The sequence below is a fragment of the Delphinapterus leucas genome, unplaced genomic scaffold (assembly GCF_059928025.1).
Source record: "Delphinapterus leucas isolate spDelLeu-1000000601 "Yukka" unplaced genomic scaffold, BTC_Dleu_Yukka2 spDelLeu_asBTCV2_sq40, whole genome shotgun sequence".
NCBI classification, from domain to species: domain Eukaryota; kingdom Metazoa; phylum Chordata; class Mammalia; order Artiodactyla; family Monodontidae; genus Delphinapterus; species Delphinapterus leucas.
In genome coordinates this window covers 7,649,428-7,937,785 of record NW_028322249.1, presented here as the reverse complement: position 1 = coordinate 7,937,785, position 288,358 = coordinate 7,649,428, and the positions used below count along the sequence as shown (strand labels likewise).

The 288,358-nt window shown below is 36.6% G+C and overlaps 1 protein-coding gene across 1 annotated transcript; it reads right to left on the bottom strand.

Annotated features, from left to right (window-relative positions):
- Positions 1 to 161,103: 161,103 nt before the first annotated feature.
- On the bottom strand, positions 161,104 to 283,568 carry LOC149743975 (uncharacterized). The gene is made up of 4 exons (XM_089905934.1): positions 283,491 to 283,568; positions 281,622 to 282,132; positions 275,006 to 275,096; positions 161,104 to 166,014 (listed from the first exon to the last, which is right to left on the bottom strand). The coding sequence occupies exons 1-4, from the start codon at positions 283,566 to 283,568 to the stop codon at positions 165,912 to 165,914; spliced, it is 783 nt and encodes a 260-aa protein (XP_089762060.1). The 3' UTR covers positions 161,104 to 165,911.
- Positions 283,569 to 288,358: the final 4,790 nt, after the last annotated feature.

The window sequence follows — 288,358 nt, the reverse complement described above, 5'->3', positions numbered from 1 at the left end:
TGAGGAAAGGACAGCCCAGGTATTGGGGACAGGTACAAAAGGCCCAGGGCTTGAACTTGTGCTCTGGAGGGGCAGCCTCTGGTGTGACTAGAGGGTAGTGTGAAAGGGCAAAGAAGTCATACATTCATTTTCAGCAAATATTTGTATAACACCTTCTAAGTTGAAGGCACTGTTCTAGGAAGTAGGAAGAGAACAAAGCTCTTGCCCTTACGTACTTTCCATTCTAGTGGGGGAGAGAGATGAATAAATAAGTCAATATGTGGAGTGTCAAGCGGTGGTAAATGCTTTGGAGAATAACAAAAGAAGATGAAGAGGTGAGGGAATGTGGTAGGTGATCAGGGAAGTCCCCTCTATTAAGATGTCGATTGAGCAGAGCCTTGCAGTGAGAAACAAGCCATTGGATATCTGGGAGAGTGGAGATGGGGTGGGAGGGTGTGTCCTGGGAGACTGGAGATGGGGTGGGAGGGTGTGTTCTGAAGCAGAAGGAATAGTAGGTGCAAAGTCCCTGAGGCACGCCTGTGCTTGGCATGTTTGAGGAATAGTAAGGAAGCCAGTGTGGCTGGACAGGGGAAAGTGAGTGAGGGCAGGGCAGTAGAGAATGAGATCAGGGGAGGCTGGCAGGGCAAAGGAGGGAGGTGGATGATGTAGGTCCTTGTAAGTCATAGTTTGAACTTATAATTCAGTTGGAGAGACAGACTGATATCTGTTTATAAAGAGTTCTCAATGCTGTGCTAACAACCTGGGCTGTATTCTGTGCTAAGTGAAGATGTTCAAGCGACAGAGCAATCCAGCCAAGTTTATATTTTAGAAAGATAACAGCGTCACTATCCAAGACACATTGTAGACTAGGTATGTAGTACGTGTATAGTGTGCTGCTCTTCTATAAACTACAGGATACCTGTTACGTACAAATACTTACATACAAGATACAAGTGTGAATGTAAGCACTTGGGAAATATCTGAAAGAACCACACAAGAAACTGGGAGAGTCGGACAACTTTCCATGTCCCGTATGATTGGAATGCTGAAGGGTACACACACGAACTAATGGACGTGTGCTACCAGCCTCCGGCTAAGGAGGGAAATTGCAGGCATCAGAATCCTCTTTACCGATCAAGCGCGTTAATCCGCCTGCGTGATGACAGTCATCTCGACACGCCACGCGGTGGCGCATGCGCGGTAGAAGGAGGTCCGCGAGCTGCGTGGGCTTGTGCCTAGGCGCCTGTGGTTCGTGGCCTTGTGCTGGCACCGGGGATGCCGGGTTGGCGACTTTGGCACTCCTGGCGGGGGTGACATGAGCCAGTTCGTCGGCCACGAGGAAGGGCGGAAAGCACATCCCGGAAAGGTAATACGCCTTGGCCCCTGGGCGTTGCCGGTGGAGCTCGGAGCCCCTGGGCCTGGGCTTCCGTCTCTTGTGCTGTCGCCTGTCACAGTGGCCCCCGTGCGCTGGCCCGTCCGCGCTGTGCTAGGGGGTGCTGGTCGTCTCGCGGCTCAGTTCATAGTAGCTGAAAGGGACAGTGTGTGATGTTCTGATTTCTCCCCATCGTTTTAAAAGGGAGGCTCTGGCCATTGCTCCTTGGGTAAAATGCAGCGGGACTGCTTTTCAAGATGGGACTGTCAGTGTTGGGGACCCTCCTTAATTACCAGGATGGAATCCCCTTCAGTTCCTCAAGCCGTGTTGTTTAGGCACAGAAAATGTGAGTAATAGGCACTGGAACTAAGTTTGAGTGAAAAAACGCACCGGTACCGCCGAGTTTTCCATCGAGACAGCTGATCCGTGTTGTCTCTTGGAATTATAAAGGGCGTACTGTTGCTTCCTAACCAGTGTCCTTTGAGAGCTCTACCTCTGTACGTTCAAATGATGAATTTTGAGGCTTTGCTCATACGTGGAGTAAACCCTTAAATTCCCTAAGACCTTCCTTTCCTCCGTCTCATACCCCATTAAGCCCGCTTCAGTTTATCTCCTGAATTTCTTCTGAATCTGTCAACTCTTCCTCAACATCCTCATACTGAACTTGCCTGTCTGTTGCAATGAGGTCCTAACTAGTGTCCATATATCTTGTTTCCTTCCAATCCATTCTTCACACAAGAAACCTTAGAAGCAAGTTGGGACATTGCTCATAAACATGGCTCAAAAACATTGTTTTGAGAATAGAAAACAAACTGTTGGCCTTTAACACTCTGCGTGGTCTAGAATCCTGTCTGCTTCTCTGCTACGTGGACTCCAGCTTGGTGCCTCTCCAACTTTAATATGGGTATGCCTCTCCTGTGGATCTTGTTAAATGCAGGCTGTAATTCAGTAGTTCTGGGTGGGGCCTGGATTCTGTGTTTCTAACGAGCTCCTAGGTGACGGTGACCCTGAGAGCAAGGGTCCAGCTCCTGCCTTTCTCCCTTCTTTCTGGAAGAGCAGGACGTCTGCCCCCCCGGGAGGAGAAAACATCTGCAACGTGACTACTAGCAACCAGCTTCCCTCACAGGCAAGGGACCTTTACCACTGCTCCCTACCATTTTGTCTGAGGCGCAGCAAGCCAAAACACTGACATGCTGAGGTTTGCAGCAAAGAGGAGGTTTATTCACAAGGCAGCCAAGCGAGGAAGTGACGTGACAATAGCTCTCAAATCCGCCTCCCCAAAGGCAAGGGGCTTGGGGTATCTATGGGATAAAGAAAAAAGAAGCAGGGCAGTATGAGGCACGGGGAGCATGAGGAAAGGTGATTGGGAAAAGGTGTGCCCATCATTGTTCTGAGCTGGCGTAACTAGGCTACGGGGCTCAGCACATTCTCAGGCTGTAGTTTTCGGCCCTCTGATGGCAGGAGGTCAAAAGGCACTGGGCCAGGTGGAAGATCGGTGGTCCTCTCCAGTCTTAACCAGCTCAGCCTAACTAGACACAGCTGATTCCAAGTTCCTGGACAATACCCGGGGCAAACATCTTATTGCTTATGCTACGTGCTATTTGGAGGACGTGCAAGTGTTCAAGCTACCTTGAGGAGTGAAGACAGGATTTGACTAATCCTTACACATGGTTTCACCTCCAGATGAGCAGAAGAGGCCTGTAGGCTGAATCTGGCTCCTGGCACCTGGAATTGGAGGCAGATGGTTTAAAAACAGGCTCTCCCGCCCTCTGTGTTATCTTAGGTAGATAGACTATTGAACCTTCCTGTGCCTGTTTCTCCACCAGCAGCATGGGGACACTCAGAGTCCCTCTCTTGGGGGCTGTTATGGGGGTTCAGTGAGCTATAGATGCATGCACAGGCACACGGGAGACACCCAGTGTGTGTTAGCTTCATGCTTACTTTTTATTAGGAGACCAGTATTGTTAGAAGATTTCTGGTTTGGACAACAGATTAGATAGGTGGTCATTACTATAGTTTATGCAACAGCAATTCACATTACCATTTGCAAAAAAGCAGTTGGTTGTCCAACGGGGATTATAAACATCCATTTACCATGAGCTACTGAACAGATACTTTACACAGTAACTACTTCAAGTACTATTTAAGATCAATTCTCTATGTTGTCTTAAGCAGTTGTTAACCCCCAATTTCGTGAATAGTACCAAGTAAGTCACTTGAACATCAGCTAGAGCAATCTGTTATCACTTAGCAAGCCTAAAGCTATAGTTCAACAATTTTATTTACTGTTCTATGACAAAAATGACTCTCAACAGCTATGCCCTGGATAAGTAATCAGCTAAAGCTAGTTTGACTGACCAAATCTGATTTACTGAGTTAATAAGCCAGTTGATTTAGAAAGGTCTAATGCCTATTTCTCATCCATTCAGCATTCAACTGTTTCCCATGCCTAAAATGTCTTTTTTCCCATTCGTACATATCCAGATTCCTACTTCTGTGCCGTAGGGCTTGGCTGAACTACAACTGCCTTTAGTGACACTTTTCTCACCTGCACAATTGGAGATAATTTTAGTCTCCTCAAGACTCCCACGGGGTTACCTCTGTTGTGACACTTGACGATTTGGTGGCATATTTTACTTTATTTTATTTTAAATAGCCTTCCATTACTCCGTGCACATCAAACGGTAAATGCTTTCTCCTAGTAAACGTGTATAACGATTTTCTGAACTCTTCTGCTCTGGGCAAGATTCATAAATACACCAGGCAAACATAGTGAAAGAGGAGACAGTACTTGTGTTATATTCAGTTGGGTCTTGATACCTAAGTGTGACTCTTAACCAAGGATTATGCAGTAATTAAGGACACAGGTTAAAGTTGTTTAGAGTGTGTCCTAAAGTCTCCCTGGCAGAATTTAAATCTCTCCTCTGGAAATTGTAGACCTGAGACAAATTACTTCCCTAAACTTCATTTCCTACATCTGAGAAAGCTAATAGTATCTACCTTGTAGTAGACTGAATAGTACCATTGCCCCCAAATGTCCACCTTCTAATCCCCAGAACCTATGAATGTCACCTTAAATGGCAGAAGGGACTTTGCCAATGGGATGAAAGTAAGGGTTTTGAGATGGGGAGATTCTTCTGGACTACCTGGATGGACCCAGATGTAACCACTGGTGTTCTCGTAAGAGAGAGGCAGAGGGAGTGTTTACTCCAAAGAGAATGTGATGATGAAGTTGGGGTTGGATTGATGTGGCCAGAAGTCAAGGAATGCTGTCAAGGAAACAGATTCTCCCTTAGAGCCTCTAGAAGGTGGATGGACGGCCTTGTCAACTCCTGGTTCCAGCCCAGGGAAACTGGTTTTGGACCTCTGTCTTCCAGAACCATAAGAGAATGAGTGTGTTTTGTTTTACGCAAGCTCATTGGTAGTCATTTGTTACAGCAGCCATAGGGAACTAATGCGTACCTCATAGGAACTATTTCTCCAATGAAAATGTGTGACTGGAAACACACTTGGTGGCATGTCTGACACACGGTAGGTATGCTACTGTGGGTAGTTCTTGGAAAGTAAAGCCTTGGTTTTTGAGGAATCATCAAAACCAGTACAATGGTTGCCATGTTTCTCCTTGTTCATCCTGGTGACAAACCTGTAGAGAGAGCTCCATCCTTTCCCACAGGATGCCCACCCCTAGTACTTACAGGGAAGAGGTTATGTCTCACTTCAGGCACCTTCCTCTTTCCCTTTCTGCTTTTTGTTTCATTAATCTTCATCCAGCTGGCCTTTCTAAGTTAAAAAAACAAAACAAAACAAAACCATTTCTCAATGGATTCAGATACTACCCCAAGTTAATATTCCAACCATGTTCTTGTTCTTCTGGGTCTCACCACCAGAAATTTCTGAGCTGAAATCCTCTCTAGTTTCTAGGATCAGTCACTTTCTAATTTCTCCCTTCTCAAGTTCAGAGTCTTGTCAGTTTAGTCCCTTCCCTAACCACAACATCTATTAAGGTGACACAGCAAAGTGATGAAAGTCTAGACGGTCTGGTTTTCATCCTGGGTTTCTGCCCGCTACTTACTGTGTGGCATTAGGCAAGCTATTCAACCCCCCTGGGCCTCAGTTTCCCCCCAAAAAGGTGAATATTATGAACATTACCTACCTATAGGGTTGCCATTATGAGGATTAAGTGAGTTAATATTTGCTAAGCACTTAGAATATTACTTGTTATAGTCTAAGCACTACAGTTGTGCTTGTTAGTAATAATAAATGCAATTCCAAGCGTATAACTTACTCAACTTTCTGTCATAACTTTGAAGTGTTGGTCTATCTGTTGGCCAGCGTTGCAGGGAAATGAGTCGAGGCATGGGCTGAGGCATTGCTACCAGTGCGTGGTGTGTTCCCAGAACTAGGAACAGCCGTGTGAAATAGGTAGTGGTTCTACTTGGAGACGGGGCAGACTGGAAAATGACAGCCCTGGAGGTGTGTCCATAGGTTTGGTGTCAGAGCTGCTGCCTGCTGAAGCACTGATGCCGGCCTGAGCCGTAAATGGGGGGGGGGGGCGCTGGGGAAAACAGGGGCAGAATGGAAAGGGAAAATAGGGGAAGAACGGAAAAAGATAGCCTAGGGAGGAGGTGTGGTGTCCATAGCTTCGGGGTCAGAGGTGCTGCCTGCTGCAGCACCGATGACACCCGAAGCCGTAGATGGGGGGCTGGGGAAAAGAGGGGCAGAATGGAAAGGGAAAACAGGGGAAGAACGGAAAACGAAAGCCCGGGAAGGTGGTGTGGTGTCCATAGCTTCGGGGTCAGAGGTGCTGCCGGGAGCAGCACCAATGACACCCGAAGCCGTAGATGGGGTGCTGGGGAAAAGAGGGGCAGAATGGAAAGGGAAAACAGGGGCAGAACGGAAAACGAAAGCCCGGGAAGGTGGTGTGGTGTCCATCGCTTCGGGGTCAGAGGTGCTGCCTGCAGCAGCACCAATGACACCCGAAGCCGTAAATGGGGTGCTGGGGAAAAGAGGGGCAGAATGGAAAGGGACAACAGGGGCAGAACGGAAAACGATAGCCCGGGACGGTGGTGTGGTGTCCATAGCTTCGGGGTCAGAGGTGCTGCCGGGAGCAGCACCAATGACACCCGAAGCCGTAAATGGGGTGCTGGGGAAAAGAGGGGCAGAATGGAAAGGGAAAACAGGGGCAGAACGGAAAACGAAAGCCCGGGAAGGTGGTGTGGTGTCCATAGCTTCGGGGTCAGAGGTGCTGCCGGGAGCAGCACCAATGACACCCGAAGCCGTAAATGGGGTGCTGGGGAAAAGAGGGGCAGAATGGAAAGGGACAACAGGGGCAGAACGGAAAACGAAAGCCCGGGAAGGTGGTGTGGTGTCCATAGCTTCGGGGTCAGAGGTGCTGCCTGCTGCAGCACCGATGACACCCGAAGCCGTAGATGGGGTGCTGGGGAAAAGAGGGGCAGAATGGAAAGGGACAACAGGGGCAGAACGGAAAACGAAAGCCCGGGAAGGTGGTGTGGTGTCCATAGCTTCGGGGTCAGAGGTGCTGCCTGCTGCAGCACCGATGACACCCGAAGCCGTAGATGGGGTGCTGGGGAAAAGAGGGGCAGAATGGAAAGGGAAAACAGGGGCAGAACGGAAAACGATAGCCTGGGAAGGAGGTGTGGTGTCCATCGCTTTGGGGTGAGATGGGCTGCCTGGCTGATCTGAGAAAAGCGAGTGAAAGTGGGAGAGCTTCTCCCTAGCTGCTAACTCTTCTCAAGGTCTAGCACGCACTGAACACTGGCCTGCCGGCTCAGCCTGGGTGTTGCCATTGCATTGTACGTGTCACAGAGCAAGGGCGGGCGGGTCAGGGGGTGGGCTGGGGGCCCCCACACAAGCCCAGCCCCTGGAGAAACCCGGCCCGAGGGCAAAGAGCCCGAGCCCTTCTGGACTTTGTAGCGGCTGGGACTTGTCGCTGTGGGTGGCAGGTGTTTGGCACCGGATGGGCCACCATGCGGAGACTGTTGGGGACTGTGGAAGGCTTCTCCTCCAGAGCTCACGCTGCCTGGGCACCGGCTCTGCAGACCCCTCAGCCCTGGGTATGTATCGGCCAGCCCTTCCCCGCAACGGGGCCCAGAGGCCAGAGCCTGCCCAGAGCTGAGTGCAGGAGGCACCCAGAGCTTGCCAGGCTGTGGCCCGCCTCCTCCGTGGACCTCCCCAGCTTGTCCGCGAGCCCTGGAGACAGGAGCAGGAGCGCCTTCTCCAGGGCTGCTGAGCTGCCAGCATCACCGTGAGCCAGGCGGTGAAGGTTTCTGAGCAGGGGATGCAGAGCCCTGACCCGACTGGATGCTGCACCCCACGATGTCCCTTCCTGGCGGGTAGGTTCTTTCTTCACTTGTTTTTCGAAATTTGGTAAAAGAACATTTCAACCTTCGACTGTTCTTCAGGGTATACAGATGGTAGTGGCTTAGCCGGGATTCGAAGCAAGCCTGTGTGATTCCAGAGCTCGTGCTCTGGACTCTGGCGCCTCCTTATCATATATGCTTCATGTGTTACTTTTTCTTTTGTTTCTTGAAGTCCTTATGATACTTAGCCCTAAGTGCCATACCTGTAATGAACACATCCACTGCCCTGTAGGAGGTGTTCTTTTGTTCAACGCGTGAATTGGTCATCCACCACACTGGGTTCTAATCTCAGAAGATAGGTCAGGGACCACCAGTTGTCAGCATAGCACCATCCCACATTTCTGATTGAGGCTTGGAGCCTAGATTTTTCCCTTTGGTCTAGTTTGAAGGATCCAGGTATGTAAAGCTTATATTCTAGATAAATCATGGGCTATCCTGAAAGGAATTCATCAATGAATTATTCTGTATGGATTAGAAGCCAGTTTCTCTGGCCTTCCTGGAGTATATCCAGTAAGGCATCTCATTCATGTCTAGAAAGCAAATATATCATTTATTGCAACTTCAGCGTGGAGCGATGTATTGGTTTAAAATAAAGTACGAGCAACACAATTTGGTCATTGTGAGTATGCCGGCTGGGTCCACTCTTTACTACACATATGTAACTCTAGAGCTTCTTATGCCCCATAGAGGAGACATACTCTTGTGTGTCTAGGACAAGGGAAACATGTGTTGTTATTCAGGAGCTGGAAGCTACAGCATGACAGGAAAGAATTGAAAAATCCTGGTCTTGGTCTACACGTCACTTTACCTTGTCCGAATCTTGTTTCTTTGGCTTGCTTCATTGGAGTGTTTTCTCTCTCCTGGGACTGACATTGTGTGTTCTGTATCAGGCATGTGACATGTAGAAGTTTCAGAACCCAGAATCATATAGATCAGTAAAAATCTATATATTTTTGTTTAAAATCTATTTAAAATCACACTGGGCATAATTCATATATTCCAAAAGTAGTTTGACCCTCTGCTCATGAGATTCTTTTTATGGTATGTCGAAGCAAATTTGGACTTCCATCCCCAATAAACTTTGAGGTTGGAGGACACAAAAGCTTTTGCTCAGACCTAAATTCTGTCTGAAAAAAAAAAGGGTAACTATTATAAGCCCTTTCTAACCTCTCCAGGAGCAGAAATGATTTACAGCTATGGCATTGAACCATAATTTCTTGATCTCGTTTGAGAAGAGTTCAGTAAGAAACAGTGTCTTGAGTTTTGTTCGTTGGTTCCCTGTTTTCTTGTCTTGCGTGCCAACAATCCACTGTAATACGTGAGTGAGTATGGCAGCAGGCTGAGTGTTCCCTGGAGCTCATTAAATGAACGTGTTTTCCTGAAATGACTTTTGTCTCCTTGTTTTCAGCCCCTCTTCTTTCCTCTGTCCTTTACTATAACCAGGGCTCAGCAAAAGCTGACTGGCTTTGTGCAGACCCTACTTAGGGTAGTCTTTTCTTCATTATTTTATTCATGGCCCCTCCATTTCATTGTTTGCCTTCTCGAAATGTGTTGAAATCTTTCTGTGGTTGATGACTTCCACAATGTCTTGGCTCTTATTGGTTGATTAATTTGGGTATTTCTACAGTTTCATTTAAACCTGGTTTCAGGAGGACCAGAAAGTAAATATATTTCCTAGTCTGCCATCTTGAGCTGAAAATCCCTGTGGATTTTAGCATCCAATGTTCCCATGGGTAAAAAACCCAACCTTGGCATCAATAGATGTACACTCAAGATTTCAGCTTTTCTTGAGCAATCACTAAGGATTTAATATGCGGTCACTTCTAATGGGAAAATAGTAACTATCTCATGGCGTTGATTTGAGGATTAACTTAGATAATGGACAAGAAAATGCTTGGTAAGGTTTTAAAAGCTATAAAAAATGTTTTTTGTTATTATTTGATTTGTTGCTATTTCAACTTTAGCTGACAGTTGTTTGTGACCTTGCTTATGTGAGAAAATGCCTTCTGGTTTATTGTTTTGAAAGCCAGATTATATTTTTCAATAGCTCAATGGAAATGGCATCATTTGTGAAGTTGAAGGGTGAAGGCATAAATGTTTCTTGACATTTGAATCAACTATTGGTCTTCTGGGGCTTGTCCTTATTCTCCTGCAGTCTCTAATCAACATGGCATCCAGAGAGATCCTGTTAAAACGTAAGTCAGATCATGTCACTCCAGGCTCTTCAGTGGCTTCTTCACAGGAAAAGCAAAGTCCTCAAAGTGCCTCCACAGCCCTAGAAATCTGGGCCTCTGTTTCCTCTCTGACGGTTTCCTTCTCCTCTCCACTTTGCTCCCTCTGTTTTCCACACACTGACATCCTTTCTGCTCCTTGGATACTCCAAGCCCACTCTTGCCTCATTGCCTTTCCATCTGACTGTTCCCTCTGCTTGTACTATTCACTTCCCAGATATGCACCTTGCTCCCTCTCACAACCTTAGGTTCCCTCTTAAATTTTATCTTCCCCAGAAAGCCCTCAGTGATCACTTAGTTTCAGATCGCAGCCTCCTCCTACCAGCTAACAATCTCCATCCCCCTTCCCCGCTTGCTGTTTTTCTCCAGCACTTACCTGATATACTAGTTATTCTACCCATTTATTCAATTTTTATTTACGTATTTACACTTACGATTTTATATTTGCTTCTTTACTTTTGTCTCTCCCCTCAGCTCGAGAGAGGCTATATTCATCTGTGTTAATCACTGCTGTGTTTCCTGAACATGCCTAGAAAACATACTGAAGAAGGGTGCCTGAAATTTGGTAAGGGAGCCATCAGTTTTCTTGGCTGAATGAAGAAATATGCTCATAAATTAATGAACAAATCTCTGGGGTTTCTGAATTAAGGACTAATGGGAAGAGGAAGGCAAATGGTTGGGACAGGGTACTGCAAGAAGTAGTATTTGGAGTACTCTGATAGCTCTCCTAATAGATAACATTTTGTTCATTTAAATAGTTTTAACGAGAGAGCTGGGAACTAGGGACACACAGCATCGAGGTTTTATAATGCATTCTGTAGAGTTCTTTTCGAGTGTGTTCAAATATCATTGAAAATATATGCATGCATATAAACCTCTGTTACTTTATTTAGTGCTTTACAAGAGCCCCTCAAGGAAGGGGTAGTAGCAACTATCAGTATCCTTCCTTTATGATGAGCTTAATTTATTCAAAATTACATCCTAATTTATTTGTAACTGTGAAACTAGACTTAGTTATTTAGTAGACCCTCCCTAGAAACCTATGACGTTAATAAAACCAGCAAAAATGTGTTCAGGTTCCAGTGATACACACACTACAGACTCAATTATGTGTCATCCATTTTAATGAAGGGAAGAAGTGATTTAGCAAACACAGAGCAAACAAACAGAATATGAAGGTTTGTCCTCCATTAATATTAGTAATGGATAAAGTGGGCTCCAACGCCTTCAACGTAGCTTGAGACCCATCATCTCTGTGTCATGGGAAGGGGGATGCTCGGCCAGGATGTCTTTCTGTGTCACTGAGAAAATTTTCCGTAATGTATAGCGATACTTACTGAAACGGATATGGGGCATTTGGGTAATTAGGAATCCGTTAGCATATTTTTCCGGAAGCCTTGACTACGAAACGAAGATAGTAGATTTGGACACTTGCAGCTATGCAGAAGTTGTTTGGGTATTCATCTTTATGCCGAATGAAGTAAGCTTATTTCATCTCTGCAGCTTCCCATATGCCATTTTCCCACCTCTGTTTTGTGTTTGGAAAGACTTTTAGAAATTAAAACTCAAGTTAAAAAGTGAGTGACGGGCTTCCCTGGTGGCTCAGTGGTTGAGAGTCCGCCTGCCGATGCAGGGGACACGGGTTCGTGCTCCGGTCCGCGAAGATCCCACATGCCGCGGAGCGGCTAGGCCCGTGAGCCGTGGCCGCTGAGCCTGCGCTCCGCAACGGGAGAGGCCACAGCAGTGAGAGGCCCGTGTACCGCAAAAAAAAAAAAAAAAAAGAAAAAGAAAGAAAAGAAAAGAGAGTGAGTGACAACTTAAATGATATATGGAATATTTTGCTGACTTAGAAGAGCATGCAGAATTAAATATGACCCAGTTGAAATGTTAATTTTATTTTAATGTGTATATTGGGGTGGAGTCTTAAAGGTGCCAGAAAACAAGCATTCACCCATCCTGTTTGGAAGTGCAGCACACAGGCACCTTCAGTTACCAGTTCTGTTCACTCCACAGAATCATCTTGGGAAAACATACTGTTTTTTAGGTACCTGGTGTATATCTTAACCAGTTTGAAGAATTTCCCAAATACCTGTTAATATGTAGTTTTCCGATTCCAATCTTGCCACGTCCTGTACCAGTGACACAGCACATAGGAGTTTTATTTCTCTTTCTTTCTCTGGGTTGTTGAGAACCCAACGAAAGAACAATGGAATGGCATCAAAGAGATCAGGGTTCTTGACTCATATTTACCATAAAATAATAGTGTCCTCTTGGGAAAATTATAGTTGTTCTAGGCCCCTTTCCTTTTCTTTACTTTGACAGAGCTGCACTAGATGACCCCAAGTAACACTGCGCTCTTTGCAGTAGTAGCTTAGACGTTATTGGTTTTCTGAAACAAATGAAGACAGTGACACAGGAAACTGTGCAACATCTCTGTAACGATGTTTTCTTAGAGTTGCCTCCATTTTTCAGATGATAAGATGGCTGAGCACAGAAGTAGGTGTTTTGACCAGAGGTTCCAGAGTAGAGGGAACTGAACCACAAGTTTCCTTCATTCCTGAAGCTCACTTAGCCAAAACATAGGCTTCTGAATATTAAGCTGTAAAGCATATTATCAGTGTGCTTTAAAAGAAGCGGTTCTTCTAGGATTTCTAATTAATAGCAGGCGGTTTTGAAATTCTTAGAAGATCATCGAATTTTGTGAGATTTACAGCTCTATTTTCCTGTCAAGCAAGTTGTATCAGTGCCAGACAATCATCTGAGCTTCTGGATGCTTCTCTGAACCTCTTGAATTTTTCTTCTTGCTATCTGAAATTCATGCCCGATAAGCCTTTTTGTAGAGAGCGTGTACAGACTTGTCTATTTTCATATACGAAAGCGATGCAGTGAGCCAGGTCGGGGGTTAAGCCCTCATTCTCAGAGTGGTATTGAGCTCCTGGTGAAATGTAATCCTCATTTCCTCAGAATAGAAAAGCAGTTATCTCACGTTTTTAATGCCATTAACTCTTTATACATTTATGTATAATACATATATTTATTGTACCTACGAGGTGTGCTCTCTTTGGGAAGTACAAAGCTATTTGAGACGTAAGTTGTTCATTTTTTTGTTTTCCCACAAATACTGTGACCCTTTGAGCAGGAAGGTCTGTGTTTTACTAACATCTAGAACAAGCAGCTAACACGGTGTCTAAGATGTAGTCAATAAATATGAAATAGGTAAATGAACACATTTTTAAGGAAGGGCCAGGGCATGAACAAATAGAAAATTTTCATTTTCAGTCACAAAGCCACAACAGACATAAAAATGATACAGACAACAAGTGCTACGGTCGTTCAAAGAAGGCATAGAATAGATACAACAAGGATCTCCCCTATGGCACAGGGAACTGTACTCAATATTTTGTAATAACTTATAAGGGAAAAGAATCTGAAAACGGAATCACTGCGCCGTACACCTGAAACGGACACGACATTGTAAATCAACTATATTTCAATTAAAAAACAAACAAACAGACAACAGCAACAACAAAAACCCAAAGAGGTCATAGAAGTTCTTATGAGATTCCAGAAGAGAAGAGAAGCCAAATGAGGACGGGAGAGGCGGCTTTTGAATCCGTTCAGAGGAGAAGTCACAGAGGAACTAGTCATTGATCTGAATTTGAGATTAAGATTAAGATGAATTAATCTGAATTAATTAAGATTGCAACACAGGGATATTACAGATGAAGGTAATCACATAAACTTACTATACTGAAACTTGCAGAGGTTATGAGTGTTGCTCAAGATCCCAAAGCAAGTGCATTGTGGAATCAGAATTTTAAGTGAGGCCTAATGAACTAAAAACAAACCAGCACAGAAACAAGCCCTTCCTGTGACACCACGTTGCCTTTGAAGTCGTTTTTTTTGGTGGGTTGGCAGAAACTGGTTCCAGTGTTTCTTGCAGGAATGACTGGCCATAGGACTGGGCGTCTTAGCTTCCTGCCAGGCGGCCGAAGGTCGCAGGCAGGTGGGTCACTGGGACACACGCGGAGGGGCTCCTGGCCGGCCCCCTGGCCGCTCAGTGCCCCTGCCCCAGAGCGGGGGTGGGGGCCTCAAAGCAGCCTTGTCTGAGTCCCCTGCCACTAGAGAGAGTATTGGCCCAACACTTGTAGAAAACGGGGACCTTGCTGGCAGTTCAGTGGAGGGACACAAATAAATCTTTGCCGACTTTCTGCTGAAGCTCACGAGGGCTCACTCCTAAGCCTCTTACAAGGCCAGCTGCCGAGGCTGCGAGAGATGAGTCAGGGCTCTCCCTCCACCACGGGGAGATCGCTGGTTAAAGCGCTCACGAGGGAGTGAACCGCGTGTCCGCACCGACACGCATGGGCAGACCTCGTCGATGCCTTCTGTCCGGGGTATGAAGCCCTCTCCTGCCTCTTCCAGGCTCTCTAGAAAGCATGTGCAGAGCCTCCCACTCCACCCTCGGACTCCGTGGGCCACAGCTGGAGGGACCAGCCAAGGAGCCGTGGCAGGAGGAGGCCAGAGGGCAGTGGGCCTCTGCCGGAGCCCGTCAGTCGGTCCCCATTCACACACCACCAGACGATCCTCTTGACCTGGGCAGTAGCCGCCAACCGACCGCTAAGGTGAGCCCGGCGCGCGCTTGGCTACCTGGCATGGCTGGGAGCCCCAGGATCTCCTGGCAGAGGCGGGCATTCTCCTGGGCCGGGTCCGCGGGCGTCTGCGTGTGCAGGGCCTGAACCACCTTGGCCAGGACGATCTGGCACAGGTTGAAGAGGCCTGGGGCGTGGGAGGAAGGAGACGGGGGGCTGGCACCGTGTCCAGGCCGCGCTTGCCAGCCGGGCAGAGTGGAAGCCCCCTTCCCTTCCCTCGGTCCGGCCGCATCTGCGTTGGTCTCCCGGGACTTGATGAGCTTGTCCAGCAGCTCCTGAGGGACGGTGCTGCCCGTGCCCCACCAAGACTGGCAGCAGCGCCAAGGGCCTCACAGGGCACGGCGCCCCCGGCCCCGGAGCCTTCCCTCTGGTTCTCATCACCGGCTGTCAGCAGACTTGCATGCAACGTGCTTTTCTTTTCTCTTGTCTTCTTTACGTCCCTCAGCCACGCAATGCGGTGAAGCCCTGACGCTCGCTGCCACGTCGGTACACCCTGAGAACACGATGCTCAGCGAGAGAAGTCATACAGAGAAGGACACACAGGGCGTGACCACACTGAGGAGAAACGTCCAGAGCAGGTAGATCCACAGAGTCAGCGAGTGGGTTCCTGGTTGTCAGGGGCTGGCGAGGGGACGGAGTGATAGCGAAGGGCGTGAGGGACATTTTCGGGATGATGGAAATGGTCCAAAGCAGTAGTGACGTCTGTACGGCTCAGTAAACTGTCCCCACACGCCCCGGTGCAGCCTGTGAGAGCATCGCTCTCAGGATGAAGGGCTGACCACAGGAAGACCGAACGAGCAGTGGGTCCTGGGCCCAGACTCTCAGCTGGCGCCCCCCACGTGGGGAAGTCACTGGGACTTGCTGAGCCTCCACGGAGACTGGCAGCAGCCCCCGAGCTCACAGGGCACTGCGCCCCCGGCCCCAGAGCCTTCCCTCTGGTTCTCATCACTGGCTGTCAGCAGACTTGCAGGCAACGTTCCTTTCTTTTCTTTTGTCTTTTTTAAAGGCAGCTCTTGAGTACATGTATTTAACATGCAGGGAACCAGCCCTGACTCCTTGATCTGGGTCTTCCAGCCTCTAGAGCCTCGAGGACATCCATTTCCGTTATTTACGCGCCCAGTGCCTGGGGTTTGATGATGGAAGCTGACACCGAGGGCGTCACCACGTGTGGGGTGATGTCAGTGAAAGAATCCCGTGGCGAGGGCCTGCCTGAGGACCACGCATGCCCGGGCCCTCCCTGCCCCCTGCCTGCAGCCCTGCGCCTGGGAGCGGAGCTGGTGCATCGCATGCCCGACGTCGTGGAAGTTGGTCTCCCGCTCATCATGCCGCAGCAGGGAGGGCAGGTTGGGCGTAGGCTTGGTGTAGTTGGCCACCATGGCCGCGATGGCGATCTGGCAGCTCCCATCGTGCTGTAGGCAGGCCGAAGCAGGCCGCGTGCCCGGACTTCCCCACCCTGCGGAGGGACGTGGATGGGGCCCCGCTTCCACAGAGGAGCCCCGGCCCACGGCCGACAGGTTCCCCCACGCACGCACCGAGGATAGAGGTCAGGTAGAACTTGCCGATGGATGACCTTGCCCGAGGCCGCGTCCCAGACCGTTTAGAGCCTCACGTCTTCGTGACACATGCTGGTGCCCTCCTCCAGGTCGAAGGTCAGCCCCAGCAGCTCCTGGGAGATGCCCAGCAGCCCGCGTGTGACCGCCTGCATGGGGAAAGACTCCTTGAGCAGGTACTGGCCCACGTGGTAGCGCGTCTCCTCCCCCTGGTTCACGTAGTAGCGCAGGTCCCAGGCGTTGATGGGGCCGTCAAAGTGCAGGCCCCGCCTCTGGCACTCGGCCTTCTTTAGCTCCAGGATCACGGCCGCTCCTGCTCCCCGAGGGGCTTCAGCTTCTGGGCCAGCTCACCTGCGGGCGGAGGGGAGAGGCTCGGCTACGTCCCTGGGGCGGCCCCCCAGCCACCCCCGACCCTGCGCCCCTCGAGGCAGAATGAAGGGTCTGGGAAGGTGACCCCCAAGGGCTGACACAGTGGGGTCTCAGGCAGCACCACGTCCGGTCAAGGTCCGCCTGACCCCGTCCCCACTGGGACTCAGGGGAAGGCGGTGTTACCTAGGACAGTGGCCACCACCTGGCTGGTCTTGTCCGTGTTCATCTCCAGCACGGAGTCGGCATGGTGCGGAACCCCAGCAGGCGGGACTTCAGGGCCTGCAGCCTCACCAGCTCCCTGAGGATCACGCAGTTCTCCCGGAAGCCAGAGACGGAAGGCGCTGGGGACCGAGGGCCACGCCCTCCCCACGGGCCCCGGGCCAGGTCCCTGCAGGCGGGCAGGGCTCCCAGGCCACTGGCGGGCACAGCCAATCCCCCTCCCTCCTCCTCCTGGCCCAGATTTCTAGACACTTTGGTGCTGTCCTAACACGTGGTCTTTATTAACACAGGTCCTTTTGGAAGCAGAAACGGCATGAACGTGATGGGCTCTAAGGCCAAGGGCAGGAAGAAATGCGGCCAGGCTCTCCAGGAGCCACCAAGGGGCCTCCCCGGGCTCAACAAGACAAACACGGCTGCCGTGCAGACAGTAGCTCAACCCCACGGCGCCCGAACACCCAGCCCCTGGACGGTGAGACACCTGTTGCTGCAGGTGGCCCGTGGCTCACTGATGAGGCCCGGCCCCAGGCGTACGCCACCTTCTCGGGGGCCACCTCTCCGGTCTGCAGCGGGGTTCTCCTGGGAGCCCCCAGTCACCACAGCACCAACGTGGCCTGTCTGCAGCCCAAGAAGGTGGGGACACAAGACTGTCCCCCGTGCCCCCCGCATCCCCCGCGAGGCCGAGCGAGCACCAGTGGTGTCTGCGGGGAAGATGAAGGGCTCACGCACAGCCCGCATCTACAGAAGCACAGACTGCAGCCACATGCGCTATGGAACAAACACAAGTGTCCATGCAGGACCCGATGTCTGAATGTCAAGGCCATGCCCGGGCCACAGTGAGAAGGTGCATCCCCCATGCAAGCCACAGAGAGGGGATGGGGGGGGGGTCCATCTGCGATTCTGAGCTCATCGGGCATCACCCCAGAGGGAGAGGGAGAGGGAGAGAGGTAGACAGACGTACAGAGGGAGAGAGAGAGGGAGGGAGAGACGTCTCTCCCTTCCCTGGGGGTTCTCTAGTGCAGCCAAGGCTGAAAACCACTGCATTTTGGGAGATGGGTCCTCGTGGAAGAGTTAAATAGTCGCTCATGGCATTATCGACACATACTAAAAAGGCCCCAAATCTTGGGGAGTCAGGGAGGGGAGTGTCGGCTGCCTCGTAAACGAGGAGAGATTGGGCATCAGAGGAGGTGCCTGTGCAGCCTGCGCCCAGGGCCCCGCAGACTTCATCTCCCAGCGGTGGTCCTGGGCTGGAAGTCAGCGGGGAGGTCAGGCTGTCCAAGCATCAACGTTGACTTCAGGGCTGATCTAAAAGGCGCCTGGGGTTTGTTGAAGCAGAAAAAAGAGAAAGCAGTAGGGAGAGGATGGGAGTGGGAGGGGGAGGGAGCCCCCCTCCTCAGCACTTCTACCGCTCTCCCTCTCTCTCTCTCTCTCTCTCCCTTTCTCCCTCTCTCCCTCTACCTCGCTGCCTCTCACTCTCCCTCTGCCTCCATCTCTCCCTCTGCCTCTCTCCCTCCCTCTCTCCCTGTCCCTCTTTCCCTGTCCGTCTCTCTCTCTCCCTCTTTCCCTCCCCATCTCCCTCTCCCCCTTTCCCTCTCCGTCTCCCCTTCTCCCTCTCTCCCTTCCTCTCTCCCTGTCCTTGTTTCCCTGTTCCGCACGCTCTGGCTCTACCTCTTTCCCTCTCCCTCTCCCTCCATCTCCTTCCCTCTCTGGAGAGGGAAGGAGGTGGAGGGAGAGGGAGAGAGAGATGGAGAGGGAGGGGGGAGAGGGAGAGAGAGATGGAGAGGGAGGGGGGAGAGGGAGAGAGAGGGTGGAGAGGGAGAGAGTGATGGAGGGAGCGAAAGATGTCTCTCCCTCCCTCCCTCTCTCCCTCCCTCTCTCCCTCTCCCTCCCTCCTTCTCCTCCCTCTCCCTCTGGCTCCAACTCTCCTCCCTCCATCTCTCCCTCTCCCTCACTCCCTCCCAGAGAGGCAGAGATAAGGCAGAGGGAGAGAGGAAGAGGGAGAGATGGAGGGAGAGGGAGAGGGAGGGAGAGGGAGAGAGGGAGAGGGAGAGGGAGAGAGAGAGGGAGAGGGAAATAGGTCTCTTCCTCCCTCCCTCTCCCTCTCTCCTCCTTCTCTCCCTCTCTCCCTCTCCCTCTCTCTCTCCCTGTCCCTGTTTCCCTGTTCCGGTCTCCCTCTGTCCCTCTCTCTCTTCTTCTCTCCCTCTCCCTCCATCTCTCCCTCTCCCTCTCTCCCTCTCCCTCCATCTCTCCGTTTCTGGGAAAGAGTGAGGGAGATGGAGACATGGAGGGAGAGGGAGGAGAAGGAGAGAGGGAGGGAGAGAGGTGTAGAGGGAGAGAGGGAGAGACGTCTTCGCTCCCTCCCTCTATCCCTCTCTCCCTTTCCCCCCTCTCTCTCCCTCTCCCCCTCCCTCTCCTGCTCTCCCTCTCCCTCTTTCCCTCTCCCTCTCCCTCCACCTCCTTCCCTCTCTGGAGAGGGAAGGAGGTGTTGGGAGAGGGAGAGCGGAACAGGGAAACAGGGACAGGGAGAGAGGGAGGGAGAGGGAGGGAGGAAGAGACCTCTTTCCATCTCCCTCTCCCCCCCCCTCCTCTCCATATCTCTCTCCCTCTCTTCCTCTCCCTCCCTCTCCCTCTCCCTCTCCCTCCATCTCCCCCTCTCCCTCTCTCCCTCTCCCTTGTCTCTGCCTCTCTATCTCTCCCTCTCTGGGAGGGAGTGAGGGAGATGGAGAGATGGAGGGAGCGGGAGAGTTGGAGGGAGGGAGAGGGTGAGAGGGAGGGAGGGAGAGAGGGATAGAGGGAGGGAGCGAGAGAGGGATAGAGGGAGGGAGGGAGAGGGATAGAGGGAGGGATAGAGGGAGGGAGCGAGAGGGATAGAGGGAGGGAGCTAGAGGGATGGAGGGAGGGAGAGAGGGAGGGAGGGAGAGACGGTCTTTCGCTCCCTCCCTCTCTCCCTCTCTCCCTCTCACCCCTCTCTCTCCCTCTCCCCCCTCCCTCTCCTGCTCTCTCTCCCTGTCCCTCCACCTCCTTCCCTCTCCGGAGAGGGAAGGAGGTGGAGGGACAGGGAGAGGGAAAGAGGTAGAGGGAGAGCGTGCGGAACAGGGAAACAGGGACAGGGAGAGAGGAAGGAAGAGAAGGAGAGGGAAGAGGGACGGGGGAGGAAGGAAGAGGGAGGGGGGAGGAGTGAAGAGGGAGGGGGGAGGAGGGAGAGAGACGGGGAAGAGGGAGGGGGGAAGAGGGAGAGAGACGGGGGAGAGCGAGGAGGGGGAGGGGAGGGGGAGAGGGATGGGGGAGAGCAAGGGGGAGACGGAGGTGGAGAGGGAGTTGGGAGAGGGACGGGGAGGGGGGAGAGGGAGGGGGGAGGGAGAGAGGGAAAGAGAGAGAGGGACAGAGGGAGAGGGAGAGAGGGAGGAGGAGAGGGACGAGAGGAAGCAGGGAGAAAAGAGAGAGAGAACACACCATCTACATTTCTGTCAAATGACACCGGGGATCCTTACACAACCAGGAGAAAATAAGACAGCGAGGCTCTTTCTCAGCTGGAACTGGAACTGCAGATGGGGCCAAACACCACCAGGGTGGCCACACATGTCCAGCTGCCGCCCCAGCCCCCTGAGTCTGGTCACCAGGGCTCTGAGTGTTTGCTCCAGGGACCTGGGGTTCACCCTGTCACCCTGGAGGTCGGGCCTAGACAGCATGGCCCCGGGCTGGACACATAGGGAGAAAAGCATCCCCACAGGCCAGCTTGTGCGAGCCGATTCAGCTGCCAGATTTTAGAGGCCCGGGATCACCCTGTGGCCCATGAAAGCCAGGAGCCAGGAGGGTCTTGCATCGGGATTCCTGTCCGTTGGACTGGAACGTTTATGTAAGGAGTCTTGGAAACAGTGGTAACAAGACTGAATTCGAAGGAGCTTTAGGATATTATGGACCACTCCGAAGTGTGTGGGTTGCTAAAAACCCTCCCGGCTTCACTCTTGTTGAAAATGAAGATCCCCGAGATGCAGCGGATGCTGTCTGAGAAGTAGACGGGAGAACACTCTGTGGCTGCCGAGTAAGAGTGGACCTGTCGAATGGGGAAGGGAGAAGTCGAAATCGTGGCCGCCTCCTTCTTGGGGTCGTCGCCCTCGAGATGATTATCGGAGGAGGAGTCCTCCCCCTCACCACAGATCTCCAAGACGGAGAAGCTTCTCCCGCAGCCGGAGCAGGTCCCTTTAGTAGATATAGGAGAAGAGAGAGATCACTGAGGAGAGAAATCGCAAGCCGTCCCGATCTTTCTCTAGGTCTCCTAGCCGATCCAGGTCAAATGAAAGGAAATAGTAGACCACTTTGCAAGAGGAGTGGTGCACAGGAAATACCTTCATTTGACAGGAGTATGTACAGAAAATTCAAGTTTCGTTTGAGACTTCAGAAGCTTGATGCACCTTTTAAATGTTTTAGCTGTTCCTGTTTGTCTGTCTCTTGGGACAGTGACACATAAAGGTGTCATTCTCTGTGGTTTGAAATGGGTCATATGAGGCATGTAATATGAAGAATTGTTTCTTTACAATGTTCTCTTAAGCAGAATTGAATTTGCTTTGAATTTTTGGTCTTGCCTAGACTGATAATAAAATTCTAACTCCTGCCCACCTAAAGTGTGATGTTTATTATTATGGAAACAACACTGGCAAACATTAAAAAGACTTTCTGTAGCTGGGATATGGTATGCAGCTGTAGTCAAGCAAGCAGTCTTTAAAAGGTACTGTGAACACAAGCCAGCAGGTAGAAATGAAAGCCGCACCCTTACCCTAGATTAGAGGTTTAAGAATTCCACTAGTCTTCACACTGGACAAGAGGTTGTCCAGTGAGTTTAGCATCTAAGAAGTTTCAAGGAAGTTAGTTAACCTTTGAGTTAGGTCATAAGTCCCCTCTGTGATTGCTGTACATGAATACATAGCTCTTTGTAAAGTTTTTTGGAAGTTGAGATTATCAAGACACCAGTGTCCTGCCAGATTAAGAGTATATTGTAGAGCTGAACTTTGAGTTACTGTGCAATTTTTTTTTCATGCTGTCATTTGTAATATGTTTTGTGAGACTCCTTGGGATTAAAGTTTTGGTTCCAAACGGAACAAAGAAAACAAAAAAAGGATCCACCTGCCAATGCAGGGGACCCGGGTTCGAGCCCTGGTCCGGGAAGATCCCATGTGCCGCAGATCAACTAAGCCCGTGGGCCACAACTATTGAGCCTGCGCTCTAGATCCTGGGAGCCACAAGTACTGAGCCCCCATGCCACAACTACAGAAGCCCGCACATCTAGAGCCCGTGCTCCCAAACAAAAGAAGCCACTGTAATGAGAAGCACGTGCCCGCAACAAAGAGGAGCCCCTGCTCGCCGCAACTAGAGAAAGCCCGTGTGCAGCAATGAAGACCCAACGCAGCAAAAAAAAAAAAAAAAAAAAGACGCTACTGGCCAGGTGATCAAGGGTAAAATTGTTTGTCACAAGTCCCGTTGATGGTGTGTATCCTTGATGTGTGTATCCTTGATGGTGTGTATCCTTGATGATGTGACCCGAGGAGAATGACATTTTTATCTCTGGATCTTCCGCCCCAAACCCCATAACTCCAGCCCAACCATAAGAAAAACATCAGAAAACCAACAAATTGAGGGACAAAATACCTGAGCAGTCGTCCTCAATACTTTCAAGGTATCAAAACCCAGGGACGTCTGAGAAATGTCACAGCCCAGAGGAGACTGGGACAGAAAAAGGATGTTAGGGGAAAGCTAGGGAAATTCTAATAAAGTGTGGACTTTAGTTAATAATAACGTATCCATCTCGGTTCCTTAGTTGGATAAGCATGTCGTACTAACGTACTAAAGTACTAACGTGTTGGAAATAGGGGTACTGGGTCGGGGGTCCACAGCACTCTGCACACTCTGTACAGATCTTTGCAACTTTTTTGTAACTCTAAGCTATTCTAAAATTAAGCAACTACTAAACAGAGATAAGAATGTTATTTCCCTGATTTGAACATGGCTGAGTTTGTTTTCATGGTCACATTTGTGCTATCTGGATGTGTCTTGGAATCAGTAGCAAAGGAGAGTTGCCAGCCCCTGGGAAGATGCGGCTGGTTTGCAGGTGGCTTGCTCTGGAGCTGAAGACCAGGGTGGGAAGTCTGCAGCCTCGGGCTGCACTTAGAACCATGGGAGGGGATGGGCCAGCTCAGTTAGGGATGGAACCTATAAATAAAACTTTTTCTTTTCCATTATGGCTTATCACAGGATATTGAATATAGTTCCCTGTGCCACACAGTAGAACCTTGTAGCTTATCCATCCTATATTTAATAGTTTGCGTCTGCTAATCCCAAAGTCCCAATCCAACCTCCCTCACTTTTTCTCCCCCTTGGCAACCACAAGTCTGTTCTCTATGTCTGTGAGTCTGTTTTTGTTTCGTAGACAAGTTCATTTGTGTCGTATTTTAGATTTCACATATACGAGAGATCATATATGTGTCTTTCTCGTCTGACTGACTTCACTTAGTATGATAATCTCTAGGTCCATCCACGACGTTGCTGCAAATAGCATTATTTCATTTTTTTATGGCTGAATATATTCCATTGTATATATGTACCACATCTTCTTTATCCATTCACCCATCAGTGGACATTTAGGTAGCTTCCACATCTTGCCTATTATAAATAGTGATGCAATGAACATTGGGGTACATGTATCTTTTCTTTTTCTTTCTTTCTTTGTTTCTTTCTCTTTCTTTCTTTCTTTCTCTTTATTTTTTTGTCACACAGCCTGTGGGATCTTAGTTCCCTGGCCAGAGATGGAACCCATGCTCCCTGCACTGGAAGCACAGAGTCTTAACCACTAGACCACCAGGGAAATCCCAGGGGTGTATGTATATTTTTGAATTAGAGTTTTCTCCAGACCTATGCCCAGGAGTGGAATTGCGGGACCCTATGGCAGCTGTATCTGTTCTCTGCACGTCTCACATCAACCACCTGCACTCCAATCCTTGCTCTCAACGTCATCTTCGGGGAACACAACCTGCGACAGGGACCTTGACAAGAAGAAATGGCTCAGGGAAAAGCTAGCTGCACAGGGAGGAGATAGAGGCCATCGACCCTGGGGTGCGGCGGGGAGAGTGGGCACAGAGATTTGTCATTTCATCCCTGATACTCAGCCCTCCTGGCTGCCCCACTCTAGGTCACCTCGGGAAACAGAGGTGACCCGGTTAGTGTCCCAGCCTGTGCAGGTATCTCGGGGCCCCAGCGGGTCTGAATAATATTAGTGCAGCGTCTCCCCCATGGCACTGGGGTTATTTGGGACGGGTCATTCTCTGCTGGGGGCCCCTCTTGGGCACTGTGTGGGGTTCAGCAGCATCCCTGTCCCCACCCATTTGATTCCAGGGTCCCCTACCCCCCAGTTGTGACAACCACAGATCTTCCCCAGACATCACCGAAGAACTGGGTGAGGCGGAAGCAGGATGGCCCTGGGTGAGGACAGCTGTGTTGAAGCAAGCAGCCTGGCTTAGGGCAAGGTCTGCCCCAATCCCGTCAGGGCCTGCATTTAGAACTGCCCCTTCCCTCTCCCACCTCCCATGCCCTGCAGTGGTCTCCGAGACATCATCCCCATGTAAGAAATCACACCTTCTCAGTTTACTGTCCCCAGCACCTAGAAGAGTGTCTGCTATGTAGTAGATGCTTCATAAATACTTGCTGAATAAAGGAGTTGAATAAAGGGATGAGTGGATGAATGAATGAAGGTTACCATGGAAGGAGGGTCGAGATTCCCTTTCTGGCTCTCGGGGGTTGGGATATCAAGTGAAAGATTCATCCTAAATAGGCTGACCAGCCTTCTGGGGTTCCCCAGAAATGAGGGTTTCCCCATAGTTCCAGCGCTCAAACCTGAGCGTTCCTGGGCAAAGTGGGGGCGGGTGTTGGTCACCCTGTGTAAACACAGTAACAATTCCAACTGCAATAGCAATGGCCAAGGACCTCTACGGTCTTATTGACCAGGCACAGTTCTTTACCTGGTGGGGAAGGGTGGGCCGGGATTGGAATTCCGGTGATCCAGGGTGGGCGGGTGAGGGCACACCCCGGGCTTGTGTAGGGGAGTCCAGGAAGGTTCTGGAGGAAGTGACAGTGACACAGGAGGGAGGGAGGAGTCTAAGGAAGAACATCCCACACGACAACGTGTGCCAATGGCCCTGGGCCCAAGGTCACACCTGACCAGGGCTTGCTTGTTTTCTTTTTTTCTAATTTACTTTTTCCCACATGGATATGCAATTGTCCTAATGCCATTTATTGAAAACTCCTTAATTTCCTCACTTTCTGTCATATCAAGTTCTCACTTTTCTGTTTCTGGACCCTTATTCTCTACCATAGAGCTATACGTCCCATTCTTGCACCACTAGTGCTGTTTCATCACTATAACTTTATTTTTTATTCATTTATTTCTTTGGCCGTGCCGGCGGCATGTGGGACCTTATTTCCCTGACCAGGCTTTGAACCCGCACCCCTTGCAGTGGAAGCTCGGAGCCTTAATCGCTGGACCTCCAAGGAAGTCCCCAGGGCTTGTTTTGACATCTATGGAATGGTGGCGGGTGGGCACGGGGAGCAGCTGTCTGTGAGCCATCCTGTGTAGAAATGCAGGGTGGAGGGCAGGACAGCTGGAGCAGGAGGGGAAGAGGCGGAGGAGGGAGGGAGGGAGGGAGGGAGGGAGGGATGTAGGGCGGGCGAGAGACAGACAGAGAGTTTCCGGAGACAATAGCTCTGGCCGTGTCCTAGGGCATGAAAGCTGAAAATAGCTCCTAGTGCCGGGAGCCTTGGAGCCGGAGCCTGGGAGTCAGGGTGACTGTCTCTCCTCCCTGGTGTGTTTGTGGGGGGTGGGGGGGCTCTGGACTTCTCAGGCTGGGAATGGGGTGCACGGAGCAAGGACGGAGCAGGGACCTTTCTCTCTGGGACCTCGCGGGCCATCCTTAGCTCACAAAGCTGAGCCACTCCTGGCCCTATGAGTGGGGGGCTTATCCTCCCTGTCCCCTGGATCACACCCCCTCACACACAACTTCCCCGTGTGTGCTCCCAGCAACCAAGAGAATCTAAGAGATTTGGGGGAGGGGGGTAAACATACAAACAAGAGCAGAATGGATACTTTTTCCGAATGGGAATGGCTCTGTGTAACCCCATCCCCAGGGTAACCAGAGTCCTGACCTCTAACACCCTTGACAAGTCAGCCTTGGTCTGGGCTTGCAGACCCACAGAAGCTTCCTCATCCCCTCCTTCAGACCCCGTCTCTCCCTCGGCGTCTTTGTGAGAGGCACCCGGGGAAGTGGGACTGCTAGGCTGTACTGCTGCTAGAACTCCACCTGGGCTCCACCAGGCTCCAGCCCCCCGCCCTGTGCACCTCTCTGACCCTGAGGCACCTCAACTGGTAGGAGCGGCATCACCTTCCCTCCCGGGACTTGTGACACTTAAGGGAGACACAGAAAGGACAAGCGTTTGGCTCCCTGGCTGGCAAAGAGCAGGTGCTCAATTGTCATAAGTGTCCGTATCAGTGAGGGTTCTCCAGACAAACAGAATCCATAGGGTGTGTGTGTATATACACACACACGTACATATGTACACGCATACAAAAATATACAGCTGTGTATATATGCAGTACGCATACATATACACATATAGTATATACAATACACAAATACATATATATACACATATATGAAATGCATAGTTTGTATATATACAGTATGTATACACACATATACACATAATATATACAATAGACACATACATATACACTATACATACACACATATGAAATGCATAGTTTGTATATATATACAGTATGTACACATACATATAACATGCAATATACACAACTAGGTATGTCTATATCATACATATATACACACAGAAAGATATTTAGGTGTGTATATATACAGTATACATATATACACATATAATATATGCAATACATACACGTACATATATAGACACACATATACACCTACATATAAAAGCATGTAGAATAAAAATATGTATGTACTGCATGTATAAATTCGTCGTATATATACATACCCATATCATATATAGGATACATACACATACATATATACAATGTATACACACACACCTATATGTAAATATGTGCATGTACATACACATATAAATACATACGCGTGTGTATCATTTCCTCTAAAATCAGGAACAAGACAAGGATGTCCACTCTTGCCACTTTTATGCAACATAGTTTTGGAAGTCCTAGCCACAGCAATCAGAAAAGAAAAAGCAAATAAATGGACCCAAATTATAAAAGAAGAAGTAAAGCTATCACTGTTTGCAGATGACATGATACTATACATAGAAAATCGTAAAGATGCTACCAGAAAACTACTAGAGCTTATCAATGAATCAGTAAATTTGCAGGATACCCAGAAGTCTGTTGCATTTCTACATACTAACAATGAAAGATTGAAAAGAGAAATTAAAGAAACAATCCCATTTACCATCACCTCAAAAAGAATAAAATACCTAGGAATAAACCTACCTAAGAAGACAAAAGACCTGTAGTCCAAAAACTATAAGACACTGATGAAAGAAATCAAAGGTGACACAAATGGATGGAAAGATATTCCATGTTCTTGGATTGGAAGAATATTATCAAAATGACTATATTACACAAGGCAATCTGCAGATTCAATGTAATCCCTATCAAATTACCAATGGCACTTTTCACAGAGCTAGAACAAAAAAGTCTTAAAATCTGTATGGAGACACAAAAGGTCCTGAATAACCCAAGCAATCTTGAGAAAGAGAAACAGAGATGGAGCAATCAGGCTCCCTGATTTCTAACTATACTACAAAGCCACAGTCATCAAAACAGTATGGTAGTGGCACAAAAACAGAAATATAGATCAATGGAACAGGATAGAAAGTCCAGAGATAAACCTACACACCTATGCTCACCTAATCTATGACAAAGAAGGCAACACTATACAATGGAGAAAAGACAGTCTCTTCAATAAATGGTGCTGGGAAAACTGGACAGCTTCATATAAATTTAAAAAAAAAAAAACTCAACATGGATAAAAGACCTAAATGGACCAGATACTGTATAACTCTTAGGGGAAAACATAGGCAGAATGCTTTGCGACATAAATTTCAGTAATATTTTTCCTTATCTCCTAGAGTAATGGAAATAAAAACAAAAATAAAAAAATGGGGCCTAATTAGACTCAAAAGCTTTTGCACATCAATGGAAACCATAAACAAAATGAACAGACAACCCATAGAATGGGAGAAAATATTTGCAAACAATGTGACCAACAAGGGATTAATCTCCAGAATTTACAAGCAGGTCGTGTGGCTCAATATCAAAAAGCAAACAACCCAATCAAAAAATGGGCAGAAGACCTAAATTGACATTTCTGCAAAGAAGACATGCAGATGGCCAAGAGTCACATGAAATTTGCTCAACATTGCTAAGTATTAGAAAAAGGCAAAGCAAACTACAATGAGATATCACCTCACACCAGTCAGAAAGGCCATCATCAAAAGACCTGCAAACAATAAATGCTGGAGAGGGTGTGAAGAAAAGGGAACCTTCTACACTGTTGGTGGGAATGTAAATTGGTACAGCCACTATGGAGAACAGTATGGAGGTTCCTTAAGAAACTAAAAATGGAGCTACCATATGATCCAGCAATCCCACTCCTGGGCATATGTCTGGAGCAAAACATGGTTCGAAATTATACATGCTCCCAATGTTCATGGCAGCACTGTCCACAATATCCAAGACATGGAAGCAACCTAAATGTCCACCAAAAGAGGAATGGATAAAGATGAAGTTGTACATATATACAATGGTATATTACCCAGCCATAAAAAAAGAATGAAATAATGCCATTTGCAGCAATATAGATGGACCTGTAGATTATCATACTAAATGAAGTAAGTCAGACAAAGTCAAATATAATATGATATCGCTTATATGTGGAATCTTAAAATAATGATACAAATGAACTTATTTACAAAACAGAAACAGACTGACAGACTTAGAGCATGAACTTTTGGTTACTGGGGAGGGAGGGGAGGGGGGAGGGAAAGATAGGGAGTTTGAGATTGACACGTACACACTGCTGTATTTAAAATACATAACTAACAAGGACCTACTGTATAGCACAGGGAACTCTGCTCAATATTCCGTAATAACCTAAATGGGAAAGGAAGTTGAATAAGAACTTATACATGTATATGTATAACTGAGTCACTTTGCTGTACAGCTGAAACTAACACAACATTGTTAATCAATGATACTCCAATATAAATAAAAATTAAAAAAATAAAGATAATGAGATTCCTTTAAAAAAATAAAACATACACATCTCGACATTAAAATACCGAAAAAAATCCCATGTTCCAGAAGGATATCAACAATATATTATTCATATAAAGTTTATAAATTAATAGAAGCCTACTATGTATTTTAATTAACATTATTTATATGAGTTCATTAAGTTACTCTTTATTAATATTTATATACATTTATATATATTTATAGTAATAACAATATATAAATGGTCTGGTGAATTCCCAAGAAGATGAAAAACATGGAAATTTATAGAAATGAGGGGAATTGTAGAGGAGTAGTTATCTAAAATCTATGAGAGTGAAAGGAACTGTAATTGCTAACTCTAATTTTTCTTCCCTTTTTTTTTACAGGCATATAAATGCCAATAATTTTTAAAATCTCATAGTTGGTATGTGCCTGAAAGTTACCAGCCATACCTTTTATTTATTTGAATATTATTTTATAAGATGGGAATTAACATTAAAATGGAAACAAAAAAATGTGTAGACATAGATTTTTATAGAGCGAGTTCCATGGAGGCCAATGCAAGGAGGGGAGACATTTTGAGAAAGAATTACTTTGAACTTGACTTGCAAGTTGATAACTGTTGGGGAAGGGAGTTTAATGCAACATAAACTAAGAAATATTATTTTATTTCCTTCTAGCCTTTGAAATGTTTCAACTGAATTTAGTAGTCTAAAACTTGGCACTGAAGAGCTAGTAAATAAAGATATTCATTAAATTCAGCAAATAAGTGGAACCCCTTTTCCACTTGATGACAAGGTAGGTAATCTTCATGCTTCCTGAATTCTCCCTTAGGATTGATATTACTGGAGGTGTGTGTATGTTGGTGTTATGGCCCCACTGGGTCATTACTTTTCTAGTTTCATTACTTCATTTGTTAGATCTGCTCTCAAAGGGTCAGTTTACTGGTTGAGTTTTGTCTCAATGCAATGCCAGATTTAGTATGTCAGAGCTGTTACAATCCCTGAGATTGGTTTTAACCCCAGCTCTGACTTTGTCTGTCTCTGTGCCATTTTTTTCTATCTGCAAAATGGGGACAACTACTGTAGAAGGTTAATACATGCAAAGGTGTTAATACAGGTAATATCCTTATAAGAGTGAGTGGCATGCTCAATAAAAGTAAAAAGAAAACAATAATATTCGTGGGGGTTCTCTCAGTCATTCTGTATTTCTGTCTGCAACTTCTTTTTCTAATGACTGGAGCAAAGCCAGGTTTCAATACAATATCCTCTTTAACTTTATCATATTACTATTATAAATAGAGAGCTTATCCTTTTTGGTTCAGATCCTTCAGTGTTTCTTAGAAATATTTATGACAATGATAAAACTCACAACATTTCACTGGGCAAGCTGCCTCTGATATATTGGGTTTTCTAGACTTAAACCTACTGCAAGTTTGAATCCTCTTTGGTATGAGCTGTGCTTTTCTTTCTCAAAGGGCAAGAATACATCACTGTATTATTTCTAAGAATGTCTTTTATATTAAATCTGACACCAGCCTTTCCTTTACTCATACTGAATGATGTCACTTCAGAAAGCATTTGAAGACTTGCATAAGAAACATTTCAGGGAGGAAGATACATAGCAAAATTGTGGAGGTAAGAATGGATTTAGGTATTTTCTGCTTTTTACAATACTGGAATAGCTTGTAACAGATGAATTCAACTGCTGGAAAAAAATAGGTAAGTTCGTTAAATTAAAAGAATATTATTTGTGGGCATCAGAGAGATACAAAGCTAGAGTAGATTTGATGGACTAAGTCCTAAAAGAAGGAAATGCATCATTGTGAGTCTGATACTCTGCACCACTTTTTCACTTAGGTAACTGCCAATTCATAAGCCAAATTATCAAAACACAGTAATATTGATCTATCTCACCACCATAGCCAATTAAATCTTGGCCAAAGAAGCTAGAGAAAAATGAACACATAAGGCATGAGTACACTTATATAAATTTAAAGGATTTTTTGTTGGTAGGAGTAATTATTTTAAAGAGAATGAGGTTTAGTTCACAGGAGGGTTCATATGAGAAGAATCTGGTATGCTAGTTATGACCAATTTCTCCATCTACTGATAGCTAGATGGGTGTCCTTCCTTGTGAAAATATACAATTTGTGAACTCTGTATGTCTGACTTTAGTAAATATGCCACTAATAGTTAAAATTTTCCATTTGTCAATGTTAGGAGACAAAATCTTGTGTCCTAACTAGTGCTTGGTTCAATGCAATGACAATATGCACATTCAGTCACAGTAATTAATAGAAAAAGAGACTTACTTTTTCTTAAAAGAAAAGGAAATAAACTTTATCTTTTGATGGGAAAATTAGGAAATTAGCTTCATTAATTCTTCCTCTCCTTCACCTGTCTGCCTGCCTGCCTTCCTTATTTTTTCTTTTACTCTTTCAACAAATATTTCCATCTATACTCTGCCAGATGCTGTACATAATATCTGGGCATTCTGTCATCATTGAACTATTTTTGGTGAGGTGAGAATCTCAATTTACAAAATAAGATCATGGAAAAGAAATCTATCAGATAGAAAGTTCAGACAAAACATTTGTAGGAGAAGTGAGAGACTCTAGTGCTATATAAGTCAAGGGAAGAAAGGATTGAAAGAGGGAGCAATTATTTGAAGGAAGGGATGTAGATATTTTAATTGGAGAGATGGGGAAAAATGGAGAGGAGGGTGGAACTACTAAATGGGAGGTTAGGCAGTCAGCAGTCAGAACCCTAAATGGAAACAATGCTTTCAGCAAGTTAGATTTGAGCTAAAGATGTATATGTGGTTCTGCGGTTTAGAGTTTGTGATTGCTTGTCTTTAGATCAAAGAGAATGGAACATGTACAGGCATACCTCGGAGGTATTGTGTTTTGGTTTCAGACCACTGCAATAAAGAAAATATCACAATAAAGTGAGTCCCAAATTTAAAAAAATTTCCCAGTTCATATAAAAGTTATTTTTACACTATAATCTGTTAAATTGCAGTAGCATTATGTCTAAAAAGACAATGTACATACCTTAATTGAAAAATACTTTATTGCTAAGAAATGCTAAACATAATCTGAGCCTTCAACAAGTTGTAATCTTTTTGCTAGTGGGGGGTCTTGCCTTGATGTTGATGGCTACCAACTGACCAGGGTGGTGGTTGTTGAAGGTTGGGATGGCTGTGGCATTCCTTAAAATAAGACAACAATGAAGTTTCCCATATCAACTGACTCTTCCTTTCATGAACAATTTCTCGATAGCATGCAATGCTGTTTGACAGCATTTTACCGACAGTAGACGTCTTTCAAAATTGGAGTCAATCCTCTCAAACCCTGCCACTGCTTTATCAACTAAATTTATCTAATATTCTAAATCCTTTGTTGTCATTTGAACAATCTTCAGAGCATCTTCACCAGGAGGAGATTCCACCTCAAGAAAACACTATCATTGCTCATCCATAAGAAGCAACTCTTTATCTGTTAAAGATTTATCCTGAGATTACAGCAATTCAGTCACATCTTCAGGCTCCACTTCTAATTCCACTTCTCCTGCTACTTTCAAAGTCACCCATTACGGTTGGGATCAACTTCTTTCAAACCCATGTTGATATTTTGACCTTTTCTCATAAATCACAACTGTTCTTAATGGCATCTAGAATGTGGTGAATTTTTTCCAGAAGGTTTTCAATTTATTTTGCCCAGGTCCCTAAAAGGAATCACTATCTATGTCAGCTATAGCTTTATGAAGTGTATTTCTTAAATAAGACTTGAAAGTCAAAACTTCTCTTTAATCCATTGGCTACAGAATAGATGTTGTGTTAGCAGGCATGAAAACAACACGAATCTCATTGTATATCTCCATCAGAGCTCTTCGGTGACCAGATGCATTGTCAATGAACAGTAGTATTTTGAAACGAATCTTTTTCTGAGCAATAGGCTTCAAAGGTGGGCTTAAAATATTCAGCAAACCATGCTATAAACAGATGTGCTGTCATCCAAGCTTTGGTATTCTATTTATAGAGCACAGGCAGAGTAGATTGAGCATAATTCTTAAGGACCCTAGGATTTTCAGAATGGTAAATTATTGGCTTCAAGTCACCAGCTGCCTTAGACCCTAGCTAGATAGTCAGCCTGTTCTTTGAAACCAGGCATTGACTTCTCCTCTTTAGCTATGAAAGTCCTAGATGGCATCTTCTTCCAATATAAGGTTGTTTTGTCTACATTGAAAATCTGTTGTTTAGGGTAGCCACCTTCCTTAAGGACCTCAGCTAGATCTTCTTGATAACTTGCTGCAGCTTCTAAATCAGTACTTGCTGCTTCATCTTGCATGCACTTAACATTAATGGAGACAACTTATTTCCTTAAGCCTCATGAACCAGTCTCTGCTAGCTTCAAACTTTCCTTCAGCAGCTTCCTCACCTCTCTCAACCTTCATGGAATTGAAGAGATTTAGGGCCTTCCTCTGAAGAGATTTAGGGCCTTCCTCTGGATTAGTCTTTAGCTTAAGGGAATGTTGTGACTGGTTTGATTTTTTGATGCAGACCACTAAAACTTTTTCCATATAAACAATAAGGCTGCTTTGCTTTCTTGTGTTCACTGGAGTGGCATTTGTAGTTTCTTCCAAGAACTTTCCCTTTGCATTCACAAGTTGATTAACTGGCAGCGCAAGAGGCCTAGTTTTCAGTCTATCTGCTTTTAACGTGCCTTCCTCACCCAGCTGCATCATTTCTAGAGTTTGATTTAAAGTAAGAGACATGTAACTCTTCCTTTCACTTGAAAACCTAGAGGCCATTGAAGGGTTATTTACTGTCCTAATTTCAGTATTGTTGTGTCTCAAGGAATAGGGAGGCCCAAGGAGAGGGAGAGATGGAGAATGGCCCATCGGTGGAGCAGTCAGAACACACACAGTTATTGATTAAATTTGCTGTCATATAGGTGTGGTTTGTGGCACCTCAAAACAATTACAATAGTAATGTCAAAGATCACTATTCGCAGATCACCATAACAAATAATAAAACATTTTGAAATATGCAAGAATTACCAAAATGTGATGCAGAGGCTCAAAGTGAGCAAATACTGTTGAAAAATGGTGCCAATAGACTTGCTTGATGGAGGCTTGCCACAAACCTTCAATTTGTAAAACATGCAATATCTGCAAAGGGCAATAAAGCGAAGCACAAGAAAACAAGGTATGCCTGTATACATGCTAATGGAAATGGTAGAGAAGGAAAAGGTAGCAATACCAAAGAAAAGAAAGAAAAAATAATGGCATAACTTTGTTGAGATGTCAGGTACAATGGGATCCACAGCCAGGGAGTGGAAGTGGAGGGGAAGACAGGAAAGTGTTTGGTAAGAAGACAGACGTCCCCTCCTGTTCAGGAAGTGATAAAGAAAAAACAAGAGCATGTGCTGTGGGGATTGAGGGTAGGAAACTGAGGTAGTTTTGTCTTTTGGGCTTTTAAGTTTTTGTGATATATCTGAAACATTAGTAAGAGAAAAGTATCTACATGTTCATAGAAATGTACATCTTTAAAGAACGAAATTTACTTTAGGTATATTAAATCACAATAATCCTGCCTTTAAAACGAGAAAAAATGAGTTACATTGACCTACCTCCCCTTTTTTTTTTTGCTTCATCATGTAATGATACAATGATAATAAAAGTTATTTAGTCTCGGGAAAAGAAGAATGCAAAAATTATAAAATTATTTGTACAAATTAAGAAAAAATTATAATTTAGATGGTGAACAACTTGTTACTGTTTTTGATGATAATCAATGTATTTATATCACACTTCATGATTTCTAGTTCCTTAGAAATTGGGTAGACTGGCACATTTTTCTCTATTAAAATGATAAATGATCTTAAGTGATAGTAATGGATATGTTTATTGAATAATAAAAGCAATAAATAAGCTAAGAGTAGTAGCTTCAGTACATACTTATTAAATGTATATGTATTAAATGTATATTGTATTTTTATTACTAGCGATGTGGCTGTTTAAGAGAAGTAATTGTCATGTATGATTCTTTTTACAGTTAGTTATAAATTATTTCCTTATCATGCTTTAAAGATGTCTAAAATATTATGGTTTCAGAATTAGGAAAGATCAAATGATTTTTTTTTACAATTAATTCATATATTTCTAAATTATCTTTATGAATCATAGCTAACCAAAAACTTCAAAATTCTGGGCCCAATAAATATTACTGACAGAATAATCATCTTAATTTAGTAATAAAGGTACTATTTTTTAAAATTTGTTTATTTTTTTGCTGTACGCGGGCCTCTCACCGCTGTGGCCCCTCCCGTTGTGGAGCACAGGCTCCGGACGCGCTGGCTCAGCGGCCATGGCTCACGGGCCCAGCTGCTCCGCGGCATGTGGGATCTTCCTGGACCTGGGCACGAACCCGCGTCCCCTGCATCGGCAGTTGGACTCTCAACCACTACGCCACCAGGGAAGCCCTAAAGGTACATTTTTAGTGCTATATAGCACACTAACTAATACATACCTTTTTAAGAATATCAATCACAAATTTGCAGTATTTTTCCTGTTTGTGAAGAAGCTGCTTGTAACACTTTTTTCCCAGAGAAAGCCTTAGGCTGTGCTAAAGGATGAGGGCATGTTTCATATAGTGATAAATAACAACAAAAAATGAAACATCAAAAGTAGTGTGAACTACAACATACATGGAAATTTATTGAGATACTATTTCTAAGATTTTAAAAATCTTTAGAAGTTATTCATTTTAAAAATTATTTTTAAGCAGTATCCCATATATAACAATCTCTTTTGTTAAGCCCTTTGTAATGTAGGAGTTTGAGAGGCTAATGTTCCTTTTCTAGAAGGATTATATCTATAGTGTCAGGAAGCAGCATAATCTACTTTTGATACCATTCAAGTACCACAGGGATATAAGCTTACATTGTAAAATTTTTACTGGAACATTTGACCACTTGATTGTTGTAAAAAGTTCAAACAAAAATGAATGTTTTTTGACATTCTATTACATTAAATATTACTTTCCTCTATGTCTGATATATTTTGCTGTATTTCCTACCAAGTATATATGAAGAACTCTGAATTTATTTTCTACCATAATTATTTATCCTATATGGTGTGTTTATTTGTTTCTGTGGTATGTTAGAGAAATAAGTCTCGACTACCTTCTGGCTTTCTAATTCTTTTTCTGGATTGTGCATTCTGTTATTCACACTACATGTAGATTTTTTGTTTTCATTTTTGTCTTTATTAGGACTTCCCTGGCAGTCCAGTGATTAAGACTTTGCCCTCCAATGCAGGGGGTGTGGGTTCAATCCCCTGTCAGGGAGCTAAGATACCACATGCCTCGTGGCCAAAAACAAAAAACAAACAAACCAAAAAACCATAAAACAGAAGCAATGCTGTAACAAATTCAATAAAAGACTTTAAAAATGGTCCACATCAAAAAACATTTGGCTTTATCATCTGAAACCTCTACTTGCCTCTTTCCAAAATAAATGCTTATTCATCTATTTTTGCTTTTCTGTTTATAATACAATATAGATAATAATACTGTATGTACTTTTCAAATATTCTTTTCTCTAAAAGATATTTTGAGTATTGCTCATGTCTTTAAGTATGATACTTTGTTTCTTTGATAGTTATGCTACCTCAGATATGTGTTTTTCTTATTGTAATCCAGACCTTTGCTTGATCAGCACAGATATCTAGAGGGATATCACTCTAGTTAGTTTCCTTAGTTAAAGGAGGGATGTTTTCCTGAGTATGGAGACAATTCTGATAAGAAATAAAATGTCTTTGCTCCATGATTCTACATGAGAGTTGAGAGGACTCACATTTGAACAGGTTCTTCCATTGAATTCTCTCTCCCTTTTGTTTAAAGAGGGGGAACTACTTTTTAATCCTACTCTCACATTCATTATATCAGAGTGGTTTCATTGTTCTTTAGTCAATTGTTTGGGAATGAAAATCCAAGGCTCATTCCATTGCCCAGCTCTCAACTCTCCCACATATATTTTGCTAATAATGAGGAATTATACTAAGAGTATTTTTTTTGATGGACTTATTCTTATTGGTGTTGAGTGGTAGATTTTATAGGTCTTTGGATTTGAGCACCTTCTGGTCCAATTTGCTGTAGAACTTAACAGAAATGAAATACTGCTAAAAGCAAGAACAAATGGGTTCTGATTTTTAATTCTAGAACTATTGCGGATTTAATATTTTTATATTTGTTCTGCCATTTGAAATGGATTCTGATAGGGAGAGATAAATTCCTGTATATAATAAAATTCCTTGGGTAAAGCTCACTGGTTTCTTTAATAAAGCCTTTTTCTTTGCTCCTTCCAAAATCTGTCAATAAAAATGTAATTACTATTTTTGTCAAGAGAAAAGGAAAATACTTGTTTTGTTTTTCAGGTGTCAGAAACAAAGCCCTTACCTCACTAAAGAATAAGACAAAGATGTTCACTATGACTAGTACAGTTTTACTCAGCATTCGAGGTATTAACTAATGCAGTTAGGTAAGAAAATTCAGTTCTAATCTAAATAATTAGAAAGGAAATAAAACTACATTCATCATCAGAGTATATGACTGAATATTAGGATAAAACCAATATCAACACAATAACTACCAGAAATGTGACAATAAAAGTAAAACAGTAAATACGGGATGTAATGAGAGAGAAGATTCAATTTGAGTTAACAACAAAAAACAGTTACAGAAAAGTGCCTCAGTACAAACCTAAACAGTAATGTGCAAAACTGGAACGCAAAGAGTATATATTATTAAACAGAAAGAAATGTCTATGCTCTTGAATAGGAAGTTGTAACTTCACAAACAGTCAATTTTCCATAACCTAATTTATAGATTTAATTAAATTCATATAAAATAAAATTCCCAACAATTGCTTTTCATGGAGCCAGCTAACTTGATTATGATGTTCATTTGGAAAACATGAGTAAGCAAAATAAATAGACAAAGAAAAAGTAGAAAAGCAATATTAGGGGTTGTTCTTCCAGCTATTTAAACGTATAGCTTCTATAATTAATTGTGTGTGGTATTAATGCACAAATATAAGAGCAACATATCAAAATTTAAAATACCAGGAATATACACAGAAGATAGTAAAATTTGCTAGCTGATAAACTTGGCATCACATTACAATGAAAGAAGGTTAACTTTTTAAATAAATTATTTAATAGATATTCAGATGAGTATAGAATTGAACCTGTATGGTATTGTATAAAGGATAAATTCCAGATGGATGAGTGATCTAAATAGTAAACAGTGAAATAATACAGATGTTAAAAATGGTTAAATTCCTTTGTAATCTTGGAATGCGTAATACCATTGTAAAATTCCAAAGCAATAGTAATAGTGATTGATAAATACAACTCATTTAAAAAGCAAACAAACAAACCAAATCAGACTTTACATGCATTAAAAATAAAAATCAAAACGGAAATCACAAATAGGAAACAAAGGAAAAGTATTTGTAATTTATGTCACACACTTAGAATCTGTAATATCAATAAAGAAAATGAGATTATGTAAATTAAGTATATATTTAGAACTGAATATAGAATTTAAAAATATTAAACTCATATAAATATTAAATTTACTTACCTATCTGACTGGAAAAATCCAAGTTTGAGAATATACTGTAATGACAAGACTATGGGAAAATAGGCATTTTTCCACAATAAAATGAAAAATGTTATATTCCTTTGATGATATCAACAATATATACATTTACCCTTTCACCTAGCAATTTCAATTCTAAGAATCTACTCATTCTGCTTTTTATAATGAGATATATATTTGTGCAACATTTTCTTCATCTTTTCTTGAAAACTTCCTTTTATAAAATTAAGAATTCACTAAATACAATCTTGTAAGTGATTTAGTGCATAGGGAATTTCTGTACTCAACAACATGACCTCATTCTTCTTATGTTAGGGCATTTAATGCTTACTTTTGGAGTGTCTTTGGCAATTGAACACTGTATAACTTCTATCTTTGGTACTTATACTCAGTATATGAATATTATATGGGTACTTCTACTCAATATACGAATACTACAGTGTAACAATGGAGACACAAGTCTAATGCAAGAAAAGCATTATCACAGTGTCCACCTAAATATTGGACCTCCAACTTAACCTAGGCTGCAAGAGATAAAATCAGCCTGTTAACCATTTTTGTCTGTACACACTGACCTCAAATATATAAATTTTATTTTCTCTTCTCAAACCTAAAATAAATTAAAAAATTTAAGCTGTAAAAGATAATACTGATCTCTTCTCCAAGAATGACTTATACACAAATATGTTCATTTTGGTGTTATTTATGACATTAAAATTTTAAAACAACCCCAAATTAATGGAAGGGCTTGAATGAATAAGTTTTGTTATACCTGCCCAATTGAATACAAAGAATCCATAAAAATGAATGGGGAAAATTTTTATACATTGGTATGGAGTCATACCTTCATGCAAATATTCTTAAGAAGACAAGGAAAAGGTGCAAGAGAGTTTGTATGTGTATGTACACATATTAGCTGCATTTTATGAAAGAAATGAAGGAAAATATGCAAATATATATTTGAAAAAGGAAACACTGAAATAACCACAATTATAATACAAATTGTTTCTTTTAAAGAGTGAAAGGCATAGATTGGAGAGAATAGGAAGAGAAATATGGCGTTTGTTTTTCTAAATATTTATCATTTTATAGTTCTGCCTTTGGAATGGTATAATTTTACATATTTAAAAACCAAATTATGGTATCACACTTTCTGATTTCAAACTATACTATAAAGCTATAGTGATTATAACAGTATGATGCTGACATAAAAATAGACATAGACAAATAAACAGAACAGAGAGCCCAGAATTAAACCCCCATATATACAGTCAACTCATATATGACAAGAGAACCAAGAACACCCATTGTGGAATGGATAGTCTCTTCCTCAAATGGTGCTGGGAAAACTGGATAAACACAGGCAGAAAAATAAAATTGGACCCCTGTATTACACCACTCACAAAAATTAACTTGAAATTTCAAAAACTTAAACATAACACCTGATACCACAAAACTCCTAGAAGAAAATAATTGATCTTGGCAATGAGTTTTTGGATAAGACACCAAAAACACAAACAAAAGCAAAATTCAACAAATGGGACTATATAAAACCAAAAACTTCTGCACAGCAAAAGAAACAATTAATAAAATGAAAAGGCAACATACAGAATGGAAGAAAATGTTTGTAAACTGTATATCCAATAAGGAATTAATATCCAAAATATAAAAAGAACTCATACACCTCTATAACAACAAAAAAATTTTTAATGCCCTGAAGAACTAAATAGACATTTTCCAAAGAAGACACCCAAATGACCAACAGGTACATGAAAGTATGCTCAGCATCACTAATCATCAGGGAAATGCAAATCAAAACCCAATAAGATATCACCTCACACCTGTTAGAATGGTTATCATCAAAATGACAAGAGATAACAAATGTTGGCAAGGATATAGAGAAAAGGAAACCCTTCTGCACTGTTGGTGGGAATATAAAGTGGTTCAACCACTATGGAAAACAATATGGAGGTTTATCCAAAAATTAAATAGATCTACCATATGATCCAGCAATTCCACTCCTGGGTAAATACCCAAATAAAAACATGACATTGAAGAGATATATGCATTCCCATGTTATTGCAGCAGTATTCACAAGAGCCAAGATACAGAAACTACCTATGTGTCCATCGATGGAAGAATGAATAAAGAGGATGTGGTGTGTGGGGGTGTGGGGGTGTGTGGATATATATATATATATATATATATAATATTATTCAGCCATGAGAAATAAGAATATTCTGCCATGTGTGACATGGATAGACTTTGAGAATGTTATGCTAAGTGAAACAAGTCAGACAAAGATAAATACCATATGATATCACTTATATGTGGAATCTAAAAAAGCCAAACTTGTAAAAACAGAGAGTGAAATGGTGGTTACCAGGGGATGGGGCTAAGAATGGAGGTGGGAGGGATAGGATCGATGTTGTTGAAAGGTACAAACTTGCAACCAGTAGTAGATAAGCCCTAGAGATCTAGTGCACAGTATAGTCAATATAGACAACAATACTGTATTATAATCATCAAACTTATCTTAATTATTCCAACTAAAGAAATACTTATGTGATGTGAAAGAGCTACTAATTATCACTACAATGTCAGTCATATTACAATACATATTTAACATGTAGTACATCTTAAACAATGTATGTCAAATGTATTTCAATTAAAAAAATAAAAACCAAATTAATTACAAAAGCAATTTCCTCTAATTGAAAACTAACTAAAATAAATTAATCCAACCATATATCATATTGGGGACCTAAACATACATGCACAAAAGATAATTATTTCAAATGACTTTAGAATACAACATTTTAACTTTGTGTCTTTAGTGTAATATATACTAAAACCAAATAGAGCTTCTAAGAAATCCCAAATATTATTCAGGTGGCTAATACTGAATAGTAAACCAATAAGTATTATTGTACAGCTGTGTTTAAGTGCATGGAGCCCTGCTGCCTTTCTATAACATAGATTTGGGAAATGGGAATAGATATTCTGTTACTAAGACAAGTTGAAGCACTGATTTTGAATAGGATATTAAAGACAATGTTCTGTAAAGCATTTGATAACTTTTAATTCTCTTCCAAGTTACATAGGTAATATGAGCAGACGGGGTCACTATTTTACTGTTTGCTTAACCTCTGCCTTCTTCCCACAATTTATCAGGATATATTCATGTCCCTCACCATGTGGTAAGATTTTATTTTGCATCAGTCTTTTACTGAACTTCTTAGGCATATGAGTATCTCTTCCACAATATGGGAAAAATTAAACCTGTCTGATTTGAACTAGCCAGGTTTGGCTCTAGATAGTGGAGCTGGAAGCAGGAATTTAGGATTCCAGATGATAAAAAGTCATGGTTTTTATGTCACATGATTTTTTTTAACATCTTTATTGGGGTATAATTGCTTTACAATGGTGTGTTAGTTTCTGCTTTATAACAAAGTGAATCAGTTATACATATACATATGTTCCCATATGTCTTGCCTCTTGCGTCTCCCTCCCTCCCACTCTCCGTATCCCACCCCTCCAGGCTGTCACAAAGCACCGAGCTAATATCCCTGTGCCATGCGGCTGCTTCCCACTAGCTATCTACCTTACTACGTTTGTTAGTGTGTATATGTCCATGACTCTCTCTCGCCCTGTCAAAGCTCACCCTTCCCCCTCCCCATATCCTCAAGTCCGTTCTCCAGTAGGTCTGTGTCTTTATTCCTGTCTTACCCCTAGGTTCTTCATGACCTTTTTTTTTCTTAAATTCCATATATATGTGTTAGCATACGGTATTTGTCTTTTTCTTTCTGACTTACTTCACTCTGTATGACAGACTTTAGGTCTATCCATCTCATTACAAATAGCTCAATTTCGTTTCTTTTTAAGGCTGAGTAATATTCCATTGTATATATGTGCCACATCTTCTTTATCCATTCATCCGATGATGGGCACTTAGGTTGTTTCCATCTCCGGGCTATTGTAAATAGAGCTGCAATGAACATTTTGGTACATGACTCTTTTTGAATTTTGGTTTTCTCAGGGTATATGCCCAGTAGTGGGATTGCTGGGTCATATGGTAATTCTATTTGTAGTTTTTTAAGGAACCTCCATACTGTTCTCCATAGTGGCTGAACCAATTCACATTCCCACCAGCAGTGCAAGAGTGTTCCCTTTTCTCCACACCCTCTCCAGCATTTATTGTTTCTAGATTTTTTGATGATGGCCACTCTGACTGGTGTGAGATGATATCTCATTGTAGATTTGATTTGCATTTCTCTAATGATTGATGATGTTGAGCATTCTTTCATGTGTTTGTTGGCATTCTGTATATCTTCTTTGGAGAAATGTCTATTTAGGTCTTCTGCCCATTTTTGGATTGGGTTGTTTGTTTTTTTGTTATTGAGCTGCATGAGCTGCTTGTAAATTTTGGAGATTAATCCTTTGTCAGTTGCTTCATTTGCAAATATTTTCTCCCATTCTGAGGGTTGTCTTTTGGTCTTGTTTATCATTTCCTTTGCTGTGCAAAATCTTTTAAGTTTCATTAGGTCCCATTTGTTTATTTTTGTTTTTCTTTCCATTACTCTAGGAGGTGGGTCAGAAAGGATCTTGCTGTGATTTATGTCATAGAGTGTTCTGCCTATGTTTTCCTCTAAGAGTTTGATAGTTTCTGGCCTTACATTTAGGTCTTTAATCCATTTTGAGCTTATTTTTGTGTATGGTGTTAGGGAGTGTTCTAATCTCATACTTTTACATGTACCTGTCCAGTTTTCCCAGTACCATTTATTGAAGAGGCTGTCCTTTCTCCACTGTACTTTCCTGGCACCTTTATCAAAGATAAGGTGTCCATATATGTCACATGATTTTTGATTAAATGCCTTTTCCAACTCTTAAATCATTTTTCATTTGATATTATTTTCAGATCCTGAGGCATCCAGGTTACCCTTATTTGGGCAAATTGACCTGTCAAATTTTAACACAAATAACAAATAGGTGGATTACTCGAAATATCTTACAGACACAAATTAGAAGATAAAATGTATTTAATGTTTTTCCCTGTATCATTTATGGAAATAATTAGAAATGGAATAATCAATCAATAGAAATTAATGCCACTCAAAGCAGGGTACAAGAGACAGAAATGTATTTCCTTGGACACAGGAAAGCCAAAGTGAGATATAACTGGAAGGCATGCTTGGGCATTAATTCTGCCTCCTTTCTTAAGGAGGTAGCCTTGACATTGTAGAGCTTGGTGAGGTCACAGGAAAATCTATTATTTGCGAATATTCAGTTAAATAAAAGAGTTCAGATTGTTATTTTAACACCATACTGAATGGTGGCCTGACTGTATTATAAAAAATAGTGTTTCAGGAAGCTTAGTCTTTTTGGATCAGATAGGACTTTACCTTCTTTCAACAGTCGTTCATAACTTCTTTCCTTTGCAAATAAAGCTCAGAGAAATCAGACCAAGATGCTCTACAACTATTATTTTTCTTGTGAAATCACTTGTTTTTCCAGAAATTTCTGAAATCATTCCTAAATTGAGATTATGTATTAATTGTGTGTTCGGTCTCCTTCTGCCTATATTAGAGCCAATTATAAAGATGTTTTTATGTTAAACATTCTTTATTTCAAGATTTAGGAGCCAGAAAATGAAATTTCTTTAGCCAGGGATAGTTTCACATTGGTCAAATAGTCATAAAACGTTCAGTTCATGTTCTCCACACATCTTTCTATATTTAAAAGTTCATTATTGATCACATATATTGTTAAATTCACTTAGTATAAATAATAAATATTTAAAAGATAAAGATTAAATTCATGGATAACAGTAAAGCATATTTTCTTCTATAAGATTCCCTTTCTTAACCCTGTAGAATTTAAAGTTTTCCATTCCTTTAAAGTGCTTAACAAACCAGAACCAACTCACAGCAACATATACTGATGAACAAAGGTAAAAGATCTCTGACATGCCCAAGAATATCCATGGAGAACTTTAAAATCATAAAAGCTTAGATTAGTTCAAACGGAAGCAAAGTGGACATATTCCAGGCTCACATTTTTCTAGGAAAATAACTGTATCCATTTGAGTCTGGCAGAGATAGGTTTTTGGATGAAATTTGATGGCAGACATAGTATGAAGCTCAATTAAAAAAAATCATAGTAGAAACATCAAGTAAAAAAATACAGTTAAATTACTATGGAAGTGAAAAATACTGTAGTTTAATAGCACTGACAGGCGATGAAAAGCATACCTATTTTCACATTCAATGGCCAGATTACACCTTTAGATACGTTAATGACATCCAATAATGGATATGGGCTCACATTTTGTGCAAAAAGTTAAAACTGACCTAATAATATCACTGAAATTAACTTGAAGGCTAGATAGTAATAAATGTCCACTCAATGAAGTGGAAATTGTGTTATATTGTAATAAATCAATAAATACTACTATATGGGATATAGTATTTTAAAAGCCTGGGAATTGTGTATTTTTCCACGGCGTGCAAAGGGACTTTCATTTTCTAACATAAAGAGAAAAGTAGGGGCTTCCCTGGTGGCACAGTGGTTGAGAGTCTGCCTGCTGATGCAGGGGACACGGGTTTGTGCCCTGGTCCGGGAGGATCCCACATGCCGTGGAGCGGCTGGGCCCGTGAGCCATGGCCGCTGAGCCTGTACGTCCAGAGCCTGTGCTCTGCAACGGGAGAGGCCACAACAGTGAGAGGCCCGCATACCGCAAAAAAAAAAAAAAAAAAAAAAAGAGAGAGAGAAAAGTATATCCAAATCTTCCAAGTCTCAGATTTAGGAGCTGGTCAAATTTAATCTCAGAAATATATATGTGTGTGTGTGTATACACACACACACACACACACACAGTATTTAGCAGCCTCAAAAATGTATATTGTAGAAAATATTAGAATAAATATATTAAGACAAATGGGTTATCATTTTCTAAGTTTATTAAAGGTTGTCAAAGTTGGGATTCTTGATCTATGGAGTCCATTTATGCTTTTTGGGAAGTCCAATTGTTTTTGTTAGGAATGGGTATGTAGCTTTTTAATTTTTTCAATAAGAATTAGAGTCACTAAAACGAGTAATGGTAATATGAAAATCCAAAACAAGAACCAGTGGAATGGGTCTTCCCTGGTGGCACAGTGGTTAAGAATCCGCCTGCCAATGCAGGTGACATGGGGTTGAGCTCTGGTCCGGGAAGATCTCCCATGCCACGGAGCAACTAAGCCCATGTGCCACAACTACTGAGCCCCCATGCCACAATTACTGAAGTCCGCATGCCTAGAGCCCATGGTCTGCAACAAGAGAAGCCACCGCAATGAGAAGCCTGCGGACCACAACAAAGAGTAGCCTCCGCTCGCTGCAACTAGAGAAAGCCCACGCGCAACAACAAAGACCCAACGCAGCCAAAAATAAAGATAAAAAAAAAAAAGAACCAGTGGCGCATCATTTGGAAGAAAAACAAGAATGTTCAAGAAAATATACAAAAATAATTAGAAACATAGTCCTAAATTTGAGAAGTGCAGATTACTTCAAAAATATTTTGTACCTATTCTTGTGAGAGTAATTGTACCATTTACGTTTAATTAGTACCATTTTAATTAGTATCATTTAAAACTTAAATTCAGATACAGTTTTCAAGAGGGTAGTTATATGTTCATGCCCCTAAAGTCATATGACAAAGGGGGCTTCATGTGACCACAGAGGCACAGCCAGTCTGCTTAGAGACAGCTTGGGAGCCTCATATAAAGGTGATAGGTTTCTGCAGGTTTTCACTCTTTTTCTAAATACTTCTAAATGAATAGCATAATGCCAATTATTATCACATTAACTCATCAAATGCTAGTGGGTTTATCTTTCCTTTTTTAATGTGTCAATGTTGTTGATACCAATTTCCAGAGGAGATTGAGGAAAGATCAGTGATCGCAGCATAACTTTATGTAGGATGACTATGAGGGTCATGATTTAATACCATTTATCCTAAAGTAGAAAGTTTAAATATTTCCATTGTGCCCTTTTTAGGAGTTTTCATAATCTTATGATGAACCATCATTTTAGTTTACAGATTTGTCAGAATTGGTTAAAGCTCTCTATTAACAGTGACCTTTCCCTCCTCCAACCCCTAAATAAACAAAAAACATATTTAAAAGCATTTCAAGGTTAGGCTTATTTTTCTTACAGATTAAATCACTTGACTAGGGTTTTACTGCTGAATATGTTCTATATTCTTCCTAATACCAAAACAAAAGTAAAACTGCAAATGATGAACATGGATTTTTTAACCAATCAGAGCCTATGTCAAAACTCACTAAAATAATGAATCTTACTGCTGGAAGGAAGCTAAAACGACCTGCTTCACTAAATGTAAAGCGGCAGAAGCATTTACATGTTGAAAGCAGTCTTCTTTCTACGGAATCTCAAAACTCACAAAAGAAAATCAAGCCCTAGGGTAACAGAATCAGAACAGGACACTAAACACACACAAACACATGCATGCATGCATGCACACACACACACACACACACACACACACCATAAGAATAAAAAAGAATTCTCAGGCACAATGTGAGGCAGAAAAAAAATTAAGCTAAAACAACACAACTGTTCTCATTAGTGAATTTATATAGAACCTCACTAACAAATATTATATTTGAATCTTGTTAGAATGACACTTGGAAATGAAAAACTGGAACCATATTGCCATATCGGATACTGTGTTTAATTCTGGTGAATATAATAAAAGGTTTTTTTGTTTGTCTCTTAAAAAATTTATATATTTGCTAAGTAAAATGCACAATGGTTAAAAGCCTGACCATCAAAAAACAAGTAGCTTGATCTGGAACCCAAGATTGCTTTGAAAGTAATTCTGACATATGTGTTCTGACATAATTTTATCTGATTAAACCTAATACTATTAATTTTAATATAAAAATAAAGGTAATAATTATTATAGGCCCACCATGTACTTCTTATGATCTCTGACTTTAAGTCAAGCTTCAAAGTAAATATTAATAATGAGGGCTTACACATAAGCAAACAGGTTTGAATAGTTTAAGTAATTTGCCCAAAATAATAAAACTATGACACAGCAAAGCTAGGTTGTAAACTAAGGAATGTCTTCGTTCCAAATTTTGCAATCTCTTCTATTAAATCATAATAACAGGTTAAATTATTAATGTTTGATTTTCTGAGGTATACGTATAAATTAGATAATCATTAGGTATAAAAGACTATTAATAAATGGCACTGTTTCAAAACTTTTTTACTTATCAGTGTCGGGAAAAGAAAATCACACTCTATTCAGTCAATATGGTTTGTACTCTAGGGGATTAGGGGCCATTTCTGTCTGGTTCAAAATTGTATCTGCAATGTAAAACACAGTGCTTAGTACCTAAGAGGTGCTGAGTATTTTTTTGAATAAATGAATGAATATTGGTGGGTTTTATTTAACACTAAAGTTAATTTTGCTATATTAGAAATTAATTCCTCTATGACCTGCCTTATATTATTGTGATATTTTAGGAACTTAGTAAACAAAGCAGAAAACAAATTGTTCAATAAGGAAACAAACTCTTTTATGTGGAGGGCGGCAGGGTTTTCGTTTGCTTTGAAAGTATTAAAACTCTATCTATATCTATATATAGAGAGAGAATTTTTTAAATGTATATATATATATTTACTGATTAATACAATCAAATTGTAAAATGTAAATTCAGGACATACAAAAGGAATAAACTAGTGATATCATTAGTCATGTTGGACATCTACATTTTCATAATATTTAACTGGAGGAAACTCAAGAGCATGATCAAATGTGCACCATGCCAGTAATATTGAACTACCATGATTCTTGGGCAAAACAGCCCATCTTACTATTTCCTAAGAAGAGAAATGTGCTATGTGATTGAAAAACTACTTTTCACATGAGCATTGACTCGTAAAATGCATAAAGTATTAGTCAACATTCCAAAATGTTAAGGTTAATGCTTACTATTTGTATTAGTTTGCAAGGGCTGCCATAACAACATACCACCGACTAGGTGGCTTAAAGAAGACTAATTTATTTTTTCACTATCCTGGAGGCTAGAAGCCATGATCAATATATGGTCAGGTCTTATTTCTTCTGAGATCTCTTTCCTTGGCTTGCAAATAGCCACCTTCTCTCTGTGTCTTCACCTGGTCTTCCCTTTGTGCACATGTGCCCCTGGTGTCTCTCTGTATGTTATAATCTCCTCTTTTTATAAAGACACAAGTCAGAATAGATTAGGGCCCACCAAACCAGCCTCATTTTTAACTTAACTACCTCTTTAAAGACCCTACCTCCATATTTAGTCATTTCCTGAGGTACTGGAGGTTAGGACTCGAACATATGAATTTGGAGGAACACAGTTCAGCTTATAACACTAGTACAAATATTACAATTAATTAAGTATAACTTGTTTAGGTAAGCAAGATTGGTTCATCTAGGAGATGACAACTGAATCCAGGTAAAAAGAAAAAGTCAAAAGTAGGCAAGACATAAAGGAGTGAAGACACTAAAACCCAAAATTTTTTTAAAAAGCAGAAAATAAAATTTTTAATTCTAATCAATGTGTTATTTTCTAAGCAATTCTAAAATTTTGCTTTCCTGCGTTGCCTGGATCATGAAACAACATTTTCAACCACCATTATTATTCTCTTTTAGAGAAAATTATTTAAGAAAATTGTCTCTGACAGCATTCAAAAATGTTGTTTATATATATATTTTTTACTTCAATCATATTTTAATCTTAGATTTATTTTTAGAGCCCACAATTATACATTTTAGGCAAAATGTAATATAAGATATGATGATCCTAAGACTACTGAATACTGGATTGTTACCAGATAAGACAACACTCCTTCTCCTGAGATTCTCAACAGAGAAAAACATCAAACATGAACAAAAACAAAAAGCAAAAGCATTTGATTATTAATTGGCCTTACACTCCTACTTCTCAATTCAGTAGGCTCTGTTAATAGGGTGCAACTTAAAAGGGATACCTGAATTGTCTCCGTGTGGCCCTAAGTATAGAGCCAACTGAAGACTAAGAGTGATAAGATAACAGAGTGGGTAAAAACAATGGGGGAGGGAGGGCTTCCCTGGTGGCGCAGTGGTTAAGAATCCGCCTGCCAATGCAGGGGACACGGGTTCAAGCCCTGGCCCAGGAAGATCCCACATGCCACGGAGCAACTAAGCCCGTGCACCACAACTGCTGAGCGCCTGCGCCCTAGAGCCCGCGAGCCACAACTACTGAGCCCACGTGCCACAACTACTGAAGCCTGTGCACCTACAGCCTGTGCTCCACAACAAGAGAAGCCACCGCAATGAGAAGCCCGTGCACCGCAACGAACAGTAGCCCCCTCTTGCCGCAAGTAGAGAAAGCCTGCGTGCAGCAATGAAGACCCAACGCAGCCAAAAATAAATAAATAAATATTTTTTTTTAAATGGGGAGGGAGGTTCATATCTCCTACTATAAAGCATGGAATCCTCCACTGCTGACATCCAGCATCATGAAAGTACAGAGCCAACTACTTTTACCCTCCACGATGGTGACTGTTAGAAAACAAGGGCCACAAATTTTATGGTATTTGACATCTCAATAAACACATTGAAAATCACTTTGGGAATAGAATAATTCTCAGTGGCATATTTGAAAGATGGCTAGAAAATAAATATGAAAGGAGTTTTGATACAATTATAGTCAATATTAAGAAAACTAACACAGTACTGGACAAATAATTTCCCTGTCCACAAATATTATTATTCCATCCTCAACCTATTCTCACCATGCCTTTTCTTTCCTTTCTGTTCAGGAAATGCTTTGCACACATACATTTGATGTTGGATATTACTGTTAAGTTTGTCCCTTAAATTTTCAGACCTTTGTAAAAGTATTGACTTACTATTCTTGTTAGTTTTCCTTCAGGATGCTACATGTAACTTAAAAATCAATGGAATTATGGGTGTGTGTCTGTGTGTGTACAGAATGTCTTATTTTAGAGTCATTTTCTAGTTACTATATGTGTCAGCCTACTCACAGTTATTAGGGACACTTAGTCCACTATGATACATGTTTTTATTTCTTTACAAAATAGTTTTTTTCACGTTTAATCAAAATTGCCAACTATCTGCATTTGCCTAATGATCTCCTGACAGGTGATGTGTTACCAGGAGGACAATGTAGAAGGTTAAGAAGGATGGAAAGCTATGAAACATTCTGTGCTTTTTAGGATATCCTTCTTTTGGCCCTGAAACCTGAAATTATGGCTAATATAATAACCACAGTAAGAAAAACTTTTAAACACTTTACTTGCCATTCAACGTAATATCATATATTAAGTTAAATATTATGCCCCCAATATTTTTCATTATTCAAAGAAAGAAGCTTGTAAAAATAAAAAGTGAAATATATAAATTAAAACAATAAACATATGCTTATCTCATCAGCAAAGCACATTGCCAAAAATAACACATTTTGATAGTTCAGTATTTAACTATATAAACTCTTATGAAAAATGTTTCAACATATAAGGAGCATAACAGAAATACTCTTTGCTAAAACTTTTTCCTTTACTATCAGTGCCATTTTTATGTGACTCAGGAAGATTATATTCCATATATTTACAATTAAATTCTATTCAATAAGAGAAAAATAATACTTAATGCATTTCATACAGACTATTGTTGCTAGAGTTTCTCAAGACCTAGACCTATGGGGTCATAATCCATGGATTCTAAAGTAAAATTACATTTTTATATGCTATATCGCCATCTAGCTCACTGCCTAGGTATTTACTCATTTATACATATTTGGAGGGAGGCGTACATGAGATTTTATATATCTCTGTGTGTTAAATGCATGACGTTATATATGCACAAAAACATATCGTGAGTATGCACCATGTATTTAAAAAATCAAGACATATACATATATTCAAATAGTACTTCATTTACTGCTGATGCTGTTAAATTTCTTTTTAAACAATTATCACTTATATCAGCAAAATACATTTCAATATTCACAGAGAGAGAGAGCCCCTAATATATGAGTCCATTCCAACATTCATAATTCACTGGATTACACCATTTTACAAATGGCATGACTGTGAAATTGGACTGGGTCTGCTTCACAAAATCTTGAATAAAAAAACCACGTAACTATGATGAACTAAAATTATTTCCTAAATAAAAGACTATAATCAAAGTATGTCAGTTACATACGGTTTTACTGATTTATTGAATACTAGTTATAATAGTATTATACACTTACCTGGCATTTTCCCAGTAGAACAAGTTTTTTAGAAATTTGACTTGTGCTCATACTGAACACACACACACACAATTAATAGGGATGCACATACATTACAGCAAAGAGCAACGGTCATCTCCATGAAGATTTGTGTTACACACTAAATTATTCTGTTATTGTTGCAATAAACTAACAGGCCACCAGAAAATTCAGTGGCCTATCTAGCAAGCATTTATTCTTCTACTCATGGTCTGTTTAACAACTGGGTGACACTGCATCATATTTCAGTGAGCTCAACTTGGCTCTGGGATTTGAGTAGGGTTCAGATATATTCCACATGTGTTCACATTCTCCGTGGGCAAGCACTACCCAGGGATATTACTTTCATGGTCGACCCAGGAGTAAAAGAGTTCAAGCCAAACCACACAAGAACCAAAACCACTTCCAGATCATCGAACAAACCAAGTCAAAGGCAAATCCATAATCTGTGCAGAAGAAAAGCATACTATACCCCAAGGGATATGGAATAGTGGGTGAAAGCAAATAACATTATGAACTAATACATATACACAAAAATATGCTTTAAGGACTGATATAAATATAATTTTTCTGGTAAATTGAGTTATTTGTGTTAATAAACTTAGAACAATTTTAGATTTACAGAATTATCGTGAAGATAAAGAGTTCCCATATACCCCATGCCCAGTCCCCCATATTATTAAAATCTTATATTAGTATGATACATTTGTCACAATTAATATTGATATATTTTATTAACTGAAGTTCATGCTTTATTATGATTTCCTCATTTTTTTCTTAATGCCCCATTTCAGTTTCAGGATTTCATCCAGGATACCATCTTGCATCTAATAGTGTTGTTTCTTTAGACTCCTCTTGTCTATGACAGTTTCTCAGACATTCCTTGGTTTTGATGATCTTAACAGTTTTGATTACTGTTCACCATTTTGTAGAATGTCTCTCAATTGGGATTTGTCTGATTTTTGTCCCATGATTAGACTGGGGTTGTGTATTTTTTGGAGGAAGATCTCAGAAGTAAAATGCCATCCTTAGCACATTGCTTCATGAGTATATACTGTCAATATGACACCATTTTTGATGCTAACCTTGTTCATGTAACTTGAGGTAGTGTTTATTAGGTTTCTCCACTGTCAAGTAACTTTCTTCCCTTTCCATACTGTACTCCTGAAAACAGTCACTATGCACAGCTCACACTTAAGGTGTGGGGAGTTAATCTGTACCTTCTGAAGGGTAGCATATCTACATAAATGGTTTTAAATTCTTCTGTGCAGGAAATTTGTCTATTATTCCTCATTTATTCAACCATTTCTTTATATCAACATGAATGCATGGATATTTTATACCTTATAATCTAAAAGTATTCTATTTTGTTTCTCAAATTGTGCCAGGTCTTTTGGCTGGCCCCTGTATCACTTTTGTATTTCTTCATCATTGTGTGTGTGTGTGTGTGTGTGTGTGTGTGTCACTTCCTTACTCTCTGGCACTACAAAATACTCTACAATCATCATACACATTTTCTGTCCCAGTCCTAGAAACAGCCATTTCTCCAAAGAGTACTGGTTGCATTTTGGAGAATGGTATTACGGAACAAGATCTGGCCATCAACTGTAGTTTTTGCTACTGGGTTTTGTTGACTTGAACTATTTTTGAGTATACAAATGTAAGTATCCATAGGAAGTTATACATTTAAAGATAAAAATTACTTATTAATGCAATATCTTCTCTTCCAACAGATTACATGCTTCTAAGAGTCAAAGAAAACTAACTTGGGGTACTATACACTTAGGAGAAGCACAGGGATAGAAATTTTGGGATATATTTCTAGAAAATGTGCATCTTTGCATATATGTGTGTGTATATAGACACACATATGGATATATTTTTTATATGTACATATATGTATATAAACATATACACAGTAAAATAAAGATATACATATGTGTATATTACTATATAGGAGAGTGCAAAAGATAAAAGTTAAAATTGTTTCCAGATTCAACCCTGATCATTCCTTTATATAACAAAAATTTTTGGTCATTTTAACATGTAAATAACTTATAGAAAAGGGGATAAATATAGATTAATATATATATATATCTGATTTCAATCTTTGTTAATAACTTCTCAGCAACCAATATAGACAATTTTGATAAAGATTATATGTGACCTTGAAAACCACATAAATTCAAGTTTCCAATTTCATCAGCTTTGCCCTGTATTTCAGCTAACTACTTTCTGGTTTCTCCTTCTGTCTTCCTTGGCCATGCTCTGATTCTCAGCCAAATCTATATACCTTAGATTGAAGATGATCAGTCAGATTTGTTTGTTCTGAGTATTTGTATGTGGTTATGACAAATACAGGATCATATATAAAGACATTATGTCTGAAGCCAGGCTTAGCCTCTGTTGGTGAGTCAACTTGGGTATAACAAGAGGAGTGGTCAAATGAAAACTACAATGAGGTATCACCTCACACCGGTCAGAATGGCCATCATCAAAAGTTCTACAAACAAAAAATAAATGCTGGAGAGGGTGTGGAGAAAAGGGAATCCTCCTATACTGTTGGTGGGAATGTAAATTGGTACAACCACTATGGAGAACAGTATGGAAGTTCCTTAAAAGACTAAAAATAGAACTAACATGTGAGCCAGCAATCCCACTCCTGGGCATATATCTGGAGAAAACCATAATTCGAAAAGATACATGCACCCCAGTGTTCACTGCAGCACTATTTACAATAGTCAAGACATGGAAGCAACTTAAATGTCCACTGACAGAGGAATGGATAAAGATGTGGTATATATATACAATGGAATATTAGCCATAGAACAAAATTATGCCATTTGCAGCAACATGGATGGACCTAGAGATTATCATATTAAGTGAAGTCAGTCGGATAAAGACAAATATCATGATATCACTTATATGTGGAATCTTAAAAAATGATACAAATTAACTTATTTACAAAGCAGAAACAGACTCACAGGCTTTGAAAACTTATGCTTACCAAAGGAGAAACGTGGTGGGGTAGGGATAAATTAGGAGTTTGGGATTAACATATACACACTACTATATATAAAATAGATAACCAACAAGGACCTCCTGTATAGCACAGGGAACTCTACTCAATATTCTGTAATAACCTATATGGGAAAAGAATCTGAAAAAGAATGGATATATGTATTTGTATAACTGAATACGTATACACCTGAGACTAATGCAACATTGTAAATCAACTATACTCCAGTATAAAAAATTAATTTTAAAAAAGAGGGGTAGTGAGGAATAGTTGGGTCTAGTGTTTAGCAAGGGTCAGTGGGAAATGTTCAGTTCTTCAGCATCTATTATATTACACGGTAGTTATGTTTGGGGTAAGTGGAGAAAAATATGAGCTTATTTTAGGGACTTAGATGTTTATTCCTCAATAACATGGTCATTGCTTTATCAAATAACAAAAGCATAACCCCAGGTTGTGGGCAGCATTGAATTCAAGAAACAGGAGTGTGAGCCATCACTAGGAAAGTAGCACCAGTGAAATTTAATTTACCTACCAAGTCTCAGACTATTTGGAAAAACAGTGTGTTAGAACACTATGTTTCACATATAATAAATAATATGTACCTAGGGATTGTAAATTAAGGAAAACATGATCTTTCCACAGATAATTCATGTCTAATCCCGCTTACATAGCATTTAAATATGCATTATGTTCCCTACGTGTTACATTTGGTGTTATGCTATAAATTGTTAGCGAGAATTTTTCCTAAGTGCCTGGACAAATTAGAAAAAAAAAATACTTATTTTTGACTTGTCATTCAGATATTATTTAGTAAACCCTATATCTTAGTAAATAAATAGTTATTTACAAAGCAATCTGTGAGGGATACAAAAAAAAATAAGACATGGTCCCTGTTCTGTGAATTTCAATACCCAAGATACATTTTGGGGGGACTCTTAAAGCACAAACGTCTAAAATCATAACATGTCAAGAAGTGTGAAATCTTGCTGATATACAAAAATATGAGAAAACCTAGATATGATGTTGCTAACCTAAAAATCCTTAAAATCTAAAATCAAAACTTGGAAAGAAAGGAAAGATCAACACAAATAGCAACTGTTTGCCAATAATTCTTTACTACATTGCCTTTAACTTTACATTCTTTTTATAATATTAAGTATCTTCTCTTTCCTATATGTTGATTGGTTTCTGCTAGAGACAGAGGATTTTTTATGGTATAATATAAGAACTTGTCAACTTTATGGGACAAGGAATTGAAACTTAATATCTTACATAGCACATGATGTGTCCAAGACAGCCTACATTGTTTTATTTAACAGACTTGCAATCAAGGAGTGGGGAGTGACATCAATGAAACTGTTAGCCTTGCTCCTTGATAGCAATGCAGATCTGTGTGGATACTCATTACTCTACTCTCAGGAAAGCCTAAGTGTTCCCACCTAGTGTCACTATACTTAGGCTCTCCATTTATTTAGTGTTTTGTAGCCAAGCTGTCCACAACATGAAACCTATAGTTGTCATACATTTGAAAGTACTTGTCACAAGATTAGTATTCAGAATTCAGTGGATCTGTACTTTCTTAATAGCACCAGGCAAACTGGAAAAAAAAGACTGCAATTCTTTCTGGAGGTGACATCTAATATACACACCAAAATCTCCACACTGATGTGTTCTGTCTTCATAATTCTGTGGGTAATAAGGTACTACAGACTGCAGCCCTCTTCCATACTCAAGTTGTAGAACTCCATCATCTACTATGGTATCTAGTTACTTCCTTCACCATAGTAATTGTGCCTCATTTATCTTTATTTTGCCAGCATCTGGCATGGAGTATGACAAGAAGTGATTTTTCACAAATATTTATAGAATGCGATTGAATCAATAAACTTGAAAACAATGACCCAAATGCCCACAAAAGGAATTGCTTTAATTGGCCTGAGTTAACAGAAACAAGAAAAATCATAAAATCTTAAAACAACAGTAAGAGCACAAAAAGTATGGATACAGTATATATGAAACTCTCTTAGCCAACACTGACAGTTTTTAAATTTTCTTATTTACAGGAGACAATAGTCCAGATAAGAAAAAATTAGAATTTACATATTTAATATTGGCAGATTTTACTTTTGTGTTTATTCTTGTGATACCCACAAGATACCCCCCAAAATCACTATACAGAGTAACTTGTTGAATAACTAAGGCACAGATCTGAATCACGATTATTCATCTACATGTTCCACTCAGTGAGTGGATAGAGCCAGCCATCTATCACCTGCATGTCAGCCAAGCTTTGTTACCTGTATAAGCAGGATGAATGGTGACTTCAGTAAGATCTACTGGATTCCTGTTACCTGACTTCATCCTGTCACACACTGTATTTTACTGTCATTCTTATTTACCCACTACCTGAAGTTGGAGCAGTGAAACACTGTGTATATCACTTTAGCTTTTATTATTTTTAACATCTTTATTGGAGTATGATTGCTTTACAATGGTGTGTTAGTTTCTGCTGTATAACAAAGTGAATCAGCTATACATATACATATATCCCTATATCTTCTCCCTCTTGCACCTCCCTCCCACCCTCCCTATCCCACCTCTCAGAGGCAAATATAGTTTTGGTCATTGTTGGTAAGATGATAAGCATTGGTTTTATAGAATCATAAAAGTCATTTTTTTGGATCGATTTCATTTTGTGGTGAAAATAAATGCGTTAGTATTGTTTGGGAAACTGGGGCTTCTCAGGAATCTTAAAACTTGTCTATAAATGTGAATGTATAAATAAATTAATTTTGAATTAAATTTAAAGTTTCTTCTTTAAAATATTTCTGAAAATTCTTCCAAAAAAATAGCCATGAAATATGAATGTCTCCATTTTTAAAAAGCAACAAAACAAAAGAAAAAAATCCAAAGTTAAACTTTAAAACATATAAATTTTATTGAACATATTTTTGGAATAGTGCTTTAAACTCAGTAGATGACAGGTTGCTTATTTTATTTCAAAGGGAGTGAAACTAGTTTGGTTGGCTTTCAGAGATTTTCAAATCCAGCACAAGAATTTGAAAACCTTTGTGTGTGTGTCTGCACATGTATATGTGACAGAAAGGGAAAAGGAGGCATTCTATCACAAAGAAAAATAAAATCATTAGGAAGGCACAGATTCACACAATTTAAAATGACAGAATCAGTTTACTGAGAGATTACAATTTAACATGCAATTGTAATGTGCTCACAAGTTTTCTGGGACCAAGCTTAGCCAGCCCTTTTAAAAAATCCTTAGCCTGTTCTTACTAGTGTTATACAAAATACTTAAAGGCTTTTGATTCATTTTCCTGATTAGTAAGTTAACTTTTCTTAAACGAAGCAGTAAATCCTACAATGTATATAAGCAAAAATAAAATTTCCCATGGATCTAAGAATTTGAAAAGTAAACAGCTTTATAATACAGTGGTTTTAGAAATAATGCTGTAAAAGTTAAAACTGAATGGTCTTTGCTTCAGTTGAGGCTTCACCTGATCTCTAAAATATGGGATATATCAAATTTTGGACATGGCTTAAGTATTGAAAGAATAGACTGAAGATGTATTTTAATAGAGTAGTATCTGAAAGGAGATGCAAAATGTATAAGATCGATAAGTGAGTTAGGGCAAATAATGCGAGGAACAATGTTGGAAAGAGTAAAAGATCATGAGAGTAAAGGCCTACATTGTTCAAGCTTAAAGTCGTTTGCAACATTTCCTTGCCTTCAACTCACTTCAAGAATCAAACTTGAAAGTGTCCTAATGGCTTCTGATTTTTGTGGAGTTCAAGAACAATAACCAAAAAAAAAAGTAGTGTATGATAAACCCCCTCAGAGTTTATCACAACTGAACCAGCAAAAGATTCAAACAGCTCCAGTCAGCAGCCCCTGGAGGTGCTGGAAGAGGAGTTAATGTTATGAACAGGATCATTGCCTTGTGGTTGCACTTGAAGTATAGCTTCTGCCTTTCATTTGGGTTAAGCAAGTGACCCTAAGTTCTGAAAAAAAAATAACTACAGTTAGAATTAGAGACAGAGACAAAGAAGAAATATATACCAAGGCAGAGGAGAAAGAATGAGAAAATGAGAACGAATAAGGGGTATAAAGCTGCACTGTCCTATATGGTAACCATTAGCCATGTGAAGTTATTCAAATTTCAATTAATTAAAATTAAATAAAATTAAAAATTCACTTCCTCAAACTTGCTAGCCTCATTTCAGGTGCTCAGTATTTACACATGGCTACTCATTACCATATTGAACAGTGCAGATGGAGGGCATTTCCATCTTCTCAGAAAGTTATGGTTCAAAGGGCTAGTATGGACAAAGAGGGAGAAATAAAAAGACAGCAGGGACATAATTAGAGGCTAAAATTAAGTGATAATAGAGAGAGAATGGGTTACAGTTAGAGGCAGACGTGGGAGAGAGAATACAAGAAGATGATACAAAGAATTCCTTTTATAACTTAAAAAAAAATTAAGACAGGGTAGAATATAGGAATAATAGGTGCAGAAAAAGTATAGAAGCCCACAATCACCTGAGTGGTTTATGATTTTTAAAAAATCCATAACTATCAACTCAGCATACATGATATTCAGACTTTAAGAAACTAACCACCAAAAAGACCAAAATAGGGTCACTGAATTTATAGTCTAAGCACCAAGATCATTTAAGGGTTTTTGTTTGACTTTTTAAAGCACATACAATTAACATTTCAGATTTGCTCGTCCTTCCTCTCTTCATTTGTATATGAAATAGAATAGCTGCCTTACTAGGTCAGGAAGTAAGTGGGTACATGTAAAGAAAAAAACAATAGATTGTGAAAAAATCATAGCAAAGGTAAACATTTTAAAATGTATATGTAAATTTTTACAATTTGAAGTCCTAATACTCAATTTTTTCTTTATTCTGAAAAATTGAATATGAATTTTATACAGAATATAGGTTATTAATTTTTAAATGAAAAAAATTTCAAAGATTAAGAAATTTAATGCAGAAATGAATGATAATGACCTGAATTTTATATAGGAAAAATGCACAATTTGGAAGAAAAATTCCATTAAAATCCAACTAGAGAATTTATCAAATAGGAGAGTTTGAGCAAAGAACTTAAAAGGAATATCTTCACTTTTCAGAAAATATTTAGATTTAATAACAATTTTTAAAAATTTACATTTACAATTTACATATTCATATTTAGAAACATTAAATAGAAAAAATATAGAAACAGGCTTTTAAATTGCATGTGGTCAATATTTAGTGATAATATTGACTGATAATCCAAATGGAAAAATTTACCTATATGTTCTCTTTTTATCTTGTGTTTTGAGAGAGTAGTTTATATTTACTCTACTGAAATAATCTAGAAAATAATCTTACTGAAATTTTCAAATTTTAAAGTCTCTGGAGAGAGGATAAAAAGAAAGAAAAACAGGATGATAATTGTCAGGTCCTTTACTTGGCAATAATAAACCATCTTTCTATGCATATAATTAGATCAGTTTTTGTGAATGCCATATCTTACACTTTCCTCCACTGTTTTGTATTTTCCACTACACAGGCCATTCACAGTCTCTACACTTTTTTGTCCAAAGAGATTTGATGCTTTTATATTCATCATTATGTAATTTCTCGAAAGAAGACATATAGATGGCCAAAAAGTACATGAAAAGATGATCAACATCACTAATTATCAGAGAAATGTAAAATCAACGGCCATCACCAAAAAGTCTACAAACAATAAATGCTGAAGAGGGTGTGGAGAAAAGGGAATCCTCCTACATTGTTGGTGGGAATGTAAGTTGGTACAACTACTATGGAGAACAGTATGGAAGTTCCTTAAAAAACTAAAAATAGAACTAATGTGTGAGCCAGCAATCCCACTCTTGGGCATATATCTGGAGAAAACCATAATTCGAAAAGATACATGCACCTCAGTGTTCGTTGCAGCACTATTTACACTAGTCAAGACAGGGAAGCAACTTAAATGTCCATTGACAGAGGAATGGATAAAGAAGATGTGGTACATGTATGCAATGGAATATTGCTCAGCTATAAAAAGGAACAAAATAATGCCATTTGCAGCAACATGGATGGACCTAGAGATTATCATACTAAGTGAAGTATGTCAGACAAAGACGAATATCATGTGATATCACTTATATAAGGAATCTAATTTTTAAAAAATGACACAAAATAACTTATTTACAAAGCAGAAACAGACTTACAGATATTGAAAACAGACTTATGTTTACCAAAGAGGAAAAATGGGGGGGGGGATAAATCAGGAGCTTGGGATTATCATACACACACTACTAAATATAAAATAGATAACTAACAAGGACCTCCTGTATAGCACAAGGAACTCTACTCAATATTTTGTGATAACCTATATGAGAGAAGAATTTGAAAAAGAATGAACATACGTATAACTGAATCAATCTGCTGTATACCTGAAACCAACACAACACTGTAAATTAACTATACTCCAATAAAATTTTTAAAAATTACTACTAAAAAAAATGAAGTCTCTGGGGAACTTCTAATTCTAAATCTGAAAAGGTTTTCAATCCTTATATAAATCAACTGACCTTTTTGCAAAAGTTTTTGCTCCTCAGTTCTTATGTATTTGGAAACTTTATACCCATCTTGTAGTTTTTTTGTTTTGTTTTTTTTGTTTTTTGTTTTGCAGTACGCAGGCCTCTCACTGTTGTGGCCTCTCCCATTGCGGACACAGGCTCCGGACACGCAGGCTCAGCGGCCATGGCTCACGGGCGCAGCCGCTCCGCGGCATGTGGGATCTTCCCGGACCGGGGCACAAACCCCTGTCCCCAGCATTCGTAGGCAGACTCTCAACCACTGTGCCACCAGGGAAGCCCCATCATGTAGTTTTGAGACAGCTCTGGCTGCCTCCTCTCACTCTTCAAGAGTTCCTCTCCATGCTCCTTAAAGGCTAGGGTTCCCTAGCTTTCCCTTCGCTAGCCACTAACTGGCTGTTTCACTCTACTTGCCCTCCTCCCCTGATGCTATTATTCACTCTAGATGTTGATTACATCTCCAAGTATACTTCATGCTTAGAATAATTCTCTAGATTCTGACATGTATCTCAACTGCTTTCTAGATTTCTCTATTTACATCAGCGATTTTAGTGGTCACCACATTTTCATCCTACGTACCTGCTTTTCTTGTTCTTTCCTACCAATCCCAATTCCTCTCCTTCCTTTCCCTCTAGTTCTCTAACTGGGATCAATGCCCCTTCTTTGTGTGCCCATACACATGGAATGGCCTACTTTGGGACTGCAGATAATTCCACTTCTGACATTCAGCATATTGTATTGTGTCATCATCTTAAACGCCTATGATACCCAGGGAGCACAATGAAGTAGAGGATGCTTTATTATATATATATGTATTTTTAAAATTTCCAACCATTATGCAGTTCTTGGCATGAAAAGTTATCCAAAAAGATTTCATGAATGAATGAATGAAATCAGGATATGAAAATAAAACTAGATTTAATAAATACTTAACTACATGTTAGGCAATACTTCACACATTTAGTTGTTTAATATTATGACATTTTCCATAACCTTTTGAGGCAAGTATTACTATCTCTACATTAGTGGTGGTAGTAGGGAATAAGCCATTACGATATTAAGTAAAAGGCCTAAAATTATATGGTTGAGAAATGGTAAGTCTTTCAACACACCAACGGGAATCAACCAGATAACTTTAAAAAGAAAGAACACACAAGGTATCACAGAAAGTACACAAACGCTAAGTAAATTCAGACACATAATTTGGCTCGTAGTTTGTAGCACCCTATTGCTATAGAACGTAAAATGACAAAGCATAGAAAAATTAAAGCATTTTTTAAAATGTATTTTTATAAATAAATTAGCAAACGTTCATATATATACAAGTGATATTAAAGGTAGTAAAAACTGAACTTATCTATTCAGAGATGATATAATAAATTATTTCCTTTGGTAAGTACATATATTTTTTAAATAATAGATGATTTTTGTGATGAGTTGAATCACACAAGTATACTGAGGTTTTTAGGAGACAACTCTACAATATTTCAATGAATCACTTAGCTCCCTTCTCAGAGGTAAATTCAGTTCTGACAAAAACTATAAGATTGACCAGGATGATTTCTGATTCCTGCACTTCAAATAGGTTTGATCATGCAGAAGAAGATTTTTTTAAACTAAATTTATGATTGAATTGAAATAGTCAAAGACTAGGTGTTTATACAGAGTGGAAACAAAATACAGAAAGAAAAAGTAGATAAGGACAGCAGAGTAGCCCTATTTAATGTGGGATTAAAAAAAGTGGTAAGTAAAAGCACAAATGACTCTACTTAACAAAGTCTAATTAAACTGTATGGAGAAAGACTTATGTTGCACCATCTTGACAAGCTTGGTTCACAGGTTTAGACTTTTAAAAAAATTAAATGAACTGACATTTGCATCATTTTGAAATTAGTAAATATTGTCTATTTCAGCCTCAGATGCCAGGAAACTCAACTAATTTGAAATAGGATTTAGTCTTTCAGGATCATATGAAGCTGTTTAAGACCTTTGGAACAATTATAATCTCCATGGCAACAAAATATTTTGCTAGTTTTTTGTTTAATGCTGCTTTCACTGTATCTAGATCACGCCCAGTACATAGCAGGTGTTCAATAAAATTTGATAATGTGTTCATCCTATCATTTATTATTCAACCATAGTTTATTGAGTAAGAATTCTTACCTAGGGATGTGCTTGGGTTGCAAAGTATAAATAAGGTCAAGGAGCTTAGTGTGATGAAGCCAAAAACAGGAAATACAACACATCTTGTTGCAACCTAGAGGAAACTGCTGAGTTTTATAGGAGTATCAAGGAATTCCTTTTCAATCTGCTTATAAGACAAGTTGGGGAGAAGCAGATTTGGGAGCTGGACATGGAAATGTGGATGAGTGTGAAGGTAGAGGAGCAGGGACCAGACTGCCTAGGTTTTGATCCTAACCTTGTCCTTACTAGCTGGATGACCTTGGGCAAATTATTTGCTTTCCTCCCAATGACTCCTCATCTCTAGAGGATGGATACCAATCAATAATACCTTTCTAATTTATTTTGCTCTTTTTTTTTAGAATTAAATGATCTAATGTATGTAAAAGACATAGAAATATTCTGACACATAGTAAGCACTCAGTAAAACATTGCCATTGCTACTTTTCCATAACATTATTCTCATGATAGAAACCAGTATGTATTATATTGGCATCATGTTTTATATATTGTTTGCTGAGGATGCACATTATATTAGGGTTAAGTACTGAGATGATGGACTATTTCTCTTTGATTAAATAAGATCATACTCTGGAAGGAAGGAATCCTGGGGGAAATAATCGAAACATAAGAATACACAAAAAGTCTCCCATATATTCAAACTGTAGCCTACTAAAAGCAAATTAAATGACAATATCAATAGATGCAATTAGAAGTATAGACTTTAAAAACTGGATCTATATTTTATCCAAATATGTTTCAAAAAAAGCAGCTGGCCTCATTTTATTCTTAAGACAGAGAGGCAGGAGTAGATGTTTCAGAAAAGCCCAAATGAACTTTTTGGCCAACCCAATAGAAATGACAACAACCTCTGCAATCCCGTTTTCTTTCTTTCACCAGGGCAAGCTATTAAAACCTCACTAGTCTCTAGTTTCTTTATGTTTAAAATGTGGCTAGTAACACTTAGTTTATCTCAGAGCATTGAGTAAGAATCAAATGAGATAAAAGACATATTTTAAATACACTTGAAAAATGATAAATTAAGGCACACAAAGGCACAGATACAATGAAAAGTGTTAAACAGTTTTTCAAGGTTTCATAGATAAATACATTTTATAGGCAATAAATAAAGGATACAATTGACTAATTAATCTATACAGAAATTTTGCTGCTTGAAAAAAAAAAAGCTTTTCTACTGCCTTCAAGCTGGTTACAAACCCAAATAGCCACACCTCTCTTGCAATTGCTGCTGTATGGCAGCCACACTTTTCTTCAAAAATGGATTTTGTACCTATCCTTTATTAGTAGCTCTTTTATGTCCCTGTGTGGTGACACTTTAAGAAACAAGACAGGATGTGAGTGAGAGGGGCCAATAATGTAACATTGCATTCTGGGAGGTTGATCCACCTGAGAAATACTGAATGTAGAGATAAATGCAGTCAAAACTTTAGTATCGTAAGAATGATGACAATTTTAGATTGTCAAGTAGATCAGCTGGTAGTTATGGAGAGTGCAATTAAGTAAGGGTGGGCAATACTAGTGTCACATTTCAACAGAATCCAATAAATGGACACTAATGGACTTAAGAAAACAAACTTGAAATTTTGAGACCCATCTCTCATCTTGGATATGAGTAAATCAGAAGGTACTAAACCAGAAATATTTTGAAGAAGATTTTCAGAAAGCTATGATAGTTTTGCTTTTATTTTGCTATTGTGCTTCCCTTCCCCTTGTTTATGATCAACTATTTAAAATGCACTTTAATTAAACAAAAAACCAAAAAAATAAGATTGGTTTCAACCTGCTTCACTTTTCATTAACTTTCCCTGGAACAATATACTGGCAGCCTGGACATTGCTCCTCAACATTTCACTTCCCTGAAAACGAATGGTCCCTTTCAATTCACATAATCTCATCACTTTTTAAAGTTGGGATAGTTAAAAATATAAAGTGGTAGAATAATTGTTTCTATTCCCTTTATACAGCTATCTTCTTTGTATATTAGTTCTCTGTTAATTTATCTTTGTCTGCTTTAAATTCATTTTATCAATCCATTCATCTACTTGGCACATTAATTTAAAAATTTCAAACTTGTCTACCCTGACATTCAATTCCTTGTCAAGTACACTTTTTTCCCCTTAATCCCCATATCTGACTGGGATCATTTTTCCTTCACTCTACAGAATTGTGTTGTAGTATAGGAATGCTGATGAAATATTACTTTTATTTTTGTTTGTTTTAAAGTATTATAAAATATCTTAATTTTTGAAGATTACTATTTGTAGAATTTTATATTTATTGCACTGCTTTAATGATATAATTCCACTGTCTTCTGGATTCCACTGATTTTGCTGAGAAGTCAGATGTCAGTTTTACTGGTTCTTAATTTAAAATACTGTCTTTAAAAAATTGTTTTCTTGAATATTTTCCCTGTTTTTCCCAAATATTTTACTATGATGTTTATAGATGTCATTTTATTTTCATTTATACTACTTGGTGTTCACAATGCTTTATGAATCTGTGTTTTGGTATCTTTCTTCAGTTTTAGAAAATTCATGGTGAATATATCTTCAGATATTACTTCTACTCCATTTTCTTCTCTCCTTTTCCCCTATAAATCAAATTGTATGCAGGCTAAACTTTTTCACCGCTTTGCACTTGTCTATAATGCTCCTTTCTGTGCTGCCTTATTCTTTCCTCTCTGTGTTTCATTTTGAATATTTTCCACTAGATAGCCTTAACTTCAGACTGGATTTGAAATAGGAAGGCCAGAAAACTTGAAGACAGGTTGAAAATAACTAGTCAAAGTGGAACAGAAAGAGAAAAAAGAGTGAGAAACAAAGAAGAATAGAGCATGGCTGATATGTGTTACATCAGCAAATGAAAAACTTGTATGTAACTAGTATCCAAGAAGGAGAGGAAAGATAGGATAAACCAGAAGAACTTTTTGAAGAAATAAAGAGTTGGGGATTTCCAGATTGATGAAAGATATTATTGTATATGTGCAAGAAATTCAGCAAAACTCCAAGCAAATAATATACAAAGGAAACCACACCCAGCATGTTATAAATTAATTATTTAAAACCAAAAAAGGATAAATCTTAAGGGACAAGGCTAAAAATACTCATTACATATAGTAGAACAACAAAACGAGTGACTAATGATGTCAACATCCCATCAGGGAAAACATAAATAAATAAAAAATAAAACATAAATAAATAGAAAATAAATACTAATTTTTAGCTACAATTTTATATTCAGTAAAAATATTGCTTAAATTTTAATGGATTTTAAAGGACATTTCCAGACAAAGCCTGAAAGTATTTGCATCTAGTGAATGCACTATAATAAATGGTTAAACTAAATTCTTCAAGTGGAATGGAAAACAGATAAAAAGCCAGATTTATATATGTGATGAAGACCCAGAAAAAGAATATCTCTAGGGAAATAACAGAACATCATTGTTTTAGTATTTGTATTTTTATATTTTTTAAATTGTTAAAAACCTAGTGACTCTTTAGAGTAAAATATGTTAGAGGGTTTATAATACAGAAGGAAGTAAAATATAAGATGTCCACAAATATTTGAAGGGAAGTAAATATATTTTACTGTGATATGGTTTGATGTTTTGTAAAATGATTATGAAATATCATATTATTATGTATTAATATCTCTAGCATAGCAAACTCAAAAATATATAGATAATAAGTCAATAAAGGGTACACTCACCACAAATAGGCAGAGGACAAAAACCAAAGAAATAAAAACAAAAACACTAATTTGAAGAGATACATGTACCCCAATGTTCATAGCAGCATTATTTACAATTGCCAAGATATGGTAGCAGCCTAAGTGTCCATCAACAGATGAATGGATAAAGAAGATATGGTATATATATACACACAATGGAATACTACTGAGCCATAAAAATGATCAGAATTTTGTCATTTGCAGCAACATGGATGGACTTGGAGAGCATTATGCTAAGTAAAACAAGTGAGACACAGAGACAAATATGGTATGAGATGACTTATATGTGGAATCTAAAAGATACAACAAACTGGTGAATATTAAAAAAATAAGCAGACTCACAGATAAAGAGAATAAACTAGTGGTTACCAGTGGGAGAGGTGAAGGGTAATGTAGGGGTAGGGGAGTGGGAGGTACAAACTATTGGGTGTAAGATAGGATCAAAGAGGTATTGTACAACACAGGGAATATAGCCAATATTTTGTAATAACTGTAAATGGAAAGTAACTTTTAAAAATTGTATAAAAAATTAAATTTTTTTTAAAAAAAAGGTATTGCCAGGAAAGTAAGAGACAAGATTGTTAATGAAGAAGAATAAAATATTTAACCAGGAAACTTGTATAAAATTGTTCAAGAGGATGAACAAAAAAAAATCAAAAACAAAAACAAATGGGATAAATTAAAACCAAATACCAAGACAGGAGTCTTAACCCAGACAAATCCATTATTAATTTTATATGTTTGAGTTAAGATTCTTCATGAAAAGGCAAGGATTTTCAGACCAGATGATGAAGTAAGACCACATTATATGTTGCTTATAAGAAACACATTAAAAAAAAAAGACATAGTGGCTGAAACTAAAATGTTGAAAATTACATACTATGAAAACACTAAGCTAAAGTAGGCTGTAGTGGCTATAATAATACCTGACAAGGTAGATTTCAAGTCAAATGTATTACCAGAGTTAAAAAGGGTATTTTATAATTAAAGGAGGATCAATTATTCAAGAAGATCTAACAATCTTAAGTGTTTACCCACTAACAGAGCTATAAGATACTTGAAGAAAAATTGACAAAGCTGAAAATAGTAGACAAATCCATAATAAATGTTAAATATTTCAATAATACTCTCTTAGTAATTGATAGAGAAAGTGTAGACAAATGAGTAAAGATACAGATATTTGATCAGTACTATCAACCAACTTAAGTTCTGTGGATCTAATTGACCTAACTGACATCTAAAGGACAAATACAACTTACCACTGAAGCTTAAATATTCCTCTCAAGTGTACATAGTACAATTAACTAAGGTAATTAATAAGATGGACCATAAAAACAACTCTATATTAGTATAATTTAAGCAGAGTCTATTTTCTGACCCATGTTTATTCCAAGTACTCTTTATTCTTTTGTGTAGATCCCTATTTCCATTTGGTTGTTACTTTCTTTTTGTCTGAAGAACAACATTTAACATTTTTCAGTATGGATCTCCTGGAGATAATTATCTCATATTTCATGTTATAAAATATTTATTTTGTTTCCATTTTAAATGATATTTAACTAGGTATAGAATTCTACACTGGGGAGCATAGAGAAAAATGGAGCAGTAGTGGAAAAATGGAGCATAGAGAAAAATGGACCCTCAAACCTAAATGCAGGGAGAGAAGAAAAGGAAGGATAGAAAGAGCTTCAGCCTGTAATGCAGCTCTGACAAAGTATTGGCCAGGATGATCAGGGCCTCAGGACAAAGATGTCCCATTTAAGGAATCACATATTAGGCAGGAATATGTATCATAGCTCAAGTACCTGAACCATGTTCAGTCATTGGCTGGGAGTAGTCTGGGAAGAGTGTGGTTTGATAAAATGTTCTGGAAGATCCTTAAGTTATGGCAATTGGAGGCTCTCAAGTAACTTTACTCTTTCCAACACAGATTCTCTCTTGAAGAGAGTTCTGAGTGGAGCACTCCCCTGGCTGCCACAGAGACATCCTTATCCTGATATAGAGCATCTTTGATAAGGCTACAACAAATATCTTCCTTACGATGGAAGATCGAATACTTTCCCCTTGAGCTCAGGAACAAGACTGTCTGCTTTCTATTCAGCATTGTATCAGAAGTGTATATATATATATACACACACACATATATATATTTATGCCATATATATGTATTATATATTAATATAAAGGTATATTACATCTGACTTTTGAAGGATGCAGTATTCTCTCATATCTTTAAGGATAATAGCAGTATTTCTTCCCCATAAATAAATTGATTCTCTCAAGTTGCTTTGGTTTGTTTTCATATTATTTTCTTTCCTGGTGATCTTGATCAAGCATCTTATGTATAAGATAGGGATACTAAAAAGCAAGGTCAACTAACAGGTGTGTGGGAATACTTGGCCTCTCTATCCTTACTGTAGACTGATCTTGCTGGCACTTAGTGTAGAAATCCCTGGTGATAATATTTTTTATTTAGTTATTTTTTCATTTGCTTGGACTTCCCATATATTGTAGAGAAGATAATGTCCGTCTCCTGCCTTAAGTGTGAATACCTTTGTCCCAGTTAGAATACCAAGTAGCAGAAAAAGCCCTTGGGTGTTCCTTAATCCTCATGTGATTGTCTCCCAAGCTTCAACTTTTCCTCCAAGAAAGAAAATTTATATTTTACACTCTAGAGTATAATTCTGAGTCTTCTCTTAAGTAGGGAAGTTACAATCTCCTGCCTGCTTGGAATGGGGGAGGATACTTGGGTATAATTTCTTCTCACTTAGACTTTCAACCAGTCCACCTGCTGTAAAGGTCACCTTCCTTTACCTTTCAGAGTTTACTGCCACCAATTAGTATGGCTTCTGGAAGCTCTATGGGGATAGGTTTACTTCATTCTTAAATTTCCCCACTGCTAAATTAAGGTTCTGTCTTCCCAAGCTTACTGCATGTAAGCAGAAGGCACTGCTATCTCTTTAATCCTTTTAGACATTTAGGCTATATGTATGTATACATGTGTGTGCAGTTTTTCTGTCATCCCATGATCTCATGCTCTTGGGTTTTACTTTGAGGTTTTAAATCCAATAGCTTGAGTTCTCCTGGTGCTTGTGACTGATGACTTTCACTTACTATGAACGTTGTAATTTCTGATTTTGAGCTTGTGAGCTCATCTTAATCTGGCCTCTTTTGATTTTCCCCTTTATAAATCCTACATGGACCAATGTGTCCCTCCAGAACAATTTTGCATTTGATTTCTAGACTCCCTAGGATTTTCATGACACCAGGATCATTTTTTAATTGCTACTTTCTCAGCTTAGGATATCCCCATATTATGAGCATAGTGTAAATTCATGTTCAAACACATCAAAGTTGCAGGGCTACTCTTTTGATTTCTTGTGAGAATTGTTGCCCCACACAGAGTTATGACAAAGGCAAGCTTAATTTTCTCTGGTGGCAGATTTAGTTAGTTCCCTTACCACTAATACTAAAGGCCTTTGACAGAATCTACTCTATAGGAATTTTGTACGCCTGAAAGCACAGTACTCAAACCATCACTATTTCAATAATTTCACAGGACTGTTGCTGTATCATCTTATTTACCTCTGTCTAGTGCTCAGTGCATTCTTCACTTCTGGCATTTAGAATGCCCCCCCCCTTTTTTTTTGCAAACTATTGCATAAATTTTTAAATCATTTTATCTGTAATCTAGTTTTTCAGAATAAAAATAAATAATTGCAATTCTATTACTGAAGTCCAACACACAATTTAAGTAATGTTATAAAGAAACCATAATTTATATTTCTTAATAGTGATATGTGTTCATCAAGATAAAGAACTTACTAAATAGGACTGGGGTGTATTTCCTTTTTCATTACCCTTTATGAAAATCTCTAAGCTTTTAGTGCTACTATATTTGTTCACATCTCAATCAATCCTTTAGACCTATATTTACATTGGTTATTGGTTTGCTGCACTAGGCAAAGATTTTCTCAGTCCTCAAAATAAACTCTGTTTTTTTCTATCTTCTCATCTACCAGGTGGAAATATTCTAATGTGTCTTAAGTTATATCTTTTTGCTTGACATTGTGCTCCCAGCTTATCCTTTAGCGGATTCTCTGTAATAAACCGAGAAACAATTTCTAGCTTTACCTACTTTCATGCACCTCCTTAGGAATTCAGCATTAGAGGTCTGGTTGATTTGTGAGGCTGTCTTTTTCAGTTGATGGTGAGGATGGCTCATAGTGACACTTTGAAGCTACTCAAGAAGCTGAATGTGACATCCATGGCAAGTCTGTGTTCACAGCAGGAGAGATCTTGTGCTCAGCTCTGCTCTATTGACCCTTCACTCAATTTGTCCTTTCATGCTATAAGCCATGATTCAGAAATAGATACTGGCTTTCTCTGTTTTTCAAGTATCTACCACTTGCCAAATAATATATACAAGACAAGTTTGCCCAGGAAGAAACTTGTATAATTTAATGACTGATTCATAACAGAAGTCACTATATTGTTAAGGGTTTTCTTCCAGGTGTATATTATAAAACACATCAGTTCATCAATTATGTTCAAGAAAGTGTGTGGGTATATATCTCCTTAGGAAATTACATATATATATATATATATATATATATATATATATATATATATATATATATATATATATATAGCATGTGTGTGCATGTCGATTTAGTCCGTGAATTCACATAGTTTCATGGGTTAAATATCATCAATATTCTGACATTTAAGAATTTATATTTCAAGCCTTATTCCCTCTCCACTCATACAATCCAACTGTCTAGTCAATATTTATATCCAACTGTCCAATCAGTATGTGATAGAAAGCTCAAATTTTCTACTTTCAAAACTTACTGGCTTTATATCTCATTTTTTGTTCTATACCACTCTTCTCCATTTCAGGTGGTCCCATCATTTCTGTTGCTCAGGTGAAAAATACTGAAGTTTTCCTTGACTCTTGTTTATCATAGTCCCATATCCAATCAGTCATTAACTCCTGTTTACATTTCGTCAACATATGTCTAAAATCTAAAACTTCTCAATACCCCCACTATCAGCACAAGATATTCAATTGTCTCTCACATGAATTATTGTAATAGCTTCCTGAGTGTTCCTAGTTTTACTTTTTCATGCTTCCTTCCTACTGCATATTATCAATACTTGAACCAGAGTAAATTTTTAATAAGTCAGATTATATTGCTGCTCTGCTAAAAAGTCTATGACTCCCTATGTCTCTAGTATAAAATAATAGCTAAGAACAATCTTATTATGTTGGCAGCATTATCACAATTTTACAAATGGAGTAACTAAAGCACAAAAGGGTCATTTTCTTGACCCATACTCTCTGGCTAATAATGGTAGTATATGATTTGAGGCCAGGAAGTCTTTTTGCAGAGTCTACGCTTCCAGCCATGATAATATATTATCTCTCAGTAGCAGGTACCTAAGAAGCCCTAAATGTTTGCACCCATTCTCTCCCTACTTCCCACTGACTTCTCTTACTTCATTCTCCTTTTAGTTTCCCATTTGTTCAAACTGAACTTGATATTCCCCAAAGATTCCAGGCATAATTCTGCATCAGGCCCTCCTCCTGCACTGGCTCTTCCCTCCTACTAGAGCTTTCCTGTACCAGAAATTCATTTGGATCACACTCTTATTACATAACTTCACTCAAATGTTGCCTTCTCACTCAGATCTATCTTGCCTTTATCGAAAATTTCAACATCCCCCTCCCCTGGCCTTACACCACTATAGATCCACACAAAACCTATCACCATAGGTTTTGTCCATAAACCTATCACCCTCTAATTAGTTGCACTTAGTTTATTTTGGTGTCATGTAGAAAAAAACAGAGAGGAAAATAAAATTATTAATTTAGGAAATAATAAAAGTTAAATTTTATGTATCTTAATCACTCTTTAATTTATGGGTAGCCTTTTCCTCGAGTTTACTGTGAAATATTTGCTAAGAATTCTAAATTGTGATAAGTGAAAACACTTGAATTTGTACTGCAAAGCTAAGGATAGACTGAGGTAGAAATTTCCAATTTTTTAAGGCTGATTTTAGCGACAAAATAAACTAAATATAATGAACATTAACAATTGACATTTTTATTACCATTATCAGGCTCACTGTTATTTCTCCTCCAAACAGTTTTTTACCATATATAATTCCTTTCATAAAAGATGAAAGCATTTTGAAAATAGGCTATTAACAAATATTTATTGAGCACTTCCTAAATCTTAATATGTTAAATAAGATCTCAGTCATCACAAATGTTTGAGGTTTTTTATCCCATATTTTTATAAATAAGTAATTCAATTTACAGAGTATAAATGTCTCACTGAAGTTTATCCAGTTAGTAAGTGACTTATCCAGAATATAAATTCAATATTTTCTTCCACTAGAGAATGAGCTCATTGCCCACTGACATCCCCAAATTTCTCCCACCCATTCTCATTACTGAGAAATGAAAACCCATGTGTACATATCAGTTAACCTAAGAATATTTATTACTGTGGCTAGTGTCATTTCACAATGTCCATTTTCCTAAATGTTTTAAAATATTAGCCTAAGTCTAATATAATTATTACCTTTTCTATTGATTTAATTGCTTCCCAGGATGTCAAATGTGTTTTTATGTACACTGACATAATTTATAAAGAAGAGATCAAATGCAGGGCAGTCTGTGCTGGCAGTCAGACACACAATCACAGAAATGTAATTAATTCCTGCTCATTTTTATACACTTCTTATGCTCTGAAATTCTTTTGAGGTTGGCTTTTCCCCAGGTATATAGTTTGTGGTCTCTGATATTCAAGGATGTCCTTTGTCAAACTATATCGTCTCAAGTAAGTTTAATTATGTGGATTGAAGTTTGTAAAGCAGAATGACTTTCAGCTTCCACATCATTTCTTGAATGCTACCATAAATTAGTTTGTAATAGAGTTAAATATTTCTTGAACGGACTAATATCTAGACATTCATTTTTAGCATAAAAGAGACTCTCCATCCTTCCCTTGTATATTCTCTACTGATAGTTTACATTTGAATTTACTTTATAACATCTGTGTAAATAAGATTTTTAAAATAAAATTTGAAGAAAACAGAGAATTGAGATTTAAGATTAACATGTTTCAACTACTTTTTAAAGTAGTTGAATAAGAAAGAAGCTGTAATATCTTCTTAAAAAATAATATTGAGAAACAGGCTAAAACATGTTGGATAACATTACAGGGAATGATATTCAGAACCAAATCAATATAAGACAGTTGTAATGCCTCAAAAATATGTTTTTGTTAATTTTTTTAAAAATTGTGAAAAAAAATAGTAAAACTCGAATATTAAATTAGCCATACAACTGGCTAACTTCAACTGACCTGTAATTTGCTTTTTTGTAACATGGAAATAATAATGCCTGCCTGTCCTTCCTCACAAAAATTTTACAACATCAAAGCTGTTGACAAATATGAAAATATAAACTACTATGGAGAAATCAAACCTCCTTAATCTATCTGTGCTGCCCTTTTTGATTTGGCCTACCCCTATATTACCATCCTCACCTCCAAACACATTCTATTCAACAAAGTAGGCTATTGTAATTTTATTATATTATGTACTGTTACCACAACCAGTTGGAAACTTTCACACCTTCTAGCCTGTAATCCTATTTCCCCATTGAAGGTGTTTCTTCATCTGAATTTCTCTCTCTTCTACTCATTTCTGTAGCCTATTCTGTATCAGTCAGTGTACAGACAGGAGAACTAAAACATCTTCTGGATGTTTCAAGCACATAAACATTTAGTCACAAATTATTTTAGATGGCCTAAAATTGCAAAAAGGAAAAATGAAGATTTCATAGAAATGTGGAAGATGCTACCATCCTAGCTGGAGCCCACTAGTCTACCTTTTCATCTGGAGCCTCCCCTGTTGTACTGCCAATGGTGTTGCAGCCCACAGTTTCCTGGAGGTACCCAAATCTGCTGATTCTTCTACTGCAGTCAGAGTGAGAAATGACACTTTCTCTTTTATATTCCCTTATTTCCTATCAGGGAATCCCAATAACAGCAACTGAGTAGAAAACAGCTGTTGAGGGAGTCTAGGCAGTGTGGTTTTTAGGTCCCCTGTGAAACTGTGGAGAGCTAAGGAGGATGGGAACAGAACTTGGAACCAATACACAATATCTGTCAGAGTGCCTGTACTAATTGTCTAGGGCTGTTGTTACAAAGTATTACAGACTGTATGGCCTTAAACAACAGAAATTTATTTTCTCACCATTCTGAAGACCAAAATTTCAAAACCAAAGTGTCGGCAGGGTTAGTTCTTTCTGAGAGCTGTGAGGGAAGTTTCTGTTCTAGAGCTTTCTCCTTGACCTGTAGATGGCTGTCTTCTTCCTATGTCTCTTCACATTATCTTCCCTCTGTGTGTGTATGTCCAACTTTTCCCTTCTATATTGGATTAGGGCCCATCCTAATGACCTCATTTTAATTTTATTAAGTCTATAAAGATCCTATCTCCAGATCAAGTCACATTCTGAGATACTGGAGTTTAGGACTTCAACATATGGATTTTAGGGAAACATAATTCAACCCATAAGAGTGTCCTAATATGGCAACTACATAAATGATTCATAGCCCATATGGGAATTTATTGAACTTTTCTATTTGTATGTTTTTTTCCCACTACTCTAGGAGGAATCTTGTTTTCTCTTTTAACTTTGTCTAGTAGCTAGCTGCTTGGCACATCAGAGTCTCAATATATGTCAGCTGGTCAATCGTTATAGATTAATGGAGCTAAACATTTAATGTTACATTAAAGGCTTCCAAAACTAGAAGTCAGTTTGCATTTCAAAATTATTCAACATTGCTTCCCTATGTTGACTCTCCCATTAATTTGCTCACTATCAATCTATTGATATTCTATACATCAGACACTGATTTTACAAGACACTGAAATGTTACACACTGAAGATAGAAATTCAGATAAATGTGTTACTCCTTCGGAAAGCTGATATTCAACAGGAAGACAGAACTAAATCAACAATATTCTCAAAGCTTAACAACTGCTCTTAGAAAAATCCCATGCTCTGGGAGTAAAGGTGCACTGATTAGAGAGCTGATCCTTCTACAGTACTCATTTCAACTCCCAAATATTGATCACGATGCTCATCCCACCACTAACACCCTCCACATTACTCTCTACCTATCTAATATATATCCATCAATACTTAAGTTATTTGTCCCTCTGTCTCTATAAACTAATACATGCTAAGTTCCCTACCACAGTGCCTGGAACTTTCTTTCTACATTTCTCTCCATTCCTCTCTCCTGTCTTCCATTCTGCTTCATCCTCTCTTCCTCTATTTCTTTCATTTATCACTTCATTTCAGCAAATTCATAACAATTACATCCAGCTTTGCTAAAACCTGACATACATGTTGATTAAAATTAATGTGCTATCCAAAATAATGCCATCAAAACCACAAGCCTTTGGGGAAAATAGAATTTAGATTTATATCTGAATATTTATAATCAGAATTTTATAGTGTATTTTCTTTTATGCCTTGTATAGTAAGACTTGCATATATACATTTATTTTTAATGTCAGTAATTAACTCATTGAGTCCTTTTCTTGTATTATATTTTTTTATTTTTTATTTTTTCGGTACTTGGGTCTCTAACTGCTGCGGCCTCTCCCGCTGTGGAGCACAGGCTCCAGATGCAAAGGCCCAGCGGCCACGGCCCATGGGCCCAGCCGCTCTGCAGCAGGCGGGACCCTCCTGGACCGGGGCACGAACCCGCATTCCCTGCATCGGCAGGCGGACTCTCAACCACTGCACCACTAGGGAAGCCCTTCTTGCATTATTTAATCAATCTTTTTTAATACGAATACTAATTTTAAAATTCTATAACCATATATATCCATTACATTACATTAAATTGTATTGTTCTGAAATGCTCTTTTTGTACAGATTTGAGAAAACTCATTTCTGGTCACAATTCTTTCCTCCCAGAGTAAGCCACCTGGAATGCACTGTGCTCATATTAATTTGTCCATGTGCTATTATCTTTCCTATATGCATATTGGATAAATTTGAAAGCAAAGTATGAATAAATTGAGAAAAAGTAAATTATGTTTGTTAAGAGGATTGGCATTCATAACTGCTGTCATCACCATCACTGTTATATAGTTATCCAGACAGACAGAATCCACCTAAAATTTGTAAGGATGCAAGACACAGAGAAGATATCATAGATTCTAATACCTCTGTGAAACACTGAAAAGGGTAGCCAAATATCATAAAGCATTCCCTTTACTTTATGCCAATGGGGACAGAAATATTCTAATATACATGATTTACTTGTGGAAAAGTTCCAGACTACATATAAAAACAAATGATTAGGACTTCTCTGGTGGCGCAGTGGTTGAGAGTCTGCCTGCTGATGCGGGGGACACGGGTTCGTGCCCCGGTCTGGGAAGATCCCACATGCCGCAGAGTGGCTGGGCCCGTGAGCCATGGCCACTGAGCCTGCGCATCTGGAGCCTGTGCTCCGCAATGGGAGAGGCCACAACAGTGAGAGGCCCGTGTACTGCCAAAAAAACAAAAAACAAATGATTAATTTATTAAAAAAAAAACTGAGACATTGGATTTGAAATCATGAATAAAATCACAAAAATATCCATTAAAACATAAACATAGTAATATGTTGTCTTTCAGCTAGAGATGGAGATAGATGACCAATATCAAGGCTAAATGTAAACACATATGATCTTTTGAATTAATATAATGTGATATTGAATTAATCATAATATTTAAATAGTATAACATTGAACTCCATTATGAATAAATATTTAACTAAATTATTGAGAAATTTGGAATGCCAATTGTTGAATTGTTTTCTTGTGCCATGTGTTTATGCTACATATGAGAGGGCTTTGCATTTAGGTATGAAAAAATGACTTGAAAAATGCCCACTAAGATTTTACAAAGAAATATATTGTACTTAGGTCCCTGTGCATGAATCTGTGTGTAGGTCTGTGTGTGTGTGTGTGTGCACGTGCCCATACACTTACACACTTGTCTGGCATTTCCTATTATGTCAGAATTCAGAGTAACCCAAACATCTAATAGAACAATTTGTTACCTTGGTAGAATATAAAAGCATTAATGCTCATTCTTAGCTTTTTTTGATTTGTATTACTGCTTATTCTAAATATTTATATTAAACTTTTATAGCATTTTTCTACTCTTTAAATGGCTAAAATATAGCCAATTAATACTTTACACAGAATGAAAAATTTATAATATTTAATATAGTCTAGTATTTGTACCCTGTGTTTTTATTTTATAGGCACCTGTTATTTTCTTATTTTGTTCAAATAGTATTTTGATTCATATTTATTCTTTAAAATTTGAAAGCAATACCCAATTACATTTATTGAAATATATACTTCTCATAATTTTTAATAATTTTGATTAATTTTGAGTTACTTCAGAGCTAAGTAAGATTTTTTATATATAGTCCTGTTACTCATTTAAGTTTCCATTCAATAATTAGAATTCTCCAGTTTTGAAATCAACTCAATATATAACAAAGATACACCACTGGTAAAATAAATTTTTGTTTGTTTCCAACTGACCATTCCTCTCTTTGACATCCTGAGGAGTTATACTTCTATATCCTCTGGCTATTTCTCCTCAAAGATTTTACCCACACCTGGGTGCCAATAGCGTAAAATTTACCATAAACCTACATCATGTTAGGATTTTCTAAATTTCAGTACTCAAATACATTTAGAATAATAAATCACTGTTAGGTATGTGATATATATGAGACATAAGCTAACTTATCCTTCTTTTCTTAAAAGGAGTGCTTGCAAAAACAAATATAGATCAATGGAACAGGACAGAAAGCCCAGAGATAAACCCACGCACATATGGTCACCTTATCTTTGATAAAGGAGGCAAGAATATACAATGGAGAAAAGACAGCCTCTTCAATAAGTGGTGCTGGGAAAACTGGACAGCTACATGTAAAAGAATGAAATCAAAACACTCCCTAACACCATACACAAAAATAAACTCAAAATGGATTAAAGACCTAAATGTAAGGCCAGATGCTATCAAACTCTTAGAGGAAAACATAGGCAGAACACTCTATGACATAAATCACAGCAAGATCATTTTTGATCCACCTCCTAGAGAAATGGAAATAAAAACAAAAATAAACAAATGAGACCTAATGAAACTTAAAAGCTTTTGCACAGCAAAGGAAACGATAAACAAGACCAAAAGACAACCCTCAGAATGGGAGAAAATATTTGCAAATGAAGGAACTGACAAAGGATTAATCTCCAAAATTTACAAGCAGCCCATGCAGCTCAATATCAAGAAAACAAACAACCCAATCCAAAAATGGGCAGAAGACCTAAATAGACATTTCTCCAAAGAAGATATACAGATTGCCAACAAACACATGCAAGAATGCTCAACATCATTAATCATTAGAGAAATGCAAGTCAAAACTACAATGCGATATCATCTCACACTGGTCAGAATGGCCAACATCAAAAAATCTACAAACAATAAATGCTGGAGAGGGTGTGGAGAAAAGGGAACACTCATACACTGTTGGTGGGAATGTAAATTGATACAGCCACTATGGAGAACAGTATGGAGGTTCCTTAAAAAACTACAGATAGGGCTTCCCTGGTGGCACAGTGGTTGAGAGTCTGCCTGCCAATGCAGGGGACACGGGTTCGTGCCCTGGTCTGGGAAGATCCCACATGCTGTGGAGCGGCTAGGCCCATGAGCCATGGCTGCTGAGCCTGCGCGTCCGGAGCCTGTGCTCCGCAACAGGAGAGGCCACAACAGTGAGAGGCCCGCGTACCGCAAAAAAAAAAAAAAAAAACAAGAAAAAAAAAAACAAGACTACAAATAGAACTACCATACGACCCAGCAATCCCACTACTGTGCCTATACCCTGAGAAAACCATAATTCAAAAAGAGTCATGTACCACAATGTTCATCACAGCTCTATTTACAATAGCCAGGTCATGGAAGCAACCTAAGTGTCCATCAACAGATGAATGGATAAAGAAGATGTGGCACATATACACAATGGAATATTACTCAGCCATAAAAAAACGAAATTGAGTTATTTGTAGTGAGGTGGATGGACCTAGAGTCTGTCATATAGAGTGAAGTAAGTCAGAAAGAGAAAAACAAATACCGTATGTAACACATATATATAAAACGTCATGAAGAACCTAGGGGCAAGACGGGAATAAAGACGCAGACCTACTAGAGAATGGACTTGAGGACAGGGGGAGGAGGAAGGGTAAGCTGGGACAAAGTGAGAGAGTGGTAGCGTATATATGGACATATACACTACCAAATGTAAAATAGATAGCTAGTGGGAAGCAGTCACATAGCACAGGGAGATCCGCTCGGTGCTTTGTGACCAGCTAGAAGGGTGGGATAGGGAGGGTGGGAGGGAGGGAGACAGAAGAGGGAAGAGATATGGGGATATATGTATATGTATAACTGATTCACTTTGTTATAAAGCAGAAACTAACACACCATTGTAAAGCAATTATACTCCAATAAAAATGTTTAAAAAAAGGAAAAACAAAAAAGGAGTGCTTGTAATATCTAATTATGCTCTTTAAAGAAAGATGAATCAATCTGCCACGAGTAGTATAGTTGCAAGGCTTAGCTTCTTAAAAACATTAATGTGAAATAACATAATTCTTTCAAACTGAGCTTTTCTTACTTTTACCAGCATGCTACACAAAATGATTTCTTACTTTTACCAGCGTGTTAGACAAATTTAACAAATAAATGACATTTTAATGCAAAAAGAAGAAATGTATTGGCTTAAATTATCATATTTATAAAACCATCAGAACAAATAAATACACTCACTTAAAATTATTTGAGGGATTAAGTAAGAACCTTAAATATGTTATTAAGTAGGAAACCAATATTTTAACAATAAAGGATAATGTAGTTTGCCTACTGTGTAATGTTCTGGGTTATTCTGACATTTCAACTATACATACATATATTTATGTATATATATATATGTTTCTGTTTGACTGCAGTGTAAAATCTATGAATTAACATGAAGATTTTTGAAAAGAATGATTACTTTTTAACCAATGTTATGCTTATTTTTCTTGACTTTATTAAAATATAATACGTGATGGGAAATGATATAGTTTCTCTTCACATGAAGATCACATAAAACAGTGATATTTCATTAAAAAAATATTTTTTCCACCAAGTTACTCACAGGTTTGTCATTAGTTACAATAAAAACCATAAAAAATTAATATGCCTCAGGTATTACTTATTTACTTAGGTGACATGCCAATTGCCAAAATTCTGTCATGCTAACTTTTAGGAGAATTAATAACATTTATGTTGAGAATAATGACTGCATTGCACTTGTATTTATAAAATATAAAATACTGTGAAACCATACTTTTAATTCTCATTTTATTTGTCTACATTTAAGGTAATTTATCCAATTACATCATGATTAAGTAACAAGAACAAGACATACTTATGCCCTAAAAATAACTATAGTAAAAACAAACAAAAAAAGCTTGACAAGAGACAAACGAATGTTTCAGACACTAGACACTAAAGTATGATTTTGATTACAGACACAAAGAAAACAAATGTTATCTTTGATATTAACTCAGATTTTCTGCCTATTACATTTTTTTTTTTTATTCTAAGATCAGGTATGGGAAACCAAGCAGAGTCCAAAGCCTTACTGAGATGAGGAGGTAGAGACTAGAAATCTGGAGAGGCTGAGATGGCTGAAACTTACAAAGTTAGGTTCTAGAAAAAGGGAACTACGAAGAAAAATAAATCCAGAAATAGGCTTAGTGTCCCAATTGATATTTGCTGAATATGAAATTATGCAAGTGTGGAGAATAATTCTAAAAGCCCAGGAAAAGAAAAATTGTAAACTTAAAACTATTTTCACTAATCACGCAGGGCAAGTAGCTATTGGAGGTATTTACAGGCCAAATGAATAGTTTTTGGTGACCACCTGGGCCCTTTAGTGGAGACACCAGAAGACTCATGTCTTAGTAATAGGGCTGAACTATCCCTGGAGAAAATGTTATAGTTTATATTCTCTACAACAGCTAGTATCATATTGACTTGCAAATAATTTAACAGCCAGACAAAACAAACTACAGCACTTTAAGAAAGAAAACAAAATCCAGTCACTCAACAAGAAAATACCATGACCAGTATCCTACCAAAATATGACAAGAGGCAGAAAATTTCCCAAAAGTGTATCAGTAAATGTAAAGGCATAGCAAGATAATAAAATAGAAGTATTTTTTAAAAAGTACCAGAGCCTCTGTAATCCATGAGGAAATTTCCATTTGTCCAACATATGTGTGATTGCAGACCAAGCAACAGAGGACAGTGTGGGGATGAGAAGAAAAATTAAAGTAATAATAACCATTTTTTCCCAATGTGTGTGTGTACATATGCACACATATATAACATACATTTATACATATATATAAAACATTACATATATATTTCTTCCACTTTTATTCTTTGCCCTTTTTATTATTTTTTTCTGTATGCCTTTTGATGCACCAAAATTCTTAAAATTTTTTAATGGAATTCATTTATCTTTTTTTACAGCAAGAAATTTGAGTCCTTTTAAAGAAATACTTGCCCATCTGAACTTGAGGAAGCTATACTATTGCTTTCTAGAATCTTTGATACACCATTCACTGTTTCCATATGGAAATCGAATGTATCAGTACCATCCCTTTCACAATGTATTGTAGTGCCACCTTATGTGTACTGATCTCTATATTTGGTGTCTTTGGTCTAATTAGCTATTCCTGTGACAATAACCACACTATCTTAAATAGATATTAACAATTTTCAAAAAGCCACCCTAAGTCCTCAAATTTGTTCTTTCAAACATGTTTAGGTTATCATGGGATGCTCGCAATTTGATATGTAATTTGGATTGTGAATTTACACACATCTGCTAAGACTTTTACTGGGACTAAACTAATTATTCATGTTTGAAGAAGATTAAAGTTGTTTCCATTTAAAAGCTTCAGCTTTATGAACTTCATATATTCCATTTACTTAGCTATTCCTAATGTCTTATTTAGGTTCCTGAGGTTCTTTTAGGTTCCTTAAGTTCTTGGAAACTAGAGTTGCCATGGCATAGTGTCCTATGTATCAATAAGTTTGATATGTTAATATTTTGCTTAGGATTTTTATATCATGTTCATGACAGAAATTGAGCTATTAACCAAAATGATCTACCTTTTTCAGGTTTGTCTTTTGTTTATTTTATTTGTTTAGTTTTAGCAAAGTTATTGGGTTTTCATAAAATTTGTTGGAAAATGCTTCATTTTCCATATTTCATTGTTTTGTGTTATTTGCTTATTAAATATTTGACACAATTCACCCTTAAATCATTTAAATAATTTTGGTCTGGAATTATATACATGTGTGTGGGTGTGCACACATGCACATGTGTGTGTTAAATTTATTATTTTGTTGGTTTTAAGTTCTCTTTTTTTCTGGATTTGTAATTTTATTTAATTTTTAAATTGATTTACTTACACATGTTTATTTTTTTTTTTATCTTTTTAGTATCAGTAGAATCTGGAGGAATAAAACCTGCATTCCTGAGTTTGGTATTTTGACAATCCTTTTTAGTTTAATTTTTAATTCCTATTTCAAATTTATTGGTATTTTTAAAGAATTTCTAATGTTTTTGATTGTTTTTTCTATTAATTCTTCTTTTCAAATTCTTTAATTTTTAGTCATATAATTATTTTCGATTTTCTACTTCCCTGGGATTTGCTTATCATTTGCTTATATCATCCAAATTCATAAAGTTATAATTAACAATTTATTTCAAATTTTACCTTTTTCTGAATATGTTTTTAATACTAAGCCTGTGGGAAAAATATAGGAACAGGTCTTAAAGGAGTTGTATCAGGATCTAAGGAATGTAGTGTTGGATCAGCTTGAAATGTGCTGATTTATGCAGAACAAGGAGAAATTCTGGTTTCCATGTGTTGACTCAAGTGCCTGGGAATGATTAGCGTTTTTCTTGGTTGGCTGATGTAATCATAAACCCAAAGGTGATTTAACAAAATATAGTTGAAACTCCTGAACTTCCTTGTTATTCTGTAGAAAAAGATGTCAAGAGAAAAAGAGGGAGTGAGAGAAATCAGAAATTTAAAGTGGATCTGTCATACAAAACTTGTTTAATCATTCTCTACCCATTTTCTCTAGAAGGAAAAAAGAGTTCTTTATAAAGACTGTGATTGAGATTTCTCAGCATTTTCAAACAACATGGGGCTACTATCTGCAGGCAGAGAATGCCAGTGGAAGTGATGCCATGAAACTGAGCTCACTGAAATGAATGGAGATGACAGAATCTGTGGTGGCTGTGGCCAAATGGCATGGTTACCATAATGGGCAGCAGAGTCAAAGAATTAGAATTGTTTGGGTCACAGAGATTTTTGATGTGGCTGGTTGACCAAGATCCCAACAATGGAAACAGATGGGCAGCCTACAGAAGTTATATTTGTTTTGCATATGCAGGAAATATCCATATCTGTTCAACAGAATTGACTAGAATCACCATACTGGTTACAATTATAGTACTTAATTCCAAGACTTGAGCCAGCTAACAGAGTCAAAGAACTTTAAATAAAGGTGAAGTTATATCCTCTTACAGAAGTATCCTGCTACTTAACCATGTGTTACCCTGTAATTTTCCCTTTAGTAGACCTTAAAAGAAAATCCAGCCATAGATAGCAACACAGATGAACCCTGAGGACATTATGCTAAGAGAAATTAGCCAGTCACAGAAGGAAAAGTACTGCATAATTCATTTATACGAGGTATCTAAAGTAATCAAAATAATAGAAACAGTGTAGAATGGTTGTTGTTAGGGACTAAGGGAAGTAAAAATACAGAGTTGCTATTCAACACATATAAAATTCCTATGCAAGGTGAATGTTTTAGAGATCTGCTGTGCAACATTGTGCCTATAGTTAACAATACTGTATCATACACTTAAATTTTTTTTTAATAGGATAGATTTCATACCCCATGTTCTTACCACAGTAACAAAAGAGGCACCTGAGGACAATTTACAAGGGTAATTGTACATTAGCGAAGGGGAAATAAACAGAGTTTATGAAATGCTGGCTTTAAACTGAAACTACTATCTGGAGACCAAAACTGTCATTGTATTCAACCAGTCAGAGAATAGCTTTACGAATATCTGGTAATCAATAGAGTTTCAACTGGGGTTCATTTTACAGTTGGCTCAGGTCTTCCTCAAACCTCTCTGTGGTTATTTCCCCAGTTCCAGAATGTATTGTTTCAACAGACATACTAAACAACTGGCAGCAATTTCTCATTGGTTTTTATGATCCATGGAATGATGATTTATACTGTAGGGAAGGCCAAATGCCTTTATCTACACAAGTAGTAAGTTAAAGGCAAATATAGAGGGACTCCAAAGAGTAATGCTGCCTTCAAGGACTTGAAAGATGCAAGAGTAGTGATTTCTACCACAGCCATATTCAATTTGACTATTATCCTATACACAAAATATGTGTCTTGAAAAATGATGGCTTTTCATTAACTTTAAAAAAAAACCTTCATTATCTAATGCTACATAATAAACCACCCCAAAACTCTGGTATAAAACAATTTTATTATTCTAACAGATGTGGATCTTCGAATTTTTTTGTTCAGTAGTCATTTTTAAGCATCTAATAATGTTTATCATTCAGTATGTATTCAATATATATTTTGAATGGTTATAAATTATCTATCAATATTGAACTACTTTAAAATTTTTAAACTGGGCAAACATTTTCACACATCTCTGTTCTTAGACTCTTGGCAATATTTGTCTCCTTGAATGCTTGCATTTATTTAATAAAATATTAAGCATTTATTAAAACATAAAATATTGTAACTATCAGAGCCCAGAGTATCTGAAAACGAAAGCACTTTTTGTAAGTGGGTCATTAGATGTAATCTTAAGAGATTTCCCCCCATTTATGTTTCTTTGTTCCATACCTAAATATTCTGATAATGGAAGAAAAGAAATCTTGTGTGTTGGGTCAGAGCATAGCATACATTTGTATATCTCAACTTCACGAAATACTGTCTCCAAGATACCAATTAATGGAATTTTTTAATTGGACGCTTTACATATCTTTGGTCAGGGAAACGTTATATAGGAAAATATATTTTGTATTAGTGATATTTAGTATGCTCACAGATGGTAGATTAATGCACAGATGGAAATCACACCTTAGTTTAGAGTAAGTGTCTCTTTCAGTAAGAGTAAATAATACTCCATTTCACGATGGGAGGAGTTTGGTACTGTCGATTTGCTGGTAGGTAAATGGCTGGCATTTCCAAAGTATGATTAAGTATAGAAACCAATGAATTGTCCTTCTGCCAGCAAATGAAACATTTAGCAGTAAAATTAAGTACAAGTTAAATGTACTTAACCCATGCATATTATTCAGTTTTCATTTTTACCATCATGACAATTTGATCATGAGCTCATTGGACAAGACTATCTAGAACTGGGATAAAAGCTTACTAACATTCAGGCAGTAAGTCATTTTGCTAACCTTTCTATTCAAGGTATCTTCACTATAGAAGTCCTAAGGGGCAAACCCTTAACTTATTCTGAGATGTCCCCAAACTCCACCTTCCTATGAATTCATTTGTTCTTTATATACAGGAGCTCACACTCTAAGCAGAGTAGAGATGTACTGTTTAAAGATAAATCTTTGTATTTGACAGCTTTGTGGTGCTTCAGAGATTCTAATGAGCCGGGATATAAATTTGTAGCAGGTCACTCTGGCTGATGGGAATAAATTAAATAACTCTCCGTTTACCAAACTCCAATTGTTTTTTACCCTCAGCAGGCAACTAGTTAAAAATAACCCCCATTGCAGCACACGTATAGGATATTTCAGCAGGAAAAGTCACTGTGGGAAGGTGAAGAATCTGCTTACACAGTATACATATGGCTTCAGGACATTCTTGTGCCCAATCTCTTTTGTACACTTTAATTGGCATTGTTAATTAGATTTACCTAATGTAACGGCTAGGTGGGTCAGAGTAAGTTTGGGAGAGGCAGCCTGGATTTCATGTTCACTTGGGCTTCATGTTATATTAGGGCCAGTGGAAAACCACTGGCCCTAATATAAATGAGAAGATTTAAAAATAAGATTTAAAAATAAATGAGAAGATTTATTGACCAAAAACAGTAAAGCACAGTTGTATGATTGCTATGGGTCCCATGCTGCAACAGAATTTGCCTTAGACACTGAATTAATCATGTCTCCACAACTAGTCCATATAGTCCACGTAGTCAAATGCTTCTACCACTGTGTGAAAAGCTGGAAACCCTTCTGAATGCATTCAGAGCTGGAAACTTCTTTAGTTACTTACTAAATAGGTAAAAATAGCATATCTAAATAGAATATATTTTTCCTCAAAGGCAGTCCAACTAAAACTTAGTCCTCTTAGTGCTGGAAGGGATAGAGTATAACTTTTTCCTTCAATTATAAGGTAATATTTTACCCTGTCTACACCACTGGTTGGACAAGAAACTTTAAAGAAGTGTCAGACCACTGAATTATCCCTAAAGCATCTCTCTCTTTTGTGACAATTGACTTAATCATAGCTCTCTTAGAAGGTCGGATACTTGCCCTTCAGGTCGTGAGGGATGATGTCATCAACATGTTGAACAGAATATCTGTGATGATGAGCAATTATCCTTCCTAGAGACTCAATTTTGGTACAAAACTAGAGGGGTAATTCATTCCCTAAGAGTAGAATGAAATATGTACTTTTGTCACTGTCTTTTGAGAACATTTCCTCCTCTTAATTCTTATCACAAGGGTGGGAAAAAAACTAATCTCATCAATAGATATATAATACAAGATAAAAGTAGCTTTATTAATTTGCTCAAGTAGGGAGACTACATCTGGACAGCATCTGTAAGCAGATTCATCACCCAATTAAACTGATGATTATCTGTCATTCTCTAATTCCCATCTGTCTATTGAGCCAATTGAAGTGGATAATTTAATGAGACTGTGTTAGCAATCATCATTTTCATGTATTTCAAGGTTTTAATATGGACAGATCTCTGCAGTTCCACCAAGAATGATCCATTTGTAGAGGGTTGTATGTGTGTTGTTTGTTTTGGTTTGTTGTTTTTTTAAATGGACTGTAAACTCTAGGGATTTCCATCTGACTCTTCTTCCAAAATACAGATTCCAAAATAAGCTATATATATTTATATTTATATATTTATATATGTTTACAATTACAAAGTCCCAGAAATTACAGTGAGAATATATGTGGTGATCTATTTGGACATACTGAGGCATTTCTTCTTTTTTTTTTGTTTTTAAAGCATCAAAAATTAGCTCTTAAAAAAAAAAATTAGCTCTTGGGGCTTCCCTGGTGGTGCAGTGGTTGAGAGTCCACCTGCCGATGCAGGGGACACGGGTTTGTGCCCCGGTCCAGGAAGATCTCACATGCCACAGAGCAGCTAGGCCCATGAGCCATGCCCGCTGAGCCTGTGCGTCCGGAGCCTGTGCTCTGCAACGGGAGAGGCCACAACAGTGAAAGGTCCGTGTACCGCAAAAAAAAAAAAAAAAATTAGCTCTTAAATTTCAGTACACAATTGAGTGTATATAGAAAAATCTAAAGAGTTGATAGTTTCCACTTAAATCAGATGAAATATTATCACAAAAATGGAAAATCTGAATAGTTGTGTATGGGTATGGCTACAGGTTTTTTTTTTGAATTTTTATTAGAGTATAGTTGATTTACAACATACTGAGGCATTTCTCTCAAAATTGTAATTATCACCTAAGTCCCATATGCTCTCAAACTTAGTTATAAACTACAAATTTTCTTTAGTTCACAAGAATTTATAATAGCTCAGATTCAGGTCTAATATTTCCTCAAAGTGCTGAATTTTTTTTCCATATCCAATGACTTTGACAGTTGTCTAGAGTCCCTTGGTAATAATTAAGAGAAATAACCTTAGTATATATTTATAGTGTTACTGTGTGGTCTCCTTCAGGTGTGTCTAAACTTCCATTTCTCAATTGATTTTAGGTCTATTAACTTATCTAGAGCTAGAAATTGGCTTAGGGGTCAAGGGTCTGTTGTGGTGGCTTAGGATATACCTTACAAACATGGAAATTTGAGGTTATATAAGCTAAGTTGAAACTTAAGTGGCCATTCATAACTTTTGATTCTGGAAACTCCACAATTAAGACCAACAAAATATTTCTGGTTCAGACTACTGTGACTCTACTGGCTCTTTGGTATCTACATTCACTTTATCACTAGGAGTTAGCTCTTACTAACAGATGTCTGTCACTATGAAATTCTTCTATCTTCTGAAATATGGAGACATTTTAACTTTACTATTTCAAACCTGTATCACCAACTGTAGCACTCAGAATGGGCTAGTGTAGGCTGAAGTATAATAAACACCCCCAAATCTCAGTGGCAACACAAAAAAGTTACACTTTACTTATGCTATATAAGGTCAGCAATGGTTGGAGGACCCAGAGACCCAGAATGAACTGTGATCTACCTGCACACATACTCCATAATGTCTGAGTGAACGATGCATTGTCCTCTAAAACTTTTACTCAGAGGCAGCTGTTCAAGACAGGGGTGTAGGAAGATCCTGAACTCCTCCCATGGACACACCAAATCTAGTTACATATGGAAAAATTCCCTTTGAAAAGACCTGAAAACTAGCTGAATAGTTTTTCCAGAACAAAGGAAAAAAGAGCCACATTGAGACAGGTAAGAGAGGTAGATTGCCAAAACCTCACCCCCAGCACAGTGACCTACAATCAGGAGGAATCTCACAAGTAAAGAGCTTTTCCCTGAGGAGTGAGGGATTTTTTCCCCATGTCAGGCACTCCAAACCTTGGGACCTGCACTGGAAAGATAAGCCCCCAAATTGTCTGGCTTTGAAAACCAGTGGGGCTTATGTCCAGGAGACCCAAAGAGCTATATGGAATTGAGATCCTGCTCTCTTAAAGGGCTTGTGTGCAGGCTTACTCACCCCAGGACCCAGCACAAAAACAACAATTTGAAAAGCACCTAGACTATATGCAAAGGAGATTCATTTGCTAATCTTAAAGTGTGTGCTGAAGGGGCAAGGGCCTGTTGGGGTTCTCTCTAGGGATGGAGGTGGTGGTGGGTACCAGTTTTGCACTCTCCCTCTACCTTGTTAACAGCAGCAGGCACACCCTGCCTCCATACTCTCCTGCAGCCCTGTTAAGCCAGGGGGCATGCCCTCCCCCCATACTCTTTTGCAGCCTTGCCAAAACCAGCAGGCAGGCTGTACCTCCACATTCTCCTGTGTCACTGCTAAAGCTGGCAGGCACACACAGTCCACACAGGGAATGTCCCTTGAGCATCTGGCACTAGTAGCCAGCAGAGTTAGTGTTTCTGAGCCCTACAGGACTGAAACAATTGGAGAGAGAGTTCTTGGCAGGCTACCACCCCACAGGGCATACCACAGAAAGAAAAATGAGACATAATCCCAGTCTTCCTATGAAAAAGGAATTTATTTACTTGTCCTGGAGCTTCAACCTGAGGGGCAGGCTTCAGGTTTACCACACATCTAGAGGCTACAGAAGAGGTCTCAGGAAACATAGCCCAGGGAACATGATCTTCGCACTCTCCCTTGGCCTTGCTACAGCTCACTGGTACCTCCCAGAAACGAGCTTTTACACTTGTCTAAAACCCTGATTTTTGCAACCACTGTCAAGGAAACACTTCTGGATCAACTGGTCTGGAGGTCAGCAGGGTTTAAAATTGAGGTCCCAGAGGACTGTATATATTTGCATAATTTAGAAGCTGCTGCCTGAGAAACTGGCTCCCAAACAGACTGAAATTAAGTACAGACTAAAAAAAAAATTTTTTTTGAACACTGACAGGTGTTGCACATCCTTAACTACTGGAATCTATGAAGAATAAATCAGGAAGCTTGGACAATCACATAGATTTCAGAGACAACCAAGAGTAAGAACAAGGTTGAATGACAAGTTTCATCTCCTACACAAAGCCACTCCTTCAAGTCTGGGAAAGGTAGCTCTTCCACCTAATACACAGAAACAAACACAGAAAGTAAAGCAAAATGAAGAAACAAAGCAATATGTTCCAGATGAAAGAACCAGATAAAACTCTAGAAAAAAACCTTAATGAAACAGAGATAAGTAATTCATCTGATAAAGAATTCAAAGTTATAGACATAAAAATGCTCACTGAATGGACAGAATAGATGAACATAGTAAGAACATGAACGAAGAGATGGAAAATATAAGAAAGTATCAAACAGAAGTCACAGAGCTGAAAAATGTAATAACTAAACTGAAAAACACACTAAAAGGGTTCAAGAGCAGACTAGATGAAACTGGAGAAAGCACCAGTCATCTCAAGACAAGGCAGTAGAACTCACCCTGTCAGAGCAGAAAAAGAGAAAAGAATTTTTTTAAAAAAGTAAAGATAGCTCAAAGGACATATCGCACCACTTAAAACAGACTACCATTCACATCATAGGGCTCCCAGAAGGAGAAGAGAGAGGGAAAGGAGTAGAAATATTATTTGGAGAAATAATGACTGAAAACTACCCTAACTGGGGAAAGAAGACAAACATTCATATCCAGGAACTGGAAAGTTCCAAATAAGATAAACCCAAAGAGACACAAGCCAAGACATATTATAATTAAAGTGTCAAAAGGTAAAGACAAGAGAGAATATTAAAAACAACAGGAGAAAAACTTCTTGTTATGTACAAGGAAACTCCCATAAGCCTATGAGCAGATTTTTTCAGCAGAACTTTGTATATCAGAGGAAGTGGCACAATATATTCAAAATGCTGAAAGAAAAACCTTCCAACCAAGAATATTCTACTCAGCAAACTTCTTATTCAGAATTGGAGAGAAAAGAGTTTTCCATAAAGGAAAGGCTAAAGGAGTTCATCACCACTAAACAAGACTTTAATAAAAAATGTTAAAGTGACTTCTTTAAGCTGGAAAAAAAGAGCACTAATGAGTAACAACAACAAGAAAAGTAAAAATCTCACTGGTAAAGGTAAATTTATAGTAAAGATAGTGGATTAACTATAAAGCTAGTAGGAAGGTTCAAAGACAAAAGTAAAAAAAAAACTGTAACTAAATAATTAGTTAAGGGATACACAAAATACAAAGATATAAAAATGACATCAAAAACATAAAACACAGGGATAGGGAGTAAAAATGTAAAGTTTTAGAATGTGTTCATACTTAACTTGCTATCAATTTAAAATAGATTGTTAAATGAAAGCTGTTATGTGAGCCTTAGGGTATCCACAAAGCAAAAACCTATAGTAGAAACAAAAAAGATAATGAGAAAGAAATCTAAGCACAACACTAAAAAAAGGCATCAAACAAAAAGGAAGAGAGCAAGAGAAGAAAGAAACAAGAATTATGAAACAGCCAGAAAATAATTAACAAAATGGCAATAAGTACATAACTAACAATAACTACTTTAAATAAAAATGGAATAATTCTTGAATCAAAAGATACAGTGGCTAAATGAATTTTAAAAAGAGCCATCTGTAGCTGCCTACAAGGGACTTACTTCAGATATAAGGACACACAGACTTAAAGTGAAAAGATGGAAAAAGATGTTTCATGCAAATTGAAACTAAAAGAAATCTGGGATAGCTGTATTTATATCAGAGACAAAATTCACTTTAAAACAAAGACTGTCATTAAAAACAAAGATTTGCATTACATAATAATAAAGGGGTCAATCCAACGAGAAATATAACATTTGTAAATTTTCATGCACCCAGTATTGATGTACATATATATAAAGCTAATATTAACAGACAAAGGGAGAAATTGACAGCAAATCTTAGGACACCCAGACTGCAAATAGGACACCCAGACTGAAAAGTCAACAAGGAAACACAGGCCTTAAATGACAAATTAGACTAGAGAGACTTAATAGATATATACAGAATATTCCATCCCAAAGCAGAATACACATTCTTTTCACGTACACATGGAACATTCTTTAGGATAGATCACATGTTAGACCACAAAAAAAGTCTCAGCAAATTTAAGATGACTGAAATCATATCAAGCATTTTTCCATCCATAAAGGTAATAAACTAGAAATCAATAACAAGAAAAAACTTGAAAAAAAAAATAAATATGTGGTTAAACAACATGCTACTGAAAAAGCAATGAGTCAAAGAAATCAAAGAGAAGTCAAACTATAACTTGAGAGAAATAAAAATGAAAATACCATATGCCAAAATCTATGTGATGCAGCAAAAGCAATTCTAAGAGGGACAGTCATAGTGATACAGACTACCTCAAATGACCAGAAAAGTCTCAAAAAAACAATTGAACATTACAACCCAAGAAACTAGAAAAGGAAGAAAAAATGAAGCCAGAGTTAGTAGAAGAAAGGAAATAATAAAGGTAAGAAGATAATAAAAAGAGAAAATAAATGAAATAGAGTCTTAAAGAGTAGAAAAAAATTTTAAAATTAAGAGCTGATTCTCTGAAAGATAAAATTGACAAACCTTTAACTAGACTCACTAAAACAAACAAAAAAAGAGGATAAAATTAGAAATGAAAAAGGAAAAATTATAACTGAAAACCAAAATATTCAAAGACTCATAGGAGACTAATATGAATAATTACACACCAACAGATTGGACAATGCAGAAGAAATAGATAAATTCCCAAAACATACAATCTTCCAAGACTGAATTTTGAAGAAACAGAAAATCTAAATAGACCAGTTACTAGTAAGGAGATTGAATCAGTAAGAAAAAGACCCCCATCAAACAAAGTTCAGGATCAAACAGTTTCACAGGTGAATTCTACCAAATATTCAAAGAAGAGTTAATAACTATCCCTCACAAACAATCCCAAAAAATTGTAGTGGGAATGCTCCCAAACTCATTTTATGGGTCCAGCATTACCACGATACCAAAACTTGACAAGGACACCACACACAAAAAAGATTATAGGAAAATACTGCTGATGAATATAGATGTAAAAATCCTCAATAAAAATATTAGCAACCAAAACAATACATTAAAAAGATCATACACCAAAATCAAGTGGGATTTATTCCAGGGATACAAGGATGGTTCAACAGCCACAAATCAAGATGATAGTCCACATTAACAAAATGAAAGGTAAAAATCATATGATCATCTCAATAGATGAAGAAAAAGCCTTTGACATTCATTTATGATAAAAAACCTCTAAACAAAGTGGGTATAGAAGAAACATAACTCAACAATAATAAAGGCAATATATGCCAAGTACACAGCTAACATCATACTCAACAAAGAAACGCTGAATGCTTTTCCTCTAAGATCAGAAACCAACAAAAATGTCCACTCTTGCCACTTTTATTCAACTTAGTATCAGAAGTCCTAAGACAGAGCAATTAGACAAGAAAAAGAAATAAAAGTCATCCAAATCAGAAAGAAGGGAGTAATACTGTCACTATCTGCAGACAATATAATTTTATATACAGCAAAATAATAAAGACTTCACCAAAAAAAACTATTAGAATAAACAAATTCACTAACGCCACAGGGAACAAAATCAATATCCAAAAATCTGTTGTATTTTTATACACTAAAAACAAACTATCAAAGAGAAATGAAGAAAATGATCCCATTTACAACTGCATCAAAAAGAATGAAATACCTAGGAATAAATTTAACCAAGGAGATAATAGACTTGCATATTGAAAACAAGTCCTTAATGAAATAAATTGAAAAAGATACAAATAAATGGAAAGATATTCTGTGCTCTTGGATTGAAAGAATCAATATTGATAAAATATGTGTACTCCAAAGCAATCTACAGATTCAATGCAATTTCTATCAAAACTCAAATGGCATTTTTCAGAGAAACAGAACATATATTCCTAAAACTTGTAAGAAACCACAAAAGACCTCAAAGAGATAAAGAAATCTTGAGAAAGAGGCACAAAGATGAAGGCATCTTGCTCCCTGATTTCAAACTATATTACAAAGCTATAGTAATTAAAACAGTATGGTATTGGCATAAAAACAGACACATAGATAGATGGAACAGAATGGACAGCCCAGAAATAAACCCATGCATATGTGATCAATTAATTTATGACAAAGGAGCCAAGATTATACAATGTGCAAAGGACAATCTCTTCAATAAATGGTGTTGAGAAAATTGATAAACAACATGAAAAAGAATGAAACTTGACCACTACTTTACACTATACATGGAGATTAACTCAAAATGGATTAAAGATTTGAATGTAAGACCTGAAACCATAGAACCTGTAGAAGAAAACATAGATGGTAAGCTACTTGACATAAGCCTTGGTAAAGATTTTTCAATCTGACAACCAAAAGGAAAAACAAACAAATGGACTATATCATACTAAAAATCTTTTGCAAGGCAAAGGGAACCATGAACAAAATGAAAAGCCAACCTACTAAAAGGAAGAAAATATTTGCTAATCCTATATCTGGTAAGGGGCTAATATCTACAATATATAAACAACTCATACAACTCAATAGAAATAATCCCAAACAATTTGTTTAAAAACTGGGCAGATCTAAACAGACTTTTCAAAGATGAAACACAGATGTGCCAATATATACAAGAAAAGATGCTCAAAATATTAATCTTCATGGAAATGCAAATCAAAATTATGAGATGTCACCTCACACCTGTTAGAATGGCTATTATCAAAATGACAAGAAATAAGTGTTGGCCAGGATGTGGAAAAAGGGAAACCTCATGCACTGTTGGTGGGAATATAAATTGGTACAGCCAATATGGAAAACAGTTCCTTGAAAAACTGAAAATAGAGTCAGCAATTCTACTTCTGGGTATCTATCCAGTGAAAATGAAAACATTAACTCAGAAAGATATACAAGCCCAGTATTCATTGCAGCATTATTTACAATAGCCAAGGTATGGAAACAACCTAGATGTCCATCAATGGATGAATGGTTAAAGAAGAAGTGGTATACATACATACATATACACACACACACACACACACACACACACACGAGATACTACTCAGCCATTAAAAAGAATGAAATCTTGCCATCTGCAATAACACACATGGTCTTTGAGGGTATTATGCTAAATGACAGAGAAAGACCAATGCCAAGTGACCTCAGTTATATCTGGAATTTAAAACGAATGAATGAATAAACAACAACTAAAACAAGCTCATAGATACAGAGAACAGATTGGTGGTTGCCAGAGACAGTGGGTGGGAGATATGTGAAATGAGTGAAGGGGATCAAAGGTACAAACTTCCAGTTATAAAATAAATAAGTCATGGGGGTGTACAACATGGTGACTATAGTTAATAATACTGTATTGCATATTGGAAAATTGCTAAGAGCATACAGTAAGTCCCCTACATACGAACAAGTTCCATTCCGAGAGCACATTCATAAGTCCATTTTGTTCATAAGTCCACCAAGTTAGCCTAGGTACACAACACAATTGGCTATACAGTACTGTACCGTAATAGGTTTATAATACTTTTCACACAAATAATACATAAAAAACAAACACAAAATATAAACACTTTTAATCTTACAGTACAGTACCTTGGAAAGTACAGTAGTACAGTACAACAGCTGGCATACAGGGGCTGGCATTGAGTGAACAGGCAAGAAGAGTTACTGACTGGAGGTAGGAGAGGAGGTGGGAGATGGTAGAGCTGAAGGATCGTCAGCAATAGGAGACAGAGGGCAAGCTGCAATTTCACTCACGCCTGACGTTGATGGCACAGGTTCTGGTTCCTTGCTGGATTCAATTCTATCTACCCTCTTGAAAAAACAATCCAGTGATGTCTGAATACTAGGCTCTTTTTTTCCCATCATAGATGACACGGTAGCACTGTATTACATTCCAAACAGTGGCTTCAGCCTTCGTGTACCATTCTACATTTAGGTCCTGTGCCTCAAAAACTAACGGTGCCTCCACAAATAGAACTCACATGATTGGACATGTGAACACACGTCTGCATCTTTGAAGGTTCGCAACTTGAAGGTTCATATGTAGGGGACTTAACTGTAAATCTTAAATGTCCTCATCTCAAGAAAAAGACTTTTGTAACTATGTATGGTGATGGATATAAACTAGACTTATTGTGATAATCCTTCACACAATATATCAAATATTGAATCATTATGTTGTACACCAGGAACATGTATATGTCAATTATATATATATATTATTATATACATGTAATATTATTACATACATTATTATATTATAAATATATATATATTATTACATTCTACAACATTCATGGCTACTTCAACTTCCAACATACCAAATAATAACAGTCAACTAAAAATGTGCCTCTGCATGCAATCCAGATTTATTTTTTAGAACCATTTTCCCTAATCAAATTTTAGGTCAATAAATAATAACACAATATAAAATATACCCCATTAGTTAAATGATTCCTTATTATTATTTACAAACTAACATTTGCTTAAGTTAAACTTTCAAATAATAATTCCACATTATATATAAATATTTGGATGAGTAATAAAAAATTCCCTGTCTATTCTCTCATATTTTATGGTACATAATTACATTTACTCTCTGCCACTTTCTTTCAGGATGCCCATTTATAACTTTAGTACATCTGACATAAAATGATGTTCACAGAAATTCCCTGGAAGGGCCATTCATGATGGGAGAGAAGTTTAGTTCCTTACTGCCAAAATGATGTCAAATCCTATAGATCAAATGAGAGCTATAAATAACCTGAAACTGTGATTTATATTTTGAAATAATATGAGAGGTGTTACATTGAATTTTCCTTTTTATTCACCAAACTTATAATTCTCCATGTGATCATATAGTGTTAACATAGGAAAGTCAAGTGTTTAGGAAAATAGCAATGTAGAGGAGGTAATAGCCTTTACCTCCTTTAGGCTTAGAATTCTTTAAAATATCTAATTAGTACTGATGTGTCTATTTTTTTAAAGTCAACAAAATTAGTCGATATAATTAGTGTAACTCCAAAGAGCTAATGAAGATAACATAATTATTCTTCAATATATGCTATTCTTTTCTCCAATATATTATCTGCATTTGCCACTCCTAAAAAAAACTTTTTTTTTAAGCCTGCTCTTTTGTTAACAATGTAATTAATGGGCTTTTAGATTACATTTTCTAAACAAATGCTGAAAGCACAACATCAATGCCAAATAATGTTATCTGTATATCTTTGTCATCTTGTTATAGACTGCAATGTTGATGCTATGTTTTAACATGGCTTGTGACTTATCACTTACCATAAATTAGGAAGTGTCAAGCAATAAAAATGAGTACACAGTGTTTTATTTTATAAATTATCAGCTTTGAGTAAAGAAAGCCTTTTAGCAATACATGCCTAGAAAATTTAAAATACCATGAACTATTACCTTATATTTACATTAAGGCTAAGTTGACTATCAATAATTTCTATTTAATATTATTTTATCAATTTACTGTATTTGAAAACAGAAAAGAAATACAAAACTAAAATTATGAGTGATTAATTTCAACTATAGAGAAATTTTATGATATTAGAGAAAGGCTTTTGAACTCTTTTTATTGGTTATATTTTTATAACAATATGATTTTCCAACCCATAAATTAATACTGACTAGTTACCAATTTATAGATTGTTATATTCTCAATTTTTAAATCTATCTTTTTAACCAATTTAAATTCACTATAATTACGTAACACAAAGTTATGATTATATAAGTCATATACATATATGTGTGTGTGTACAAATTAAATATATTTTAAAATTAAAATGTGATAGTGAAAATAATGGCCTCCTGAAACGGCCTATATATTAAATCTTATAATTGTGAATACTTTAGGCTACATTACAAAATAATTCAGACTTCAAATGAAATTAAGGTCGATAATCAATTGACCTTGAAATAGGGAGATTTTTGCAGATTATTCAGATAAACATAATATAATTACAAGGTTGTTTAAAAGTGGAAGAGGGAAACAGAAGAGTGACTATGGAAGAAAGGCAGAGAATGATGCAATATTTCTGGTTTCAGAAATGGAAGAAGGGGGTTCTAGGAGCTAGAAAAGACAGGGAAACAGATTTGTCCCCAGAAACTCTAGGAAGGAATGCAGCCCCGCAGACACCTTGTTTATAGCCCAGTGAGACTCATATCAGACTTATTACCTATGGAACAGTAAGATAATAAATTCGTGTTTTTTAAGACACTAAGTTTGTGAAAATTTATTAAGACAGCAGATAAGCTAATACACCAAATGGACTTATTTTTTAAAACACATTCTGGAAAAAGAGATTAAATGTGCAGTCAAGACACCCTTTTTCTGCCAATTACCTTTATGGATGTAATACCATAAATAAGGGGACAGTGGCAGAAAATTGAGTGGGCTTTCTAAGGCATCAAGAATCAACATATCCAGGAACTCAAGGGTAAGAAAGCTGACACAGGACCAAAATTTTGGTGACATGATAGGTAATAGAATGCATGGTGGTTTAAGAAACCTTTTTCTAATCAAGTGTACAGGATTTGTTGGGGGTGGGGAAAGGGAAAGCACTCAATCTGCCTAACATGGATAAACCAAAACTTGCATTGGTAATGTAAATTCTTCACAAACGTTTAAGTTTTGAATGAACTGTCTTTTGCATCTGGATGAACCTGAGAAAAGAGAACATGCTGGAGGAATACAATACACTGGTTAATTTTTTCCCAGCCTATAAGAGCAGAAGCTTCTATTCCTCTTACTCCTGCTGCTTGGCTATTGCTCCATAATGTCAACAAATTGAGTTCTACAGGTATTAGGAAACCATGTCATCCTGAGTAAGTAGAGAAAAATCTTATCTATTGTAACCTAATGGAGAAAGGCCAAAATGAAATAATTAAAGAGACAGAAAAATGAAATAAAGAATTATCAAGAAAATACAATTAGAGCAAAAACAAAAGCAAACACCCAGAACTAAAAAAAAAAAAATGTATTTCCAAATTTCAAATAAAAACATAACTGAGGGCTTCCCTGGTGACGCAGTGGTTGAGAGTCTGCCTGCCGATGCAGGGGACACAGGTTCGTGCCCCAGTCCAGGGAGATCCCACATGCCATGGAATGGCTAGGCCCGTGAGCCATGGTCGCTAAGCCTGAGCGTCCGGAGCCTGTGCTCCGCAACGGTAGAGGCCACAACAGTGAGAGGCCCACGTACCGCAAAAAAAAAAAAAAAAAAAAAAATAACTGAGAAAAAGGAATGGCTATTTCTGAAAAACAAATTTATTTTCAAGTATATAAACTGATAAAAAAATTTAGAATTTAGAATTATGTCACGAAGAATGACAAATCATTTGTTAAAAATCAAAGAAACATGAGATGTGGCAAAGTCAGTACTTAATTGGGAATTTAAAGCATTGAATACACATATTGGAGAAGAAGAAAGAAATGAAATTAATAATCTAAGCTTCTACCTAAGGCAACTGAAAAATGAAGAGCAATTAACTCCAAAGTAAGCAGAAGAATTAGTAAAATTAGAGCAGAAATGAATAAAATTAAAAACAGGAAACCAGTTGAGAAAGATCAATGAAACCAAAAGCTGGTTCTCTGAAAAGATGAAGAAAATCAATAAGCCTCCAGCCAAGTAACTAAGAAAAAAAGGGAGAGGACACAACTTATTAATATCAGAAATGAAAGGGGACATCACTACAGATTCCATGGACATTAAAGGATAATAAAGTAATATTATGAACAATTCAGTGAAAAAATTTAATAACCTTGATAAAGTGGATTAATTTCTTGAAAGATAATCTGACAAACTCACATAAAATTAGACAATATGAATAGGCCTATAACATTAAAGAAATTGAGTCAATAATTAATAAACTTCCAAAACAGAAAGCACCAGGTCCAGATGGATTCACTGATGAATTCCACCAAACACTTAAGGAAGAAATGATACCAGTTCTCTTACCTCTTTAAAAAGATAGAAGCAGAAAAAATACTGACTCATTTGATGAGGTCAGCATTACACTAATACCTAAACTAGACAAAGATATGATAATGAAATTAACACAGATGCAAAAAATCCTCAACAAAATTTTAGCAAATTAAATCCAACAATATGTAAAAAGAATTATACACTACAAACAAGTGGGGTTTATTCCAGGTATGCAAGACTGGTTTAATGTTTGAAAATGAATTAATGTAATCCCTCATATCAACACACTAAAGAAGAAAAATCACATGATCATATCAACAGATGGAGAAACAGAATTTGAGAAAATCCAACACTCATTCATAAAAACTCTTAGTAAACATCCTTAACTTGACAAAACATCTGCCAAAACTTACAGCTAAAATCCTACTTAGTGATGAAAAATTTCAAGCTTTCCCACTAATATCAGGAACAAGACAAGGATATCCCCTCTCATTACTGTCCTTCAACATCATACTGGAATAACTAGCTAATGCAGAAAGACAAGAAAAGGAAATAAAAGTTATACATATTGGGATGAAATGAAGTTGTCTTTGTTCACAAATGACTTGATTAGCTATGTAGAAAATTTGAAAGAATCAACAAACAACTTCTGGAACTAATAAGCAATTATAGCAAGGTTGCAAGACACAAGGTTAATTTATAAAACTCAATGACCTACCTATATATGAGACATAAACAAGTGGAGTTTGAAGTTAAAAACATGATACCAGTTGTATTAGCAGCCCTCTCAAATGAAATACTTATATAAAAATCTAACAATATAGATACAAGATCTATTTGAGGAAAACTGCAAAACTACTGAAATAAATGAAAAGAACTAAATAAATGGAGAGATACTCTATGTTTATGAATACGATGACTCAATACTGCCAAGATGTCAGCTCTTCTGAAGTTGACCTATAGCTTCAATATATCTCAATCAAAATGCCATCAAGTTATTTTGTTAATATTCATAAATTGATACTAAAGTTTATATGGAAAAGCAAGAGACCCAGAATAGACTAAGGAAAACAACAAAGTTAGAAGGCCGATAGTACCCATATTCAAGACTCACCAAGACAAGTGTGGTGTTGGCAAAAGAATATACAAACAGATCAACTGAACAAAATAGAGAGCCCAGAAATAAACCCCTATTAATATAGTTAACTTATCTTTGACAAAGGAAAAAAAGGCAACACAATGGTTCAAAGAATTTTCCAACAATGGTGCTGAAACAACATGACATCGACATCCAAAAAATGGATCTAGATACAGAACTTAAGACTGTCCCAAAAATTAACTCAAAATGGGTCATGGACCTCAAAGTAAAATGCACAACTATAAAACTCCTGAAGGTAACTTAGAAAATCTAGAGAACCTTGGGTATGGAGATGACTTTTTAGATATGACACCAGAAGTACAATCTATGAAAGAAAGGATAAACTAAACTTCATTATGATTAAAAGCTTCTGTTCTATAAAATACAATGTAAAGAAAATGTCAAGACAAGCCACAGACTGGGCAAAAATATGTGCAGCACATCTTATGGACTCTTATTCCAAATATACAAAGAACTCTTAAAACCAATGATAGGAAAACAAACTGCCGCATTTAAAAATGGGCCCAATACTTTAACAGGCACCTCACCAAAGAAGATATACAGATGGAAAATAAGCACATTGAAAGATACTCCACATCATACGTCATTACAGAAATGCAAATTAAAACAATGAGATACCACTACACACCTATTAGATGGCCCAAATCCGGAACACTGACATCAAATGCTGGCAAGGATTTGGAGCACCAGGAATTCTCTCTCATTCACTGCTAGTGGAAATGCAAAATGGCACAGCCAATTTTGAAGATAGTTGGGTAGTTTCTACAAAAATAAATATTTGCAAACTGTCTTAGTCAGCTTGGATTCCTAACCATCATCTTCCTGGACTTCAACTATATGTTAGATTATTTGATATTGTTCCACAGCTCTTGGATGCTCTTTATTTATTTTTTTGTCTTTTCCCTCTCTTTTGCTTTGTGTTTGTTTTTGTAATTTCTGTTGTCCTGTTTTCAAGTATACAGATTTTCTCTGAGGTATCCAAAGTAGTCCATGGTAGGAATTCACCTCTGAAATAGTGCTTTTAAAAAATTGTGTTTTCATTTTATTCTTTATCTACAATTTCCATTTGTCTTAAAATTCCTCATCTCTTTTTTCTCCTATCATTCCCACTTGGCACTTTAACATAGTTCAGAGTTATTTTAATTTTCTTGTCTGTTACTTCCAAAATCTTTTTCTTCTATGGCTCTAGAGCTATTAATGGCTTTATGTCTTAATAAGTCAGTTTTGATGCTGTTTTCTTTTTCAGTGTTTCAATTTTTGAATAAATGCCAAAAATGTGTATCAAATTAGAGAGGCTGAGAAAAATATTATACTTGGTAATGTGCACACCCATCTCTCCTTTGATGGAACTTTTTCGTGAAGTGCAAGGTCAATATAGTCAATTAAGCTTCTTATTTGGGGGGAGATGGCATGAGCTACAATTGCTTTGAGATTACTGCTATTTAAAAATTCCACTTTATATTGCATTTTGTGGAGTTTTAGAGATCCAGAGCATTTTTCTCACTTTTCCTTTCCTACCCTCAGCTTTCAGCAGGTCTAACACACATGCACCAGAAAGTGATTCTCTTGCATTCTTCTACCTGAGCCAACAGTAGATAATGGTTTCTTCTTATTAACTGAAGGCTCATGGTGAGACAGGAGTAGTTTCTTGGTTTTCTTTCTCCAGCCTTAGGCAGGCTCATTATCTACCAAAGTGAAAAAGCTTATGTGCCTTATCTTTGAGGAGACTCAACACCCTCTGGAATTTATTTTACTTGTTTGCCTTGAAATATCAGTTCTCTACAGGTTCAAGGAAACATGATTCTGTAGATTAACTGACTGTTTCTCACTGTTAGAATGTGAACAATTTTTCTTCTGGGTTCTTTCACCTTCAAAAGGATGAGATTCTCATTGTTCTCATAAGTCTGCTTAATAACTAGTAAGTTCAAAGCATACATCACTAAATCATGGCTGAATGTTGGCAAATTCAAATAATTTTGTGGCAAAAGAGTAAATGTATACTGATTTCCATTTTATAGCGATATTTACTCTGCCTTGCTGAACTCTAAAACTGAGATTATGAAGAAGGTATTAGCCAGGCTATAAAGAGTAGATTACCAGTTCCTCTCGGTTTGTTGCATTTCCTGAAAAAGCTTTTTACATAAAAGGTAAAACTGAAGCAATCAAATAGTCTATATTAACTTTTCAGATCATCTTGCTTATGTACTGACCATAGTGTTCTTGAAATGTCAGTTATTGGAAATCAAAACTTCTTTTTCCAATATTTAGAGAAATAATGTGTGTTGCCCCTGGGATTCTTTATCATTCAGTGTGTTTGTTTGTTTTTTTTTTTGTGGTACGCGGGCCTCTCACTGCTGTGGCCTCTCCCGTTGCGGAGCACAGGCTCCGGATCCGCAGGCTCAGCGGCCATGGCTCACGGGCCCAGCCGCTCCACGGCATGTGGGATCTTCCCGTACTGGGACACGAACCCGTATCCCCTGCATTGGCAGGCGGACTCTCAACCACTGCACCACCAGGGAAGCCCTCATTCAGTGTTTTTAAAGGAGTAGTGCATGGTTGTAGTGTACGCCTTGGCAGGTTGTTTTGGGGGGTTTTTTGGGGTAATGCAAGTGCCTGACTTACGCTTTGATTGCTAAGGCATCCACTTCAAAGAGGCATCCACTTCAAGGATGGCTATCTCAAATAAACCCATGACTAGATAAAGGTTAGGATGCAATACCTTAAAGGCTGTATAGTAGGAAAAGACATATTTATAAAGCATTTAAAGAGTATAAGAGAAGGGAGATGAATTCAAATGGGTCACAGATTAAATGTAAAGATTGACAGTCCATTCTAGCTTGCAGAAGATGTGCTGGAGGATGTGATACCTGAGCTATGTCTTGAAAGATAAGTAATATTTCATAAAGTATAAGGTGGGGTCAGCTTGGAAAAAACAGGAGTTTGTAAAGGGCTTTGCATGTTCTGGTAGTAAAATTTAAACAGTAGACATGCCAATTTATATGGATTCAAAGAATTTGAACACCTTTAAACAGAATTACAGAATGCATAAATCCATATTCACTTAAGTGTTTCTTTATGTAAATATTTTCTCTCCAGTGATGCTGTAACAGAAATACCCTAATATAAACTTTCTTGTACACTATGGTCCAATAGCTCTGACACTCAAACTAGTGGATTAAGCATCCATTATTCTTTTTGAAGTGGTTTTTGCTTGCTTGTTTTTTTCGGTATGTGGGCCTCTCACTGTTGTGGACTCTCCTGTTGCGGAGCACAGGCTCCGCAGCGCAGGCTCAACGGCCATGGCTCACGGGCCTAGCCGCTCCGCGGCATGTGGTATCTTCCCGGACCGGGCACGAACCCGTGTCCCCTGCATCAGCAGGCGGATTCTCAACCACTGCGCCACCAGGGAAGCCCTGAAGTGTGTTTTTATACGGTGATTTCTAAGACAGTCTTTTAGTAAAATTAGGTATTTTTTACTGACTTGACCTACTCATTCACTGAATTGAAATGAATGGCCAACCTGGGAAACTGGAACAAAACAAATTCTTGTTGCTTTCATTTTGTTTACATGATTCATTAGCGGAGAAAGGTACAAAGTGGAAAATAAAAGACAGGGAAGCGAAGAAATAATAGCAGATGTGGGATATACAATCACTGCCTAAATCTTCCAACAGAGGAATTTGAATTGACATTGAAAAATTAGCTTCTGGAAAGCTTTTACTTACTGGTTACCTATACTATATTACCTACCTAACTTTAAGAATGGTCAACACCTAGGAAAAGTAGGAAAAAACAATCAGGTGAATCAAGTCAATTTGACAAATACCTGGCTTTACTTTCTTCCTCACCAGGGCTGGGAATACACATGTTGCAAACAAAAGATAAATCACTAGGTGTGTGGTCTCCTAAAATTTAGTCCTATCCAATCCGTGAATACTCTAAAAGAGAGAAAGAAAAGCTCTGAAGTTGTTGAAGAAATGAAATGGAGCAGGACCATATGGGGCCCTCCTGTGTACAAATCCTTTCCAGGTCCCCCATTTTCTTGTCTGTAGAGAAAAGGCTTCACCCTCCTTGACCTTCCTTGAGTTCCAAAAGGAATATTCAAATAGTTGCTTATCAGGGAAGGGCAGGAATGCAGAAACAAAGTAGCAGCAGTAAAGAAACAATAGTTCAGTCATGGGGCAGGGTCCTGGTTCCTCTTCAAGGAATATACATAACAATATCTTTAAGTTCTTCTGTGGGAACAAAGGTCCCAGCCCAGGTGGAGGATGATAACTTCAGTCTGAGCACAAGATTCCTGGAGCACTGCCCTCTTACCTCACCACAAACCAATCAAAAGAAAGTCTGCAAACAGTGGAAGATAAGGAAGACTCTGATACCCTCCGCAAATGATTCTCCCTGTAAAAACATTCATGGTTCAGCAGAATCTTTGGAGTTGATTTTTGTTTTTTAGTTTGTTTTTAACCTTTTATTTTATGTTGGAGTACAGCCTATTAATAAAGTTGTGATAGTTTCAGGTGCACAGCAAAGCGACTCAGCCATACATATACATGTATCCATTCTCCTCCAAACTCGGCTCCCATCCAGGCTGCCACATAACATCGAGCAGAATTCCCTGTGCTATACAGTAGGTCCTTGTTGGCTATCCACTTTAAATACAGCAGTCGATCCCAAACTCCCTAACTATGTTTTCCCCCACTCCATCCCCCCAGTAACCATAAGTTTGTTCTCTAAGTCTGTGAGTCTGTTTCTGTTTGTAAGTAAATTCCTTAGTATCATTTCTTTTTAGATTCCACATATAAGGGATATCATACAATATTTCTCTTTCTCTGACTTACTTCAGTCAGTATAACAGTCTCTAGGTCCATCCATGTAGCTGCAAATGGCATTTCATTCTTTTTAATGGCTGAGTAATAGTCCATTATATGTATGTACCACATCTTCATCTTCTTTATCCATTCCTCTGTTGATGGACATTTAGGTTGCTTCCATGTCTTGGCTATTTGTAAAAAGTGCTGCAATGAACACTGGGGTGCATATATCCTTTCAGACCATGTTTTTCTCCAGGTATATGCCCAGGAGCGGGATTGCAGTGTCATATGGTAGCTCTATTTTTAGTTTCTTAAGGAATCCCCATACTGTTCTCCATAGTGGCTGTACCAATGTACATTCCCACCAACAGTGTAGGAGGGTTCCCTTCTGTCTACACACTCTCCAGCATTTATTGTTTGTGAATTTTTTGATGATAGCCATTTTGACTGGTTAAGGTGATACCTCATTGTAGTTTTGATTTGCACGTCTCTAATAATTAGTGACGTTGAACATCTTTTCATGTGTCTCTTGGCCATCTGCATGTCGTCTTTGGAGAAATGTCTATTTAGGTCTTCTGCCCAGTTGTTGATTGGGTTGTTTGTTTTGATGATATTAAGCCTCTTACCAATGGCATTCTTCATAGAACTAGAACAAAAATATCTTAAAATTTGTATGGAGACACAAAAGACTCCAAAGAGCTAAAGCAATCTTAAGAAAAATGGAGCTGGAGGAATCAGGCTCCCTGACTTCAGAGTATACTACAAAGCTATAGTCATAAAAACAGTATGGTGCTGGCACAAAAATAGAAATATAGATCACTGGAACAGGATAGAAAGCCCAGAAATAAACCCATGCACCTATGGTCAATTAATCTACAACAAAGGAGACAAGACTACACAGTGGTAGAAAGAAAGTCTCTTCAACAAATTGTTTTGGGAAAACTGGACAGCTACATCTAAAAAAATGAAATTAGATCACTCTTTAACACCATACACAAAAATAAGCTCAAAATGGTTTAAAGACCTAAATGTGAGATTGGACACTATAAAACTCCTAGAGGAAAACATAGGCAGAACACTCTCTGACATGAATTGCAACAATATCTTTTTTGATCCATTTCCCAGAATAATAGAAATAAAAGCAAAAATAAACAAATGGGACCTAATTAAACTCAAAAGCTTTTGCATGGCCAAAAGGAGACCATGAACAAAATGAAAAGACAACCCACAGATTGGGAGAAAATATTTGCAAATGATCTGACAAGGGATTAGTCTCCAAAATTTACAAACAGCTCATGGAGTTGATTTTTGGACATGAGTCTGCCTTCTCTCCAGGTTGCCAGCCTCCTGAAGAAAGCAAACTTTTGTTTCCAACCAACACTTGTCTTTCCAAGTATTGGCTTTCAAGCAGTGAGCAGCTGAACCTGAGTTCGGTAACAGAAACACAGACAGGGAACTCTGATTACTTTCAGCTTGACCTGCCGTTAGTCTTGCCCTTCAAAATCCTTCAAAAATTTCTAGAAAGGTAATGTTGGGGAGAAAGAAATTTTCTTTTACCCTTCTGGATTCTTCTGGCAGGTCTAAGACTTAAATTGATGTGACAGAGTTTAACAGGAGAAAGTCAAACAAAAGCTTAATAACATACATACTTTGGAGAGACCCAGAAAAATTCCAGAGTAACTCACCAAAATGACTGAAATACCTTAAATACCATCTTGAGCTAAAGACAAAAGATGTTGGGGGTAGTGGTTTGGGAAGGAAGGGAATTCACAAGGAGATGGAAAAGCAAATATTTCATAAGCAAGTGTTCCGTAAATAAGCGTTTGGTGGGCCATACAAAGACAATGGGACATAGGAATTTTAAATAAATTTTGATAGACTCTTCCCTGTCTAAACACCTAGCTCATCCTATACTTATGTACGGTGTTAGCTCCCTTCCTGGAACAAGTCCTCTATCTACATTCTTTAGGCAGTTAGGGGAAAGGTCAAAGTCTCTTCCTGAGTCTGTTTGGCCTTGTTTTCAGCTCAAAATAATTCACATGCCAAACAGACATTTTGGGGTGCCAAATTTTCTCCGCTATAGTAATTACCTAGGTTATTCTGAAAATAACAAACTGATCTAGTAAAAGTTTTCAAACAAAAGAGATAACTATTCTCTGAAATTTAACCAGTAGGTTAATGAATATTTTAGGGTTGAGTCTTCCCTTGATTTTCAAGTGCCAGTGATACCTTTTACAAGCAATTTTCTCAAGAAGTTGGCATAATTGGAGCTAAAATTAAGTGTATATATATAAATAATTGGCAGATGTTAGACTTAAACTATATGCAAAAAGCAGTGTTTCTTCTTACAGTGGTTTAAAAATAAACATTAATTAATTGGGATTAAATATGAACCAGTAAAAAACTTTAAAAATATTAGTTAAAATGACAAAAGAAAAAGAAGTTCCACCTGAAGACATACATGTGCATATATAATTATTTTAGATGATTCAAATATCATTAGCTTCTTGGAGTTATATCTATAAATTATGTTAAATCTGTTCTTATATTACTATATAAATATTACATTAACATGTGAATTGTATTGCAATACTATTTGCTGATTCTGAGACTCGGATGTATTAATTTCTTAAAATGAAATTTGCAAACATTGTAATAAAACAACAGGTTATTGAGCTGGCTAGCTGTAATTAAACTTCAGGTGGTGTAACAAAAATTAAATTTTTTAACAGGTAGTCTCCCAATGCCCCTGAAAAATGGGTAACTGATGAAAATAACCATAATTCAATATAATTAGTGCAAGAAATTCTCATACCCATATTACAATATAACTGTTTAAAATACAACATAAAATGTTATCCATTTCAAACTTCACAACTTTTAACTTTAGTTAAAAACTGGAAACATTTTAGTGCAGGATAATAGTTTTCTGACTTCTCTTGCAGACAGGGATTGTTGCCTGCCATTCCAGTAAAGAAAGAATGTTGCCTATCTTTCTTCTACAAAGATCAAGCCATCAGCCACTACAGCTGCTCCCTTCCACCCATGGTATGCCCTGAAAGGAATTCAGGATGGAGACAAACAGGAAGCGTTCTGGACTTTGGATACTGGCCCTAGATAGTTAAGCTTCATATCTAAGGAATAGTTCCAATGAATCCAGAATCTTGCATCTTCCTCTACATAGAAAAGCACTAAAATTAATTTTTTTTTTTTTTTTTTTTTTTTGCGGTACGCGGGCCTCTCACTGTTGTGGCCTCTCCTGTTGTGGAGCACAGGATCTGGACGCGCAGGCTCAGCGGCCATGGCTCACGGGCCTAGCCGCTCCGCGGCATGTGGGATCTTCCAGGACCGGGGCACGAACCCGTGTCCCCTGCATCGGCAGGCAGACTCTCAACCACTGCGCCACCAGGGAAGCCCAGCACTAAAATTATTAACTTGAGATGTCTGTTCTTTGTGATTAGCAGTAATCTTTTGATCTTCAACTACATGTTTTTTTCCCCCCAGCAAAAAACTCCTGGCTCCTCCCTTAACTCTAAGGAACTGCTCCAAAGAGATACCTGAGAGGCCTGTCTCCCAGGCTATAGTATTCAGTAAGACATCCAAATAAAACTTAATATGCAACTTTTAGGTTGTGTTTTCTCTTCAGTTGATACTCTTCTTCTTGCTTTTTGACTACTACGTTTGTACTTATGAGTTTAAAACACCCTTTTGTCCTGAGTGAAAAATTCTAGGCTGTTAGACACGTTTTATCAAATCTTAGATACCATCATTTTAAAATACACAATTATTTTATGTAGGGCTAAGATTATTGAAAAAAGGGACAAAAATGACAATTATCTATAACATGGTGCTTTCTTATGACTTATTTACAAAATAACTCATTTATATTTAGACATAGATTTCTATAATATAATCAACTCATATATTTTTTCACTTATAGAATCCAACTCTTCCAAATAATTTTTCTCCTAAAGTTTTTAACGTCTGTTTTCCATTCCATATCCTCCTCTGTGCTGTCAGTACTGTTAGTGGTATGGCATTAAAAAAAATGTTTTATAATAGCTGAGATTTTTTCTCCCCAATACATTTATATCCGTCCCCCAATTTTTGAGATCCTGATTTTTTACCTCCTCTAAATGTGACAATGAAATGTTTGCAGGACAGTAGGCAAGACTCATGGTTTCTCTTCAAATAATCCTTAAATTATTGTTGATTGAAATTTCAAATGGCTGAGGGTGTCTAGTCACACTAACAAAAATAGTAAGTTTTCCCCCATATGCAGGCTGTGACACTGGTGTCATTGTGACTATCACCTGCCAATGACAATTTTAATATGCCGTTGAACTTAAGATGTGTCCTACCTACAGATACATAAAGATATGGGAAAATGTGCATCTTACAATTGAGGGATTATGTAATTAATATTGCAGAAGGATACAATATTTAATAATATTTTATTATGAATTAGTGAATAGCTTTTTCCATTTGCCTTGTCCTTAAGATCCCTCATTATGTTTATAAAATTAATATATTTATGACATTTTCAATTTATACTATGTATATATATTTTCATATTTGTGTATGTACACAGGTATGTATGTAAAATAATTCTTTATTCTCCATAGGAAATAATGTGTATTTGCCCCATGTTTTCCAGTTTCATTATGAGGATTTGGGTAAGAGTATAGAAATATATCTTTAGGTGTCCAAATTTATTTCTTGCAACCTGTTTTCAATTTTTATCACCATCAGTAAACTGTTATTTTGGTTCCAGTCTACGTCTCTGCTCTCATGAAACAATTTGTTTCAAAAGGCTATAGCTCTGTTCAACAGGAAATTCCAACATAGTATAGCACTTAAGAACATGACATTGAAAAACCAATAAGTGCACCATTAAGGAAATGCGGTTACCTAGATTTGTGTTTGGTGTTACCAGAAGGTAGATGGTAAGGTGTTATTAACATTCAGTGGTGAATTTATTCTATGGTTTATGAAGGACAACTGAAAACAGACACCAACGATAATGACATTTTTCAAGTCCTATCACTTCACTTTCAACCTGGTATTCCACCCCATGAACCATATATTTTTGGTTTTTTTTTTTTTTAAATGCTTACCTGCCTAGGTTTATGATTGACCCCTCTTCTATTTCTTCTGAAAACTATTTCCCTCATTTCTTTATTTTTTTTATTTCTATTCTATCTTCCAGTAAATACACATATTCTTTACTAGAACTGTATTCCACCATTTCTTTCTTCTATCTATGGATTCTATCTAATAAATAAAAGAGTGGCTCCAAGAGTCCAAATAGTACAACACTTTATGTGAATGACAGCCAACTCTACTTTCAGTTTTCTGACCTCTACTTTCATAGGTCAAACTGATTGCAGACATATGCATATGGATAGTGTTGCTTTTTTGTTTTTGTTATTTTTTATGAATAATTTACTTGTGTTTTATATCATCAAGTCTGAATAATATTGCAAATAATATTTCAACAAAGTTCCTGAAAATAGTAGACATTTTTCAGTGACTAAAGTGACCACACTCATAGCTACATAAAAGATCACTCAAGATGAACTGACTTAGGAAACTGGAAGATTAGACAATGTAGTCTTTGCATAATTGTGGTAATGTGGCTACACACAAAGCCATATTGCCTAATGCTATCACCAAGACCTCGGATCATATCACTGATGGGGAGTTATAAAATCAAGTATAATATTCATGAAATTAAGGATTGACCTCCAAAGGGAGGATTTTAATGCTGCAAAATAGCTTCAACATGTAATTCTCCTTTCCCATAATCCGGCTAATGATACCTACATTCATTGGCAAAATTAAAAATATTTTGTTACTCAATTCCTAATTACAAAATATTTTATAATGAGTAAATGGATTACAATTATAGATATTCTGCCTTCTGTTTAAAAAAGCGTTTTATACACAGAAAATATTTTTACTCCTGTCATCTCATGATGAAGACATTTCCACCGCCTGCATCACTGTCTCTACCGTGCTCAATTCAGACTCAGCAATTGGAGAATCTACCCTGAAGAAGGTTTTGTCGGCTAGGGAGATGGAAGATACATTGGTGTGGGCCTGTGTGTATGTGTGTGATGGCTGTGGCTGTGGCAAAGGAAGACACAACTGGAAAGCGCCCCCTCTGTGCAGCCTGCAACTCATTTTATAGGCAATGAATTTGGCAAGGGGATGCAAACCAAGTAGCAAATTGTTGGCATTTAGTTTTAAAATCAAATATGAGTAATTCTGGTGGAAAAGAATCCATTGTTGAAAAGTACCATTTCTGTTAAAGCACAACATGTAGACATATGTAATCATATATGTACACACATATTTACTTTTTCTGTTCTGATACGACATTCATTCTACCAAGGGGGTCAGAGCTTTTAGGTTAGATGCTTTACTGCTATCACCAGTGGTTTCTCAAACCTCACACCTCTGCTTCCATATCAACCCTGTGCAAAATGTCATCAGTATTATCTGGGGGTGTTTAAGAACTTATTCTCTTTATTCATAGATTTGCTAGAACACCTTTTCATTCTCAATACAATATTATATTTATAAAGTTCTTAGAAGGTCACACGAGGTCAGATTTAATGGTTTGCTCGATTATACAGGAGAGAACTAGGTGAGGACATTTGGACACGATTGGCTTCTAAGTTTAATTTTCTCTCTTAAAATTCCATGAAATCTGTGCTCATTACTCAACACTTTCATTGCTCAAAAGAAGACGTCACTTGAAGGGGAAGCCTGTTATACAAAGATGTCCTAACATTTCCACATAATTCATCTCTGTACCCGAAGCGATATATCACGTTTCTTGATTAATGCCCACCAGAACAAAATAACCTGGGATGGTTTCTTGTAGTTTGCATTAATATTATCTGGCCGACACACCTAGAGGTTACTGGTCTATTGAGTAGCAGTTAATAGCTAGCTGTAGAATGCTTATTTAAGTTTTCAATTTAAATGCCTAGATAATGCTGGGGGCAGTGCAGATATATAAACAACTTGTTCTTGGCCTTAAGAGGTGTGATTATTGCTTAGGATGAGCAACTGTTCAAGATATCCTCAGGGGATGTGAGATGTGACAGATGACACACTGATACTATTGAGAAGGAGCCTGCCAGATGGTCAGAACCTGCAGCTGTGGAATGAGGACAGTATGAAGGGACCTGGGGCAAAAAAACAGTCTCTGTAGCAATCTGGTAGCAGCAACATTTGGAAACCTGAGAGACCGGGTCTAAGGGTATGGGAGAAAAACTTCACAAAGTACATGAGTTAGATAAGAACTGAAAGTAGACTCATTTCACAATTCAGTCTTTTCCTGATTAAATCATCTTCTATGGCCTGAGAGGTTGGCTGTTTCTACTTCATCTTGATATAACATACAAGTTACAGTAAAATTTAAAATTTTACTTTAAAAAGTGAATATTTCCCCCCCTCGGGCTACAGAGAAAAGAGTTGGTTATTGCTCTGGCCACAGTTTCAGCACGTTCTTTAAGTCGCCCTGTTATCAAAATCTTTTGCTCTCTTCAGTCTCCATATGCTGCTTACAGCTTGTAGTGCTGAGGATCATTAATTCTTTGTCCAACCGGTATATCATTGCTGGATGAGGACACAAGGAAGTATGAACTGCAAATGAATGTTTGGAGGACAGGAAGGCAAGAGTCTCTGTCAGCCTCATTTTTAGTGTTATTCGAGAAGCACAATACAATGGTGGGAAAATAGTTATTAAAGGGAAACATCAAAATTTACCCATCCCAGCAAGAATATGCCTTTCAGATGAAACATAATATTTCTGACATGTTTTAAATGTAAGGAATGATACTTTGCTAGATTATAGGAGAGAGAAGCTGTCACTGTAATTACACATCACTATTCTTTAGATTTTTTTTTTTTTTTTTGAGGTACGCGGGCCTCTCACTGTTGTGGCCTCTCCCGTTGTGGAGCACAGGCTCCGGACGCACAGGCTCAGCGGCCATGGCTCACGGGCCCAGCTGCTCCGCGGCATGTGGGATCTTCCCGGACCGGGGCACGAACCCATGTCCCCTGCATTGGCAGGTGGACTCTCAAGCACTGCGCCACCAGGGAAGCCCATATTCTTTAGATTTTTAATTAAATATTTTAATATAAGTCAAATACAATAAAATGCTCTCATGCCAATGCCATGATTACTACAGTTTTATAGTAAGTCTTGAAAGTGAAAAGGTAAGTGTCTGACCACCTTTAAATTATTTTTCAAAATACTTCTGGCTATTCTAGGTAAATGGCATTTCCAATAAATTGTAAAGTTTGTCAAGTTTACAAAATTTCTTGCTGAGATTATGACTGGGATTGAAACGAAGCTATAAAGTCTTCCAAGCTATGTATGTAGTTCAATAATCTGTTTATTTAAATTTTAATTTTTCAAGGTTACTCGTCTATTGAGTAGTAAGTAGTTCATAGCTAGCTGTAATTTATAGTTTAGTTATTTTGTCAAATTCATTCCTAAGTATTTTGATTTTGATACTACTGTAAATGATGTCATTATGTTAATTTTATATTGAAATATTTTGTCCATGGTGTCTAAAACTGCGATTAAAAAATATCTATTGCTCTTTTATTTTGAATCTTGCCATGATCACTTTACTTTATTGTATATATTTAGATTTCTTTCAGTTTGATTTTGGTGTTTTTTTTTTTTTTACAAAGATTATCATATGGTTTGAAGACAGTTTTAGAGTGGGGCATCTTTGCCCTGTTGCAAAACTTAGAATGAAATTGTTCAGTCCTTCAACATTAAATATATACTAGTTCTAGGTTTTTCATAAATGACTTATCATATTGAAAGGTAGTGCTCCACTCAAGACAGTGGAGTCGTAGGACGTGGAACTCACCTCCTCCCACAGATACATCAAAAATACACCTACAAATGGAACAATTCTCACAGAACACCTACTGAACACCAGCAGAAGACCTCAAATACCTGAAAGGACAAGAAAGATCTCTACGTAACCAGGTAGGATGACAGGAAAAAAAAGAGGAAGCAGGACGGGACCTGCACACTTGGGAGGGAGCTGAAAAAGAGGGAAGGTTACCACACTCTGGGAAGCCCCCTCACTGGCAGGGAGATCAGCCAGGACAGAAAAGGAGCTTCAGAGGCTCCTTTTGCTCCTTCTGCAGAATGCAGCCCACTATCTATGGCAGGCAGAAAAGAGAGAGACCTACGTGGATGCACGTGTCACTGCCCTGTGCACCCCAGCTGCCTCCTAGGAGGGTTCCTGTTCCAACCACCACCTCAGCGGGCCCTGGGAGCAGGCATCAGTGGGTTGCCCACTCACAGAGGTGGGGTTGAAACCACAGCTGAGCCCCAGGGGCTGTGTGACTCAGGAAGCAGGGCTGAAATCTCTCAACATGGCTGCGTGCACTATGGATTTACACCTCTGCCTCTGGCTTTGTAAATTCATCACCTGTGGGACAACCAAATAGACAATGGGTGCTCCTGCAGCTGGGACAGATCTGGCCTTAGCAGCTGTGGGCTTTGTGGGTGCATGCACACGGGGGGCTGGCCTGGGCCTGGGTCTGAGTTGCTTCCATAGCTCCCAGAGTGGGTCCAGGTTCGTAACTACTGCAGTCCATGGACCTGACTTCAGCGCATTGCACTGGTGGCCTTGTGGAAACAGTGCCTGAGAGACATGAGGCATTGTGTGATCCAATCCTGCCTACCTCACACTGCAGCTCACACACACAGCTCAGAAACAGATCTGGGGTTTCTACTCCAACACCTTGGGAACAGATCCTGCCCCTGACAAGGCAGTGACAACCACAGAGCTAAGGGGAGGACCTGCTCAACCTCCAGTGCAGGACCTGGTCACCACAACACCAGTCACACCTCCTATCAAGGGGATAATGGCCAGCATATACTGAGGAAAGAGGTGGCAAGGCATCTATATTAAAAACGGCCTTCACACCAAATATATTAAACCCATGCAGGTGACACAGGGATGTTCCCACATAAAAATAGTCCCCCAAGATCACAGTAGATAACTGTTTCTCCTAAACTCATAGAGCAAGAGAAAAAAAGTAAAATGAAGAATCAGAGGAACGATTCTCAATTAAAACATCAAGAGAATTCTCTTGAAAAAATAAACAATGAAACAGACCTCTTCAGTCTAATAGACATTGATTTCAAAAAGGAGATAATAAAAATACTGAAGGAATTTAGAAAGGCTATTAACAGAAATGCAAATTACTGTAAAAAGGAACTATAAACTATAAGGACGAGTCAAGAAAAGTTAGAAAATTTATTTCCAGAGATGAAAGCTGAACTAAAGGCAATGAATGCAGAATGAATAATGCAGAAGAAGGAATAAGTGACCTGGAAGATAGAATAATGGAAATCACCCAATCAGAACAGCAGACAGAAAGCCAAATGATAAAAAATGAAAGCAATATAAGAGACTTTTGGGATAATATAAAGCAGGACAATCTACTGATAATAGGGATCCCAGAAGGAGAAGAAAGAGAAAAGGGGATTGAAAATGTATTTGAAGAAATTATGGCTGAAAACTTCCCAAACCTAAAGAAGGAAACAGCTATCCAAGTACAGGAAGCACAGAGGGTCCCATACAAGGTAAACCCAAACAGACCTACACCAAGACATATTATAATAAAAATGGCAAAATTTAAAGAGGATTCTAAGGCAGCAAGAGAAAAAGAGTTAATTACAAGAGAACCATAAAGCTATCAGCTGATTTCTCTACAGAAATGTTGCAGGCCAGAAGGGAGTGGCAAGATATATTCAAAGTACTGAAAGGGAAAAATCTGCAACCTAGGATGTTCTACCCAGCAAGATTATCATTTAGAATAGAAGGAGAGATAAAGAATTTTTCAGACAAGCAAAAAGTAAAAGAATACAGCAATATTAAACCTATCCTAAAGGAAATATTGAAAGGTCTTCTCTAAATAGAAAAGAAGTAGGAATCTATAGGAAAGAGAAAATCACAATTGAAAAGTAAGTAACTTAAATAAGCCAGTACACAGATTAAAAAATATCAAAAAAATTCTGTGAAAGCAATGATAACCACAATGAACAGCAAAAGGATATACAAGAAGATGTAAAAGAAGACATCAAAATTATAAAGTGTGGGGGAGAAGAGTAACAAAATATAGAATTTTTTTCTAGAATATGTTTGAGTCTATATGGCTACCAGTCTAAGGCAAGTAGATGTAGGAAGGGAATACTATACTTGAAAAATAGGGTAAGCACAAATCAAAAACATACAATAGATTTACAGAAACCAAAAAGAAGAGAACATAATTATAATACAAATTGAAGCACAAAAGGAAAAACAAGAAGGGGCAAAGAAGAAATATAAAATCAATGGAAAAACAAGATTAAAGGGGAAATAAATATATATCTATCAATAATTACCTTAAATGCCAATAGAATCAATGCTCCAATCAAAAGACACAGAGTGGCAGAGTGGATAAAAAAACAAGAGCCTACAATATACTCCCTACAAGAGACCCACTTTAGGGCAAAGGACACACATAGACTGAAAGTGAGGGAATGGAGAAAGATATTTCATGCAAACAGAAATGAAAAGAAAGTGGGAGTCATAATACTCATATCAAACAAAACAGGCATTAAAACAAAGGCTATAAAGAAAGATAAAGGACACTATAATGCCCAAAGGATCAATACAAGGAGAGGATATTACACTCATCAACATATATACACCCAATATAGGAGCACCAAAATACATAAAACAAATACTAACAGACATAAAGGGAGAAACTGACAGGAATACAATAATAGTAGGATACTTTAACACCCCACTCACATCAATGGACAGATTTTTGAGACAGAAAATCAGTAAGGCAACAGAGAACATAAATGATACAATAGAACAGTAATGTAATTGAAATTTCAGGACATTACATCCAAAAAAAGAATATACATTCTTTTCAAGTGCACATGGAACATTGTCTAGGATTGACCACATACTAGGGCAGAGAAACAAGCCTCAACAAATTTAAGAGTATAGAAATCATTTCAACCATCTTTTCTGACCAAAATGGCATGAAACTAGAAGTCAACCACAGAAAAAGAAATGAGAAAAAAAACAATTATATGGAAATTAAACCACTAAACAACATGCTACTAAAAAAACAGTGGGTCAACAATGAAATCAAAGAAAAAAGTAAAAAAAACCACCTTGAGGCAAATGACAATGAAAACATAATCATGCAAAATCTATAGGATGCAGCAAAAGCACTGCATAGAGGGACGTTCATAGCAATACAGACCTTCTTTAAGAAACAAGAAAAATCTCAAACAATCTAACCTACCACTTAAAAGCAGTAGAAAAAGTAGAACAAACAAAACCTAAAGTCAACAGAAGGAAGGAGATAATAAGAGAGGAAAAAATAAAATAAAGATTAAAAAATAGAAAAAAATCAATGAAAGCAAGAGCTGGTTCTTTGAAAGGGTAAACAAAATTGACAAACCTCTGGTCAGTCTCACCAAGAAGAGAGAAGTCCCAAATAAACAAAATAAGAAATGAAAGAGGAGAAATCACAGCTGATATCACAGAAATACCAAAAGCCATAAGAGAACACTATGAACAATTGTATGCCAACATATTTGACAACCTAAAGAAATGGACAACTTTTGAGAAATATAGAGCCCACCAAAACAGAATCGAGAAGAAATAGATAATTTGAACAGACAGATCACTAGAAGTGAAATAGAATCTGTGATTTAAAAAAAAAAATCCCTACAAATAAAAGTCCAGGGCCAGATGGAGTCGTAGGTAAATTCTACGAAACATACAAAGAAGAACTTATGCTGATCCTTCTGAAACTCTTCCAAAATATTAAAGAGGAAGGAACACTCCCAAAGACATTCTTTGAAGCCATCATCACCCTGATACCAAAACCAAAGACACTACCAAAAAACAAAATTACAGGCCAATAACTTTGATGAATATAGATGCAAATATTTTCAACTGAATATTAGCAAACCAAATCCAACAACACATAAAAATGATCATATACTGCAACCAAGCTGGATTTACCCCAGGGTCACAAGGATGGTTCAACATATGCAAATCAAACAATGTGATACACCACATCATGAAAAGATAAAAACCATATGATCATCTCAATAGATGCAGAAAAATCATTTGATAAAATTCAACATCAGTTTATGATAAAAACCCTTATGAAAGTAGATATAGAGGGAACATATCTCAACATAATAAAAGCTATTTATGATAAACCCACAGCCAATATAATACTCAATGCTGAAAAGCTGAAAACCTTCTTGCTAACATCTGGAACAAGACAAGGATGCCCACTCTCACCACTTCTCTTCAACATAGTATTGGAAGTCCTAAGCACAGCAATCAGACAAGAAAAAGAAATAAACTGTATTCAAATTGGCAGGGAAGAGGTAAACTTGTCATTATATGCAGATGACCTGATACTCTATATAGAAAACCCCAAAAACTCAACACAAACTACTAGAATTGATAAATGAATTCAGCAAGGTAGCAGGATACAAGATTAACATACAGAAGTAAGTTGCATTTCTTTACACTAACAATGAAATATCAGAAAGGGAACATAAAATCACACAAAAAAAGATTATTTAGGAGTAAATCTCACCAAGGAGGTGAAAGACTTATATGCTGAGAACTACAAAACATTAATAAAGGAAATTGAAGATGCCACAAAGAAATGGAAAGATATCCCATGCTCTTGAATTGGAAGAATTAGTATTGTTAAAATGGCCATACTACCCAAAGAAATCTACAGATTTAATGCAATACCTATCAAAATACTCATGACATTTTTCACAGAACTAGAATAATCTTAATATTTATATGGAACCATAAAAGACCCAGAATTGTCAAAGCAATCCTGAGGAAAAAGAAAGCAGAAGGCATAACCCTCCCAGACTTCAGACAATACTACAAAACTATAGTAATCAAAACAGCATGGTCCTGGCACAAAAACAGACGCATGCATCAATGCAATAGAATAGAGTCCAGAGATAAACCCATACACCTATGGACAATTAATCTTCAACAAAGAAGGCAAGAATATACAAAGGAGAAAAGACAGTCTCTTCAGCAAGTGGTGTGGAGAATGTCAGACAGCTGCATGTACATCAATGAAGCTAGAACACACCCTCACACCATACACAAAGATAAACTCAACATGGCTTAAAGACTTAAATATAAGACATGACACCATAAATCTCCTAGAAGACATCACAGGCAAAACATTCTCTGAAATAAATCATACCAATGTTTTCTTAGGTCAGTCTTCCAAGGCAATAGAAATAAAATCATACATAAAGAAAGGGGACCTAATCAAACTTACAAGCTTTTGCACAGTGAAGAAAACCATAAACAAAATGAAAATACAACCTATGGACTGGGAGAAAATATTTGCAAATGATGTGACCAACAAGGGTTTAATTTCCAAAATGTTCAAACAGCTCCTACAATTCAGTAACAAAAAAACCCAAACAGCCCAGTCGAAAAATGGGCAGAAGACCTAAATAGACATTTCTCCAAAGAAGGCATACAGATGGCTTATAGGCACATGAAAAGATGTTCATCATTGCTAATTATTATAGAAATGCAAATCAAAACTACAACGAGGCACCACTTCACATCAATCAGAATGGCCATTACTAAAAAGTCTACAAATAATAAATGCTGGAGAGGGTGTGGAGAAAAGGTAAACCTCCTAGAGTGTTGGTAGGAATGTAAATTGGTGCATCCTCTATGGAGAACGGTATGGAGGTTCCTCAAAAAAGTAAAAATAGAGTTGCCACATGATCCAGAAATTCCACTCCTGGGCATATACCCAGACAAAAGTATAGTTTGAAAAGATACATGCACCCCTATGTTCATTGCAGCACTATTTACGATAGCCAAGACATGGAAACAAGCTAAATATCCATCAACAGATGAATGGATAAAGATGATGCGTTATATACTTACAAAGGAATATTACTCAGCCATTATAAAGAATGAAATAATGCCATTTTCAGCAACATGGATGGACCTAGAGTTTATCATACTAAGCAAAGTCAGTCAGAAAAAGAAAGACAAATGCCATATCATATCCCTTATATGTGGAATCTAAAATATGACACAAATGAACATATCTACGAAACAAAAACAGACTCATAGATATAGACAACAGACTTGTGGTTGCCAAGGTGGGGGTAAGGGAGGGAAGAACTGGGAGTTTGGAATTAGCAGATGCAAATTATTATATATAGGATGGAGAAACAACAAGGTCCTATTGTATAGCACAGGGAACTATATTCAATATCCTGTGATAAAACATAATGGAAAAGAATATAAAAAAGAATATATATATGTATAACTGAGTCACTTTGCTGTACAGCAGAAATTAAACACAACATTGTAAATCAACTATACTTCAATAAAATTTTTTTAAAAAGTAGTTGTTCTATTCATAGTTGACTGATTTTTAAAACTCATGAATATGTTTTCAGAAACTCATGAATATGTTTTTAGTATTGCAAATGCTTTCTTTGCACCTATTGAGATGGCTTTGTGAGTTACTTTTCCTTTATTCTGTTACTGTGGTGAATCATGCTGTTTCTCAAATACTGAAGAAATATTGTATTCCTGAGTATACATTTAACTGAACAATGATACATTGCCATATATGATGCTGTTTTGTGGAGGATCTTTGTATTTGTCTTCAAATGCGATATTGGTCTGTAATTTTCTTGCAACGTCTATGTCAGACTTGGGTGTCAGAGATGTGCTGTCCTCAAAAATGAGTTAAGTATTCTCTCATTTAGAATTAAATCTGTAAAGTCATTTTAATATACTCTTTGTAGAAAAGTTTATGGATAAAAATTAAATGTCTAATAGGTATAAGTTTAATCAGAAATTCTAGTTTTTTGAATCAGTTTTGGGACATTGTTTTTCTAAAGTTTTTGAAATTATTTCTCAAATTTTATAAATTCATCCATTAAATATGTTATCTATTTTATTGATTTAATGCTGTTCAGAAATCCCCATTATTCTCCTTTTAATGTCTGAAGGATCTGTTTTAATGTCTGTACATCTGTCTAATGATGTTCTCTCATTTATTCCTGCTATTGATAACTTGTGTGTGTTATCACTTGTTTACCTAGTAGTCTTGTAAAGAATTTACCAACTTTATTTCCCTTTCCAAATAACAACCATTTGCCTTTGTTTTCACTTAAAAAGATTCTTCCTTCTATTCTCTTTATGACTGCTTTCATCATTATTATTTCTTTCCTTGCATTTACTATGGGGTAAATTGCTCTTTTAAAAACTTTCTTAATGTAGAAACATCTATCATTGCTTTTAAACATTTTCTTTTTCCAATATGGGGATTTTGTAGTAAAAATTTTCATCTAAGCAATGCTTAATCTGGTCTCACAAATTCAGATAGTCTGTATTTTCATTACTCAACTTGAAATGTTTTAAAATTTCTCTGGTGTTTTATTTTTTGATTCACTGTTCATATATGTGTGTTGATTAATTGAAAAATTCAATGATATACTAATATATTATCACTATTGATATGCAATTTAACTAGATAGTAATCAGAGCATGGACTGTTATATTTCAATCATTTAAAGTTTAATGGAGTTATTGATTTGTTATTTGATTATTATTTGGCCCAGCAGCTAGTCTACCTTGGTGAATATCAGTCTGTAGAAACAAAAAATATACTCTTTAACAGTTGCTTATACTGTTCCATGAATGTCAATTTGGCCAGTTTGGTTGACAGTTCTGCTCACATTGTCTATATTGTTACTGATATTCATTTATCAGTTTTATCAGTTACTGTAAGAAGTACTTTTAAAACCTTAAACCATCGTCTTGATCTGTTTTACCTCTTAATTCTGCCAATTTTGCTTTCAAAAATGTTGAAACACTTTTGTCACATAGATATTTAGGGATTTTCATGTTAAAATTGAGAAAAGATGCATACATTGTTCTATAAAATGTTGCTTTATAATGTGTGTAAAACACTTCAGATTTGTTGAATCTATTTGGCCTATGTCAGATTTCTAAACTAATAAAATGTAGAGATGTACATATTTTGAAAATTCTATAGTAAAAACATGTTCATATTCAACTTTTTTCTTGCTTAATTAAGATTTTCTTGATAGTAGTAAACTGTTACAATATTTTAATCAAGAAAAATGGTCTAGCCTTTATGGGTACTCTAAATTGATAGCAACAATCCTGCCTTGGAAAGTAATTTGCTGGGAGTAATCAGTTCCAACTCTTACCACTTTCTATGTGTATGACCTCATTTATTTGTACTTAGATCCCTGGTCTATAAATTTGGCTTGTTGAGGTAATTGAATGAGTTCGTCCATGTAAATATATATCTTTTTAAATGGCAGCTACACATTAAGATCCCAAGTGTTGCCTAATGGAATGATCAGTAGCTTTATAAATGTAATGATTAATATTGCATAAGTTTAATACAAGTCATACAGATAAAGTTAGATAGAGGCAAGTATTTTTTAAAGATGGTATTAAGAAAAAACTTTCTATACCAAATATGAAAATATAGCTGATACATATTTTAAGAAAGTGGATATTCTTTGATAATATTAAGGCTAATATTTTCCATGACAAACAGTGGTATTCAATTAGATCTACATGCTATCAATAGAAAACACATCTAGTAATACTACCCACTTAAAGCAGCAGCAGGTGGAAGCTTTGAAAATACACCTTTATATTTTAGCAACAAGGTTCTCTTCTGGACACTATGGATATATAAGTATTTATAGGCTCTTAATTATTGATAATAGGTTTACAAATAGTATCTATATAATTTTATCTCCCTATTTACCCACCAATGTCAGTACCTATCTATCTATATCCACCTACATATATAAAGACAGAGATCAATATATCCATACATAAATGTATATATAGAGAGATCAAGACATAGAGATTATCTATGTAGATGTATAGAGAGATATCTGTATATCTGTATCTCTGGAGAGAGATAGCTATCTATCAATTTGGGTGGTAGAGATAGAGAGAAAATGTATTATCAGTTACTGAACTTTATTTTCTCAATATCTTGATTAGATGGGGAAAATAAAATTATTATATCTACTCTGTAGAATAAACACTATTCATCTGGTTGCAGTGACCCAACTTACAATCCACAGGTCATGACAAATATAGTCTCTCTTGAACTTTGTGGAAAATCTCATCCTTGTAAGAGCAAGGAAAAGAAAATATAGCCTTTACTATATTCTTTGAAAGCATTATTTAATTCTGTTACTGGCCAATCTTTATTTCCAGGAATAATTATAAATAAGTCAAAATAAATAAAATTAGCTACCTTAAGGTTTTGAGAGTCATTTCCCTCTTTACCCAATTTTTTTGTGATCATGCTAATAACCAAGAATAGAAAAAAGGAAAATGTAAACTAGAAAAAAGTTGAATTTGGAAGAGATTACAAAAACCTTTAAATCAAAAGAAGAAAATTAATGTTACCCTTATTTAAGCATGCCCCAATAAAGAAACTATGGAAAGAGCTTTAAGAAAACAATTTTGACACCTTAACTGTGTAGAAGATCATGTAGACTGAATTCAAGCTTCATGTAAGTAATATGACCATAATAAGGAAAATATGTCCTATTGCAATTTGGTCTATAAATATTCTGCCCATGTCATTGTAAGATCATTGACAAAATTCTTCTGGGAAACATATGGTTTACTGAGTTATAACAATGTTAACACCACCTGTGTCCCTAATTAGAACGTTTCAATTTAGTTAATCCTTAAATATCAAAGTCATGCTCATTACTTGTTACCAGGGCTAAGTTAATCACATAATAATGAGTAATATCAAGATGTCAAAATCACTAGAACTTCTGAGGCTAACTGCATATAAAAAGGATCAAATAAATATACTTATCATGGTCTGCTAAAGCACAATTAAGTACATATTTCTATTTTTCCCCATAGTATATTGCCAGTTCCAGGCCCAATTCCTAGAACCCTCTGGGCACATAGCAGGCATTTAAAACTTAATGTATAAATAAATGACTGTAGTATGAGGTTCCACCTATACAAGAAGCAATAAAGTCAGAGGATCAGTGAAGTGGACAGATGAAATTACAGAATATACTGATGAGATGATTCATATTTCAAAAACAAGAAGTGATTTTTTTTTTATCCCTGCTCCTAGGTTTTCTGTAATTTGGTGGGAAAAAGCAAATCCAGTGAATCTAGTATACAGACTGAAAGCAATGAGTGACCCCTATGGAGCTGAGTAATGCCTAGGTCTATTTCAGTTTAGTTATACTAGTATTTTCCAACCCTGCACATATGAGAATCACCTAGAGAGAAGCAGAAATGAAAACCCCAAAACCAGTGCTTCATCTCTAAACAATTTGGTTATTTATTTTGGGGTGTGTCACATGCATGAGTATTTTTAGAAGCACCTCATCTCAGATCATTTGGAAGTATAGCTTGGGTGAGAAATAAAATTTAGCCAGTTGAAGGAAATAAGAATTTCTAACCAGATGTGGGGAATAGTGTGAAGAAAAAAATACAAACATGAAACTTTACAATATAAGTATTGCAGCATCATGGTGGTGGAGGAAAGTGGAGAGTTCCCAGAGATGAAGCTGAGAAAGAAGAGCAAGAGGAATTTGTTTTAAATATTTAGAGGCCAGGCTTTTACTGTAGACACCAGAAAGGAATATAAGGATTTCCGTTAAAAGAATGGCAGAGTTATTAGGCTGAACTTTCTCGTAGATGTTGTGGCTGCATTTGGTAAGTTAGTACCTCACTTGGGATTTTTATAATACTATAAATAAGAGACAATATTACCTGAATTCAGAATAAGGATAAAGACAGTGAGAAATGAATAAAACTATATATGTATGTGTACATATTTTTATTAAGTTAAATTGGTAAATTCAACTTAATTTATCTGGAGAGACTAGTTTCTAATTTGAATGAGTGAGCATATGATATTATAATTAACTGAGTATTCCTACTAATATTAATGGTAATTTACTGATGTCAAGTTTCAGAGGCTATAAATGTTCAAGCTTCAGTCTTTATAAATCTGAAATGCAGGTTGTTAACCATTATCTTATTTACTTTTAAAAATGATCTCCTTTTGTCAGAGAAAGGGGGGATAATATATTGATAGAAGGACATGGTAATGCCAAGTGTATTAGTTTTCTATTGCTGCACAGCAAATTAACTTAAACAGTGGCTTAAACAAATCTATTACCTCACAGCTAACCCATGAACAACAGGGGTTTGAACGGAGCTGGTCCACTTCTATGCTGATGTTTTTCAATAGTAAATACTGCAGTACTACACAATCCCTGGTTGATTAAATCTGCTAATACAGAACTGTAGCTAGGGAGGAATCACACATATGGAGGGGTCCACACTAAGTTAAACATGGATTTAATTTAGAGTGGACCCTCTTTGCACCTCACTAACTCCTGCATCGTTCAAGTGCATTGTTAAGTGGTTTAGAAGTCTAGGCCCAAGTGGCTGGATTGGGTCTTATATGTCCCCAAATTAAGGTGTACCCAGCTGAGCTCTTACCTGAAGGATCTGAGGAAGAATCAGATTACAAGCTCATTCCTCCTGCTGATTTAATTCTGTTTCTTGTGACTGTAGTTCTTAGGTACCTGTCTCATTGCTATTGGGTGAGAGCTTCTCTATGCTCAGATGCTGCCTGTACTCCTTTTCATGTGTCATCCGCATATTCAAAGGCAGCAATATGTACCAAGTCCATCTCGTGTTTCAAATCTCTTTAAGTTCTGCGGTTGCTACTGCATCTGACTTCCTTTTCTGCTACAAGCCAGAGAAAAGTCTCTGCTTTTATGGGCTCATGTTATTAGACCAGACCAAACCAGTTAATCTGTATTTTAAGATTGACTTTGGAATTTAATTATACCTGTAAAATACCGTCACAGCAGTACCTAGATTAGTGTTTAACTGAATAACCAAGGGATAGGAATCTTGGAAGTGGTGGGGGCCATTTATTAAACTATGCCTATAAGATACAATTATACACACAAGTATACACAGAGTTAAGATTCATCAGCTTTTAGTCAGTGATATAAATTTTTGGAGTAAATAAATTTGTACAAGATGACTATTCAGATGGTCAAAAGAGATAGAATTGTGCCAGCCCAAGGAACACTAATTGCAGGTATAGCAACAGAGTTAACAGAGTCTAAATAAAGATAGTTGATCAAGGAGGGCATGTTTATTTTCCTCCTGGAAGCTAAGGTGGAGAGCATTTTTTAAAGGTTAGATCAATTTCCTATGTCAAATGCTGAAAAAAGATTAAATAAGAATTCACAAGCAAATGCTGGATTTGGTCATTAATTATTCCAGTGATAGCTGAGTAATAGACATAATGAAATTCAGAAGCTGAACATTAGGAGGTCAAGAATATAGATTTGATAGGATTTGAAGTGGACTGATTTTTGAGAAACTTAAATAAGATGGGGAAGTCTTAAAGCAGTATTTAGATTCAATCCTGAATCTAATTCCAAGTGAGGGCCCGATAATATACCTGACATGTCTCCCTTTTGAAATAAAAGGTTTCTTAAGAAGTCAAAAGAATCTGCCCACCTACCCACTCACCTATCCACTCATCCACTCCCTATCTACCCTTTAGCCACGCATGCATCAAGCTCTAAGAAATAGATTCTTTTATTTCATTAAATATTTTAAAAATACAGTGACTGGTACTGAATTATGAGAATTCTTCATAATTTATAATGGTAAATGATGGATCTAATCTAAATAAGATTTTAAACAATTTTTTTATGCAGATAGACTTTATAAAATTAAAATGATACTTTCTAGAAGCACTAGGAGGGGAGCTGAAGGTGGCTATTTCTCACCAATGGTGTAAAGGGTACAGGAGAAAAGTTATCTTTCATACTGTGCTTCCATGTCACTCTTTTATAAAAATGTTTACATGCATTATTTCTATAAGTTGGAAAATAATCCACAAAGGGTAAAGTTGGGGAGAAAAGCATTAAATTATATACATTCCATTGAGTTGACTTAATTTTGTTTGAAAGAGTATTTTACTATTTTCTTACATTATAATTAACAATATAATCATTATCTCTGTGGTAAATTTGAGTTATCTTGTTCTTGTCAGATCATGGTTGCAACTGTCCTTTTATGTTATTACTGGGCATGAAGCACCATGAGACACTCTGGTAAAATCTTTGAATTTTCATATAATTCTCCCTTTCTAGTGCAAATTAGTAGCAGCAAATATATTTTTTCATGATAATAAGAGTGTATTTTCTCATAAGGATAACAGCTCATCTACTGGTATGAGTACTTAAAATATGACCAGAAAGTAGGAGGTAACTAGAAGGTTAGAAGTAACTATTTCCTACTAGAAACATCTACTCTTGGGAATCAGAATCTCTAGTCCACCAGCACAGTAACAAGGATGGAAGTACAAATTTCCCATGTTACTCAATGGTGTGATGGTGGGATCAGCTACTCCTACTGTAGCCTTTAGTTCCTAAACTTTTTTTTTTTTTAAAGGTACTGTGGTCACAGGACCATGTGATGGCCAACAGTTAAAAGTTTATTCCTCATCTTGAGAACAGCAGTCAAAACTTTCAGGATGTCTTCATAATACCTTGGTTGTGTCTTAGGGTAATTCCAGTGTTGTATTAATCTGTCAGCTTCTAGGCAATAAAGTATACAGCAGGACCAGAGTATCCCATGGACATGTGTCAGTGTCATGTCTCATGCACCCTTAGTCTGAGGTAATATTATGCAGGATGTCATGATGTTAGTTGGATGCTTTCTGAGTCCTAAGCTGGAAGTACTGGCTAAGGCTCTCTCTGATGCTATCAGGTCCAATATACTGCAGTAGTGATATAGACAGTCTATATGCTTGTTTTCTTCAATAGCCCATCTGACTCTAGTTAATGCTCTTTGGAACAACTTACTGATATCCCCTGGACCTTTTTCAGGCCTATCCCAAATGTACCATTTCCATTTTATATTGGATTGGTACTATTTTTAATCAATCTCATGACTTGGGTCTGACTATACAGTTCATAATGGAACCTCTGGTCGTATAATAATTTTCAGTCATATTATCAAGTCTTTAGTTTTTACTTGGGCCTTGTGGCAGGCTTAAAGCTGCTTTACAGGGAGTAATTATCACTGCAGATGGCAGGATCTCACTCCAGAACCCTAGGTAGCTTTATTAAGGCTATGAGAGACTCTACACTACATTTTTATCTGTCTTAGATACTTCCAGCACCACTGACTATAGTGACTTAAGTAATCAAACGGTGAGGGTCATGTATACTGAGGCATTAACGTGCTGCATACCCCTCTTTTGTTCTGGTTCCATTTAAAACTGAGAAGTAACCAAATCACTTGCTGAATGGGTCCAATCTATATTCCAAAATTTACTATGAGCTCTCTCCAAAACTTAGTAGGCTTAAGTGTTGTTCTTTGTTTGTAGAAGGTACAAAGCACAATATCTTTACCTTGGATGTTTCAGCATGCCCCAAATAAACCCTCTCCCCCAAATTACCCAAAACAATAGCTCTCTGAATCTTTGTAAGATTTATTTCCCATCTTCTCATGTACAGGTATTGTATGAGGACATCCAGACAATTTGTCACTTCTTGCTTACCAGGTCCAATTCATATCATATCATCAATAGAGTGGATTAATGTGTTCATCTGTGGGATGTCTACAATGAAGGTCCATTTGTACTATACAGAGTAAATATGTCCATGGGGGCACTATCATAAACCTAAACTACCGATGTCAGATGAATGCAAAATACTCCTGCTTCTCCTTCTCAATAGGGATTGGAAGGAATGTATTTGCAAATCAATAGCAACATGCCATGTGCTAGAAGTTGCACTGAATTTTTCTAGTTAATCACACTACCTGCAGCAGAAAGCAAATCTTGTGACTAAGGTTTGATTACTCTTATGGTAGCCAGACAACTCCATGATCCATCTAAGAGCATTCCTTACATCTCTTAAGTGCTTACATTATTTATGAAGCTAGTTGATACCTTTCCACCAATATCATAAATCACACTGTTTATAAAGTCTTAGAAAGTGGAGTACTTCAGTAAGCCAGGGGTTTTCAATACCTCATTTTACTATCAATAATGCAGTGTTTACTTTCATCTGGCCAGCAAGTGATAAGATTTCCCCCAACCCTATCCTCAGAGTTTACTTCCTAAGACCTCTTCTGTTTCCAACTTACTTGATTTGGGTTCTCCTGCAAGCAGACCCGAGACAACAAGGATCTGAGTGTTGTTTCTTTAGAAAGTGATACAATAAAATATTGGTAGGGTAGCAGGAAATAACAATGGGAAGGGAAAAAAATGGAGAAATAAAGTATGCATTATCGAACCAGTTACCACTGTGTGCACTGAAAGGTCAGTTTCTCTGTGGTAGTCTAGGGACAATCAAATATATGCCTCAGTTCTCCCAACTAAGGAACAAGAATTATGTGGTATTTATCCACCAAATTACTAATGTCGTTGGATGAGGGTCTCTTCTGGGGGACTTATGCTCTATCACTCTGGTTTGCCTTGAATTTGGACCAGTGTACTTCTCAGCCCAGGGGAAAAAAAAAACAAACACCTTTAGAAAAGGATTACAGGTATTTTTCAATAGGCTGCCTTCCTCCTGTAAAGCATGGACCCGATACCGACAGTTTGTACTACTACCAGAGAATCTAGAAATTTGTACCAGGATAGCACACAGACTGATCAGGTTTAGGGTTTGCTAGCAATAAAATAATTGACTAATTTGTATCATAAAAGGAAATGAAGGCCAGAAAGAATTAGAAAATCAGGGTAAGAAGAGATCATGTGACTAGATGCTATGATGTGAATAAAGGGACAGGAGTAATGGGAGGAATACTACAAAGAGAAGGTTATTATCACCCTTCAAATCACACAGAAAAATAGATACTTTGGGGCTTCGGGTATATGTGACATCAGTATTATATAGCTCTACAAATAACATTAGAGAATTGATAGAAATACAGGCTTTGCCTCCACAACCCCAGTTACTTTTAATGTAACAATGTCAGCTATGAAACTCTATAAGACTGCTGGGGAAGCAGTATCCATCAGAGAGCACCAGGTTTATGCTTAGCAATCAGAGGCAGCTTTGTCAGGCAGAATTAATGAAGAGCAGATTTTGGAGAAAGAACATTTTTATGTGATTACTTGTCTAGATTTATTTTTTTACATATTTTTTATTTGCTTTATTTTAAGTCAACATTCCAGAAAGCACGATTAAATCCAGGAGGGAAGTGGTAAGATACTGGATTAATAGCTGGTAACTCTGTCAGAGAATATGTGAAATCACCTAAGAGAGGGCTGAATGAATCAAAAGACACATTGTTATTCTTTTAATCTAAATCCCTAGGCAAGAGGCAATGTTGTAATTCCTCCTACAGCTGTTCCATCAAATATCTGTTCTATTCCTACATATTTCCAGTGAAAGGGAACAAATGACCTACCCATCACTGTAAGCATTTGATGTGTAGGTCCATAACAAAAACGATATAAAAACAGACTATATGAAATTGAAGAAATTGAATGTTAGGGTGACTTTAAAAAGTTCACAGACAAGCCATTGCATATGATATGGATGTAGCATAGTAAATAGCACTTACTTTTACAGATTTAGTGAAGGCACTGCATGCCATTAGGAAGGAAAATAGAAATAGAACCATAGACCCAGAAAAGCATAGACTGGGCTAAAAGAATAGCTATTTGTTCAGTGCTGTTGAGGAAGAGAACTCCTAATAGGGAATCAACTATATAAGCAGCCTGGGGTCAGAATGCAAATGGTTTTGAAAATCTAAGTGGTTTAGAATTCACTCTGTAGGAAATGAACAGTCACTGGTGGCTTTTAAATAGAGGGGTGGCATGGTTAGAAGTAAGAGTGATGTTTAGGCTTAAGAGAAAAGAGAGAGAAGATGCAATGAGAGCAGGTAATCACAAAATTATTTAGCGGTAGAATAAAGAGAGGAGGGCAGTCTGAATGAGACAAGGCAGAATCTTTTGGAATAATTGTTTTGAACTTGTTATTTTCATTATGATTTTTTAAATTATGAAATAAAGTCCACAAGGGACATTATGAATGTTATCCCATCACAGTCTACATACCATCTCTGACCTATGAAGATGGAATGATGGATGGTGGGGGGTTGGTACAGTGTAACTGAAAATTTCTTTCCCTGAAATCCATCACTGTATTCTACCTCTGAAACATCCCAACCCTGATCATCATCCCTGCACTGTTAGTTGTAATATTAAAAGGCATATTTTTAAATATTCATAAAGGGAATATATTAAATATATTTTATTTCCCATGAATATGTTCTTCAGTCCAAAGCCTATTTCAATGCAGTTACCTCAAAAAGAGGGATAAGAAGACAATAACAAAAAGAGTAAGTGACTATCTGGAGTTAAACTACTAAAGGCAAAAATTTTTTGATTTAGAAAATGCTGTGTATAAGACTCTTTAATAAATGCTTTTCAAGGGTGACATCAGCATCAAGACAATGTGAGATGTTCCCTTTGTCTTTTCCCTTCCATCTACAAATGGTAAAACAGCCATAACTCAAATGTGTCTTTGTCCAACATGCATGGGCAGCAGAGAATTCCATATATCTGTACACCTAAAATGTGGGTGGACTAGAAGATAGGAGGCAAAACCAGGGAAACAACAGATGCAGTGCCTGTAATCTTGGACCCCCATTTGCAGCAGCTGAACCTACAGCTCCAGAGAACCAGGAAGCATCAGGGGAGGGAGCATACACAACACTGGCCTCCTGGCTGCAGGGGTATTTGTGGTCACAGGGAACCAGATGGCAGTGGGATCTGCAGTCTCATCCCTTGAGGCACCTGCAAATCCAACCTCCCCCATCTGCAGTGGTGGCGCCCACAAACCTGACAACCTTGGTCAAAGCAGAGACACCCCTACCCTGGCTTTCCCTCCACATTCTCCCTTTTCTTGCAGTGGTGGAGCCTGTTACCCAGGAGACCCCAGATGGAGTGAAGGTGTCCACCATCCCGGTGCCCCAGGTGGCAACACCAGTAACACTAGCAGCAGCAAGACAATACGATTTCAGAGGTATAAGCAGTGACAAGGGTTCCAGACAACACCTCTGACAAAGATGGTAGGTGGTGGAAAGTACCCATTCTGAAATATGGCCAGAGGCAACTCAGGTAAGACAAACTTAATTTGTGCTATACTGCTGCCTACTGAAAAACAAAAGAAAGACCTCTAATTACTAGCATGATAAATTCTTAGAATTAAAAAAAAAAAAGGGCTTCCCTGGTGGCACAGTGGTTGAGAGTCTGCCTGCTGATGCAGGGGATACAGGTTCGTGCCCCGGTCCAGGAAGATCCCACATGCTGTGGAGCGGCTAGGCCCGTGAGCCATGGCCACTGAGTCTGCATGTCCGGAGCCTGTGCTCCACAACGGGAGAGACCACAACAGTGAGAGGCCCGCGTACCGCACCAAAAAAAAAAAAAAAAAAAAAGGTTTACCCTAAGAAGAAAGGTGATTGCTACTTCAAATGTGCCAGCAGAGGAACAACTCATCAAGCAGGAAGAGCCACAATAACATGGTATTACAAAAGGAAAATGACAATTCTCCAGAAACCAAACAAAGTCATGGAATATGATGATCTAACTAACCAAGAATTCAAAATAGCTGTCATATGGAAACTCAAAGAGCTACAAGAAAACTCAGAAAGGCAGTTCAATGAGCTCAGGAATAAAATTAATGAACAGAAGAATTACTTTACTAAAGATATTGAAACTCTAAAAATAACCAAATAAATTCTGGAGCTGGAGAACTCAATGAGATGGAAGAATGCATTAAAAAGCACTGGAAATAAAGCAGACCATATAGAAGAGAAAATTTGTGAGCTCTATGAAAACTATCCTACTCTGTTAGGAAGAGCAATATTAGAATAATGGATAGCCAGAAGGAAAAGAGAGGGAGAAAGTAACAGTATATTTAAAGAAATAGTTTAATAGTTTGATAATTTGATAAAACTATAAAGGAAGAGGAAAAACATGGGAATTGTTATGGCAAATGAAGATAAAATAGTTATTTTCTGCTGATACCACCTTGTCTATGAGAGGTTTTATACAAATCTCATGGTAACCACAAAACATAAATCTAGAGAAGAGACATGAAACATAAGAGGAAACAGAAAAATCAGTTGAAAAAAACTGAGAAAAATCATAGAAAACCATCAAACTAAATGGCAGACAAACACAAGGAAAAATGGACAATGCAGATATAGAGCAACCAGAAGATAAAATGAAGTACTACGACCTCATCTATCAATAATCACCCGAAATGTAAAGGGAGTGAATTAGCCAATCAAAAGACACAGAGTGACTGAATGGATTAAAAAAAGACCCAATTATATGTTGCTTCCAAGAGACTCACACCAGCTCTAAAGAAAAACATAGGCTCACATTTAATGGATGAAAGATAGCACTCCAAGCAAATGGCAGTCAAAATAAAGTGAGTGTAGCCATACTCATTAGACAAGATAGACTTCAAGCCAAACAAGGTAACAAGAGACAAAGATGAACATTATATAATAAGAAAGGAGACAATTCATCAAGAAGATATAACAGTTAATATATATGCACCAAACACAAAAGCACTAAAATATATAAAGCAATTATTAACAGAAATAAAGGGAGAAATTGACAGTGACACACTAATTGTAGGGGACTTTTTGCAACCCACTTACATCAATGGATGGATCATCCAGATGGAAGGTCCACAGAAAACAGTGGCCTTAAATGAAAGATTAGATCAGATAGTTTTAAGAGATTTATACAGAAAATTTCATCCAAATGTAATAGAATACACATTCTTCTCAAGTGCACATGGAACATTATCAAGGATAGATCATATGCTGGAACACAAAACAAAGAAGACAAATTATATAAAGCATGTTTTCAGATCATAATGAAATGAAACTAAAAATCACCTACAGGAAGAAAACTGGAAAAGTCACAAATAGGTGGAGACTGAACAACTATTGGGTTAAGAAAAAAATCAAAGGAGAAATAAAAAAATACCTGAAGACAAATGAAAGTATGACATCAAAATCTATAGGATGCATCAACAGCAGTACTAAGATGGAAGTTTATTGTAATACAGACCAACCTCAAGAAATAAGAAAAATCTCAAACAATCTTACCTTACACCTAAAGGAACTAGAAAGAGAAGAACAAATGAAGCCCAAAGTCAGTAGAAGGAAGGAAATAATAAAGATCAGAGTGCAATTGAACACACACACACGCACACATATTGCAGGCCAATAGCTTGTATGACATAGGTATAAACATCCTCAGTAAAGTATAGGAAAACAGAATTCAGCAATACATTAAAAGGATCATACACCATGATCAAATGGGATTTATCCCAGGGATGCAAGGATAGTTCAACATCTGCAAAGTCAATCAACATGTTATACCACGTTAACAAAATTAAGGATAAAAACAATATCACTTCAACCGATGCAGAAAAAGCATTTGACCAGATTCAAATGCCCATTTATGATACTCAATAAAATGGGTATAAAAGGAACTTAACATAATAAAGGTCATATATGAAAAACACACAGCCAACATCACACTTAGTGCAAAACTGAAAGCTATCCATCCAAGATCAGGAACAAGACAAGAATGCCCACTCTTGCCACTTTCATTAAACATAGTATTGGAAGTCCTAACCAGAGCAATTAGGCAAGAAAAATAAAGGGCATTTCAGTCAGAAAGTTGAACTGTCACTATTTGCAAGTGACATGATTTTATATATAGAAAACTTTAAAGACTCCACCAAAAATACTATCAGAAATAATAAACAAATACAGTAAAGTTTCAGGGTAAAGAAACCAATATACTAATACCTGTTTCATTTCTATACACTAATAAACCAGCAGAAGGAAGTTAACAATCCCATTTACAATTGCAACAAAAAGAATACCTTGGAGTAAATATAACCAAGGAGGTAAAAGACCTGTACACAGAAAACTATAAGACATTGCTGAAAGAAACTGAAGATGACACAAAGAAATGTAAAGATATATCATGCTCATGGATTAGAAGAATATTGTTAAAATGTTCATATTACCTAAAGCAATATATAGATTCAATACAATCCCTATCAAATTTCAAAGACAACTTTCACAGAACCAGAACAAAAAAACTTAAAATTTATGTGGAACCACAAGAGAACCCAAATAGTCAAAGCAATCCTGAGGGAAAAAAAGCCAGAGGCATAACACACCCTGATTTCAAATTATATTACAGAGTTATACTAATCAAAAGAGCATGGTATTGGCAGACACATAGATCAGTGAAACAGAATTGAGGGCCCAGAAATAAACCTAGATATATATATGAACAACTTATAACAAAGGAGCAAAATACACACAAGGAGAAACGATAGTCTCTTTAATAAATGATTGGGAAAGCTGGACAGCCATGTTCAAAAGAATGGAAATGGACCACTATCCCATACTACACAAAAAATTTAACTCAAAGTGAATTAAAGACTTGAATGTAAGACCTGTAACCATAAAGCTCCTAGAAGAAAACTTAGGCAGTACACTATGACATTGATCTAGCAATATCATTCTGGGTATGTCTTCTCTGGCAAGGAAAACAAAAGCAAAAATAAATAAATGGGACTACAAACTGAAAAGCTTGTGCACAGCAAAGAAAACCATCAACAAAATGAATCGACAACCTAATTAAAAGATATTTGGGAAAAGATATTTGCAAATCATATCTGAAAGGGACTTGATAGCCTAAATATATAAATAACACATACCAAAAACATTTTTTTTAATGGGTAGAGAAACTGCATAGATATTTTTCCAAAGAAGACATACAGGTGGCCAACCCTACAGATGCTGGACATCACAAATTTTTAGGGAAACTCAAATCAAAACCACAATGAAATATCCCCTTACCCCCTTGAGAATGACTATAATCAAAAAGGCCAGAAATAACAGTGTTGGAGAAGATGTGGAGAAAAGTTAATCCTCATACACTGCTGGTGGGAATGTAAATTGGTGCAGCCGCTATAAAAAACACTGTGGAGTTTCCTCACAAAATTTAGAGCCACCATGTTACCCAGCTCTTTCACTTCTGGTTATTTATCCAAATAACACAAGAACACAAATTCAAAAAAAATATGCACTCTTACGTTCATTGCAGCACTATTTACAATAGCCAAGATGTGAAAACAACCTAAGTGGGTGACAGATGAATGGATAAAATAGATGTGGTATATATACACAATGTAACACTACTCAGCCATAAGAAAGATGAAATCTTGCCATTTGTGACAACATGGATAGGCCTCAGGCTAAATGAAGTAAGTCAGATGAAGAAAGATAAATACCACATGATTTCACTCATAAGTGAAATTTGTTCTTAAAAAAAAAAACAAACCAAAACAAAAACAGATACCGAGAACAAAGTAGTGGTTACCAGAGGAAAAGGTGGTAGGGGGAAGGTGAATGGGTAAAGGGGGTCAACTGTATGGGAAGGGATGGAGACTAAATCGTTGGTGGTGAGCACATTGTAATTTATACAGAGGTTAAAATATAATATCGTGCACATGAAACTTATATAATGTTATAAACCAAAAAAATCTGAAAACAAAAATAAACTAATGCTTTTGACCATGTTAGATTGTGGTCATTGTGATTTTGCGTGTTTAGGCACATGGCTATTTAAGTCAATTAGTCAACTCATGGACTATGCCATGAGTATGCAGTAAGCTATTTTATCTGAGAATGATTTTTCATGTACTTATCATAACAGTAATTGCACATGCTATTTCAATATCTTAATGATTCTAATTTATGTATCCTGTAATATACTATATTACATATATATACTATATATTATATAGTATACTATTATACCACTATATATACTATACTAATTGCTTTGATTTGTGATTAGATACTATGATAATCCTGTTTTTTGAAAATTGGGTCTGTTGGCATAGTATAATGTAAAAAATTTTTTTATTCATGTTTTTCCCCAGAAACTAAAGAGTTTATGACCAAGACCAAAAACAAACTGCAAATGAAATATAATACGTATTTTCAATAAATATAACTTGTACTTTGTAATATAACCATAGAAGTTATACCAATTCAGCAGCTTATGTGTCTAATAAAGTAACTGTTTAGCATTATCACTGTCTTTTGAAACATTGTATGTATGCCAGTAAACATTGTCAACTCTTTCATCAATGCAAAAGGTTATATAACTGTAGCTTTAAACAGAATTTATGCAAGGAAACTATGAAAATCCTCTGATCCGACTCCTGGTTGATTTGTCCTCTGTACAAGATGCAGTCCCAATATCCCGGTTTTATTCCCACATTTTCTTTTAGTTCCTCTCCCTCTCTTCCCATCCATAATCTCTCTCAAGATAAAGATATTGCAAACATGGAAGAGTGAACACTAGTTATTAAAGTTTTATCTACTAAGCAGGATAAGGTTATACAGAAGGGTATATTTTTAGGTGAGGTGATAAAGGGAAGATCTCTCTGAAGAGGTGAGAGGTTAAGAGACATGTAACTAAGGAGGAATACTATGGGAGTGTCCTAGAGTAGACTATTTTCAGCACTCTGAAGAACAAATGCAACGACTCTAATGACAGGGCATGCCTTGTCTGTTTACGGAGCTGCAAGATGGCTGGTTAGTCTGGAGAAAAGTAACCCAGTGGGAGAGTTAAAGGATGAGAAACTAGATTACGTAGGGTGCAGTAGTCAATAGGAAGGACTTTTTATTCCCAGTGTGCTGGAAGTTTGGGAGGCAGGACTAAGGAGGAGAATAACATGATCTAATTGACATTTGAAAAGATGCATTCTGGTTGTGTGAAAAACTGATTGATTGTAAAGAACTGAAGTGGGAGCATGGAGATCAATTAAAAGGTTATTGCTCAAGCCTGCATGAGATGCTTTGGGTGGCTAGGTTGGTAGGATATGACATGTGGAGAAAGAATTAGATTTAAAATTTATTGTAAAATTTAATGAAACAAGATTTGCTAATAGGCTATGCTAAGACATGAGAAAAAGATGACAATAACTCCAAGTTTTGAGGTGTGAGCAGCTTGAAAAATGACAGTGCCATTTACTGAGTTAGGAAACACTGGGAAAGTACATACAGGTTAAGTTCATGATGTCTCTTCAACATCCAAGACAGTTAGATGTATGATTGCAGGGAGTGCAGGGAGGAGACTTCCACATTAGATGTTTGAGGGATAGCAACATATCTGGGGTAGACTGAGGAGATATTGCAACAAGGGCCTTAAATGGAGAAAGGAGAGAAGAGAAAGGAGGTGCGGACTGAATTCTGGGAGATGCTGAACTTAATAGGTGGGGGGTGTCTTAAAGATGGGAAGGGCTTATCAGGGAAGGATGAGAATAAAATCTCAGTGAGATATGAGAAAAATCAAAAGCATTTTGTATCCCAGTGTTTCAATATTCATTTCACCCTTACAGCCACTCTGGATGAGAGAATAGATAACTATTTTATTTTTACCTATTGGGTAAATACTTGAGATTCAGAAAGGTTAGACATATCCATTATTATAAAGTTAGTAAGTAGTAAAAACATGCCAAGAACAACATGTCTTCTGAGGCCTAGACCAAAAACCTCAACTGAAAAGAAAAATGTCTTAAAATAAAATTTAAAATCTTATGAGCAGTTTTTTTTTAAACAGAGAAAATTATTTTATCAGCAGAGCTCAGTAAAAGCTTAAATTTATAGCCTTTGAAGAAAGTACTTAAATTTTATCGATGACAGATGCCTTTCCCAGAAGGGAGAAGGAAGCCTATAGCTCATCTTTTTACTCCAGGGCCAATGTGTCTGAAACATTCCAGTGTAAAAAGTGGCTGTCCTATAATATAAACTAGCATAATTAATAGAGTAGACAAAAGCAGGATTACTTCTTTCATAGAGGAAATTCCACAGGGGCCTAGAAGACAGAATAGTAATGTTAAATATTTCTTAAAGTATGTGTAGGTCAATAGATTTCCCAACATATATATCCAGATTTGATAAAAATCAAAAGGAGAATTTAACTACCAAACAAAATCAACTAAAAAAAGAGTAAAATTAAGTAACATTTTTTTCTTGGCATCATTAGTCTCTTCTAAAATATCAAAATATGAAAAATAGAGTTCTCTTTTATTATGGTTTTGAATTATATTTAAAATTTAATCAGATACTTAATTCTTTAATATGAAAAATGGGACAATTAGAAATATAATAATTCACTACCACTTATCTGCAAATCTGTTAGTGTTGTTTCATATTTTGTATTATTATGCCTATAATGTTTATATCTTTAAAATATAACTTTGATTTTTCTATAATTAAATGAATATGGTATTTACACCACTGTTTCAAAGTTCATGCATTCCTGACTTTATCTTAGATTGTCTGCATTCTGCTAAGGAGAACAAAAAATGCTGCTGTACTTAGTTTCTGCAGTTTTAGAATTTCTAAACGTTGTGTCAGTATTTGAGCAAAAATGACTTGTTTTTTGTAGGCAACACATTTATTCTTTCAACAGCTGTAAAACTGGGTTCATTTTCTCTGTGCTTTGAATGGTATATATGAGAAGCCCAAATCTAGTGTTTGAGATTTTTTTTTTCCTCCAGCTGGGATGTCTCTACAATTTCTTTTTCTTTAAAGGTCAAAAAATTAGCTCTATATGTCAGAGTTTTTAGACCTCAATTAATTTTTTTTGTTATAGAAAGTGCTATTTCCCACTGTAAATGAAAATGTTTCTTCATTAGAGGCAAATACTTCTAGCAGCTTAGGGTTTAATCCTTCCTGATTCCTAATATATTACTTCTACAATTTGTCAGTACCCCAAATCCTTATACTGTATTGGTATTTTCTGTCTTTGCTAGCTGTCTTATTTAAATTGTTATTTTATTCTGAATTCTTTGTAATTTTTATTAAGATGTCCTGGGTAGCACTTCTGGAAATGTGTTGCAAGTACATAGTTCAGAGTGAATTAGGTTACAGCATATCCTTCTAAAATTAGGTATTAAAAAGTCAGTAGGGTCATCATTGGACAAAGTGTACACCAGTGGTCAATCAATAAATATCATGTTAAGGGTTTCCCTGGTGGCGCAGTGGTTGAGAGTCTGCCTGCCGATGCGGGGGACACGGGTTCGTGTCCCTGTCGGGGAGGATCCCACATGCCGCGGAGCAGCTGGGCCCGTGAGCCATGGCCGCTGAGCCTGCACGTCCGGAGCCTGTGCTCCGCGACAGGAGAGGCCACAACGGTGGGAGGCCCACGTACCGCAGAGGAAAAAAAAAAAAAATCATGTTAAGCTTCAAATTTAGTGAGCAAAGAAAAAAACAGGGTTTTCGTTCCTGGTTATTGTTGCACTATTTCCAAGAATAACTAATTTACATATCTAAACATGCACATGGAAAACAATTGTGAATTTCTACAATATTCCCAATTTTGGAAAGGAAAGTAAATAATTATAATTCTCTTTTGCTGTCTTACAACAGTATGAGTTTAAGTTATGTATGTGTGCTAGCATGTGTGTGTGAACACTTATCTATGCATACTCAGTGAAAATGGGATATGGACAGTGGAACCTTGGGGAAAAAACTAAATTAAATTACTTCCAGAACCATCGGCTCCAGATCCCTAAATTGAGTAAGCAGAGCAAGTTCATAACACAGGTGAAATTCTCACAGATACAGCTTCTACTAAAGTGTAAAAAAACTAGAATATATAATCATAGTTTTTTATTACCTTTTCTCTATAAATTAATTGGTTCCTTTAGGATCATTTTGTGTGTGTATGTTTGTATTGTCTTCATTCTTCCTTTGTTCTGGTAACCCTAAATATTTCTACATCAGATTAGTCAATTATAATCGATAGCATCTTTTTTTTTTCTTTTTTTTACTATAATTGAACTCTATCCTGGATGAATGGGAAGGAGTATAAGCTTGAAGGCTTCCTCATAACGTTCAGACAGGCTGCCCACACATCAGATTCCAGATGAAGAAAAATCCTATAACCCTCACTCACAGAACCTCAAGCTCGTAATGTTTAGGTTGATCATGTTCATGAGAAGGTATTTTTACAGATTCAACCATTATTGCTAGTATAGGTACCAGACACTATTTGCTTTATGTAAAGGAGTTATGGAATTGATGAGACTGAACCTTACAACATATCTATAGGAAGTTCATTTATTCTCTCAATGCTATGGTGAATGAAACTGTTTTAATTTTCTTTTCAGGTTGTTTATTGCTAGCATGTAGAAACAATTTTGTATTGATTTTCACCATGAAACATTCCTCAAATTGTTTCAGTTCTTAGTTTTGTTGTGAATTCCTACATCAAGAATCATGCAGTTTGACAATAAAGACAGGATTACTTATTTTCTCAAGCAGGTAACATTAATTTCTTTCTTAATTTCTCTCTTTTTGATTTCCTTCCTTATTTCATTTGATCAAATTTCTAGGACACTGTAGAGTAGAAGTAGTGAAAAGTCTTCAAGAAAACGCATTCAAGTTTTTACCATTAAGTTTCATGTAAACTGTATGTTTATGGTAGGTTTTTTTCTTTATTGGGTTTAGGGAGTTGATTTCTAGTCTTCATTTGGTGACAATGTTTATCATTAATGGATGTGGATTTTGTCAATTTCTTTTGTTGCATCTATTGAAATGATTGTGTGGTTTTTATGTTTATCCTATTAATGTAAAGTATTGCATTAATTTTCAGATGTTAATTTGCATTCCTGGACTAAACTGTTTGATCATGCTGTTTAACCTTTTATATATTGCTGAATTATTTGTTCTTACTTTGAGAATACTTGTGTCCATGCTCATGAGATACTGATCAATAATTTGTGTAATATCTTTGTCTAGTTTTTGGTATCAGATTAATACTGGCTTTGAGGAATGAATTGGAAAACATTTTCCTCCTCTATTTTCTAAAGAATATGTGAAGGATTCTGTTTGTGCTTTTGGTAGAACTCAACAGAAAGACCATCTGCTTTCAGCCTTCTGTAAAAAAAAAAACAAAAAATAAACAAAAACAAAAAATTGATTCTTTTTACTTTTAATAGGTCTATTTAAGTTCTTTCATCAGTTTTGTAATTTGCATTGTTCTATATTTCTTTCATCTACTTTCTTTCATCTAATTTTTTGGCAAAATGTTATTGACAAAAATCCTCCAATTTATGTAACATTAGTACTGATACCCCCCACCCCTCAATTCCTGATTTTGGCATTTGCTTCATTTGCCTTATTTACTTGGTAAGCAGAGAATTTGTTGAATCTCTCACTACTTCATTATATAAATCAGCTTAACTATGTAACATTTTAAAAGTTTTATGATAGTGGTATAAGATTCAGTGAAGGAATGTAGGACAGATGACTATCTCAATGCTGGTAGTACATAGAGTAGGGGTAAATCTTAACCAGATGGGTATATAGTATGAGGAGAAGTAAAGACCAGAGAAGAGGTCTCTAAAGTAGATTGAGAAAATACATATAACCTTGGGTAACGTATTTATTTAAAACTAAGCAATTTTTCCCCAAAGTTCATTCCCACTGCTGGTGGGGGAAAATAGGCTTAAAGTTAATTCACTATCATCCAACTAAAATAACACCGTATATTTATAAATAAATACCACTTTAATCAATTTAAAATCTAATCTGTCTCTATAAAAAGACTGTTCATCTCTTTCCTATGGTGTTCAGGCCATTTCTTATGCCAAGGATACAAGGATAAAATTACATATTCTCATTGCACTGGTCCTGGGTTCCTCTTGTATATATTGCCTCTTTATGCTATCTTTTAATTGAAAAATCTTTTGAGATATTAACTTTAAACATCAGCCCCTGTATCCAATACACCGATTTCTGAAGTATCCAGAGTTGGTGCACCTCATGAAAAGGTATCTTAGTCATTAAAAAAGAAACCACTAGGATCTGAACTTTATCTGAACTTAGATCCCATTAGCACTACTAATAATTTGAGTCTCTATTCTGGCCCTTGGCTTAGGCTTTCACTTGCCATTTATACTAGTAGAGTATGTTACTCTTTCTCACATTTGTGCAACCAGGTTAGCTGACCTCCAATCCAGATACCTGCTACAACATACACTGCGTTTATGCAAGTTGTCTGAATTCTTTCTAAACCATACGACAAAGAGTGAGTTTCATCACTTCTATTCAACATAGTATTAAGAAGTGTTAGGCAGTGCAACTAGGCAAGTAAAAGGCATCCAAATTGGAAAGGAAGAAGTAAAACTCACTATTTGCAGATGATATTATATATAGAAAACTCTAAAGACTCCATCAAAAGATTCATAACTAATAAAATAATTCAGTAAAGACAGGTGGTAGCCAAAATGGTGGAGAAAGACCCTGAACTCATCTCCTCCCACAGACACATCAAAATTACAACTACTTACAAAGCAATTATCTATGATAATAACCTGAAGACTAACAGAAAAGACCTTTCACAATCATACATGAAGAAGGAACCACAGTGATATGGGTAAGGGGCAGAGACACAATATAGTCAGGTCCTACAACCCCAGGGTAAGCAACCCACAGAGAGGAGGAATATCACAATTGTAGAGGTCCTCCTCAAAGAGTGAGGTGTCCGAGTTCCACATCAGGCTCGCCCTGTTCTGGGAAGATGTGCTCTCAGAAAGTCTGGCTTTGAAAACCAGTGGAGCTTATGTTTGGGAGAGCAGGCAGGCAATAGGAAACAGAGAGACTGCTTTTAAAGGATATGCACAAAATCTCATACACTCTGTGTCCTGGCAGAGATGGAGTAGTTTAAAATGAGCCTAGGTTAGATTCATTTCATCTTGGAGGGCCTCCTGGAGAGGCAGGAGGCAACTGGGAATCCCTCTGGGAACAGAGATACTAGTGGCAGCCATTTTGAGAAACTCATTCTACTACTATAACAGTGGTTCTGGTAAGTGCCATTCTGGAATCCTCCCTCTACTTTCTTAGCTCTGGAGGCTCATTCATCACTAGTGTTGGTATCAGCCCTAAAACTCCTGAGCCATGCAGACAGCCACACAAGGACCTGACATCAGCAGGCTGGCACCAGCCTTGAGCCACCTGGGCTGTGTAGCCAGCTAAACAGGGATCTGGCTCTGCCCTCCAGTGGGCCAGCAGCCACCCCGGGACTCCCTGTAATGTACAGCCAGCCATGTGAGAAGCCTACCCTGCACTCCCAGAGGGCTCTCTGCCACCACACAAGGCACAGACTTACAGCCATCTGGGCTTGGAACCAGTTCTGCCTACCAGTTCACCCACAGTAGTCAGTCCACCACAACTGAGGGGTGCACAAGCCCACATATGGGGCATCCCTAGAGCAAACGGCTCTGGTGACCAGAGGGGAGTGTGCTGCTGGGCCCTTTGGACATCTCCTACATAAGGCCAATTCTCCAAGATTGGGAAATGTAACCAATCTACTTAACATATACAAATAAATACAGAGAATTAGGCAAAATGAGCAAACAATGTTCCAAATTAAGGAAAAGATAAAACCTCAGGTAATGAATTAAGTGGAGGAAAGCAATCTATCTGATAAAGAGTTCAGGGTAATCATCACAAAGATGCTCACTGAACTCAGGAGAAGAATGGGTGAAAACAGTGAGAATTTTTAACAGAGTTAGAAAATATAAAGAACTGCCAAACAGAGCTGAAGAACTGAAATAAAAAATACACTAAGAGGAATCAGTGGTAGATTAGATGATACAGAGAAACTGGTTAGTGATCTGGAAGACACAATCTGTTCCCTCAGCTTGTTCACTCAAGCAGAACAGAAAAGAACTTTAAAAAAATGAAGATAGTTTAAGAGACATCTGGGACAACATCAAGCCTAATAGCATTTGTATTATAGGAGGAAAGAGAAGAGAGAGAGAAAGGGGCAGAGAACTTATCTGAAGAAATAATAGCTGAAAAATTCCCAAACCTGAAGAAAAAGACATCCAAGTCCAAGAAGCAGAGAGTCCCAAACAACACGAATCCAAATTAGGCCACACCAAGACACATTGTAATTAAAATGCCAAAAATTAGAATCTTAAAAGCAAGAGTAAAATAATCAGTTAAATATAAGGGAACTCCCATAAGGCTACTAGCTGACTTTTCAGCAGAAACTTTGCAGGTCAGAGAGGGGTGGCACAATATATTCAAAGTGATGAAAGGGAAAATGCTACAACCAAGAATATTCTACCCACCAAGGTTATTATTCAGATTTGAAGTAGAGATAAACAGTTTTATGGATAAGCAAAGGCTAAAAGAGTTTAGCACTACTAAAATGGCCTTACAAGAAATGATAAAAGGATTTCTCTAAGTGGACAAAATTTACATCTAGAAATATGAAAGTTATAAAAAGCAATCTCACTGGTAAAGACAAACATGCAGTAAAGGTGGAAGACCAACTAATTATAAAACTAATAGGAAGGTTAAAGGACAAAAGTATTACAATTATCTATATTTCCACTGAGTACATAAGGAATGCACGTACACAAAAAGATGTAAAATACGACATCAAAAAACAGACTTGGGAGGAGTAAAAATGTAAGGTGGTTAGAATGTGTTCAAACTTGAAATCATTAACTTAAAATAATCATATCTATTTTTTTGTACACATACCTCATGATAACCACCATCCAAAACCTATAATAGATACGTACACACAACAAGAGAAAGGAATCCAAATGTAACACTAAAGGTAGCCATTAAATCACAAGAACAAAAGAAGAAACAAAATAACCTACAAAAACCCCTCAGAAAATAATGAACAAAATGGCAATAAGTATATACTCTCAATAAATAAACATAAATGGATTAAGTCTAATCAAAAGATAGTGACTGGCTGAATAAAAAAAGACCCATATATATGCTGCCTTAAGAGAATCACTTCAGATCTAAAGACGCACAGACTGAAAGAGAGTGGATAAAAAGAGGTATTGCATGCCAAAGGAAATGAAAACTGGGTAGCAAAACTTCTATAAAAATATTCTTTAAAACAAAGGCTCGGGCTTCCCTGGTGGCGCAGTGGTTGAGAGTCCGCCTGCCGATGCAGGGGACACGGGTTCGTGCCCCGGTCCGGGAAGATCCCACATGCTGCGGAGCGGCTGGGCCTGTGAGCCATGGCCGCTGAGCCTGTGCGTCCGGAGCCTGTGCCCCGCAATCGGAGAGGCCACAACAGTGAGAGGCCCCGTACCGCAAAAAAAAAAAAAAAAAACAAAAAAAACAAAGGCTCATAAAGGACAAAGGATATTACATAATGATAAAGGATCAATACAACAAGAAGATATGACAATTATAAATATGTAATGCACCCACATAGGAACATCTACATACATAAAGCAAATATGAACATAAAGGGAGAAATTGACAATACAGTGATAGTAAGGGGCTTTAACATCTTACTTACATCAATGGACAGATCATGCAGACAAAAAAGAAATCAGTGAGGAAACATTGGCCTTAAATGAGGTAGTAGGTCAGATATAAATATACAATTAATAGGTAAAATTAATACATATATTTCACCAAAGACAGGAGAATACACATTATGTTCAAGTGCACATGGAACATTATTCAGGATAGATCATATGTTAGGCTACAAAATATGTCTCAATAAATTTAAGAAGATTGAAATGTCAAGCATATCTTCTAACCACAACAGTATTAGACTACATATTAACTACATGGATAAAAACTGCAAAGAACACAAACATATGGTATCTAAACAACATGCTACCAAAGAACCAATGGGTCACTGAAGAAACAAAAATTAATAAATACCTGGAGACAAATGAAGAAAAAACCACAACAATCCAAAACCTATGGGACACAGCAAAAGCAGTTCTAAGAGGGAGGTTTATAGTGATACAAGCATACCTCAGGAAACAAAAATCTGAAACTATTTTACCTCTAAAGAAACTAGAAAAAGGACAAATAAAACCCAATGTTAGAAGAAGGAAAGAAATATCAGAGTGGAAATAAGAGACTTAATAAAATAGAGAAAAAATTAAAACTAAGAACTGTTACTTTGGGAAAATTAATAAAGCTTTATCAAAACCCATTAAGAAAAAAGAGGTTTAACTAAAATCAGAAATAAGTTACAACACTACAGAAAAACAAATGATGAGAGATTACTAAGAACAATTATATGCTAATTAAATGAACAACCTAGAAGAAATAGATACATTCCTAGAAACATAAAATCTCCCAAAAGTGAATCAGGAAGAAATAGTAAATATAAACAAATTTACCAGTAATGAAATTGAACCAGTTAAAAGAAACAAACAAAAAAACTCCCAAACCAAAGTCCAGGACCAGATGACTTCCCAGGTGAATTCTACAAAACATTTAAGGAAACGTTAATACCTGTCTCTCTCAAACTATTCCAAAATAATCTAAGAAGGAATCCTTCCAAACTCATTCTACTAGGACAGCATAATGCTCATCCCAAAACCAGAACCACCCACCCACACAAATTACACGCCAATATCTCTGATGAACAGAGATGCAAAAATCTTCAACAAAATATTAGTAAACTGAATTCAACAATACATTAAAAGGATCATCCACACCGTGTTCAAGTAGAATTTATCCCAGAGAGACAAGGAAGGTTCAATATGTGCAAATCAACCTGATATACCACATTCACAAACTGAATAAAATTTATATGATCATCTCAATAGATGCAGAAAAAGTTTGAAAAAATACTTCATTTATGGTAAGAACTCTCAACAAGGTGGGTGTAGAGGAAACACACCTCAGCATAACAAAAGCCACATATGTCATTCTCACAGCTCACATCACATTCAACAGTGAAAACCTGAAAGCATTTTCTCTAAGGTCAGGAACAAGACAAGGACGGCCATTCTTGCCACTTTTATTCAACATAGTATTGGAAGTCTTAGCCAGAGCAACTCGGCAAGGAAAAGACATAAAATGCATCCTAGGAGAAAGAAATAAAAATTGGAAAAGGGAAGTAAAACTGTAATCTGTGAACAACATGATTTTATATATATAGAAAACCCTAAAGTCTCCATCCCAAAACTGCTAGAACTCAAATTCAGTAAAGTTGCAGAGTACAAAGTTAATAATGCAAAAATCTGTTGCATTTTATATACTAACAACAAACTATCAGAGAAATTGAGAAAACAATCCCATTTACAATTGCATCAAGAAGAATAAAATACCTAGGAATAAATCTAACCAAAGAGGTAAAATACTTGTGCTTGGAAAACTGATACTGGTGAAAGAAATTAGAGATGACACAAACAAATGTAAAGATATACTGTACTCATGGATTAAAAGAATACGGGTAAGATGACCATACTCCTCAAGGCAATCTACAAATTCAGTGCAATCCCTATCAAAATACCAAAGGCATTTCTCACAGAACTAGAATTCTAAGATTTATATACAAACACAGGAGACCCCAAAAAGCCAAAGCAATCTTAAGAACAAATCTGCTCCCCAATTTCAAACTATATTAAAAATCTCCAGTAATCAAAACAGTAGGGTAGTGACAAAAAAGGAACAGAATAGAGGGTTTAGAAATAAGCCCATACTTTTATGGTCAATTAATTTACAACAAAGGAGGCAAGATTATACAATGGGGAAAAGACAGACATTTCAATTAATGGTGCTGGGAAAATGAACAGCTACATGCAAAATAATCAAGCTAGACTAGTTTCTCACAGCGTTTACAAAAATAAACTCAAAATAGATTAAAAAGATAAATGTAAGACCTGAAACCATAAAACTCCTGTAGAAAACCTAGGCAGTATGCTCTTTGACACTGATCTTAGCAATAATTTTTTTTGGATTTGTCTCCTCTGCCAAGGGACAAAAGCAAAAATAAAGACATGGGCCATGTCAAACTAGGAAGCTTTTGTACAGTAAAGGAAACTGAACAAAATTAAAAGGCCCCCTACTGAATAGAAGATATTTGTGAACAATATATTCTATAAGGGGTTAATACCCGAAATATACAAAGAACTTATACAAATAAAAGGATTAAAAAAAAATGGCAGGAGACGTGAACAGTTTTCTAAAGATAACATACAGATGTCCAACAGCAACATGAAAAACATGCTCAACATCACTAATTATCAAGGAAATGTAAATCAAAACCACAATGAGAGGGCTTCCCTGGTGGCACAGTGGTTGAGAGTCTGCCTGCCGATGCAGGGGACACGGGTTCGTGCCCCGGTCCGGGAAGATCCCACATGCCACAGAGCAGCTGGGCCCGTGAGCAATGGCCGCTGAGCCTGCACGTCCAACAAGTGTTGGCAAGGAGGTATAGAAAAAGGTACCATCACATACTGTTTGTGGTATTGTAAATTGGTGCAGCCACTATAAAAAACAGTAAGGTGTTTCCTCAAAAAAACTAAAAATAGACCTAACATATAATCTAGCAATTTCACTTATGGGTATTTACCCCAAGAAGACAAAAACATTAATTCAAAAAGATATGCACATGCAAATGTTTATTGTGGCTTTATTTACAATAGCCAAGTTATGGAAGCAACCTGTGTTCATCTACAGATGAATGGATATATATATGCAATGGAATACATTCAGTCATAAAAAAAGAACGAAATCTTGCCATTTGTGACAACACGGATGGACCGCAAAGGTATTATGCTATGTAAAATAAGTCAGAAAGACAAATACCAAATGATCTCAGTTATATGTAGAATATAAAACAAAAACAAAACAACCAAGCTCATAGATACTGAGAACAGCTTGGTGATTGGAAAGGGATGGGGGTAGAAGAAATGGGTGAAGGGGGTCAAAAGGTACAAACTTCCAGTCATAAAATGTCATGGGAATATAATGTACAATATGGTGACTACAGTTAATAATACCATAGTGCATATTTGAAAGTTGCTAAGAAAGTTGATCTTAAAGTTCTCATCACAAGAAAAAAAGTGTAACTGTGTAAGGTGATGTTACCTGGCCTTAGTGATCATATCAAAGTGTATACAAATATTGAATCATTATATTGTACACATAAAATGTAATGTTATGTCATTTATAACTCAATTTGAAATTTAAAAAATTAAAATATAAAAAAAATAGGGTGAGTTTGGGGAGGGTAGAAGGTTCTTATTTCTGATTGCTTATCTCCCTAAACATACTAGGTCACTTTCTAAACATGACATACAGCCAGTTCAAGTGATTTACTTCTACACATGCTTTGCCATCATTTTTAGTTTTTATTATCAACATAACATACATATATTGGTTCATCATTTCCCTGAAGAGTTTTAAAGGTCTAGTAGGGGAAGCATTCACTCTTGAAATTTTACCTTAGTCTACATCATGTACTATGATCCCTCGATATCCAGGAGGGATTTGTTCTAGGACCCCCCACACCAGATATCAAAATCCACAGATGCTCTAGTCCCTTGTATAAAATGGTTTCTCTAGGTTATTTATAATACCTAATACAATGTAAATGCTAGGTAAATGGTCCAGTGTGCAGCAAATTCAAATTTTGCTTTTTGGAACTTTCTAGAATTTTAAAAAATATTTTCAATCAGTGGTTGCTTGAATTCATGGGTGCAGAGCCCACAGGTATGAAGGGTTGACTGTATCTGTATTTGACCACTTCCTTCTCCCTGGGGCTTATCCTTAGTAGGTGGGCATTAGTTTCCTCAAGGGAAATAAGATTTACCTTCTCCTCAGTTCTCAATTTCATTCCCTACTTAAAAAAAAAAAAAAAAGGTTAATTTTCTTCCTTTTATTTGAGGTGCAACTGGCATAATTTTCCCTGGAACACTAAGATAAAAGTTCTAAATGAGGGCAAAGCTCTCAGAGAAATAAAAACAAAATATTCCCAGAGAAAAACATCAGTTTAGAGGTATTTCAAAATATTCTTATTTTAAAAAAACCTAACCATTGTATGAAATACAAATCACCATTTTTTGAGAGCTTATTCTTAGCCACACTCTAATAGAGGGATTTACATAAACTTTAATTTCCATTCTCAGGTAAAACATTAACTCTTAAACATTCTTAGTAAATTTGTAGCTATGCTATTATGGAATATACAATCAAAGTTTATGCACCTATTCACTATTAAAGATGAAAGCTACCGTGGTACACAACACACACGCACCCACCCCAAGGGCAAGAACCATTTTCCAGAAGTTAATGGTCAGATTTTTTTTTTTTTTTTGCAGTACGCGGGCCTCTCACTGCTGTGGCCTCTCCCGTTTCGGAGCACAGGCTTGGGACGCGCAGGCTCAACAGCCATGTCTCACGGGCCTAGCCACTCCGCGGCATGTGGGATCTTCCCAGACCGGGGCACGAACCCGCGTCCCCTGCATCGGCAGGCGGACTCTCAACCACTGCGCCACCAGGGAAGCCCTGGTCAGATGTTTTAACAATAAAGTAGAATTCAAAAGGGAGATTATATTATTTCACAAAGTGTTCTGAATATTTGGCAAAGGGTAATACATTTTCCCCCTTAAGTCATTGCTTTTCTACTGTACTTTTGCAAGTAACTTCATCTTCATGTATAATCTAGAGCTGATTGGAGCTGTTATGACCTTCTCTCATGTACTTTGAATCTACTGAGATTTGAGTTATAAACAAAAAGATTGAATTGTATTTAATACATGGGAATTTATATGTAACCTAAATCCTAAAGATCAGTGCTCACTGACTGAGAAAATCATAGGGCATGGTTGCTTTAGTAAGAGTGACTTCCAGGGAGTGCTGGAGAAAAAAAGAGGTCCAATGAATTAGGCATTGAAGGTGTTCAGAGAATCAGCAAATCTGATGGTGGTTTGAAGGGAAGCAGGGAGATCGGGAAGTAACTAAAGAGTCATTTCTTTTCCTTTCAGGTAAATGAACGGTTTCCTTATGACATATTTGTATAGTGAAGAAATGGAACCATGTATACAATGAAGATCAAATAAAGAAATGTGAAAAGTAAACCAGTAGAAAATATCCTGTGTGTTTCTATGGCAATTTTCACAAATGTAGTCAAAAGATTGTATTTTAATGTTGGTTTCCCCTACTAGAATATAGACTGCATTATATCTATCTTGTAAACTTTTATATACTTGTTGTCTAACATGGTAGTGGCAATAAATACTTGAAGAAATTTATGTAAGCTTTGTAAAGAAATATAAACAAAGGGCTAAGGACCATAAAATAAATGGATATTAATACACTTCTTTCACTAAAAGTCAAGACCAGGATGGGGAGAGTTCGGATAATTAGGGATTGTGATTGGTCTTCTTATATGTTAGGCATTTCAAAGCTGACTGCACTGTTTTCACTGTAACTTAGAATACATAAACCTGTTGAGGAAGGTTGAGAAGTTGCAAAGGTAATGTAATTTAATTTTTAAAGCAGATATAAGCAATGCAAAGTTGAGTCCAACAAGAATACATGCCTTTGAAATCAGATTAACTAATACTGTGCCAATATTAAGGGATTAGAGCATTGTTCTCTGCTTTTATAATTCACATTCATTTACTAAATCTGTTACACTGCATAATAACAATCTACTCATGTAACTGTCTTCCAGAATGGATTGGATTTCCCTCCAAAGCAGAGACCATTTTCTAGTCTTCTTTATAGACTAGTCTTCTTTATAGATCAAAAACCATAGTAATAAACACTCTTAGGAAATGCTCACATAATAAACATTTTATATTACTAAACCAATTTGATAAGTACTAGGTAGTATTCAAATTACCTTAAACTTTTTTTTTTTGAGAAATGCGAAGACTTTATTCAGAGCTTGCTATAGCCAGGGAGTCAGCCATGATCACTTGTGTTTTGGCAGAGACTCAAGGGCAGGTAGAGGAGTGGGAAAAGGGGGAAGGTGTCAGGTATGCCATGATTATTAGAGGCTGTTGACAAACATTTAAGGTAAGATACGAGTATGCCATTTTCAGTTTTCTAATTAGTTATTCCCTTCAGCTTGAAGAGTGGAATGCATTAAGTTCTTTAGGTAGTTAATATTTCCTAGTGACATCCTTGAGGCATAGGCAAGAATCTTAATATTAAATTTGCGAGGTATGCTGACTTCCCCCACCCCCCAAGTAAAAAAATCACAGGTTATCCTTGTAGAAACTTAGATTCAAGTGTGACTTTGCAGTTGGCTTTTATCACAAACAAATGGAAAAAATTAAGTGAAAACATTTATAGAAGTGCATGTTCGAATCAGGTGGTAATAATTACAACTAGCAATTACTGAGTCTTTAAAGTCACTATGCTAATCCCATACAGTCTTACTGCATATACCTCTCTTAAGACCCTGTGAATTGGGTCCAGGTATGCTCCCTGTGTCTCCTCATTCCCCTGGGAGCAGCATCTACCCAAGACATTGTCTTAGCGTCCATAGATAACAGAAGCACAAGAGAATAAGTAAACACACTAGAATATTTAAAAGCTCTGGTTTCATCACAGGTGCTGACCCTTCTTTTGCTCTATCTTGCTGTGTGATTAAACCCAGATAGTGGGCTATACACTATGCATGGAGGTATACATTGTCCAAAGAGGTATTATTGCTGTGGGGAAGGAGAGTGACTATTTCCTGAGTAATAATCCATTATACACTGGAATGCATGAAAGTATATAGTGATGGATAATACTGGACTAGAATATGGAATAGCTTTAAATGTTTTTCTGAAGGAAAGTCAAAGTGATTCCATAATTAAGCTATTTTCAATTACAGTGTGGGTATCAGGTAGGGTTCCTACAGGAAACAGATGGCATGGGGAAATTTTGTAATTTAGAAGAGTTTAATAAAGGAAAAATTTACAAGATAAAGCCAGGGTGTAGAAAACCCACAGAAATAGTGCAGTAGTTTGGAGCTGGCAAAAGCAGGGCTCTGTTAACACCCCTGGTTCTCAAGAGACAAGTAGGGGGGCCATGACTGGAACACAGTCACGAACTGTATCAAAACAACTGACTGACAGAAGCTGTGCTCTTGGATCCAGGCAGTAATCAGCCTGTGGTAACTCCATAGGTAGTAAGTCAAGTAGATAAATAACCAGACTTACCATTCTTGTTCCCTCCTATAGGCATCTGCTGCTTCCCATTGGTCAAACCTAGAAAAACTGCCATAGGATAACAGAGCCAGTCTCACTGATGAATTCCATATAGGATGGGGAATTGTTTTTAGGGGCACTAAATATATCCTGTACAGTATGGCAAATAATTTCTATTTCAATATAACTTTCAGGTGATGTATAGTTATCTCTATAATACTGCCTCCCTCATGTACTTCTAGTATACTACTATTATACTTTATATATACTACTTCTTATTGAAGGAAAGACAGAGTGGCAACTAGTAAACTCATAATTACATTAGGGCAGCTTTAGAGGCTGTTTTGTCACAGCCAGTAATGAGCTGATATACTATTAAGAATGGTCAAGATTAAAAAATTTTGTACTACTGATCTACCTGCCTGAAATTTGGGGTGTTTTTCAAAATAAGTATATACATGTATATAATATATATGTGTGTTATACTTGTGAACATTAAAACATCATGAGTTTAAGGATCTCTGACATAACAAAACACAGATCACCTGGCTGTGAATCTTATGACATTTCACTACATATTTGACCTTGAGAAAGACATTCAGATTCTCCATGTGTCATTTTCTTCGTTTGTGAGGATCTATATAAAATGGTAAGAATTAAACAAGGTAATACAGGGAAAATCTTTAGAGTGATGCTTTTACACAATAAACATTCAATAAAATTTGCTGTTATTATTGAGAATAAGTTAAGTAAGACCACAACATTTGATGAAATTTCTAACATAATTTTTAGAATAAAAATGAGGGAAAGACATGACAAAGGCATTATAAATATTATTAGATGTTTAAGAGTTCAGTATGTTAAGCAAAAATTTAAGTGTGGAGGTAATGAAAATGAGGCTTATGTATTTACTTTAAATATTACATGATTTCATTAGGCTTTCACTGATATTACAGTAATTTTCCCTCAATATCCTTTGTATTTTTTTTTATCGTTTCATGGATTGCACTAGGTAATGCTCAATTTATGGTAACATGCCTTTATTATAGAAAATGGTATGCTTATAACTTGGATTGTGTCTGCAATGCTATTTTATGCTTTGAAAGTCCAGGAAAAAATATGATTAACTTCCTGAGGCCTTAAGAGTGGTACAATTTTGCAAGCTTCTTGTTTTGCTTATTTCCTAGTTTTCAATACATCTCTATATGTCCATCTCCATCTTTTTACCTCCACAGTGGAACTAGCCTCCAAGAAATAAAACCACCCATTTCAAGAGATTATCTCATATTGTTTCCAAGTTAGGGACCACCAACTCAAGTTCATTTTCTGAGCTGAGAGATATGGACCACCCCTTGGGTTTGACCCATGGAATGATCAACTTCAGAGGATTTTTTTATCTTCTACATATGCTCCAAAATAAGTCCACAAATATATGTCACACAATTATAACAGCCGTTAAACTAGAATTATGCACAGACATATGACATAAGTTATTACTCATACCTTCTGCTTCTATATATGGAAAAGCTGCCAGTTTCTAAATTATCTACCAAGCAATGCAGAAGACCATTTATAGGAAGAGGTGACAGTATTTCGGCTTTAGTGTTTAACATATTTTAAGTACTTAATATTATACATGTGTTGGATGGAAAGGATTATTCAGAAGTTACACTATTCAGTCCCAAAGACCATCATTCTTTAGAAAATCTCCTAATTTCCTATTGCATGAAATAGACATTTTTCAAATTTCCCAGCTAGCTTTAGCAATATTTGACATGAACAAGTTCATGATGTGTTTTGCATAAATAAACTTCTCCCAAAGTTGACCCATTTTCTTACCATTTAAAAATAGAATATTCCTTTTTCATTTGTTTTTTTTTTAAAGGACTATGGATTTTCTTTTGTTCAAAATTCCCTAATAATAATCTCATGGGATATGATTACATACAAATTACATATCTTCTACACATAACTTCTGAATTGGAATTTCTAAGGGGCAAAACCTGACCTTTTAAAAAATAATTTAGTTGATTTTCTTTTACAATTATACAAATATATGAAATACAATTTATGTTTGTTTTGCTTATATTTGTTCATCTTGAAAAGTTTGGCTAAGTTTATTGTAGAAGGATATTTTTATATTACTTTAATAAAACCCAACATTTTATGTTTTTCATAAATTGTTTTTATACAGTTTTTTGTCATCTAAGTTATAATGGGTAAAACACTTCACTCACTTGCCCTTACCTTACAGTTATTACTCCTTTCATAAAATTCCACTTATATACATTATAAGGCATCAAAAATAGCTTTCAGTTTTACAGTGGAATTTATACTCTTCTATTATAAAACTTCTTCAGTTTGACCTATTAATCATATTTCAATTATCAAAAATATTTTAGAAATATTTGTCTCCCTTTTCAGTTATTAGTGAGTTACACATCCATGTGTTTTGAGCTGAACTGTGTTACCCCCAAATATGTGGAAGTTCTAACTTTAGTAACTCAGAATGTGAGGGTATTTGGAAAGAGGATCTTTAATGTGAGGACTAAATTTAAAATGTTGTCTCTAGGGTGGGCTTTCACTTAAGAGGGACATAACAGTTCTGCTTAGCTTGACTAAACTTCAGACAGGTTTCTTCCTGACATTTGGCCCCTGACCTCTCTCTTTTTAGACACTAAAAAAGCTTGCAATTGTAAGTTCTTTCTCTGCCTCATTAAGATGTAAATCCTCTCTCAGCCACTAGCCGGGCTTTTTAACCTTGATATAACCTTGCTTTATAACCAAGAATGTCTTTCTCAAAGACCTGGGAGCCATCCCCTTGAAATGTAATCATTAAGAAAGACAGAGGCCCTATCTCCTAGTCTGTTGGGAGGGCAGGAACCTGACTTCAATAAGCCTCAATTAGCAAACACAGGTAGCCGGTCTACTCCACTAACATCCCCTTCAGTACTTTTCCACTAGCTCACCCTAGAGCTTAAAAATTCTCTTGTCATTTGTCTCAGCAGAGTTGAGTTCAATCTCTTTATTATAATAGTCTAGACATCTCTTGCAATATCCTTGAATAAAATTTTCTTTGGCTGTTCATCTTGTCTGGTGCAGTTTTAATTTAACAGCTCTAATCCAATTTAATTAGAATCTTTAAAAAGGGGGAAAGTTGGGCACGGAGGCAGACATGCTCACAAGAGAATGTCACATGAAGATGAAGGTAGAGATCTGAATGATTCAGAAGCCAAGGAATGTGAAGAATTCCCAGCATACTACTCATACCAAGTTATGAGAGAGGAATGGAATAGATTTCCCCTCACAGCCTTCAGAAGGAACCAACCCTGTTTATAGCTTGATCTTGGACTTCTAGCCTCCAGAACTGTGAAAGAAAACATTTCTTTTGCTTAAGCCACACAGTTGGTAGTATATTGTTTCGGCAGCCCTGGGAAACTAATACATCATATCATGCAGTGACAAGATTACCGATTTGTAGCCGAGAAAGCTAGTCTTGGAGACCAACTCTGCTGCTTCCTAGGTTTGGGGGCTGGGGTAAATCAATAAAGTTTCTAAGTTTCCACATCTTCACAGGCAACTGAATGATCTAACATTTTGAGAGGGGTTGGCTCATATTAGGGAGAAGTAAAATAAAATAAAAAACCTTATTTCTCAATCAAAAGAATTTCTAAAGTTAAGATAGCAATAGCAAAAAGTTTCTTAAAAACAAACAAAAACATGCAACCAGAACTAAGCACTCAGCAGCAGTTTATCTTACGAGGAGAGAAAAATCTGGAATTTCAAACCCTTCACTTCTGAATTTACTACTTATTAGCATTTTCCATGGAAACCATATTGTGTTAAGTTTTACCCAAAGTACAGAACCTTAAAAGTGCCTATATATTTTCACTCCAAACTAGCTTATTTCACTGATATGTAACACCATCCCAACCTCAGTATAGATGTAGATGTCTTCTGTCATCTTCACAACCACCTCACAGAGGATGGAATCTCCAAATTCCTTAAGTAGAAACACTTTTTTTCTCTTTCCCTTTTTTTAAAGGGAGCATACGCAGAGTGGCTTAGAAAACTTACATTTCCATTATAAACCTCAGCTTTTTTACCATCAGCATGTGCCTTTTTAATACTACTTTATATTAATGTTGGTGCTTAGTAAAGTAATATGAGATAGTATAATACTTCTTGGGACAGTATAATTTATAAAAGCAGAGGTTTTATAACAACAAGGCAACAATTTTATAACACCATTGTGCTTTTCTAGCCCTCACAAAGAGCTGAGGGAAAATAAACAAGGATCCATTTAATGTCCGGGTGAGTGCCAGTTTGACCAGGTTCCATGCAAATGAAAACAAAATAAAATTAAACTTAGACAAGAAAAAATAATGGCCTGTTGGAATAATCAGGTGTGGAACAATGTTTAAGGACAGAAACAAACGGTGAACTGCTTTGTTGTACTTTTCCTACTTTTTCACCCCAGGGAACACTCTTTTAAAGGTGAGTTAACGTCAGCTTAAGAATTTTGATAATGTTCTGATTAGTAGATCATATCAGTATCTGCATTCATAGATTGGGTGAACCTATTGCTTTCAGTAAAAATACTAAAAATTATCTATTGGACTAAAGATATAGGGAAGTTGTTGCACAGTAAGTGTATTTTTTATGTACTAATTTCAATCTCCTTTGTCCTAGGTTAATTAACAACAGCTTCTTAAAATAATTATCAGTCTTTTAATACATAGATCAAACTTGAGTTTGTCAAAATGCCTTGGATGTAGTAACCAAGCAGGTGATGGTGATTAAAGCAATTTCAGCTGCAGGAGGAAAAGATTCCTTTTCCTCCTCTGTCAGTGGACTACCAGCAAAGATGATATAATCTCTCTGATCCATTACTATCGCATGGGCTGGCTTCAACTATTTTGACCTTTATTTATTTACACGTATTATTTGACACATGAAGTTTTCCAAGCTCTTTATTAGACATTACAGTAAGAACATGACTAGAACATGAGTAGATCACGACTATGTGACTTGTAGAGGAGGAGTGGCTGTGGCTTAGGGTCAATAGGGAGCAGAAATAAAGTGATGACTGCCAACAAATTAATATCAAAAACAGGATTTTGTAAGGGAAGCTTCACAAGAGCATGAAGATGTCTGGATGGGAAATAGAATGGTTACAGAGAGAGCAACTATAATGTTACTGCAATAGTCCAGGTGAGAAATGATGAGAATAAGATTGTGGCAAAGGTAAAGGAAAGAATAAAGCCAGATTCAAGAGACTTGTACACCAGATGGACATAGAAGAAGAAAGTTATTAGTAAAGGATAACCTCAAAGTTTTAAATTCAACGGCTGTGTAAATAACAAAGACATTATTAACAAGGATTGGTGCCAAAACAGGTTGGAAGGGAATGCAATTTGCTCAGTATCAGAGATAATTAGTTTCAGAAACCAGTTAGATATCCAAGATCAGTAAGAAATTGCTTTTCAGATTTAAAATTAAAAAAAAGCCTGGAGATAAAAGATAACAGGAGTAGAACTTATAAAGTGGGTAGATTTTGAAGGGAACAAATGAAATATATCATTTTTTTAAAGTTATAAGAAAAAACTGAAATTACATTAGGCACTTGAAAAGATTTATCAGGAAACATAAATTTGGTCATCTCTCCATCTTTGAGAACTGTTTGGCAGAGCTGCAAGTATACTCACACATTTCTTTCTAATACTCTATAATTGAGTTGATTTTTTTCCCCCATAAACACCCCCTCACTGAATACAGAGAAAAAGAAGCAAAGAAATAAAAGCATAAAGCAAAATTTTGGTTTAATCTCACTGTTCTAGTTTTCTAGGGCTGCTGTAACAAATTACCACATATTTAGTGGATTAAAAGAACACAAACTTTCTTACCTTTCTGTAGCTTGGACTTTTCCTGGGCTAAATCCAAGGTACTAGCGGGACTGTGTTCCTTTCTGGAGATTCTAGGGGAGAGAACTTTTAGGGTTGGTGGAGTCCCCGCCTCACATCACTCTGGTCTTTCTTCTGCCGCCCACATCCACTTTTAAAACACTTGTAATTACATTAGGCACACCTGGCTCATTCAAGCCATTCTCCTTAATTCCAGCTACAAATTAAATTCCTCTTTGCCATGTAATGTAACATTTCCACCTGTACTGGGAATTGGGACATGGATATCTTTGGGGGGGCTATTAGTTTGCTTTTGACATTGATAAATCTAGCTCAATGAAATTATTTTTTCTTTCTGATTAGATAAATATCATTTCTAACAATGTTCCAATATAAGTGGGATTGCGGCTCTGTGGCTTATGTAAATTTACATTTTGTGGGTGGAGGGCAGGACGCCTGAGATCCCAGCTGTACCCGCTAAATTCTCTCTGCTTTCTGATGCAAATCTGTGCTTTGTCTTCCCTTGATTGGAGAGCTTTCTGGTATAATTAATCCCATCTTTTTAAACTGTGCCGTGCTATCACCAAAACCACTTTAATCTAGCTCACTGTGTTAGATTAAAGACTTCATTGCTAGTGATAGTTTTGTCCTGAGATTTTAGCCTTTGCCTTTCAATGGTGCACTGGTACTTTGTCCACAAACAGGAATTAAAGAAAATGCTAGATCCACTAAATAATGTACAGATCACATGGATGTAATAGTGCTGTTTCAAGGTCAACTGGCTATTCTTTCCCTTTGCCAAACCTAACATCTCTCTGCACCGAATCTATCCTCCCGGACACTGTTTTTCAGGCTCTTGATTGTGTAGCTTCAGGTTTCTCCATTTGTTTGAGGCCTCTCATAGAACTCCAAACCCCACCTTATGGTTTCATTGTGAGGAAGCAGAAATATGAGTAATGGGCTCTCATACTTTACTCTCTTTCTCCTTCAATTTCTCACTTTTCTCCTTGCTATATCCTCCATCTTAAGGTGGCAAACATATTAAAGAGTTATTGGAAACATTATGTAAGGGGTATTGAAAAATTCTGCCTTATGTACAAAACTCTATAATCTCAGTTTCTCCATGGTATAATTTTTACTGGGGGTCAATGTACACTTTTAAAATAAGGATTGCAGATGATAAAATATTTATTTAATACACTAAAATATTCACCCTATTGCATATGAATGTCAAGTAACTAGCTCTACCATTTCAAAGCAATTCAATCTTTACTCTCTCATCACTATTCTACTAATATTTTTAAAAATTTCAAGACATTCGTACTTTCCTGAAGAAGTAAATGATTTCCTGAATTCATTAATACACCACAGCATATTACTTATTATCATTCAGTAACTACTTCCTGCAAGTATACTTATAAAATCCTAATTCAGAGAAATGGAAATGATATGCCTCTTCCTTCTTCAAAAGGGATTGAAAATTTTACTCCAAGGTGCATAATATAAAAACATTGTTATAAAAAGGTTATATGTACTGGTATAATATTTATTACTCTTAAATTTGAGAGGAAATGACTTGCTTTATAATAAGCATAACATTTTCCATTAGTAAACGTTACACTTTCCACCACCATGATGAGATTCTACTGCTTAAAAGAATACTGATTAATAAATATTTCCCTTTTATCATAATATCTTAGAAAAATAAGGGTAGGTCTTGAGATGGAGGTACCACTCTAAAACAAAACCGTGTAAAAATAATTTCACCTTCCATAGCAAAAGAGTGTTCACTGTTTTAAACTAAATCTTTAATTTTTACTATCTATTTATATCTCAATTTTTAGAAGGATGAACTTTTTGTTTATGAAATTACATCATAACAGGAGACATAGTCTATAATTACTTAATATTTTTGGTTTATTTTGTTTAAATGTGAAACTGTGATCATTTAAATATTTATTTTCCAGCCTTTTTTCTTTTTATATCTATTGGTTTGAGTAATTTTAAATACCTGTGGCTTTTTAATTATTTTAAAATGATATATTGACTTAGGAGTGCTTGGGTTATGTTTGAGACAAATAGACAAACTTTGGCAAGATAAATAAAGATAAAGAGAATATACAAATGAACTGTAACAGGAATAAAGATGTAAATAAAAGTACAAAAGTAGGATATTAAAACTTCAATATTAGGTGCCAAAATTGAATATTTGTGTGCTAGTAGTTTTGAAAACTTATTAAGTGGATAAATTCCCTGAATAATTTAATTTGACTAAGATGTAAAGAAATAGAAAATTTAAATGGAAATTTAACAGATTCAGAGAATCTGAATCAGTAATAAATACTGAATTTTCCACACAATAGTCAAATAGCTTTAGAATAGATTTTTTTTTTTTTTTTTTTTTTTTTTTTTTTGCGGTACGCGGGACTCTCACTGCTGTGGCCTCTCCCGGAGCCAGGCTCTGGACGCGCAGGCTCAGCGGCCATGGCTCACGGGCCCAGCCGCTCCGCGGCATGTGGGATCTTCCCAGACCGGGGCACGAACCCGTGTCCCCTGCATCAGCAGGTGGACTCTCAACCACTGCGCCACCAGGGAAGCCCCTAGAATAGATTTTTTTCCCTAAACATTCATTTAGAGATAAGTCGTGTCTCACACATATACTTGCAGAGAGTTGAAGAAACAAAAAAAATGTTAAGCTCCTAAAAATGAAAAGTAGTAAAAGCAAAAATATAAAGACAATAAAATAATATATCTTAAAAGATAATACATAATGAACCATTTGTTTGTTTCCCAGAAATTCTAGATTAATTTTTTTTTTAATTTATTTTTGTTTATTTATTTATTTATTTATTTATTTATTTTTGCCTGTGTTGAGTCTTCGTTGCTGCGCACGGGCGTTCTCTAGTTACAGTGAGCAGGGGCTACTCTCCGTTGCGGTGCCCGGGCTTCTAACTGGGTGGCCTCTTGTTTCAGAGCACGGGCTCTAGGCACATGGGCTTCAGTAGTTGTGGCTGGTGGGCTTCAGCAGTTGTGGCTCCCGGGCTCCAGAGCACAGACTCAGCAGTTGTGGCGCACGGGCTTAGCTGCTCTGTGGCATGTGGGATCTTCCCTGAGCAGGGCCCAAACCAGTATCCCCTGCATTGGCAGGTGGGCTCTCAACCTCTGTGCCACCAGGGTAGCCCCTAGATTAAGTTAACAACAGAAAACTGATCAATATGCTTTTAAACATTAACAAATTAAAGAAAGGAAGCTATATGGTTGTGACAATACCTGCAGAAAAAGGGGCAATACAATTATATATCATCTTATGATTAGAAAGTCTTAGTAAATTAGGAAAGTAAACTTTTAGCTTAATATTGAGACTGTGCAAAAAAATTTAATGACATATACCAGAAGTAATATATAAAGTACATTTTATCAAATATAACAAAATGGTCTTTACTGGAAAAATAAAACTTTAAACCTTAGAGAAGACCTATAAAATTGATAGAAATATTATTTTTATAGACTGGCTAAAGGTTGCAAATTTCTGGGGAAAAAACAAATGGTTCATTATATATTACCTTTTAATATATATTCTTGCATTGTCTTTGTATATATATATATATATATATATATATTTTTGCGGTAAGCGGGCCTCTCACCGCCGCGGCCTCTGCCGTTGCGGAGCACAGGCTCTGGACGCGCAGGCCCAGCGGCTATGGCCCACGGGCCCAGCCGCTCCGCGGCACGCGGGATCCTCCCGGACCGGGAAACGAACCCGCGTCCCCCGCATCGACAGGCAGACACCCAACCACTGCACCACCAGGGAAGCCCTGTCTTTGTATTTTTGCTTTACTACTTTTCATTTTTAGGAGCTTAACATTTTTTGTGTGTTTCTTCAATTATACTTTCCAAACTGATCTATGTATTTATATAATTGAAATCTCAACCCAAATAGAAATATGGTCATTTATATGTGGTAATCAAATTTATCACAGAGCTTATACATTCTTGGGGGACTAATAAATAAATGGGTATACAAAAATAATTATCATTAAAAAAAAATAATAATTATCATTATGTAAAAAGGAGATGAATGCTTATCTTACAACACAAACAACAGTTGATTCCAGATATGTCATTGGCTTAAATGCATAAGTGAAATTTATATATAGTTTTTGAAGATGATATAAGAGAATAACTTTATGGCTTTGGGTAGGGAATAATTTCTTAATATTCACAAGTTATTAAAAAGAAGAACATTATAAATTTAAGAACTTCTGTTGGTCTAGAGAAAAGAAATGGTAAGCCAAAGTGGAAAATACTTTCCACAAATATAACTCACAAAGAATTAGTGTTCTAAGAGAATATTTATGATGTATAAGTGAGTGAGTAAATTGTGTGTGTGTGTGTGTGTAAGAGAAAGACCACTAACAAAATTTTAAAATGGTAAAAATATATGAACAAAGATTTCACAGATATAACATGAATAATAAAGGGACATTAGAGAGCAGAGAAATGTGAATCAAAACCACAGTGACCAATTTGGAAAACATTCCAAAGTTAGACAAAACCAATTATTGGCAAAGATATGAGCAATGGGCACATTCATTAACTACCTAGCAACTGCTCGTCTTACAGCAAATTGCTGCAGCCACTTTGGAAAATAATTTGGCGTTATTTAATACAGTTGACAAGTGCATGTTTTATGACCCAGCAATCCCACTACTCGGTATACATCCTAGAGACAATCCTACACATATGCTTCTGCAGACATGAAACCAGAATTTTCCTTGCAGCCCTGTTCATAAGAGTAAAACACTGAAAACTACCCAGATGTCCATCAACCATGGAATAGACTGCAGCTGCATGAATCAAATTGGGTGAATCTCAAAAGCATAACATTAACTGAGAATAGCAAGCTGCAAAAGAATATATACTAATTTCATTTATATAAATTGACAAATGCACTAGAAATGAATGAACGAACTAACTAAATATATATACATACGTATTATATATCTTACATGGATAGTAAAACTCTAAAGAAAAAGAGAGATTTAATAACACATAACTTGGAATAAGTGGTTATTACTCCCGAGGGAATGAAGTTGACAGGGAACAAACAGGGGCTTTTAAGGTATTACCCTGACTTCTGAATATATTGTTTGGTTTATCATGATGATTTAATTGTACATCTAAGTTATATGCAGCAGTTGTATGTATATTTAATGACTTAAAAACATTTTTTAAATGCAATGCTAATAATACATTATGTGCACAAACACTAGAGACGCAGCCCATTCAAAAGGCAGAGAGTTCGGAATCAGAGGAAATCAAGGTTGAATAGTTATTGCACCACTTACTATGTTTGTGACCTGGACATTTTTTAAAAGGGAGGCAATAATATCCATTCCATAGGGCTGCCATGAGCACTAAATGAAATGAATGCAAACTGCAGGCAGAATGCCTGGCACATCGATGCTCAAATTGAGAATCAGCAAGAAGGAAATTAACTCTCCTTTACTGACAGCAGTTACAACAGAAAAGATGTGTTCGCTGCAGCAACTACATTGTAGGAGGAAGTGTCAAATTGTGAGTGAAAAATGCAATGGAGTAACAGCTTCCAATAAATAACACTGTAAGAAAGCAGAGTTTCGTCCTGCTCAGGCATGCATATACATAGGCAGAGGGGAGGTGTGATAGAAATGGCTCTCTTCTCACTGAGACTCTTTCACCCTCAGATGATCTGTCATTGTACGCAGAACACAGTGGCAGATTTATCCCCACATTTCAGGTTGCTCAGTAATGGTTCAGGTGAAAGCATTCAGGAGTGACATAAAGTGGGAACTCATAAATGACAGAGTCTATTACTGGGTGACAAGCTCCAGCCTAGTGACTTTGTATAGACTCTGCAGAAATGCTTTCATTGTCATGAGATTTAGGAGGAAAGGAAAATTCAATGATAACACTGGTCAGCACATTTAATGGCCTGATACTATTAGAAAAACAAAACCCTCCTATGGACAGAAGGCTAAACAGTTTAAAGTAATTGCTGTAATACAGAGCAATTACATTTACTGATGCAACTTGTAATTGTGGTGAAACCTAGGTGTACTTTATATTTTCCTTAATATTTCAAGGAATATTGCTGTTTCCATATTCTGAATAAAGATATTAGATTTTCACTCTGCTTTTATTTTGTATTATAATCAGAATGATGATTAATGGTGTCCTTCTCTACAATTAAATGATCGGTCAAAAGAAAAATATGTATCAATAGCTTATACGTGTAACTAGTATTCCCTGTAAAAATTGCTTTGAGGGAAGTAGTGGGGATAAGCTGGCACTTGGGCTCATGTAATTGTGCCTCATGCCATCTACCCTTCAGTGGTCAGTCATAATGGGACCTGGTTACTTCATAAGTTACTGTATTTAAATTTTGAATCATTTAAAAACTTTTAATGTTGGGGAAGTAATAATGCTGATGTCTATCCAATTATTAGTTTTACAGGGAACATTACAATCTTTAAAAATTACCTATACATACTTTAATTCTGTTCCTGTTAATATTTCATAGGATTCCTCTTTGATGTTAACCTAAAATGTACAGATGACATCCTTCGTCTCATGTTTTCTGTGATATGCAAGCAAACAGCTGCATTATCACTTCAACTAATTGAAAAATTAATTTTAAATATTATTTCTTATTTTTGCAATAAATATATCATTATTTTACTTTTTTTCTGTCAAAGTGTTAATCAGTTTAGGTAAAAGCAGGAGTCAAAACCATAGGTCCAATACCTGTAAATTACTAGCAATTTGCCTTGATAACCTAGAAATAATGATCATCATTTATACAGGCATTTTTACACACATTAAATCATACTTAAATGATGAGGCATGAATACAACAACACAGAAAAAACGAATTGTGGAGAATTTTAAAGGAATTGGATAAAAAAGGATTTCTTAGGATTAACGCTGGATATAGCTCTACTTTATTGCTCTTTCAATTTTGTCACATTCAGATCTAAAGAAGATAAGCAGCTTTTGAGTAGGGTATCTCAGTAAATTGAAAAGCCTTAAAAAAAAGCAACATACAACTCATTAAAAGTCATTAAAAAAAAGAACAGAGGTTTTATATAGTCCTATAACCAATGAATAAATTGAATATCTGATTAAATTTCCACAGGAAGACCAATGAATTTCTCTGATGAATTCTTTGAAACTTACAGTGAAAAATAGAACATAAATCTTACACAAACTCTGCCAAGGTCAGAAAAAGAAGAAATACTTGCTAAAGTCAGGTCAATCTCTCACTTAAATGAGTATGCCTAAATCCTAAATAAAATATTTTGAACAATATACATGAACAACAATTCATCATGAACACATTGAGTTTTGTCCAAGAATGAGGAGTCCTTTGCAATTCAAAACTCTGTTAGTATAATTCCATTATGACTGAATCAGGAGAAAACATACGTGATTGTAACATTAAATACCAATGAAAGCATCAGGTAAAATTAGTTACCAATCTTAATAAACTAGTAATAGAAAAGAATTTCCATAACCTGATAAAGTATATTTACGAACTCCAGCAAAAAAATTACAATAAAATTGAAAAAAAGTTTTTAAAGTTTTCTCTCTGAACAAAGGAAGAAGGCAAGGAAGCCTGTTGTTATCTCTAGTAGACTTATTTTTTAGAACTCTTGGAATAAGGCAAACATTAGAAGAAAGCATAAAGCTATTATTATTGAGAAATATAATATTGATGAATAATTCAGTAAGTTGCTGATACACCATTATATTTATAAAATAAATGTATCAAGTTTTCTGAATATAAGACAAATGTGCAACAATTGATTGAATATCTATATACCAGATATAAGCCATATGGAAAGAAAATGGTAGCATCGACAGCGAAATCAAAAAGCATGAAATATATCCATATTAAATGTACAAGTCCTTTGCATTAAAGACTTTAAAACTTATTTATGTACATTTGAAAAGAACCAAATAAATGCAGGATGATATCCTATTCCTGCAATCAATGATTCAGTATTGTTAAATGTTAATCTGCTCAGATCATTCTAAACATGCAACACAATCACAAACAAAATTACAATCGGGTTTTTTTGTGGATATTGTAAAATACATATTAAAATATGAAGTATAAGTAATGCAAAAGCAATTTAATTAAAAAGAATTAAAGAGTTGGTGATTATTCTAATGACGATCACATTTATTGGAAAATAAATTAGGAAGCTATGTTTTGGATTAAGGATAAGCAAAAAAATCAATGGTACAGATTTGGGAGTCCAGAAACACACTCACACATATATGGATACTTGATATATGACAATAGGGAAAGGATGGTCTGTTCAATAAATGGTGTTTTGTCAATTTGTTAAACATACACACACACACATATATAATAATGTACTAGTTAATATAATACTATATATATTAGAGTAAATATTCAAGTCACAAGCTGAGAAACAATATTTGCAAAACATATAACTGACAAAAACTCATTTCTAGAAAAATATATAAAGTCCCACAAATCAATAAGAAAATACAGAGAATCTCATAAGCAATCGACAGGATGGTTGATGAGGCACTTAAATAAAAAGGACATCCGAATGGCCAATTACTGTATGAAAATATTCCCATTAATCACAAGGGCAATACAAGACATAGTTACCATGAGGAAAAATAAATAAACAAGATAACACTACACACCCACCAGGTCGCTACAATTAATAGGATTGACAATAAAATATATCACTGATGGAGCTACAATGTGGCAGGTAAAAATGGAAAACTGGCACTATCTATTGTTGACACCCATGCACCAACAATTTTATCCAATTATATGTACCAAATAGAAATGCAGAATATCAATATGTTCATTAAGAGACAAAACAAAAATACACATGGGAGCTTTATCTGTACTTGTTCTAAACTGGAAGCAAATCAAATATCTATCAACAATGTAATGAATAAATCAATTGTAATATATTCCTGTAACATGAAATTATAAATCAAAGTAAATTAATGAACTATTGCTATAAGCAACATCCCTGATGAATCTCATCAACCCATAAGTGGGCTAAAGGAGACCCTCACATACTTGCACGCACACACAAACATACACAACAACCCCCACCATGCACAATGCATACACACACACACAACCAGACAAAACTATCTAAGCTATTAGAAATAAAGGTAATGGTTATTTGGAAGGAGAGGCGGGAGAACATTTTCGAAGTGCTGTTCTATGACCCGTGTGGGTGTTACTTAAGTGTTCTCACTATGTGCAAATTAATTGAACTATATACTTATACTTTGTCCATTTTTGTATATACATTGTATTTCGATTAACACATTTTAAGATAGTGCTATATGGAAGACGTATACATTGTACATGGGTACATTTTTTTCTAATTTAGAATGATGTTATACATCCCCTAGAGACAAAGATAAAGCTAGCCAAGAATCTCTGCACACATAAAAGGAAAGGCTTGGTGCAGATGTATCTAGGAATATCTATTGTTTAACTAATGGAGTTGGTATAAAATCATTTTCACACTGAAAAATCATTACTAGATTCTTTAAAATTCAATTTGAGCGGGAACTTTTCAAAGAAAACTTTGAAATACAAAATTGTCATTTTTAAAAGAATTTAATCATATAATATTTCAAACATGCATAAAAGTACATAAAATATAGAGCACCATTTATCTAGATTTATCAGGTATAAATACTTCACAATCGTTGCTGCAAGTGTCGTTTTTGTTTAGAAATAAATGTGGAAGGTGTAACAGGTTCATACGACAAGCCCTTCCTTTCTTTATATAACCAGTGAAAAACTATTGTTCTAATTTTGATATTTATCTTTTCTTTGTTAACTCAACATTCATTTTTACTTTTGTTCATTTTCATTTAAGTAACTCTCATTGTTTCTAGCGTATGACTGCATCAAAATGTAATAGTGCATTCCCTTACTGATGGACAGTAAACTTATTTTTAGTGCTACATATCACATATATACAACTTTAAAAATCACCTAGTACCTAACCAATTAAAATGATAGGTAACATAAATGCTGTGAAATTAAGGCAAACAATTTGTTCTTTTTAAAAATATCAAAGACAATAGAATGATTGATATGAAATTATCACCTGATTTCTATTTATCTGAAATCAGAATGCTGTGATAAGCAATTTATTCATATATGTTTTTAATCACCGTAGATTCTATGTCCATCTACCTTATGGTAATAGATTTTTAAGATATAAACTATCAAGGAGTAAACATATCTACCTTTCTGTTTTATTTCTTGCTTATTTCACATATATCTGAGAGAATATTGGATCTATTTACTCTTTATCATCATTTGCAATCTTATACTATAAGATAACTTCCCAGTAAAATGAAAAGTTTTTATTTCTCACAGAAAGTAGCAGGGCTTTGAAAGTGACTAATGTCAACCTCAAAAAGTAACATAGCCAGTTACTTTACAAGCAAAATGGGTGTAATCTGGAAAGCAGGGAACTGCAGTTCTGGGGCAGGCAAGCTATAGTGAATCATTGGCAAGTGTGAAGAGATAAAAGGAAGGTCAATTTCTACTAGGTTTTAGGAGGAAATTGGGGAAGGTTGTTTTGAATAAAATTTCACTGGAGAAGAACAGGAGTTCGAGGTTGTGGCAGTTTCTTACTGGTGGTTAGCGCATTGTTGCTGGGGCAGGGAGGGATCTTCCTTTTCTGCTTCTTTTTTTAATAGATCTTTATTAGAATATAATTGATTCACAATAGTGTGTTAGCTTCTGTTGGACAACAAAGTGAATCAGCCATATGCATACATATATCCCCATATCCCCTCCCTCTTGAGCCTCCCTCCCACCCTCCCTATCCCACCCCTCTAGGTCGCAAAGCACAATCTCCCTGTGCTATGCAGCTGCTTCCCACTAGCTATTTTACATTTGGTAGTGTATATATATCAATGCTACTCTCACTTTGCCCCAGCTTCCCCACTCACCCTGTGTCCTCAAGTCCATTCTTTATGTCTACATCTTTATTCCTGCCCTGCCACTAGATTCATCAGTACCATTTTTTTTTTTAGATTCCATATATATGCGTTAGCATACGGTGTTTGTTTTTCTCTTTCTGACTTGCTTCACTCTGTATGACAGACTCTAGGTCCATCCACCTCACTATAAATAACTCAATTTCGTTTCTTTTTATGGCTGAGTAATATTCCTCGTATATATGTGCCACATCTTCTTTATCCATTCATCTGTTGGTGGACATTTAGGTTGCTTCCATGTCCTGGCTATTGTAAATAGAGCTGCAATGAACATTGTGGTACATGTCTCTTTTTGAATTATGGTTTTCTCAGGGTATATGCCCAGTAGTGGGATTGCTGGTCATATGGTAGTTCTATTTTTAGTTTTTTAAGGAACCTCCATACTGTTCTCCATAGTGGCTGTATCAATTTCCATTCCCACCAACAATGCAGGAGTGTACCCTTTTCACCACACCCTTTCCAGCATTTATTGTTTCTAGAGTTTTTGATAATAGCCATTCTGACTGGTGTGAGGTAATACCTCATGGTAGTTTTTGACTTGCATTTCTGTAATAATTAGTGATTTTTAGCATCTTTTCATGTGTCTCTTGGCCATTTGTATGTCTTCTTTTGTGAAATATCTATTTAGGTCTTCTGCTTGCAGGATACAAAATTAATGCACAGAAATCTCTGGCATTCCTATACATTAACAACAAAAACTCAGAAAGAGAAATTAAGGAAACAATCCCATTTACCATCACAACAAAAAGAATAAAATACCTAGGAATAAACCTACCTAAGGAGGCAAAAGACTTGTACTCAAACAATAAAACATTGATGAAAGAAATCAAAGATGACATAAACAGATGGAGAAATATACCATGTTCTTGGATTGGAAGAATCAATATTGTGAAAATGACTATATTACCCAAAGCAAGCTACAGATTCAATGCAATCCCTATCAAACTACCACTGGCATTCTTCACAGAATTAGAACAAAAAATTTTACAATTCGTATGGAAACACAAAAGACACTGAATAGTCAAAGTAATCTTGAGAAAGAAAAGCAGGCCAGAGGAATAAGGCTTCCCAACTTCAAACTCTACTACAAATCTACAATAATCAAGACAGTATGGTACTGGCACAAAAACAGAAATATAGATCAATGGTACAGGATAGAAAGCCCAGAGATCAACCCATGCACATATGGTCACATAATTTATGACAAAGGAGGCAAGAACATACAGTGGAGAAAAGATAGCCTCTTCAATAAGTGGTGCTGGGGAAACTGGACAGCTACATGTAAAAGAATGAAATGAGAACACTCCCTAACACCATACACAAAAATAAACTCCAAATGGATTAAAGACCTAAATGTAAGACCAGATACTATAAAACTCTTAGAGGAAAACACAGGAAAAACACTCTTTGACATAAACTACAGCAAGATCTTTTTTGACCCACCTCCTAGAGTAATGAAAATAAAAATAAACAAATGGGACTTAATGAAACTTGAAAGCTTTTGCACAGCAAAGGAAACCATAAACAAGATGAAAAGACAACCTTCAGGATGGGAGAAAATATTTGCAAATGAAACAATGGACAAAGGATTAATCTCCAATATATACAAACAGCTCATGGAGCTCAATATCATAAAAACAATCAATCCAGTTAAAAAATGGCCAGAAGACCTAAATAGACATTCCTTTCTTTTCTTAAAAGCAGGAGATGAAATTCCCATGTAAAAAATGTCCTCCCTCATACCAGAAGAAAAACAACGTTCTTAACATCATGGATAAAAAGTTGAAACCCAGAGAATGTTACACAAAGAATTCTATACAAAAAGACCCTTTAGGGCTTCCCTGGTGGCGCAGTGGTTGAGAGTCTGCCTGCCGATGCAGGGGACACGGGTTCGTGCCCCAGTCCGGGAAGATCCCACATGCTGCGGAGTGGCTGGGCCCGTGAGCCATGGCCGCTGAGCCTGCGCGTCCGGAGCCTGTGCTCCGCAGCGGGAGAGGCCACAACAGTGAGAGGCCCGCGTACTGAAAAAAAAAAAAAAAAAAAAAAAAAAAAAGACCCTTTAAAAATTGCTTCTCTTCCTTCTTCCTTCTGATTATTCAGGCTGGTATGTGCATGAGAGCTTTCCCTTCTAAACTTCCTGATAATGTTTTAAATGAAGTTGTCTTTTATTTATTTTCACACCTTATAAAATTTAGTATAGTATAGAGTAGATTAAAATATTAGAATAAAGGAATGTAAAATAAATAATTCTTTTCCCTGTTTTCTTCACAATGTCTATTTTAGACTGTTCCTAGTCTAGTCTTGCTTTTATTCAAGACAGAGTCAACTTTAGATAATTCCACCGACATACCACATATTTGTTTTCTTCTTGAACGTAAGCTCTCCCATGTTTCTGCTTTTTTGGGGTATTCACTTTTCTTCTGTAATGCCCTCGTGCATGTGATATTAAAAATTAATAAACTTATGTATCTTTTCTCCTGTTAGTCTGCCTCTTATCAGTTTATTTCATAGAGACAGCTGTTGAACCTAGGAGGGTAGAAAGAAAGTCTTTCCTCCCCTACATCAGCTAGGGCTGCCATAACAAAATACCACAGAATGGTAGCTTAAACAACAGGAATTTATTTTCTCAGAGTTCAGAAAGCTGAAAGACCACAGTCAAGGTGCTGACAGCATTGGTGTCTCTCCTTGGCGTGAAGACAGCCACCTCCTTGCTGTGTCCTCACATAGCCTTTTCTTTGTATGCCTGTACCCCTGGAGTCTCTTCCTCTTCTAATAAGGACATAGTCTTATTAGATTAGGGCCCCACCCTTATGATCTCTTTTAACCTTAATTACCTCTTTAAAGACACTATTCCAAATAGTCTCACATTCTACGGTACTAGGGATTAGGGTTTCAACATATGAATTTGGGGGGGGGGACATAATTCAGATCATAACAATACATTATAAAGAAATGGACAAAGAAGGACAGTAATGAACTCGGAAAGTTAGGGAGTGATAATCCATATAAAATGGGAAAGATGTATAGGAATATAAGAATGATATTATTTTACACAGTTTGGTTATAATGTTTTCTGTTTTGCCAAGGTGGGTATGTGTGTGTATACATGTCCATGTCCTTTGCTTTTTTTTTTTTTTTTTTTTTTTTTTTTTGCGGTACGCGGGCCTCTCACTGTTGTGGCCTCTCCCATTGTGGAGCACAGGCTCCAGACGCGCAGGCTCAGCGGCCATGGCTCACGGGCCCAGCCGCTCCGCGGCACGTGGGATCTTCCCGCACCGGGGCACGAACCCGTGTCCCCTGCCTCGGCAGGCAGACTCTCAACCACTGCGCCACCAGGGAAGCCCCCTTTGCATTATTTTTAAAATCAGAAACAAGAGCTGAATTTTTATCGAATGACTTTTCATTCATGTAATATGAGGTTTTATTCTAGATTGCCTATTTTCTTAGTAGTTATAGATATAAATTTAACTATTCACTGAATTTCATTTAATATTTCACTCAACATGTCATCATCTGTATTTATAGGTGTTTTCATTTTTATAATTTTTGGTTTTATTTTTATGATAAATACTACTTCACAAAATAAATCATTTTCCATCTGCTATTATCAAAAATAGTTTACACAAAATGACAATTGCTTCCTTTACCTATTACTGCATCACAAATCTCCACAGCCTGAAGTGACTTAGAACAACAATTTACTATTTCTCATAATGCTGTGGGTTGTCAGTATGGATAGGTCTTCTGTGGGTCATGCCTGATGTTGCTCATATGGCCATAGTCGCATGATGACTTCACTAGGATTGGAGTGTCTCAGATGGCCTGATTCACAGGTCTGGCAGTTGAGACTGACTGTTGGCTGTGGTACCTCTGTTCATCTCCATCTTCCAGGAGGCTCTTCAGTTCATCTCCAGATGAATTCTGTTTTCTGCCAGGCACTTAGTGACAAATACAATTCTTTGCCTTCTCTCAAAAAACTTACAGTCCAGTTTGGGATAATTATATGTATTTAGATAAATTGTTTTATATGTTATGATAGAAGAATGCATGGTAATATGTTAGCGAAGATAGGAATTTATTTTTTAACTGTTTCACAAAGAAGACACATTTAAAGTGAATTATGAATAATGAGTAGGTTTCCAACAAAGAAACAATGGGCATAAAATTAGTTTTTTTACTTCTTTCCTCTTAAATTTTAGCTTTTCTTGTCATTCTATCATTGGCCTACTTATTTCTACTTCTGAATTCCTTATAATAGGAGCAATTATTGGAATTCAAAACTATAAACCACTGCTAAATGCTAATTATATATATATACAGACATATAAACAGGTGAACTTATAGACAGAGAGTTTTTTTCCAGCCAGGACCTGCCTATTAAATATAGGTACAATGATATCTATACCAAATCAAACTCCAGAATGTAATAACCTCCACTAGATTTCTGTAAACTTTAGAGGACTTACACAGTGAATAACCTTACTTGCACTAACTTATTCTTTTCTGTTACTTTCTTACTATCTGATATGTGTTTTTTTGTTTTTTTGTTTTAATTATCGATGTCTGGGGGTCAACCCATCTTGAGCCTTTTATTTAAAAGAATCATTGTTCAATTAATTTCCATAAGTTTGTATTTAGCTTAATATTATATCAAGTTATTAATACCTAATCATGGTTTTGAATACTAAACAAAGTATTTCAGGTAATAAGTAAACTTTAAAAGTTGCCAGATGCACAGTCAATATGATTAAATTAAGTATATTTCTGGGCTTCCCTGGTGGCGCAGTGGTTGAGGGTCCGCCTGCCAATGCAGGGGACATGGGTTCGTGCCCTGGTCTGGGAGGATCCCACATGCCGTGGAGCGGCTGGGCCCGTTAGCCATGGCCGCTGAGCCTGTGTGTCCGGAGCCTGTGCTCCGCAACGGGGGAGGCTGCAACAGTGAGAGGCCTGCGTACCGCAAAAAAAAAAAAAAAAAAAAAAAAGTATATTTCTGAATAGTAGCATAAAACAATTTAGAAGTAAAATTTTAAATACCATTAATAACATCAAAAATATAAAATCAGCAGAATACATTTCAGAAGATTTCTAAAACCTACAATAAAGGGTACAAACATTGTTGTAAAAACATTAAAGAAGTTCTAAATAATTGAACAGATACCAAATTTGTGAAAACATTGTAAAAGTATCAATTTTCCTCATATTCTTATATAGTCACTAAAATCTCAATGAAAATGTCTAAGATTTTTTTAACTTTTGTAGAAAGTGAGAAGGTGATTCTAAGATTTAGTTTGAAATGCAAAGAACCTACTGTAGTCAATATATTCTTGAGGAAGAATAAAATTGGAGGACATACATCCCAGATTTGACAAATTACTGAAAAAGCTAGTTATTAGCATCATAGTGTACTGGCATAAGAATAGACAAACAATATCAATAGTACTAAAATACATCCATATATTTGGGCACTTGACTTATATCGAAGATTAAAGAGGTGAAATTATGTTGAAGCAATAAATTAATGAAAGATAATTGAATCAAGTAATTTTATCTCTATAATGGTAAAAAATAAATAAAACTTGACAACTATCTTATACCATTCAATGAAATTGACAAAACTTAGTTCATAGGCATAACTGTGAAAAGAAATCTAAAGTCTCTATAAGAAAACGCAGAGGGATATCTATATGACCCTGCAATAGGTAAAGATCTCTAATATAGGAATCAAAAACACTGAAGAACTAGTCCTAAAACAAAAAATTAAAAATTGGCTTTATAATAAAGATTTTTTCCTTTGCCAATAAACCTCATGAAGAAAGTGAAAACACCAAAGAAATAGTAGAAGAAAATATATATTTGTTATATGTATGTGCTGTAGGACTCATATTCAGAATATAGAAAAGACTTCTCCAAATCAATAAGGAAAAAAATAAAAATAATGGGAAATGTCCCTTGAAAAGAATTTTCATATAAATTATATTTAAATAGCTAATAAGCGTAATAAATATAGTCAACATCACTATTCATCAGGAAAACACAAATTAAAAATACAAAGAAATACTGTTACATAAATACAAATTAAAAGTACAAATAAATACAGCTACTAGGACAACTATAATTAACTAAGAAAGAAACTACCAAATGTGTGGAATAGGTGGAAAAATTGAATACATGGCTGGTAGGGATGTAAAATTATAAAACTGCTTCAGGATAGCTGGCCATTTCCATTATTTCCACTCCTAAATGTATACACAAGAGAAGTGAGTCCACACAAAGACAAAAATATTGATAACATATTTATTCATAATAATAAGCATCTGGGAAAAACCCATATGCTTAACAATAGAGAATGGGTAAATTGTGGTAAATCTTATGAAGGAATATTACAGAGAAGTACAAAAGAATACACTTCGAATATATACAACATGAATAAACCTAACAGACATAGTACTGAGTGAAATCAACTCAAGACAAAAGTAGTAACTGCTATATGATTCCATTTATGGCAAGTTCTAGGATAATCAAATCTAATTGATGAGGAGAGAATTCAGAATAGTAGTTAAATCTAGGGGCTAGTTTAGACTGAGAAAGGGCAGGGAAGTGCCTTCATGGGTGCTGAAACAGTTCTGTATCTTGTTCTGGGTTGTGATTACATGGGAGAATACACATGTAAGCATCATCATGCTGTATTTGTAGATTTAGTTCACTTCATTCATTTTACCATATGTATTTTGCCCCTTGATTTTCATAAGACAAGTAAATACTTACATATGTGGAAAATGTATCTCAGGCAACTACTGTTATAAACAAACTCATTTTTTCCCCGAAGAAATGTAATTTTCAAAACGAAGAAATAGTCTGATTTCTTCATTATCAAAACAATAAATCCTTATTCTTGTCCCTAACAATTGATATAAAATTTGTTCATCTTGTTGCTAATAATCAATTTGGAGATAATATTATATAATAGAAATGGTATCGTGTATAGTCTCCTAGAGAATTTGCTATATGAATGCTGGCAGAAGGGTGGACTTAAGTATGTTAAAAATATGAAGAAAATAATCAAGAGTATTTCCACAACGATATTTGAACACTAAAGAGTAGCCAGATGATCTAGAACTTTAAGTAGTTATGCCAATTCAAAGTTATGTTCAAAGAGAAATACACAGTTAAGCAAGTCAAGTTCATTATCAGAAAACGGCCTGTCTGTTCAGACATAGCATGTAGTTTCACACATTTCTGTTTCACCTTTTGAAAATTTCAGTCATTAATAGAGTCTTCTCAAAAAGCTTTAATCCATTGTGAGATTCTTTTCCTGATAAAAAGAGTATCATAATTACAAACTTTGATGTGGAAATTTAAAAAGCACATGGCAGACATAGTTCCAAAGTGTGTCTTCTAATTAGTCATTAGGGATGTTTTGGCTAATATTTCCTCACTAATGGTCTGTCTTTCTACAAAGTTTCAGACTTTATGGAAGGAACTCTTCCCCATAATGAGAACCTGCCAGCACATTAGTAGTATTTACCCTATCCTTTTAGAAATTCATAATTAATACATATATTGTCCTCTACATTTAATTGTTTCATTCTTTATGTAATATTAAAGAAACCCAAAGGATAATTATTTTACTTATAATTTTTTAAAATAGGGAAACTGAGGGTCACAGAGGTCAAAAGTTCAGGATTACAGTTAATAGGAAGTGGCAGTAAGGCTTGAAAACGTTTAGATTATGTTTCCAGAAGCTAAGTTTTATGGGAATGAGAAGATATTGTTGCTAAATTTTCTCAAATCATTATGGAATGTTAAAAGACAGTCTTATATATCAATTATCCACCATAAGCCTATGAATCAGTTCTCACCATGCTGAGCAAAAGAATTGATTTAGGGTCAAAAGTCACAGATTGGATGTGACCTATATTTTTCATTTGAGTTCTTTAGTTACTGTCTCATTTATTGTGATCATCTACCATGAAAGATATTAAATTTGTTCTTGAAGTACTAACGATAACCCCTGAAAGGTGCTGTTATAATTTAAGCAGTGTTTTAATATTCATAGAAGGAATAAGTGATATGTAGCAAGAGAAGAAAGGCATCTTCACTGTGAAGGATCTTACTTATTGTCTCAAATTACATTATTTAAGAGACAAGACTATAAATCACACAGAGGGAGGCTAATGAAATTTACCAATCCACATTTTTTTTGGAGCACTTGACTTAACTATATTGAGGTTAATTCTGAAATAAAAAGAATTTACTATCTAGTACACCGATTAATAAAAAAAATCACAGTCTAATGATGACAATTAAATACTGAATGTAAAAAGAAGAAATACAGTGTTATTTTTAGTAAGGTGATAGAGGTGTTAAGAAAAAATCAAATGGAAAGAATTAATGATTTTTTACTGTTCCATAACAGTGAAATTGTGATAAGTACTTAAATACCAACATTAACAAAGTTTTCTTTCACCAAATTAAAGATTTTCAAAGATATTGATAGTGACAAAATACTAAAATAATAATAGTAATAATAATGATCTTAATATTATTTCAATGTCAAATAAAACACAATATTATTCATTTAAAATCATGCTCAACTACTAATGTATGTTCTATTCTCCATGTTTCTATATCTTATTACCTGAACATGAAATAAACATTTAATATTTAACGCAAGACAAAAATTGGTATTTTGGACTTAAGGAACAAAAGCTAAGACATGGAAATTTAAAACCGTGTATACTATTAGAACTTAGTATTAAGACATTAATTGATTTGACTTTATTTATATGATTTTTTTATTTCCAAAAAGCCAAAAATTAAATTAAGAAAATATTTTAATTGAATGTAATCATAAATATATATGAATATATTGAATTATTTATAACTTGAATTGAAAGTTAGGAACATCATAAATTACTTAAATATATATTCATGTCTGTCTGAATGAGCTTTTGCAAAAAATTGTACTTCATGGATTTAGCTGTATTATTTTCTTAAAGGGGTTTATTTTTAAAAACGTATTTTCACAGTGCTTGAATTTTTTCTCCAATTGTTTTACATCTATCTCATTTATCTTGAAGAATATTGGGAACAAGTCAAAACTGGAAATGCTTTATACTTTTTCATTACACATTTATATTTAACCTTATACATTATTCACTAATTCTACGCAATAAAGTCTATTAAAGTGACATGAACAGGGTACAAACATCTGTCAACTTACTTGGGTGATAGATATCATTCCTGCACTACTGCTGGGAGCTTTTATATCCCAGCCCTTCTAAATCAATCTCTCTCTCAACTCTCTCTCTTTCATTCTCTTTTGCACATATAACACATAAAATTCTTAATCTTCCCTTCCATTCACACATAAACTAAATTTGATCAACAAACCTAGTTGTACCTTTTGTATATTAAAAAAAAATCTTAATAAGATCATTTTATTGGCATGTGCTTTCATAAGCTTAACCTTAATTTTCATGAAGCAAATTTTAAAATGTAAAACGAATTTTAAGAACTCAAAAATGGGAAAATATAAGAACTTTCTCTAAAGGGATCTGCTTATTTTGTTAATAACTGGATCTTTGTAATAGCTGTTTAATCTTCTGCTAAGCACTTATTATGATTTGTATTTACTTACCTTTAATATTGTTTTTCCTATTTTCTCCCAGAATTGTGAGCTCAATGAGAGCAGGAATTTTTTTTTTGGCTTTTTAATCACCATAATTCCATTATCTAGAACAGTGATTGACAAATAGTAGGCACTTTGGAAATCATTGACCAGATAACAGGAAATAGCTAATAATTATTTGTTGGATAATAAGTAAACACACAAATAAACCTAAAATTAGAACTGGAATTCCTACTAAAATATAATCTATAGAAACTAAGGAACTCTCTTTTGAAAATTGTCTTGAGTAACATTGAAAATTTAGAATTTGAAAGACCTATCTTTTTTTTCTGTCATTACAAATCTGAATTGATATTCTGAAATAAATATGGATCTATCATTTACATATTCTTAAACTTGCTGAAGTTAATTTAAAGAGCTTTCTGTGTTTTGCTCTAATTTGAAATGAATCATGCTACTGGAAATAACCAATAATCTTTATTAAAATAAAATTATTTAAATTAAATTTCTATTGTTTCATTACTTATGTTTGTAAATAATAATTGTGAGTAAAATCACATGCAAATTTATTATGTCAATAAAAATTCCATTCTTCTTAGACAAAGAATAGAAAAGTATCTAGATTGAAAATTCACTGAATTGAGACTTATAACAAGGATTAATGTTTTACTTCTGCATTCCCAATGTTTTATGCTCCTTCTAATACTAAATTAGAGTGACTGGAGTATTAAACTACCAATTGGGACACCTTAATTCCAGCTATAAATTCCCACAATTTATTCACAAATCTGTAACAGAAATAAACAAAAAAAGTTCTCCTCCCTAAAAATAAAAAATGGAAAGATACTATAGTAGCTATGAATATACGTATTATTAAGTTACATTTTATTTTATCAATACTATAGTATATATCATTTGACATTAATATGCTATATTTATAATGACATTGTTTTACAACATTCTTAAAATATAGGGTTTCATTTTTTCATTTCCTTATTCTTAATCATCAATAAGGTATTAAATTAGATGCTGGAGTAAAATGTCAAAAAATCCTAAACACTTTAGAAGGAGATAATTTTGTTATAGTTGCAAAACTATTCTCTTTAATGCATCATATTAGGTTCTGACATTTCAATCTATTACAAGAATCCTTTGTTGACTGGATTTATCTCTTTAAATCCAATTTATCTCCATCTAAGTGCTACTTTTCTTGACACATAACATGATTTACCTGGATATTAGAGATAAAGTCTAATAATATTTCATCACTTGCTTAAATATTTGCTACATGATATTAAATTTTCCTTTATTACTTTGGAAAAAAACATTATATACAAATTTTATACTGAGTGAGTAAGGAAAAGATACATAGTAAGTACCTAATATATTTTCCATTCCCTTCATATTTTAAAAATTTAATTACCCTCCTCACTAAGTTTCTCAAAAATCACATGGTTCAATTTAGTACTATCAAGTTTTCACTTTTCAAAATACAGAACATTATTTAAGTAATCACCAAAAGAAGGAAGAAGTAAAAATAGAAACTATTAAAAGTATTTGTCTCTAGGAAATTGGGCTACTTTCAGGGAATGGTGAAGTAGGGGATTATTGCTTTCATTATAAATTGATTTTGGCCTTATAACTTAAAATATCTGGTACAAATTCTATTTACAATAACAATTATAAAAATACTAATTCTCAAATATCTGGAATTCAAAAGCATTTTTAAATTTTGTAGTATGTGGCTCATGGAAACAGACTATGAAAAACATGTGCAAAAAATAAAATGAACAGAATTATTTTAGAAAGGCATAAATGCTAAGAAAGCAACAAAATAGCACATATTCCTGAGAGTGATAAAGGATCAGGAGTTCGATGGTCAAGAAAAACTGAACAACAATTCTCTATTTTCTCCTTCCCCTGGCCTTTGGTAACCACAATTCTACTCTCTACTTTTATAAGTTTGACTATTTTAGGTACCTTATATAAGTAGAATCATGCAGTATTTGTCCTTCTGTGACCAGCGTACCTCACTTACCATAATGTCCTCCAGGTTCATTCATGCTGTCACATATGGCAGAATTTCCTTCTTTTTTAAGCCTGAATAGTTTGATTCATGCAAGATGAATAAGTTCTAGAGATGTGTTGTACAACAAGTTGCCTATAGTTCGCAATACTCTCTTGTGCACTTAAAAATTTGTTAAGTGGGTAGATCTCACGTTAAGTGTCCTTACCACACTTAAAAAAAAAAAAAAAGGGCTCCCCTGGTGGCGCAGTGGTTGAGAGTCCGCCTGCCGATGCAGGGGACACAGATTCGTGTCCCGGTCCGGGAAGATCCCACATGCCGCAAAGCGGCTGGGCCCGTGAGCCCTGGCTGCTGAGCCTGTGCGTCTGGAGCCTGTGCTCTGCAACGGGAGAGGCCACAACAGTGAGAGGCCCGCGTACCGCAAAAAAAAAAAAAAAAAAAGAAAGAAAAGAAAAGATGTGTTGGAAAGGTGAAAAGGAACAGATACATAAATGAGGGAGTCAGCCTTCAGAAGATCTGGTGGCAGAATATTCCATAAGAAGGAAAGGGAAAATATATCTTTAAAGTGGAATAATAAAAAGACAAGTGACTATAGGAAAAGGGGAAATGAAAGTGAGAACAGAGAAGTAAACCAGGTCGGACTGGGCCTTGGAAGACGTGTTTAAAATTTAATCTCTTCGAGAATTCTAATAGGGTTCTAATTCCAATGGGAGTTCACTGTAGTGTTTGAAAATGAGAATGATGTTACCTAATACATATATTAAAACTACAAAAATATTCTCAAAAAAAATGAAGAAAAATTCTAGAGGAAAAAAGTTGTACATGGACGTGTGATTGATTACTTCATGGGTCTTTATAGATTTCACCAGCCAGAAATTTTCAAGGATGCTCTATAAATGGGGTTCAATTAATTATGTCTTTTCTGTCTTGGATGGTGTCCTTGGTTGATCATCTTATTCCTGGATGGTGACATTGAATTCCTAAATAAAGTCTGTCACTCTATTAAGGGCATTTAGTTATTGTCAAAGTAATTGTGAATAATTCCTCACATCTAACCCAAGCTCCAATAAAGTTTCTAGATAAAACAAAAAATATCTGAGTTCAGAGCTGCTTTCCAGACCATTAAAAAAAACCCATGAATCATTAATATAATTTTTTCTAAGATTCCCTCAGAGATAAATGGCACATAGTCAATTGTTCGAAATGACATAAACCTAACTAAGAAAATAGAAGAAAGAATTTGAGAAACGACTTGAGTTGAGAGTCAGGGGCTAAATAGCAGAATAACACTTTGGAAGCCAACTGTAGAGCTGTAGATGCAAATGATGGAGAATAATCTCAAGGCTGAACTAAGAGATTTGAAAATCGCTCCCAAGATAGAAGGGTACATTCCTTCTGTCATGTTTTCTGCTTCCTGTTCATAGTAAATTGTGAAGAGAGAGAGAGAAGAGGGGAGAGAGAAAGAAAGAAAGAAAGAAAGAAAGGTGAAGGGGAAGGGTAAGAATGGGAAGGGATGGGAAGGAGGAAGGAGGGAAGGAAGGAAGGAAGAGAAGGCGGAAGTTAAAAAAAGAAAATTAAATAAAGAGAAAATGGGCACAGTATTTTTCTTCAAGAATTAGTCTTCCTGATTAAAGGAAAACTTTAAAGTATGTATTTAAGATTTATCCTAAGATAAGAACAGTGCAATTACCTGGAAGTATAAGGTTTTGGACTAAATATTTGAATTTTTTACTTTTCTGTAAGTTCTTGAAAGGTTTCACCTCACTTCTATTCATATACTAATACTAACGCCAATTCATGTTAATTAAAAAGAACAACAGTAAATAGAGTAAGAGTGAGTTTCACCAGAACTTTAACTAAAATTAGGATGTAAGCTCATAAGTTACAATGTAGATATTTGTCTATGATATCACTATCTGAAGTTTTACTGCTGAATATGTGTGCTTTAAACTGACTATAACTCTACTAAAAAAAAATAATTGGAGGCTTGGGTTTGTGAAATCTCCCACAAAGAGAATACTCTGATGCTTTCATAAATTTTCATTATCTGCTCCTTCACGCTGTTCTGTTCTACCTGGCTGTCTCCAACCATGATACAATTTTTGAGGCCCAGTTTAAAATGCATCTCCCATGTAGTAATCATTTAGTTCCATTGCTTTCATAGTAGACAACTATAAATTAATATACCCTCTTTCCTTAAATATATTTATACCATTTTACCTCATACTGTAATCATCTTTGGCATGTTTTTCTAAACCTCACCTTCCTTCCTGGTGCACACTGATCTGAACCAGGTCAAATAACAAGGTTCTTTGTGGTAGATGTTACCACTGATACAGTTGGATGAAAGCTGTAGGTTTCCTCTCTCCCCTAAACATTACCAGGTGGATGCTAAAATTAAAGCAAGTACGAGAAAAAAATCCACCACCACACACACCTATATTTATGAGTAAAAAGGCACAAAAACTTGTACAATCTTTTCTTAAAGATCCAGTAAATTCCTAGCTTTCTAGCCTTTATCCACCTTCATACAACTTATGTAGGGTTTGTTTCTGACAGAAGTAAAATTATTTTAGTGTAAGATGAAATTAATTTCAAGTGGAAAAATCCTCTGAATCTAAGCCCTAGAACAATAACACCACTCAAAAGTGTGTATTATATTAGGTTTTTCTGTAAATTCAAAGTCAGAGATGTTGTTATAATATTTCTAAGAAATCAATATATCTTGAACAACACTTATTAAAACAAGTAAAAAAGGTATTTCTTGTAAAATTTTATTCTGATTAATAAATCTCTAATATTCATCTAGGAAATCTAGAATTTCTAAAGCATAGATACAACTGACACTTTTCCTCTCTTCCTCTCTGCCCCTCACCCCACACTCACATCCAGCTTTCATTCTTGAATAGGACACTTAAAAGTAATACATCTTGCATGTTGATTAAAATTCACTAAGAGATTTATCTATAATTTTAATTGCATTTCTGCTAGAATACTTGGAAATAAATTTTAGATAGCATATTTCACAAACATCATATTTAAAATTTCTTCAAGTCAGTATTGTACAAATTTATGATTGTAAAATCCTACAATTTTAGGATTGTATTAGTTTACAAAATATTTGTTGTCTCTTCACTATGAGAGGACTTACATTCCTATCTCATTAACTCCAGGCTTGACTATTGTACTTACAATGAATTTGACCAATAAAATATGAACAGAAGAGGGATGAGGCACTTCCAAGGAAAATCTTTAAGAACCTTTGATGGTTCCATCATTTTATCTTTTCCATTTCCCATGAAAACAGAAATATATTTAACTGGGACTGGTCATCTAGCTCAGTTCCTTTAATAAAAATGAGAAGCACATCCACAGACAAACCATCATGAACATGTCACAATAATAGGAAATGCATCATTTTTATTTCCTTTTTTGTATGTGTCCCTGAAACTTTGTGGTTTATAACTTAAGCATAACTTAGCTAAGGCTGACCAATGTGAGTACACAATTTTTTGTTTATTTGTTTGTTTTGTATATATATTGTTCCAAAAAAGAGCAATGTTATTTTTCAAATTTTAGGTGCTTAATAATTATTTTTCCTATGACTGAATTTTGCTGTCATGTATTAAGTATAAACTTGCCATAGAATATTTAGATATATTGTTTTTCTCTATTTTGGTATTTAGGTTAAAACACAGTTACTCACATCTCTCAAACCTTATTATATCCCTAAGGAGTGTGTGGATGCATAGATAGATAGAGCAGTCTAATTTGAAAATTGAATCAAAATCTCTGAAAGAGGGACCAGATATTTGCATATTCATCAACCTTACTCAGATAAGTATAATGCACACCGAAGTTGTAGAACTGTTGTTAAATGCGATGATACCTAAATCTTTTAACCATTCATAAACATAAAAATACAATATGTCAGAAATAATTTTAGTTACTTGCCATGAAAAGCAAAGAAAATTAAAATGTATATGCAATGTATAGGTGTTTTTTATTCAGGACTATTTATCAAATATATATAATTTTATGTAATTTTATACATAAATTTCAAAATTTATGCATTCTACATATAAAATTTTAGAATCTAAAATTAACGCATTTATCACTTGAATCTTTCAGAATTGTTTGTCAGAGTTTCTCTTCCATATCCTGTTTTTTCACTTGGAGTCATCTTCATTTCTTTCAACTAACAATTAAAGATTATTTAAGAACAAGATTTGTCTTCTCATTAGGGAGAAAAAATAAAGATTTATTAATTGCAAATTCCTCCTAATAAACATGTGGGGAAATTTACATTTTACAAGGAGATATCAATGTTTTTCCTTCTCTTTTTTACCTGTCCACGACTACTGTCCAAATAAGAATGACATATTAATTAAGCAAAATCAAGATGTTACCTATGAATCTCACATTTTGATAAAGATTGCTGTTCTTTTGATTACATTCCTCCTCAGCTTACCATTAACTTATCATTCACCTTCTCTCTTAACCAGATATGACATATTATGGAGATACTACTACAAAGAAATGATACAATTTAGAAGAAAATGCTGGATAGGTTTTAGGATAGGTTCTGCTGCTAACAAGAACAAAAATGTTATATACATTTGAAAAATTGTCAAAATAGCAAAAATTGTCAGGTCAAGATTTGAGTAAAATAAGAAAGCCACAGAGGTAACATACAAAAAGATAACATACAAAATGTGCAGTAGAGTTTTAAAATTATATTGAGACATATCACAAAACACTTTAGACCAAGGTTCCTCAACCTTGGCACTATTAACATTTTGGATCAAATAAGGTTTGGTTGATGGGAAGGTTGTCCTCTATATTGCAGGATAGTTCATAGCATCCTAGTTTCTACCTACTAAATGTCAATAGAAAAAATCCTGTTGTGACCAAAAAAAAAAAAAAAAAATCCCATTGAGGGCAAATTAGCCCTCATTTAAGAACCAATGCTCTAGGTCAGTAAATAAAATTGAGGTTAAAAAAAATGTTTTTTAATTTCTGGAAATACATAACCTACAAAAATTGACACAAGAAGAAAATGAAAACTTAAACAATCCTTTACTCATAGTAACAAATTAAATAGTACTGAAGCCACTATCCTCATCCACAAAAATTCTCCCCCCCAAAATAATATTTCTAGATGGACCACTGCATAGAGGATTTCTACTGTGCCAACACAGCTAGACTGATACTGCCTTTTTACAGAATTCTCTTTCCTACATAATTACAGGTTAGCATGACCAAATGAAGCACTTTGCAAGAAATTTGGAAGGGAGAACTATGTAGCAGACACATTAATTTTACATTAGGAAGGTTTTTTGTTTGTTTCCGTTTCTTTGCTTTTATGGCTTCCAAATGGGCTGTGAAATTTGGAGCAAAAAAAATTATGAGTTCACAACACTAATTTTCCTGCCCAAATCTCTTATAAGGGAGCTGACTACCATAAAATAAAACCTCATCTTCTATAGACATAGTGCTCATATTTATAAAGTCATACCTGTGTCAAAGAGTGTTTTTCCTATGTTTTCCTCTATGAGTTTTATAGTGTCTGGTCTTACATTTAGGTCTTTAATCCATTTGGAGTGTATTTTTGTGTATGGTGTTAGGTAGTGTTCTCATTTCATTCTTTTACATGTAGCTGTCCAGTTTTCCCAGCACCACTTATTGAAGAGGCTGTCTTTTCTCCATTGTATGTTCTTGCCTCCTTTGTCATAAATTAGGCAACCATATGTGTGTGGGTCTATCTCTGGTCTTTCTATCTTGTTCCATTGATCTATATTTCTGTTTTTGTGCCAGCACCATATTGTCTTGATTACTGTAGCTTTGTAGTATCGTTTGAAGTTGTGGAGCCTGATTCCTCCAGCTCCACTTTTCTTTGCAGTATTATTTTGGCTATTCAGGGTCTTTTGTATTCCCATATGAATGTGGTACTGATGAACATAGTGGCAGGGCAGGAATGTAGATATAGGGAATGGAGTTGAAGACACGGGGTGGAGGGGCAAGCTGGGGTGAAGTAAGAGTAGCATTGACATATATACACTACCAAATGGTAAATATTTAGCTAGTGGGAAGCAGCAGCATAGCACAGGGAGATCAGCTCGGTACTTTGTGATGACCTAGAGGGGTGGAATAGAGAGGATGGGAGGGAGGCTCAAGAGGGAGGAGATATGGGGATATATGTATGTATATGGCTGATTCACTTTGTTGTACAACAGAAACTAACACAGTATTGTGAAGCAATTATACTCCAATAAAGATCTATAAAAAATCATACCTAAATTATAAGATTAGAGAATTGAATTCTCAAGCTTGCAAGGCTTTTTATGATAAATTTAGGGTATTGATTGGGAAGGATTGGGGTCCTAAATATTAGGATAGAGGCATATGGAAAAATTCCAAATAAGATTGGAAAGTTGACTTTTAAACTCTGCTAAACTGCCTTTCTTTTAGAATTATCTCTTCAACCTCTTGTTTTAAAGACGTTAGTTTCCTCTTGTTTGAAGAAACTATAATTTCCTCCCCACTGAGACAGTTCTCTTGCAAGAAGAGACTGCTAATCCTCTCCATATCCTATCTCCAACAATTCTTAATGCTCCTACATCTATAACCAGAGTCAAGTTCCATCAGGGCCCAGAAGGTAATGTACAAAGTGTGACATGGAAAGTATTACACATACCAAAAATTTTTCACATATGATTTTAACATTCTACATTTACCAAAACCTAGGTAAACAAGTGAGAATTAATCCTAAGGTTTTTAGATTAAGGTAGAAGAAATACAAATTTGGCTCAGGCTGAGGAGAGCATTAAGGTCTCACTTAGCCAAGATTCTGGATTCAATATGTTAAATCAAGAAGATAGGAGTAGCTTTAACATTTTCCTTTGCAAATGACTAAAATCTGGGACCAAAAAGTGCTTACATTTAATTAAATTAAATGCTAGAAATTCCCTGTCATATTACTGAGGGATATAACCAAAGTCTTAGTGAGATCGGAACAGTAGAATGTATTTATGATGTCATATTTGTTTATTTATCTCCTAATGCACCCCTCAGGTGGATCAGAATACACTCTCTTCATTAAGTCTGGAAGAAATATATTCATGGGGAGTCCACAGTGTCCTTAATGAGCTCCTTTGTGATTACATATTTTTTTCTTTTTAAATATATATTTACTTATTTAGCTACATCGGGTCTTGGGTGGGGCAAGTGGGACCTTCGCTGCAACCTGAGGGATCTTTCATTGTGGTGCATGAGCTCCTCATTACGACGAGCAGGCTTCTCTCTAGTTGTGGTGCACAGGCTCCAGAGCACACAGGCTCAGTAGATGCGATGTGCAGGCTTCTCTCTAGTTGTGGCTCATGGGCTCCACAGTGCACAGGCTCTGTAGTTTGCAGCACGTGGGCTATCTAGTTGTGGTGCACGGGCTCCGGAGTGCACGGGCTCAGTAGTTGCGACACACCGGCTCAGCTGCCCTGTGGCATGTGGGATCTTAGTTCTCCAACCAGGGATGGAACTCGCGTCCCCTGCATTCTTAACCACTGGACCACCAGGGAAGTCCCTGTGATTACTTTCTATTGTTCAGAAATATAAGCAGAAACTACTGTCATGGATCTGGGCTCCCAGAAATCAATGGGGATAATGGAATTCCAGGGTGGCAGATGGCAAATAGAGGCACTTAATCTCCAGAGATAAAATAGTAATGGTAACTCCACTGCAGAGCAGAGCTGAAGCAGGAATCAGAATGTCTATGCTGCAAAGATTTTGGTGTTGAATAGTTCATCATTATGTACCTAGAACTAAAATAAATGAGTAGTCTGTTAAATTTGTAAAAGTAAAAATTCCCAAATGTGTTAACCGTGATCTGTTTTAGAACACAATACAGTCACAGACATCCCTCAACCAGTTTACAGTAACCAGAGTCATTTTAATGAAAAGAAGACTGAGTCCACTTGAGGAAAGACCTAGCTATATAGCCCAAAATGGATATTGTTAATATTTCTCCTAGCTTTTCCCTAAAGACCTGCAAATATTTACCATGGTTACTATGAACTGGTGAAGGTGAAATTATCAGACTTTTCAAGGGCATTTGACATTGACTCTGACCTCCCACTGATGCCTGGAGATAAAAATAGAACTGTAATGTACTAGTCAGAAGAGAGGCTTATGAAGGTCACATAATCAATGGAGTGTGTCCATTTCATAGTAGACCCAGTGGACACCTAAACCCACACCGTGACTATCTTCTGAGTTCCAAAATACATAATCAGATAGCACATGCTCATCAGCGGACTTGGTTCTTTAACCGGTGGAAAGGGCTTTGTTATGGTAGGGAAAGCCTAGTGAAAACCCCTAGATCTTCCTTTACACATAAAATATAAAACCGGAAACAACATCACATCCCAAGAGGGATTTCAGAGATTAACGTCACTATCAAGCCCCTAAAAATGCTGGAGTTTATTCCTACCACAGCTAATTCAACTTACCTATTTTGCTTGTGCAGAGGACAGATGTAAATAACCATTATGAAATGAGATTATTGAAAATATAATCATGCAGTGATTCCAATTGCATCTGCTAATCTAGATGTAGTTTCATTGCTGGAGCAAATCATTACATCTCCTGTCAACTGATAGGCAATGATAGATGTGGACAATGCTTTTCTTCTCTAAACTTTTGAGCAAAGAGGTAGTTTGCTTTCAGCAGGTAGAGCCAGAAACACAATTGTACTATTCTAGCTCAGGGGTATATTAACTGTTAAGCGTTCTGTCATAGTCTAGTCTGTAATGACCTGAAACACCTCTCAATTCAAAAGGATGTCATGTTTATACATTACATTTATGATGCGGTGATTTTGCATCTGATGAAGAGGAAGTATCAGCAACTCTAGAGACTTTGACATGCATGTTAGAATGTTAGGAAGTATCAGCAACTCTAGAGACTTTGACATACATGTTAGAGACTTTGACATGCATGTTAGAAGTTAGTCTGTAATGACCTGAAACACCTCTCAATTCAAAAGGATGTCATGTTTATACATTACATTTATGATGCGGTGATTTTGCATCTGATGAAGAGGAAGTATCAGCAACTCTAGAGACTTTGACATGCATGACATGGTGGGGTGTTGCTTCATGTTTATGTCATGTTTATACATTACATTTATGATGCGGTGATTTTGCATCTGATGAAGAGGAAGTATCAGCAACTCTAGAGACTTTGACATGCATGTTAGAATTTGGGAATGCATCCCACAAAATTCAGGGACTTGCCACCTTGGTGACATTTCTAGGGGCTCCATCTCATAGGAATGTTGAAATATCCCTTCCAAGATGAGAGATAAATTGCTGCATCTTGTCCCTCTACTATTGAGAAAAGTTTTAACAGTCTATGGGTCTCTTTAGATTTGGAATGCCACATATATCTCACTTTGCTGTATTATTCTTACTCATTTATTTAGTATCCTGAAAAGCTGCCAGTTTTGAGTGAGACTAAGTTTCTGCAACATGTCCATCTGCCAAGAAAGCTGTTCTGCTTGGACCATATGACTCAACGGATCCAATTTTGTTTTAAGTGTTTATGGCAGAAAACAAATGTATTGAACCTTTTGCAGGCTGGTATAAATGATTCACAGAATGGAGTTTTGGAATTTTGGAGAAAGCTATAATAGTTCCTACATATAACTTTCCTTCTGAGACATCACTTCTTTTTGATACCTTGCCTTAGCAAAGATGAAGTGCTTTATTTAACACAGGGCAGCCAGTTATCATAAAGCCTGAGACGCCCATCATGAACTGGGTTTATCTCAAGGAAATCAATTGCTGCTAAGAAAGTACATGGATACAAAACTTCAAATTTACAAAGTTCTATACAGGATGGAGGCTGACTTTTGCAATACTTTAATTTTTTTTTTGGTTAAAGGAAAATAATTTTTATATTCAAATGCATATAAGTCTTAAGCAACTTACAGAATTTACTGTTGGAGTAAAAATGATTTTGGGAGCAAGACAAGCACCTCAAAGAGGAGAAGCAAAGATTAAAGAATTGGGGGCTTCCCTGGTGGCGCAGTGGTTGACAGTCCAACTGCCGATGCAGGGGACGCGGGTTCGTGCCCTGGTCCGGGAAGATCCCACATGCCGCGGAGCGCCTGGGGCCCGTGAGCCATGGCCGCTGAGCCTGCGCGTCCGGAGCCTGTGCTCCGCAACGGGAGAGGCCACAACAGTGAGAGGCCCGCGTACAGAAAAAAAAAAAAAAAAAAAAAGAATTCGGAGCCGCTGTAATCAAGGCAGGCTCTGCCTCCCAGATACCCTGCTCCTGAGCTGTGTTCTTTCCCAACAAAGCCTGCTGCCTGACAGCACCAGACCCTGTGCAGCAAAAAAAAAAAATTGGTTTATTTGTTTTGTTTAAGTAAATCAATAAACGACAAATGGTCTTGAATAAGGAGGGAAGGGGGCAGGGCACAACCTTTAAAAGAATGATATAGCCATAGGACATGACAAAAACTGTTTAGAACCAACCTGGTCCAAGATGGCGGAAGATTTGACTCCCAGTGGACCTTGGGCTTCATTATATGCTCATTGTAATACATTAGCATGCTAAATGACACACCCACCAGCACCATGACAGTTACGAGGCTGACTATAAAAGACCAAAAAGTGGGCGGTGGTCCAATTCCTGGAAATCCCCATCCCTTCCCCCAAATAGTTGGAATAATCCTCCGACTCATTAGTCTATGAAATTACTCACCCCTATAAAAACTGACAACCCTGTACCCTGGGGCCTCTTACCTTCAGAGATGGCCCACACTCTGTGGAGTATGTATCTCCCTGAATAAACCTTCTTTCACTTTACTATAGCTCTCTCTTGAACTCTTTCCTGTGCGAAGCCAAGAATCCACACTTGGCAGCCGTCCCAGGGACTCGCCTGAGACCTGGGACGTGACCATCTTCTCGCACTCCACTTTATCTCCTGCAAGTCTGAATTGAAATAATAAATATTAAATTAGCTTTCTTCTAAAGGGATTTTTACATTTTCTTTAGTTTATGATAAGCCTAGAATGTGTGGTAACTTGGAATAAGAAAAAAAGAAAGATTTGAACGCAAAAGGCTGTAATGAACTACAAGGGGATGATTGGGTTCTATGGATAAACTGAGGAAGATAAGGATGCCAAAGATTCCACAGTTAAGTCATTTGCTGTTTTGTGTTTGGTTATGAGTTCTCTCCTGTGTGGTCAGGTCACTGGAAGTTGCTGTTCTCTTGCTCTCTGTACATCCCCAGCTAGACCAGTGCCTGGGGTCTAGCTACACCCTACTCACATGACTGACCTTCCTACATACTGTCCCCAGGCCCCAGCTAGAGATTGTTCTTATCAAAGAGGAGGTGAGGGGCATGCCCGCTGCTAGTTTCCCTGGTAACCAATGAGCTAACCTGACTTCAATTCCCCCTATAAGTGGCAATCTCCTCTTCCCCCCAGGAGCAAAGACTGGCACCATGTGCTGCCCACCATCTGCTGCACATGGTGGGGTGTTGCTTCAGAAGTATAAGATCCCGCTATCCATTAAACCATTGATGTCTCTGTCACTGACTCCGGGCTCTTTCTTTGTCTTGAAGCTGGGCAACTACAGGCCTTGAAGGCCAGTGGGGTGCAACCCAACACCTCCTTAATGCCCATATTTTGTTTACTGAATACAATCAAAGTTGTTATTGACAATTTGGAGAGTAATGCAAAGGACACATTAGTGGTAGGATGTCAGCAGTTGCAAAAAATAAGCCTCAATTTTGGTGATTTCAGATTGAGCTGGAATAGAGCTCCCTTGGAAAATTTTAAAGTATATTTATAATAATAAAACCAACAACAATAGTGGTAGTTGTAATAATATAAACAATGATAATGACTGCCAACATTAATGCACGCTATCTGACTCAGGTATTGTTGAAGTGCTTTACCTGGATTATCACTTAATTATCACTATAATGTATGAGGTAAAACTGTTGTTCCCTCTGTTTTCAGTGAAGAATTTGAGTCACCAAAAATTTAAGAAACTTGCCAAAGATCAAACTTCTTACAAATGAAAGTCGCAGAGAGTCAGAGTTGGTAGACTTAGCTAATCACCCCTACACTAGTATACTCTCCATTCACAGAAATGAGGGGAGAGGGAGTTTAGCCTTTGATTTATATTAATTGATAGAGTAATTCTAGAACACTGAGCTTCTGTGGGTTATGAATGCTATATTTGTGTTTATTTTGTATGTATTTCCTACCTTTTAAGATTATTTTTCATTTTATTTATGTGCGACAGAATTGTGTCATGAAATAAATATCACTAGAAATATATTTCTCATACTGTCAACTGGTTGCCAAGTCACGTACTTATAACTGTTTAAAACTGAGCAAGTACTATTATGTAAACAGATGTTTCATCCTCCATAAGACTGGTGATTTATGAAATACATTTTGTAATAAGTTAAGAAGACTGTAGAAATATCACTTCCCCATAAATGAAACAAAAGAATCAATTTATTACACAGAAAATGGGTAATGTGGAAATTGGATTCTGTGACAACTCATTGAACAAACAATCATGAGCAACCACAATAAAATGTAATTTCCTTTACCTTAAATTCTTTAACGTTAGCAGTTAAAGCTGGATTCTCATATATGCCATTCCATATCTTCCAAGAAAATGATTTTGTGTGTCAAATATCTGTAGCAAGGATAATTCATGAGCTGAGATTTTAAGGGTGAAGAAACCAATGAAAAGTTGCACTGGTGTTCCTTTGCTTCAGACTTATAACTGCACAATGTTAATTTTTTTTCAGTTTTGTGTGAGCTTATGTAGTGACAGGAAAGCATAATATAATCAAGACAGCAGGGAGCTTCTCTCTACAACTCGAATGAATTTACATTTGTCCATTATGTAAATGATTCTTCACCATTTTCCTATTTGCCTATTTGAAGTAGCGTCAGAGTGAATTTCCATGTGCGCTTATGAAAGTGTTTTCAAAGTCTTTCTACAATGATACAAAAATACTCATTTTTTCATTAATATTAAGATAAGTTACTGGTGTATTTCTATCAGAAATAAGAAATTGGTCAAATGTGTTCTTATTTTCTTTATTTATCTAGTATATGATTTATCCTGCAAAGCTAAGTCTGTTAATAGATTTATTTCATAACCTGAATTAGCCATGATTATAGTTTTAATAGTTGGAGGTCATTAAATACTTTTTATAATGTTTTTATAATAATTAGTAAATCCTCTAAAGTTTTCACTTAAAAGGGTGTGAAAACTATGTGTTAAATAAGAACAAAAATAAAATAAAAATATTATCACATCTATGACAGATATCTTTAATCAATAAATTCTAGAAATTTATCAAATAGAAAGTTTCCAGCCTCTGCAAGTTTTGAATTATATCCCTCTCGTTTTATTCTCTTGTAAGATAAATATAGTTGAATGAATCTTGCTGTAAATATGAAAAATACTTTCAACCCCAGAAGTTAAAGTGCATTTTAAAATGAATGCTTTTCAACATATTTCATTTAATAGTCAACTTTACTTTTGACTCAATGAATGCCATATATTTTTTATTCCTGAAATTTAGTTCACTTTATAGCAGTTGCACAAGTAGTCACTCACTCAGTCAGTGCAATTAATAACATACGGCAGGCAAGTAGTAAAAGTGTTTAAACCATTTATTTTCTTTAGTGCAGACTTGGGGAGGTTTGCTATGGCACAGATTTTTCACTAGTAAGCAAGTTTCTGTTCAGTAGTGTATATGACATTTTTTTCTGAGTTTATTGTCCAAAGGATAGTCTAAGCTCACAGCTCCATCCTCCTCAATGAATACTTCTCCCAAGTTGCTCATCTACTTTTATGCTTTAACTATCACGTTTGTGGCCACAAACCTCATATTAACAACCAGTGCTCTAATTTTTTGTTTCTCTAATTATCTATTCAAAGCTACCTTCAAGGTATCTCCACTTTCATTTTCTCCCAACCACACAAATTTAATAGTCATAAACAAAAAGCTGTCTTTCTGTTGCTCTTGTGCCTCTTCTTACCCTAGACTTTTCTTTTGCATCTGTAGATCATGCCCAGTCTGCCCTCTGCCCAGACTTGAAGTCTTCAATTTCTACTTCAGTGTCCACTTACATCCAGTACCTTCCATTGCTCTACTCTGGGCTTGTGTTCCTGCTTTAATTTGTTTCACAAAATGCCTTTATTTTGTAGTACCTCTGTCATCAAACTAAATCCCTTAGGCATCTAAGACTTTTCCGTAACTAGCAGAATGAGCTCTTTTCAGAGTCATGCTTATTTCTTATAACTATGCAAACCAACACCTTTAGTTAAGTAATCTTTATCAATACTACTCCTCCCCTTGTATCTCCTTCTACACACACACACACACACACACACACACACACTTTATTCATATCGGCAACTATTCCTTTCCTCATTTTATGCCTCACATGGGCAACCGTTTCTAATATGCTCAACTAATTCAAATCATATATTTTACTCTAAATGTTGCTTAAGAATTTTCTTGCAAATTCTGAATTGCTTATGCTTAAATATTTCAATTCTTGATATTCTCTTTTTACTACCTCATCCACTGTGTGAGGCATGGTGACCTGGAATTTAAGGAAAAATTCTAGAAGGATTTTCTAGAGGGTGGATGTTTTCTTTCATTTAAATTTTAATTAAATACATTGACATTATTTTAACACAATAGCACTTGTTTAAAAATGTTTCCTTATTTATAAATCAGTTAGAATAGTAAAGGTCATAAAAACCAATTGTAATAAAACTATAGATTTCAGGATTTCTATGGGAACCAAATGCAAAATGTAATTCAGAAGAGGATATATGAAAGCAGATTCTGTAGAAATTCTCTGAGTTCAAATATGTCATTGTAGATTTTCACTCTGCTTCCAAATGACACAAGCGTGATATAAAGTGAACCTCTTTAAGTTTTTTATCATTTAAATTTGTGAATTTATTATCCATTCCAGCTTTTTAGTGTTTTTTAAAGACGTGGGTGGGATGCAGGCATTACTTCTTGCACCATTTTGGCTTCATACCACTAGATTTAAGCATTTAACAGTTGGAAGCCTCTTACGTGTTCATTTGTAGAAAATGAACTAGGGAGGATGGTTTCACAGTGACTTTCCTGCCTTCTCTCTGCTCCAAGTGGAACATCTGCTGGAGGTATGTGCATTCTTTCTGCAAAGACATGATGTCCTTGTACCCATTTTCAATTTCGTAATGATTGTCAGTGAGAACTGGTGAAGCGTGAAGTAGAGAGTGCAAGTTTGGTTGTCAGGAACAGCAATGATCTGTGCTAGATAGGAAGGTTAGATAGGAAGATAGAGGTTAGATAGGAAGAAAGGAGTTGATGTATTAAAAACGATGCTGGATTGAGGTCCTCTGGAAACCAAATTGGAGACATTTATTTGCATGAGATGTATCAGACGGTGCTCTTAGTCACAATTGCCATAAAGGAAAGGAAACAATGAGAGTTTGAACCTTGATGTAGTTGAAATAGAGGTTTCATTCACTCCTATGAGAAGCTCTAGAGTTTGTATGGCCAAATAGACTACAAGATCAAAATGAAAAATTGCAATAATGACATAGTCAGAAAATTAAAAAGAGGAAAGAAAGAAAGAATGAATGAAAGGGAGAAAGATTGAGAAGAGACTAGTGAATAGCTGTAAAACTAATCAAATTGAAAAGGAAAAATGTTTTAAATGAATAAAAAATCATAAATATCATGAAAAATAAATTAAAAATCATAAACTGTATATATTGGCAGAGCATAACAGGAAATATCTCATAAAACTTTGTGCACTGCACTAAATTTGGGTATCTTCACATAGTAGAAATCTATTTTAGTATTAACATAAAATTTCATGTTGTAAAGCCTCCTAAAGAACCATTAACAAGATATAAGGACACATTTTTAACAGAATTAACTTGTAATTTTTAATGCCTGGATTTAGGAATAGTAAAATAAATACTGGGTTTTGGTAAGCCCAGTGGAACACCAGGATATTTGAGAAGATAAAAAATTATTAATTTTAGTCATGAATTAAATTAATCAATACGTAAAATATCTACTATGACATTAATAACACTCAAATACAACTGATATTTTTCAGGCAGTATAGACCTTTCTTATTTTCCCTATTTTGCAACTTTTTGCTCTTTTTCAATTTTTAAAATTTATTCTTTTGTTTTTTTCCATCTGCCTCTTTCTAATGTTTATTATTGAAGCTAGATTTATGGATGTCAAAGGAACATATTAAAACCCACAAAATTTAGTAATAATGACTCCTCTGAAAATATGAAGTAAAGGCCAAATGCTGTTGAGTGGCATGTAGATGGAAACTCAAGAAAAAATAATATTTATTATAAAATTAAGCTTATCATCAAATTTGTAAACATGTAAATGGTGTTAGAGACAAGATTTTTCTGTCAGTTTCTCTATATCAGTAGAAAAGGCAACAAGTGCAGAAAAACAAGCAACAACGATGACCTTCCACATGCTATCTGCACTCTCAATATTTTTGTACTTATTTGACATAGCAAACTCTTAATGAAATGCATGCTGGGGTAAGGAAGGGCGCTGGGGCAGATCGTTGTAACACTCTGCTGGTAAATAACATTGCTCCCCTCCTAATTCTAAGAATCATTCGGTTTCTCTAAGGAAATATATATATTTTGTTGTTGTTGTTATTGTTTGTGGGAGGAGGATGAGATGTCAATTTTGAAGCAATGGAAAAGAAGGAAAGATGTAAAGATAAAAACTGGAAAGACTAATTCCAGAACTGATTTTCAAAATTGCCTGAGAGAAATAATCTATATTGTCAGAAATCAGGATAGTGATTTCCTTTGGGAGTTGCTACTAGAAGCAAAGATGAAGGAGGCTTCTAGACTAAAATGTTTAACAAAATTAGTGTACCCCCTAGAACAGTAGCTCATTTTTTTTTTTTTTTTTTCAGTACACGGGCCTCTCACTGCTGGGGCCTCTCCCATTGTGGAGCACAGGCTCCAGACGCGCAGGCTCAGCGGCCATGGCTCACGGGCCCAGCCGCTCCATGACATGTGGGATCTTCCCGGACCGGGGCACAAACCCGCGTCCCCTGCATCAGCAGGCGGACTCTCAACAACTGCACCACCAGGGAAGCCCAGTAGCTCATTTTTAATGCTTCAAGAATACTTAAAAATAATTTTTTAATGATTAATGTAAACTATGGAAATAGCACACAAAATAAGTACACAACTAATCATGGTAATTCATACCTGTTTTGTTGTTGTTGTTGTTTTTGTTTTTTTTTTGGCTGTGCCATGCGACTGTCAGGATTTTAGTTCCCTGACCAGGGATTGAACCCAGGCCCCCTGCAGTGGAAGCCCAGAGTCCTAACCACTGGACCACCAGGGAATTCCCTCATGTCTGTATATTCTAATCATGTGATAGAGAAGATTCTAAGATATTCCCCTAAGATCCCTGCACTGTAGTGTAAATGACTGATATAATCTCCTTCTCTTGACTGTGGGTGTAGTCTGGAATATAATGGGATATCACTTCTGTGATTAGTTTACTAATAAGCTAACTGTGTGTTATGCAGAAGGGAGATTATTCTTGTGTGGCTGACCTAATTATGTAAGCTTTTAAAAGAAGGTGAAACATCAGAGATGGAAGAACACAAATGAAGATGAGAACTCCATCAATAGTCTATCATAGAAATCAATTAATGAAATTTATTTTGAGTTCATAGCTTTTTATTTTATTGCATTTTCTCTTTAAAATTTTAATCTAATTATTATTGTTAATTATTATAGGTACAATTATCTTATTTTATTAATTTCAACTCTTACCTTTCTAATTTTCTCTCTTCTACTTTCTTTGGGTTTAATTTGATTTTCTTTTTCCAGCATCTTAAGGGAATAATTTAAGTCATTGTATTCATAATTCTTTTTTTTCTAATATAAGTACTTAAAGACACATATCTCAAGACTGTTTTAGCTCTATTGAACAAATTTTGATCTACTGTGTTTCCATATTTACTCATTAAAATATTTTCTATTTTCCTGAGTATTTTTTTGTCCCAAGTGTTATTTGTAAGTGAATTGTTTAGTTACTGTACACTTGAATATTTTAATATGCCCCTTTTTGTGAATTACTAATTTAATTATGCTGTATAAATGGACTCATACAATATGTCGTATTTGTGGATGTCTTTTTATATCTGGAATAAAATTTACAAGGTTTTTCTATATTGTAGCATGTGTCATTACTTAATTCTTACAATGAATAATATTTCATTGTATGGATATAACACATTTTATTTGCTCATTTATCAGTTGATGGACATTTAGATTATTTCTACTTTTTGTCTATTAATAAACCATGCTGCTGTGAAAAAGTGAAGAGAAGTTATGGTAGATATATGTTTTTATTATTCATAGGTATATACATATGAAAATACCGAGGAGGGGAATTTCTGGAGTATATGGTAACTCTATTTTTAACATTTTGAGAAACAGCTGAACTATTTCCCATGGAGTCTGTATCATTTTACATTCCTACCACCAATTTCTCAACATCCTGGCCAGCTAGTTTTATGATCTGTCCTTTTGACTTTAGTCATCCTAGTAGGCATTAAATAGAGAATATACTGTGAATATCCGACTATATCAGTATCAGAGATGATCATGTGCTGTGTGTCATTTAAATAGAGTATATTATATCGATAGTTTTTATGTATAAAACTGCCAATGCATTCTCTGGATGAAGCCCATTTAGCCGTATATACTTATTTTTATATATTGTTGGATTCATTTTTTATATATTTGGATTCATTTTATATATATAAATGAATATATATATTCATTTTTTGGATTCATTTTATATATATAAATGAATATATATATTCATTTTTTATATATTGTTGGATGCATTTTTTCCGAGTATTTTTTGAACATTCTTTGTCTATATTCATTAAGAATATTGGTCTATAGATTGCTCTTATAATGTCCTTATACTAGATGGAAAATAGCCACCTGTCTTATTTCTATAGCAAGGAAACATTTTTTCACACTAATTCATGAACTCATTCTGTTCTATCATGATACATGCAGAAATAATGCAAATTTATATTAACATAGGAAAATTAATCATCATTATCATGAGGTGTTTCTTTTCAATGAAAGAGAAGCATGTAATTTCCATGTGCAGATGCACATTTAATGGGATCAGCTGTATGGTGATGGACAGAAACTACATTTTTGGTGGTGAACATGTTGAAAAGTATGCAGAAGTAGATAATACCATGTTGTACACATGGAACTTACATAATGTCATAAACTGACATTACCTCAATAAAAAACAAATCTAAAAAAAGCACACTTAAGAAGAAAATTACTGTCTTGCTTTATGGTGCTTTTAAAAATGATTTTCCTCCTTCAGTGTTGTTACTTCAAATCTAATAAATTTAAGATGTATATGTAGGGTAGTGTTTATATCTCATATGTGGTTGGCCCATAAATATTATTTAAAATATGCACAGTTTTACATTAGGGTATTATTTCCTGACCTCTCAACTAAAGTTTATAAATAACTGATTCTGACATTCTGTACATTGTAATATAAATGAGCATGGGGTACGATATCAACCTCTTACCATAACTGATCATTAACACTCAAGAATGTTTTATGTTGGAGTGGAAAAGAGTTGGCTATCATTGAATGGAAAACAGAAACATGATTATACTTAGAAAATAAAGGCAGTAAATGGTTCATTTGCTCTCTTTCCATTTGCAGAATTGTAATAAAAATGCCAACTAGATGGATATTTAGGCAAAAGTACATTGCAATGAAGTTCAGATTACAAGAGGAGCTGCATTAATATACAACATTTTTGTTTGAGCCTGCTTTTCTATTTCAATTTCAAGAGTACTTGGGTATTTTAATTTCAGTTATAGATACCCATTTAGCAACTCTCTTTTCTATAAAATAAATGTTAACACTTCTAAGTTATTCCATTTTACCATGTTTTCTTAGATTTTAATCTTAATATTAAAAAAAAATCACAACATTTGAAAGAAGTTACAGTCCTGTATATCACACAGAGTACTGAATGCCTTCTAGTTCACACATTATTAAGCTGCTGTAGCAGCAGCTGCATAGGATTTAGCACAACATATGGTGTTGATTCTTTCTCCTTTTTAATGAAAATCTGATTTATAAATCTCTTGCAACAAACTGGTGGTGAAATGTTTAGCAAAGCTATAACACATATTACTTGATATTTAAAAATGTCACCTTTTTTTCTCGTGAGCAAAATGATGACAGACGTATGAAGGTATGCTAAAAGAGGAGCGGAAATAAAATGGAAGGGAAGAATGAGAAAAAATGTAGAATTACAAGATAATAACTAATACTCCCTAAAATGAGTCTCATAAAATAATGTTATTTTTATTGGTTAAATAATTATTTGAGCTGTAATTTTAGAGTTTTTAAAAAAATTTTAAAGTATTAAGGTTGTAGTAAGGTGTTTTGTGTGTTTTATTGAGGGAGGGTAGAGAGGTAGTACAGCAGCTAAAGAAAAACTACACTGTTTCAGGATGTGTTAGAATGCTTTGTAAGACATTTCAAATAAATGTTCTTAATATGAACACTATCAATTTTTAAAATATAGAAAAATTGTATTAGCAATTAAAATAAAACGAAAAGTGTCATACAGGCTCTAGCTATACATATTCCAAGAAACAAACCTTGATGAAGATTGCCTTTCTTATTCATCAGTTCCTATTTTTCTATGCCCATGGCATTTATTCTTTCTAGAAATTAACTAGTGACTTGATATCATCTCATGTAAGAACTGATTCGGACTAAAATATTTTCCTTATATTCTTGAAGATTCCCTGTTATGGTACCTGTAATCTTTCCACTTAGATGAGGGACTACTTAAAACATCTTCCAATGAAAATATATTTATCAAGAGGAGATTTAAGAAGGGAGAAAACCATCCTTTACCTCTAAAGTGATACAATGCAGGTGTTTTAAGGAAAAATAGATTTTCCTTATACATACATATATGCAGAGAAGCTTGATTCTCAATCTAAGTTTTAATCCTCATTACAACTCAAAACTAATATTTTGTTTATTAAGATGCTATCATAAGCTGTGCTAGCAGCCCTTCTCGAAAACAACACTTACATCATCACCAGTGGTGGTATCTTATTTTTTAATGTCACTGGTAGATTACAGACTGGGAATTAGATGTGTTTTTTTATAACCATTTACTTAGTGCCAAGTATTCATATGTTGATGCAGTCTGAGCTTGAGAACGTTGGGAATGACAGTTTCTATTTTCAGGCTAATCTTTTCTCTCTGTTGACCAAGTAACCTTTCCAGTCTTCATTTCCTCTTTATTCAGAATAAGTCCCCATCCCCCAATTCCTGACAAAAGAGAGCCTCGATATTCTGGAATAATCTTCCTCACCCTAATTTAGATGTGTCAAACCATGTCTGAATACTAGAGTGAGCGTGATTCAGCCACAAGCTGGTAACTCCACTAAGACTAGTGAAGTCAACATTAGACCCCTAAGAAATAAAGCATTTAGGGCTAGCAAAGAAGAGATTTTTAAAAAAGAAAAATACTAATATCTATTGCTGACTAGTGAATTTTTATTCATTTTATTTATAATAAACAACTTAGATCTTATTATGCCAATTGATCTTATTAAGCCAATTAATAACGCTGGTACAATATTTATAGGTGTTTCTAACAGAATTCATTTTATGTATAAATGGCCAGTCACTATTCTTGTTCTCATTATTACTACCGTTATGCCCATCCTCACTGAACACAAATAATTTACAGTAATCTGTGATCTCTCTAGAAAAGGAAATGGCATTAAGGGAAATGGCATTAAGGAAATGGCATTAAGGGAAATCACAGATCGGCAGAGAGGAAATTAATTAAATATTAAATTAAATCTTGACAGCAAGCTTTCAGAGGCAGCAAAAAATCTCCATTGATGATACAAAGCAAATACACTTAACATCTTTCCTCATCTGTAGTATCTCAATAGATACTATACAGATCTAATACAGACCTAGATAACAGATCTAATGATCTGTCACATGAAACACCTGCTCCAAAGTTTCTTTTCTCCCAACTCCTAAAAACATGAGTTCTACAAACCAAGCTAGTAGGTAGATTTTTGCCCCTTTTTTTCTTCTCTCACATTGCTTAAGAGGCTTTCTACTTCAGTTATCTGTAACTCCAGAGTAGTTTAAGTTATTCAACTTTTTCTGAATTTCATTTTAGTGCATCTCAAGAGGCTGACATTGATCAGACTCAGAGAATCTATCTTTTAATTCAAAGACTGGGTAAAAATCTGTAAATGCCTGTGTGTGAATGCATAGTTAGGGTCAATATTACTTTTTCAGTACCCATACCTTTACACTGCACCTGACGTGTTGCACTGATAAACACTATCAGGTATTCTAGTTTGCAAAAACTGTAAGGACCACTTCAAGTGCATCTCTGGGAAACTAGCTGTTGGAACTGTCCTCAAATTTATCCTGCTGAGGCTAAAGTTTTCTTATCTATAAAATACTCTTCAGGGACTTACTTGGGGGTCCAGTGGTGAAGACTCCATGCTTCTACTTCAGGGAGCACAGGTTCAATCCCTGGTCAGGGAGGAAAGATCATGTATGCCATGCCATGCAGCCAATAATAATAATAATAATAAAATACTATTCATTACTTAATTAAAAAAATAATGGGGGAAGCAGTAAAAGCCCTCAATTCCAGAGGGTGAGAAAGCTTGGGGATAGAGAGCTGTGAAGTTCTTTTAATTAGTCCAGCACAGAAAGACTGATTTGCCTAGAAATACCATTTGCTTAGTTTTCATGAAGTGCTTACTTCTGCGTCTATGACCCTTTCTTCCAACCCCAGGCCCTCTTTGCCCCCCTTTGACAGCTGAGTCCTCTTCACTTGGTTCTGGATTCCAAGGCCAGGCCAGTCTAGATGGGATCTCTCTCACCTGAATATGAAAGTGATGATGATTCATATTGGACCTAACTCAGTATACATGAAGACACCGCTGGTAGAATCTATGTTTGGCCATAGTTTGGCACTTCCGGTAGAACAATACTCAGTAGCCATCCAGATTGCACTGGCCATTGTGCAGGATTTTTGTTCCAGAAAGTTGGAAAACTTACAGCAACAGTAGGCTGCTGGCCATCTTCTTCAGATTTACCAGTCAAAGTAACTATGTGCAAATCAACTGAGACAGAGTTGATAAAAGATATAAAGAAAGCAGGAAGACCTGATTCAGAAATGAGCAAATAAAGCAGCACCTGAAATCAGCAATATAATTGAAGCAGCAACAGAATTTATCAAACAGGACATTGTGATGTTCAGTGGATTTGTGAGAGGCTATTTGCTAGGCCTTGCCTCTTAAGAACATGAGTGTTCTGTCACAGTGGATTCAACCTGAGAGGAGAAGGGGTGGTAACATGATGATGTCTCTACAGTTCCAGACACCAGATTCTCCAGGGTGTGAAGAAAAAAGTAGTTGGGCAAAATGGAGCTCACAACTTACTGTTTGTCTTCTGACAAATCCTGCAGCGCAGCCAAAAAATAAATAAAGTGAATCCACTTTAAAAAATATATATGTTTGCAATAAACTAAAAGGATTGTAATGCCCTTTTGTGGAAGGTCTTAGAAATAATAGAATTATTGAATATATTAAATAGATTCTACTGATATAAAATACTAATAATGGGGGAAAAATCACTGCTGTTCTAGTCTCTGTGACATAATTAGTGCAGCTTGTATCTCCCAAATCTTACCATTCTGTTTCTCTTGCAGGACCAGAATACGGTGCTGCCCTTTGCATTCTCTGCTTCCCAGCACAGAAAACACTGGCAAAGAACAGGCAAGGAAGCTGGACATTTAAGCCACTCTAAACTACAGATTATTCTTGAAGGAGAATCTTTTAAGGAACTGAGTTTTTGGTTTTACATGTATAGTAATGAATATATACAACTGAATTTTACAGTTATTTTTAAACAGTTGTATAAATGTTTTCTTAACTGAGAGATGACTGATTTTACTTTTTCTGTTTTCACTTGTATTCATTATGACGTTTTTAAAATTATAAGCCTTGAATCAATATACTTATGTGAGTGTTGATAAGAGTAGTCATTTCTAAGCTTGTTTGTCTCATGCCATAATATATACACATATTTCAAGATATTGAATTTATAGAAAATATATAGAAAAATATATGGAAGTGAATATTTAGAGAAAAAATCACTACTGATCACACCTCGTCAAATTATATGACAATTTCCCCTCACTACTCTCAATACAAATGCTATTAATGCATTTGTACATGCAGTGAAACTTTTGAAAATTCATGTAGGAAAATTATATCAGACAGCTCACAGATTAGATTGTACAAATATTGAGTACATTAATGATAATTCATTAAAAACAATCCTAGGTAAAAACAGTAATAAGATGTCGGTATTAAGCCAATCCTTTGAAGTAAAAAGTAATGGCATATAGGGTGTTAATAGATATTAGAGACATAAATTAAAGTGATTGGGCTAACTAAGGCTATAATGCCACACTAGCAATTCAGATTATTATGAGTGTTTTGTAGTGTCAGCCTGGGAATGCTCAAGGAAGTATATTCCAAACTTCCTTAATGATAAATGTCACCAGACTAGATAGCTAAACGTAATGATTATCAGACCTCTGCCCCAAGAGATTCTCATTCAGTAGATTGTATTGTGACATTGTTATCTATAGTGTACCTGTAGTCCTCCTGGGGACTCTTCAGGCAAGCTTGAAAATCACCAAGGCTAAGAGGTCTGTGACCTTGGCACACTCTGAGCCTTTTAATCTTCCTCATTTGTACTTAAAGTTTGTGAAATAGGTTATAATTGTCAGATTATATAAACTATTTGTTTTATTTTACAGCATTTGCTCACCGAACAACTCTGTGAACTACTTGATATATATTTCATACATTCTTTACTTGGATTTAAGGGTGCACATGCGTTCTCAAACTTAATGTGCATGAGGATCACTTGGACAAATCATTAAAATGCAAATGCATGCTCTGCCACCTAGATTTTGATTCATTTGGTCTCTGATGGGACCTAGGAATTCACATTTGAAATAAGCACTCCTGCTGATTCTGATGAAAATGCTGTACAGATTATATATTCAGAAATCCCACTGTAGAGGACTGATGAATTAAAATCGCAGTGACTGTAGGAAATCCACCTAAATCTAAACAAACCCTGTGGAAATACTTCTGTGTTTGGAGCTTCCTACCAGCTGCCAACGTATTACCTGAATTTTACTAGAAATGGTGCACTTGAATGTCATAAGACATTATCTTTATTCATTGGAATTATTTTGAGATTCATTCTATTTAAAAGACACTACAAGGAGGGCTTCCCTGGTGGCGCAGTGGTTGAGAGTCCGCTTGCCAATGCAGGGGACACGAGCTCGTGCCCCGGTGCGGGAAGATCTCACATGCCGCGGGGCGGCTAGGCCCGTGAGCCGTGGCCGCTGAGCCTGCGCGTCCGGAGCCTGTGCTCCGCAACGGGAGAGGCCACAACGGTGAGAGGCCCGCGTACCACAAAAAAAAAAAAAAAAAAAAAGACACTACAAGGACAGAACTTCTAGGTGATTTAATTAAGACAAAACTCCTATTATTTGCTATTTAGGTAAACTATTTTATTTTTAATGTCCAAGCAAAATAATTGTTTGCAATTGTAATTATACTCTTTACCAATGTATCAAAAACTCCACAAAGAAACTGGTATTATATTTTCCTACAGGAAATCTTGCAATTTTGCAGTTCACATTTTTAGTTAGGTAAATACAACTTTCATTACAATGCACAGTGAGAATTTAAAAGTTTCTGATCCTTTCTGCAATAAAATGTTATGTACATGCTTTAAGACAGTTGAATTACTATGCTTCTCACTAATGATGGAGTAAAATTTTACGTGAATGTGTTATAATATTTCTGAATCTCATTAAATATTACATTCATAGAATTTTATTTTAGAACAATAGCTATCATCTCTTAATTGTTATGATCCTGAAACACACCAAATGCATTTCACTTGGTCAAATTTGCATTGTAACTTATTTTAAATGTTTAATCTTAGACATCTGAGTTATTAGAAGGGTTGATTCAAAAATCGAATGTGTCTGGCTTGCAGAAGAATGAAACTGTCAATCCTATAATGATTAAAATAATGGATTAACAAATGTGCTAACCATATAAACAGTGGCTTTTTATATTGGTGTATCAATGTTTTTAAATTAGTAAAATTTGTCAATGTGATCAGCTTTATGTTTTTTACTTTCAGATGATATAGTCCAATTTAATGAGGAATAATAACACTGGCTTTCTCAGAGTTATTACCACAATGCAATCAGCAAAGTACGTTAACAATTTGGATAAACAGTCCTTGTGTGTGTGTGTGTGTGTGTGTGTGTGTATGAAAGTGCACATATGCCTGTGTGCACATAGAGTACATGTTTAATTATAATATTGATATTTAAAATACAGTTATATTTATCTGTGTGAACACATTTTATTTCTATTTTGAACAGAGTGTTATTAATTCAACCATGCTATTGACCATCTATTTCTGATTTCCTAAATAATTATTTTAAACAGAAGTCATGTTCCTTTATCCAGGTTGGTTTTCCTCATCGAAATTGTGTGTAGAAGAATAATATCTTGATGAGAAAAAGAAGAAAGACTGCACAGTCTAACCCTAATTTTAGAGGGATAGCTTTTTATCTTCATCCCTGACATCAAAAGAGGAGGTATCATAACATTTTAAAGCTTGAGCTTTTTATTTGACCGAGATTAGAAAATAAGGAACTCTGGATTTTGTACTTGTTTACCTGAAAACATCAAATTTAATACAACTCAAAAGATATATTATATTCTAGTTTACTTTTCATATGTCATTGTTATAGTCAAATGTTCCCTTTTTTCCAAGAAGATAAAGTTTTCCTTTGTGAATATTTTTTTTTAACTTTTCATTTAATATTGGAGTATAGTTTTTTGTTTTGTTTTGTTTTTTTGCCACACCATGCGGCTTGTGGGATTTTAGTTCCCTGACAAGGGATTGAACCCAGGCCCTAGTCAGTGAAAGTGCAGAGCCCTAACCACTGGGCCATGAGAGAATTCCCTGGAGTATAGTTGATTAACAATGTTGTGTTAGTTTCAGGTGTACAGCAAAGTGGTTCAGTTATACATATACATGTATCTATTCTTTTTCAAATTCTTTTCCCTTTTAGGTTGTTACATAATATTGAGCAGATTTCCCTGTGCTATACAGTAGGTCCTTGTTGGTTATCCATTTTAAATACAGCAGTGTGTACATGTCAATCCCACACTCCCTAACCATTCCTTCCCCCCACCCTTCCCCCCGGTAGCCATAAGTTTGTTCTCTAAGTCTGTGAGTCTGTTTCTATTTTGTAAATAAGTTCATTTGTCTCATTTGTTTTTAGATTTCGCATATAAGGTATATAATACAATATTTCTCTTTCTCTGTCTGACTTACTTCACTCAGTATGACAATCTCTAGGTCCATCCATGTTGTTGCAAATGGCATGATTTCATTCTTTTTAATGGCTGAGTAATATTCCATTGTATATACGTACAACATCTTCTTTATCCATTCCTCTGTCGATGGACATTTAGGTTGTTTCCATGTCTTGGCTATTGCAAACAGTGCTGCAATGAACATTAGGGTGCATATATCCTTTCAGACCATGTTCTTCTCTGGATGTATGCCCAGGAGTGAGATTGCAAGATCATATGGTAGCTCTATTTTTAGTTTTTTAAGGAAACTTCATACTGTTTTCCATAGTGGCTGTACCAATTCACATTCCCACCAAAAGTGTAGGAGGGTTCCCTTCTCTCCACACCCTCTCCAGCATTTATTGTTTGTGGATTTTAAAATTTGTATGGAGACACAAAAGACCCTGAATAGCCAAAGCAATCTAGAGAAAGAAAAATGGTGCTGGAGGAATCAGGCTCCCTGACTTCAGATTATACTACAAATCTATAGTCATCAAAACAGTATGGTACTGGCACAAAAATAGAAATATAGGACAATGGAATAGGATAGAAAGCCCAGAAATAAACCCACACACCTATGGTCAATTAATCTACGACAAAGGAGGCAAGACTATACAATGGGGGAAAGACAGTGTCTTCAATAAATGGTGCTAGGAAAACTGGACAGCTACATGTAAAAAAATGAAATTAGAACATTCTTTAATGCCATACACAAAAATAAGGTCAAAATAGATTAAAGACCTAAATGTGAGACCATAAACTATAAAACTCTTAAAGGAAAACATAGGCAGAACACTCTCTGACATAAATTGCAGCAATATCTTTTTCGATCCGTCTCCCAGAGTAATGGAAATAAAAACAAAAATAAAGAAATGGGACCTAATTAAATTCAAAAGTTTTTGCACAGCAAAGGAAACCATAAACAAAATGAAAAGACAACCCACAGAATGGGAGAAAATATTTGCAAATGATGTGACCAACAAGGGATTAGTCTGCAAAATTTACAAGCAACTCATGTGGTTTAATATCATCAAAACAAACAACCCAAACAAAAAATGCACAGAAGACCTAAATAGATATTTCCCCAAAGAAGATATACAGATGGCCAAGAGGCACATGAAAAGATATTCAAATTGCTAATTATTAGAGAAATGCAGATCAAAACTATCGATACAATGAGATATTACCTCACACCAGTCAAAATAGCTATCATCAAAAAATCCACACACACACAAAAAAAAATCCACAAACAATAAATACTGGTAAATATTATTTTTATTTTGTATTATAAGTAATAGTTTTTAATAGCTAAGAATTAATACATTTATAACAATGTCTTAAAAACAGAGAAAATCACAATTTGTGAGAATTTAAAGCCGAAATAGATCTATTTATTTCTAAAACATAAAATTGAAAAATGATTATTATTCCAAGTATTCAAGTGCGGCATGAGCAGTGTTTAAAAAGATTTATAGACTTGTATTTCATCTAATATAGGAAATCATTCTAGATACTTATTTGTCCAGGGGATTAGTTAAACAAATGTCCCTAACCTATTTAAATTTGTCATCTCAATTGAAGACAGGTCTCAAGAAGTGAATTGGTGGACTCTGAAACACATGGACACACTTTGTGACCATCCTATTATTAGAAGCTAAAAGGTAATTACAAATCACAGAGGTGGCAGCGGCTCGAAGGGGTCAGGTTAGAAAGACAAGGAGAAAAATTATGGTCTAATTTTTTAAAAAAAGGATGTGTGTTTAAACTCAATTGAGTTATTTAATGAGTAGATTTAGAGAAAGGATGGTACCCTGTCACACCACTTTAGCATACTGAATAGCTCAAGGGGAAAATGTTGCTAGGAAGCTTTAATTAATTTCCTTCATCTAATCCTCTGTTAACACTAAACAAGCCACTGTCACATGCATCATATGAATTCCAAGGACAAAGTAAAAGCCATTTAAAAGTAGTCCTATCCCAATAAGGTTATTAAGAGACCATTTCTAAGTTCCTCATTAAAGTTAATGCATTTAACATTAATACTGTTCAAAATCCATATTACAGTCCAGCAATTTCATAAAATATTGATTGCTTTGGTGTGTCCTTATATACTAATGTATTATATTTTTAAGTAACTTAGTGAGGCAAAAGTCCAGGTTATTTAGTTTCAGCTTGTTGTGAAAGATTGCAACTCCTGTAACAGCTTTAAATTGCAATAGCTCAAGCCTTTGGGTATATCAGTTTCTGTATCTAAAATTGAGTGCCAGCATCACAGCCTCTGTATTTTGTCTAGAGCTCTTCTCTCTCTGGGTTATACAAAACAATAGGAGATTAATGGGGTAACATATTAAAAAGTTTTACGAATGATCAATATTATCCCTATTTTTCTGTAGGAGAAATGGAGTCATATGTAGGTTAAGTAACCATTAAAACTGTTATAGAAAAGGATCCACTTATGCTGCATTTAACTGCATTCCAAGCACTTATTCTTTGCTAATCTCCTTAACTGTCACTTTGAGTGCCAAAGGTGAGGTACGTATCCTGTATAAACATATGCAAATTTTGAATCATTTAAGCTGTCTTTTCAAATATTGATCAATATATCAAGTTTGATGATCAAAAACCAGAATTTTCCTTACTCTTTGCCAAAAAGCCCCTTTTAGTGAGATTTTCTTTAATGTAATGAGGCGGGGCTGGGGGGAGGCATAGGTTTGCATATAAATGTATTTCCCATCAGTAAACTTACTTCCCCAAACATCTAGTACTATCATCTCAACTGAAAAGCTGGTGTAGAAAGAATGTCAAAGTCCATGCTGGAGAATAAAATCCTTCCCCACTGAAAACTGTAGAGCAGGTCTGAAGGGAACGACATCTCTCGCTATCTTAAGGAAATTCTTTTTCTTTTATTTTTTCCTGTCAAAATGCAGCTTAATTCAGTATGAAGACTACGTATAGTGGCTTGTTGCTTAAGGTCCTACAGTGTTTTTTGCATAACGGTAATAAAGTGTTTTAATGATACATTTTTCCATTAAGACTTTGGAAGAATATATTGTTGGCATAATGGGTAGAATGAGAGAGTATCTTACAGTGTACGGCAAGAGGAGGTGGGAAAGTTAAAGTAAAAGAAATAAAAATATCATTGTATATTATTTTACACGAAATAAAATTTAATTAATGACAATAATTTGTAAAGTGATGAGCATAGCCAAACACAAATGTGAGTGAAATGAAACTAATATCAGAGACTAAAGAGAAATCTTCATAGATTCACTCTTCTGTAGAAATTGAAGACAGATAAAGGGAAAAGGGCATGGAGAGAATCAAGTTTTTAATTTTCATACAAAACATTAAAAATCCATTGATATCAGATAAGTTCTTTGTATTGAGACCTCCAGTGCGAGTGGTGGGAGCTATTTCAATGTCCCTAAATTCTTTCTCAATGAATTTCAGATTTCCTCTACATATATTGAAGAGAAATGTCGTGAATTTTTTAAAGAAATTAGTTCAAATGGAAAATAAGAAGAAATGGAGAAGAAAGAGAAGACAGAGGAGGTGAAGGATGAAGAGAAGAAGAACAAGGGAAAGCACATCATTAACATCTATGAAAACATATGGTCAAGAGAAAAATACACTCCTCCTACAAAGAACTGGGGAGATCAGTGTTCGGCCCTCTTTCTGTCAGTTTACTTTGTAATTGTTTTGTCCAATTTACCTTAGGCTAGCCATGTATTTCCTCCCTACTTTACATACGCATGGAAATTGCACATTTTCTAGGATTGGGCTGAAACAAGTTGTGTCTTGAACACGTGGCAAATTTCCTACTCTCTTCTAAGCAAAGTCAAAATATGCCAAGAAAATATACCACATGGAGGTATAACACAACACAGGGTAAGGTGCATTTGGAAGCAAGCAAAGACTTTCCTAACAGATGAAAAACTTTCTAGAGCCCAGGCCTCCTGAAAAAGAAAGTTCAACATGAATATAAAGAGAGGAAGAGACTGCTATGGAATGAGCTTAAAAGAGTAGGAAGGGATCATATCAAGAAAAAAAAAAAAACCTGAAATTATTCTTAGTTTGCAGTTTTATTAAGTAGAAAAGAGAAATTGTGGAAATACCTTACATGTGATAACAGTAGGATGAGTTCGTGTTTCTGTAAACTGTTTCCTTTGCAGTCTGAATACTGGATTGGAAAGCAAGAAAAAAAAAAGGAATTCAGATCAACAAGTTAAGGGTCATTTCAGCAGTTAACAGAAAGACAGTGGCAGCTGGAAAGAGGTGACAGTAGAAATGGAGAAAATAAATAATGTAGGAGGGAGAATAAAGAATTTTTGGTGCTTTGTGACAGGTGGGCAAAGGTGTCTTGCGCGATAACTGTATTAATGGAATGTCAATCCATTTACTAAGAAAGAGATTCAGGAATAGGAGAGATTTTGATGGAATAATATCACAAGTTAAGTTTGGGACAAGTAAGATTTGAGTGGAGCTGTCCAATTGTCTGCAAGATATTACCAAGTAGAAAAAATAAGATTTCTGGGCTATAAAGAAAGTATCTGAGTACAATGGGCTTATAGACAAGCAGAGGTACTAGATAAATTGGGTTTAAAAGCTTGACCATTTACAAACAATTTTCCTAATCAAAGGATTATACCTCAGTTTCTTCACCTGCAAAAGCGGGATTGCAGTGGCACCTCTTGACATTGATCTTAGAGGATTATTGTGGAAATTCAATGAGATATTATATGCAAGACACTTGTCATACGTCTAGAGTTTTATACATATTCATGAATGTTAGCTATTATTGCCGTCACTATCATCACCATTTAAACATCTGGGAATGTATGACTTTCTTAAGAAGAGATGTCTCAAGGTTAGATGAGCAACCTCAGCATTGGAATACAGTTAGGGAAGGAGAATCCAGAACACAAAACTGAGTAATATGGGCAGCATTGGAAGTACATATATAACTATGAAAATGTTATGCGATAGATATGAAAAATTTTCAGAGTCCAAAGAAAATGAGGGTTGAAAAATGTCCACTTTATTTAACAATAAGGACATATTGAATACACTTGCAAAGCAAATTAAAAAAATATATAAATGTATCCTTGGCATGGCTTAGCATGAAATTTTTGGAGAGTAGCTATGCATAAGTAGCCACCAGTAGTAGATAGCTAATATTAGCAACATTTTTTGTGCATAGCAGATGGCACAGTTTTGGGAATTGAAGAGAACAAAAGGAGAAGAAAAAGAGAGAAGCTGACAAATTTATCAATTAATTAATTGGAGAAATAATCTTGCCATTTTTTGGAGGAGAGCAAGCTTAGGGTTATAAGAGAGGCATATGGTCAAATAATCCTTTAGATATGCAAATATTGGCAATGGCTTTCTTCAGTGGAGTAGAGATGAGTAATATGATCTCTATGAACTGGTAGGACTAAGAAAACTTTCTGTTTAAAGTTGGAACAACTTATTTGGTCAATGATCCATACTGTTCCATACATGGAAATGTTGTAAAATGTCAGTCAGATATCAATCATATAGATCCGACATCATTCCTTAAAGAGAGACATTTTACAATGACTCAATCTTGGAATATTTATTCCTCCATATTTCAGAAATTCCTCCATATTTCTCCTTCAAAAAGAATCCTCCTCGTCAGCAGTTGCTCATGTTTGTCTCAACAAATTAACCAAAATCCTGCTTATTAGCAAACCTCACATGAATTATCATACTGTTTCTCTCCTTTTCTTCATTAACAAACATCTTGGGAAAACTTCCTACTTTAAATTTCTTCTACTCTTTCTTTTTCACCTTTGTTAATTTTTCTCCATTTGCCTCTTAAATGTGAACATTCCAGTAGATTTTTTTTTTCTAGCTTATAGTCTCTCCTCATTCTACATATTCTCATGCAGCAATTTGATCTTCAGACATGTTTTCAGTCTGTATGATATGCAGAAACGTTCAGCTCAGACTCAAATCCAACTGCTAACATTTTTAGTTCCAAACCAGGAGGTAGGAGGCTGACAGTGAAAATAAGTGGAAAGTCAGACAAGTAAACTGCCCCTGAAACCAAGGCTTCCCTGAAGGCCTATGATGGTATATTTATCCCAGATCCCAAGGTTGGATAGCCTTAGAGGGAATAGGAGACAATATTTTGTACTGACACAAGATGGTCAGCTGGAATCGATAATTTGGATGAAACTGGGACTTTGAAAGGGTTATACCTTTATGGAAAAATCAGCAGGAAATAAAAAGTACATGTGTTTACATGACAGAAATCTTCCAAAATGGCCTGAATGCTAGATGGAGAATGCAAGGCAAGCTCTCGTGAAAAATCATATACGGTAATTCTGCTCTTTTGTAGGATTTGGGTTTTAAATTTACGTTACTCATAGAGTCAAGGAAATACAAACTCAAAAAGTTAAAGATATGACTAATTGGTATCACTCCAGAAACTTAGTAGAAACAAAAGAAAATATATTCCAGATTAGCCATTCTGATTGGTATAAAGTGTTATTTTGCCTTTTCCCCAACATCTAGGGAAGTTAAGCACCTTTTCATATATGTATTGGTTATTTGGATACCTTTGTTTGTAAAAGCCCTGTTCAAGTGTTTTGTTCATTTTTTTCTATGATTTATTCATAGAAATTTATTTGAATAAATTCAAATTTATTCAATTTCTTAGTAAATATTTATGTGTATCTTACAAATATATGAATTGCAAATATATTTTCCCATGCTGAAGCTTGCCTTTTTAGACTCTTAAAGGTGTCTCTTGATAAGTAGAACATCTTTATTTTATGTAGGTAAACTTGTATATTTTTTTCCTCTATGCTTACTGGTTTCTGAATTTAAGAAATCTTTCACACTCAACAGAACAGGTAAAATGAAAAGAAAAACAGTATCAAGTGTTGGCAATTTTATGGAACAACTGAACATCTAGTGTTCATTGACCCAACTATTTTGGAAAACTGTCAGTATTGTACTAAAACTGAACAATATTATTCCATATTACCCAACAATTCCACTGTTAGATAAGTAACCTATTTATAGAAATTACTATACATATTTACCTAAAACTTTGAACAAAACTATTGGTATCAACACTACATATAATGTAGCCAAAAAATGGAAACAACCCTAATGTCCATCAGTAATAGAATGAATACACAGATTTTGCTACAGTCACACAATGGAATGATAAGGAATAAACTGGGTACACACACATAGTAGTTCAATAAATTATTATTATTATTTTGTCTTGAGTATGCTAAGACTCTTTCTTTATTCAAAAGGTCTAATAATTTCACTTTGGATATATCTTGGCATTGATTATGACTACATTTACTAGGCAGCTTTAGATATTTCTTTATTTCAATAAATAGTTATAGGAGTACACAGGTTTGAGAATATTTTTGTTGTTGTTGTTGATTTATTTTTTAACCACTATGGGAAATACTTAAGTATTTTTATACATACAGAGAAAAGAGCAACTGATAAGAGAACTAAAAATGTAGAAGAGAGAAAGTCCTAAATATAGGGCAATATTTCAGTACTGAAACAGATGGAAGAAGATAGAATCCAATGCAGAGACAGTTGATATAACCTTGCAAAAGAAATGAGCACCCAGCCTTTGGAACTGAGGAAAAGGAAGCATGTAGTTGAGTTTCTGAATAAAAAATACTATGTGATTGACAAAGAAAATACCTATCTTGTGTCTTCTGACCCTAATAATTCTAGTGAAGTACAAGGCAAGGTCAAGAGCTGAGAAAGAGGATAGAAGTGACATAGAGGTTACTCTATATTAATGACATCTTTCAATAGCTAATTCATGGGAAGCTTTAAGGTATGAGGAATTTGAACAGAAGGGTAGTTCAAATGATTGGTGAGGGTTTAATAGAGAGCTGTGATCAAAAAACAAGTATCGAATCAGAATGAATGGGTTTCAAACCCACTTCTACCACTTCCGTATTTTGTGACTTTGAGTGTCAGGTTATTCATCTGTAAAATGAGAGTAAAAGAAATGATATTCCTATAGGATTACTATGAAGATACAAAGAAATAATAAGAGGTAAAATGATAGACACACTATCTTAATTAGTTACTTGCATTTTTTTTTTTTTTTTGGTTAGTCAGTGGATCTATAGTGACAGGATAAGAAAGTAGAGAGATTAATAGAGTAGGAAAATGGCAATAGGTCAAGCCTCATGATATATTCACTTTTATTTTTTTAGATCAAAAGTCAGTGAAGTAAGGAGTGAAGGAGATAAAAGGGTAAATGGTTTTAGTAAAACAAAAAAGAAGTAGATTAGCAGTCATCATTTAAGATATGGCAAAATTATGCTTGATGTCAATGTGTAAAATGTAAAAAAAAAATTGCTAGAAAATGGAAAATTGTTTGTAAAATTCTTAGTGGATTCAGGATGCCTTCACCTACATACCTACTCACTTTTTAACCAACCTCTATGTGTGCTTTGCACCTAACACTTCAAATGACTTTGCTTTGTTAAGATCTGATATCTAAATTTATTTGATCTAGCAACAACATTCAATACAGTTGAACTCTTTTTCCTTTTTAAAATACTCACATTTCTTGACTGGCCTCCAAGTTTGTACATTTTTTTCACAGTCCTCCTACATCCTTGTCTGCTCCATCACTATCTTCTATGAAAATATGGCCGCCTTTCCAATGATCCCAAATACTGAATTTGGGGGTCTTCAGTGTATAGGTGGTATAGTTTACTTAGTTCTTGGAAAAAAGTGTGAATTGAGAACAGGAGAGCCCAAATCTATATCCAGAGCAAATTTAATATTCAGAATTGCTTAGAATGGAAGATTCTATCTTTCTCTACTATAATGCTGGCTGCTTGAATCAGTAAGAATAACCATCCATCTCCATGGCTTCCTCTTTCCCATGGTAGGGAGAATAATCATGATTTACTCTTTCTGTAGTCTCCAACCCAGCCCTTACTAAAGTGTTCTAAATAATCCATATGTATTTTCCCTAGAACTCCTTAGCCCTAAGCTTCTTGCATTATTCTTTTCAGGCCATCGACCTCATGGCAGAGTTCTCTACCACAGCACAGAATTTAGAGTATTTCCACACATCAGACATACATATTGGATAACTAAGTGTATTGCTTGTATCTTTGCCTATTCGGAATATTTCCCATCACCAAAACCCTGGTCATCCCAGGGAGAGAGGGGGCACTGCAATGAGATAGTAGTTAATTTTCCATAGTGGCGCTACACCATGCCAAACTTTCAACCAGGCCTTTGTCTTTTCCACCTCTATCTATACAACTTCTGGTTGTAGAGAATCCCTTAAAACTCTGCCTAGCATCCTTACCTACCTCAGATATATTTATTACCATCAGATCTGCTGGATTATATACCTAAGTGGTAGGCTGCAATATCATGTAGCACCCTCTCTATGCTTCACTCAAATCAAGTTATCTTCTAAAATACCACATAAAAACACCAGAACAGTAACCACAAGCCCTCTAAAATTCAAGTGGTCCACTAAAAACCACACCTCATTTTTTATAGGCTGGAAGTTCAAAGTGTAACAAGTATTATAAATTAGGAGAATTTCCTCTAATGTCACAGAGCCCTAGACTCACAAAAACGTCACAAATAACTGCAGATGGATGAATCTTTGAAACTTTATCTCTCACCCTCTGGTTTGCCTGTGTCTTAGTAGATAAGACCACATGCTACTTACTGCTTCCCTGGTCTAATGAGTATATCACTAATATAGTGAATCAGCATGTTGTTTTCTGGAACATCAAAATGGTCTAGGTCCTAGTGAACTACAGAGCAAGAGACTTAACAGGGTCTGGTGAAAGTTAAAGGTTTGAAAACTGAGTGGTAGAAGTAGGAAAATTCTTATCAACAGTCTTATGCCTCAAGAGATGAAATTCTCATCACTCCATCAGACAAATGAGTGAGAATAAAAATGTTGTCCAAAGGTGACTGAAATCTAGAATGAATGGTAAAGGAAGTATAAGATAAATATCAACTTTGATTCTAGGATCACCTGTAACATCAAGGACTATATTGAAGGATATTGACATTGACCTCTACTCTGAGGGATTGTAGTTGCTCCTTCTTTCTTGAGATAGAATTCAGGGCCTCTTTTACTAGTAACAGATTTGTATATCATAAGAGTGTATGCTATTTAATTGGCATGAAGGGTAAACTGTTAGAGACCGAGTCAATACACCACTCATAGTTACTTGGGTCTCATTCATTTCCCTCACTTCCAGAGTGAAGGCAATGATTTTAAAATCCTGGCTCCAGTGACTGCCTCTCATCTCTGAACACCGTAAGTTGTCCCAGGGTGCCAAAGGACCAGGGATGGATATTAGACATGACCACCTGTGTGCCCTCCAAGGCATGAGCTCCAGCAGCTCCAGCATCCAGTCCATCTGAGCTGGACTCATGTCCAACTGAAAATTCCTGCCTTCCTAGTGGCCCAGTTTAGGTGAATTAATGCCTCACAAAGATTTTGATTACAAGAGACAGGAGGTGGAAAGCAACTAACAGAAATGTCTTTCCTTTCTTCCTTCAAGGAACTGCTCTATGTGGTGCTGTGTAATCTCATGGAGATATTCCATAACTGAGCAATCGTACTTTTTTTTGAAACTATGTTCAGTTTGATAAAACATGACATTTTATTTCCTATCCCTCTTTTTCTACACTTTTGCTTTCAGTTGATCACCACTCCTCCAACAATAATTGAATATGTAAGATTTTCCTCATGTCCTGATTTCTAGGAAACCAAGGCTAAAACATGATGCTTATCAGACAGGTAGGTAAGATAAAATTGAGGGCAAAGTAGAAACTATTTTATAATCCTATGATTATCTGAGGCACAGAATTTGTGCCTTTAGTTACACTTACATTCCAAGCCCCACAATATTATTGAAACTATAGGCCATACCTAAAACAGCAGAACTATGAATCTTTACTACAGGAAAGACTTTTCCAAAAACAGTTTTTCTAGTGTGAACAGATGCAACAAATTAATTTTTCTTCTTGTAAATCTATAAAAATATTGCAAATAACCTGTCAGTTATGACCTTTAGAATGGTATTGACCTTTTAATCTCATAATGGTGAAAAAGTGATAAAGTATAGCTGCACATAAATTGTATTTCAACCCTACCCACCCGTGAGAATTGATAAAACAATAAGCAGAAAAATACAGAGTTGTTCAGTACAATCACATGCCAGGAGTAATGGACACTGAGAGTGTTTAATGGACAATTAATTATTTTTCACATCCAGAAAAGAAACATGTGTGTGAGAATCTTGCTGCTCTCGTCTGTATATAAACTAGGTTTTTACACAATGTTCGGCAACATGCAGACCTAAGTTCAAGAGGCCTGTACTACTGTTAGAATGAATGCGAAGAAGACAGTGTTAAAATGAAAAATATATGAAACAGTGAAAAGTTCATGCCTACTTAAAGGCAACCTTATATTACATTGAAGTTTATGTACCAGTACTAATGAAAAGGGGCAATAAAAGAGGTTCTTTTATGCTAAATTAAAGAGTAGATGTATATCAGAGACTCTTTCTTGTTAATGCTTTAGCAGAGGATCACCAAAATGATCTCTCTTTCAAGAGAATACCTGCATTACACATAGTCAGCAACTGGATACCTGTATATCTATGCTAAAGCTCCAGGCATGTTTCCCTCAAGTTCTCTGACAAGGTTAGAGGCTCCAAAGCCACCTGTTTGAGCTACTAAACCTCCTTTATGTCGCACCAGGTTCAAGGCTCTTGATCAAGTAGCCAGTTACTTCTGGAAGGTAAAGGAATTGTGCAACGATGTAAAGGGTGCTTATACCTTTCTGCTCCCAGCCTCTTAAACTTCAGAATTTTTTTTTTTTGCCACACCGCATAGCATATGGGATCTTCCCCAACCAGGGATCAAACTTGTGCCCCCTGTAGTAGAAGTGTGGAGTCTCAACCACTAGACAACCAGGGAAGTCCCCAATTTCAGAATTAAAGCCTTGTTCCAACCCACAGTCCTGTCTCTAGCATAGTTGACTCAATTCATAGATATTTTAACCAATGAGTCAGGGAATTTTTAAGAAATAGCCTTATAGACTTTGGGGTAAAAGACCTGGAATCAATGAGATATGTGGTGTTAAGTCTTTTCTGGATGGAAAGGTAGGTAGGGGCAACTCAGTTTGAACTCTTGGCCATGTTAGAGTGTGATACGGAAATAGATGAGCCAGACGACATTCAGGGGTTACCAACTAGTAAGGAGCCCTGTAATATAAATAAAATAATCTAATGTGATATCAGTGAACTGCTTTACTCTTATAAAAATGACAAACTGTAATTTAGGCCCACTCTAACCTAAACAGAGCACGTCATTAAAAACAATTAATGTTCTTTGCTAACTCCTATTTCTTCTGTTGGCCTTTCACATTTCCCAGTCTCAATCTGCATAGTCATGCAGAGCCTGATTCCTACACCAGCCACTAACAGAAAAGAGGAGCCAATGGGCACAGTCATTTTTAATTCCCAAACATGTTTAACAAGAATGAATGGTATATTTAATTATTTACATTTAAACCATTACTATGTTTTTTGAGAAAAATGTATCAAATAAAATGCAAAGAAAAATTAAGAGAATATGGAAACTGCAGTCAAGTTTAAAACATTTTCCTACTGAGGTAAGTCCAATTACAATTACAAAAGAAAAGAAAAATGGCAAAAGCAAAGTTTCAAACTTACCAGTAGAATAAAATTTGGAACCTTGCCTATGTACGTTACCTCTAACTTTAATGAGTATGGGTGTTTTCTGACTCATGCGTTCCATGTATTAATAATGGATAAGTGCAAAATTATAAGCAGTACCAAATAAGCAAAAATGCTAGGATACACTTAAATCTCTTAAGTATTTATAAAGGAATTGTTATAGTAATTTCATTAATTGAAAGTCAATTTATCCATACTCCCACCAAATGAATTTTCAACACTATCAAAAGACTATGAGTTTGAATTAGGATTTTTAAACTATTGTGCTATGACAAAGTTAACTCATAGTATGTAATCCAGGAAGCTCATTGTTTCTATGAAATACTTCTTGCCTACAGCTCCCACATTATAATGAGAACTACAATTGCAATATTCCTCTTACTTATCCCTTGTCATCTATACATGCTTATTTTTTCCCTATGAAAGTGATGACTTCTTCTGCTGGCCTAATCTTTTAGTTTGTTTAATTTGATATGAATGTATCTTTCCTTATTAGATTGCTCTAAAAGACGATATTTTATGTTACATTTCCAAATTGTGTGTGTGTGTGTGTGTGTGTGTGTGTATGTCCTCAATTATCCACATAATTTCTAAGGCCAGCAAACAAACCCTTGAGTCATCATCTGATCCAAATTCTAGAAACACCTCACTGTCATTTGATGGATCATAATATTTTATACCAATGACTATAGGCTCTTTTGTTGTATATGTTTTATTTGTTATATACATTATGTGAAGTATGATAATGATTATAAGAAGGCATGATAATTTTTTTATTAAATGGACTTTTCCAAATGTCATCATTAATAAATCAATCTAGATTTAACACAATCTAAATTAATACTGCAGAAAAATATTTATTATTTTTGTAGCAATTGACAAGTGATTTTATATATTTTATGAAAATGCAGAGGACCTGGAAAAGCCCAAATGACTTTCAAAGAGAAAAAAAAAGTTGGAACACATGTACTACCTGATTCAGAGATTTACTCTAAACATACTTTATCACATTGGTATGGTATTGGTGTAAGTATAGAAACATAGATTAATGTAACAGAATATCAAGAAATAGATACACTCATACATGGTTAATTAATTTCAACAAAAATGCCAGTGGAGAAAGGGATGCTTTTAGAACAAATCCTTTTGGAACAAGTAGATATCCATATGAAACAATAGGTAAATAACCTCAACTTTTACCTTAATCAAACAGAAAATTAGTTCAGAAGGGATCATAGACCTAAACAGTAAACACTAGGAATAACAAGTAACTTTCTAAACTGGATAAGCTACTGCTAATATTTTATGTAATGGTGAAATTATAAAATTTACTCTTATGTTTGGGCACAGGAAGGTTTTTCCACTCTCACTAATTCTATTCAAAAATAAACTAGAAATACTAGTTGGTGGAATTAGGCAAGGGAAAGAAATAAAGACTGTGTAGATTGGATAGAAAGAAATACAACTCTTCATTCACAGCTGACCTGTTTGTGTACATTGAATACCTTAAGGAATCGATTTAAAAAGCTACTAGAGCTTGCAAATTTGTTTAGCAAGGAAACAGAGTACAATATTAATATACAAAAGTCAATTGTTTTTCTATATACTAGCAAGGAAAAATTAGAGATTGAACATTTTAAAAATACCATTTAGAGTAGCATCAACAAACATGAATACTTTGTGATACATTTGATAAAATATATGTAAGTGCTGAGGACTAGAAATTATAAAACATTGCTGAGATAAACTAGAGAAAACTAAAATAAATGGAGAAACAATATTATGAAGTTATCTCCAAGTTGCTCTATAGACTTAATGTAGTCTTTTTACAAAGAAATAATCAAACTGATTCTAAAATTTATATATAAATACAAAAGATCTAAGTTAGCTAAAACCATTTTGGAAAAGAACATACCCTACATAATTTCAAGATTTATTATAAAGCTACTATAATTAAAATAGTGTAGTATTAGCATAAGGATAAACAAACAGAATAGGGAGTCTAGATATAAACTCATACACATATGGTCAAAAATGCTGAGATTGTTCAGGGAGCAAAAGATGATGCTCTAGCACATGTGATGATGGAAGATAGGAAAATGCAAAACACACATAAAATAGGAACTACTTTGAAGCTGGTAAGATATTAACATACATTTTCGGGAGTGAGCTTTTCAGACCTTTATGTAGGTGTCAATGCGGCAGGCTGGAGGGATTCGTAGGAGGAGAAGCACATGAAGGACATGGAGTAACAGAAGAGTTAGAATAAGCTGCCTTTCAAAAAGGAACAATACTCTGTGTCAGACCAAAGGCACTAAAGGCATGGTTTGATTATTTCACAACTTTGCATAGGATTGATACTCTGTAAAGGTTAACATCTTTAGGAAGAAATCAGATAAGCAGTGTTGCAAATACCACACCAATCTACAATTTACTGACTACAAGCTCTGTGTTTGTGGAAGCGTGTGTGTGTGTGTGTGTGTGTGTGTGTGTGTGTGATTGAGAGAGAGAGACTATCTCTGATATTCCCTTCTAGCTACTTAGAAGACATCTTAGAAACTTTGGGTCATCTCTTAGGAGTATATATACCGTGGCATTGGCAGCTAGAGGGTAATGTGAAAAAGAGGTCTGAAAGATGAAGCTTTCTCCTGAGAGCTAACTTTTTCAGAACAAATTGGGCAGCTGAGAAATATTCACTCTCCAGACCTCAGAAGATAGTTAAAATCAGTGATCTCAGGGTGGTCAAAGAAAACAAATACCAAAGGCTGACTCAGAGCCCAAACATTTGTTGTGACTCTCTTCAAAGAACTCTTGGGTGATATTTTTATTTAAATCAATGTTTACAGATTTTGTCAAGTTTTCTGAATTTGTCTGCTGAGTACACTCATGTACTTTTTCAATAAATAATTGGAAAATTATTTATTTTCAATGTAAATGAACAAAAATAGTCCAAGATAAAAATAGAAAGAATAAAGCATGATTTGAATCAAATCCATATATTCTTTAGTACCTGGCATGTATAGTATATATAGTTCAGATTGTTTATTCTTACTCATATATTTTGTTTTATTTTATTTCACTGAATTCTTGCAACAACCACTCTGCTCTTTATCAATAATTATTTTCCATTCAATAGGAGAAGGAATGATGAATTTCTAAATATAATCTTATTTATCTGCAAGTTCCCTACTCTTCAAAGAAAGGAGTTTGTCATTTTTCCACTCATGTTACGTATTCAGGTTTAAGAACACAACAGAGAGGGTACTGAGAATAAATATTTAAGAATATTTATAAGATTTCTAGTAAGTTTGATACTCTTGGAAAAATAAATTTTTATACCAAATGGCATAGCTTGAATTCATAAGTGGAAGAACAATGAGAATTTGAAGTGTTGTTATATTTGTTCAAGGACATTACTCTTAAAAATTTGAGAAACAGTATTTAGTGTAATTGTTAAGAGCACAGATTTGAGGTCAGACTATTTGGGTAAAATAAATACATCTGCCTTTTATTGGCTGTGTTTACTTGAGCAAGCTATTTAATGTCTCTGGGTCTTTGTTCTTCATCTGTAAAATGGAGATAATATATTCATATCTGTTGTCAAGAATAAATAAATACACGAGTAACACTTCAAATGCAGCCTTATCTACATTAAAGTACTGTGTGTTAGTGATTATATTTAGTCTATTTTCCTATCCAGTGATAAAAATTTTCATTTCACATTTAATTTCCTAGGGGCATTTTATAACAACTAGAAACCACAATAAAAACAAAAAAGTTCTCAACACAATTATTTTCACTTCTGCAACATGCTTTCCGTATGTATGTGTTTCCCCCTTGATTGATCTACATTCTATAGTTGTTTAACCTACTTTACCGAAATTTCTCCCTGATGATATTGTCCTCTCAAATTTCATTTCAGACATTCCCTCCTTCATCCTAAAGCCCAACTAAATCCCCTGATATAAATGATCATCTCTCCACCTTAAGTCCCATAATAATTATCACCTCGGTTGTAGCAAAGATTGTATTCTGCTTTGACGTTTTTTCATCCTCATCCAGATCTTAAATAACTTATCTATGAGCTTTGAGTTGAATCATTCTCCATCACATGTATAACTTGAGCTTTTTCTTTGTTATTTCATAGGTAATTTTTAAGTTATAAAAGTAATGACTTTAGAATATTCAATGTAACTTAATACTTTATATGTATATGTAATACCTTATGTAATGTATAGTTAGAATTAAGATTCAATTATTTTCCAAATGCTTTTATTTGTGGGTATCTATATAAACATTTGCCTTTGCTCTGTTTTCTAATTTTAACTTTAAGAAAAGGTAGTACTTTTCCTCTGTATTTACTAGTGGTTTTACAATATTTTAAAATGTATTTTTCTCACATAGTGCTCATCCATAATATTACAAACATTGGGTATTGCATTAAAATGACTAAGTTGCTGTAACTTAGTTTAACAAGAATATATTTCAAGAAGTATACTGTCCAATTAGTTTTCTATTTGAATAATTTACAAACCTTCTGAAAATGGATAATAGTGAATAATAAAAATGTCATACAAACTAGTAAGACCTCTCTAATTATATAACTATATGATATATTCTAAACCTTTGGGCCTTAAACACAAGATAAATCTAAAAAACCTTATAATTTAGATAAAATACATAATAACAAAAACAATAGCAAAGACAAACATTCCTATAGTTCCTACTATTTATCACACAATTTAAGAACTTTACTAATGCATCTATTTGACGGCAAACAAAAGCTTAACACTGACTATTTCTAGTGCTATTACATGTGATTATTTCTCCTTATACTTTTTTGTTTTGTGCAATAATTTTGTTAACAAATATGTTACTTTGGGGCTGAAAAATTTTGCCTTTTATGCCTTTTCTCTTTATTTTATTTTTAAGAAGTTACTTTCTGTTTTTCCAAATAATTGTACCAGAGTGGGTTTTTCATACATTCTGATATTCAGTGGAAGAGACTCTCATACACAAATGTTTTTTAATGATTTTATCTTAAAAAATCTTATAGGATTTTTAAAAATTTGAAATATAGTTATTTATTTCTAAGTTAATCTCAAGAGAAAGTTAAAATAACTGCAACTATAAGATGTAAGAAATAGGTATACATGAAATGAAAGAGAAAAAGAAATTCTTAAAATCAGCAACTATCAAAAAATCTTATATATTTACTATATACCATTTTCAACATACATATAATCATATGCCTCATTTTATGGAAAAAGTTGGCAATATTATATATAGTAAAAATGTAAAAGCAGCAGCGAGTTCAATGTGAGTCTTCTTTATTTATAGAAAAATTTCAATGAAATGATTTCAATCTCATGATCTATCCCTTTAAAGAGGTTCTCTGGTACCACCTTATCCCCACCTCCATCTGTATATGTGTGTGTATTTGAAAAAGTTTTAGATTTTTATTTGGAAATAATTAAAATGGCGTGATGTGTCTCTCTAATATGGGTCTCGTTTTTCAGACTTTTGTATACTTCAGTTTGAATGCAAGAATTAAGGTCACTGGTGTTATACTTTAAGGGTTTGGGGGCTTATTTTTGGATAACCGTGAGACTGGGCCCATTTTCACATTAGCAGTGACTTGAAAATTATTCCACTGGGTAACAGACATATTCAAAAGCTACAATCAATAAAATTAATATTTTAGATACGATCATAATAAAATCTTATTAATAAGTGATTAGGTGTGGGGGGCAATATTTTATGTGCATTTTGTTAATAAACAAAATACAACATGCATTCACTTTTAAGTGAATAGCCGATAGCTCAAAGTACTGCCAGTATTGCAGTTTTGAAAGAAGAATTTCCCTTCACCAAATAAATGTTAGTCCTGGTATATTTCCTGAAACAATCTAACTTTTTATTTTCCAAGTTAGGTTTTTAGCCTATGAACTTCAGCATATTTTTGAATGTTTCTTTCTTTTTTTTTTAAATTTTATTTATTTAATTTATTTATTTTTGGCTGCATTGGGTCTTCGTTACCGTGCGCGGGCTTTCTCCAGTTTTGAGGAGCGGGGACTACTCTTCCTTGTGGTGCGCGGGCTTCTCATTGTGGTGGCTTCTCTTGTTGCGGAGCACGGGCTCTAGGCACGCGAGCTTCAGTAGTCGTGGCTCGTGGTCTCTACAGCACAGGCTCAGTAGTTGTGGCCACGGGCTTAGTTGCTCCACGGCATGTGGGATCTTCCCGGACCAGGGCATGAACCCGTGTCTCCTGCATTGGCAGGAAGATTCTTAACCACTGCGCCACCAGGGAAGCCCAAATGTTTCTAATAATGGTGTACCATGAACTAATTCAACACCGATCATTTTTACATACTGGATTTTGTTGTTTAAAGCAACGAAAGCCACTTAACCACAAGGACATCCTTTATTGAGAAATAGGATACCACTTAGAAATGCATCACAATAGTTGCAGAATATATATTATCTAATATTCACTGGGCTCACTGTGAAACAGACTTGAGCTAGCAATAAAACAACCTATTTTATTAATTTTCATTTACTTAAGGGTCATTTAGTCCAAACTAAATATAAATTATCATTAATTCATTCAACAATATTTATGGAGCACTGATTTAGGGGCAGGTCCTTCTCCAAGCTATGGAATTTCTGTAAGTTTCCAAAAGACATCAGTCCTAAACTCATGGAGCTCAGTCTTATAAATCTTAATTATATTAAAAAGTCTTTTGTAAAGAATTGTGTTGTTGTTTCTAAAACAGACTCAATTCAAAGAATTAAAGATAAATTATATACTCATATAAAATTTCAGGTTGATTTAAGTTAAGAAAAAAAAAACAAGAGAGAGAAAGTATATCTTTCAAATTTCAAAAACAAAATTATCCATTTCTCATTAAAGCATTTACCTTGTGTAAAATAAGGATGCTTCAGCTTTTTCTCTCACTTCCATAGGAAGGGATATTTCTTCTTTCAAGAGAGAATTTCCTGGCATTTTCCTTTTTTTACTAAAAAGAAACTATTCTTATATGTTTTACCGGATTTTCACCGCACCAGGACCCGGGGTAATCAAAGTCATTCACCAGAATGACGGTGCATTGTAACAAGGCCTTCTACTGCTGCCGTCTGTCAAGAATGGAATCATTTTTTTAATGTAGAGAAGCCAGGAAGAAATAAAATGAAATGTCTGCCCTTTAACATTTCAGAACTGGGAAACTGATTCACTCTGCCCTATTCCAGTTAAATGTAATAGATGTATTTTTGTACTTGTTCAAACCACAGAGCTTCTGATGGGCATTCTTTTAAAATACTCCTATAGATAGAATATATTCTTCCTCTCTGTTTATTTTCTTTGGAATGGCAGCTGCCTCAACTTAATGAGATTGAGACCATTTCTCTGAGGATCAGATGCTAGTTCAGTGAGATTAATGAACAGTGTGAAAGCTTAGTTTGATATTTGAAAAACTTATTTGTTTGCTTATTTATGACCACTACTCATGGAATTCTGCTCCATAACCAGTGAATTCTAGTTCCTCAGGCCTGATTCAGGGTAACATGTAGACTTTAAAATATGACCAATACTATCCTGATGATATTTTGACATCCTTGACTCTCTAGTAGAATCAGTAGATTTTTAGCAACATTTATTATTTGTTCAGAGATTTAGAGTTCATTCATTTGCATCATCTGTCTTATCACAGTGCCTGAGTGAAGAATGATGGTGATGGTTTCTATAAATACACATTCTCAGTTGAAGGAAACATTTTTCTAATCCTTTCCTATGGTCATTAAAAATATTTTGAAAGTAAATATTAAATATTTTCAATACCAGTTAAAATTAAAGTATTATATCTCTGTGTATCTATTAATATTGTAATTGCATCGTAGTAAGCTGAAATATGTCTCCCCCCAAAATAGTCACAACCTAATCCCTGGAGCCTGTGAATGTTACCTTATATTGCAAAAAAACAGGGGTATTTGCAGATGTGATTAAATTGAGATCTTAAGACAGAAAATTATGTTGGATTATCCTAAATGCCATCACATGTATCCCTATAAAAGGGACTCAGATTTTACACAGATGGGGGAGAAGGCAACGTGAAGATGGAGCAGAGAGATACTTAAAGACACTGGAATGATGGGGCCACATTTGACGGGATGCCTGCAGCCACCAGAAACTGGAAAAGTCAAGGAAAAAATTCTCCTAAGAGCCTCTGGGGGGGCCATGGCCCTGCCGCCACTATGACTCAGATTAAGTAATACTGACAGAACTGTGAGAGAATAAATGGAACACATTTTGCTTGTTTTAAGCCAAGTATCTGCTGAATTGTTACAGAAACTTTTTATGACTTGGAAAAATTATTCTTATGTTATCTTCTTGATTGAGGGCTTAGCTAATTTATTTCTTGGTTTTTAGTTAATTCTTGAAACATCAATGTCTTTCTGAGAACTATTTTTATCATATTATATATTCATCAGCCCATAGTCCATATGGTTGCCATTTAAGCAAATTTAGTGAGATTTTTCTTAGTGCCCATATTCTATGTCTGTAAAACATTATCGATGTTTGAATAGATTGAATGTTATTCATATCGTAGACACATATATTATAGGTTAATATATAGAGGGGTATGGATAGATACTTTTTAATATCAAGTAAAACAAGTTTTATTATGATATAATCCCTTCTTTGTTTTTTCCTCTTAGTTTTTTGCTTGCTTTGCTATATTTGAACAAAACTGTTTCCTATTGACTTATTACTTACACATGTCATGCAGTTTGTAATGACTTCCTGTGAATTTAAAATATACATTGTTATATCTTTAATTAGTAGACCTTTAGTTAACCAGTTTCTACCTATAGGTGATATGTTGTTTCACCTGTCATATAAGGTCTTTAAAACTGGCCTTAAAATGCCCTAAGGCCAAAATTGTCACTGTGTTTTTAGCTAAAGACTTTTCTCTTGTGGTGGAAATAAAGGGGAAGCATCAGGATGCATATACTTGTCCCACCCACATGGCTGTGTTCCCCTCTCCAATCTGCATCACTAATAAGCATTTCTAGTTGATCTTTCAGACCTTTACTGTGAGAGACCAATGGATTTAATGAAGAAAGAGTCCTCCAGGACATGCAGACTCCCCCAGTTTCTTCAGTGCAGGGTTGTTTCACATGGCATTCCCAGCCTGCAATTAACCTTCCTCAAATGTCTGTCCTTCTAACTAAATTCTTCTTACCAGCTTCCTGCTGTGTCTACCAATTTTGTTTACTTTTGTGTTGTTTTAAGAACTTGTTTTATCTGTATGTAACAGTACTATTGTAACAGTGAAGAGCTAAATTGGACTGCAGGTTAGATCTGTTTCTTTGAATTTAACCTTTGCTTTTCATTGCTTTTATTATTATATCATACATAATGGCCTGCCTCAAGGAACACTGCCCCTCTGCCTGAATGTTAAACTAAACTGCCTTGGTTCAGCTCACAGGGAGCCGATCTGACCCTGCCCACTTGTGAATGGCTGCAGTTAAGAAGAAATTAACACATCTCCTCCTATTTTGCAAGATAAATGGCCTTGTTTACTTTACTTCTTCACCTTCTCTCCCTCTCTGTTCTGTAAAAGAAACTGGCATCCAGACCCCGATAAGATGTTTTTTTGGGAACCCTTGCCTCACCACTTGCTGTCCCGATTTATTGGCCTGTCGTGCGGCGAGCAGAGTGAGCTTGGACTCGGTAACACTATTGCATTATTTGGAACATTAGTTACCTCTTAGATGTCATTTTCTAAGAAAGACAGCATCACATCTGACTCTAACAAATTGTAAATTCTTAAGTATGTCTTAACTGCTAGAATTTTCTATTTCTTATTCCACTTTTTAGAGTATTTCCCTCATTCACATGTGTGTTATATTGTGCAAGTTTTACACACTTGTGATGTTTCTCTGTTCTTGTTTATCATAATTTTTACTGATATAAAGCAAACCCCTTGATTTTTAAAGCATTTTTACCGTAAATTCTATTTTGACTGAGATTTACATTGAAAATCTTGTTTTAATCTTGCTTAAAGTTTCCAGGTCTATAAATGGAGATACTTTTAAATGTCTTAAATTTTGGTTTTGATTTGTCTACTATAAATAATATAGTGATAGAATTTTAAGTAGTCAGTCTAGGAAAATTTGTCTTTTAATGCAAGCTTTCTATCAATTCACAATTATTATGATCCATAATATACTTCCTCTTATATCTGGTTTTCATTGAAATTCTTTTGCTTTTTCCCTTGTTTCTGCATTTTCTTGTATTCCAATTTAAAAACTTTTCTAGAAATAGTTTGTATTTTATATTTGTGGTTCTTATTTTTCTCTAACACTTAAAAATGTCTATCCTCTCTTTATAAATGGTACATGTGAAACCGAGCAGGGCCCTTTTGAGGCTCCCGGGCACGGAGGTCTCTTTTTTGTCCCCTGTTTCTTGTCGGCGAGATTCCAGCCTCCTTGACCTTCCCTGAGTTCCAAAGGGCAGATTCAAACAGTTGCTAATCAAGGAAGGAGGAGGCAAAAAACCACTTGAGGCAAGATTAAAGGGAGCAGAGAAGCTCATCCAGATTAGGAGACCCGCCACTGAGACCCTGCACACACCCTAATCTTGTCAGCAACCCCACCCTTGGGAAGCATTGTTATAAAACTCCTTATCAAATCCTCCTGGGTGGGGACACACAGTTTTTTGAGGCAGAAGCCCCCTGTGTCCCCCTTTGCCTGGCAAAGTTATAAAGCTATCCTCTTCTATCTCATCCAAAGCTCTGTCTCCGAGGTTCGATTCGGCACTGGTGTACAGAGAAGCTGAGCTTTCGACATCACAGGTAACTGAAATGACCGTATCTAAATGTAAAACAACTTTAACTGCAGCATAAACAACTATGTATATATCCCTGGTAAAACAAACAAATAACAAAAATATCACTATGCATAACTTCTTCTATAACATAGCAATACATTTTGCATGGAATTTCTTGATCCTTCTCCCCTCCCTACCTCTAAACCCAAGGGTTGGTCCTACCATCTAAAATATCTCTTCTTGTTTATAAGTTTTTATATATACAAACAAAAACAGCAAACAACATGAACGTTCTTAAATGGTAAAAATGCTGAATAAATGATAGTACATATAAATACAGAAATATTACCGTTTTTATATGTGACTTGTATGTCCGTCCTCACATGATATCTTGATTGATGTTTAAGTGGGAAATGCGGGTTTCAGAGTACTGTGCATAGTTTGCTTCCGTTCTTTATAGAAGTAAACAGCAAACACATCTACATATGTGTTTGTGTGTATGTATGTTTTCGTATGGGTGCATGGTATTGAAGCCGAATCCAGCCTCTGTACCCTGACACCGAATTGAATCTCAGAGACAGAGTTTTGGGTGAAGTAGAAAAGAATAGCTTTATTACTTTGCCAGGCAAAGGGGGACACAGCGGTATAATGTCCTCAAAACTGTGTGTCCAAAAAGGGAGGGGGGGCTGTGAAGAGTCTTATAGTCAAGGGGGCAGGGTTGCTGATAAGGATCGGGCTGTGCAGTCCTTCAATCCAAATATCATCTGGCGTCAGGTGGTGATGGGCAAACTGTTACCTTCTCTGGAATGAAGAGTGCTTCGTCAAGTAGTTAACATCTTCCATTTGGTGAGGGTTTTAGTTCTGCAGAAGAGCTCAAAGGTATTGTTATGAATATCCTTTGTGGGGGTGGGGTGGGGGTGGGGGGGGACCAGGACCCTGCCCTCAAGGCTGTACTATTGTTTCTAGACTGCTCCTCCCTTGTCTCTGCATCCCCCACCCCCTCTCCTGATTAGCAACTGTTTGAACCTGGCCTTTGGAACTCAGAGAAGGGGATACAGAAAGGCTTTTGTGCCCAGGAGCCCCATAGGGTCCTGCTGGGTTTCAGTATCTTTTTAAATTCATGAGGAAAGATGTAATAAGTTATATATATATATATAAAAAAACTCATTGCTTGAAGGAGCTAGAAAATGTTTTATTTCTGTGATTGCATTGAACTTGTATTATTTTGCAATACAAATATTTAGTACTTAAATTGCATTACATTCCAAAGTAGTGTTGTCAAAAAGTATTTATGTTTTAGTCAGTTTTCTCCAGAAAAACAGAGCCTGCAGCAGATATAAAGATATGCAGAGAGAATTTTTTTATGAAGGTGACGTGATTATGGAGGCTGAGAAGTTCCGCGATCTGCAGTTGGCTTGCTGGAGGCCCAGAACACTGGTGACGTAGTTCCTCTTCAAACCCAAAGGCTAAGTGGAGGGGAGCCAATGGCGTAGGTCCCAGTCTGAGTCTGAAGGCCTGAGAACCGAAATCATTGATATCTAAGGGCAGAAGAGGGACCTCCTGGCTCCAACAGAGAGTAAATTCACCCTTCCTCTGCCTTCTTGTTCTATTCAGGCCCTCAGTGGATTGCGTGATGCCCCCCTCCATTGGTGAGGGCCATCTTCTTGACTCAGTCTACTGATTCAGATGCTAATCTCTTCCAGAAACACCCTCACAGACATACCCAGAAATAATGTTTCACAAGGTATCTGGGCATCCCTCAGCCCAGTCAAGCAAGTTGACACATAAAATTATCTATCACAATTTAGCATAAGCTGTGTTTTGCTATTTACATATATATGTACATACATATATAGTTTTTTTATATATAAATTTATTATCAGTTTTACTGACCTTATCTATGTGATTAATTTTCTTTTTCTGAAAAAAAATGTATGTACTTTATTTTTAAATTTTTATATTTCTTCAATATATTTGTTTTTTTATACTTGCATAATTAGTTACAGAGTTGTTTTTGCAATATCTTTTTTTTGACCACACTTGCACACGTCGCTATATTGTTTTGGAGAATGGGCTCATCTCTCAATACATGTTTTATTACCTCATCAGATAATAAAGAAAATGTGACTGTTTTAAAGTGTAAATATTCCTTTTCCCTAGGAGTTTGTAGCAATTTATTATTATTTTGTTTGTTCATTAATTTTGTCTGAATGTTTCAGATGAAAGCACCATCAATCTTAACAGGGTTTTTGGGGTTGTTTTTAATTCAGTGATACGTTGTACTATTTATTTATCTAAATACCTTTTGCTCTTATATTCTCTCTATCCCTTAGTAGGATATATGTTACTGAGGTTGCATACGCATTTATTTTAAATTCCTAAGCTCCCTTAAAGAAAAGTTTCATATTTTGCAGGAATGCTACCTTCTCAAACATTACTAAGCATATTTATTAAGTTATTTGTGTTTATTTTTCCATTAATTTCTTTCCTTAATAGATAGTTCTTTCATTAGCTCCAGCCAGTGTTCCTCTTCTATGTTCCCCTCAGATATTTGGTCATTATGGATTTTTCTGTGTAAATTTATAACAGTAGTTAGCATTGATCAATAGTAGTTGTTTAAGTGGCTTCTTTTTATTCACTCAGCACAACACTAAATATTTTTCTTTTCCAAACAGCAGATGCACTTTTACTTTATGTGATTTCTAGCTGTGGTTGTAATTATGAACTTGAGTCTGGTCTGGTTTTTCTGTTGAACAGGAAGAAATAGCCTTTTCTATGGTGATGACCAGAAGTTTTCCTCGGCACACCTCTCAGCTTCTCCTTCCAGCTTCAACACTCTGGGAACCTGCCATACTTGATCTCTTTGGAGAGGTATTCTGGGACAAATCCTCTAGATACAGCAAATGTTAAGAGGTAACTGGCACAGAATTAACAGCTTTCATACTTGGCTACAAGACAGTCTTCTCTAGTTTCCCATATATTTCTTGACCTGATGCATTTAAGGACGTTTGAAATCACATTATTTTGAAGTGTCTTAATTTTGCTTATATTGGGTTGTGGAAGTTTCAGATTAGGTTTATCCTCTCAAGGCAATCTGATCTTATTGGCTCTGTATCCTTCAGAAATAACTGAATAATTGATTCTTACTAGGGACTTCTCTTGGTTTTTCAGGACCTCCAAGTCTTTAACTGTTTATTTGCTATATTTTGTGATTTCTATAATCTCAATGGGATTTTTGAAGGAAGAAGAGATTAAAACATGGCCTTAGTCAGCCATTTTGAAACCCCAAGTCTCTCTTTTTTTTTAGGTAATATTATCACAGTGAGGGAACAGAAAAAACAGTTAACAATCAGAGTTTAATACAGAGTATGGTTCTATGAGTTATACATGGACATATAAACAGCAGTTGAAATCTAATCCCTATTAGAAGGAAATGCACATTCTTAAATGTGATTATTTTAACTTCATTATGATTAATTTTAATAAAATTACATACAGTTTTCTGGAATCCAGTTTATCATTAATTAAAATGAAAGGTATGATTAATACATCCACATTAAAAGTGTTTTTAAAAATTAAGCAAGAAAAAAATACACTAATAAAGTAAATGTGAATTTTATTAGTAAATAAGGAAAGTTAATTGGTTTGAAACAATTAGAAATAGACATATCCTAGATTTAGATTGGGTGTAGAATAGAAATTCCACAGAGAATGTAACTTTAATTCAAAAGGTAATACAGTGAGTTTTACAAATCATAACTTGAGTGTGGGTGGAAAATCACCTCAGTTTCTTTTTTTGTTTTTGTTCTTTTTTTGCGGTACACGGGCCTCTCACTGTTGTGGCCTCTCCCGTTGTGGAGCACAGGCTCTGGACGTGCAGGCTCAGCGGCCATGGCTCACGGGCCCAGCAGCTCCGCGGCATGTGGGATCTTCCCGGACCGGGGCACGAACCTGTGTCCCCTGCATCGGCAGGCGGGCTCTCAACCACTGCGCCACCAGGGAAGCCCAAGAAAATACAGAAAGCTTTTAATGTATGCCACGGGGCATGTGATTAGCAGTTCAGATTTTAGAGAAATGCTGCAGTTAACGAGAAGTGTTACGGAATATTGTTTTACATGGGTGGCACTATTTGAAAGCTCCAGGCATGAGGGAAAACAGGGCACAGTGGAGAGCCTAAGGCCTGGTGACTGAGGCAGAGACCACAAAGGGGAATGAGATAGGAGAGTGTATTATCTACTGCTGTGTAAGAAATTACCTAATTTTAATGGTTTCTAACAATAAAAATGTATTTTCTAACAGTTTTTGGGAGTCAGGGATCAGAGTGTGACTTAGTTAAGTGCCTTTGTCTAAGATCAATACTGAAATTATAGTCCATAGGCCACCTGGGGCTCTGGTCACACCTATAGACTCAAAGTGAGGAGGGATAAATCCAGTTACAAGTCCATTCATGTGGTTGTTGGCAAGTCTCTGTCCCTCGACACATGAGCCTCCTACAGGGCTGCTCGACAAGGTGGCCTAACATGGTGATCAAATCCAAGAAAGCATGAGAGAAAGCAGCCAAGATGGAAGCCAGTCTTTTTACAGCCTAATCTTGGAAATGACAAGTCACCCCTTCTGCTATTCTATGTTACAAAGGACTCCATAAGTCCAGCCTCCACCACCCACAGCCCCTCCCTCCGCGACCCACACCACCACACACACACATGCACACTCCATCCTTCCGATCTTCTCCATCTCACTGTCTATGTTCCCAGGGTGACCATAAGCTGTGGCTGAACCATAAAAATCTTCACGTACGCACAAGCTGACAGTGCTTTGCAAAACGCCCATACTGTGCCCCTCTTACTCCCTGTCTGACGACTTCTTTGTTTGAGCCGTTACAGGACCTCTTTTGGCACATTCCTTTGCACAACCTGAAAGTATGTGGGAGTTAATGTCCCAAGGGATAAACTTTGAACAGTAGGATTCAGTAATTTGTGGGTAAATTCAGTCCTATTTATCCCTTCCAATAGAAGGACCCAAAATGAAGCTAGTATGGATTTTTGAGAGTAATCATGGTACTCTGCAATTTGTCTTACTTAGTGGTAGGCAGTTCAATAATCTATACTTGTATCATCTCTCCCTTCCTCCTTGCCACTTTGTCTTTCACTTCTGCTCCCTAGAAATGAACATAACTCCTCTGCCTCAGGCTCAGCTTTCTGGGAAGACTAAGCTACCAGTTTGTACTTAGAATGCTAATCTTCAAGGTGGAATTTCGGAACTGAATTTTACCCTCAACTGAAAGCAATAAGAACACCATGTAACAGCACAATCACTAAAGATTTTATGTGTCATTTGGATGAGATATAGGTGGAAGGTGAAGAGTTCAGATTTATAATGGCTAAGGCACTTGAGCAGTATGACAGCAAAAAATAATTATAAGAACTGTGAAGTGGGTTGGCTTTTTATAAACTGCTAACCATAAGAATGTACTGTAAACCGTTGTTATTTTTAACCCAAATTTTAGTATAAAAATATGTGACCTTCAAAAATTAGAAGTTTGCATTCCTATATCCCTTACCTAGAGTTTCCAGGTTTCATTATTTGCTATATATCATTTATCTCTCACCCTCGGTCTACCTAAACATACACTCACAACAATACACATTTTGATTACATATTTATCAATTATTTAAAACTAAGTTTCTGATACTTCACACAAATATTTTAGCTTGTATTTCATTTTTTTTGAGATATTTTATCTAATTGTAATGTAATTATCACATCCAGAAAATTTAAGCCTGATATACAAAATGTTCTTTAATATTTATGTCATGTGTTCAATATAACAATTTTCTCCAAATATGCCACTGAATATTTTTCTAGTTGTTTTTATTTCTTAGTTCTGATCCAAGATCTAATAAAAGATCACATATTGAATTTTCTGGTCATCTAGAACAACCCATATTCCTTTTATTTTTATAACGACGTTTTCACAGTTGTGACTGAGAATTTTCTTCACTTACTTCCAAATACCAGGAATGAACTTGACTAAGGGCTCCAAATCCACCACTCTGAAATCCAACTCTGTGATAACACTGAGGTCACAGGCTATCTACCGGACTCCTCTTAGAGCCGATGTTGCCAGTAACAATGTCCCTTTATTTTCCATTCTTGATATTGAAAATTTTCATTCTTATAGGAAGCTCTTCTCCCTTTTTTCTTGGTCACTGTAACTAGAAGTTTGTCGATTTTATTGAACTTTTCAAAGAATATGCTTTTATTTGCATTGATTTTTTTTAATTTTTCTATTTTCAATTTCATTAATTTCTTCTCCATTCTTTATTACTTCTTTCTACTTGCTTTGGGTTTAGTTTTCTCTATTTTTCTTTAAAAATTTCTTAAGATGGGGCTTCCCTGGTGGCGCAGTGGTTGAGAGTCTGCCTGCCGATGCAGGGGACACGGGTTCGTGCCCCGGTCCGGGAAGATCCCACATGCCGTGGAGCGGCTGGGCCCGTGAGCCATGGCCACTGAGCCTGCGCGTCCAGAGCCTGTGCTCCGCAACGCGAGAGGCCACAACAGTGAGAGGCCCGCGTAACACAGACACACACACAAAAAATTTCTTAAGATGAAAAATTAAATTATTGATCTGAGTCATTTCTTATTTCCTAATATAAGTATTCAATACTATAAATGACCCTGAAAGCACTGCTATAGCTGTATCCCTCATATTTTGATGTGTTGTATTTTTATCTGTATTTCATACAGACTATTTTTTCATTGGTTTTAGACTTCCCCTTTAACCCTGGGTTATTTAGAAATGGGATGTTTAATATCTAAAGATTTGAGAATTTTTTAGATTTATTCCTGTTTGACTTATAGCTAAATTCTATTATGCTATTAAAATGTAGCTATGATTTCTACTCTTTTAAATTGTTTGAGATATTTTTATTGGCTTATTATATGGTCTATCTTGTTGAATATTCATGTCTTTGAAAATAATGTGTATTCTACTGTTGGGTGAATTCTATAAATGTCAATTAGGACTATTTGGTTGATAGTGTTCAAATCTTCTATACTCTTACTGTCTTTCTGCCTATTTGTTCTATCAATTACTGGGAAAGGATTTTTGATGTCTCAATTATAATTTTAGAACTGCCAACTTGTTTTACTAACTTCCATTTTTGTCTCATTTATTTTGATGCTCTGTTATCAGTAATATATATATATATTTATGGTCATTATGTCTTATTGGAGAATTGACCCTTAATGATGATATACTGTCCCATTTTATTCTGGATAGTATTCCTTGTTCCGAAGCTGGCTTTTTCTGATATTAACATAGCTATTCAAGGTTTTGGGGGATATTTTCATGGCATATCTTTCTCCATCTTTTTACTTTTAACTTATCTTTATCAGTATATATTAACTGCATTTCTAATAGACACAGTAGAATTGGATCTTGCTGTCTGATCCAATCTGACAATTGCATTCTTAAGAAAGTTATATTTAAGCCATTCATAAGTAACGTGATTATGGATATCGTTGGATAAAAACTTTACTAAATTGCTAGCTGTTTTGTATTTATTTAATTTATTATATGCTCTTGCTTTGCCTTCTTTTGCATTAAATAAACATTATATAGTATATCATTTTACCTCCACTATTGACTTATTACTTATACATCTCTTATAAAGTTTGTAGTAATTTCCTGCTAATTTAAAATATACATTGTTATATTTTTAATGAATATACCTTTAATTAAGCAGGTTGTACCCTCAAATGATTGTTTCACCTATCATATAAGCTCGTTAAAACTGGCCTTAATATACCCTAAGGCCAGTAGTGTCACTGTTCTTTCTGATTAAAGCTTTTGTCTTGTGGTGGAAATAAGGAGGAAGCATCAGGATGCATATACTTGTCCCACCCACATGACTGTGTTCCCCTCTCCAGTCTGTATCACCATAGGCACTTCTTAGTAGATTTTTCAGACCCTTTGCTGTGAGAGGCCAATGGGGTTCATGAAAGAGTCCTTCAGGGCATGCAGACTCCTCCAGTTTCTTCAGTGCAGTGTTGTTTCACATGGCATTGCCAGCCTGCAATCATCCTTCTTCAAGTGTCTGCTCTTCTAGCATCCTACCAATTCTGTTTTGTTTTGTGTTGTTTTAAGAACGTGTTTTTTTCTGTATATAGCAGTACTATTGTATTATTTGGAACATTAGTCTTCTCTTAGATGTCACTTTCTAAGAAAGACAACTTCACATCTGACTCTGACAAACTGTAAATTCTTAAGTATGTATTACCTGCTTGAATTGTCACATAATAGTAAATGTTACACTGAAAATATTTTATGATGAAAGACCTTTGGAATAAAATACCCTTGGAATATTGTAAACAAAGTTTTAACATATTAAACAGGGAACTTTTTAAACAGAAGTACTTAGTAAGTTTCTCACAACTTGACATAACCTTAAATACATACCTTACTTAGAATGATTGCTTCTATCATAGAACAGTCCTATGCTGAGATCTATACCATTATTGAAATAGCTGAAAATCAATGTGTTATTGGGAGATATATAGCCAGGTGTATATTCACATTGTCAGTATGCTTTATAATAAATGCTCAAGGACTTAAAATTATTATAGCTAAGTGATTTGCCCTTGACATTCAGGGATTACTGTTATGTATTTTGACTCTTGCATTTTATATAATAGTAAGTTCATTTGGCTCAGAGCCCTAAATGTTTCCAAATGACTACAATTTTTTCAATGCCAGCAGTTTGGAAAATAATTGCTTTGAATCTCATTTTTTTTTTATTACCCATCATCTACACTATGCCACCCAGACAAGAGAACAGTGAAGTAAAAAAACATTGTTGATTATTTTGTTACATTACAAAGTCTTCCCATTAACGTATATTGATATGGAGTTTTTTTAAGTGCAAGGACTAAGATCACTGAAAGTACAAAATAACATGCCTTAAATTTTGTTGTTTCTGGTAGATAGGCTCTGCTATAGAAATGCTGATTTGAAGGATAGTCACAAAAAGTCACAAAGCCAGATATGTAAATTTTACATGGATTAGAATATATTAGCTCAAATTTAACTTAATCCTAATTTTAGAAAAGCTACAGAACTTAACAGATAGTCAAGTTAAAAGCTTATTTATTATAATTTGTGATAAGACAAAAGATCATATATTCATACCATTCCACACTTCACAATATATAGGGCATGGAATTTCTAACACTCTTGATATCTTTGGCTTAATCCCATAAAGTTAACATTAAAAACTTCAATAGTTTTTGAGAAAGATTAACAATTTAAACAAATATTACATATGGTTTAGGATTTACTAAATGAAAATTGAAATTCCATTCTGAAATTTAGTGATTATTGATTTCTTCAATCCACATAAAATTAATTTCAGGACACCAAGGCTCAGTTCGGTCAGATGAGCACAAATTTCCTTATTTTCTCTGTTCAATGTTAGACAAGAAATATTCAAATATAAACCATGCTATCTTCTGTCTGATGATAGTGTGTCAGATACAATGGTGTTCATCAACCCAGTCTGTTCAGCCCCACTGTTTTCCTAGTCTTCTTTCATCTAAGGAAAGCAATGTAGCATGGTTCCAACAATTAGATGGAAACAAGTCACTGAGTTGAGCTTTTGGGAATGTTTTGAAGAATGGTGAGGCTCCATAGGCAGGCAGTTATGCTTTTGCCCTTAGGCACTTTATGTTTTTTCCACCCTTTCTTCTTCTTTATGCTTGGAATAATGGCAGGTTGTTAGAAGATTATCAACCATACTATGAATGGGAGAATGGAATCCACATGCTAAAAATGGCGAAGCAGGAAGATAGAATGTACCTGGGCCTTCAATGGCATTGGTCAGAAGCTGCATGTTTAAGAAAAACTTATAACAGCAACAAAACAACTAAGAGAGAAGAGGAGGATGAGAGAGAATGAGAGAGAGAGAGAGAGAGAGAGACTTAGAATGAAGAATGTTCTTTTATGTTTTTCTCCCTTGTTTGTACTCTTTCTTTGAAAAAGAAAACCATCATAGGATAAAGTGCTAAAAAAATGCTCAATATTTACTTAGTTAACTTATTCAATATGCTTTCCAGAAGGAAAAAAAAAATCATTACATGAAGTGGTTGACAGAACTGTAAAAATATCTCCCCAAGATTTTTTGTTTCCTAGCTGTTCAGTAAAGCACTGATACAGATACTGCTGAGAAGAGTCTTTCACATGGAATTAAGGTTACTAATCAGTTGCTTTCTATTAGGAAGGTTATCCTGGATTACCTGAGTGGACCTAATGTAATCATATGAGCCCTTAAAAGCTAAAGAGGAAGACAGAATCATCAGTCAAAGAGATGAAGCTTGAGTGACTTGAGGCATGAAAGGGACTTGACCCACTCTTGTTGGTTTGAAGATGGAGGAATGGGGCCAGGAGCCAAGGAAGGCTAGCAGCCTCTAGAAGCTGAGAAAGATCCCTGATGTCTAGCCAACCGGCAATACCAGCAAGAAAACAGGGACCTTAGCCCTACAACCACAAGGAAGTGAATCCTGCCAATCACTCACACAAGCCAGGATGTGGATTCTGCCTTAAAGCATCAAGAAAGGAACACAGCCATGTAGACACCTTGATTTTAGCCTTCTGAGACCCAAGGAAGCTAGACTTCAGACTGTGAAGGCACTGTGAGATAATGCCTGTGTTAAGTCTCTGAATTTGTGGCAATTTGTTATGGCAACATTATGAAACTAATAATCATAGTAATACAAGAGAACCTGTTTAGAACATTTGCAAAAAATGTCTTGACATATTAACCTTTCAAAAATTACTTTCACCAAATTATAAGGCACAGATCAGAGATCAAAACCCTGAAAAATTACTACTAAGAACTCAGTGTTTTAGTGGAGGCAGGGAAGTAAGGATCATGAGATGCAATCAGGGTAGATAGTGTGTGGCTCTGTGGATGGTCCTTTGTGATTGAGCTTCCAATTGGAAGTTTGAAAAATAAATGCCAAAAAACTACACTACTTCAGAGTTTCCACTAGTGTCAGTTTCTAAAAAATCTTACATGAATTACTATAATTTCAACAAAACATTGATTTTACTAACATTTTATATTGTTGTAACTCTAAGATTTGAACAATAATGTTTACTGTGAAATATACGAAATTTATAATTATGTGTTTTTAAATTTTTTGCATGTAAAAAGTAGGTTGATTGAGACTATGCAATCCCATCTATTCACTCTTTTTGTGATTATACTGAAGTGCCATTCTCTTCAGAAAAGAAAAAAATATAGAGAGCTCAACTGAAATGAAAGGATTATAGTAGTATGAATTACTCATTCATGTTAGTGATATATTCAATCAATCCAAAATATTAATTGAATAACCATTATATCCAATGATTTTTATACATAAATTTACCTACATTGCCACAACACAATGCATATTTTGAATGCATTTAAATTATTTTACACACGTACACAAAATAAGACTGCTGATGATTAAATTTCACCTCGAAGTATCTTATTAGGTGATTAAATAGTAGGTGGCACAGAGTACAGTGAATAGTACCAACTATTATTTCATCACTCACTTATAATAAGAAAACATTGAATAGAGAGTCAGCGTTGTATTTATCTGAGTTTCCCAAGCAAACAACAAAATACCTAATACGTAGGAAAATAAAAATGCTGTTGGAGTGAACTGTATGTTAATAGTTACACTATTTAAGCAAGAACATGACCAAGGATAAATGTATAACTGAATAGCTATGTTCTGTCATTTTGATAAAAAATTTCAAAATAACACTAAAAAATCAAGTTTTATTCTCAATTATTTGCTATCTTTCATTCTCTAAACAAATATTACATGAGTACTTGCCATGTAGCAAGTATCCAAGACATTTAGGGAATGGAAACGAGCAAAGAGAGTCTCTGGCTTTAAGAATTTCCTGGACATGTTAGAATGTTTGCCACATGCAATACCTGAAGATGTTTATTAGAGCTTTATTCGGCATGCAGCAAAGGGCAGAGGAGAAAGTGTTTAACTCAAGGTAAGTTGTTTATCTGCTGGGGGAAAATCAGTGAAATAGCTGAGAAAAACTGTCATGTGATATTATGGTTTAGTTATTCTGAAATGGGAAATAAAAGAATATTTTATACAGAAATATTAAATTATTTTATGGTGTGCAAATTAAATTCTTTGCATTGAGGTTTTTTAAAATGGCAATGTTAATCATGAACTTAAGAAAAAATATAGGTGAAAAAAGAGAAATGAGTTATATTTTTCAGGATTGGGCTGAGGGGAATATATTCCAGGCAGTGGCAACGGAAGATGCAACTTGCAGGGCTGTGAAAACTCATGGAACTTTTGAATGATGACAGGGAATTCAGAGCCAGAGCAGAGAGGTCTTGTAGGCAGACAGGGATGAGTCTGAGAAGCAAGCAGGAGTAAGATCAAAAAAGTTCTCAAATATATTGCCAACAATTATTTGACTTCAAGCTAGGCTCTGGGAACTCAATGACAGATGTGAATTGCAGAGGAATGACCATATTTCCATTTCAGAACAATCACACTGGCAACAATGTGGAGAGTCAGAAGGGAGGCCAGAATGTGAGCACTCAAATGAAGAAAAAATGAGCATGAGCCCAATGCCAGCAGAAATAGGGTGGAGGAGAGGGCTTCAAGATAGGTTTAGGACGTAGAGTCTGTAAGACTTTCTGATTGATTTGAAATGAAGGGGAGGAACTGCCAAAGGAAGATTCAAGGACCACCCCAATTTACTGGTTAGCAAAACTTAACTTATCACACATACTTGTGATAACTATAAACTGAGATTTAAAAAAATCTTATTTATACTTGAATTTCAGAGTTAACCTAAACATTTCCTAATAAAACTTGCCTATAATTATGATTCCTTCTATTTTTTTCCTAATACTCAAAAGCAGTGATTTTACATTTCATGTAATCATGGTGTAAGTGGCATGAGAAATACTAATTGCAGAATATTTACTTCAATAAGCCTTTTTCTCATGTGTTTGAATATTTCAAAACATAGTTTGTGACATTAAAGAAAAAATAAAAAAGATATAGTTAATTCTAAAAGGCACCATGAAATGCAAAAGTGCAACCTATACTTAAAAAAACATTAAAACATTGAGTATTTGTCCACATACATTGCCCATTGATTTGCAGCAGCAGTAATTCATGTAAAAGCTATCATGTAATATACATGAGGCTGCTTTTCTACAATCTTGCAGAAAGGATACTTGGAAGTATCCTTTTGTACCAAAACTGGAATCATTTTTCTGATGATAGGGTAAAGTAAGGTGAAGCTTTACATTTCATGAGTAGTCAGTAAATGTAGGTGGGTGAAATCATTTATTCCTTTCAAACAGATCACAAAATGTGTTATTCTTGATGATTTCCAACAATATTATAAGTCCTTGAAGTAGCACATGTATTTGCAGAAAAAAAATATACACATAAGCAAAGCAGGGTGAAAGAAACAAAAATTTACCCATGATCCCAATAGCGATTATATACATATTTGAAAGAGAGAGAGAGAGGATGCTAGCTAACTGACTAGGTAATCAGACTCCCTAAGCAAAGTCTACCATTACAGGGATTCTAGGAATCTAGGGGTGGGCAGGAATATAGTGATTCTAGTATGTCATAGTGCTTAGTCACTGGGGAAGCAGTCTGGCAAGAACACATTGGCCAATCTTGGGGCAGCTGGAGGCTGTCAACCAGCTATCCTTCCTGCAGAAGTCTTCCTTGAATAGAGATGTAAGCAAGACACCTCCCATCCATCCCTTGCTTCATACAGATTCTCTTCTCTGTGCATGAGGTTTGGAAAATAGCTCCTTCATCATTTTCTTTTTAAGCTTTGTATATGCATTTTTCTTTTGAACCAGAATCATTTTTTTAATTTTTTTAAAATTTTTGGCCGTGTCCAGTCCTTTTTGCTGTGTGCAGGTTTTCTCTAGATGCGGCGAGTGGGGGCTGCTCTTCATTGTGATGAGTGGGCTTCTCATTGCAGTGGCTTCTCTTGTTGTGGAGCACAGACTCTAGGCACACGGACTTCAGTAGTTGAGGCATGAGGGCTCAGTAGCTGTCGCTCACGGGCTCTAGAGTGCAGGCTCAGTAGTTGTGGCACACGGGCTTAGTTGCTCCGTGGCACGTGGGATCTTTCCGGACCAGGGCTCAAACCCGTTTACCCTGCATTGGCTGGCAGATTCTTAACCACTGTGCCACCAGGGAAGTCCCTCCTCCGTAGTTCTTGTCCGTGTTTCTGAGGAGAAACTTATGAGAGGTTAGTGAGAAGAGGTACAGACACCATTGCTGCAGGTAGGTTCAGGGTACCATTAATACTCATCCTCTCCCTCCTCAAACACCTATACTAACTTCCTCCTACCCTTAATTATTACCACAGGATTTGGTAGCTTACCTGGCTTTATGACCCAGGATTAGCTATATAATTTTCTGTGTTCAGTGCAAAATGAAATGTAGGACTCCTTGTTCAAAAATTACTAAGAATTTCAAAACAGTGACAGCAGAGCAATAGACCAAGCATGAGGTTCTTTTAAGTATGGGGCCCTTCATTTGACCTGTGGGACTGCCCAGGTCAAATGCCCATGAATCTGGCCCTGTTGTGGCCCAAACTTAAATTTCTAAAGGGACTGAGACCTTGGTAATCACCCCTCTGTCTGGCTGGGGTTGCTGCATCCATCCACTCACAGGTGCAACTGGGTAAGTTCCAAATTTCATAATGAGAATGCATAATCATTACTGAACTGAGCATGAGGAATTGGATTAATATCAAGATTTTAGGTGTGGAAATGGTAAATAGGAGCTTAGAATTCACTAAATTATAAAACTGAAGAATGTTTCAATGTTTATGCCAGTTGAATGGTATTCTTTTAACAATGTTACTTTGTTTTCATATGTGATGGGAACCTCCTAATTCTTGAAAAGACCTGTGACTTCTGAAAAAAATAAACAATATCTTGAAGTTTTGTGACTTCACACCTACTTTATAAACTAATTGAGCTGAAGATTGGTGTTTAAAATTCTTGTGTTCTCGAGTGGACAGCTTGTGAAAAAAATTGAGGAAAAAATAATACTTACTGGAAAATAAGACATTTATTTGGTAAAGTATAAAAATATTCTATTGGAGAAGTGAATATGGCCTGTGCATTACTTATTAATAATAATAAATATTTACAAAGCACCTAGGCACTAGGAAAAGTTCTAATTGCTTTCCATTTTTTTTATTATATGATAAATGCCCCCATTTTATGGATAAGGAAACAGAATAAGTAAATATAGGTAAAAATTTAAGAGTTACAGTCTTAATCAGTTTTTTAAATTAATTACAAATTAATAAAATTCATGTTCTGGTATAAATTAAATTGTGTTTTGAATCATTTACTTTTTAAAATTTTGTTTTAATTTTACTCAAAGAGAAAAAATATACTCCTGAGTTTGATTAGAGAGAAAAGTGGTCACATTTCAGGAACTAGGTAATATACGATCTTTATATACAATGCCAGCACCCAGGAAGAGACTGCCTATTATAAGTTGTTTTTTCTCAAAGTAACAGCTTTATGGAAATATAGTTTACTTACCATACATTTTACCACTTTAAAGTGTGCAATGTTTAGCATTAGTGCTTAAGTGTTCATTGTTTGGTATATTCACAGAGTTCTGCAAGCATCGCCACTATCTCATTTTGGAATATTTGCATCACCCCAGGAAGAAATCCTTTAGCAATCTCTCCCCTGTCCTTCCTCTTCTTAACTCCTATTAAACTCATAAGTTTTTCAAAATTGAAAAAAGTCACATTGAATCTTAACGTGAGGCCCCATTTTTTGTTTGTTTGTTTGTTTTTAAGCTGTGAGAGACTTATTTGTTTGAAGTTGATGATAATTTTGTTTTTAAGAGATTTACAATGCCAAATTACTGAGTGTTTGATAGTAATGTTAATTTAAATGTGTTACACTAGATATAACAAAATTCAGATTTTTCCTTATGTAGTATGTTTAAGATGGGTTGCTTGTATATTTTAACCCCTTAACATGACTCTGCATTGAATTTCTATGGTAACTGCATTTCTGCAAAAGCATAAAAACATTCAGAGGCTGTGCCCTCTCTCTCCTTTTCCTGTTGCCTTTCAGATCAGGAGAACATGTCTCTCCAGAAGTCACTGGAATGCCCTACATACATTTATTATTATTGCTATTTCCATCCCCCAAATTAATATCAAAACTACCATGATAGATTTGTAAAGAAACCATTTAGGACTACTCATGAGAAAGAAAATTATCTTGGATAATGACAGAAAAGAAAAAAAAAATACAGTTAGAAGATAGGAAGTCAAATTCAAACTGTTTGGCCTAATCCTGAAGGTATCATTTTCATTATATAGTCAACTTCTGCTGTGACTTTATGGCTTAATGATATGATTATGCCCAGTTGATGATGAGTAGCTCTGGTCATAGGATCACCCGAAATCCTAGTCATGTTTAAATAGAACATAGTGGTATGTGAGAAGCTCTTACTCAAACTAAGAGTAATTTACTGTCACAGCAACCAAGACTTTGTCCCCCAACTTCAATTAGGCTATGATGTTTTATCATAATATTTCATTCCTCTCAGATTTCCTATCTTTGGTTATAGGACCAGATGGTTTCACTGGTGAATTCTACCAGATATTATAAGAAGTCATACCATTCCCTCTCAAACTTCTCCAAAACATAGATGAGGAAAGAACACTTTGAAATTCATCTTACAAGGCCATCATTACCTGATACCAAAGCCAGACAAGGATATACAAAAAAATTAAATTACAGGTCAATATATGTGATGAACATAAATGCAAAATTACCCAATAAAATATTAGTAAATCAAATTCAACAGTACATTAAAAGGATCATACACCATGATGAAGTGGGCTTTGCTTCTGGGATGCAAGGATGGGTCAACACTTGCAAATTAATCAATGTGATTCACCACATTACAAAATAAAGGATAAAATCCTGTGATTATCTTAATAGGTGCAGAAAAAGCATTTGACAAATTCAACATCTTTTCCTAATAAAAAACTCTTAACAAAGTGGATATAGAAGAAATTTATCTCAACATAATAAAGGCCCTATATAACAAGCCCACCGCTAACATCACAATCAGTGATGAAAAGCCGAAAGCTATTGCTCTAAGATCAGGAACATGACAAGAATGCCTGTTCTCACTATTATTTAACACAGTACTGGCAGTCCTAGTCAGAGCAATTAGTCAAGAAAAAGAAATAAAAAGCATTCAAATCAGAAAATAATAATTTAAATTGTCTCTGCTTGCAGATGATATAATATTTATAATAGACTTCACCAAAAGACTGTTATAACTAATAAACAGTTTCAGTAAAGTTGCAAGATACAAAATCAATATACAAAGGTCAGTTGTGTTTCTATACACTAATAATACCTATCAGAAAGAGAAATTAAGAAAACGATCTCATTTACAATTGCATTAAAAAGAATAAAATACTTGGTAATAGGTTTGTTCAAGGAGGTGAAGGATTTGTACACTCAAGAATTGTTCCAGATTGAATGTTGAGCATCTTTTCATGTACCTGTTGGCCACTTGGGTGTCTTCTTAGGAAAATGTCTACTTAGTTCTTCTACCCATTTTTTAGTTGGAGTATTTTGTATTGAGTTGTATGAGTTCCTTAGATATTCTGGACATTAACCCTTTACTCTGTATATGGTTTGCAAAAAATGTTCTCCCATTCTGTAGGTAGCCTTTTCATTTTGTTGATTGTTTCTTTAGCTGTGAAGAAGCTTTTTAGTTTGATATAGTCCCACTTGTTGATTTCTGCTTTTGTTGCTTGTGTTTTTGGTGTCAAATCCAAAAAATCATTGCCAAGATCAATGTTAAGGAGCTTTCCCTACAAGTTTTCTTCCAGACGTTTTATAGTCAGGTCATATGTTGAAGTGTTTAATCCATTTTGAGTTAATTTTTATGAGGAGTATAAGATAGAGGTACAATTTCATTTTTCTCCATGTGGTTATCCAGTTTTCCAGACACCATTTGTCGAAGAGGGTATTCTTTTCCCAGCAAAAGAAGGTATCAAAGAGGTATCAGCACTTCTGTCATTATTGCAACTTTACTCAGAATAACCAAGATATGAAAAAACTTAAGTGTCCATCAATGGATGAATAAATAAGATGTAAAATATATATGTATGTATATATATATTTATATTATATTATAATATTATAATATATATATATATAATTCAGCCATGAAAAAAAATGAAATTCTGCCATTTACAACAACATGGATGGACCCTGATTTATTATGCTAAATGAGCTAAGTCAGACAGAGGAAGATTAAATGCTGTATGATATTACTTATTTGTGGATTCTAACAAAGATAAACTTGTAAAAACAGAGAGTAGAATAGTGATTACCAGGGGCTGAAGGTTGGGGGATTGGGGAGATGTTATTTAAGGATACAAACTTAAAACTAGTAGATAAATAAATCCTGAAGTTCTAATGTAGAGCATAGTAATTATAGTCACCAATACTGTATTATGAACTTCAAATTTACCAAGAGACTAGATCTTCATTCTTCTCATCACAAAGAAAGAAGTGATAATTACATGACACATTAAAGGTATTAGGTAACACTATGGTGGTAATCATATTGCAATATATAAATGCATCAAATCAACACATTGTACACCTTAAAATTACACAGTGTTATATGTCAATAGTATCTCAATTTAAAAAAGAAAAAAAAGTAATTGGTTGAATAATTTAGTTATCAGAATTGATGTATGTGTAACTTTACCACCTCAACGTGAAGCCCTGATTTCTGTCTAGTCTAAGCTTCAGAATTCAGTTTTACAATTGTAAATTAGAAATGAGGATTCTGAAAAGTCCTACACATAAATCCATGTAGATACATATAGCACGTGCACACACACACACACATCATACTTTGTGTATTTATTTTGAATAGAAAATGGAATAAGCAGGTGAGTAGTTTCAAAGTTGAAGATTTATTCATTTTTGGAAATTTTAAGGTAATTTTAGTCAGTTTGATATAAATATCAATATACTATATGTTGGCTGCCATTGGTCTAAAAATCTACCAGATCTTCCAGCTCCATGCTACTAACAATATCTAGTACTGCTGTGAGCTGAATTGTGTCCCCCCAAAAGATATATTGAAGTCCTGAACCCAGGCACCTGTGAATGTGACCTTATTTGGAAACGGGGTCTCTGCGATTTAACCAACTTAAGGTAAGGTCATATTGGATTGAGGTGGGCCCTAAGTCCAATGACTAGTGTCCTTATAAGGAGAAAGAGACACAGAGAAGTAGACACGCAGGGTAAAGGGCCATATGATTGTGGAGACAGAGGTTGGAGGGATGAAACTTCGAGTCAAGGCACGCCAAGTATTTGCCAATGATCATCAGAAGTTAGGGAGATGCAATGAAGGATTCTTCCCAAGAGTCTCCAGAGGGAGCCTGGCACTGCTGACACATCAATTCCAGACTTCTAGCCACCAGAACTGTGAGAAAATAAATTTCTGTTGCTTTAAGTCATATACTTGTAGTATTTTGCTATAGCAGCGCTAGGATATTAATACACATACTATATACAGTAGTAGATAGTAGATTGGCCAGTGATATTCCAACTGGGTAAACATTTCTTTGACATGTTCTTACACAGATGGGCATTCACCATACCTTAATGACTTGCAATTTATAATTTTGCTTCTGTGACAGACCCATGATATGAACTTTGGAACAACAACAACAAACAAAAAGTACTGGGTGAAAGAACAGTATTGTTTCTCCTGAGAGAGAATTAGAAACTGGTTTCAGACAGGCTGGAGGTAGAGAATGCAAATTTTCTGTTAAAAATCAGTGGAATAAAAGCATTTTATTTCAATCTCATCTTTTCGACCCCTGTCAAATGCCTAAAAGAACAAAAGAATAGTAGAAAATTCAAGATTTAATATAATAGAAAAAAAACCCTTCAATATACAAATAGAATTATACTAGCCAAAAAATGTGAAATATTAACCTAAACAAGAGTGCATGATGTTTATTTTCACAAACTTCCTCAGTCTCCAAGATATTTGTACATTTCCAAAAAAAAATTAAGTATCTTATTCTGCATAATCTCTACAAAATGACAGTTAAGACATCAAGAGTTATAGGAAGGCTCTGGGTACTGTGGAATATATCCTGTTGGGACCCAGATATTTGCGACAGAAAAGCAGATACCTGGCAAATAAAAAACAAATAAATAATAAAAATAAATAAAACCATCTGTACACTTTCTTTCCTAGCCTGAAAGTTACTTCACTGAGAGCTGAATAGAGGAGAGAAGGAGAAGCATTGCCATAGACTAAATGTTAGTGCCCCCATTCATATGTTAAAACTTAATTTACAGTGGGATGTCATTTGGAGGTGGGGCCTTTGGTTGGTGATCAGGTCATAAGGGCAGATCCCTCATGAATGAATGACACCAAACCTGCTGGCACCTGGTCTTGAATTTCCCAGCCACCGGAAGCGTGAGAAATAAGTTTCTGTTGTTTATAAGTCACCCAGTCTACGGTAATTTGTTATAGCAGCCTGAATGGGCTAAGACAGGAATAGAGGAGGCAATCCATGATTTTATAAGTTGAGGGGTGCTCTGGATACTCTAGCTTTCAATATGATGGGCTCTCAATATTACACTTTCCTTTCTGCACTTTCTTCTGTACTTTTGAGGGATAAACATGCAAGCCACATATTTCAGACAACCTAGCTTTCTGAATTTCTCTTGGTTTCTGCCAATTGGAGGCACTAGATGGAATTTAGAAGGAAGAAAGAAGAAACAGAATATTACTTTGCTATTTCAGTTTCTTTCAGCACCTAGGGGCTGTGACAGTAGCAGGACCATAACGACAAAAGAAGGCATCTTGCTCATGGTCTTCTTGGCATGGAACCTCCATTCTAGGAGAAGAGCATGCAGGGGTGGAGGCAAAGAAAGGCAGACCAGCTCTACAATATACAAAAATTTATTGAATTAAATGCTCGCGAAATGGGTGAATTTTATAATATTTAACCTATATTTTATAAAGCCGTTTTTTTAAAGGTGATTTTAGGCAGCAGTGAATGTCAGCAACTTTGAGAGTAATTTAGCAGCAATGGTAGAGTGGGCTCCTGGTTTTTGCTTAATAGCAAAATACATTTCTAACATAGCAGACACAGAGAGCTTACCCCTCATACTGTCAGCAGCTCTGGGGCAAAAATGGTCACATGAGCTGTAGCCTAAGGCAGTGACAGTTTCTTGATCTATGAAGAACAACCCTCCTCTTCCCTTAACGCCTTTAGCCATTCCATCACTCTAGTCACCCGTGATCAGCTATAAATTTCCCCATCCTTAAATACTGAATGGTTTTCACATCTGCCAAATGTACGCTGAATACCAAAGAAGATTTTTCTGTCACCCAAGCAATTTGTTGAGGAAAAGTTTGGAGTCAACACCTCTGAATCCACGCCCCAGATAGTCCCAGTTACCATAGTTGTCAACATCTCTGGCAAGCAGCAAAACTAATTCAAAGATGGATCATACTTAGAAAGGAAATGATATGTGCTCTATGCGCAAAACATTTTTCTTTAAATCAGTAAACGGTCATTTCTGATAAAAAGATGGTTACAGTAAAACAAAGGAATGAAAGAAATGCTTCTCATTATTCTCACAGAATTTATAGATAATATCATCTTTATAAGTAATAAGTGAAATTTGAACAATGAGAAAAAAGTATTCCAAAGAGACTTTATAGGATGTCCAAAGAATACAGAATTGAGTTGCAAAATGTCACAATATGACAAAAAATGAAAAGCCAGTGTAGAGAATAATGCCCATTATAGGTGGAAAAAGTTAGATGTTTGTAAGTAGTTATGAGGGTGACTCAGAGAGAAAGAAAGAGAGGGAGGGAGGGAGGTGGAGCAGGGAGAGAGAAAGGGGAATGTAAACATGATCACAGAAGGAATGTTAGACTTTAAAAAGGTATATCTAACATGCATTATTGATATTTTTAAGAAGAACTAAGCAAATGAAAATATAGAAAGAGTCTAAAGTATAATTTTTTCAACATTTTTCTGAAATAAAAACAAGTTGAATGTGTAGACTGAAGGGGCTCATAGATTTCCAAGAAATAATGAAACCTAACATTCATACCTACCATTCCAAATCAAAGCATATTCTGGTAAGGATGTTAAAATTCAGGTACAAAGAAAGAATCCTAGGAGTAGGAGGGGAAAAAATCATGCCCCCTACTAGTGTGAGATATCAAGATGGATTCGACATCTTCACAGTAATATTCATGCAAGGAGACAGTTTGATCAGTTTCTAAAATATACTGAGAGGAAGAATATGTGATGCAAGAATTTTATAATCAGCCAGGTAATCCTTTGATTTTAAAGAAAACTTTTGAGTAAAAAGGAAAAGGGTGCACGAAGTTATGCCATTTATGAATAACAAGGTCTGAAACTCCTAGGGGACAAGGTTAGGCAGTGATAAAGAAAGAAAAGGGAGAAAATGGAGCTGAAATCAACTGATTAGGTGATGAGAACTAAAGGATATTTTTTAAATTGACAGAGTAGACACCCATGCCAACCCACCCCCACTCCTGCCCAAATACGTTAAGATTAATTTTTATTTAATGAAAGTGACAGAAGCGTGAGATGGTCACATGATCAGAGCAAAGGTAGCGGGAATATTCAGCCAGCCTCCTTTGGGTTGCAGAGTCTGTTAATTTTGACTCTGTTCTCATGTGAGGACTCTTGTCAATACGCAAAGCTCATTTTTTCTAAGCTCAAAGCTTTTTCAGAATCAAGTCACCTAACACCATTCAGAAAGAACTTTAAGCAGCATCTATATCCTTCCTGTGAAATATTTATGAGCAACTTGGATTCTGACTTTCCTGTCAAACCCACCAAAGCCTAGTCTACATTCTCTTTTAAGGACATGATGGATGTTGGAAGTGGAAATCCTGTTTATCCCCAGCCCACATCTATCTTTCTATTTTTTTCTATTTCTATAGATGATAGATAGAGAATAGAGATACAGTTAATTTCTCACCGAGCTTATTAAAAAATCTATGTTCTTACAAGATGTTACTTATATTATTTCATTTGATTTCCCCAATACTGTTAATAGTTGGCATCATAATTCCCATTTTACAGCATAGAAATTTCAATTCCATTAGGTTAAATCAATTTGTTCTAAATTACACAGAAATTCAGTTTTGTGTCTGGTATTCGAAGAATCTCTTTGTACTTCCCCACCACCCCTTACTGTAGTTGTAAAATTCACCTATTGGCAATCACATATGATAAATGATCATATGATTCCAGAGAATAAATTACAAGTGTTAAACTTAAAAATAATGGCTTGTTAGTTCCCTATCCCCCCATCTTTAATGACAGAAATCACAGATCTTGTTCATGAGGATCACAGTTTTTGAAGTAAAATACTGGATTTTTATTTCTATTGCTATGACGGTATTATTATAGTAATACCAAAACAAGAAAAACACAATACACAAAAAGAAAACTACACACCAATTTCCATCATAAAATAAATGTAGAAATCCTTAGCAAAATATTAATAAATAGAATTAGCAATATATAAAAATAATTATACACCATTACCAATTGATATTCATTCTCAGCATGTAAAGCCAGTTCAATATTCAAGAATTATCAATGTAATTTACCCAATCCTAAAGAAAAAAAAAATTGCATGGTCATATAATTCAATGCAGAAAAAGGGTTTGACAAATTTCACAACCATTCATGTTGTAAAAACAACAAACGAACAAAAAGCTCTCAGAAAAATAGGAATAGAGAATAACTTCTTCCACTTGATAAACAGCATCTATGGAAATCAAAAACAAAAAGAAAACCAAAACCAAAATTCCCAAAGTTAACTTATACTTAATGATGAAAGACTGAATTATTTCCCTCCTCAAGATCAGGAACAAGGCAAGGATATTCACTCTCACCGCACTCATTTCACATAGTATGAGGTGTTCTAGCAAGTTCAGTAAGGCAAGAAAAACAATTAAAAGACAGATATGTAGGTAAGAAAGAAATAAAATTGTCTCTATTCGCAGATGATATGATTATATACAAACTGAAGTCTAGGAATACACATATACTCAAAAAATACCCTTTTAGAATTAATAAGTTAAGCAAGGATACAGGATATAAAACAAACATAAAATATTAATTGTAAACCTATTTGCTAGGAATTAACTATGGGCAGTGAGATTTTTATAATCACTCAAAAATGAAATATAGAAATATATCCAAATAATCAAATATTTACAAGACTTGTCATCAAAAACTATAAAATGCTCATGAAAAAAATCAAAGAGGTTCTAAATAAATGGAAGACATTCAGTGTTTATAGATTGGAAGCTTCAGCTTGGTAACTGTTAGTTTTGCAAGGGCCATCATAACAAAATATCAAAGGCTGGGTAGCATAAATAAAATAAATATATTTTCTCACAATCCTGGAGGCTTATTAAAGTCCATGATCAAGATGTCAGCAGGGTTTTATTTTGCCTAAGGCTTCTCTTCTTTTCTCCTAAATGGCCATCTCTTCTCTGTGCCTTCAGAGTCTTCCTCTATGTGTGTCTGTCCTAATTGCAAATCAGGTTGGATTACAGCCCATCTTAATTACCTCATTTTAATTTAAATACCTCTTTAAAGACCATATCCCAAATATAGTCACATTATCATATTGTTAAGTCTGGGGGGTTAAGACTTCTACACATAAATTTTGGGGAGAGTCAATTTAGCTCATAACAGTAAGGATTTCAATTATGCCAAAATTGATATATAACTTTAAAACTATTCTCATCAAAACATCAGCAAGAATTTTTGTATAGACCAGATTATTTAAAAATATATATGGAAAAGAACAAAGGAACTAGAAGAACAAAAAGAATTTGGAAAATGAAGAATATAGTAGAAGAAGCCAGTCTACCCAATTTTAAGCCTTATTTTTTATCTTTATCTTTTTTTTATTACTGCTTTATTTATTTATTTTGGAGTATAGTCACTTTACAATATTTTGTTAGTTTCTACTGTACAGCAAAGTGAATCAGCTATACGTATACATATATCCTCTCTTTTTTGGATTTCCTTCCCATTTAGGTCACCACAGAGCACTGAGTAGAGTTCCCTGTGCTATACAGTAGGTTCTCATTAGTTATCCATTTTATACGTAGTATCAATAGTGTATATATGTCAATCCCAATCTCCCAATTCATCCTTATACTATCTTTAGTAATCAAGACTGTGTGGTGTGAGTGGAGGAATAGACACATAGGCCAATAGAAGAGAACAGAAAATCCAGAAATAAACTCACAAATATGCCCAAATGAGTTTTGACAAAAGTGAAAGGAACAATTCAATGGAGAAAAGATAGCCTTTTAAACCAATGGTACTAGAGTAATCTGATAGGTTAAAAAAAACTGGGCCTTGACTTGTCACACATCTTACATAAAAATTAGTATTCTGGTTGTGATATTGTACTATAATCTAAGATGTCACCATTGAAAGAAACTGGGAAATGAGTACATGAGACCCCTCTGCATTATTTCTTATTACTGCTAATGAACCTACAATTACTTCAAAATGAAACTTTTTAAAAAATTTAAATAAAACATTTAAATCCTAAATAAGATCAATAGTCTGAATGTTGATTCATAGTAAAGCCTTTGTCAGTTTGGTGCCTGTGCTATCAACAGCAAGGCAGACTGCTATGATCAGGTGAAAAAAAGAGATTACTGTGTGTAGCCTCTCATCCTATAATACCCCACTTGAGTTCAGACCTAAATAGAAGAGAGTCCTATTTACCAATCAGCTGGGGGAACACATACTGTCTATATATATGTATATATTTCATTTTTAGGAGATTAAAGAAATTCCTAAGCTATAAAATCAAAACTATAGTGCTTAGGACTCAGAATGTTATTTGCTAACTTCAGAGTTTATGAAGATCTTTCATTATGAGCTTAAGGGAAGAAAAGAAACTAATATGTAAATTAAGCAAAAGAAAGTTATAATAAAAGAAAAACAAAGAGAAAACCCAACAGAGAAGGTAATAAAATTCCAGTGGAGATCATTACAGGTACTTTTTAGAAATAAAGGTAGTAGAACATAATGATAAGCATGATTTAGAACTGAAAAATGTTGAGAATAAAAGCAGTACATGCAATTTTTAAATGGCCAATATAACCTCCAAAAATGACAGAAACTGAGGATGGAAATTATTTTCCAAATATAATTTTAAATGATTTTTTACCAACTGAGGAAATCCTTTCAGCCTAACATTCTCCCCCAAAGGGCATTTGGATTTGAACTCCTAAAGATGGGAAGATAATTGGTATTTTATTGCTCAATATGTTTGCAACCATAATGATGAAAATATTGTTTATTTACTTTCAATTTTGAGTCAATCTTCAGGCCACGGAAAGAAGATGCTATGTTTAAGGATGGAATGAAAATCCAAGAGCTATGATAAAAATGTAACTTACACAAAGCAGATTGTGAAGAATATTGGGTAGAGAAACAAGGGCATTAAAATTGTCATATAAAGTATGAAAACTGAATTAAAGGACTATAGAAAAATGAGTTTAATTACATTGTTTATACTAAAGATAATTGACAGAAAAACCAAAAGAATAACATAATTGACTAAAACAGTTGGAGAAGAGGACCTGAGTGAGTTAAATATTTATATTTGATATTGGGGGAATAATAAATGTTATCTGATATTAATAAATTCAGAAAATATATATTGTTTGAGAAGGGAAATAACCAAAATATAAACAATTGTGAAGAACTTGTCTGGAGAGTAGACTTAGAAGTGAAGAAGTGATCTGACTCTGTTGATATTTAATATAAAACATTCTTTAACATGTGATTTTTTTAATGAGCATATATTACTTGATAAAACCAAATACTTTAAAACTACAACCCTACTTACTTATAAGTGATAGTGATTTATATGATACGAAGGTGCTTATTGTTGAATTGATATGAAAAAATTTAGAATAGAAGCAATTACCAAACTAGAATCATGCATGTAAACATTTTTTCTAGCATTTTTTATGTGTTAAAATGTGTTATTTTTCTTTGCTTTATACTGTTGAATTTGAAATATCACCCACCCAAGGCTCTTCGTTTCTCCCTAGTTACTTGGCTAGCGGCTGCTTCTATTTGCAAGGACATATCATGTGAATTACAAGGAAGTAAAATAATTGGCCTTCAACTAGACTAAATTTTCACCAAGTGGATTATTGTGCCCTGATAATGCCCACAGTCTAAATGACAACACTCAAAACTCAAATGTGTTCTTAATTATAATTTCCAAGTTAGGAAAATTGTGTTTTGTATAAAATATTATTTCATTAAATTAGCCACAATAAAAAATAAGAATCACCTTTCATTGGGAATATACAAGAGTAAGTTTCAAATAATTTTATCATGGAAAGTATTATAATAATCATTTCTAATATTTACAGTTAAGAATCTTAAAATCCTTCTGGCTTTACTTTCAAGAAAAGTCATCAGCAACATTTAAAAATGTATGCTTATGAAATAAATCATCCAATTACTCTATTTCTATGTTTAAATTCCCCAGTTCTTCTGGCAATAGAATATAAGTCACTGAAGCTTTGTTTCCAGTGGAAAGTGGCTGGTACCTCCAATCCTACCCCAGAAACCCACATTTATATAATCTGCAATAATTATCCAGGTATTTTTAGATCACTTCCATGGCTTTAATATTTACTTGTCATGTTACTTATTTTCACAGCTAGGCATCACATCACCCGTCTTTACAAATCAATTTATTACAAATTAAAGGATATAATCCTTCTTCTCTGACTAGTTTTCTACAATTTCTTTTTCCCAGCAACAAATATAATTAAAAATAATAATTGATCATTTGTTTTAACTTGTCAGTAGAACTTACCATTTCCTGGTAAGGACATCTTTGTTAAAATTGGATGATTTTTAAATGTGTCAAAATGATCAAGATAATAAAGGTCTTGAAATATTTGCCTTTTTGAATTTAGAAATGTAAGCTATGACAGAATACAATTTCTTTCTGTAAAACACATACAAAAATGAATAGCACGTTTCAAATAGTTAACTGTTATTTCACAAGGATCATAAAAATTAAATAATTAGATGAGGAACTCTGTTCCATTATTCAACAGGACAATTAGTTCTATCAACATTTACAAGTTTTAAATATAGATTTATAATGCAAATATATTTATAATGTATTTTTATTTTTTATAGTGTATTTTTAAAATCTTCAATTAAAATCAGTAATCAAAAGAATTTAACATTAATGATAATAAAGCATTTATTATAATGTTTCTTTTATTCTTCAGTTATACTATTTCAATACTTTAAATACATGTTCAATTTTATTACCATATTTATGAATTAAAAATCTTAGTTTTGCTTAATGTCCTCCACTAGCAAGAAAACAAAAATTGAATGATACATTTCCATTTACTTATAACTTGAATTCTTTATAAATAATTTTATTTATCAAATATAAATAACTATGATTATAAATATAAGGTTTCAAAAAATGAGAAAAGCGAAGATACAGTTCATGAATTTGTGCTAATGACAGTTAATTATGCTTAAAATTTACTGTCAATTTGAACAAAAAACTATCACAAAAACAAAGTAGGACATTATATAATGATAAAAGGTCAAATCACCAGGAAGATATAACAATTACAAATATATATTCATGCAACATCAGAGCACCTAAATATATAAAACACTGACAGAATTGACTAGAAAAATAGACAGAAGTGCAATAATAGTAGACGATTTCAACGTCTCACTTTTAAGAATGGAGAGACAGTTACCTTATAGGGAACAATTTTTATGAGTTTTTCTTCTCTCCTTCCCTTATTTATTTTTGCAAATATAAAAAAAAAGCACAAACTGTGAAATAATAAAGAAAAGAAACAGAGATGAAAGAGAAAGGGGTGGAAGGATGGAAAGAAGGAAGGAAGGAAGGGAGGGTATCTTACACAAAAGGTGACATACTATACACAGTTTTCTGCTACTTCCTTTTATCACTTAACAATTTATACTCCAAAATATACAATATATAATCCATTTAATCCATTTTGTAGAGATCTTCCCAACTGCTTTGCGCAAGTACATAGTAATCCACTGTGTAGATATATTGCAGTTTATATAACTGTTGGATTTTGGTGTTAGAATTTTGGATTTTGAGGGTGATTTCAATTTTGTTACTAGTACCAATAATGTTACATTGAAGAACATTTGATACATGTCATTTTTTGGATCTTTGGAACAGATTCCTGGAAGAGGGATTGATAGATCAAAGGCCAAATACAGCTATGATTTTGTTAGATATTGATAAAATCTTCTCCATGGATGTTGTCCCATTTTACATTTTGAAAAACAAAATATTAGACTGCTTTTTCCTCCTTAGCCTCACCAACAGAGTGTTATCAAACTTTTCATATATTTCAAATCTTACAGGTGACTAATGGTTTTGGTTTTAATTAGCATTTTTCTCATTATAAAGATTATAATATGAAATATATTTTCTAACAAACATTGTTCCATTGAAAATATGAAACCTACATTTCGATCTGAGTAGCCCAGGGAAGTATCCTGGGTTAATGACATAAGTGGCTATTTAGTTGTAATTAATTAGGTTAATCTGAAACCATCCATTTTACTCAGGACTGCAGTTTAAAGAGATAGGAGAAAGAAAGGCAGAACAGAAGAAAGGGAAGGAAAGATGGAAGGAAGGAAGGAAGGAAGGAAGGAAGGAAGGAAGGAAGGAAGGGAGAGAGGGAGGAAAGGAAGGAGGGAGGGAGGGAGGGAGGGAGGGGTGAATTAAGCTAGGTCTGAATTAAGACAAAAAAATATATGAATAAATGGGAAAGAACTGCTTAAATCAATGTAATTACCCTTGTTTGCTTGAAATCTGTGTTATAGTTTGAAGTCTGTGCCATACCTACCTTGTTAAAAAAACACTAAATTTACCTATCTTGCTCATATTCATGTTTCTCATAAACTCTGACCAGAAATTACAAATTTTAAAGTTTTACCGCATTTCAACAGTAAACTACGTGCATAACCTCAGAAATGGATTGATGTCTCTTGTTAATACATATTTTGTTCATCATATGCTGGGTAGGAGCTACATATTAGTATATATGCTCAAATTTTTATTGCATTTAACACACCAGAAGGGACATTATACAACTAATAAGAAGTGAAGTCCATATTAAGTTATTTGATCAAATATGTTTCATGAAAACTGCCTAAGAACATCAAAACAATTAGTCAAACCCAAAATTCAATCTGAGTTAGCATTCATATTCAAAGATTTGAATTCAGAAGTAAGTTCAGAGACCAAATATTATATTTTGATTTGTTCTGGAGTGGCCATCTGCCCATATGAAAAAGCTACTGCAACCGTCTGGCAGGCAGTTTAAAGAACCAAAATAACTACTCTGCGCAGGTCAGGTTCACAGGCATCTGGGTGTTGACTTGGAAAGCACAAAAAGTAATAATCACAGCACGTGGTACTTTACCGAGTAGCCAGCCAAAAGTGTCTGTCTAAATAGTCAAAAAATTTAGCTGTCATAAGAATCCTTTGAGGAAACTTTATAAATACCTATCAAATTTCAAATATCAGTGGCCAACATTTTTAAAAACACCATAAAGATCTAATAAAATGTTATAGAAAAGTTATAATAATCCTGAGGTACCCATAATTTATATCCTGGCACATTTAAAAATGTTCCTTTTGTTTAAAAATGGGCTTCAAAGATATCAATAGTTTTATTTGTATATTTTATAAATATTTGTGTGCTAGTCAATAGTCTGATTTTTAATTGTTTAAAGCAAATCCAATGCCACAAAGAGCTACTTTAGTCATGACTTGCAGGAGTTCAAGGGGAATATCCTCTTTCTTCACCCCTCTGCCCCTCCCCTACCTTCAAGTCTTCTCCTCACAGGTCTCTGCCTGGGAACTGTGGACTTTTGCTGCTCCTTTTCTTGGAAGAGTGGCTGCTGAAAGGAGTTAAATATGGCTCTTGGATAAGTAAGTCTGGGTTGGAGGGCCATGAAGAAGGGTCAGCAAGAGGACAATCTCCCTTGGCGTCCGGAACTTGTAGAATAGCCTGCAATAGAGTGGACCACCAGCTGAGCTCCTTGAAGTGAGAGCTACAGGCTGGCAGGGAGAAGGGGGACCCCAGTGTCAACCAAGAAAAGTTAGATATGCACACTGATGCACACTAAAGGTTGACGACAACTGAGAACATCTGTCTCAGACTCTCCTGGAGGCATTCACCAAAAATTGAGTTACAGGACCTTACACCTGACCAGCTGGAGAAGGGGTCTAGTAATTGCCCTGGTTATCATGCTTGTCATGATTTTTCAGCACATAAATGTTTGAGAATCACTGCCATTTTGAATGTGTGTTTCACTTGTCTGTTTTTCCAGTGGACTTTACCTCCTTGCAAGGAAGGTTTGTGAAGATTTGTTGCTGTTGTTTGCATTATTAGTTTTATTATGCTAATTCTAGAATCTCTGGTGCATAGTGCAATCTCAGGCAGGAAGTAATGGCTCATTAAAACAGGTATCCCAAAAGTCTTAGTAGAACTTCAAGATTAATTCCTTCAGGAAGAGGTAAAATTGTCATTAGATGCAGATGATATGATTCTATATATAGAGAACCCTAAAGACTCTACATGAAAACTACTACAACTGATAAACGAATTCAGCAAGGTAGCAGAATACAAGATTAACATACAGAAATTGGTGGCATTTCTTTATGGCAACAATGAAATATCGGAAAGGGAACGTAAAAAAACAATGCCTTTTAAAATCACAACCCCCAAAATAAATACTTAGGAATAAACCTCACCAAGAAGGCAAAAGACTTATACGCTGAGAACTGTAAGACATTAATAAAGGAAAGTGAAGATGATTCAAAGAAATGGAAAGACATCTCATGTTCTTGGGTTGGAGGAACTAATATTGTTAAAATGCTCATACTACCCAAAGCAATCTACAGATTTAACACGATCCCTATCAAATTACCCATGACATTTTTCACACAATTAGAACAAATAATCCTAAAATTCATACAGAACCATAAAAGACCCAGAATTGCCAAAGCAATCCTGAAGAAAAAGAACAACGTTGGAGGCATAGCCACCCCAGACTCAGACAGTACTCCAAAGTCACAGTAATCAAAACAGCGTGGTATTGGCACAAAAACAGACATATGGATCAATGGAACAGAATACAGAGCCCAGAAATAAACCCACACACCTCACTTATTAATCTTTGACAAAGGAGGCAAGAATATATAATGGGAAAGAGACAGTCTCTTCCGCAAGTGGTGTTGGTAAAGTTGGACAGCCTTATATAAACCAGTGAAGTTAGAACACATCCTTTCACAAATGAACCTATCTACACACGAAAATAAACTCAAAATGTCTTAAAGACTTAAACATAAGACATGACACCATAAAACTTCTAGAAGAGAACACAGGCAAAATATTCTCTGACATAAATCATACCGATGTTTTCTTAGGTCAGTCTCCCAAGACAATAGAAATAAAAATGAAAATAAACAAAGGGGACAGAATCAAACTTACAAGCTTTTGCACAGCAAAGGAAACCATAAACAAAATGAAAAGACTACCTACAGAATGGGAGAAAATATTTGCAAATGATGCGACCAGCAAGGGCTTAATTTCCAAAATACACAAACAGCTCATACAACTTGATGACAACAAAAGCAAACAACCCAATCAAAAAAATAGGCAGAAGACTTAAAGAGACATTTCTCCAAAGAAGAAATACAGATGGCCAATAGGCACATGAAAAGATGCTCAACACTGCCAATTATTAAAGAAATGCAAATCAAAACTACCATGAGGTACCACCTCACACCACTCAGAATGGCCATCATTAAAAAGTCTACAAATAACATATGCTGGAGAGGGTGTGGAGAAAAGGGAACCCTCCTACAACACTGTTGGTGGGAATGTAAGTTGGTGCAGCCACTGTGGAAAACAGTATGGAGGTTCCTCAGAAAACTAAAAATAGACCTACCACATGATCCAGCAATCCCACTCCTGGGCGTATATCCAGACCAAACTATAATTCAAAAAGACACATTCACCCTGATCTTCACAGCAGCAATATTCACAATAGCCAAGACATGGAAACAACCTAAATGTCCATCAACAGATGAATGGATAAAGACGATGTGGTACATATATACAATGAAATACTACTCAGCCATAAAAAAAAGAATGAAATAACGCCGTTTGCAGCAGCAACATGGATGCAACTAGAGATTATCATACTAAGCAAAAGTAAGTCAGAAAGAGAAAGACAAATGCCATGATACCACTTATATGTGGAATCTAAAATATGACACAAATGAACCTATCTATGAAACAGAAACAGAATCAGAGACATAGAGAATAGACTGGTGGCTGCCAAGGGGGAAGCAGGTGGGAGAGGGATGAACTGGGAGTTTGGGATTAGCAGATGCAAACTGGTATATATAGATTGGCTAAACAACAAGGTCCTACTATATAGCACAGGGAACTATATTCAATATCCCGTGATAAACCATAATGGAAAAGAATATGAAAAAGAATGTATATACATATGTATAACAGAGTCACTTTGCTGGACAGCAGTAATTAACACAATGCTGTAAACCAAGTATACTTCAATAAAAAATAAGTTAATTAAATTTTTAAAAAGATTAATTCCTTCAGAAGAACAAGTACTACACATTCACAAAAAAAGCACCCTTTGAAAGTTTAAATTTTTGAATTTCTTTGCCACTTCCTTAGTTTTGATCATCTTGGACAATATACTTTTAATATTGACTTTTAAAAATAATTGTGTTTCAGTGTTTGCTATCCTTAGAGAGACAGAAACAGATAAGTACAACTAAATACTTATTTTTCAAAAGTCTCAAAAGTATAAGGGAAATGAAAGTAATTATATCTTCAAATGATTTTGGGGTATGTTTCTAATTCCATACTTCTGATGCGATTAAAGATTAAAACTGTATTAAGACATTTGAGACATGCCGCATTGGTATTAAATGAATTTAATTTTGCGTAAAGTGGTAGAAATATTTTCTTCAGCAAACATACCTGCAGATATAAAATCACAACCATAAATCTGCAAAAAAGCAAGCTATTGAATGAAATCTGATTGGTTATTTCCCTGCAGTATGGATCTGCTAATCATTTAATTTACTACTTGCTAACAGAAGCCAAAATTTAAATATACATATATATATGTGTGTGTATATATATATATATCTTCAATTTTAAATCATTCATATATATGAACAAGTATACATACACATATATAACAATTGTTCATATATATATATATATATATATATATATATAAAAACAATTTAAAGTAAAGAAAGTACATCTGGTGGCCTATTTTTTCCCCCCGATTTCTAAAGAACACCATATTCTATTCTAGGCAGTGGAATGTCAATCCACCTTAAGGGCTGTTCAATGAGCATATCTGAGAAAGCACTGGTTTAGCCAATGATGTACTTATTGAGGGAGGCCCTAGTGCCACTGTCAAGAGCTTATCCACAGGAGAGATAAGAAGGTACTTGTTTGGTTTGTGAAAAGAAGTAGTGAGGAATGGCAGGTAGCTGCAGGCTGATGACACGTGATGTCCATATATATGTAGAACCAACACGCCCATAATTGCACCCATTTTCCATACCCAAATCCAAAGCCTTTATATCATTAATCCCAGGCAAAAATGGTAAGATTCATGTGTGTTACTATCCCACGGCTTCAAGATGCCTATAAACTCATATGAGTATGTCTTAGTTATATCAGTGGAGGACAAACCAGGCTTCTATCACCAAGCCCCATTCCATAACAGGCAAACCAGTCCAAGACTTCTCTGAGTGCTGCAGGAGAGTCTATGGAAGGGGCGCTCACTCCACTGTGATGCTTAAAATGCCTTTGCACAGAGCAAACATTCAATACATGCTGAGTGAATGAATGAGTGAACTGGTGTCATAAAACAGGCTTATTTCAGGGAAATTCCATTCAACAGGCTGGCATTCCTTCCTACCCATCTTAACTGTTAAGCTTGCCATCAGACAAAAATTTAATTATAAAACGTTAGAGCTGAGGAAATTTTAGAAACTATCTACTCTCCAGAGGTATACAACTTTAATTTAGTGGTAAAAATCACTAGGAGTGATTTAGGAGTCTATCAGACCTGAGTCCAAATTCCACATCTACCATATTTTGGTGAGCAAATAACTACTTCTGAGGCTCTGTTCCATGTATGCATTATGGGATATCATAATAATACATACATTAATTGTATGACTATCAGGGGATGAAATGACACAATCCATTTGCCATGGTCGGCTAAGTAATTTGCACCAAGTAAGCACTCAAGACATTAGCCAATATTAATAGCAGAGAGATGAAAACAAAACTCTGGGACTGATGCCTACCCTAGGGGCCCCAGTGGTCATAATGACTTTCTTCCATTCAGCCTGCTCTCTTCTCACTAAGACTAAGGAAGAGAAGATGAACAAATTAGGAATAACAATTGGAAAATGGTTTTATACTCCCTGAATGAATGGAATTATAATAAAATGATTCATGAGTTCTGCAGAAATATGATGAGGCTTTAGATCTTTATGTTAGTTCTCTACAAAACCAATTTATGGCCCTAAGATGTACCTTCCCACCCAGCCCCATCCTTACCAGGATCAAATATCATTGTAAATGGAAAAGTCAACAACACATAATCAACAAGCTAAGTTACAAGCCAGCGAAGTCTCGGAGGTTTGATAGAGAAAATTCAGATTTATCATTATATGTAAAAATAAGATGATATGAAGAACTCAATCTAAAAAGTATTACCTGGAGATCTAAAATCTCTACAATAGTGCTATAAAAAGTAAAGAGCTAGAAATCTATTTAGATGGTTTTCCTTATAAGAAAGCACTTTCTGTATAACTTTTAATGTACTATTGATGAGAACAATTCAACAAAATTCAAATAAATACCTGCAGATGTCCTACAAGAAGAAGAGAACAGAGTTAGATGTGACAGGGGATAACTGGACTTCAGGATGAGTAAGACCCTATACTTGACCTCAATAAATTAACATGAAATACAGTGGATGAGTCACGTACAGAATGTCAGAATTCTAAAAGGCCAAGCTAAGTACCAAAAGGAACATGTGGGGACTCTTAAGAAGGAAATAAAATATTGGTTAGTTGATTACGAAAAGGCAGAAGGGAGTAGGTTCCCTTTGGCTGCTCTTTGAAGAGATCACTTCCTTTCCCCCCTAGTCCTGAGGCTAGGGTGGCATGGGCAATAGAGGAATGTGGGGACTGAGAATCATTTCTACTCTCACCAGAGTGGCTGGAAGCAGATTTTCTTACCAGGATGTAGTAGTATGCTAATATTTAAGGGTTCTTGAGGTCAGAGAGAAGGGTTTGAATACTCCGGCTCCATCTCTTGCTGTGGGTCAAGTTTCTTACCTTTCCAACACCTCAGCGTCTTTACCTGAAAACTGGGGATGACGATAATGTCTCCCACCTGAGTGGAGTGTGAGAACTACATGATATAGTGCATACGCAGGGCTAAATTTGGTGCCTGGCAAACAGAAAGTGCTCAGTACGGCAGGCGAGTGTAGTGACAATAAAGGCAAAGATGACGGGGGTAGTGCCGGTGTTGCTTCTGCCCCCAGAACAGGCTCTGACTGGGAGAGAGTTAAAGCACCTTTGGGTTCATGGGGGTTTATATATAAGCAACGGTTGATCAATGTGAGCTGGTTGTCCAAATGATTATGTGCAATCTAAGAAAAAAATGGGCCTCGGATCTGCTCAGCTACTTAATAATATTAGCAGCGGTAGTAGTCAAAGAAGCTAAATTTTATTAAGTGTTTATATGCCAAACAACGTGCTGAGCGTTTTAAAAGGATTTACTCACTTATTACAACGAGGCTATACACTAGGTTCTGATAATGTTATTCGTCTCTTTCAGATGTTGACTGAGCCTCAGACGGGTTACAAAAGCACCTAAGATCCCGTTGTCAGTACATGACGGAAATGAGTTCAAATCCAGCCTGTCTGACTTGTTCTTAATCACTAAGGTATGAAATTAAGCATGTTGCCCTTTGCCTGATTCTCCTTCTGAGGCCTGAATATTTCACTTAGCTCTCTGAGTGCAGAAGAGAGAAAATTCTCTCTCCTTGACCCAACTTGGCATCAATATCCAACTCCCCTTCTCAAAATGGGTTGCTTCAACGAGCAGCAATGAATGCCGGGGTCATGGACCAGTCACCTTGATGACTAAGAGTCAGACACTAGGGAAAGAAAATGCTCTGTGACAAACCTACCCTTGTACAGAAACAAGACAGAAATGGGGGAACAGGGCAGAAGATAATGGAATAAGGCATAGGAAAAATAGCACCTGGCATCGTGATAGTAATAATAATAATAGTAGTAGTAGTAATAGTAATAATAATAGACTTTACTATGCTCTAGGCATTGTATTAAGTGCTTGGTGTAAGTGACTTCATTTTAACATTGAAAACAAGTCTATGGGGATGAAATATTATTAACATCATTTTATAGGCAGGAGTATTGAGGTTCAGGTAATCAGGTAAATTGCCCAAGCTCATATGGTTAGCAAGTGGAAAGCAGAGATTGGAACCAGCACCTACACTCCTAACCATTATGCTATAACCATTATGCTGAAGACATAAGAATTCCAATGGTCTTTCCCCATAACCCACTCCTGCACTCCAGACTTAAATACTCCAAGATCAAGAGAGAGCAAGCTTGGAGCTGCCACTCTTCAGTGAGTGTCAATCATTTCAAAACAGTGTATTTGCTAACAAGATGCAGTTCTTGTGATAATCTTCTCAACCAGGTATCAAGAAACAGGAAGCAAAGATTCAAGTAACAGTATGTTCCTACTTACGAGGAAGGTGGGACAGCATAGTTGACACTGGGCTTAACTGTTCTGGAAAACGTGGTCCCAGTAGGCATACACGCTGGTACATTTTCCCCACCTACCAAATACAAAAGAATTATTTCATTTCCATGTTGCTCTTCAAAGTTCCACCTCATTCGTGCCTGTCATTCATCCTCTGGCCTCTTCCTGTCTCCATTTCTGTACAGAAAGGTGCTGAGTCTCTGCTCTCGGATACAAAAAGGGTGTGTTAGGAGAGGGAGCCATGGTACCTCAATGTCTTTTTTTTTTTCATCTTAATTCTATTATGCCAACTCCACTGAACTTAATTAGAGTGAATACAGAATTACACAATTACCCTCTGTTCTATTCTTCAGATGTTATATTTTGATAAAATTTACGACATGCTGCTCTCCCCTTGAACACCAGATGAACACTAGAAATGGATGTGTGTTGACATAAAATCTGTTATAATTACAATTCAAGTATAGCTTACATAATGATAGTGTTAACATAAAATTATAGATGTGTAGAGACAACGTGGTCATGCATTTTTTAGTATAAGTACATGCTTAGACCAATATCTGTTAGCGGAATGAAGATGGAAGAGAATTTTGGTTAAGCCACAAAGGCTGTTTAAGGACTTGCAGATAGCTAAGGGGAACTCAAAGACCAGTAAGATAGTATTTCCCCTGCATTCAATTGCAAATTCAATTGCAAAGTGAAGGGAAGATGTGTAATTTCCCCTATGGAAATTACAAGACAAGTACATTTTTTCCCTTGAATACCTGGGTAAATGCTTAAATTCTAATGTATATCAGTGATGCAAATTTTCAACTGAGTTTGATAAATCATAAAATAATAATTATACATATATGTATATAAAACTGCATGGAACTAGACAGTTCAGAATTACTTCTAATTAAAGAGGTACCCTATGGCAACTAACTTAAACCTTACAAAATATGGTTCCAAGTACCCTATCAGAGTGAAAAGTAGGAGACGGAAAGGTTTATTGTAAATGTTTGTAGTCATGGTGTCTTAACTAAAACTACTGTGTCACAAATACTATTAAAATAATTGTGACATTTTATTCACTTTTACTGCAAACAACAAAACAAACTATTTTTTCATTTCAGGTAATTATTTTAGCTAACAGTTATTCAATGTTTTGAGAAGACAGAGTGCTAATTGCATGACTTCATTTTATCTTTAAAATAGCGCTTCCATGTCATTATTCTTAATATCTCCATTGTATTAAAGTGTATCTCTAGTTCAGACCTTTCTTCAGAACTGCAGACTTGTGTATCCAACTGTGTACTCAGCATCTCTGCTTGGACGTCACGAAAACATCTCAAATCTTATACCTCCAAAACTGGTCTTTAATCCCCCAAACATGCTCTACCCCAAACTTTTTCCATCTTGGGTGACAGTAACCACACCTTTCCAGTTTCCCAGGCCCTAAATCTCGAATTCACCCTTGACTCCCTCTTCCTTTCCATTCTTGCATTCAATCTACCACGAAATGCTGTCACAACCTTCCCAATGTGCCACTTCTGAGAATTACCAGCCGCTAGCAGCTTGGTGCAGGCCACCAGCATAGGCCTCGAGGATCCTGTAGTTGCCTCCCGAGATTCTCCCTGACTCCACTCTCTCCCCACATCCTCAAGGCCACAGATAGAGTTATGCTTTTCAAACAAGAGACAGTTCATGCCACACCTCGGCTAAAATCCTGCCCCTGGCTGCCTACATTTAGAGTAAAAGACACAATGCATGTGATGGCCTCCCAGGACTTACCCAATCCAACCCATCACATATCCGACCTCCAGCCCTCCTGCTGTCTCTTCCTCCCCACTGACTAAGTCAGCCAGGGTGGCCTCCTTGATATTCCTCCAAGCTGCCCGGCATATTTCTGCCTTAGAGTTTGGGGACTGGTTATTCTTGCTCCCAGGGAGTGGTCTCCCCATCATACATTCTGACAACTCCCTCACTTCAAGTCTTTGCTCAAATGTCAACTTATAAAATCCACCCTGACTACCCTATTTAAAATCGGAACCTACCTGTACACTCCTCCAGCACTCCCAACCCAAGCCTCTTCAGTGAGCTTCACATCCTTTTCCTTACCCCGTAGCGCCCGTCAACTTGTGACAAAGCACAGAATTTATTTATAACATCCGTTTCCACACGAGAGTGTAAGGAGGGAGAAAGCATGCAAGAAGGAGCACGCAGGCAAAGGCTCTTGTCTGATTTATTCATTGATACGTCCAAGCATAGAGAACAGGAAGATGCTTGATAAATAGTCCTGAAAAAGATACAGATGAGGAAACTAGTAGTGAAGCTCAGAAAGTTTAAGTAACTTCCTCAAGGTTCTAGAGCTAGAAGAGGGTCACAGTAGGATTCACACCTGGGGATGTCTAACTTCAAATCTCTTAGCCTCTCTGCTATCTTTTTTTTTTTTCTTCTTTGCGGTACGCGGGCCTCTCACTGTTGCAGCCTCTCCCGTTGCGGAGCACAGGCTCCGGACGCGCAGGCTCAGCAGCCATGGCTCACAGGCCCAGCCGCTCCGCAGCATGTGGGATCTTCCAGGATGGGGTCACAAACTCTCAACCACTGCGCCACCAGGGAAGCCCCTCTCTGCTATCTTAAGTCCATGCAATTCAGGATTTGTTTTAATCAGTGCCATGGAAATTCTCACTCCACTGAATAGGATCACTAAAGTGTTCTCTGTCTAGATTTATATATATATTTTCCATTTAAACAAAGGAAACAGAAGAGGGGAATTCATCATGGGTTACTGCGGTAGTTTTACAGCAATTTTAGCAATAATGACATTTAAGTAATAGTGATATTTAACGATAGCATAATAATAATAAAATAATAGCTCTTAAATGTATTGAAGACGAATCGCATGCTAAACTCGGTGCTAAAATATATCCATGTATATTTTGTGCAAAATCCTTATGAATATTCTATCAGATGAGCTTTACGTGTAACTCCACCAGGCATACTTCTCTTATTCCGCTTTCAAAGATAAGGAAATTGATGAGAAGTGTGGTAACCGTTTGATCAAGATGAGACTGGTAATAAGTTGTGAGTATGAATTTAAATTCAGGTCTAACTCCAGAATTTGATTCTCAATCCATACATGAAAATTCTGATAATTCCTTTGATAAGGGTATGTTCTCTCCTGGAAAACATCCCCCATTATGTCTGCCTGTGCTCATACCTTCAGAACACAGTCAACTTTGAAACATGATAAAAATGTTTAAATAGTGTGCTTTAATAAATGGAAATATCTTCATCTAAACAATAACACAAAAAGGCAGGCTGAGCCCTTTGAAGTGGCTTCGTTGCTATCTTCCATCCAGAACAAGAGAAGGAATCAACAGCTGCAGAGTAAAGAAAGCATGAAACCCAGAGATGGAGGATTCTGTAAATGACCAATTACAAGACTATTAAGCCACACTTCCATAGCAAGAGGCAAAATATTCCATTAAACTGAAAATTTTTCTACCGCTAACTCCAAGGCCCACACAAACATTAATGTTGCATTTATTAGGATGTATTTCCTGTGCTCTATCAACTTGACTTTCAGCAACTGTATTAATACAGTCCTTTCGCTTTGCACATATATCTGAATGATGGATTCCATTACTGGAGTTTTGTAGAAAGAGTGGAGTGAATGAAGTAAAGTTTGGGAAGAGCCATCATAATCCATAATGATGGGCACTGAATCAGGACAAGAAGAAACCTCTCTTCTCATTTATTTGAATGAAAATTCTACTATATATTTATTGCCTCTGTACAGGGCCATCTGTTGAATAGTGGAAAACAAGCATCTTTCATTTGGAGGTAGGATTTGTGTGCTCAAGTTTCTATGGGCCTGCAGAATTAATCTTGTTTTAGAAATGAAATAAAATGTAATTTCTTACTGTAAGTAGATGTGGTTAAGCAACTGGCAACTTTGATGTCTTTAAATCACTGCAGTTTCAGGGTAGGCAAATCTATAATTATTTCAAGCACTTCTTTATTGGTGCAACAGTTGAGCAGTGTACATAGTGGTCAACAACCTGGGCATTGTCAGACGACTCTAAGTTTGAATCTAGACTTTGCCACTCACCAGCTATGTGACTTTCAGCTATGAGAATCACTTTCTTCAGCTTTGCAGTGTGGATTATTATATGCCCTTTGCAGAACTACTGTAAGAACTAAATGCATATGGGCACAGTGGCTCATAGTAAGGGCTCAAATTAGTACTGTGGTCACTACTAGTAGTATTGAAAAGAAATTAGAACTTCTATTCTCATAAAGTGGGATATGTGTCCCTTTATCATTGTAATTTCGTATCATTTTACTTTTGACCTTATAATTTAATAGCTTGATCCAAGAAACATTTAGCAGTAAATATAACTGAAAGAAGATTACCTGTCAAACATGAAATACTGTAGCATCAAGTGTGCTGGCACAATACTCTTCTCAGATAATTAACCTGTAAAAATATGTTATTGTCTTCTTTTTAATTAAGCACATTGAACATATATATTTACTGTGCCAGTTGGCGAAAGGTCCATTAATTAATCAGTCTAACTATGTGTTGCATAAACGTCTTCTAAACATAATCGTATATGTATTTTATTTGTTGGGAAAATGTGTTTGAGATTGTTCTTTTCTGCCTATTTAAAGTAAAAGAGGGTGAGAAGTAGAGTTAGGCTTAATGTACTTTGTACTCCATTATGCCATGAAAACGCTTCTGTGCCCTGGAGACAACAACAAAAGATTTGCTTTAATGACAAGAATCAAGTATGTTCTAAAGCTTCCAGGTAGGAGGCATATAGGTTGCAGTTTATATCACAAGTCTTTGCTCTCTCTCTCAACTGCGTCTAGATGGGAAAGATGTGGTCACAAATGCTTCAAGGTGATATAGTAAATGTTGGAAAAGAGGGGGGTAGGAGGCAGAGTTTTGAGTATCTCAAACCTGAGCTAGAAGGATTTTATTTAAAGAAAATAGCGGATATTATTTTTCACTTAAGGAATGCCACTCAGCAAACCTGACATTAATGTAGGAAATTAGCTCTTTTAGCTATGATGCTTTCAAATGCACATTACTGAAAACAAATTCAAAATAGTCAAAGGAAATTTAAAAACAAAAACCAAACAACAACAACCACCTCAACAAACAAGTACTAGAAATTCAGGGATGCAGCCATATTCAGATACAGTTGGATCTGCAAGTTCCAGAGTATCAGCAGGGTTCCAGCTCTCTCTCCATCGCTCAGCCCTGCTTACCTCTGCAAGACTTTATTTTACAGAAAGTCTCTTCTTGTGCTGGATGGTCACTGGGAGTCCCAGAGTCATATCTCCCCAGCTTAGAAATTCCAGAGAGAAAAGACAATTCTTCCATTTTTCTCTGAGAGAAAAGTCCTGGGGAGGAGTCTGATAGACTCAGCCGAGGTCAGATGCCTACCCATGAGCCAATCACCTGCTTTACTGGAGTTCATCCCCGGGGCCCGTGAGGAGGCAGGATGGCATTATCTGGCAGTTCTCCAAGAAAAGCCTGCTGTTTTTGTAAGATGAAAGGGGAGAGGACATGGATAATGAAACCTGTATCTGCTTCTGTAAAATCCACAGAATCTTACTCCCTGCCCTGTGTCGATGACCATGCAGTAAGCTGACCCAGGAGGTCATTTTGCCCACAACAGTCTTTATATATATGACTAAGGAACACACTGGTAAAAGAATATGGAAGAAAGTCTGAGTATGACAAGTCAGCTAGACTGGTATTAACTAAAAAAGCTGTGTGAAAATATCCTGAAAAAGTTGCCCCCAACTCACTCAAAGTCCAAAGTTGGAGCTGGAAATACAATGTCATGGAGTTTGGATAAGAACAGGTTTTCTCCAAGCTGAACTATGACACAGAGATTAGAGACTTCTAGAAACTATACTTTTTCAAAGAAAAAACATCACACGAGAAAAATGAGGCCTAGAAAAATTAAATGACTTAAGCTAATTAATGGCAGGACTGAGACTAGAGTATACGTTGTGTAATTGGCTATGGTCTTTTTGTTTGTTTGTTTGTTATCACTTCAGAACGAGACAAACTTAAAGAAAGGAAACACAACCAAAACTCAGTGGTTGGAAAAGAGACGGATGTGAACGCCATCTTGTTTCTTACGTATAAAGTTACCCCTCACAGTGTTTTGGAGGAGAAAACGCTGGCTCTTCCCAACGTTGGTTACATACACAAAGATTCCAAAGACAAGACAAGTGCTTTGCAAACAAAGTAACTAGAACCAGCTCAGGCTTCCCCGCGCCAGGTCCTCCGTTCCACGGTCAGAACCACCAACTGTATCCTCCCGGGTAACAAGGTGATTCAGAAAAGCTGGCGCCTTCAGAGAAGGGAGAAAACTTAGCCGGGAAGAGAGTCAGGAGGAAACTTGCTCAGCTTCTTGCTGGGGTCTGAAACGATCCCAATAGAGTCCTTAAACCCCTCAGGTTTCCCCAATCAAGCACCCTCGCCTCCAACCTGGGCCACCCCAGATCTGACTATCAGACGACAGAAGTCTGCGGACGCACGGAGAGCTGACCACCCCACGAGAGGGACCTACGCGCGGCCGCGCCCACTCACCTGCCGCTCCGCGGGAGACGGGAGACCTGCCCGGGGTCCAAGTCCTGGGCGTGGCAGACTCGCCCCTCTCCGGGCCCGACTCCAGCTCACCTCGGCGCCGCCCGCCTGGGCGCCGCCATCTTGACCACAAAGGGGGCCTCGCGCCGGAGGCCCCTGAGCGGGCGCCCTGAGCGGAGCCGGAGCGCCGGGGAGGCCCAGGTCGGCGCCCTACGTCCCCCGCGCGCTCGCGCCCCGTCCACGAGCGACGAGAGTCCCGCACGCAGCGCCCGACCCACGCTTCCGCGGAACCGGCGCCCCGCGCAGCCCGCACCGCGGCTAAGGCGGCGCCGAGGGCGGCCCGGGCGGAAGAGCGGGCGCGGGGCACGCGCTCGGTAACCTGGCAACGCGGCGCAACCCGGCGTCTTCGGCGAACCCCAGCCCTCCACCGCGAGGAAGCACGGACCCCCGCACCCGCCGCCCAGCCCGCGCCGCCCCTCGGTCGCTCCGCCCGCCGCTGCCCGCTGGCTATGGTCTTTTAAATCCGTGATACAACGTCTATATGTAACAAATCTGTTAAACCCTAAATGTTTATGATATTCAAGTAATCCATTATCTGAATTATTCTTGAAGATAAAACATCCAAAGACTTCTTAATTGTATGGGTATACATACATAAAATACACGTGGAGGTAACTTCAAATACAGTATGTGCCTGTCTCTATTCCTTCCCTCTCCGCTCTTCTAAAAAATGCCCCTTTAAAAATTGCTCACTCACCATCTATTAGGTAAATTTGCTGAAACACAGTAAATGTGGAGACAGAAATTGTTATAGAGACTATTCCAAATGGCACTGACACCTGTATTTATGAAATTTTTAAAAGGGTAAGTTAGAGTTGTTTTTTTAAAAAAAAAAAATCCCACTATAGTAACACCACATCATCCTAGGTGCCCAGTTCTATCCAATTACATAAGATGGAGAAAGAGAGAGAGATAGAAACAGAGAGAGGGAGAGAGAGGAGAAAGAGAAAGAAGAAAGGAAGAAAACCAACTACTTATGTATAAAATGTTGCTCCCAAAGTTTGAGATTATACTCAAGCATCAATGAACAGAAAGAAAACACTTACAAATTTACAAATGTATTTCATTTATGGTATGAGGGACACAGGTTTAGATTTGCAACACGCTCCCACAAGGGTCAAATTGACCACTTTTTTCTATCTAGTTGCTCTTGAGAGAACAAAACAATTGAAACAGATGCCATTCAATTCCAAGTCTATAGCTTAGACCATGTCACTGCACATGAAATATTGTTCATTCAGAGTCAGCACATAGCAAGAGTAATTTATACTCTCAGAGTATTTGCTCTCAAGTCAATAGCAGAGAAGCCTTGACTAAAAACGTTCCCATTACTTTCCATTGTAATATATCTTACTTATAGCCCATGAAACAGTGGTCAGGGGAGATTTATTCTTTGGACACCATATTATATAATCTCTCCACTTTAAGCCATCCCCCACTCGGCGATTATTTTTTAAATATGTTACTCGTAGTCAATATTAATTTACATTTAATCTTTCTTAGCATTATGAGTATTATTTTGTACAGGCTCAGAAACAAATCTCCCGAAATTCCTCCCTGATGCTCCCTTCAGGCTGAAAATGCATTGCAGTGTGGCTGCAGTGACTTAATTCTAGTTGGCAGAGCCCTGGCCACACACTAATTTCATTAGCCTCAAACTCCTGGATTTGAAAGATCCACTGAATATGATTCCTGTCCTCTGACACGTCACTTACTAACCAATTCAGTGTGCATACAGAGGAGAGAAAGGACTTGCTCAGCTCTGGCCCACCGGCAGGCAGATGAGAATTCCCAGTCAGAGGCACTGTTTACATCTGAGTGGTCATTCTTGCCCGGGTCCTCATTTTCAGGAAGGAACTTCAATCCAGGCTTTGCCGGCAGCTGCAGCATTTGTTACATCCATTACTAGCTCCTTCTTCCTTCCTGCCCCCCAGTGCTTAGCATCCCCCATTTCAGTCACTAAGTCTTCCTTCCCCCAGCCTAGAAGCTTACCTCACCATAACTTTTTATCTCAAATGATAGGTTTGGCACATTCCCCACAGCAACCCACAGGGACTGGGGAAAAGAAAACTCAGATCTCTGGAGAGCTAAGAATTCAACCATTTAGAGAAGTTTCTTTTATACAGGACCGTCTTCATTGAGCTGAACCCTGCAATCCCAGAGAAGATTCACCTACCCGTTCTTTTCCTCTTTCCCTAAAGTGACTGTGTCTTTGAACAATGGGTCTGTGTTCCACTATTCTCTCTATTCATTTTGCAGGTTTACAGAGGCTGGGAAACTGGGGACTGGACTTACATGCCAGGAGCTTCTAAGATCACACGCAAAAATAAGGCTGCGGGAAGAGATTGTTGGAATCTATCTCTGTATATTTGAACATGGGCAGTGGTTAACCAGGATGCTCACACCAAGCTTATATCCAGCTTGCAGCACAAGCTACAAGTTGGTGCATCCCTCCTACTACCAGCCTCTTCTCAATAAATGCAGGTGAAAACTGGGGGCTCTTTTCCCTCAGCTGTTCAATCCAACATGAATAGCTGCAATTTGCAAATTAGAGGAAAATGACAGAGTTTTCTCTGAATGGTTTTGGTCCCAACCCACACTGCTAATGCTGGCATTCAGTTCCTTTCCTTCCCAGCCCAGGGAACGGGGGAACTAAGCATAAGGCAAGCGTTCTCTTTTCTTGCAAGTGCCTCAGATCCACACACCAGAGAAGGAATCAGCTCCCCCTGGAATCTTTTTCAGCAAACACAATCCTTCAGCCTAGTCTGCAAGCTCTCTCTTGACTTGAAGATTTCACTCTTTTTTCGACAGGCAGGCCCATCTGCAAGCTCCCAAGCTCCAAGTGAAGGCACCAAAATAATTTTTAAAATGTCAAACAGCAAATGTGCCTTCAACCCCCAGAGCTCCAGTAAAAACACGGTGAGTTGCGCCTGTGGTTCTCAGGTGACTTCTGGCCTCATCCTCCCTGCAGCGCTGCCTCCTCAGGTTCTCTAGGTTAAGCTCAGAGGTAAAGGAAGTGCTTCTGGGTTTTGCTTACAACAGCCCAGGCTCTTCCTGAAAGCATTACCTCAAAGTGAAGGCTGCCCAGAAGCACTTTTGGCCTTGCAAACATCTAGAGGTGACATACTCAACAGGTGCTAGGGATGCTCAGAGGCTCAGAGGGGCCATACCAGGCTGCAGCTTTAGACAGACACCCCTCCTTCTGGCACAAACACAAACTTCATACCCCTGGGTGCTGATGTAGTGACAGCTTGAATCTCACAAGGAGTCCCCTCCAGAAACCCAACATGCTTCAGGAAAGGCACTTGAGAGGGAGCCAACTTTTTAGCTACGGGGAGCATAAGGGTCAGCCAGAACATCTGGAGAAGGGACTAACTGAGCTTGGGTCCTACGAGGCAGGGAGAGAGCTGTGCATTAGGAAAGGATCACTTCAAGACAGATGAACAAAAAACTTGGAGATAGGGGTAGAGAAGGAAAAGAGAGGCAGAAATTGAAAGGGAGAACATAAAAACAGAGAGACAAAAAAAAAAAAAAGCAGGGAGAAAGAGACACAAGGAGAGAGACACACAGGAAGAAAGACAGAGAAACAAGAGAACCCATAGTCACGCATACCCTGAAACTCAATTTCTTCATACAGAAGCCATCCATCTATACCTAGGGCGGCACAGGAGCCGTGGGGCCGAGGCTGCGGGAGCAGGCGGTGAGAGAGCACTGCAGCACCGCCCACGGCTCAGCTGGCTCGATCCGCCGACCTCGCATCTTCCGCCGTTGCCCGCCTGCACCCGGAGCTAGAGGACCGCCCGGCCTTGCTCAGCGCACCCTACTGCCTCCCTCCAGGCGCCTTCTTGTCTGGCTCTGAGAATCGCCCTCAAAACCCAGGACTGGGGTTGGGGGCTGCGTTAGGGAGGTCGTGGGAAAGGATGGGCACAGGGTGGGTGCAGAAAAAGCGACTGTGTTTCGCAGTTAGCATGAGCTCACCTCCGGGCTCTGAGCTGGCAGGAGTAGAAAGCTGATCGCCCGGCTCCTGCCAGTGGCCGGATCGCAAAGGCAGTTTAGACGGTGCAAACAACTGCCCAGAGCAAATCACCTGGGGGCACGTCTGCGGGTGGCTTCTCCCCGCTTGAGGACAGTCCCCACGCCTTCCGCCCCATGCCCTCGCAGAGACAGGTTACAGGTCGGGAAATCCAACCCGAGCGAAATGGGCAATTCACGTCCAAATGTAGGTGAAGAACTAGCCTTCGGTTTAAGAACTGCCTCCCTAAGCTCTTCTCGAAATTTTCCAAGGGAGCTGCAGCTTGTCGGGCGGCTTGGGGCAGGGAAGCTGGGGAGTTGAGAAATGCCTAGTTTCTAGGCGTCTTCTCATCTTTCATATTCCTTGCGCCTAAGTGGCTCTCATAGGAGTCCGGCACTTTTACCAGCCTGTTTTGGAACCATATTTCACTCTAATGCAAACCCATTTAAATCATCCCCTTGTTTTTCGGAGACTGTTTCTTGTCAATGGGGCCATAAATCCAGAAAGTCAAGCCGGATGGAGTGGAGCGCGGACAGGGGAGAGGTGGAAGGGAAATGAATCAAACAGGGAAAGTACCTCCTCGGGTGAGGTGGGAGGGATTCGGCAGGATCTCCAGGGTGGAAATGAGCGAAGGCTGACCAGACCCCGCACCCCTGGAGTCCAAGCCAGCCTTCAGGAAAAAGAGCGCGGGGAGCTACGGCGCGCTCTGCCCCGGAGGGAGCGCCCCCCTACCTGGAAAAGCCTCAGGATGTTGGCTACCATGATGGAGACCGAACTCCCCGAAGCCCCAATCACTCCAACTACTTTCTCGGGCTTGACGAAAACCGGAGGCTCGCCGTTGGTGCAGCGCACTTCGGAGGTGTCCTTCTGGATGAGCGCCTGGACGAAAGTGAGCGACTGTTCGAGCGCATAAGTGTCCCTGGAACAAGTGTCCAGGATCCGCGCTCCCAGCGTCACGTTGGGCAGCAGGTTGGGATCGCTGTTGATCTGGTCCAGGGCGTAGAGCATCGCTTCCAGCCTGTGGATCCCGTTCTCCCTCTTGATGTCGCCACAGGGCACTCCGCTGGGACCCTTCGCGTGCACCGTGAACAGCCCCCCCGAGGGTGACGTCCCCCTCGATCCGAATGGAGTGCGGGGCGTACATCTCCTGGCCGCGCGCCGCCGCCGCCAGCGCTCACAGAAGCACCTCCAGCGCGCAGCAGGGAAAGTTCATCAAAGTCAGGGCGCGGAGCAGCTTCCCCAGCTGGACCATGCTGCTCCCGCGGCTGCGGTGGTGGCGGCGGCACTCGAGGGGACGGTGGCGGGCTCGCCGGAGTCCTGGCCCCTTGGGGTGAGCTCCTCCGGGAAAGCCCAGGGTCTCCTGCGGGCGAGGAGGGTAGGGGCACCCGGGGAAGGGCAGCCGGCGAGGGTGGGGGGCCCCGCGGCGCCTGCCAGCTTGGGGCGCCGTGCGCTCTTGGGTTCCCCGGCCAGCGCGCCGCGCTCAAGCTCGCGCTCGGTGGCTTGCAGCTCGAGCTCTCCAACAGCCCAGCACTGGGGAGAGAGCGAGGATGGCTATCGCTTTAAACGCGCGTTCGGCTCCCTCTCCTCCTCGGCCCACTCCCTCCCACCCTCGCTCGCTCTCAGGCTCTCCCCACCCTTCCCAGCGCCCACCCTTCCCACGGTTTTGCATCATCACGCAGGGAGGGGCTGCGTGCTGAGGTAAAGGGGGAGGGAAAGGGTGGGCGGCTGTGTGGGGGGGTAGTAACTCCGATTGGGAGTTTCGAGGTCCCCAGGGAATCTGGGGATTGCAGGTCGCAGTCGAAGGCTGAGCTCCTGCTTCGGTCTCACTGTAGAAGCCGCTCGCTCGCCCGCCTGCACCCACACGCACATTCTAGGCACAGGGTGGCATCAGCCCCGGACAGGGCGGTTCTAGCTGGGGCTGACTGCTTCCAACCCTGAGGTCCGGAGCCGGGGCTGTCAGCGCCGGGAGAATGCGAGGTAGTCGAAGGTGATGCCGCCAAGCATGAAGGGTAGTAGGGAGACCCCAGTCTCTACTGCTAATTCGTCTGTGCCAGTTTTTCCTAAGAAAAACACACATACACACAGGAGCCTGATCTATGACGTAAAGAACCTTTACGCAGAGACTTCTCCGGGGCCAGGCACAGGGCTAGCCTGTAGAGAAAGACGCCAACAGGAAATGCTGGGAATGGAAATGCATCTTTGGTCTTCAGGGGTTACTGTGGCCGGAGCCGTATGAAGTAACCCTGGTCTCCAGTAAATCTGTGGCGGATTCGCTCCTTTTCTTCCTTTCATCGCAAGAGATGGAACAACTGAGAACTCTGCAGAGCGCACTTTCTTCTCTGGCGCTGACAGGTGTAAGGCTCCCTCCTACCCATTTCCAGAGATGCTTTTGGGCTGATGTCAGGTTTCCTCGGGCAGGAAATAGCAAGAAAGAGGTGACAGTAGGAGGAGCAGACAGAAATCTCCCCATCGATCCAGTGATCCATTCTTTTTTTTTTTTTCTGGCTGAAGATTTGGGGGGGGTTGGGGAGTGGAATCAGGATGCCAGAGCAGGTTGTAGTGCAGTTAGGAAGCTGTTTTTCAAAGGTGTCCCCTCCTGCAGGTCCAGCCCAAACTTGGCCCATTAAAGCAACAAGTGGCCCTAGTTCCTACACAAGGAAGGGCAATG

Excerpts from the sequence above, each read along its gene's own strand:
- LOC149743975 (XM_089905934.1), bottom strand. The coding sequence starts at position 283,568 with ATGCTGCAGCTGCCGGCAAAGCCTGGATTGAAGTTCCTTCCTGAAAAT. Across the intron at positions 282,133-283,490 it reads GCAAGAATGACCACTCAGAT|ACCATAGCCAGCGGGCAGCG; the intron begins GTAAACAGTGCC and ends CGGATTTAAAAG. Across the intron at positions 275,097-281,621 it reads CGTCTCCCGCGGAGCGGCAG|GTGGGGAAAATGTACCAGCG; the intron begins GTGAGTGGGCGC and ends TGTATTTGGTAG.